This window comes from Sabethes cyaneus, chromosome 2 (assembly GCF_943734655.1).
Source record: "Sabethes cyaneus chromosome 2, idSabCyanKW18_F2, whole genome shotgun sequence".
NCBI lineage: Eukaryota > Metazoa > Arthropoda > Insecta > Diptera > Culicidae > Sabethes > Sabethes cyaneus.
In genome coordinates this window covers 35,036,490-35,282,024 of record NC_071354.1, presented here as the reverse complement: position 1 = coordinate 35,282,024, position 245,535 = coordinate 35,036,490, and the positions used below count along the sequence as shown (strand labels likewise).

Below are 245,535 nucleotides of genomic sequence, written 5' to 3'. Positions count from 1 at the left end.
ATGACCCGCTTTCCCTCCCATTCTGTCAAGTTTTTTCCACTGTTTTTCTTTTTTTCATGCCATATTTTAATTTTTCTCTCGTGTTTTTTCACTTTTGCAATCCTTTTCCTATCTATTTTTGTTGGCTTGAAACTGAACTTGAAATTAAATTTACAAATGAACTTGAAATAGGATTTGAAACTGTTACTATTTTCACACAATTAATTTCTTTATGGCAAAAATAGTGGCCCATTAAATTCTTTGTTACAGAAAATATTTTGCTTTACAATCAATTTTACAGCAGAAGGTGGGGCACGTGGGCACGCTAGCGATAATAAATAAATTCCACTCGTATACTCAATTTTCGAGTTTTCTAGGCTGCAGAATCCACAGGCAATTGATTTTATAAAAAAATATATATCCTACAAATTATTTTTTGCCCCAAAGTAGGGGGGGGGGGGTGACAAAAACTTTAAAAATAATTTGCAATGGCCTTATCACATAACGTGAAAGTTATGACATTTGCGTTTGAAATAAGTCAAATTTTAAAATAAAAACAAATTCAAATATAAATCCAATCCCCCACCAAATTAAAAACCCAAAAAAGTCAGAATGAAATTCTAAGTTCAATTCTACCGAATTCATTTATTCAGCTCGGTTTACAACCGGATAAACAAATTATGTTCATTCAGCCCTATTTGACAGAACCTACTGTTATAACTTCAGTATAAATGTTTTAATAGTTTTTGGCAATCCAATAGCGATGAAAGAAAGTGAAGTACATTTTCTGTTACTGTACACTTTAATTCAAAAATCGAAGCACATCGCGGATGAACTTCTACCGATCGCTCTTCCCCCGTTGTACCCGACAGACCAACACGAAGTCTATTTTTGCCTGCTTTTGACAGCTGTGTATTGCTGTGTTCATTCAAAGACGTAATCAATACATATGGTAAACACACAGTCGATTCGATTCGGTCGATTGTTCGGCTCTATCATAGTGCCCCTGAGCTGAGCTGGAGTGGTTGGAATAGCGACGCGTTTCAGCTGAAAGGCTATCGCTTTCTTATCGGTCGGTAAATTAAATTAGACTATCTATGCCTTCGCACATGGCACCGTGAACGTGTTTCGGCTGATACGAGTATAAATCGTTCACGTCCAAATCCCTAGATGGTGACTATTGCAGTGACATTTTTTTCTGTTAGTTCCGTGGATTAGCAAAAAACCAGTTTAATTTTTTTTTCGAGTTTTAATTACATCGAATAGTGTATATGAAGTATAGTGAAGCATCGCCACAGGTCCAAAGCAAGGTCACATTTGTTGTTGGTTGCTTGGATTCGCGATTTATGTGATAGTGCGTGTTTCTTTTTTTCTTTCTTCAATCGTTCTGAAAGACTCAACAGAGAAGAGTTTTTGCCGGTCCGGTCGGTCGGTACACGGTCGTTCAGTTTGCAATTCACAGTGCTGTTGACAAGATGTTGTCACGAAGTGTGCTCTGCTTAGGCAGGTAAATGGAAAGGAGTGTAAATCAAAAAAATAGAAACGCAAGATTATTCTGTTATTCAAGTGTGTACTCTGGCTTATCTGGTGTTAATTCGGTTTCAGGCATTAAGTGTAACGGGGATAATCTAATAAGAAGATGTGCATTTGCTAAATTATTCACATTACGGAAAGGGAGAGGGGATCGCGCAACACTTTCTTTTGACGCAAAACAGCATCCTGCTTTGGAGGGAGTGCACAAAAATAGAAAGCGAACAATAAAAATTGTCCTGATATACAACAGAATTTAACTGTCATTGCCTCGTGGAGCAGATAAGATGTAAATCAGTTTTGTCATAACGGTTGTCACCATTTTTAAAAATAATATTCCAAAAAAAGTTCCAGATATGCAGATAACTTCTTAAGCTATAGACCCCTCCCTCTTGCTTTTTTTGAACCTAAAGATAATTAATGTCTTGAAAGAAAAAAGTGTGTAAAGTCTAATTTACAGAAATGGATCATTCGAGTATTTTAAATGTACTTCGAAATTTCAAATGACATGACAGAACAATTGAACTATGTCCGGCATATAGAAAATGGGGATTTTAATGCCGAGAAGCTATGAACCTGGACTGATTTATCTTTTGTTTTATTATTAAATAATTATTAACGATCTATTATCCAATAAATTAGGCTAAGGAATTAAGCATTTATCATTTTTCCTAGATTTCAGCCGCAACAGGTTACTGGCAAACGTAATTTACTTAAGATCGTCAGCAGATCTTCAAGTTATGGAGCCAGTAGATTGGCTCCGGATAGTGATCAGGCAGGAGGTGACAAAAAATCGCTGGTAACCGCCGCCTCCATAATCGGAGGTTCACTTCTCACCTATTGGATTGTGAAATACATAAGTAAGTAAGCTTATGAGGATGAGTTATTTCATGAACTGAGCTGACCAGTTTCATCTCACTTATCCCACAGAAAATGCACCCACAAGCGTTCATGCCAGGCAAACCCCGCCCCACACAGGCACGGCCGTGGACATTCGGAAGGCCCACAGTGAACTGCGATCGGATCTACCGGTTTACTCGATGGAAGAGATAGGCAAACACAATTCGCCAGAGGCCGGAATTTGGGTTACATACGGTATCGGTGTGTACGATATCACCAAATTTGTGCCCAAACATCCCGGCAGTGATAAAGTTATGCTTGCCGCAGGTACGTTACCTAAAAAAACTTAATTTTAACAGTTCTGCAGGAATTTGTAGCAAAGTAGAAGCCCTTTTTTAAGTCTTAGAGATTGACCGAAACAAAACTTATGGACCAGTTTCTATTAGTAAACGAGCATAAGTCGCAGTGAAAGTTGCGAAGGAATATATTTCAAAACAACACTCGGTTGTAAAACGCAATTATTCCTAGCTAATTTTTGGCAAATTTGAATGCATCCAAATTATTTATCACGTCTAACCAACCGAACGATAACGGATGCAAATATCTAACACTGTCTAGGTAATTTAATTTCCGAATTTGATTACCATCGCTGCCAGGTTGTATTTGCATTAAAAATTTGCGGTTAAAGCGAAGCTAAAGTAGCTGACAACAGAGATCGAAAAATCATTTCAGGTTCGACACCGTTACGTTTATGGTTGTGTTAATATTTACCGATCTGCACGAGTCACAATTATCACACTACGTACCTACTTTGATCTGAAAAAAACTGAAGTAGAATTTTTACGTAATTTACCTTGACAGCAGTCTACAGTTTACAAGTTTGTGTGAATGTTTGATAAAGAATTGAAGAAAAATGGCATGCAGGCAAAAGCGTGCCCGAACCTTGGTAGAAGATGGGGTACCAAATTTCTACAATACGTCTATGGGAAGCACCGTTTAAGAATTCAATGAAACATTGTGTGCGTAAAGAGTTTGTTGCGACACTGCACTGGTCCAACAAACCAGTCTAAGAGTCTATAGGATCGTAACACTAACCTCACAATTGTTCTGTACTATAACAGCTGGCTGCGAAGTCTTTCGCCTAAAAACAGAAGGTTAAATTTCGAAAGAGGATTGTTAAACCAAGGGTTTGCTTTACTGCGTTATTCAAGTTTGATCGTAGATCGTTGATCGTTTTCGTTTCATTTTTCAATTCTATGTAAGTTCTTTTACTATTTTTGTGTTTTTTTTGTTTTAATCATTTTTCATTTTTAAGTATTTTTAGTATCATTTTTAAGTCATTTATGTTTTTTCATATTTTTTCGATGCCATTTTTTTCTTTTTTCTATTTAATCTTTCATTTCTATATTTGTTTTATCTTGGTCTCTTCGCCTTTTCGTATTTTATTTTTTTTATTTTATTGCGTTATTTTTGTGTTATTTATTGCCTCATTTTGTGCCATTTTTACATAATTTTTAAACAGTTTTACTCTTGCTTTTTTATATTTTTGAGGCCATTTTTGTATCATCTGTATCTGTTTAGTGAATTTTGGCGTTGTTGGTGGAACTTTCGGGAGGAAACAGTAAGACACCTGTCTTTTAGCAGCACGTACTGATGCAGCTTTGAAGCTGCAATTTATTTTAATTGTAAATAGTTAGGTTTTAGTTTACATGTCATTTTAGACTTACATTTTTTTGTGTACTCGTCTTTATAGGTTAGCTTTTTCTCCTCTGTTCCAACTGTCCAACGACTGTGCTGTCTTATATTTCCGTAATTTTAAATTGATTATTCGAAATATTTACATAATTTTATTAGTTTTCCTTCCTTTCACTATCAACTTCAATTTCAACTCAAAATGACTTTTCACTTTTTTCTCTGTCAAATTTTCTTTCCTTCTTCGTTTATTTCTGAGACAAGCAGCGCTGTCAGACTTGACAATCGCGATCAACTTGGCATAAAAGGGCGAAACCGACACTCAGCTGCATCGACTGGACAGCGGATTCGTCAACAGGCGTCCTTTTAGTGCATTTTATTTTGCCACTAGCTGATTGCCCGATCTTACTCGGATTCTCGGATTTCTTTCTTTAAGCCCCAACCTACACAATTGTGTAGGTGGAACCTTTTGCTATAAATTCTACTAGAATCGTTCATGCAAAAAAATGTGTAAAACTTGAGCAAACCAGAGCCGTGGGATTAAACGTCCTAAGACTTCTAAGACTTGACCCTTCTTTATCGACAGGCTTCGCAGCCGGCTATTAGAGTACAGGATAGTTACGGGGCTACTGTAAAAATCCTACTAGTTAATCCTAAAGTTAAGTGAAAGTTGGGCAATGTTAGCTGAATAGTTACACTCCGTATTAGACACATTCCAAGCGCATCTATCCCATGAGAGCAAATTTTGAAAGTAGTAATATTAAAAATATTTGTATGTAGTATGTTCAAACATACTATAAAGCTTACAAAAATCCTGAATTGTCATATTGTTTATTGGCAATTCATGCTAAAATGCACCTTACAAGTGGGAGGTTAACAATATAGATTTTTTCATCATTTAGGCAAGGCTGCAATTAATTCTCTGTCAATAGTTTTAAGCCAAAATAATTTAAAACTGTATATCGTCAAAACATGTTTCATTACTAGGGTAACATTTTGTTCATACAGAGTTTTTTGGAAAATGAAAGCATTTTCCAGATAAGCAGCCTTTAAAAACAGGTACTTTTATAATGGTGTCCCGTAACGAAAATTTTGCATTTATTTCCATATACCAGAGAGTTTAAATCCAAATTTTTTGAAACTATGGATTTTCTTTAATCATATATGTAGAACCAAAATCGCGCTGTGCTTGACTTTTGATAAGCATTTCTATGTAAAATAAAAAAGGGGCTTCAAAATGGTGTCCCGTAACGTTTTTTTAAGGCAAAAAGTAATTGAATGAAAAAGCACTTATCACATCATGTTTCAACTAATCTTTATCGACGATAACAAATCTATTATTTTGATGACCGAATGCAAGTAAATATGTATTTACTATAAGTATGTATAAATATGATTACAATATAATAATATATTGTAATATTAAGGACTGTGCGGTAAAGACGGGCACCTCAAGATTAAAATTCAATATCTACACAAGTATCTCTGTTTGATACAGCCATACTACTACTAAATTTTGTTCAAAACTTATACTTTAACATCAAAAACATTACCTAGTAATCATATTTTTTAGACATTGTACTGAAAAACGGACACATTATATGAAAGGTGGACACCGCAAAAAAAGGTGTGATGCCTGATGAGTAATACCTAACGAGGTATGATACCAGTCGTCGTATGTTCGAATCTCGACTGGATCGTGTTGCCAAAGTCAGTAGGATCGTTGTACAAGCCCCGTAGAGTGATTTATCTATTTTGGGCAGACGTTGCGCGTACGTTATTTTGGACATTTACGGCAAAATCAAATAGAAGTGACCAAAATAAAGTACGCGTAAAGTTGGATAGGCTTGAATAGATAGGGTTGAATAGACAAATCAACCTAATTGTTTTGTACTCTAATAACTAGCTGCAGAGTCTCTCGACTAAGGGTGGCTCCAGGCAAAGGGTGAACATGTGCATTCCATAACCTCTGTTTACTAACTTCTACCCATACGTCCACGTGTTGCCGGCTGGGGTACGCAATTTCGGTTGCTGTAGGCTAACAGTGAAGGGGACAGAGTGGCTTCCTCGCACCTTAAGATGGCAGCCACGTCAGTGAGATAGGGACCTGAGGCTAACAACCCACTGTACCCGAAAACAAAAAAAAAGTTAATGAAAAAGAAAGAAAGTCTCTCGATAAAGAAGAAGGGTTAAATCTTAAAGACATTTATACCTAACGCCGATTGCGACTTACTTGAATACTTTATTATTAAAATACTTGAATAGTCTAAAAATTGCTTGTTGCTTAAAAACTTTTAAATTTATGCGTTATGATACGTTAACTGATACGTCTGAAGTAAAACAAAATACCTAATTTTCGAATATTTGCTATTTAATACCATTTTGGCGTGCAGCGCAAATAAAGCATACCTTTCGCATCAAGACGAACCTTATTTACCGTTTTAAATTTTTTCAAATAAAATTTTTGAATTTTGTTATTTTGGCCAAAATCATGCAAAATCTTACATAGGGGGAGGGGGCGATTAGTCAACAATGGGGAAAACTCGTTACATAATTAATCCATAGCCCCTACATTTTAATTACTAATGTGTCCAAACCCTAAGATTAGGCAAGCATTTCATTATAATACTTCAGTATAGTTCTCACATGAGTATTTCTCTTTACCTGGGAGTAAATTTTACCTTACATATACTTCGTTACGTATGTCTTATTACCAGATTATAACACACCAAACCAGTACACTATTGTTACAAAATATAGTGAATTTAGACCAGATATAGAAAATATGACGGCCTGAACAGAAATCTAGAGAAAATAAACCATATAATGCAGTTTATTTTTTCCGTTACGGGACACCATTTGCAGAATACCGTTTGCCCAACAGCGCATGGTGTCCCGTAACGAAATGATTTTTATTATATCTTAAAAACTAAACGCAAAACCTAAATATACTTTTACATTTTGAGTTTCAGGCTGCCTTCAGCTAAAAATATTCGGAACATGTCGACTTTGAAAAACTTGAAACAGAGCAGAGTTTTGCAAATGTTTGAATCATGTTCAGAATACGCATTTTCTGCGATGGTGTCCAGTAACGAAAAGTATTCCGCCACTATTCAATGATGCTTATTCTAATAAATATTTCGCCCTCGTATTGAGAAAGTACTACTAAATAGCATCTCAAAACACCTATTTTGAAAGATATTCGTCAGACTGTTGGTAAGATATGAACAAATTTGCTTCGAAAAAACGGTTGCTCATGGTGTCTCGTAACGCTGGAATGTGTCATTATAATAGTTAAATACGTATTAGGAGTTGTAGCTCTTTCGAAGTAACAAATTTCCGCAAAATTTCAAAAAAACGTGCCGTCCGGAAAGGGATAATGCAAGAAACAAAACCCTTTTTCTTCATATAAATGTGTCTACAATTTGTCAGCTCCCCCTTTTGTTGTCCCCAAGTCACTTGTAAATCTGTTTTCTTTTCGGTAATCCCTATAAAACGTGACAAAGCCTGTTTTACATTTCATTTTTGAACCTCCACCTTGTCCATGGCTATTCTATTTCCCATTGCAGAAATCCCGTCTTATCGTTCAGTCACTTGTTTAATTCTTTATTTGTTCATTGTACAACTGCTATCGTTCCAAATCCAAGAAAAAAAACCCGATTTAATCCACCTAGTGGTGAAAGGAACCTTTGTTATACCATCTTATATGTCATTTGACATAGGCATTTTCAGTTAAAATATTATGTTTGATTTGTATTTGAATTTGTAATTTTCATAAAACTGACAGAGTCAAATTATATACGCATCACTTTGAACTAAATTCTTATATAAACTGTTTCTTAGGCCCAGCCGTTCTCAAGTTATTCAATTGTGAAATCTCAAAATTATCTATTGGAGTCAACACATACAAAGTATCCGATAACCGTGTAATCGACTTTCACGGATTTGAACCAAATTTTGTCAGATTGTTCATTTTAGGTCAGAAAGCAAAAATCTTAGATTTGGTGCCGATTGATACCTCCATAAGTGGTACGATTAGTGGTAGTACCTCCTTTTTAAAAAAAGACCCGTTTTGTCAAACCTTTTTATGTTTTACTTACAGATAAACCTGGAAATCTCGACCAACATGTCAAAAGGTCCAATGTGCAAATGAGAGATTCTCTTTGCGTTTCTTCTCTTATGCTTATTACGGCGGCATAAATAGATTTCAACCCAATTATTCTACAGGATAAGCTTTCCAATAACACCAGTAACCGTTTCATGCAAAATAGACGCATTCAAGTGCATTTATGCCGCCGTAATAACCGTAAGGGACGAGTCGCAAAGAGACCTTTTGGAATGCTGCTCGTCAAATATTAGGTTTAGAAAGAAACTATTTTCACACTCAAATTCCAATTCCAATCGAAAATAGTCGAGTAAAAACTGGCTTTTTGCGCTTAGCGTTTTGAGCTGGAAATGATCATTAAGAAATCGACACGTGTTCGGAATTTAATTCAACTGTTTGTTAACGCTGTGCTAGTTATCGTCCATATGCATCCTAGCGATAAACAATTTTCAGAGTGTATTTTAAGCTATAAATTACTTTATAGAATATAGGAAAGCAATGAAAACATCGTATACCGAATTTTTGAGCAGATCTGATTTTAAAGTGGCTGTTAGCTTCGGGGTACAATGCTAGCCTAACAAGCCAGTCATTGTATGTTCGAATCTCGACTGATCGGTGTCGCTACTGAGTTAATAGGATCTTTGCCCTAGCCCCGTAATTTTCCTGTACTCTAATAACCGGCTGCGAAGTCTGTCGATAAAGAAGGGTCAAGTTCTGAAGGACGTTTACACCCATGGCTTTGCTTTGCTTGATTTTAAAGTAGTTTCTTCAAACAAATCATTAAATTTCGCAACAAGTAAGAGACAGATAGTTACTATATGCAGCAAAGTTGCTTATTTTAGTGTTCTAGAATTTTTGTGAAGACGCTATATTTTTGGACGCATGTAAAAAATAAAAATTTGTGTCACCCTATTAGGTGGATTCACGGTCACCCTAAAAGTGTAAGAAAATGTGCTATATTTTATTAATTAACTGCTGCAAAGAAACATCCGTTGAAAAATTACACATTTTTACTATATTATTCTGTTTTAAGTGTTTAGTCCAATTAAAGGTTTGGTCATTAAGGTTTTCTTGAATAAATTTCATCAATCATTTTTAAATATCTTTTGACCAGTAGAACCAATCCTTATGAAATTTGGTAAATACATTTGCAGCGTTAAGACCTCTCGTTTAATACTAAAACAATTGAAACTAGATAAACTATCTTGGTTAAAAGCGCTATAAAGTATTGTAAATTTTAACGTGTAATTTCAATTACTCTTAACTTTCAAGCTAAAAGTCCAATCAAAAAACCATTCAATAGTGATCTATCCGGCTATATTACCTTTCAAATGAGACTAATAGCGCATAAATCGGCTTGGCCATCTCTGAGAAACAGGCGATAATTATTACCTTGTCAAAACACGTTTTTAAGCATAACTTTTAAACTACTTATTTGTTTTCAATAAAACTTCCTGAAAATTTTTATAATTTAGCAAGAACTTTCATTTGGTACTAAGATCATTGAAATCGGTTGTGTGGTTCCGGAGAAAACCGTGTCACGTAGTTTTCACATTTTTGCTTATAACTTTTAAACGAAACATCGGACCACGAAGCAATTCAATAGTGATATACTAGACAATAATACCTTTCAAATGAGACTAATAACGCATAAATCGGTTCAGCCATATCCGAGAAACAGGCGATAGAAAATGAGCTGCACACACACACATACACACACAGACATTGCTCAGTTCGTCGAGCTCTATCGATTGGTATATGTGATTCGACCCTCCGGGCCTCGGATCAGTTTCGTGTTTTTCGACCAATTTCTAAACCTTTGCTATATACTATAACAAAGGTAACAATCTCTTTTACTTATTTGCCCACCTTCCCCATCCTTTCGCTGATTCTTTCATGTCAAGGAACATGTGTATCAAGTTTGATGAACAATCGTCCAGGCGTTTCGGAGTTATGGCAGAACATACATTCATACTCACGTTCTTCGTCATTTTCTTTAATGTCAGGTTTCGTATTCTACTAAGACGCTTCAAAAACTTCATTCAGTTATGCGTCTGTTTTCCCTTTGAAAATCCCGGAAGAGAAACAATGCCTTTTTCCATATATACCTCCTTGTGCAACTGCAATCGATAAATGCAAGAGAAACGCAACCCCTTTTACTTATTAGGACTTCCACCCCTTTTTGTTAACCCCCCAGTGCTGATTCCCTTATGTCAAGGAACATGTGTGCCAAGTTTGGTGGAAAGCGTACAATGCATTCTGAAGTTATGAGGAACATACGAACATACAAACTCCAGCTCTTTTTTATGTATATAGATTATATTATTTTTGTGTTGTTTCTTGTACTATTTTTGTATCATTTTTCTGTACTTTTTATATTTTCAAATGCCTTTTATTTCATTTTTCATTTCCGTAATTTTTAGAATTTTTGGTTCCCTTGTTGTTTAGTTATTATTAGCTGAGTGCCCGATCTTACTCGGGGCGCCTATGTCTCACAGCAACTTGTACATCAGTTGTTGTAACCGAAATGCTTATAATGCAAAAATATAACGCTTGTTCCTCTTTTGGACGTTCCTCCCCATTTGTCAGCTCCCCCTCTTTGGTCTACCCGGCAACTTACACATCTGTTTTCTTTACGGAAATCCCTATAAAACCCTATAAAAAAGAGAAACAAAGACATTTTTTTCCTATTTGCACCTTCCGCTAACAATGGCCACCCCACTTATAGGAATTGAATAATTTTGTTATTGTTTATTGTACTTTTTAAAACATAGCTTTTTACTTATTTATTAGTATCATATGATATCATAATAAAAAAAGTGGAAGATGCAACAGTGTTTCTACCATGGATACAAAAAACCTGTCATCCTTTCATCTCACTTCAAGACAAAACTTATTTGTAAACAATGCTTTTTGTCTCACCACCAGGAGTAAATATGCACAAATTATTGACCGAGCCTACTCTGGAAGTTGACCATGGCAAAAACATGGTGTTCTCAGATCAACTCCACACTGTTTGAATGATTGCCCCTATGACTCAAATAGAGTTGGCCAACAACACTTAGTATTAATGATCGAACACTTTTTATACCGGTCACTTTGATTCGGCGCAAAATTACACTTAACAAATTTACAGCTGCGAGCATTACCGTTTAGTGTTTCGTATTTCTGTTGTACACTCAAGTACTTTTTGACACGGATTGTTTTTTCGATTATTAAGAACGGGACAACTTAGGGGCCATTCACTTATTACACAATGTATTTGGGAAGGCCCGAAATTCGTCACGTAGTTTGTAAATGCTTCCTAAGTCGAACCGTTTTTGAGTAATCGAAATAAAAAACAAACCATGTATAAAAAGCCTTGAGTGTACGGATAAATTGTTACAATCATTTGAGCGTTACTCCCCCTTCCTGTCAGCAACTTCTGGTCATCAGTTCCTCCTTTTGTCCCACCGTCGCTTATGAGAGAACCGTCCAAACATTTCGTAGCCTTCCCCTGTTACCCCCCCCCCCTCCCCTCTTTTGTCAACCCCTTCAGTTCTGATTCCCTTATATCAAGGAACATGTTGATAAAGAACGGTCAATGCGTTTCGGAGTTATGGTCTCCCCCTTATTAGTCCACCCTCCTCAACCCTTGGTGCTGATTTCCTGATATCTAGGAACATGTGTGCCAAGTTTGATAAAGAACGGTCAAGGCGCTTCGGAGTTATGTCGCCCCTTATTAGGGACCCTCCCCCCTTCTTTTTGTTAACCCCCCTGCGCTGATTCTCTTATGTCGGGGAACATGTGTGCCAAGTTTGATGAATAATAGTCCAGGCATTTCAGAGTATTGGCCTCCTCCCCTGTTACGAACCCCCCTGTGCTGATTCTCTTATGTCGAGGAACATGTGTGCCAAGTTTGGTGTAGATCGGTCGAGTCGTTCCGGAGTTATGGTGAAACATACTCACACTCACTTTTATATATATAAAAGATATTACTTTTGTATCATTTTATACAATTTTTGAGTCATTTTCATTTTCATATTATTTTGTATCACTTCTAGGCCATTTCTGTATTATTTTTTATTTCAGCGTCAGCTTTTTATTATTTTAGCGCCTACTATTGCATAATTTTTGCATTATTTATTGAAGAATTTTTTTAACATTTTTCAGTTATATTTGCATTATTTTTGTTTTTATTGCGGTTCAGTATCGTTTGTTATTTTTGTGCCCCTTTGGGGTTCTTTTGCTTTTGTATTTTTTTTAAATTTTATTATTGCGTCATGATGTCACTATGTGTCATTTTGACGTAGGACTACGTCGTTCAGGAAGGTAGCTGGTATAAGGGGTCATTCCAAAAAATCGAAAAATGCGAGTGTCACAAAAAATGAAAGATTTTGAGCGCTAATAGCTTAGCGGTTTCTCGAACGATTTCAAATATTTTTGCACCAATCAATCGGAAAATCTTCTACGCATCTACACGAATAAAGAAAACTATTGATTTTTAAGGAAACACTCTTGAAAAATTGGAAATAATGAAGCCTTGTCCATCTAGAAATCTTAGCTTCGTTATTGGTTGTTGGAAATTACGTCATCAAAGTGGTAATGCGTTTTCACGTTTCGGCTTATAATTCGGTCAATTCATAATAAATTTCCAAACTATTTACACCAATAGATCGGAAAATATAGAAAACTATTGATGTTCAATGCGCGCCATTGAAAAATTGAAAATTGAAGTTAGACAGCAGTTTGTTCAACTCTTCGTCGAGGTATAAATTCTCGCTTCGTGATTGGTTAGAATAATTTACAATTATTTTCGAATAAGTTTTGATACAATTCAGGAACCAACGAGAAAGTTGTTGGAAAATTCCATTTCATTCTACTATAACAAAGTTACAGGAGAATTAAATGTAATCCTACGCTTTCTCATTGATTGCTAATTGGCTTGTTAATTCCTTATTGTGATGTACCACCAACGGCAACACGAGCGGTGCCGCAGCAATTTTAATTTCAATAATCGTCACATTCAAAACTTGTCTGCCGTGAACAAGTGATAGCAATTAAAACCAAGTTAACACCAAATCAAACAATATTGACCACAACAAATGCGCAGGAAAACACATTAAAACTAAACCCAATGTTTTGTTGTAATAATTATTGCTGGCCCAATAAACTTTATTGTGATCAGCGGAGAAGAACAAGCTTTTATATCTTCATATAAGCAGCATTAGTATTAGCAGTTTTAGTGACATCTTTTGCATCTTCATATAAGAATTTGTTCATTTCAATAAGAATTTCATAAGAATTTGTTCAAAAGAACGGTTTTCGGTAATTGATGGAACTTAGGAAACTTGAAACTTAGGGGTTTTCACTAGGTTTTCTTTAGCAACACAAATCTATCCATCACCAATGCTACAGTAATACGTAGCGTAATTTTTCTTTGGCAGCAAAAGGTGAACGGCTCACTGGTAAATTTGCTCTTTTGTTCAGACTGAAATTGAAATGCTCCATTTGCTTCAACGTAGATGATGGAATGACGGAACACGAAAAATAGGCGGATCCGATTCTTGTCGCTTGCTCTGGTACACACCACGAGGTAAGTCAGCGAACAGCATTATTCAAACACTAGCTGAGCTACTGCCAACATCTTACTGGCATGTCTGGACGCGACAAAGGAGAAAGCATCAAGGGCAAGCGAAAGTCGTGCACGTCTGCAGTTCCCGGTCAGTCGTATTCATCGGCTGATGAGGAAAGGAAACTATTGAAGCTGGAGCTGGCTGCCGTGATGGAATAATTAACTGCGGAAGTGCTGCTCACGACAACAAAAAGACCAGAATTCCACGTCACTTGCAGTTTGCCACGTGGACTGGTATTTCATCGTGACTCATGAAATCGGTATTCCAATTTACCGAAACGAAAATTACGTTAAGTGCAAGTTTATTGCAAGCTGGAATTATGATAATCAAACAATCAGTTCTTTTAAGGACGCAACAATTGAAGAGTTTATTATATTTTCTTGTCCAGTTAATACGATAATAACACAGGCAACGAGGGAAAAGTTGAATTTTTCGCCGTTTCGGACGACCAACAAATGGCGGGAATAAGTTTTCTGGTCACGGGCGACATTTTCTGCCACTCCCAAAACGTCTGCAGCTTGTAAATGCTTTATTATCAGTGTACTTCTTTTGTAAACTGCAGAAAAGTTTTGCGTAACATTTTAAGCTTTTTGAAAACTAGCGCGTACCGTGTACCGATTACCAGTGGAAAAGCACTATTAAACGTAGAAATAGATCATGAAAATTGATTTACTGTCTGGTTTAGTGTGACTGATTCGTTTTAATAAAATAAATTCAATCAATTCATAGAAATAACTCCTAAATTTTTTAAGGATTGAACGTATACAATGTTACTACTTTGATAAACGTTACGTACAACGCATGTAGCATGTATACATGAAGAATCGTATTATTACATACATGGATACATCCTACCATCGCTACAAAGAGACTTACATAGTTCTACGTCACCTATGCTGTCGTTTCTTGAGCACACCCCCTCTGATTTTTTATTTTTGTGTGTTTTTTGAGGTAATTCAAAGTTTTTTACATATAATTTTTGTGGAATTTTGCGTAATGTTCCTTCCAGTGATGGTAAAAACTCATCTCTCTCATGATACGTAGATGTCAGTGAGTGTGGGAGAAGGAATCACTAAATAAATCGCAAAGTTAAACTTAAACACATATTCTAATTGCATGTTCAAATAATTCTTTTCCGCGAAGGAAAAATGTAAATTTCGCCATTATGTTTGCCATCCTAATTCATGAATGCGTGCGGAATTTTTCGCTGTTGATTTTTTCTCTCATGGTAGACACTCTACCGCTCTTTGATTCGTGACGTTGCCTGCCTGTGGAAAAATGAAGCAAAATGCTCACACCTGAATTTCGTTCACATTGCATATTAACAGATACATAATTTATAATAGCGATAGAAATTCACATGTGAGTTTGGCGCTTGTGATCATGGTTGAAATTTCCTGAGGCTGAAATCTTTTTGGTTACACCCAAACGATGTTAATTGAATTTGGAAAGGCAAATTTGATATAATTAAGCAAATCTGCAACTGGAATTGAAACAATAAAGTGTTGCGGTTATTATAGCGTAACTATCTCTTATGAGTAGCTCTACCGAATTGGGCATGGTAGAACAAACAGATCATAATCGTATTTTCGAGCTATTAAACAATGGTTAATTAAAATTACGTCTCGCAAAAATTGGATACAACGACATATTCAACTACATTTCATTACAATAATGCCTTACAGCGTATTTGCTCACGATCTGTGTTTTATATAGATTACTAGCTGACCCGACAAACTTCGTATTGTCACAAATTAAACTGTGTTGTACATAAATCGTGAATCTCGGATGACAGATACATCTATCTTCTATCTATTTATATAAGAGGCTTATGTCTGTACCGAAAACCAGGTCTCTGACAGGACGTCATAAGAGGCTTATCGGTAACTAAAAACAGGTCCCTGACAGGACGTCATGCTTTCGTAGCAATGGGTTGTATTCTCAGTCATCTCACTGGTCGACTGCTGGACTGCTCGATTGCTCAACTGGTTGACTATACTGGTCGATTAGACTGCTCGATTTGATTGCTCGACTGAACTGCTTAACTGAACTGCTCAACTGAACTGCTTGACTGAACTGTTCGATTCGTGTGCTCGACTCAACTGCTTGATGGACAGATCAACTTGACTGCTTGACTGAACAGCTCGATTTAACTGATCGACTACTCGACTTAACTACTCGATTCGACTGCTTGACACATTTGCTTGACTTACTACTCGACCCGATGCTCGACTTAACTGCACGATTGAACTGCTCGATTGGACAGCATGATACATCTGCTCGAATAGACTACTCGACTCAACTGTTCGACTCGACTGCTCGAATGAACTGCTTGACTCAACTTCTCGATTGGACTATTCGAATCGGCTGCTCAACCCGATTGCTCGATTCAACTGCTCGACTAGACTAGACTACTCGATTTGATTGCTCGACTCAACCGACAGCTTGATTCAACAACTCGACTAGACTGCTCGACTTAGCCACTCAACCCGACTGCTCGACTCAACTGCTTGACTTAACTGTTTGATTCGACAGCTCGACTCAACTGCTCAACTAGACTACTCGATTCAACTGCTCGATTGAACTACTCGACTTAACTGCTCGACTTAACTGCTCGATTAAACTGCTCGATTGCACTGCTCGATTAAACTGCTTGACTCGACTCCTCGGTTCAACTGCTTAAGTCGACTGCTCAACTCAACTGCTTAACTCGACTGCTGCACTCAACTACTCGGCTGGACTGCTTGACTGAACAGCTTGATTCAACTGCTCGACTGGATTGCTAGATTTAACTGCTCGACTCGACCACTCGATTCATCTGCTCGACCGGACTGCTTGACTGAACAGTTTGACTTAACTGCTCGACTAGACTGCTCGATTTGACTGCTCGACTTGACTGTTCAACTCGACTGCTCGACCCAACTGCATGATTCTATTGCTTGATTCGACTGCTCAACTCGATTGCTTGTTGTGATATCATATAGTCGGTGTTAAATCAGACCGGACCAAGTCGCAAAATTTAAAAAAAATGAGTTAATGGTAGCAAACGATCTAGAATTTTCTAAGCAACATTTTACTCTAATCAGACTACATAAATGTTGCAAACAGCCAGAAGTTTTTATTCAGTTAAATAAAATTCAATACGACCATAAAAACTATTTGTTTCACCATAAAACCATAAAAACTATTTGTTTGTGACTCTTTTATGTGCAACATCTTAGAGCTTATTATGCAATATAAGAACTCAAAGAACTAATACTACGATTAAACATCTTAGCAAACACTGGCCAATAGAATGTACCCGCAGTTTTCTGAATCCTGAACCGACATTTATATTTTCCGGATCGTAAGATTCAGGCTCAACTAGTATTTTATAATAGCGATAGAAATTCACATGTGAGTTTGACGCTTGTGATCATGGTTGAAATTTCGTGAGGCTGAAATCTCAATGAGTTTTTGCTGCTATGAATTTCTCAACCTCGTTCCTTCCATGAGCACCTGTGGTCATCAAATATTTAGACCCTACAGTGAATGGATCATAGCCTCTAACCAGACAACTCCTATCACTACCTCTTCGTAGTGCCACTCGGGATACGAGAAATCTTGGAGGAGAACCAAGATCGTATGCTGACAGGGAAGGACTATTTCGCGCTATGTTAGTCCTCCTACGGTTCAATGTGGTTGGTCGAAAGCCTTGGAAGCCCAACGAACCGAGAAACGAACGACCTAAATAGTGACTTGGATCAGAACAATCGGCAAAAATTGAGGAGGATCACACTTTTCTTGTTAAATCCACTATTTATTTATTATTTTGAAAAACACGTATTTCGGCTCCAACTTGCTTCATAACGTTCGAAACAGTCACTACGCTTTATGAGAATTTCAGTAATTTTTTTCTGTGCTCTAGAAAAAAATATCTGGAAATGTCTGGATTGCTGCGAAGACTTTTTTGTATTTTCAAACTGGTTCAAAAAAGATTTGTTTAAGAATTATAAAATTTGAGGATAAATAACGTCTGAGTAAAATAGTAGCAGAAACAGAATTTATTAACGACAAGATCGTCAGAGTCCATTTATGGCAGTCAGTATGGCACCGAATATTACCCTTCCCTTCCCTTCTTCAATGTACCAACGTGCTCTACTAACCTAACTAACCTGCTAGCCGTAATAAGATCTTGCAACTCGAAGCACTAAAAAGTGCATTCTATAGGTTCTATTACTTTTTGAGGCATAAATTACACTAAATACTGAGATTTCTGCTCAATTAAAATTCATCACTATATTTTCACTTCTTCGCCGTTGATTTTTCATTAATTTTTTTCGACCGTTCCAGTCGTCACATCGCTCGCGAAACTTAACTTGAGACACAGAAAACTTTAATTTACCACCCGAACAGTTATTTGGAAAAGATATTACAGCACTCGTGCGCTAATTGCACGTCCTCTAACTGCACCGTCTTTTAATTGCACGTTCGCTAGTTGCACGATCGTGCAACTAAAAAACAGTTATCTGTCAAACTACACGTGGGTTTCCAGGTGGTTGCTATAAACAAAAATGCAGCGTTGCCGAATGCAAACTCTCTATCTCTGCATTACGTAGATACATTACAAATAAATTCACGCAAATTTGGCTAAACTTTGACTAATTGAACACATATTCATTAAGCTTTTAGTTCGTTTGTAAAAATTTAGATGTTCTTCCCAAAATTTAGCGTACGTGTGAATGCATGTGAAGAGTTCTTTACAGTGATAACGCATCACGTTTTACAATACATATTGGCAACTATCGTGCAATTAAAAAACGAAATTCGCTAATCGCATCACCTCATTCGTGCAATTAGCGAACGAGTGCTGTACAATGATTTTGTCCACTGTTCACTTGAATTGATATGAAAAACTTTACTTCGTTTCGATTGCAATTCCGAATCCGCGACCGTCGTTGTTGTACGTTACCAAGGAAACGGGTGTATGTGTGGAGTGATGCCATATTTACGTTGAGCATGAAATTGATCAATAATTTTCGCAATTAAATTAACGGTCGCAGAGTATCGAAATATACTTATAAAATTTACCGATAATAAAATTCACCGTAAACAGCATTTTATGTGATAGAATTACCACAGATAAACAGACAAGACACTCGCGTTTATTCCATCGTCCATTCAAAAACCACTTATTTTTCAAAAAAGCATGTTTCGCAACATGGCCACACCGTAGCGCTCGAGTGTTGCTTCGCAGTATAAAACCATACAAATGTAAAAAACCTACAGTATAAAACCCTGCAAAAGTGAAAAACGTACAGTATAGAACCTTGCCAATGCAAACTACTCCGCAACATGCATAACAGAGGTCGCTAGTGTATAAGTAAAATGTGTAGGACGATGGTTTTTGAAGAATGTTCTTCTATGTGTCATGTCATTTCGTCAGTGGAATTACTGTTGGATCTCGTTCAACAGCAAAAATAGATACGCGATTCTACGTTCCATAATTGTTCATAACAGATTATTACCTACTACTAGCAACTCACGGAAATCAGTAAAAAATGCAACTGGACTCTGACGACCTTCACCTTAAATTTAACTGATCTCAATAGGTTAAGATTATTCTTAACATTTGAATTAATGACAACATTTTTACTATGATTTTTTTTTAAATTTAATTATAGTAACCTTAACAGCTTAGGTCATTCGTGACTTCTGTGGGGTTATAATTTGAGCCTGAGTCCTCGGCATGAAAGACGTGAATACTAAACACTACACTAGGAATGGCCACGAGATTGATTGATATAGATTTTTTACGACCCTCTAAGGTGACATAAGTCGTCATCGATTCTGCCAATTTTAAAACCAGCTTTTTTTTGTTTGAAGCAAAAATTCTGTTCATGAAAATATATTCGCTGTGTTCAGATTAGCAAGAAGAATGCTCGGAATTTTAATTTTTATAGAAAAGAGTTATAGAAAAGAGCGTTTAATTGTATATCTAGAGCTGTAAAATACTGCTCGAATAATAATAAATATTCCTGAACAAAAGTTCTTATCAGATAGAACACCATATTCTAAGAAGAATAACAAGATACTATTTTCGCAGGCAACGCAATCGACCCCTTCTGGCACGTTTACCAGCAGCACAACACCGAACAGGTACTGCAGCTGTTGGAATCCTTCCGGATCGGTAATCTAAAAGAGGAAGACATCATCAGTACGACGGATCAGGCCGATCCGTGGGCTGCCGAACCGAAACGTCACCCGATTCTTAAGGCGGCCACTCAGCGGCCTTGCAATGCGGAACCACCGTCTTCGGTGTTGGTGGAAAGTTTCCTCACACCGGCGGAATTCTTCTACGTTCGCAATCACCTTCCGGTGCCGGTGGTTGATATCGAGGAGTACGAGCTGGACATTGAAGTCGAGTTGAGTGGAAAGCAGCGAACTTTGAAGTTCGACGAGTTGAAAAAGTATCCGAAACACACCGTTACGGCCACGATCATGTGTGGAGGAAATCGACGTGGTGAAATGATTGAGGTAAATCCTATCAAGGGATTACCCTGGGGCTCTTCGGCTGTGGGTAATGCCACATGGACTGGAGTTCGACTAGTAGACCTACTGACTGAAATGGGCGTTGAGATGGATGAAACCAGCCACGTCCACTTGGAAGGACTCGACACCGATCCGACGAGCACACCGTATGCAACATCCATACCGCTGTCCAAAGCACTGGATCCGCGTGGTGACGTAATCTTAGCGTACGAGATGAACGGTCAACCTCTAAGTCGAGATCACGGATATCCGGTTCGAGCGATTGTACCCGGTGTCGTTGGGGCTCGTAACGTTAAATGGCTAGGAAGGATAGTGATTTCCAAAGAAGAATCCGACTCTCACTGGCAACAAAAGGACTACAAATCATTCAGTCCCAGTACAGATTGGGACACGGTTGATTTTGGGACTGCACCGGCCATACAAAACATGCCGGTAACGTCAGCCATCTGCACTCCAGCCAATGGCGAGCAGGTGCAGTCGAAAGACGGCTACATCACTGTTAAAGGGTACGCTTGGTCCGGTGGGGGACAGCAAATCATTCGCGTTGATCTGACAAGCGATGGTGGAAATAGTTGGGTAGTGGCCGAACTGGATCAGGTCGAACAGAACACAAGCCGCGGTCGGCACTGGTCGTGGTCGCTGTGGACAGCGAAAATTCCCGCCAAGCCTGGGCAAAAGCTAGAGATATGGGCTAAGGCGGTTGATGATAACTATAACGTACAACCGGAGACGTTTAAGAACATTTGGAACTTAAGAGGAGTGGTCAGTAATGCCTATAGTCGTGTTAAGATTGATGTGAAGTAAATCAAGCGTTGATGAATGTATACCTAGTAAAATATTTGAACTTCGAAAACGAATTCGGCAAGAAATGATTCATTCTTAGAAAATTCTATACAAAATGTTTATACATTTTCTATTCGTTGATTGCAAAACTACAACGAAGTTCTGTTTTTGTGGCAAGATGGCGTTAAAAAATTAAGAAGCAACAAATTTCATGATATTTCAAAAAGAAAAATGTCGACAATTTTTTCAATGCAGTATCCAAAACATATTGCTCATCGAGATATGCTTTGCTAGATTTATAAATGTTAAAAAAAATTTGAGGTAATAAAAAAAGGAAATGTCCTATGTTGAGCAGCCTAACAGTAAATATTCAAAGGTATGAAAAACGAAATCGTTTTCTTTATATTAAAAAATTTTATAAATAATTTCAGAAAATCTAACAAATATTCTAGGAAACCAGGTTTTTTTACAAAATTTACTGACTGCGAATTTAAATTACCCTGGTTCAGGTCCATTAGCACTGAGTTTCAATCGAATTGCTGTCAAAGCACGATTCTGACAAATCGCGTCCAATTGATCAAACGAACGAAGAAGTAAGAGTTGGAGGATAGCGTCAACCTCGGCAGCGACTCGCTGAATGGAGGGTCATTCAGTCTCGTCGATGATCCTGAGTTCTTCGAATGGGAAAGCGGAGAGCTGTACGGACAATTTTCCCAGCCCGGTGACGCAGTCAGACGAGGATGACTCTCAAGCGGTTTCCAATGCACGTGAGGCATAAAGGGACTTTTCTTTAGTTATCAACGTCATCATCATCAACGTGCACTGCCCGCACGAATGTAGAGCCGAGGATGGGAAGGAAGCGTTCTGCGAGAGGCTGCAGGCAATGTACGACAGCTGCACGCTACGGGACATCAAAATCGTTCTCGCCATCGGTGATATGAACGTCCAGGTCGATAGGCAAGAAATGAAATGAGGCAAGATCGGTAAAAGGACTGGGGCCTGCACAACAACTCGAACGATAACGGCCAACGATGTATAAACCTCGCAGCTTCCAGAGGCCAGGTGATCCGAAGCACCTTTTCCCCGTGCAAAGATATCCACAAAGCCACCTGGAGATCACCTGACCAATGTACAATGAACTAAACTGACCACGGTCTCATAGGTGGCCGGTTCTTCTGTAACATCATGAACATACGTTCCCTACTGGATGCGGGTATTGATTCTGACCATCCATCACATAGAAGCAGCATACGTGCGCGCTCAAAACTGTCAACTGTATACCAGATACGTTAAAGCCGTCCTCCTCGGCTCAACATTTGGCAGCTAGCTAACCCGCAATTTGCCGAAAACTGGGCGCGAATATTGGAGAGGCACTGCCTTCTTTAGAGGAGTTAAGTGCTTCAAACCTCGAAGATGGTTTGGGCAGAATACGCTCGCCCATCAGAGAGGTTAAGAGCCCCGGAGTAATGATTGGTTTGATGGAAAAAATGCTTGGAAAAATTATCTGAGTATTGCCACTTGAGAGAACCGACGAGCAAGGAACCAGTTGACCACGATCGTGGGGAGTAAAAAACGCCAAAGTGGGGGGGGGGCAGACCATGAAGAATTAGAATAACTATTCCGAGCTAATGGCACGCGCAGGTTTTATGGGAAGGTAAACCAAATTCGTAAAGGCAACACACTGAAAAATGACACGTGTACTGTCTACTGCGTAGGGACGAGGAACGGAATGTAATCACAAACGGGCGCAATGTGGTAGAAGCAGTTCTTCAATGAACACTTTAATGGCGAAGTTGCTGCAGGGGGCGGAACGGAAGTGAACCTAGGAGCACAGACTAACAGACGTAACTCTTCGAACAAATTTTCTAGCAAAACGTCGTTCATATGATTATCCTAAATCTAGCAAAAAACACTAGCAGCACTTGGTGCAGTCTTTGCGCTATGCAAAGCCGCTCGCTATCCAGCTTTCCACGAGCGATAACGGCGGCTGATGGGTATACGGAAGCGCAGTTTTGTGGCTATTCTTTGCTGAAATATTGTCATATTGACCCAAAGCAAAGATTATTTCACAAAATGATAGCTAAGGAAGCATAAAAATTCGCTTCCCTTCAAATAAATTCCTCTTCGGCTGATTGCGAAAACTAAACAATGTTTACAATTTTCCACTCAACCAACAAACAACCGTAGTGGCTACCATAGTAACCGCTCCTGCATTGAATGTCAAAATCGAACTGTACCCTTCAGAAAGCTGTACCCATCAGCCGCCATTAGCGCTCGTGGAAAACTGGATAAATTTAGCCATGCTATGAATTTACTCGTGTTTAATCTGATAGCAGCACCAGCGCAATCGAACGATGTTCTCGCGCAGCGTCTGTTGTTTGAGCACGAAGGAAATTCGAAATGATCGTTTTTGTCGGCGATGGAACCAGGCTGCAGTGCTACGTCTGTTAGTCTGTGCTTGGAGTGTCCACAGAAGATAGTACTGTCCAAGAAACGCTGGTAGCGGCTCTACACTGGGTTATTTCCAATATTTGAGAGGAGGAGAAGCCACCAGAGGAATGCACAAATCAATCCTTGTGCCATCTACAAAAAGGTGGGACTGCTGCAACTATCACTGGTAGACGCCACCTACAAGGTACTCTTTATTGCCAAGTCGTCGCGTCGGTGTCAAGAGAATGTTCAAGTGCAAAACCCTCAAACGCAAAACTTATATAAGCACTATTGTCATCGTTGTCGTTATCAGCATAGAGCCGGGGTGGCCCGTGCTGTTTCAAGCGGTTGTCTCCATTCAACTCGATCTTAGGCCACTCGTTGCCAATTTCCCAGTTGCCTCAGAAGTCGTCAAGCTATCCTGCACGTTGAGCCTCCCTCTTCCAGGTGCCGGTGGGGTTGTTGAAGAGAGCTATTTTCTTCGCATTGTCGTCCGGCATCCTTACGCTGTGTCGATGTATGATAGGAACCTCTCCAAGCAGTGCCCGCGTAGCTCGTGATTCATACGCCTCCGCAACTCTGCGCTTTCAGTTTGTATTCCACCAAATATCTGCAAATCCTAGGAGTTGGCTACTCTCGATAAAAATCGTCCCTCTCATTTTGATACCGACTCATCGGAACACTTCCTCAAGATCGAAGTTGAACAGCATGCAGGATAAGGCGTCACCTTGTCTCAACCCTCGCCACGTCTTGAAGGAACTCGAGAGTCACTCGATCCAAAGTAGCTCTGATGAGTCGCATCAGTTTATCCGCAAAACCCTGTTCATACACTATCTGCCATAGCTAGTGGCGTCAACCGACTGTAGCGTATGTTGCTTTGAAATCAATAAAAATGTGATGCGTGGGTACGTTGTATTCCCGACATTTCTGCTAGATCAGTCGGATGGTCAGCCCCAGCCGGCGTAATAGGATCTGGGAGAGTACCTTGAGGCGGTGTTTACCAGCGTTATGCCGCAATAGTTGCAGCAGTCGAGCTGATCATCCTTTTTGTAGATGGGAAAAACCTCTCCTTCCATCAGCATCCTCCGGTAGCTTCTCCTCCCAAATCTTGGAAATAACATCACTTTACGGTTGCCAGCGTTTCTCGACCATGTTTAAAAAGCTCTGCCGGTAGACAGTCCTTACCAACGGCTTTGGTGGTCTTCAGCAACGCGATTTCTTTTTTTATTTCTTGGAGATCAGGTGCTGGGACATTTTTATTTTCTTTCATGGACACTCCTAGGTTGCCTTCCATTTCGTTTCCTTCTGGAACTTCGCCATTGATGTGTTCACCGTAAAACCAGTCGACCGCCTCGCGTTTGTTTAAGATTAGATTCCCTCCCTCGTCCCTACGCATGTCAGGTTTAACGAATATGGTATTTGCGCGAGAAAAACAATATATTATAGGGAAATATTTTTGGAAACATATAAACTGAATTTTTTTCCGATTTTCAAATTCCAAATTCCAATGGTGAAAATTTTTGAAGGAGGCCTGGTCCTCCGGGTACCCCCCCTCTAGCTACGCCAGTGAGGTTAAGGCTAAAAATAAATGCGTCGATACAAGCGGGAAATCGAGCCTGCTTGGCCATTCGCAACGATAAATCCGCAAAACAACCGAAAAACAACTGAAGGCGGGAGAGTTCTGATTGCCGTTCGTCTGGGATTAAGAGCAACTGCAATAGACAATGGGACTGTTTGAAGCAGATCTGGCGCTTTGTCAATGCGTACTGCGAATCTGTCTTCACTGTGATCCAGAGAGCTTCTCCAGTCGACCGGATCATGATACTGGAGACCTACAATTTTTCCGACATAACGCGGAAGCAATTTCAATGTGGTTTTATGTACCCCGATTCAGCTCCATACCGGCGCTACCAGCATTCTCGACAGTTACAGAGCCGCCACCCTATCACATATGGATCACATCGTTAATTAGCATAATCGCTACTGGGTCCTCTGTTTCATCGTTACACAAGATGCTGTACCATTCATTTTCTCTGCCATTAGTTAAAGACGTACCTCATCATCCTCCGTTAATCATCTCTGAAGAAGTCTACTATCACTAGCGATCTTAACACCATCACCACTGCTGTTTTAGAGCAGATCATTGTAGCATCGCAGCCTTCCTATCATCAATGGCTTGGGATAACAACATTACCGATCACGACACCGATACAGACGCGTAAACCATCTTATATGTTTAGTTGTACGTCTGTCATTGACAGACATATCCGGAAAACAATAAATCCTTCCGGATCACGAACTTTGGCTGGCAAAGGGTGAACATGTGCATTCCATAACCTCTGTTCATTAACTCCTATTCCTACCTCCACGAAGTGCCGGCTAGGGTACGCAACCTCGGTTGTCGTACGCTAACAAGACAGGGGGCACAGCGGCTCCCGCCCACATTAAGATGGCAGCCCTATCAGCGGGATAAGGACCTTAGGTTAACAGCCTACTGTACCGGAACACAAAAAGTTAATGAAAATAAAAGAAGAAAGCTCTCTGGATTATTGGCAACGAACTTTTTAGCATGAAAACACGGACACGAATCGAAACATGGAATATACTGACCCTTGCCAGGTAGGGCAAGCTGGTTCAACTTACAAGAGAAGTTAGCCGCCTGAAGCTTGAAATTCTGGGGCTTAGCGAGGTCCGCTGGCCGGGTACTGGCGAACACAGGACAACATCCAGGCAAGTCTTGCTCTACTCTGGCATACGAGGTGAAAATACTACTCGAGAAAGAGGAGTTGGTTTCCTACTGAGCCCAGGGGCACATGCGACCCTGATGAAGTGGGAACCGATAAATGAGCGAATATTCGTTGCCAGATTCAGAACACGGGTTAGAAACCTTACAGCAATCCAATGCTATGCGCCAACAGATGCCGTCGACCTGCAGGAGAAAGAGAGTTTTTACAGCCAGCTGAACAGCGTGGTTGAGAAAATCCCGAAGGGGGACATCCAAATTCATATGGGCGACTTCAACGCGAAGATTGACTCAAACAACGCGGACCCTGAACGTGTCATGGGACGCCATGGCCTAAGAGAGATGAGCAAAAACGGGGAGCTGTTTACAGAATTCTGTGGTAATAACAACATGGTCATTGGTGGATCGCCCTTCCCCCATAGACCAGTACATAAAGTCATGTGGGTTTCCCGCGACGCGCAATATTGCAACCGATCATCATCTTGTTATCGCAGAGATACGTCTGCGCGTCGCACGTGTCCAACGACGAGAGGAGAAAGTTGGGTGCCGCTACGACGTTCGCCGATTGGAGAATCCTGAGGTGAAAAGGACCTTGAAGGGCAACTTGAATCTCGAGCCTCGGAGCTGCCACCTGGTGGAACCGTCGAAGAGCAATGGACCGGCATCAAGAACGCCTAAGTCACGACCAGTGATGAAACCCTCGGCAAAGCGCGCAGCGGGCGGAGAAAGGCGAAAGCCTGCATTGAGCGAGCGCGGACCAGATCGGCTAAGACAGCTGCCCGTCAACGATACGCCGAACTGAAGAGGGTTATTAAACGTGTTTGTAGGCGGGACAAGAGAGCCTGGACTAACTCCCTAGCCGAACAAGGAAAAACCGCCGCCGCCAATGGTATTATCCGCTTCTTGTACGATATTTCTCGCCGCCTTAGTGGTGCCAGGATGAATACAAAGATGCCGCTAAAGGACAGAGCTGGTCAGCGACTGACTGACCGTACAGAACATCTCAAGCGACGGACTGAGCATTTTGAACAACTCTTCTGCGTTTCAAATATCAAAGACCAACAAAACCAGCAGCGTATGACGCCTACAGTTTGTTGAATTAATCGCGTCAACTCGGAGGCGCCATCGCTGGATGAAATTGTAGCAGCCATCAAAAGTATGAAATCCAATAAAGCGCCAGGGAGAGATCGTATTTCAGCCGAAATGCTCAAAGCTGACCCATCTTTGTCAGCCCAGATGATGCATCAGCTTTTCAGCAACATATGGGAAAGCGCAACTTTTCCGGTGGACTGGATGCAGGGCATATTGGTCAAAGTCCCTAAGAAAGGAGACCTAACTGAATGCGGTAACTGGCGTGGCATTACGTTGCTCTGTATTACTCTCAAAGTACTCTGTAAGGTAATCCTCAACCGGATCCAGGAGAAGATCGACGCTACTCTCCGGCGGCAGCAAGCTGGATTCCGTGCTGGCCGATCATGTGTAGACCATATCACAACGCTCCGCATTATATTGGAGCAGATCAACGAATTCCAGGACTCTCTTTTGCTGGTGTTTGTTGAGAAGGCGTTCGAGCGACTCAACCACGAAAACATCTGGGGAGCACTTAGGCGTAGAGGAGTTCCAGATAAGCTAGTCTATCTCATCGAGGCTCAGTACGAGGCGTTCTCGTGCAAGGTTTTGCACGACGGCGTCTTGTCCGACCCCATAAGGTTTACAGCTGGTGTGAGACAGGGCTGCATTCTATCGCCGATTCTATTTCTCATCGTTATGGATGAGATATTAGTTGGAGCAATTGACAGTAGACCAAATCGAGGATTGCCTTGGAATCCTCTAACGATGGAGCAGCTAAATGACCTCGACCTAGCCGATGACATTGTCTTACTCGCGCAACGCCGAAACGATTTGCAAAGCAAGTTAGAAGACCTCTCCGAGAGCTCCCAGGTAGCCCAGGTAGACCCCAGGGGGTCTCACAGTCAATATAGCGAAAATTAAGTCTATGGTAGTGAACACTGACAATTCCCCCAACTTCACAGTACATAGCTGGACGACAAGTTGAGCAGGTAGACGTATTTCAATATCTTGATAGCTAGACAACGCCCAATGGTGGTACCAAGACTAATATAGCCACACGGATCAGGAAGGCCATGGGTGCCTTTGCAGGTCTGCGAAACATTTGGCGCTCAAACTAGATCACTCTTCGTACGAATGCCCGAATCTTTAATTCAAACGTTAAATCCGTACTGCTGTATGCCTGCGAAACGTGATGCGTCTCAGCGGAGACAGCGCAAAAACTGCAAGTATTCATTAACCGGTACCTGCGACTTATCATTCGTGCCTGGTGGCCTGACAACTGGATATCCGATGAGCAACTCCATCGTCGATATCATCAACGCCCAATGGCCACAGAAATTCGTAAACGTAGGTGAAGGTGGGTTGGACACACCTTGAGGCAAGGAGCGAACGAGGTCTGCTGGGAAGCACTCGACTGGAATCCACAAGGACAGCGTAGAAGAGGCAGACTCCGAGGCTCATGGCAACGCGTCTTAGCCAACGAGATCTGGGCTGTAGACGAGAACGTGTCCTGGCGACTGGTAAAAGCCATGGCAAGTGACCGTGAGCAGTGGAGATCTCTGATTTCATCCCTTTGTTCTGGCGAACCGGCGGACATAGACACATAAGAAGAAAGGATCACGAGCAAATCATTCATCATTAAAATCATCAAGTTCAAGCGGGTCACTCGTGTTCGTTTGCATCAATATCAACGTAGGATTCAGAGGAAACTCAGATCATACCCCAAAGCCTTCTGGAAGTTTGTAAACGAGCAACGCCAAAGTTTTAGAGCAAATTGAAAACTAAATTTGATACCTTGATGTAACGGATTTTGATTACTCAGTATGATTTCATTTTGGTCGACTTAGTAGTTAAAATATCAATTGGTTCCACGTGGTGAAATTGAATTGAATACTACTTTTGCTATCAAAAATATCAAACGGAATACTAATCTTGCTGTGTTCGCAATATTAATGCGAATGCTGAATTAGTTGTCATTTTGCTATCTAGCATATTGCCATCATCATATAATTTGAACTGACCATTTTACTAGAAAAAAATTTACGTGAAAATAGATTAATTTAAATATTGTAGGTTTGTTCACATCATAAATAGAATATGTCAACACATTTTATTTCAATAAAAATAAAAACAAAATGAAAGCAATCTGATACATCATAAGTGTTATTTGGACTCGGTAGCAAAACATGTATGGTTGATATCTACAGCAAAATATGTAATAATTTTGATATCTTGCTCGGGAAGGAATTCGGGCTGCCCTCCTCTATGATATATCGCGGTGCAGCTGCCTCAAATTCTACACACATAAGCAGCCTATTCGCTGAAAAGTTTGCCAGCGTTTTTCGTTATAGAAGTTTAACCAACGACGAAGCCGACCGCGCCGCAAGTAGCGTCCTATCGTACGGTCAAGCTATGAGTGATCTGGGCATAAACACCGAAAATCGACTTCATATATACGGACCTGTGGCCCGCCTTGGATAAGCACAGCCACACGATAGGCCGTATGAAAATAAAACAGTTTGCATTGCTTTCCTCGTGTAAATCTTATGGAAGAGTTTGCTATAACTCTTTTATTCATACGACCTAATGCCAATAGCAAAACCTGAAAGACTGCTGATAAGCGGAACTGCGTTGGTTTCGTGCTTATCTAACTGATCGTCAACTGATTCTGTGCTACCTCAGGTATCCCGCAGGGCAGTCACTTCGGACCGCTCATGTTCCTCCTCTATTTCAACGACAGAGGGATTCCACGCCAAGTGACGAAAAAATAAGATATTTTTTAATTAATCATTTTTGATTTAGCTGAAACTTTGCATAGCTGTTTTCCCAAAAAAATGATGTCATTTTATCATATCAGGTATTTTTTTAAGATGTCGACTGCTTTTTCAAAAGGGCCTAACCAAAAATGGTGCTAATCCATTAAATATTTTCACCCCTATTCTGTATTTCGAACGGGTTTATGTCCGCAGGCCCTTTTGAAAAAGCAGTCTAGATCTTAAAAAATAACTGATATGATAAAATGACATATTTTCTTAAACATAACAGCTATGCAAAATTTCAGCTAAAACAAAAATGCCAAATTAAAATCGATTTGCGAAACTCCGTGGAATCACTCGACAACGAACCTCGTGCTTGAAGAACTCCGTTTATTACATGCCGATAATTTAAAAAATTTCTCCCGTGTGCCCTCAACTGAAGACTGCCTCGCTAATTGGTGTACCTTAAACTGAATGGCTGTAAATCCCTCGAAGTGCTCAGTAAAATCCTTCTCACGTAAAAAAGATGCTGTAATTTTTAACTACACGCTGCTATCGAGCATTATCAAACGAACCAATAATATCAAAGACCTAGGTCTTCGATACAAAGCTAACAATCAGACAACAAACATCGTATATCGTCTACAAATCCTCCAGGACCCTAGGATTCATTTTTGGGATCGTCAAAATTTTAACAGATTTCTACTGCTTAAAGCATTATACTGCTTCCTGATCGGAAACCCTAATTACCCAATAGTTCTGAACGGATCGAATCCGTCCAGCGCCGCATCCTACGTCGTCGTCGGTCGCCCTGGCGAAATCCTTACCACTTACCGAGCTACGAAAACCGATATCTGCTAATTCACCTGGATACTCTTTCCAAACGCAGGGCTACATCTAAAACCCTGCTAGTCGCTGACACTCTGCAAGGATAAATAAACTGCCTTCAAATTCTCGAGCGAATTGACCTTAGTGTGGAAGGTACTTACGGATGCAAGTCAGAAAAAACGCACATTTTCAAACCGAAATTTGGTCACAAAATTATCTACAATCTTCAAACCAACAAGCAACAAGAATACCATAATTTTATTTCAGACAAAAATGGCGTATAGATGAAAGCCCTGCCTACTTCGATTTTCTGTATTGCTGATGCTCCCAAAATATGCAACCAAATCTGCCATATGCCATTTGTCTCAAACATTCCCGTTACTTATTCAACAGTAATGGACCAACCGCGTCAAATCAGTTGATTAATTTTCAGAAAAGCAAGTGTGAAAGAAGCAGAATTTAGAACAACGTGATATGGTTTATACAATCCAAAACTACTTGATCATTTCAATTTAACCTTACTTTATTGCAATAGAGTCATTCTCACCTGGCTGGGGGGTGACACTTCTCCTTTTTGTGTTGTTCGAGCACAATTTTTATGTGCCACAATCGGGTTTATATATCTGTACAACAGTTATCAATAATTTCCTTACCGAACAATTTGGTTTTCAGAGTCGAAACGTAATGACAAAACTATTCGATAATTTCTCCTACTCAGTACCTAACGTCAGCGGTCAGACAGTATTATTTCCCATACCTACTGCGACTCAGATGCTGCTGCGCGAAATGACAGCCGACTATGTCGTCGGTTTAAACCACTTTAAAAAACTAAATACTACTCGGATTATTTTGGGAATTCCGTAGTATTTTAACATGAAATGTTACCAGTTTGTAGTTTCATGCTTTAAAATCTCAGTAAAGTGATATAGTGAAGTGGGAAACTAAACTAATTGTGTTTGTATAAGTGCGTTTTCGTACTGTTTTCGCTATGCTCGACCAAATTTCATTAACACTACAACAGGGTATAATGGCTAGAACTATTTTTACAGGATGCGGGGGTTTTGCAGATTGGTTTAAAACACAGTTGTTTTAATTTTTGTTCTCTTTCTTCTCGGCTTCCTCACTACTGCTGCTGCTGCTGCTGTCGCTAGTGCCCGAGCTGGAGCCACTGCTTTCACGCTCGGAAGCCATCTGAAACGACGTAAAAATGTTAAACAGTTTCGTAAACCCCACTCAAGCTAGAACTAACCTTTTTGTAAGCCATCTCAAACAGTTTCAACGAAGACTGTTGCAGAGTACTGACGGTCTTTCGGATTTCTTCCGGATCGGCCTCATCCTTATTAGCTAAAATTTCACGCACCTTAGTGATTTCTTCACGCAATTTATCACACTAGAAAAAAGTGAGGATGTTAAATGAATCCGAAAAAATACAGTTCAAAGCCCAACACTACCTCTTCCTTGGGTAATTGATCCTTAAACTCTTCCATCTTCGACTCGGTGTCGTGAACAATACCCTCAGCTTGATTGATGGCTTCGATTCGTTCCTTCTTCTGCTTATCGGTAGCGGCATACTGTTCGGCATTCTTAATCATGTTCTCAATTTCGTCCTTGCTTAAACCGCCGGAGGATTGAATCACAACTGAAACGGGTACATCAAAATAGTGAAAGGATGAAGTACTGTGAGGTGTTTTGCATTTTGCGTCAACTCACTTTGCTGCTCCTTTCCGGTGCCCTTGTCCCTGGCAGAAACATGGACGATACCGTTCGCGTCAATGTCAAAAATGACTTCGATTTGTGGAACACCGCGAGGTGCTGGAGGAATACCAACCAACGTGAAGGAACCAAGCATCTTGTTATCGGAAGCCATTTCACGCTCACCCTGATGGACCTTGATTTCAACCTGGGTTTGACCGTCAGCAGCTGTGAATTGACTTAAGATTAATTCAACAATTCTATACGATTAAGGTTCGAGCTTACCCGTAGAAAAGACCTGTGATTTCTTGGTAGGAATGGTCGTATTACGGGTGATTAGTCGGGTGAAAACACCACCTAAAGTTTCGATACCCAGCGATAGTGGGGTTACGTCCAGAAGCAGCACATCCGTAACGTCACCGGCGAGTACTCCGCCCTGAACGGCAGCACCAACAGCGACAGCTTCGTCGGGATTCACCGCGCGCGATGGTGTACGACCGAAGATCTCCTGTACAGTCTGTTGAACCTTCGGCATACGGGACATTCCACCGACCAGCAGAACCTCACCGATATCCGACTTCGAAACTTCGGCATCGGACAGCGCCTTTTGGCAAGGAGCAATCGTACGTTTAATCAGATCTCCGACCAACTGTTCCAGCTTGGCGCGAGTGAATTTCAGATTCAAATGTTTAGGTCCAGAAGCGTCCATCGTAATGTAAGGGAGATTGATGTCGGTCTGCACCGATGATGAGAGTTCACATTTCGCCTTCTCGGCAGCTTCCTTCAGGCGCTGCATCGCCATTGGGTCCTTGGTGATATCGATTCCCTGTTCTCGTTTGAATTCCGTTACCAGATAATTGACGATGTGGTTATCAAAATCTTCTCCGCCCAGCAGAGTATCGCCGTTGGTGGATTTTACCTCAAATACACCCTTCTGGATTTCCAGAATAGAAATATCAAAAGTACCACCACCCAAATCGTAAACAGCGATGATCTTGTCCTCGCTCTTGTCCATACCGTACGCCAGCGCAGCAGCAGTCGGTTCGTTTATCACTCGCAACACATTCAGACCGGCAATCTGCCCGGCATCTTTGGTAGCCTGACGCTGAGAATCGTTGAAATATGCAGGTACCGTAACAACGGCATTTTTAACGCTAGTATTCAAATAAGCCTCAGCCGTTTCCTTCATCTTCATCAACACAAACGCTCCGATCTGGCTCGGCGAATAGACCTTTCCGTCGGTACCCTGAACCCAAGCGTCTCCATTGGAAGCCTTCATCACCTTATAGGACAGATTCTTCAAATCCTTTTTGATCTCGGCATCGTCAAACCGCCGGCCAATCAAACGCTTCGTTGCGTAGAATGTGTTTGCGGAATTGGTAACAGCTTGGCGCTTTGCTGGCATTCCGACGAGCCGTTCACCGTCCTTTGTGAAGGCAACATGGGATGGGGTCGTGCGGGCACCTTCGGCATTCTCGATTACCTTCGCTTGCTTACCCTCCATCACGGCCACACAGGAGTTTGTCGTGCCAAGATCGATACCAATTACGGCACCTTTGACGGTGTCGGATCTTTAAGAAAATGCAGGTTTAAGACATTTTAATTTCAAGAAATTACCAAAACAAATGTAAAATATCATAACAACATTATAGTCTTTTTAGGATCTCGAAAATCTTTTCAATCAAAGCAAGCGATTTAGGAGACCCTCAACCCACAAGCAAAGTTTGCATCAGATAAAGCTGGCATATGAATCAACTAGTTTTATACGCCGTATTTTTACCAATATATGAAAATTGATTCTCTACGCAGTTATCGTTATCGCTCTTATTTCTGAATACTCCAAAATTTAAAAAAATTGTATCGAATATTAACGTTATCGTCGGAGGGCTAATACAATACCAGCTAAGCTCTTGGAAAATTAGGCCCTAAGTGCTATCATACTTAGAGAATGACTAAGCTTCTTTAGATAGGCTGATGCAATAGATTTATCACCCGACAAACATTAACATTGCCATTGGAATTAAAAACATTTTCACCATGAAATTTCGAACATTACCAACCGAGAATAAAGGGCTCATATGGCTACAGAGGAGGAAAACCCCTTATCTGTCAAAAAGCACGAGATAGCAAATCATAGTACTCACTTGAATCGAGCCTGCATACTGTTGCCGAGGATTCCGCCCTGCATCAAGGGAGAAAAAAAAGAACAAGAGTTATTTCAGTCATTTTTCCGTCCCATCATATCTCTGTGGGCAAGCAGTAGAGGTCAGATTCTATCCATTACGACCATCGCGCTACTAGCATCAGCATGGATGGATGATTTCCCTATTTTGTTTCACATTGATCCACAGTCAGTCAGTCAGTCAGTCAGACGATTAAACTGATTACACAAGAGCACCCGAAGCACCGTATGTTGCACCTTAACCTCACTTTTTCCACCATCGTATTCCTTCATCCAAGCTGCTGCTAGTGCTAGTTAGTCGCAGAAAAAACTAGAAATTTTTAATTCAACTTACATTTTGTAGCACGGTGCGGTTTTCCGTTAAAGTACGAGTTAGAAACTTAGCTGCCTTCAACATTTTTCTGCAATTTCACTTGCTCCGGCGTAATTATCTGAGTACGACAGCAAAAATCACGTTTCTGGAAAACTTATGATGCAATCTTCTGCTTTGGAGAATCTGCTGCTTCTCTTCGGTCTCTGTGGTTGGTTCGTTTTGACTTTTGACAGATTTTTCTTTTCACACCACTGCACGCACACACTCTTTCTCGCCTAACGTTAGGCACGAACGGAAAAACACGTCTGATAACGTACGTTGTTCAACTTCAAATGAACGAAAATTTTCGACTTTTCTTTTCTCGTACGTTCTTCACTTTGCGTGAACTTCCATGTGCTGTTTCTAGAATTTTTATGAATGGCGTCATCAAAATGCAATGAACAAGGTTGCCAAATGTTTTGATATCACTAACTGCCAGTGCCAGCACGTAAACTTAATGGAAAAAAGCTGGTGATAAATTAGTAATCACATCAGTAATCACGAATGGTGGTTTCTTGTGTTTCTCGGACATTAATGATCTTTTCCTCTGTAGAAAGATGGAATAGATCTGTTAGACAAATTTTACGAGTTTGCATGTTCGTCTGGTGAATAATAAATATATTTTGTCAAAATACGGGTTTATCCATCATAATGGCACCCGCGCATACGAAAATAAGAGCAGCCCTCGTGGCAAAATTCGTGAATAAATAGGGGAGAGCACTTTCAGCGGGGGACAAAGGATTACCCTCTAAGGGGTATCAGCTTGGGTATCAGCGAATAGCCAATAGAGCTTTCCAGTTATGTGTGTATTGGTGCTTGAAAATGAGGCAAACAACAACAGTAAACAAAAGAGATGCATTCCTTTGTCACCAAGGTACAGAATGAATTTCGTCTTCCGCTGGCTTAAATACCAGCAAATTTTCAAAATATGAGCTTGAATTTGGAACAGAATGAAAAATTTGTGCGAAATATGTGCTCTGCAGTGTGACAAACGAAGAAACACAACTAGTAATCGCTATTTTTCGGTTTGTTCCTCCAGCACCAGCTGTTCCGCAAAATGAGGTAAACATCATGTACCGTGGACCCCCGTTCGTTTGACCGTTTTTAATCTGAACACTTTTTAATTTGAACCCCGTTGGTTTGCACGATGTGCAAATTAAAAATGGTTCAAATGTCATTCTCAACATGGAATCATTTGCTTATGCAGACAATGCACATAAACACGATTTGTTTGTACTGATCTAGCATGTTTAATCAGTTTCACGTTCCGTTTCCCAACAATTACGATAGAAATTTGTTCGGAGAATGAAATATTCGCTGCTTGCCACTGCCAACTGAATCAAACCACCAAAACAATAACAAAGATCAGGGCGGCCAGTTCATACGAGTTTCAGCATATTTAGGGTGGCCAGTTGTTCAAATTAAAAAGTAACCCCGTTAGTTTGCATGAGGAATCGTTCAAACGAACGGGGGTCCACTGTATATACACGCGTATTTCATGTTCTGTTTTTCTGTTTGATTTTCTGTGAGTAGTGTATATGATAACCAATGTATTTTGGGCTCCATCACTAGCTGTACATAACACTTACAGCAACACGTAAACGCAAAAGTTCTACCAGAAGCTAAACAGATCCCGCAAAATGCAGCTCCTGTCTTATCTGACCTACTGCGAAAATACGTATTATTGTAACAAAAAGGTAATCTACCGTAGTTTTATTCGTTTATAACGCATATTGAGCTTGCTGACGTTTGCCGCACGCACACATCGACGCGCGAGTTGTTGTTGTTGCTGTTGTTAGATTTTACATTGATTTTACACGTTTGTTTTTGTTTTCCCCCAGGTTATACCCCAATAAAAAAATCAGAGGGGTTGTGTACAAGACACGACCGCATATATAGGTGACGCAGGACTACGTAAGTCTCTTTGTAGTGATAGTAGCATGTATGCATGCTTGTAATCATTCGATTCTTCATGTAAACATGCTATATGCAACATATATACATGCTACATGCGTTAAATGTAACATTTATCAAAGTAGTAACATTGCATACGTTCAATTCTCAAAAGATTGTGCATTTGAAAACAATTTAACAAAATCAAGAACACAAACTATTACTTTCCTGCTACCTTACTGAAATTAAAGATTGTTTTTATTATCCATGGTTTCCCACGTTGAAGGGATTTTACCAATTCAATCCTATTTTATCAACAGCACATCTTTTCACTACACTTCTAATGAAACGGCAAGCATGCGTATTCATACAGAGCCGTATTATAACCGAACACTACAGCTGTAGCACATTTTGCCAACACAGATATCAAATTCGCCGAGGTTTAATCGTCACGCAGTAAAGAATTAGCGATCTGTTGGGACAACGAACTTGTGTCATTTTTTCTGGCACACTTCCCTAACACAGACATCAGATTGGACTAGGTTTAATCGCGTTCGTAAGAAATCTGTTGGCACGAGGGGGCTTTATCACTCTCTCTGGCGTACTTCCCAAGCAAGGACATCAAAATGGTCTAGGTTTAACCGCGGTGTTAAGAAATCTTGTTGAAATGAGGGAACTTTGTCACTTGTTTTGGCTTACTTCCCAAGCACAGATATCAAATTGGTATAGGTTTAGATCATCGTTAAGAATCTTCCAACCAATCACGAAGCGAGAATTCTGGTAAAACATAGGTTCATTATTTTCAATTTTTCAATAGTTCAACATCAGGAATCCATACTTTTCTTCATTTGGGTCAATTCTTAGAAGATTTTCCGATAGATTGATGTAAGAATATTGAAAATCGATAGGAAAACCGCTGAGCTATTAGCGCTCAAAACCTTTCATTTTTCGTGACGCTCGCATTTTTCGATTTTTTGGAATGACACCCTATCTCAAAACTTGCCGTAAGACGTAGTCCTACGTCAAAACATACGTTTGAGTGCAAAACGACAAGCTTTTGTAACCCTTAAAGCCCAGACACAATGCATACGGATTTTACTACGTTGCGGCAATTTGACAGTTTTTCCATGGGTTTTCTGTCAAATATCCGCAACGTTGTAAAATCCGTATGCATTGTGTTTGGGCCTTTAGCAAGCTCTATATGCAGCTAATATCGATAACAAACGATTTTTTGTAAGTTGTGCATTTGTTATTGCATTTAACTCGTAAAAAGTTGCACAAATAACAATTCAGTTTCACAATACAATTATTGCGTACTATTGGCACTTGAAATATAACGTTTAAATACATTATTTTTAGTGATCAAAATTAACCGGCGCCGTTTACGGCAGTAGTGTAAATGATCGAAGGCGATAAAATTGGGGTAATTCACTAATTTATATACCTTGGTTCACTGGTAACGACGGACAATAATACCAGCCATGAAATTCGGAGGCGTATTATCAGCGGAAATCATGCTTACTATGGGCTTCACAAGCAATTGCGGTGGAGCAGACTAAACCGCCGTACAAAGTGTACCCTGTACAAAAGATCATTTGTGGTGGACGCTCATGATTGAAATGGTTCAGCGCGACGCGGATCGGTTATGCTGTATAAGCGTAAACGGACTGTACCGCGTCGAACGGTGACAATTATACGCTGACACAGCGCATAGCGTAAAACGTACGACACATAGCATAGGAAGAAATATTTCAGTACAATATAGTCGAGAACGACACGTTACGAGGACCACATCTAGTATTCTTACTCCAAACCGAACCGCCATATCCCAAGAATATTGCATGGCGATCCTCGCCAGTATGCAGTGAAAGCGAGTTTCGATACGGTTAAATTTTCTGATTCACGCGTTGGAGATGCCCAAGTTAAAAAAAAAAAAGTGGTCGAGTTTTGTTCCGGAAGTTATAGTTTCAGAAATTGTGCAATGAAAAACGTCCTTGTTGGTTGCAAAGCGAAAAAGCACGCTTCGAACAGTGTTCTGGAAGAGACCACGTAATACGTGAATCGTAGAGTGAAAAAAAAAAAAAATTACAATGGGATGGTTTAGTGCGGATGAAATCATCGCACCGGCCGCATCAAATAGCGTCATTGAACAGAACCATACCGCACAAACAATTGCACTGTGCGTGATAGCAGCGTTGGCTGTAGGATACACTGTAGTGCGGATAGTAGCAAAACTGCACCGCCAACAGACAGAAAGTGTCGCCCAAAGAGCTATTAGTATGGCAAATTTGCCAAACGTGTAAGAAACTACCAAATGTTGTGATTCAAAATAAAAACAATTAAAACAATAAACAATTGCTTTAAAAAACAAACGTATAAAAAAAAAAAAAAAAAGTGTAGTGCTGTCCCAAGTAGCTTCCACGTTGCATTCGTACATCGACATACATTCTACGGATAAAAGTGCTGATTCAGTTGTACAACTGGAAATGATTTCAATCAACCAGACGATGACTGCGAGAGAAAATTTCGTTCGATGATTCCAGCTTCGGATGGATGGAAAATTTCACACTAGCGAGATATGGGAAATTTCGGCTGCTGCGGGGAAAAAAATGTCAAATGTGATGACCATAGAACATCTTAAATATAACCAGAGAAATAATTGGGAAGTATCCATTAGTAAAAAAAGAAGAATATAAATTACTTTACAAAAAAAAAAAAAATTTTGTTTTAGGCACTATCACTGGAATGGAAGAATTTTTCAAAGCAGGAGATGCGTTAGGGAAATTACATGCTAATTTAAAAAAACATGCCAATTATAAACCAGGCACTAAGGTAAGGAAAATAAAGGAAATCCAAACCATATTAGAAGAGCTAAAAAGGGCCGTAAACAAATGTAAAGCAATAGAGACTAAAGCCCAATTTAAAAGAAGATATCTACAACTAAAGTCTGTTGCTAGGCAGTGCTATAAGCTGCTTGGCTCAGTACCTGCTAACCTAGACGACACCTTAGCCCCTGAAGGCACTAAAGGGGGTGAGGGTGAAAATTCGAAAATACAAGATAACGAAGAAGACTCAGAGGAATCAAACGACGACGAGGAAGTTCTTCAAGAAGAATTTTCAGACTTCGAAGAAGAAGAACGCTACGAAATGGCGACCAAACTAGACCTTAGCTTGGCCATGAAGGTAGTCGACAGATATAATGGCGAACCATCGAAACTGTCCATATTTATTGAAACCGTCGAATTGCTGGAGGAATACTCCAACGGAGTTCCACCAGCAGACGTCCTGAAATTTTTAAAAACAAGACTAGTAGGCGCAGCCCACGGGGCAATCGATAATGCCCGAACAACCGCCGAGGCGTTTGATGCACTGAAAAGAAAATTTTCGGTGAAGATTACACCGAGAGCGGTGGAAAAGGAGATGGCATTGAAAAAACAACATTCTAAACAAATCGCAGAGTTCGGCGCGGACATAGAAAACCTGTCCGCTAAATTGGCAGCCGCACACGTTTCAATGGGAACTTTCCCAAGTGAGGCGGCAGCCCTAAATATTGTCGAACCTGTAGCGGTTCAGGCATTTGTCGAGGGATTGAAAGATCCCTCAACACAATTTTTCGTAAAAGCACGGAATCCGACATCGCTAAATAAAGCGATATCGGATGCGTTGGAGTGCCAAAGTACTCCAAAAACTGAAAATAGTTTAGAAAATATGATGGCACTATGGTGCACATCAGGAAGAACGCCCTATAGGGGCAACGATCGAAATAATTGGAGAAGCCGAGGAAGCTCTAGAGGTCGTGGTGGTTACCGAGGAAACACTAGGTACCGTGGTAGGGGTACACAACACAATAACAACTATGGTTATAACAATAACCACCAAACCAACCAAACCTACCGAGGAAATAACAGTCGCGGGAGGAACAACGGACATGTGGCACATATGGCCGAACCTCAGCAACGACAACAACAGCAACAACAAACACAACAACAGCAACAACAACAACCTGTAGAAGAGGCACATTTAATCGATCTTTTTCGTTAATTTTAGTGCGAAGAAGGCTCTCAGAGCAAAATTTAAATTATTTGGCAGAGTAATAGAACTCATAATTGACAGTGGAGCATCTTGTTGTATTCTGGACAAAAGATGTCTTCCCGAATTTATCAATATCAATAATTCACACACATTAGAAATCAGTGGTGTAAACGGAGTAACCCGTACTCTGGGATCCGTTGACACTTTTGTGGGGTACAAGTCTGTGGAATATCCCATTAAATTTAATATTATAGAGAGCTTGCCGGATGCAGTTAACGGCTTGATTGGCACAGATTTTTTGAGAGAATTTGGAGCCATTGTTGATTTTGTGGGTATGGAGATGAGATTGCAACAACCAAAAACTGAAACATGCTACATTATACCGGCTCGTACTGAGGTGGTAAGGTACGTTGATACCGGTGTGACGGGTACTTGTGTGGTACTACAACAAGAAATAATGCCACATGTTTTCATAGCAAATTCAATATCAGTTCCAAAAGAAGGGAAATTACCCGTAAGAATTATTAATATAGCAAATAAGGAAATTTGCATTGAAACAAAAAATATTGAAACAAAGGATCTAAAGGATTACAATGTGGTAGGAAAAATTAAACTGCCAAAATACGATACTAATAGAGCAAGTAAACTTTTAAATGAGTTGAACTTGAAACATTTGACAAAACAAGATCAGGCAGAGATGCAGAGGCTATGCTTAAAATACGCTGATGTGTTTTGCTTGAAAGACGATAAATTAACAGTAACGGATAAGTACACATCCAGTATTAAAATAAAGGATGGCACAACTCCAATATTTTCTAAACAATATCAGTGTAAACAGTGTTTAGTATATTTGGATGATCTCATCATATTTGGTAGAAATCTAGAAGAGCATAACAAAAATCTCTCGAACGTTTTCCGAAGATTGCGAGAGGTAAATTTAAAACTAAACCCCGAAAAATGCAATTTTTTGCAAGAAAATTTAGTATACCTGGGACATTACATATCTGCTGAAGGCATCAGGCCTGATCCTGCTAAAATCGAAGCAGTGAAAAAATGGCCGATCCCTTCCACTGCGGATGAAGTCAAGCGATTCGTTGCTTTCGCAAATTACTATCGGAAGCACATAAAAGACTTTGCTAGGCTTTGCACACCGTTAAACAAGTTGACCAGAAAGGGTGTAAAGTTTGAATGGAGTAGCGAATGCCACAACTCATTCGAGAATTTAAAACAATGTTTTATAAATCCACCAGTACTGGATTACCCGGATCTAACGGAGACCAACAAATTCAACTTACATACGGATGCGTCTGGATATGCGATTGGTGCTGTGCTATCTAATAGCAACGGCAAACCGGTTGCATATGCCAGCAAGACTCTGAATAAAGCCGAATCAAATTACAGTACGATAGAAAAGGAGTTATTGGCTATGGTGTGGGCTATCAAGCATTTTCGACCATACCTGTATGGAAGAAGATTTGAAGTCTACAGTGACCATAGACCATTAGTTTACCTTTTTACTTTAGCTGACCCCTCCAGCAGATTAACAAAATTCAGGTTAGCTTTAGAAGAATATGATTTTGAAGTAACTTTCAGGAAAGGAAGCGAGAATGTGATAGCGGACGCGTTGTCACGCATTTCGATTCAAGACCTGAAAACACTTCATGGAAAAACAGTTCTAGTCGTTACCAGAGCTTCGAAACTTAAAGGCGAAAAAGCGAATGACGATAGGACTGATCAACCTTCGTCTAAACAAGACAAATACGTTAAAATGGTAATGAAAGATAACATAAAAAGCATACAAATCTCCACAGATGTAATTGAAATTCCCCTCAAAAGGACACAAATTGACCTACGGGCAATGTTGTCGAAGGTGGCGGAATATTCAAAAATTAATAATATAAAATATATAATCATCAAAAATAATAAGGAGACATATGACGTCATTAAAAAATATGAAGAACTACAGATATATGGTCGACCATCATCAGTAAAAACATTACCAATTTTAATAAAAATCGGAGAGCAAATAGAAGAAGTAACAGACGAAAGGTCAAAGCTTTTAATACTAAACGACTACCATATATTACCGACAGCGGGACATGCGGGTATTAGACGCACACTTGCAACTATAAGCAAAAGATATTTTTGGAAAAACATGAAATGCGATGTAGAGAATTTCATTAAAAAATGCAAGCAATGCCAGATATCAAAAGTTGGAAGATGCGGAAAAACTCCAATGATCATTACGACAACAGCAAGCACAGCATTTGAAAAAATCTACGTAGATTTGGTTGGTCCTTTGATACCTACCAATGGATACGAATATATACTAACAACGCAATGCGAGTTAACAAAATTTATAACCGCAACACCGATACCTAACAAGTCAACAGAGACAGTAGCTAAAGCATTCGTGGAGCATGTTATTTTAAAATATGGTGTTCCACAACGAATTGCGTCGGATAGAGGAACAGAGTTTATGTCGAGTTTGTTTACATCCATTGCCAAATTATTGAATATTCAAAAACTAAATTCTACAGCTTACCATCATGAAACTATAGGTTCTTTGGAGAACACACACAAATGTTTAGGAAACTTTTTACGCATCTATTGTAACGAAAAATTATTTTCTTGGGTACATTGGATACCATTTTACACATTCGCATATAACAATACCGTTCACACTAACACTGGATACACACCTTTTTATTTAGTATTCGGAAAAAATAGTAACATGCCTTCAAATTTAACAAATGATAATCCAGTGCCCATTTATGACATAGACAACTATAGCAAGCAATTGACGTTAAAGTTACAAGTATGCCATCAAGAAATAAGAGAAAACCTTCTTTCTAGCAAGATGAAAAGAACAATGAAAAATAACTTAAACATTGTACCAAAATGTTATAACAAAGATGACTTAGTCCTAATTAAAAATGAAATAGGTAAAAAATTGGACAATAAATTTATAGGTCCATACAGAGTAGTAGAGGACATAGACTCAAATATAAGGGTAGAGATCAATGGTAAAGAGGATATAATACATAAAAATAGAATAAAAAGTTATAAGGAATGAAAATAATAATACATATAATTTGAAACAATAGGACGTGTGGTGGACGATTGTTTCATAATGAGTTCTTTCAAATTACATGGGAATAATACGCATTATATAAATCCTAGTTCATATTTCCTTGTTTAGTTTAAAAATTCTTAACTATAGATAACAATTTTTAAAAAATGTAAATAGGGCGTGTGGTGGACGCTCATGATTGAAATGGTTCAGCGCGACGCGGATCGGTTATGCTGTATAAGCGTAAACGGACTGTACCGCGTCGAACGGTGACAATTATACGCTGACACAGCGCATAGCGTAAAACGTACGACACATAGCATAGGAAGAAATATTTCAGTACAATATAGTCGAGAACGACACGTTACGAGGACCACATCTAGTATTCTTACTCCAAACCGAACCGCCATATCCCAAGAATATTGCACATTAGACCGTTTGTTCTCTACGGGCATGAAACATGGACAATACTCGAGGAAGATCTGCGAGTGCTCGGCGTTTTTGAAAGACGATTGATAAGAACGATCTTTGGCGTACAGGAGAATGGAATGTGGAGGTGGATGATGAACCATGAACGCGCATAGCTCTCTGGCGTACCTAGTATCTATAAGGTGGCTAAACCTGAACAGATACATCATTTGCTTACGCAGACAATGCACATAAACACGATTTGTTTGTACTGATCTAGCGTGTTCAATCTGTTTCACAATGCGCTTTCCCAACGATTATGGTAGAAATCTGATCGGAGAATGAAATATTCGCTGCTTGCAACTGCCACTGAATCAAACCACCAAAACAATAATAAAGAGCAGGGCAGCCAGTTTACACAAGCTCCAGCATATTTAGGGTTACCAGTTGTTTAAATTAAAAGCTAACCCCGTTAGTTTGCATGAGGAATCGTTCAAACGAACGGGGGTCCACTGTACTTGATGTCCAAGTACAGCGGTAGCCCACAACCGAGTTAACAAGAACAGAACAAGAAACCTTGTTCAACAGGCTTTGTCTTTAGGACGGCAAGCCCTACGGCAAGCCACTTAAGTAAGCAATCAAGAAAATAATATTTGCAGATTGCATCAAAAACCCGAAATACAAGGAACTTGCAGAAAGAATGCAAGTAAAAACCCAGCAACGAGCTGTCATTGATTCATGTCAAATTTTTACGAACCGTCAAATTGTTGATTACCAAACAGTAGAGGCAGAAGAAAATTGAGACCACGATTGAGATCATAGATACGTTTCGGGATAGTTATTTCGAATTCGAATTATACAACTGCAAATAATTCAACATATAGTGCAAAGTGACCTAAATTTAACAGTAGATAAACTCACGTTATGAAAATTTGGTGCTACTATGTAAGTTTACCAGAAGCTGTCAGTGCTGCTACGTTCGTATCCAGCGATGCTAAAGTTTCGAAAATGTTTGGAATGAAAAATTGCATTAATGTTAACAAACAGGCTTCCAACATAACGTAATGTATTTGGATTTTATCACACTATTTTTGGTAAAAATATTTTGAAAATAGAAAATAGCATAGAAACAATTTGATTGATATTGTTTGATGAAGAAATACGACTGATAATATTCCCTATTACGAAGTACTGCAACGGTTCCATTTAGATCGCAACACTGATTGCAAGATCTTTCACTGTTTCCCTGCAGGTTCTGTGCATTTAGGAAACTGCGTAGCGTAGCCATAGGCGGGTAACAGTTCAAGGGCGAACTGATTTTTTCTCCTTAATTTATTACGACGAATATCATAAAAAACAACATTCTTCGAATAGTTGAACAGAAATCAATCCTGGGTTTTAAACCTGATGTGTCCTGATTGTTGAATGCGGAAATTGCATTTAGTGCATTTTTCACTGCAATCTGCAATCTGCAATCTTTTTTAATAAAAAAAATTAGAAAGGTTGCGCCGTATTGACCAATGTGTGGCGTAAAATAGCGTCAAATAAATAATAGAATCTTCCTAAACAATTGTTACGTGTTTTCAGTATTAGAGCTTGCTAACCCCAGTAATAAAAAGGCTACAAAAACTTATCGTTTTTCACTCAAACGTATGTTTTTTAACGGAGTATAACTGGGGGGAAACAAAAACAAATGTGTAAAATCAACAAATGTGTAAAATTTACAAAGCTTGGTCTGTAAGGTGGCAACAAGAGGGATCAGATACATTAAGAATAAATAACATTAAAAAAAGTCAACAACAGCAACAACAAATCGCACGTCGATGTGTGTGTGTGCGGCAAACGTCAGCAAGCTCAATGTATTTTGTAATTTGTATATTTTGTGATGCCATTGATGAATATTCTTACAAGTACCAAAATTGGAGTATTTTCACGCACTCAGCTAATAAATTCTAGGAAAAAATTGAATCTTAGCAATAATATGTGATTGGAATTGATAAGAGCCATTACTTTTGGCTTCATCAAAATACAAATAATACTATATTTAGCATTCGTTTGTCCGCACTAACAATTATCAATAAGCAAGCTTGTGCAAATGCCATTTAATTCTATTTAATTGATTCTTATATTCTTTCCTAGATTTAATAAATAGATGTATTGCTGATTGCAAGGAAAATTGTACCATCCAAACTGCGAAATCGCTCATAAAAGTGCGATTCTGCATTAAATCGTTTCGGTATCTTCAGCGCACTTTTTCGTTACATTCCAAGCAATAAGTAGGGTAACCAACCTATTTTGGACCCCATCAGCAGCTGTACATAATTTGGACACTTCCATTTGATTTTGCTGTAAGTGTCCAAATTATGTACAGCTGCTAAAGGGGTCCAAAATACGTTGGTTACCCTACGCCGAAGAAATCAAAATGATTTAAGTCAAAATAGCACTTTTATGAGTGATTGCGCACTTATTGATTGGACAGTCTCCTTGCAATTTGCAATTAAATTGTCAATATTTTTTTTTCGATTTCTGTGACCGAAAAAATTTAAAGAATAAAAACCATATTCTTATAAAACGTCAAAAATTGTTTTAGAAATTCTATAACAAGAAAATTAAAACCTCTCTTTAAAAATTTGTTTTATGTATTTTCAAGACTTTTTTGTCCAAATTTCATCTGCCGGTATCTGTGTTCAAGATACGAACTATTAACGATCCCACGTGGCGCGGCCCACGTTGAACAAACGAAAAGCAAACCGAAACTGTCATCAGTTTTGGCAGCTCAAAATGAATTATAGCTGAAAATGCAACAAACAGCAGTGAAGGAATGAACCGCAGATAAATCATTGTTATTTTTAATCGCAGCGCAGGCCTTCTCCAAAAAACTTCTGCACTGCTCTCATACAAAAAAGTGGAACCGAATAAAGGAATGTAATTTTCTACAATCAACCAGCGAAGTTAACAAGAAGTGTAGCATATTAATTGGTGACTAGAGTTTTGGTTTTATTTACCAGTGTTCAACCTAAGTTTCATAACGCAATATGCAGCAGGACAACATTCTAGCTACGTTTAAAATCCTAATAATAGGAGAGAGCGGTGTCGGAAAATCTAGGTAAACAATTGGGATGTAATCATGTTTTATTTCCGTATTCAACAATCAGGTTTAAAACCCAGGATTGATTGCTGTTCAACTATTGAAAGAATATTGTTTTTTATGATATTCGTCGTAATAAACTAAGGAGAAAAAATCAGTTCGCCCTTGAACTTGTTACCCGCCTATGACTACGCAGTTTCCTAGCATAGATAATCCGTAAGAACAATTTGATAATGATGAAACTATTGATTTCAGTCTTATGCTACGATTCACCGAAGATGATTTTGACCAGGACCAGGCATTAACGATCGGTGTAGACTTTAAAACCAAAATAGTCGAAGTAGATAATCTAAAGGTAAAACTAGCCATCTGGGACACTGCCGGACAGGAAAGGTTTCGGACGCTAACCCCTAGTTATTACCGGTAGGTTCCATCTTTTCGTGCCTTTAATACCTCTTGCTGATAAAAAATCTGTTTCAGAGATGCCCAGGGAGCTATATTGGTTTACGATGTTACGAAAAAAGACACATTCCAAAAGTTGGAATCGTGGCTGAACGAGCTAGAAATCTACGGGACGAGGAATAACATGGCAAAAATGATAGTCGGAAACAAAATAGATTCTGCTGAACGAGCTGTTAGCAGGGACGACGGGTTTCGCTTTGCGAAACGGCACCGAACGATGTTTATCGAAACCTCGGCTAAGACCAACGAAGGCGTACGGGATGCATTCCAGGAAGTGGTTAGAAAGGTAATTCAGAAACTTTTCCGAGTTTGAAGTCGGTAAATGTTGTTTGTTTTTATGCAGATTATCGAAACGGACGGTCTTTGGGAACGCAACGAGTACGGGGATGGTTTGGATCTTCAGTCTAACCAAGGACGTTCGCCAGGATCATGCTCGTGTTAGTAGTGGAAGCGATGCATCGGGTGACTGTTAGATGCTAAGGCCATATATTTATTAGTTGTATTTTAACACTCTTTCTGTTTTCTGCGGATCCAACTAACCGATTTTGAGTATATTTAAATTTGTTCGGCTGTAGGTCATGGTGTGGACAAGCAGAACACAAACTATAGGTACAATTTACTCGTAATTCAGTTTAAAAAATCCTCTAGAAGTGAAACTATCGGCTCGAGTATGTATTTCAGAACTAATCAAAATGTGGATGATATGGATAAAAAACAACTTCACAACATATATCATAAAGATATTATTTTAGTATAAATAAAATATTACCGCATGGGTTTATGAACAGGTAATGTATTATTAGAACAATATGTATGTAAATTTTTGTGTAAAGTTTATTTCATGTCGCTGATATTCGGATGAGGTTGGAAAGCTGATGCAATTAGCTTTTTGCTGAATTCCCACGGATCGGTTTTCGATCGAAAGACTATAGTATTTCTTTTTTGTCTTGATTTTGAGATACATGTACGAGGAAAGTGCGTTTGAAGTATTGTACAGCGATGCACTTCCTTTGAGGTAACCCTACAGTTTATGCTCTGCATTGCGTCGAGATCGAATACCGCAAAATCCTTTAGATACATCATTTCTGCAGGCATAATAAACCTTGAGAAAATGCAAAGAAAATCGTGTTTTTCAACTTTCCAATGTAGGGCTTCCTCTTAAATATCAATTCTGTGCAAGAACTTTGCACACAATTATTTGATTGCTTTGCATATTGATGATAACTAACACAGTGTTATCAAAAAGTTAAGTTATGTTCCAAAGACGTGTCGATTTCTATCTCAAATGATAAATAAGATGGTATAACAAAGGTTCTTTTCACCAACAGGTGGATTAAATCGGGTTTCAAAGTTTGTGTTTATTCTTCGCGGCTTATTTGTCACGGCCTTATAAAGGGTTACAGTGATACAAATCCGTATTCGTACGGCACCTTGCAGATTTCGTTTTTCAACATTCGAATGTTTAACAGAAGTTTTAGGGACATGTTATTCAAGTAAAATCATAGTGTCAGATGTTAATTTTAAGGTATGTATATCTGGTTTTGGAAAAATGGTTTTTATTTATCTGAAAAAAATACTATAAATTAGCGTAAGAAAAAATCCACTCAAATCCATATTCGTACGGGCTTCGAATTAATAGTTTTGGTTTCGCAGATGTGGCTTAATTTCAAAGATTAGCATTTAATATGGTATCCTTAGCCCTTTGGTCATTGCAACTGCCATTAGTCGTTTTGGAATGCTGTCTACCAGTTTTTTCGTGTTTTTGGTGGGAATTTGGTCCCATTCGTCTATTAAGTGCTTTCTAAGACCGTTTTTGTTAGAAATTTGATGGTTTCTAACTTTTTTGGAGAAATATTCCAAAAGGTTTTCAATGGCATTGATGTCTGGAGATATTGTGGTATTGTGGTAAGTTTTGATCAGTTGTAAAGTAACCGTGTGGTTAAAAACCCTTTGTGCTATGAAGCTCAGTCTCAGTAAAACTTGAACCTCTGACTAAAGTCCATTTTGTTGGCACTTGGCTTCAAATTTTGCTTTAAAATGTCTAAATCGATATTTTGATCTATTATGCCATCGATTGAAGACTAAATTGCCAACACCTTTAGCCGTAATCCACCCGCTTACCACCATTCCACCCCAGCCGTGTTTAACCATCGCTTTGTACATTTAGTTCATTGTTTGGCTTTTCCCAACAATACAAAACGACGACGGCCTGCCTTAGGCCCCGTACAGAGTAAGCGCGACAGCGACGCGACACGACTTCGCTCTCATGTTGCTAAATGCACAGTCCTGCTTCGGGCGAAAAAGGGCTGCGCGTATAACTACAGCAAGAAATATCGCGTCGCATGTCGCTTGCACTCTGGCGGTACCCTTAAGTGATAAGAGTTGTTCTTTGTTCATCGTTCAATTTTCTACAGAACAGTAGTTTCATCAGTTGAAAGTCGGAAAAAGTTAAACTATAGCCATAATTTTTACGGTCTGTGGAAGAACTGATCGACTGCAGTAATGGATTATCGCGGAATCCATTTCAATGATCTACCCAACCTAGTGTTGCACCGTATATTTGTTAATTTACCAAGTTTGGCCGACCGGGCAGTGCTTTCTTTGGTATGCCAACAGTGGAATGAAGTGGCTTTTGACTACAGCTTTTTGGATCACATTAGAATAACATTGAAACTTTGCACACCAACAACAATTACACGTTACTACCAGAGCATTCGCATATACCGTCAACCTGATTTAACTGTGGAAGAAAAGAATGTCACAAAAATACTGACATCGTTTGAGAAAGTAAGCTCATCCTTGAAAGAACTTATATATGACGCTCCACTAGACTTTCTTACGCTTAAAATACTTTCAACATGTCCACGGCTTGTGAAGCTCGTATTCCGCGTCGACATGGTCGTGCCAGATGGCTTCAACGACCAACTACCGGTCCTAGAGAATTTGAAGGAATTACACACCGCAAATCTGTCAGATTTTGACGTCATTCGTGTAGCTCCGAATCTGCGTACGCTTCGAATTAGCCGTAGCATTTATAATTTTTCAAACTGGACAAAAGAAACCAAGCTTACAGCTGTTGAACTTAGTTTCGACAGCGAGAACTTAGCAGCAGAATTAATACAGTTTTGTCCACTGCTGACCAAGTTGCGTTTCCGGCAAATTACTTTACCGCTTCGACCTTTGGCTAGCCTAACGCATCTTAAGGTAAATCATTTAAAAGTTTCGATATCGAAGTTTTCATCACTAAATTATATTTTGCTACAGATTCTTTCTTTATGTATTAATGAAAATCCTTTCGAAATGTTAATAAACGAGAATAGTGTTTTTCCCAACGTTGAAATACTCGAAATTGTCACAGATGCGGAGGTGATTTTCGATACTCTGCAACATTTGTTTCCCAGAGTTCACTATTTAAAAATCAATTGGCACGAGCAGTACCATATGCCAGAAACGAGAAATCGTCGCCTTTGTTTCCCGCAGCTGAGAACCTTGGAGGTTATGAGTTACAAAACGGAAGCTCTACTTGATCTGTTGGCTGGGCTCTGCAATCTGCGTACGCTTATTCTGCATAGCAAGCTACTGTTGTCAAGCCACCTGCCGCCCATGAACGGCCTCCAACAGTTAACGTTGCACAAGGCTGGGTTGACTGTGACCAAGGAAATGGACGCAAATTTTCCGAGCTTACAGGTTTTGAATTTATACACCGGCTCGAACTACTATAATAAGCGAGAGCTGCCATCGAGAATTACGGTTAGGCGTTACCGCAAGAATTTTTGCAAAGATATATTCGATGTTATACCGTGAATGATGTGCTGGACTAGGTTAAGAAAACTGAATGTAAATAAATTAAATTTTAAACGAAAAATCAAATTATTTTTCTTTTTAAAACTCAATTGGTATAATAATACAGAAAGAACCCTCCCATGGGTAAATGATTTGTCGAGTCTTCAACAGCCGCTTATTAGATTTATGTGTAGAATGTAATCTAACCTAGTAGCCCAATGTTCTGTCCACCAGAATGCTCCACTTCAGGTTCAAAATGTCCTCCATCACCCACATGATGAGTATAATCGTTGGATTGCGACGAAGACGCATCACTATTCCTTGCGTCTGTTGAATCGGATGAGTCTTCTATACGTCATATATATATACTAGGTTGACCCGTCGTGGCTAGCCACGATACCAAAACCTTTGAAAATGCAATACAGTGGGACTTCGAATTTGGCATGGTTAGATTTTGGCAACAAAAGTATCCGTTTTTGGCAGCACAAAATAATTTACTTCCAAAAATATGCTTAAATGTCAGTCAGTTTCTGCATACATACTTTAAATTACGAAAAAATATTGCCCAAAGTGTGTTCATGAAAAAAAGTTTGCGGTTATAGAATGTTTCGAACAATAATATTTTTATTGCATTGGACTACATCTTACCGCAGGTCGCCAAAAACTTACTTGCACCGCACGGATAGCTCTTGGCGGATTTTGTAAACATAAGAAGGTTGCAATCGTTGATTAATAACGTTTAATTTCTAACGCACTTACATTCAATTTTTTCATATCCAAAAAGGGTCTCGATTTTGGCACGGTTTCGATTTTGGCAACATAGGCGACACACATTTGTTGCCAAATTCGAAATCCTACTGTATACAACGTAATAGCACGAATTACAATTTATTAGTGAAATATCTCAAAAAGGTATACCGTTCTAATAACTCAAACATATGTAATCTACAAACGGAACAAACGGGGTTTAGACATAAAGTGTTAAAATCTACGAATGGTGGAGAACGTCCTGCTCGAGGCAGAACATTTTGAAGAAGTACTCAATTTTAGAACCTAGATAAAATTGAAAATCGGTGTCGCCAATACTATCATTGCAGTAGATGCTGTTTGCATTATTCCGAGCAGTCGTTTGCTATCTAATCCGCTACCACTCGTTGAACCACAATTACAAATACCCTTCCTGTTTACTAAACGGACATGCTTTTGGATTAGTTATTTGCTTGAAATCGAGTCAACGCAACACAAAGTCTGATGTAGATTTCGACGGCCTTTTTTGCGGCCCAGTCTTTAAAAAAATTGAACACTTCTAAAACACTTTAAATAAAATAATTTACAGTAAACGTCTAAAGCTACTTTTACAAAATTCTTAAAATTAGAACCTAAATTTGCAATTATTTATGTTATTTTATAATGAGATATTTCAGATCGCGTTCGTAAATCAACTTAGCAACAAAATCATGTAACAACATTTCACATTAGCCACATTTCGATTTCTTTGCTCCTGGCTTTTTTTACTATCAAACTTTGAATGTGTCCTTGATAAAACATGAGACTATTTAAGAAAATACGCTACATCATCTCGTTGTGATTCAAATATCATCCAACACCTGATTCGGAAAGGGTTTTAGCTACCATTCTCGTAAGGAACACCGGAAGAAGTAAATGTAGGTATAAAGATACTCAACAGGATATGCGTTTTCGCGCTTTATATTGAGTATGCGCTATTTTGGCAGCTTCTGATAATTAATTATAGCTTGATTAAATCGTAGGCTATCCTTATTATCACGTGCCAAATGACACGTTTAAAATGCTCCATCAATCTCAAATGGTTGACGTTTGTTTTAAAATCAATTTTTTTCAACCGTGGGAATTGTTGGAATCAGTATCGCATTATTTGGCAACCTATCAAATTGCCGATTTTGAACACCCACCCACCCACTGCTGAAATCATTGTTACCTTCACTACGCGTGTTGAAGTCTAGAAAAAAATTTATTTAACGGCTTGCTAGGATCTAGCGTTACAGTCAGACACAAGGAAACTATATATAGTAATACAGCCTGAATTCGTTAATTGGGCCACGACTGCACTCTAGCTGATTCGCTGACAGTTGTTAGAAATTTCTAAACTCGAAAATTCCATACAATTTTGACATTCAAGTTGTCACATAGCCCAATTAGCGAACACCCAATTAACGAACCGCCCAATTAACGAACCACCAATTAACAAAACTTTGCTGTATATCCATTTGAAAGCTCATATTTTCGCTCTCATGTTGCTAAATGCACAGTCCTGCTTCGGGCGAAAAAGGGCTGCGCGTATAACTACAGCAAGAAATGTCGCGTCCGCGTCGCATGTCGCTTGCACTCTGGCGGTACCCTTAAGTGATAAGAGTTGTTCTTTGTTCATCGTTCAGTTTTCTACAGAACAGTAGTTTCATCAGTTGAAAGTCGGAATAAGTTAAACTATAGCCATAATTTTGACGGTCTGTGGAAGAACTGATCGACTGCAGTAATGGATTCTCGCGGAATCCATTTCAATGATCTACCCATCCTAGTGTTGCAGCGTATATTTGTTAATTTACCAAGCTTGGCCGACCGGGTAGCGCTTTCTTTGGTATGCCAACAGTGGAATGAAGTGGCTTTTGACTACAGCTTTTTGGATCACATTAGAATGACATTGAAACTTTGCACACCAGCAACAATTACACGTTACTACCAGAGCATTCGCATATACCGTCAACCTGATTTAACTGTGGAAGAAAAGAATGTCACAAAAATACTGACATCGTTTGAGAAAGTAAGCTCATCCTTGAAAGAACTTATATATGACGCTCCACTAGACTTTCTTACGCTTAAAATACTTTCAACATGTCCACGGCTTGTGAAGCTCGTATTCCGCGCCGACATGGTCGTGCCAGATGGCTTCAACGACCAACTACCGGTCCTAGAGAATTTGAAGGAATTACACACCGCAAATCTGTCAGATTTTGACGTCATTCGTGTAGCTCCGAATCTGCGTACGCTTCGAATTAGCCGTAACATTTATAATTTTTCAAACTGGACAAAAGAAACCAAGCTTACAGCTGTTGAACTTAGTTTCAACAGCGAGAACTTAGCAGCAGAATTAATACAGTTTTGTCCACTGCTGACCAAGTTACGTTTCTGGCGAATTACTTTACCGCTTCGACCTTTGGCTAGCCTAACGCATCTTAAGGTAAATAATTTAAAAGTTTCGATATCGAAGTTTTCATCACTAAATTATATTTTGCTACAGATTCTTTCTTTATGTATTGATACAGGTCCTTTCAGAATGTTAATAAACGAGAATAGTGTTTTTCCCAACGTTGAAATACTCGAAATTGACACAGATGCGGAGGTGATTTTCGATACTCTGCAACATTTGTTTCCCAGAGTTCACTATTTAAAAATCGATTGGCACGGGCAGTACCATATGCCAGAAACGAGAAATGGTCGCCTTTGTTTCCCGCAGCTGAGAACCTTGGAGGTTATGAGTTACAAAACGGAAGCTCTACTTGATCTGTTGGCTGGGCTCTGCAATCTGCGTACGCTTATTCTGCATAGCAAGCTACTGTTGTCAAGCGACCTGCCGCCCATGAACGGCCTCCAACAGTTAACGTTGCACAAGGCTACGTTGGCTGTGACCAATCAAATGGACGCAAATTTTCCGAGCTTAGAAGTTTTGAATTTATACAACTCGAACTACTGTGTGCGAGAGCTGCCATCGAGAATTACGGTTAGGCATTACCGCAAGAACTTTCGCAAAGATATATTCGATGTTATACCGTGAATGATGTGCTGAACTAAGTTAAGAAAACTGAATGTAAATAAATTAAATTTTAAACGAAAAATCAAATTATTTTTCTTTTTAAAACTCAATTGGTATAATAATACAGAAAGAACCCTCCCATGGGTAAATGATTTGTCGAGTCTTCAACAGCCGCTTATTAGTTTTATGTGTAAAATGTAATCTAACCTAGTAGCCCAATGTTCTGTTCACCAGAATGCTCCACTTCAGGTTCAAAATGTCCTTCTCCATTCTCGTATATATATATATATATATATATATATATATATATATATATATATATATATATATATATATATATATATATATATATATATATATATATATACTAGCTGACCCGACAAACTTCGTATTGCCACAAATTAACCTGTATTGTACATAAATCATGAATCTCGGATGATCTTTGTCACAATCTCGAGTTTTGTAAGCCCCCCAGTGGGCGGCGCTTCCGACGGCGGGTCACCGGCAACACTCGCGACCGTCTCATCCTGAATGATCTAGTGTTACTATAGATAGTTTTTGTGGTCTTGTATTGACTAATGTTTTATGGAAGAGTCTCGAATTTCTCGAGTTCGATTAGTTTTTGAGTTTCGCAAAAATTTCTGTTTTATTTGTATGAGAGTCCATATCCCCCTACCACAGGGGTGAGAGGTCTCTAACTATCGTAAAATAAATTCAAGACTCCAAAGTCTCCCACATGCCAAAATTGGTTCCATTTGCTTGATTAGTTCTCAAGTTATAAGGAAATTTGAATTTCGTTTGTATGAGAGCCCCCCCTCTTAAAAAGGTAAGGAGTCCTAATTCATCATAGAAAAAATGGTTGCCTCCAAAAACACCCACATGCCAAATATGGTTCCATTTGCTTGATTAGTTCTCGGATTATGAGGAAATTTGTATTTCATTTATGTAGAAGCACCCCCTCTTAAAGTTGGGAGGGGTCCCAATTCACCATAGAAAATATTCTTGCCTCCAGAAACCTCCACATGCCAAATTTGGTTCTATTTGCTTGATTAGCTCTCGAGTTATGAGGAAATTTGAATTTCATTTGTATAGGAGCCCCCCCCCCCCCTCCTAAAGTGGGTAGAGGTCCCAATTCATCATAAAAAAATTTTTTTTGAAAACACCCACGTGCCAAATTTGGTTCCATTTGCTTGATTAGTTCTCGAGTTATGAGGAAATTTGTATGGAAGCCCCCCCTTTTAAAGAGGAGAGGAGTTATAATTCCCCTTATAAAGAGGGGAGGGGTCTCAATTTACCATAGAATAAATTCTTGTCACCGAAAACACCCACATGCCAAATTTTGTTCTATTTGCTTGATTAGTTGTCGAGTTATGCAGAAATTTGTGTTTCATTTGTATGGGAGCCCCCCCTCTTAGTGGGGGGAGGGGTTTTTAACCATCACTAAAACCTTTTCTGGCCACATAAAACCTCTACATGCATATTTTCATGCCGATTGGTTCAGTAGTTTTTGATTCTATAAGGAACATACGGACAGACAGACAGACAGACAGAAATCTTTCTTTATAGGTATAGATATATGTGTGTGTGTGTGCGTGTGTGTGTGTGTGTGTGCGTGTGCGTGTGTGTGTGTATGTGTACGTATACGCGGCGAAGTGTGCGTAAATGTCAGCAAGCACCACGCACCATACGCACCACATACTCCTACACTCAGCGAAATTCACATAGGATTTTCATAACATGGATCGTATGAATCAGGTAAATGGTATATAATTTCGCGTTCATACGAAACGTATGATTGTCATACGCAAAATAAAGAACTTCATAAGCTGCAGGAAGAAAAACATAATAGTTCACTTTGAATTTCATACGTGTGACGTATGAAATACAGGTTGATTACCCATTTTTGGGTTGTTTATAACTTTTTCGTTTCGTCTTGTTTTATCGTGTAACGATCGTCGGCTGTCAAAAGTTTTCGTGTTTTGTTTGTTTCTGAATGTGCGCGTTATTTAAATGTGTGAATTTTTAATATTACGTTGCGAATTTAATCTTTTTCGCATTTTGTTTGCGGTCGGCGTGTTGCGGGACATAATATCGAACGAGTGGATAATGTGTAGCTAGCTAATTGTTTTTCGGCACAATTAATGCAAAGGAAAAGTTGGTCTGCCGGTAAGTTGTTTCCTGCCTTTGGATTATATTTTTCCGGCACGTCGTGTTTCATTACCATTTTCCGTTATAGTTGCTATTGGTGCAGTTTGTATGATACTACGAGCTGCTTTTCCTAAACCTGTTTCGGAACTATCTGAACGGAACGATCGGGAAGATCCGGCAAATATACGACGTTTGGGAACTTGTTATCGTGATGTGTTTGCTGCTAGAGAAGCCGGTATTCCCGCAACCCGCTAACTGATCGAACCTTCGGAATAACAAAAACAAACGGTACGGAGGAGCTTGCTGCTGCTTTGTATTACGTAGGTTTAGGAACTCATTTATCTACCTACCGCATTGTTTAAAATGGTTTAAATTACTTTGCAGGAAAACGATTAAAGTAACAGAATTCCTGATTTTATTCGGATTACGCAACATGGCACGATGAAAATGGAACTGGTTGCTGCTCGGTGCTACATAGGTAAAGAATTATGTTTAATAAGTTATCTATTTTCTTAAGGCTCAATTGTAGAAATGGTAACGAGCCATATTTTTTTTATTTTGTTTATATATATATATTTAGAGAGACACTCTGAGGGAGTGACCTGATTTGCTTTAATTAGCTGGGCTTTATTGACATAGTTTTCAAGGTTTTTAGATGACGATTTATAGTTTGTTTTAAGAAATGAGGCACTTTTTTATCTGTTGTATTATGTTGTGGGATTGAAGTGAGTTATTTTAACTCTAGTGTAGCATTCGCCACTAGGGAAAACTGGGAACGTGTTAGAAATTTAATTAGTCTTCTCATTGCCACTATGGAACAATGACAAGGGACGCACTTGATAACTTGAACTTGATATTTTTTATCTGTTAAAGCGATCAAAAGCTCACGTATTTTTTCACAGGAAATACAGGGAGGGCTTTATCATCTTCATCGATCGTAGTCTCGATAATAATGTAACTATCTGCGAAGATAAAGTAGTAGCTTGTAGGCATAATTGCGACCATCCGGTGGTAGTATTGAATTACAACAGTTCTGCGATATCCATGGATGCAGGAGCATCGAGCTTTTAAGGCTCAAGCACGCGTCATTAATTTCTAGGATTCAAAAGCAGTTTTCATGCTCAAAACACAAGATATGTTCATGAAAATTTACCATTGCGTTCTGACAGACGCAAAACTGCTTTTGAAATCCCAGAAATCAATCACGCGTGTTTGAACCTTTAAGACGCTCTCCTTTAGGAGGCGGGTTCCCATACAAATGAAATACAAATTTCTGTATATCTCAAAAACTAATCTAGCAAACGGAACCAAATTTGGTATGTGGGGATTTTTGCAGGGATGAATTTTGACGTAGGACTACGTCTTTGTTTACTATACTGGGACTGGATAGCACTTTCTGAAAACGAAAATAGAAGTGTAACGTTTGAATAAAAGATTTCAAAATTTAATAACTTCTGAACTACTGTATGAAACTGAACAATTTATGTGTCGTTGGATAGATAAAATGACCAGAAATTTTATGGAGAAGCAATTTTAAGAGAGCAATTTTAAGGAGGGCGTAAGAGGGGGGGCTCTTATACAAATGAAACACAAATTTCCTCAAAACACGAGAACTAATCAAGCAAATGGAACCAAATTTGGCATGTGGAAGTTTCAGAAGGCAGGATTTTTTTCTATGGTGTACTGAGACCGTTTCCCCTTCTAAGGGGAAGGGGGAAGGCTCCCATACAAATGAAGTACAAATTTCCCCAAAACTCGAGAACTTTAAGCAAATGGAACCAAATTTAGCATGTGGAGGTTTCAGAAAGCAAGAATTTTTCTATGGTGCATTATGACCCCTTCCCTCTATAGGAGGGGGCTCCCATACAAATAATATACAAATTTCCTCATAACTCGAGAACTAATCAAGCAAAAGGAACCAAATGTGGCATGTGAGGGATTTTGGAGATAAGAATTTTTTTCATGGTGTACTGAGACCACAGAACAGAAGCGGAAGTAGAAATCCAAACACGTACATGTTACTTTCTACAGATACTGGCGAACCTGGCGGTAGTGAGTCACTTTTTTCCACGAAAACACACGAACGCATACGAATGCACACGAAAGCATGTGATAGCTCCTATGCGATTGGCAGCCAGCGTTCTGCTTATATTGCTGTTATTCGCTTCTATGCGAAAACCTTCCCAAAGAAAAATAAAAACAAAAAATACTCTGTTACCAGTTTTGATCGCCGAATCATTTGGACTTTCACTTCTGTTCTGTGCTGAGACCCCTTCCCCTTCTAAAAGGGGGGGGGGGGGGCTCCCATACAAATGAAACACGCATTTCTGCATAACTCGAGAACTAATCAAGCAAAGGGAACCAAATTTGATATGTGGGGGTTTTACGAGGCCCTTTAAGAGGGGGGGGGGGTTCCCATACACATGAAAACAAATTTCTGCATAAATCGAGAACTAATCAAGCAAGCGGAACCAAATTCGGCATGTGAGGTTTTCTGGAGAAAGCAATTTTTTCCATGGTGGATTGAGGTGGTGGGGGACTATCATACAAATAAAACTGAAATTTTTGCGTAACTCAAACTAATCGAACTCGAGAGATTTTAGACTCTTCCATAAAACAGTCAATAACAAGACCACCAAAAACTATTTGTAGTAACACTAGATGATTCAGCGTCTAGGTTTATTTGTTTTCCTAGATCTACTGACCTCTATTACTTTCCTTCAGTTGGGTCCAAACGAGCGGCGGCGAGTAAGATGGAAATCACCACTGCGATATGGTACTTTCCGCGAAAAGGTCATTCGAGAATTGGTTTTCCGCAAACTGGTATTCGGCGAAATGTTATACAATCACGGCGAATATTTAAATGATATCCGTTTTAGTTTTTCTGTCTAAACAATGGGGGGAGTTGTTTTCAACTTTAATGTCCGGTAAAATTGGAAATTTGTGCATTGAACTACCCATGCTTTCATAGTTACGTAACTGCCAAAAATGATTTATTCTAAGGTTGAACTCCTCAAAAATGTCATCTGAGATTCCGGATTTATGTACAGCAGTTTAGTTTGTAGCGATACGAAGTTTGTCGGATCAGCTAGTCTTCTTCAGCAGCATAGAGCCGGGGTGGCTCGTGCTGTTTCAAGCACTCGTCTCCATTCAACTCGGTCTTGGGCCACTCGTCGCCAATTTCCTAGTCGTCTCAGAAGTCGCAAATCGCTTTCGACCTGGTCGAGCCATCGTGCACGTTGGGCCCCCCTGTTCCTGGTGCCGGTGGGGTTGTTGAAGAGGACCGTTTTCGTCGCACTGTCGTCCGGCATCCTTACGACGTGTCCGGCCCACCGTAGCCTGCTAACTTTCGCTAGATGTACGATGGGAGTCTCCCCAAGCAGTGCCTGTAGCTCGTGATTCATACGCCTCCGCCACTCTCCACTTTCAGTTTGTACTCCGCCAAATATCGTCCGCAGCACTTTCCGCTCAAACACGGCAAGGGCGCGTATGTCCTCCGTAAGCAGCGTCACGGCTTCAAGTCCATAAAGAACTACCGGTCTAATAATGGTTTTGTACATTGTTAGCTTCGTGCGGCGGCGTATGCTTCCTGATCGTAGCGTTTTACGAAGGGCAAAGTAGGCTCGATTTCCCGCTTGGATGCGCCGCTGGATCTCCTTACTAGTGTTGTTGTCCGCGGTCACCAGCGATCCCAAATACACGAACTCTTCTACCACTTCTAGTTCGTCGCCGTCAACGGTAACCGTCCGTGGGAGGCGCGCATTTGTTTCCTTTGAGCCTCTTCCTTTCATGTATTTGGTCTTCGACGCATTTATTTTTAGCCCAATTCTCCTAGACTCCGCTTTCAGTCTGGCGTAGATTGCCTCCGCCGTCGCAAAGTTCCTGGCTATGATATCGAAGTCATCTGCAAAGCCTAGAAGTTGGCTACTCTTGGTAAAAATCGTGCCTCTCGTTTCAATGCCCGCTCGTCGGATCACCCCCTCAAGAGCGATGTTGAACAGCATGCAGGATAGACCGTCACCTTGTCTCAACCCTCGTCGCGTCTCGAAGGGACTCGAGAGTGTCCCAGAGATGCGTACGAAACACATCACTCGATCCAATGTAGCTCTGATCAGTCGCGTCAGTTTGTCCGGGAAACCGTATTCGTGCATTATCTGCCATAGCTTGTCTCGATCGACTGTATCGTATGCTGCTTTGAAATCGATAAAGATGTGATGCGTGGGCACGTTGTACTCCCGACATTTCTGTAAGATCTGTCGGATAGTAAACATTTGGTCCGTAGTTGCGCGAGCCCCCATGAAACCCGCCTGATAATTCCCTACGAAACCTTGTGCTATCGGTGACAGCCGGCGTAACAGGATCTGGGAGAGTACCTTGTAGGCGGCGTTTACCAGCGTAATACCACGATAGTTGCAGCAGTCTAGCCGATCACCCTTTTTGTAGATGGGACAAACCACTCCTTCCATCCATTCCTCCGGTAGCTTTTCCTCCTCCCAAATCCTCGAAATAACCCAGTGTAGAGCCTTTGCTAGCGTTTCCCCGCCATGTTTATAAAGCTCTGCCGGTAGGCGGTCCTTCCCAGCGGCTTTATTGGTCTTCAGCAACCTGATTTCTCGTTTGACTTCTTGGAGATCAGGTGCTAGGACATCACTATCTTCCATGGGCGCTCCTAGGTTAATTTCCGTTCCGCCTCCTTCTGCGACTTCGCCATTGAGGTGTTCATCGAAGAACTGCTTCCATCTGTCGACCACCTCGCGCTCGTTTGTAATTAGATTCCCTCCCTCGTCCCTACACATGTCAGGTTTCGGTGTGTAGCCCTTCCGAGTTTGGTTCACCTTCTCATAAAACTTGCGCGTGTCATTAGCTCGGAATAGTTGTTCTAATTCTTCACGATCTCTGTCCTCATTTTGGCGCTTTTTTCTCCTCAGGATCGTGGTCAACTGGTTCCTAGCTCGTCGATACTTGGCCAGGTTCTCTCTAGTGGCAATACTTAGATAATTTTTCCAAGCGTTTTTTTTCTCCTCCACCGCTTGTTGGCATTCCCCATCAAACCAATCATTTTGTGTACTCCGAGGCTCAATACCTAGTGCCGCGGTAGCGGCCTCTCCGATGGCCGAGCGTATTCTGCCCCAACCGTCTTCGAGGTTTGAAGCACCTAACTCCTCGGAAGAAGGCAGTGCCTCATTCAGTACTCGCGCGGAGTTCTCGGCAGCGTGTGGGTTATCTAGCTGCCTGATGTTCAGCCGAGGAGGGCGGCTTTGACGTGTCCGGTATACGGTGGACAGCTTTGAGCGCACATGTACTGCTACTAGGTAATGGTCAGAATCAATATCCGCACCCCGACGGGAGCGTACGTTCGTGATGTTAGAGAAGAACCGGCCCTCTATGAGAACGTGGTCAATTTGGTTCATTGTACGTTGGTCAGGTGATCTCCAGGTGGCTTTGTGGATATCCTTGCGCGGGAAAAAGGTACTTCGGATCACCAGGCCTCGGGAAGCTGCGAAGTTTATACATCGTTGGCCGTTATCGTTTGTGTCGGTGTGCAGGCTATGGGGTCCTACCACCGGTCTATACATTTCTTCCCTACCGACCTGGGCGTTCATATCCCCGATGACGATCTTGATGTCCCGTGACGAGCAGCTGTCGTACGTAGCCTCCAGCCTCGCGTAGAACGCTTCTTTCTCATCGTCGGGTCTACCTTCGTGCGGGCAGTGCACGTTAATGATGCTATAATTGAAGAAATGGCCCTTTATCCTCAATACACACATTCTCTCGTTGATCGCCTTCCAATCTATCACGCGATCCTGCATTCCGCCCAGCACTACAAAGCCCGTTCCCAGTTCGTTGGTAGCGCCACCGCTCTGGTAAAACTGGGCCTTTCCGCCACGGATCTTCCATACCTTCTCTCCTTTGCGACAGATTTCATGCAGAGCTACGATGCCGAGTTTGCGGGGTTCCAGCTGTTCAATCAGCACCCGCTCGCAACCTGCGAAATTTAGCGATCTGCAGTTCCAAGTCCCGAGTCTCCATTCGTCGTCCTTATTTCGTCGCCTAGGTCGATGCCGAATATTCCGCTCCGAATATGCTTGAATGTTGTTAGTTAAGTTTAGTTTAGGTGTGTAGCCGTACTGGGGCAACACTACCGAGTCTCGCGATGGGGCTGCCATCTCATAGTGCCGAGACGCACTATACCTCCTTCCCGGTTAGTATACGACCTTAGTTTCCACCGGGGTTGGTTACCCGATCTCCGCTAAGGTTGCTCGTATTCCGGCTGGTACCACGAGGAGGTCGGGATCGGAGTTGCTGGATAAGAGGCTAACGACCACTATGAGGCTAACGACCACTATATTCCGCATTATCTAGCCGTTTACCAACCTTTTCCGGATCAGCTAGTCTTATATATAAAAATGTATTTCTGTCTGTCTGTCCATATGTTCCTTACAGAATCGAAAACTACTGATCGTGATACTGATTAATAACATACTGGAAAAGCGCAAACTCAGATTGAATTTTAAATGCAAAAGAAGGAACTAAAATACGAACATTATTAAAACGTAGTCGCAGACTACGAAAATACAAAAGTAAACTAGTGAACCGACTATTTTAAACTTACTGAAAGGAGCTAAGTATTATTTCATAAAGATCTTACTACATATATCTTTTCATTAGAACTTCTAAATACATACAAATGTGTATCCTATATCCTGGAATGCATTTTTCGCCTTTGTATTTATCATTTTCAATGATTTTTAGGACTACCTACTCAGAAAAGTTAATATTTCGGAAAAGTTAATCGACCCATTCCCCAATCGATTAACTTTTCCGAGAGTCCACTGTACAAATTTCCATTTAACTCGTGAACTAATCAAGCAAATGGAGCTTAATTTGGCATATGGGGGTTTTTGAAGGCAGGATTTTTTTTCTGTGGTGTACTGAGACCCCTCTTTCTTTTAAGAAATGAAAAACATATTTCCTCATTTGGGGATCCTCACCCCTGTGATAAGTAGGAAGGATTCTCATACAAATGAAACAAGTGATGCCAGCGACGCGCCGTCGGAAGCACCGGCTACTCAGGGGGTAGCTCCCGCAGAAATCACCTCTGTCTAGGTATATTTGTTTTCCTAAGTCTACTGACCTCTATTACTTTTCTTCAGTTAGGTCCGAACGAACGAAAGCGGAGAGGATCACTCTTACGAAATGGTACTTTCAGAAGGGATAGGGGTCTTAAGTCACCATGAAAAATATTCATGCCCCCAAAATCCTCCACATACCAAATTTGATTTCATTTACTTGATTAGTTCTCGAGTTATGCAGAAATTTGTGTGTGATTTGTATGGGAGCCACCTATTCCAAAGGGAGGGGGTCTCGAATCTTCATAAAAAGCTTCCCTGGCCCCAAAAATCCCTACATGCAAATTTTCACTCCGAACGGTTCAATAGTTTTCGATTCTGTAAGGAACATAGAGCAGACAGAAATCCATTTTTATAGGCATAGATTAGTATGGGAGCCCCCCCCCCCCTTTTAGTGGGAGGAGGGGTCTTTTGCCATCGAGAGAACCTTCGGCAACCCCAAAAAACCCTACATGCAAATTTTCACGCCGATCGGTTCAGTAGTTTTCGATTCTAAAAGGAACATATGGACAGACAGACAGACAGAAATCCATTTTTATAGGTATAGATATAAAAAAATCAACAATTTTTTCTCAAACTACATTATGCGATGTAGGTTCACAAACTTCATTTTCCATGAAAATGTCATGGATCTTGAATGTTTTATGACGTAACTAATCCCGTTGACTCACTGTTGACTACTCTCCCCTACTATATTCAGCAAAGTTGCTTATTTTAGTATGTTCTCCAACATTCTGGAAGAATTTTTTAATTATTTAAAAAAAGTTCGTATTCACTGAATTCAAGGTAACCCTATTGTTATTATTTTATTAATAAACTTCTTCAAGGACCCCACCCTTGAAAAGTATTTTAAAAAAAATACGGGTTTAAATTAAAATTTTCCGATAAAAATAAAGTACATAAACTTTGGACAAAATCAGAGTACTTTTAAATTTTGATGGTACCTTATTTTATCGAATTGCTAATACATATATAAAATTTAAATATTTTTCATTAACTCTTTCAGACTTGCGGCTACAAGTTCTTGGTTTGAACACTGTGCTAACTCCAACTAAAGCACCAAACGGATTGAAACCAGCAATAGAAATTTAATTAGATCCTAAATTGAGATATTATAACTTTAAATGGAAAAATAAATACAAAAATTAAAACAAAATAAATATATAAATTATAAACAGACTTACAGTTTATGTATTTAAATCGTTTTAACGTAAGAACAAGAAAAAATGCTTCACAGGTGCATATAATACACGCTATGAATTAGGTATTTATTAATCCCACACTAAGCTCGCTGAACGCGGTGATAGGGGACACGACAACTATCGTTCTGATGACATTAAAAATTATCTTGTTCCCAGCCGATTTTGGGTACAATGTTTCCTTGCCTAGATTGGCAACATTACATCCAAAATGGGTCGGTAAATAGATAATTTTTGATGTAAGAACGATAACTGTTGTGTTCCCTATCACCACGTTCGGCGAGCGTAGTGCGGGATTCATAAATACACAATTCATGGTGTGTACTATAAAAAACCATATAAACAGTATTAAAATCCATAAGAAAATTCTTCCATTAATCATATAGTTTTCGTATGAAAATTATTGGTCTTTTTTATGAAAATTATACGGGGCCGCTATAATTCCCATACGACATATATTAACATTTCATATCGTAATCGTATGATTTGCATTTGAGAAAATGTTAATTTTCATAAGAAATCTGTATGTTTTTCGATGCACGATGTATGAAAATCATAAGTTTGGTTCGATTGATTTTCATCAAAAAATCGTATGATATGCATTTGAAAAAATATTAAATTTCATAAGAAATCGCTATGTTCTTCGATACAGGATGTATGAAAATCATAAGCGTGGTTCGATTGATTATCATTAGAAAATCGTATGATTAACATAGTATTTTGCTTTGGCAAAAAAACATAAGTATTTCCTATGAAAATCTTATGTAAATTTCGCTGAGTGATATGCGACGATATTATTTTCGTATGACTGATGGAAGCAAGCAGTGCGTTGCCGACTTCGCTCCGACAAGCCTTTTCGTTCATATCGGGTCGTTGTTGAGCAACCATTTTCACTGGACTTGTCATGTCTGGCTGAAAGTAAATTTCTCCATCCGGAATATGGCTAGAGACGGTACAATGCCAACTGTCGAACCACGCGGAATCTGCTCGCTCGAGAAGGCTATACGCGAGAAACTGTCATTCGACTTCCACTTTTTCTCTATGCCGGTAACATGCTATCGGCGACTATCATTAACGCACATTACAAATTCCAGGCAAATCCTCTAATAAGCTGCCACTAAACCCCCCCCCCCCCGCATTTTTTGAAAGGCAGGACCGACCGGCCGGTTTTTGTAATTTTCAGACTTGGCAACCCTAATTGCTTCAAAACCATCTTCACAGAGGGTTATCAACTTCACTAACATATCACGCTCCATATCACCAAATATATTATATTTTTCTAAAAATACACTCTCCAGGAAAAAACGGCCGATCATTTTTAACTATCATCTAGGCGGCGAACTGATTAAAAGAGAGTCCTGCATCAAGGATCTGGGAGTCCTTCTCGACTCACAGTTGTCCTACAAGCAGCACATCAGCTACATCGTTGCTAAAGCATCCCGCAGTCTTGGCCTAATAATGAGAACTGCGAAAAGCTTCACCGATATATATTGCTTGAAGAATTTGTACTGCGCGCTTGTTCGTTCGACGCTAGAATATTGTTCGGCGGTCTGGAATCCCCATTATCTCAACGGCGTTGATCGGTTAGAGAAAATACAACGTAAATTCATTCGGTTCGCCCTCCGTCGCCTGCCTTGGAACAACCCGCTCCAGCTACCAAGATACGAAGCACGCCTGTTGCTAATTGGACTGGACACCCTAGCAACTAGGAGAAATCTGTGCCGAGCAATCCTTGTAGCTGATCTCCTAATGGCAAGGGTCGATTGTTCATGGCTTCTCAACCATATCAGTCTACGGGCTCAACCACGACCTCTTCGTAGCAGAATGTTCCTCCAAGTACCGTTTCGAAGGACAAATTATGCAGCAAACGGGGCCATCGTCGGGCTACAACGAGTTTTCAGCCAAGTGTCAGCTGGGTTCGACTTTTACCTAAATCGTAGGACTATTCGTAGGAACTTTTTATATATTTTACGTACTAGTTAGACCGAATTATCATTAGGACAACTATATGTCTGTTGATACAAACAATAAACAATAAACAATAAACAATAATTTCCTACAACTTTTCTGTTGACGCCATTTTGATCAAATAAGTAAATAGTTTTCAAAATATGATGTTTTGAAAAAAAAAAGTAATCTCATGTCTAAATACGCCCTCTTGAAAAGTTACTCTTGACGAAAAAAAAATCAAGTTTAGTGGAAAATGAGTTCTTACGTGGTACCCAACACATCAGGAAAATTTCATTCCAATCAAAAATGGGCGAGTCAAATAGTTTTGCTAGTTGAGCTGGAATTGCTCTAAGATAGGAAGGAAGTGTCTGATGCGTGCGAAGAATGATTAATTGGATGAACTGGAAAATTTCGATACAGACCAAAAATATGTTGGGTTGTGCAATGGCAGGTGGAGCTCACACCCACGCTCTTTCGGTTGGCACCCGAATGTTTTACTCACTAAACTACTGCCGCCCGTTATATTAGGTAGTCTAATACCTAGCTTTGTTTTATTTTCTCAATTCTGTCATTTCCGTATAAGGGTTGCTAGTATGTAACTGCATTGGTGGTTTGTGAGCATCGCGAAACGATTTCGCTATGGAAAAAAATTTGGTGATGAATACAAATCGCGTATACGTATACGCGGCGGAGTGTGCCTAGGGTTAATGTCAGCAATCTCGATACGCACCACATACTCCTATGCGACGATATTGTTTTCGTATGACTGCTCTGTTTTTATCGCCGATAAGATAGATTGTTACCTGTTCGGTCAGTGTGATGGAAGCAAGCGGTGCGTTGCCGACAAGTCTCGTGAATAACCGCCACCGGGTGTGTTTTTTTGACGTATAGGACTACGTCTTTCTTTACTATACTGAGACTGGGTAGCACTTTGTGAAAACGAAAATAGAATGTAAGGGTATGTAAGAATGTAAGGGTACCGCCAGAGTGCAAGCGACATGCGACGCGACGCGACATTTCTTGCTGTAGTTATACGCGCAGCCCTTTTTCGCCCGAAGAAGGACTGTGCATTTAGCAACATGAGAGCGAAGTCGTGTCGCGTTTACTCTGTACGGGGCCTAACGTTTGAATGAAAGATTTCAAATACTAATAACTACAAAACTACTGAACGAAACTGAACAATTTGTGTCGTTGGATAGATAAAATGACCAGCAATTTTATTGAAGGGGGGCTCCCTGAAACACTAATTTTCTCAAAACTCGAGAACTAATCAAGCAAATGGAACCAAGTTTGGCATGTGAAGGTTTTAGAAGGTAGAATATTTTTCTATGGTGTACTTAGACCCCTTCCGCTTCTAAGAGGGGGGGATCCCATACAAATGAAATACAAATTTCCTCGTAATTTTATAACTAATCAAGAAAATGGAACCAAATTTGGCATGTGGGGGTTATAGAAGGCAAGAATTGGTATATAAGACTCGGCCCTGGGACGCTCGCCGGCTCAATCTTTGTGGTAATAGGGTCTGTAATTAGCCTTTTCGTTCATGTCGGGTCGTTGTTGAGCAGCCATTTTCACTGGACTTGCGATGTCTGGCTGAAAGTAAATTTCTCCATCCGGAATATGGCTAGAATGTACAAGGCCAACTATCAAACCCCGCGGAATATCCTCGCTCGAGAAAGCTATAGGTCTAACAGTGCCAGTAAACATTCGAATCGGTACTTGAACGGATGTATTTTAATGGACGACGAAACCTACGTGAATAAATTGGTGTTAAATTCGCAAAAAAAGGCTGGCTGTGCCACTAAAGCTGTGGACTAAAGACTGAGCCTTTCATCACTTCCTCAATAATGGCATCAAGTTTATAATGGAAGACCCAGTAGCGCTGGCGGCCGACTAAAAGGCCTGATTTAGGTAGCTGTCACTACTCTAAAGTAGTGCTACAGTGGTATGCAGCTAACGATGTCGATTTTGTGCCAAAAGAGATGGACCCTCCAAATTATCCGGAGTTTTGACCCATTGAAAATTTTTGGACAATTGTCAAACAACGACTTCGGTGAGACTAGAGACTGTAAGCTGAAGTGAGGGTGACTGTAAGAATAGAGCCCATGAGCCAAGTGAGTTGAGTGAGGTGACTGTGAGAATAGGACCCCTAAATTCATAATAGAACCTGGTTACCAAAAACCATGCAACGAAACTGTAGGACCAGGACCCGCTCGACTCCACCAGCTGCCATTACCGCCAGGATGTATTTAATGTTATTTTATTGAAAAAGAATCAGTAGGGTATGTTGCTACATCGTCGTAATTGCCTATTCCCGTCCTATCCAACACAAATTATTAAAAATATCACCATTTTTATGACACACAATGCAAAACTAGTTATTCCCTAATATTTTAGTTAGTTGTCTATCACACGCGATCAATCAAAGTGAGCTGAGATCTATTTAAATGCTTTTTATCATTAATTTGGCTGGTAGGACTAAATTTCCTACGTTTTTTCGTGCGACGAAGAAGACAATGTCGACTAATCGTTTTAATTTCCGTCATTCATAAATGAAAATAACTCACGCAAGGCATTGTGGTTATTCTACAGCCAGGAAAACTTGCCCGACCTGCAGAAATTAAGCAGAATAACATTTGTCATGCCGTCCTACACAAATACATGCGCGTTAGCTTCGTAAACATTGTTGTGATTTTTAGTTCGGACGATGAAAAATTTTGTTGGACGGATTTTAAAACGGTACGACGAATTTTAGTAATGAAGTTAGTTGCGTAATTTCAATAATATGCTTTGATAGTCGCTTTTCAGTGATTTCAAAGTTCACGGATCGGAAGGTAAGTGTGTTTTAGTCAAATCAGTACAAGAACTTTTGGAGTATTCACTAAATTCATCCAGCAAATGATGAAAGATAGAATGGCTTTCCTTATTACGACGGGAATTAGAAAAAGACCCTATATAAAGTTAAGTGGGTTTTCCGCGACCAAATCTGGTTGTGGCAGCATATTACTAGAGGATTTGCCTGGAATGTTTAATGAGCGTTAATTATTATTTAGGTATCGAAACCACAACGAACATTGCATGGATTATTGAAGATACTAGAAGACAACTAGTTGCTTCTGGTGCTGGTGGACAATTTAATATATATTATCGCCAGAAGCAAAGTATTGTCACTGCAAAACTGGCTATCTTCAATGATCCACTGCTCAGGATTGCTAAAAAATTTATCAGAAAATTTAACAAATCAGGAAAAAAAGTACCAATCCGGCTTCCTATGTCGGCAAACCGGCCTTTTTGCAGGATTGACCGGTCATCGGCTTTGCAGATGAAAAACCGGTCGGGCCAGCCAAAAACCGGTCACTTGGCAACCCTAACATAAAGGTTTTTGGTATAAAAAACAATAAGTTTCGAATTTTTCTGAAATAATGTGTTCAAGAACTAGCTATAAGAAAATTTCTCAACCTTTTAATTAATTTCATATCTATACTCGTGATTTCAGAACTAATACCAGGATTGGCATAAGATCTTCGAGCTGTATTTCCGTCATTACTATTGCTGTATCCTCCAGATTTCCTTCAACCTCTAAAATCTAATCAATATGCAATATGGACCATACATTCGAAGCAGCTTATCCAACTATGTAAAGGAGATATCCCATAATTAAGATATCCTACGTTTACTTTGAGTATTTGCATTTTGTCTATATTGTTGAATTCTGATATAGTATAGTCTTACAAGCGTAATATCTATGCTCTGCGCTACTCTGCGCTAAATGAGACTATATCCATTTGAAAGCTCATATTTTCGCTCTCATGTTGCTAAATGCACAGTCCTGCTTCGGGAGAAAAAGGGCTGCGCGTATAACTACAGCACAACTACAATCGCGTCGCATGTCGCTTGCACTCTGGCGGTACCCTTAAGTGATAAGAGTTGTTCTTTGTTCATCGTTCAATTTTCTACAGAACAGTAGTTTCATCAGTTGAAAGTCGGAAAAAGTTAAACTATAGCCATAATTTTTACGGTCTGTGGAAGAACTGATCGATTGCAGTAATGGATTCTCGCGGAATCCATTTCAATGATATACCCAACCAAATGTTGCAGCGTATATTTGTTAATTTACCAAGCTTGGCCGACCGGGTAGCGCTTTCTTTGGTATGCGGACAGTGGAATGAAGTGGCTTTTGACTACAGCTTTTTGGATCACATTAGAATGAGATTGAAACTTTGCACACCAGCAACAATTACACGTTACTACCGGAGCATTCACATATACCGTCAACCTGATTTAACTGTGGAAGAAAAGAATGTCACAAAAATACTGACATCGCTTGAGAAAATAAGCTCATCCTTGAAAGAACTCATATATGACGCTCCACTAGACTTTCTTACGCTTAAAATACTTTCAACATGTCCACGGCTTGAGAAGCTCGTATTCCGCGCCGACTTGGTCGTGCCAGATGGCTTCAACTACCAACTACCGGTCCTAGAGAATTTGGAGGAATTACACACCGCAAATCTGTCAGATTTTGACGTCATTCGTGTAGCTCCGAATCTGCGTACGCTTCGAATTAGCCGTAGCATTTATAATTTTTCAAACTGGACAGAAGAAACCAAGCTTACAGCTGTTGAACTTCGTTTCAACAGCGTGAACTTAGCAGCACAATTAATACAGTTCTGTCCACTGCTGACCAAGTTACGTTTCTGGCAAATTACTTTACCGCTTCGACCTTTGGCTAGCCTAACGCATCTTAAGGTAAATAATTTAAAAGTTTTGATATCGAAGTTTTCATCACTAAATTATATTTTGCTACAGATTCTTTCTTTATGTATTGATACAGATCCTTTCAGAATGTTAATAAACGAGAATAGTGTTTTTCCCAACGTTGAAATACTCGAAATTGTCACAGATGCGGAGGTGATTTTCGATAAACTGCAACATTTGTTTCCCAGTGTTCACTATTTAAAAATCAATTGGCACGGGCAGTACCATATGCCGGAAACGAGAAATGGTCGCCTTTGTTTCCCGCAGCTGAGAACCTTGGAGGTTATGAGTTACAAAACGGAAGCTCTACTTGATCTGTTGGCTGGGCTCTGCAATCTGCGTACGCTTATTCTGCATAACAGGGCACTGGCGTCAAGCCACTTACCGCCCATGAAAGGCCTCCAACAGTTAACGTTGCAAAAGACTCTGTTGGCTGTGACCAAGCAAATGGACGCAAATTTTCCGAGCTTGCAGGTTTTGAATTTATACACCGGCTCGAACTTCTGTAATAAGCGAGAGCTGCCATCGAGAATTACGGTTAAGCGTTACCGCAAGAACTTTCGCAAGAACAAAGATATATTCGATGTTATACCGTGAATGATGTGCTGAACTAGGTTAAGAAAACTGAATGTAAATAAATTAAATCTACACGAAAGATCAAATTATTTTTCTCTTTAAAACTCAATTGGTATAATAATACAGGAAGAACCCTCCCATGGGTAGGTGATTTGTCGAGTCTTCAACAGCCGCTTATTAGTTTTATGGTCCACTTCAGGTTCAAAATGTCCTTCTCCATCACCCCCATGATGAGTATAATCGTTGGATTGCGACGAAGACGCATCACTATTCCAGCCCGTATAAGCATATCACATATACACTAGCGCCACATAGTGAGTCAGTTCTGCACTATTTTTCATGCCATCTTGAAGGTGTCAGTCATTTGAACAACCTTCCCGAAGAACGCAACTTTCTAGATAGTCAGCAGCGCAAGATATAGCCTGTAGAAGAGTATTACATATACGTTAGCGCCACGTAGTGTGACAATTCCGCAATAATATAATCCAATGAAAACCCGTTGATGTACTGAACAACTCTGTCGAAGACACCAACTTTCTATACGGTCAGGATCGCGAGTTATTCCATGTTGGAACCAATTAAGTCAATTCCCATATGCTACGTAGACTCCGATAAGGACGTTCGACCGCGTTAATGGAATCACTCGAGACCGTCCTTATTGGAAACGTTCTTATTCGAAACCGCGTTATTCGGGGGACTGCTGTATTTTATTGAAAAAGAATCAGCATATAAAGTTAAGTGGGTTTTCTGCGACCAAATCTGCCTCAGCCGAAGGCGGAGAATCTAGAGATCTAGCTTCCTAGATTTACGCGTAAAACGTAGCTCCGATGTTGCGTCCGGAGAATCCTGATTTGAAAAGGGTCTTTGTCGAACGTTCTTAGACATGGAAGATGTCATCTGGCGGGCACGTTGTACTTCCGATATTTCTCGAGGATTTGTAGGTGTGTGAAAAATAAACCAACCTACGAAATCTCTTGCTATTGATGATAGACGACGTAAACAAGATCTGTGAGAGCACTCTGTAGTACTCTTAAAGTACTCTGCAAGGAAAGTCTTAACTAGATCCAAGGAAAAATCGACATTATTCTCCAGTGATAGCACACTGGATTTCTTGCTGGTCATCATGAGTGAACGTATCAAACTCTCCGAGAGCTCCCAGTCTCATAAAGCTGCACGAACCCTTTCGAACGTAACGCTAAGTCCGCATTGCTGTACGCTTGCCAAATGTATTTGGCCTCACAACTGAATACATTGAAGGGAACCTACTGTCGATGTGGCCGATAGATACAGAAATTCGAGAAGAGGAGCGAACGAGGTCTACTTCGGAGATGGAGTGAATGAAGTGAAGTACTTCATTCGTTCCTTCACTCTGCCTATCCGGCATCCGACATAGACCAAGATTTGAGATGCGGAACAGCAACCGGAGCAGTGGGAAAACTGGATTATTTGCCCCATCTACAAGAAAGGCGAAAAGCTGGACCGAGACCGAGAACTAACGAGCGATCACTAGCCTGAATGCCACCTACGTATTTTCCCAAGTCATCTTCCATAGCCTCTCGCCAATCCCCGCCAAATCCCCGCCAAATCCCCACGCATCACCTGTTCATTGATTTCAAAGCCGCATATGATAGTGTAAACCGACAAGAGCTATGGAAAATTCTACACGAAGATGGCTTTCCGGATAAGTTTACTAGACTTGTCATGGCTACGATGGATGGGATCCAGTGATGCTGTGTGAGAATCTCAAATGGATTGTCGGAGTCAATTTATCTGCATTGCCGATGACGTGGATGCTCTGGACAGAACATTTGAGCCAGTGGAAGATTGGTACAAATCAGTACGTGGTACTCGCCGGGATGAGTTTGAGGTAGTCCGAGAGTTTGTATAGCTTGGCTCACTGGCAATAGTGGACAACAATACCAGCCGTGTGATTAAAATGCGTATTTCCGCGGAACTGGTGCCTACTACGGACGAACAATCTGAGTCAACGCCTAAAGTACCCATTGTACAAAATGCTAATTAGACCGGTTGTCCTCTCAGGGCATGAAACGTGGACACTGCTAGAAGAGGACCTGCGAGCACTCGGAGTTTTCGATCGACGGGTGCAAATAGAATAGTGTATGGAGGCGAAGCATAAACCACGAACTCGCACGTCTTTGCGGCTAACCCCATTCTTCAGAAAACTGATTGCTTTTATTTACCAATTTAAAGCTCTGGTATCGTTCTACAATTCCATCTTTGACGTAAAACGCCTATCTCTTTTATTTCGTTGCAATTACGTATAGTTTTGGGTGTTGAATTAGCATCTTAAAACTGCACGAACTTATGCATCACACATGACATAGCACACTAGATCACAGCGTGCGACGGACATGGTCTAACGCATATGGAAAACAATAACGAGACAGACTTCTCGGGTCTCTCTGGGACGTTTCTGAAAACGATTGCAGTATTGAAATGTATTCTTCGGAAGAACTCGTGGACATTCACCTTTGTTAAGGTTTCGCTAATTATGTAACAACGACAACCCAGCAGGAGTACGGTTGTAGAATTTCTGAACGACGGTTATCTATTGCAAGTAAGTGAACACAAATCCAGAAGTTTCGTTTTGTTATACAATGTTTTTTATTCAGGGATTTCTGCGACAACGCACCGTTGCTTCCGAGAAGGAACGTTGTTTTCAACGAGGCTTTAGGGGAGCATCATCAAGAAGGGCGTCAGCGATTGACCATAAACTTTTGTGGATCGTGGGAAATGATCTCAAGGTAAGCTCAAGGTAAATTGCGGCCCATGTCACCTTGGAGGTGTGGAGCGTGCTGAACCGGGTAAAATACCTCCTTTAACTTCGCCTGCAAATGACGGATCTTGGTAGTAACATGTTCAATGAACCTGGAAATACTAAGAACCTGAGCAGAGGGTCCAAAGCCCCTAAGAAGGAAGGTTTTAATAGCTGTTATCCATGGCTATCACGTAAAAATCTAAATGGATAAACCCCTAATCCAAGGTGTCATGCGACCCGTGCCGAGGGATGAATGGTGGAGGGGGTTCTAGAAATACTCAGCCGCTAATGGAGCCTGTGGAGTACCAGGGCACCCTCCACAGTATTCTTGCCCTTACTGCATTAAGCCGGTCACTGATGCAGCGGACCATCTTTTACCGAGCTACTCGTGGGATTCATATGAAGAGTCTAAATATAAATAAAACACAGGGCTCCGGCAGCCTCTCTCTGCCGGAAACGAAGGAGGAGATGAGCATAGGGGAGGATCAGGAATTGAACGATGCGTTAGCAGAGGTTCCGTCTTGTTCCTCGTCTATTCTCAACACGCCGACTCGTTGTGAGTCGACGGATGACGAAAGCGACGGAATAACCGTCACAATCAGATCTGGACCTAAAGTGGAAGGTCCAGCTGAGAATGACATTCCGTGGAAACGGAACCTAACAAAAGCTTAGAAAAAGAAGTTAAAGAATTTGCTTGCCTCTGGGCTTCCTGCAAAGGAGGCACGGGAGCAAGTGTTAGCACAATCTGCTTCTGTGTCAGGTAAAAGGCAACGAGGATCGGAGCTGCCTAGCAGCGGAGAAAAGCCGATCCCCAAAACACAGAAGCGAATTCTAAACCCTAGAGAGCGAGTGGGACAGGTCATGCGAAAGCAAACCACCCATCCCGCTCGAAGGGGAGTAACAAGAGTGAGGTCTACGAGAGAAGCCCCCAAGCTTCCCTCGGACTCCACTACTGGTGTCTCCTACAGGGAGGCCGCAAGTCAGATCAGAGTTGGGATCCTCTCTGAGGACTATCCCAGCACTGAACTGAGTACGGCACAACTGGATTCGATACAAGATGCTCTACTAACAGCCATAGAGAAACAACGTAACGAGCAGGTTAAACCTCAGTTCTTTAACTGCTCGTACAAGTCCGGGTACCTGGTTCTTTCTTGTAAAGACCAGGAAACTTCGGAGTGGTTGAAGGAAGTGGTTCCTGGCTTATCTCTATGGGAAGGATCAAGACGCGTTGCTCTGGATGCAAAGAACATTCCGCGTCCAGAAATCTATCATGCTTTCTTCCCACAAAGCGCGTCATTCGATAACGAGAGAATCAGAAGACTCATAGAGAGTCAGAATGAGAATCTAGTTACTGACAAATGGCGAATTCTGCAGCGAACTAATCCCAATGGGAAACATGCGGATTGGTCGTTAACAATTGATGAAGCTTCTATGCGTCAACTCGTGAATAGGGACTTCATCATAAATTTTCGGTTCGGCGAAACCCAGCTGAGGAAAACAACTCCGAGGCAACGTCAAATCACAAGTCAGCCTATGGAGGCAAAAATCTCTGAGGCCAGTACTAGCGAAGTCAAAGTGAATCAAGGGTCCGCTGGCGCTGAGTCTCAAAACTCCAAGAATCCTAACAACCAGGGGATCCATGAAGCTTCTGGAACCAAACAGGAGGTTCCACAGAATGCTCAAATGGCTCCCAACAGTGATTCTGGTAAAGAGAAGACTCATCGAGGTGAGTCTCCCAATGCCCATGGATCTTGACAGTATGGCGGTGCCAGGGCCGAGTGGAACCAAAACAGTGGTCTCCACAAGTGGCCCAGGAAACTCCTGTAAGATCCGTGGAAAAAGCAAAACCACTCGAAGCCAGCCCCCCCTCGATTCAAACCGAGTTCGGGTACTGGCAGTAAGAAAACTGCCACCATGAGGTCTAAACCTCCAGGGAATCCGTCTCTCCCAAATGCTAGTGAGCGGAAAATTCACAAAAATGCAGAACACTAAGGTTCTGCAGATAAACCTCCATCATGCGAAAGCTGCATCGGTCGTACTTTCCAGGAGGTTTATCAAAGATGCTGTGGACCTGGCCTTGATTCAAGAGCCCTGGGTCTACAAAGGAAGAATACAAGGTATTCAAACAAGAACATGTAAGTTATACTTTGATGACAAGCATGACTCTCCGAGAGCTGCTGTCCTGGTTAATGCAAATATTAATTGTTTTCCCATTCTTCTTCTTCTTCAGCAGCATAGAGCCAGGGTGGCTCGAACTGTTTCAAGCACTCGTCTCCATTCAACTCGGTCTTGGGTCACTCGTCGCCAATTTCCTAGCCGTCTCAGAAGTCGCAAATCGCTTTCGACCTGGTCGAGCCATCGTGCACGTTGGGCCCCCCTGTTCCTGGTGCCGGTGGGGTTGTTGAAGAGGACTATTTTCGTCGCACTGTCGTCCGGCATCCTTACGACGTGTCCGGCCCACCGTAGCCCATTTCCCGTTTTCACATTACAGAGTTCATTAAACGAGACATCGTCGCGATCAGAGTTGAGGTACCAACCGCCAGGGGAAAATCCGATATTATCATAGCATCGGCCTATTTACCTGGTGATTGTCCTGAGGCTCCCACTCAAGAGGTTGCGGCGTTTGTAAAATACTGCAGAGAAGTCAACAAAGACTTTATCATCGGCTGTGATGCCAACGCTCATCACACTCTGTGGGGAAGTACTGACATCAACAATCGAGGTGAGTGCCTTTTAGAATTTCTCTCGTCAAACAATATCGATATTGCTAATAGAGGCAATGAACCAACATTCATAAATGCTACCAGGGAGGAAGTCTTGGACCTGACCCTGTGCAGTCCAGTAATTTCGGAGAAAATACAGAACTGGCACGTGTCGGACGAAGCATCGCTGTCTGAATCATAGGCACATTATTTTCGAATGGGTAGGTGGCCTAGTGTCACAGGTCGCATATCGAGATCCTAGGAAAACCAACTGGGATCAGTATGCGCTTGAGCTCGAAACGAAAAACCTCACTACAAGAATTAGGTCGGTTCAACAACTTGAGTCGGCCTCAAAGGTCTTAAACCAAACGATAGTCTCTGCTTATAACAGTAATTGTCCACTTAAAAGGGTTACTTCAACTAGGAATGTTCCCTGGTGGAACAGAAGGCTCGAACGGCTTCGCAAAATGGCGCGAAAACTGTGCAATAGAGCAAAGATTACTTCGGACTGGACTCAATATAGGAGAGCTCTAACCGAATATAGCAAAGAACTAAGACGATCAAAACGGAAATCTTGGGTACACAATTGTGAAAGCATTGAAAGTACTCCAATTGTGGCAAGACTTCACAAGACTCTTGCAAAGGATCATTCGAACGGACTCGGTACTCTCAAGAAAGATGACGGTTCGTTCACAAAATCTCCGACTGAAGTACTAGACTTGATGATGGGGACTCACTTTCCGGGATCTTCCTCAGTTCATGCTGCTGCCAGCTCGGACTCTGATAGTGACATAGGATGTTCTCAAAGAAACTCTTTGGGATCTGAGAGAACAAAAGAGATTGCAACCAGAGTCGCAGGGATGGCTTTCACTAGAGCTAGGATGGAAAACGCAGTGAGATCCTTTCAACCTTTTAAATCGGCAGGTGCAGATGGGATTTTCCCAGCGCAGATTCAAAATGGAGAATCAGAGCTAATTCCATCTCTAATCGAGATTTTTAAGGCAAGTCTGATACTAAATCATATTCCGTCTACATGGAGATTGGTAAAAGTTGTATTTATACCAAAACCAGGAAAACGTGACAAATCACATCCAAAAGCCTTCAGACCAATTAGTTTATCATCAGTATTGTTGAAAATTATGGAAAAGGTATTATATGAATACATTAAATCTGAATACATGATCAGATATCCATTATCGAAACACCAGTTTGCTTACCAAGCTGGGAAATCTACAATCACAGCACTACACACGCTCGTGACAAAAATTGAAAAGTCTCTTTCAACGAAAGAAACAGCATTAGGCGCGTTTCTCGACATCGAAGGGGCGTTTGATAATGCTTCTTATTTATCAATGGTAAATGCGATGAAGAAAAGACAGTTTGATAACTGTATAGTCGAATGGATCCACAGTATGCTCACACATAGGCAAATCACCTCGGAGCTAGGAGGGCTCTCAACAACGGTGACTGCAACCAAAGGTTGCCCACAAGGAGGGGGTCTTTCACCCCTTCTTTGGTCATTAGTAGTTGATGATCTTCTGAGAAGCTTAGAGGCAAAAGGTTTCGAAGTTGTGGGTTTTGCTGATGATTTAGTCATCATGATTCGTGGAAAATTCGACGACGTGATATCGGATAGAATGCAAAGGGCCTTAAACCTTACACTATCTTGGTGTAGTAAAGAAGGCCTGGGCATTAATCCTTCAAAAACAACAATTGTTCCTTTCACTAGGAAGAGAAAACTGAAGTTACAGTCTCTGCACCTTGGGGAAGAAGAAATTAAATGTAGCGTCTCTCTCAGTTAAATATCTGGGAGTAATCCTAGACGCTAAATTATCTTGGAACGCACACTTAGATTCAATAATCAGCAAGGCAAACACTGCCCTATGGGTATGTTCAAAAATGGTGGGAAAAACATGGGGCCTCAAACCAAAAATGGTGTTGTGGGTCTACACCGCCATTGTGAGACCTAGGATAGCTTATGCTTCGTTGGTATGGTGGCCAAAAACTTCAGAAGCCACGGCTATTAAAAAGTTGAACAAACTTCAACGATTAGCATGCATGGCTCTAACCGGAGCAATGAAAAGCACACCTTCGAAGGCTCTAGGCTCTGTTGGCCCAGTTGCTGAAATGAACAGTGATTGGATGGAAGCTAGAACCAACTACGACATTCCATACACGGTGAACGAACCATCACGTTCGGTCTGGGACGAGGGGGGACCTAGCGTCCGCAGTGGTTCAATCAAGTTCTATACCGACGGATCAAAGGTGGGAGTCAAAACGGGTGCTGGAGTGTACGGCTCCAGAACTAGAATATCTATAGCAATGGGAGATTGGCCAACAGTTTTCCAGGCTGAGATAGCTGCTATAATAGAATGTGCAAACGTCTGTCTCAAAAGGAAATACAGACATGCCAATATCTGCATTTTCTCTGACAGTCAAGCGGCACTAAAAGCGCTTAAAGCTTTTAAGTGTTTCTCAAAACTTGTCTGGGATTGCATTTGTCTCTTACGGCAACTGAGCGAGGTAAACTCGGTAAACCTGTACTGGGTCCCTGGTCATTGCGGAATAGATGGAAATGAAGTCGCAGACGAACTAGCCAGATGTGGTTCTAACTCTCCATTCACAGGTCCGGATCCATTCTGTGGTATCTCAGACTGTGTGATGAAGAGTGGGTTGAAACAATGGGAGAGCCGAATGATTATGGCCAATTGGAAGCTGTACAGTCGCTCAAACAATCAAAGAAATTTATAATGCCTAGTATTAAGGTTACTCAGAAGTTGCTGAGTCTCAATAAGAGAGATCTCAGCAAGTTTACCGGTCTGGTGACAGGACATTGCCCGAGTAAATATCATCTTCGGAATCTCGGTTTCGTGCAAGATGATATTTGTCGCCTGTGCAATACCGAGAGCGAAACCTCGGAACACTTACTCTGCAATTGTGGAGCACTAATAGAACGCAGACTGCAGTATCTCAAAAAGGCCCTACTAGAGCCTAGCGAGATCTGGTTTGCGTCGCCGATCAGGACTATAAGGTTTATAAACCAAGTCATCCCTGATTGGCACCTGTCTCGCTCCAGCTACCAGCCTACCACTTCTTCAATAAGTGATAGGTAAGCCTGAAGCGTACAGCAAAAGAAACAATGGGGCATACCACAATAGTTCAAAATAATGGACGCAGTGGTGAGAGTACCCAACAGAAGAAGAAGATGGAAAATACCTCCTTTCCGCACTACAGGTACTGTTGTGCTGCATGCTGCCTGCGAATAAACTTAAGCGGCTTCAGTTTTGCAGGATTATGCAAGAAAAAGTGGAGGCCAACATTTGAATTAACATCCAATTTTTTTACGACCAATTTGTTTTACGTCCCCCCAATAGTGGACCTAAAACAAGTTTTGAGTGTACTGCATAAGCTATTTGAAGTCTGCCTTAAAATATGTTTCGTCGTCTATCACTAGGCAACCAAAATTCGTCAACATCGTCGTGTACAGCTTCCAGGATCGTGTTTTGACCATATTGCTAGATGTATTGTCACGATTTGGAGTCATTTCCCTTTTATGTAAGTCGACCCCATCCGTTTATTCCACCCATCGCTTTATTCGAGGGATTCCTGTACCTCTAAAACTGGTCAAAGAATAACTAAAACAAGAATTTTAGTTGCTATGAATTTGTAGACGAATACTTTCATCTAATCTAGTTAATTTCAAATACTTGAGAAGTGGTTGTTAAATTGTTAGCGAGCTCGATCGTCATTAGAAAACCTACACGTAATGAACTGTACCATCCGCTCGCTGGACATTTCCCTCACATCTTGGCACCCCTCGTTAGAAAACACATGCTCGCGTACACTGAGCGATGAGTTTTCCCGAAAAATCGAGAGACTCTTGTAAAGCATCACCCATGCACTGAAGGAGCGAATTTTCATTCCGCCTTCGGTATTACCATATTACCTACAATGTGGGGCTTTAAAGCCGCATCGGCGTTGACTGACTGGCGAGAAAAAAATCCACCGCAAGATGCGGCAACAATATAAAGGGCAGCTGTTGCTATACTCACAGTCACCGACCGACGGAAGGATTTCATTGATTTCGGAAAAACAGGATTGGTGAGCGGGAGAGATGTTTACCCGTGGTACGCGTATCGCAAATGGGTGGCGAGTGTTCGTTCGGTTCGGTCGGACAAACCATAATGGGAGAGACATTTATCTGGCAATATACGAACGAACCCGTGTTCGAGGATGGAAAATTCGAGTTAGTCAAGAGAAAAGCCTAAACCGCACTATGCGGAACATCCTAGGTGGCAACATACTACCATATATCGGCAGTCGAACAGAAAAAAAATTGTCTGATGGAAAATTTTGCTTTCGTGGTCCAGCACCGTTTTGTTATAAGTGAGATAATTGATTGTCCTTTCAATCGATTGCAGTGAATGATTAAAGTGACATTTTCTAGGTTTTTCTTTCCAATGAGGAAGTGACCGTAGAATATTTTTAGTTGATGAGAGTTTTCCAGTGTCGGTACTGGATGGGCCTATAAAGACCGATAAATTGTAAGGATAATCTGAGTTTCGTGTCGGGATTACGTAGGTGTATTGGATTGCAGTTACATATTCGTCTTCGATCGGTTTGACTGTTGCCATTTTTCGTTCCGTTTTACGCAGAATAAAGTATCGTAGTGCCAATCGACAGGAAAAAATTAATGAACCCGAATGTTTCTGACTAGTGAACGAATGTAGGAATATTACAAATACGGATATACACAAGTGGAATTACGACATAGCAGGTAATAGAAGGACACGGTGCGTCAAATGAGATATAGGAGAGAAATACCGTGGTGCATCGAATTCCGAACACTTTCAGGCCTAGTGACTTCTAAGATGATGCTCATTTTAATGCAAATGCAAACCTTCACATTATTAGTTTTCAAAGGCGGTTGTCTAATGTTTCTTTTTTTTCTCAACGTACAGATTTTCAAGTTAACTTGCAGCTGAATAATCCGAGTAAGAGTGCGTTTTGAAACCGTAAAATCCAATATACAATTCACTGATATACCTACAACAAATGTGTTATGATCTTTAGCTTTTACGAAGCCACTAAAATTTAAACCACAATTTCCAAAAGCAAATCATGATTGCAGACAGAGCCGGCAAACGCAGAAACAAAAAAAAGCTTCACTAAAACATTGAAAATATTTTCCAAATAATGTTTTTCGTGGATATGCTGGAAAAAATTGCTTATCTTTTCCAACAAAAATTTAGGTTCTACTTGGTGTGAAGCACGAGTTATGAATGTTTAAGATAAATTGAAAATTTCTTGCAGTTCAGGGTCAGTTGAAAAGGAATCAGACTTTAGTTTTCTGGAGCTTTTGATTTAAAATCACCTTAATAGCTTAGTGTATTTCGTCATAACTGTATCAAGTATGGTAGTAGCCTACCATTGGAACACGGAAGATTGATGAAAGATGTATCGACGAAAGTTCTTGCTTCAAAACATATTTTGGAATTAGGAAAAGCATGGCATGCATTCTAAAACAACGAAAAGGCTCAATAAAATTACCATAATTGGTGCTCTTATTATTTTCTTCCTTATTTCGCAACGTATTCAGCTTTGTTCGCGTGTTTGCATTTTTTTACGGGTGTCCAACCAATGCATTACATGGCCTCGTCCCAAAACACGACACTTTCCTCCCTTCCCCGAATTAAGTCATCAGTTCTACGAATAAATTTAAAAATAATTTATAATTAGCAAACCTTTCTCATAAGCACAAGCAAACAATGATTGGCAAATTTTGGACAAATTGGTCTTGAACTGTTTCCATCCAATGCATTGAAACTATATGTAGACAAGGCGTCTCCATCGATTCCTAAAAATGGAAAATCTTTCCTGGCTACAAACCTTTTCCCTAGGGGGTATTATTACCCCTAGTGATACGTATTCATTTAAGCGTAAAGTCTTATACATTTTACAGTATTATCAAACACTATTCAATACGAAAAAAAAATAATAACTGCTCCTACTTTTGCCGCTAGAACGATCACACTCAAATGACGTCACCAAAGAACTTCGCAACATTGTCCACCAGCAGCAACAGCAACAGTAACAACGCCACCGGCAGTTCCCTGACCAGCGGTGCCACCAGCAGCAGCACCACCATCAATCAGATCCCGTCCGCGCTGACCGTGTCGAACCGAATCCTACGGTCACCGTCACACGAAAGCTTCTCCACGGACCTGTCGCTGATTTCGATATCGGTCTCGTCAATGACGTCGGAGGCCACGAGCGTGCTTAATCGATCCAGCTGCAGTCTGCTGACGAAAACGATGGAGGATAAACTTGGCAATCTGCTGCTGAAGGATGCCAAGAAAAATCGGTAGGTGGTCCTGAATCTGACAAAATACATACAACAATTGAAGCATGCAGTTGGAGATGAGCTTGCATGTGCTATTTTGGTAGATGGTGCTCATCCACAAGTAAAACTTTAGCTTTTAATTTAACTCATTTGCTTTCTTCTGTGGAAGTTTACTGTAAATGTTTAAACTCATTTGATTTTTGGGGTTAATTTACTCAGAAAATTGGATAATTCGTGAACCAGTAAGGCGTATTTTAGAATAAAAAACTTGAAATAATTTGCAATATTACAGATTAAAAGAATCGCATGCGCTGTTGAACGAAATTTCGTGGTTCTATAAAGTCTATAGCAAAAACTTAAATTCTTGTTTGATATCATATTTTTTTATACTTTCCAGATTTTAATAATCGCATAATCTGAAAAAACTTTTTAAGCAGGCCAAGCACTTGCAAATTTTCTTTTCAGAATTCTTTCGCGCTTTCGCAAATGCTACTTTTATCTTATAACTACTTAAGTACCTACTTAGTTGACCTTACGTCTTATGACAAGGCTTGCGTAACGTAATTCCTCCATCTAATTCGGGTCATGACAGCTGATCTCCAGTTCCGCGGGCACCCAGTGCTCGCCAGATCTCGCTCCACCTGATCTTGCTACTTCGTTCGCTGTGCCCCGCTGCGTCTTGTTCCATCTGGATTTGATGCGGAAACCACTTTTCCAGGACAATTGTCCGGCATTCTGGCAACGTGTCCTGCCCAACGTATCCGTCCAGCTTTAGTCACTTTCTGTACACTAGGCTCGTCGTAGAGACGCGCGGGTTCGTGGTTCATCCTTATCTCCGGTTTTCTTGCACGCCACTGAAGATGGTTCTTAGCACCCGCTGTTCGAGAGCTCCAAATGCTCGCAGATCCTCTTCTAGTAGTGTCCAATTTTTATGCCTGTAGAGGATAACCGGTCTAATTAGCGCATTGCACAATATGTACTTTATACAGAGGCTCGTTATAGACGTATCTTCAACCGAATCTTCTCTTCTTAGCGTTTTAGTCTGGTGTAATGATCTTCAACCGCTTTAAATGTTCTGCCGATAGCATCCACGTCGTCGGCAAAGCAGATTATTTGATTGCATTTATCGAAAATCGTGCTCTGGGTCCAACAGTCCACCAAGTTCTCACACAGCACTGAATCCCATCCATCGTAGCCATGATAAGTTTAGTAAGCTTACCCGGAAAGCCGTTTTCGTCCAGAACTTTCCATAGCTTTTGTCGGTTTACACTATCATATGCGGCATTGAATTCAATGTGACACTTCTGGAGGAACTGCCGCAGGGTGACGATTTGGTCCGTTGTTGACCGGCCCTTATAACTACTGGCCTTATAACTACCCACGAATCTATTGACTATTGGCGAGAGTCGATAAAAAACGACATGGGAAAGCACTTTGTAGGCGGCATTCAGGATAGCTATCACTCAGTAGTTCTCACAATCCGCTTTTCTTGTAGATAGGGCCCCGTCTTTCCACTCTTCCGGTAGTCGTTTCGTCTCCCAAATCTTGACAATCAATTGATGCAAACAGCTGGCCAACTTGTCCGGACCATTTTGATAAGTTCCGCTCCATTCGTGTTGCTTCCACCTTTCGATCAGCGAACGGTCGTCAGTCAAAATACCTCCAACTTTATCTCTGAACATATCGGCCCGATGCACAAAATCGTTGAGTCTTTGATAGAACTTCCGTGTGCCGTGAAAGCGGTACAGCTACTCGAGTTCTTAGCACTCCTTCTTCTGGTGGCACTTTTTCTTCTGGAAAAGTCAGGTTCGCCGTCTCCACTTATGCTTGTATCGCTCCACATTCTGAAGGTTGGCTTTACGCAACATTTGTGCCTGTGCTGCGACCTTCTCATCTAATATCTGCTGGCACTCCTCGCCACGCCATTTGTTACGTCGATTCGGTACCACACGGCCTAGGACACCTAATGGCTGCTTTTACGGCATCTCAACAGTCCTCAAGATGGGCTTCAGCCAGCTTTTAACCTATCAATGTTGTTATATTACTTCTTGTTGACATAGATCCTTCGCACAATGATTTCCCAGATATTCTGCCCTGGATTTCAATTCGGACTGCCAGCTGGCCATCATGCTACTTTAGATTTCTGCGATTTGAACCATACTCCGTTCTCCTTTACGCTGCCGAAGATCCTTCTTAGCACTTGTCTCTCGAAAACTCCAAGCACTTGCAAGTTCTCCTGGAGCATTTTCCACGTTTTAAGGCTTGTTCGCGACAAAATTTGGACACCTCAATTTTGCAATAAAACAAATTTGCTAGAAGTTTAAACCATGAAACAATTTTATATCATTTATGTGTGTATCGTTAATAATAATCAAACAAATCAACATTACTTATTTGTTCTGGATGAAAAATTGGCGAACTTTGGAGTTCACCCATGCCATGAGGGTCAGTGCAGACTTGTTGGCAACCAATTTTGCTGCGTTTGACCAAGATTTTCGAAATTTATCTATAGTTGTTGCTTGTTGTTTGTGCTGGGACAGCTCTCTCTTCACCAAAGCCCAATACCACTCGATGGGGCGTAACTCTGGACAGTTCTGTGAATTCGCCTCCTTCGGTACAATATGGACTTCATTGGCATCATACCATTCCAAAACATCGATGGCGTAGTGACAGGATGCCAAATCAGGTCAAAACAGCGAGGGTACATCATGGCTGTGTAGGAACGGTAACAATCGTTTCTGCAGGCATTCTTCACGGTATATTTCCTTGTTAACCGTTCCCGTAGTGATGAAACTTTTGCTTGCTCAACCACTGCTGCATATGGTCTGCTATACTAAATATTTTTTTTTGGGGAACTTGGCTTTCTTCTGTGTCCTAAAATGCTCTGCAACGCCATTCCGTTTCATGGCAGTGTAAAATGATATACAGTGGACCCCCGTTCGTTTGAACGATTCCTCATGCAAACTAACGGGGTTAGTTTTTAATTTGAACAACTGGCAACTCTACATATGCTGGAACTTGTGTGATCTGGTCGCCCTACTCTTTGTTATTGTTTTGGTGGTTTGATTCAGTTGGAAGCAGCGAGTATTCCATTCTCCGATCGGATTTCTATCATTAACGTTGGGAAAACGCAATGTGAAACAGATTAAACACGCTGGATCAGGACAAACAAATCGCGTTTATGCGCATTGTCTGCATAAGCAAATGATGTCATATTGAGAATGACATTTGAACCATTTTTAATTTGCACGTTGTGCAAACCAACGGGGTGCAAATTAAAAAGTGTTCAGATTAAAAGCGGTCAAACGAACGGGGGTCCACGGTACCAGGAAGCTGTTTAAAGTCTTTTAGGACATACGTTTCATCGTCCATTATAAAGTATGGAAACTTCGTTAAATATTCGCGATAAAGCTTACGAGCGCGTGTTTCGGTCGTCGTATTTTGCTTATCATTACGGTTTGGCACAGTCCTCACCTTCAAAGACTTCATGCCTTGTCGTTGCTTAGAAGTGTGCACGAATGTTGGCGAAATTTTTATTTTACGAGCAATGGTACGTACAGAAAGATCTGGTCTCCTCCGTAATATTTGTTTTACCTTCGCATCCTTGTGGTGGTTCCTCAGATCCGTTTTTGTTCCACTTCCCTTCTTCCTAGCTGCTGTCAAACGAGTATCGAACAAAACACTGGCTTTGAAGGAAATCCAAGCTTTTTAGCAAGTTTTCTTAACGAGAGATCCGGATTTTCAATGCGACCGCACACAATTGCTTTTCGCACCTGCTCTTCTTTCGACGCCATTTTACGCTGAGCGCTTGTAATATAAACAAGTGTTATATTTTCAGAAAGAACAGACATACGTTTACCACTCTGCAAAATATTTCACTCATTATTAATGTATTTCCGAAGCTGTGTGTTTAGGAGTGTCCAAATTTTGTCGCGAACAAGCCTTATGCCTATAGAGAACCGGTCTAATGAGCGTCTGGTACAGGGCTTTGTACGGAGCTTCGTCTGTTCGACCGCAGTTGCTTGTAAAGCTCATAGTAAGCACGACCTTCGCTGGTAATACCTAATACGCCTTCGAATCTTACAACTGATGTCAAAGTTCGCTAACATTAGTGAGCCAAGGTATATGCTCGGTTCATAATACAGCGGTCATAAGATAGATACTTCGTCAGGTTGAAGTCCTTTACTCGACAATCCCCGAAATCCGAACACCACACTGTTCTGTCGGAGTGTAAGTTTTGCATCCATCGTTGACCAGCCTCTAACGAAGCCACCTTGATAAATTCTCCCAAATGACCCAGATGTAGCTGTAAATCAGTATCCCTAATTCTGACAACGAGCCACGGCAAACAAACAAAAAGCCATCTTTTCCAGACACATTTTAATGAGCTCCGTTTCGAACCCACCTTTCCTGATAGATTTATTCTTCTTTATCTGATTGATGGTCTCGTTAACTTCGCCTTCGACTGGTACCACTTCCACGTTTGTCGGACCGCTGGGCGCCATTCAGTTGTTCATCGAAGTGATGCTTCTATATTGCCATTCTTATCTCGACAAATTTCGGCTCGCGCCACAAAGCCTTTGCAGAATGCGTTTACTGAGAACGATGCAGCTGCTCCGAATCTGCATGCTTCTGCCTATATTTTTCCACCTTCTAACTAGTGGGACTGTGCATTTTGCTGTCCGCGCAGCGTTCTCCTCATCCTTCACCATCGTATATTTATCGTTATACCAGTCGTTCCGCTGATTCCGTGACACGTGTTCGATTGGGCTCTCTGCTACACTACTAATGGCTGTTTTGATGATATTCAAACAGTCCTCACGAGGGGCTTCGTCCAGCTGGTCCTCTTCCGGCGGCGCAACTTCAGGTAATGCACGTAATTTATGGTGACGTCAGCCGCAGGAGATTCAACAGAGGCTGGCGTCGGTATCGCATTTGGTCCGAGTTAACGTTAGCACTTCGATAGGACCTGAGAGGATTGGGCAAAATTCCCGAAAGTATCGATAATTGAATATCAATATCAAATCCGCCGCTTTATCGATACCGTCGATATATCGCTCGTGAAGCATCGATATTAGATTTATCGATACTATTTAAGGTGGCATTCTGGGATTAGGAAATGCTACTCAAAAAAGGGATTCATAAAAATTAATCAATAAAAAACATGTTGAGCAAAGAGAGGGCCCCCAAAACACGCACGCAACACATCACTCGCTCCAGTACAACTCTATTTCGGACACGTCGCTTTGTACGGAAAACCGCACCACAGCTGTTCACGCCCGACTGAATCGTATGCTGCCCCGGAATCCACAAAAATATGATGGGTTGTACTTCCGACACATTTAGATGACATGCCGAAGAGTAAAAATTTGATCCGTATTAGCACGGGCCTTCAAAAGCCAACCTGGTACTACCCTACGAACTCTCCAGCCACCGGGGATAGACAACGTAACAAAATCTGTTGGTGACTTTGACTAGCGCTATGCTGCGGTAATTGCAGCAATCTATCCGATCCCCCTTTCTGTAGATGGGACAAACCACACCCTCAATCCACTCATCCGGCAGCTCTCTCCCAAACCCCTGAAACCATCCAGTGATGTGTCGTTGCTGGCGGTTCTTGGCCATTCCTGCAGAGTTCCGCCGGGAGTTGCTCCTTTCCGGTTCTAGCTCTGCTCGATCTCTGTCCCACCTCTGCCACTTTCACCGCTATTATGGCGCGTAAAAAACTGGAAAATCTTTATGCCTTCAACGCCCAATACTACTCTATGTGCTCTCTGGTCAGTTTTGAATTGCTGAAAATCGCATATCGTACGCACTTACTGTTCAATAAGCGTTAAACACGTAAGTGACATTGTTCAAGGTTTTGCATAAGAGTCAATTCCAAGGGGTCGGACACTCAGCACATTGCACAGCACGGTTGCCAGATCGATAAGATTATAACGAATTTAACAAATCTTGCAGTTCGGCACTTGTACCGAAATCGACACAGTTCGGCTCGTTTCAAGTCGTCTAACATAAAAACGGCTGTATCGAGGTCATTTCTAATAAAGTAAATTTGAGAATTAAGCTTAGAAGCTACCCGAAAAGAAAACAGTGCGAGAAAAAATCCTAAAAATTTTGTTTTTTTGAGCATTTCCTGACCTAGTTTTAGTCTATATTTTTTCAGCTGCATATCTCGCTTTATCAGAACAGTATCGGGATGAAATTATCGATTTAGCATAATATCGACGTCGTAAGTATCGATGAAATATATCGAAATATCGGCCTTCGAGTATCGATATCGCGGGTATCGATACGGTATCGCCCAATCCTAGACCTGACGTCAGGGATATCTGAGAAACGCCAGCAGTCGATTAACCCGTGGTCGATCTCTCTTCCATGTGTACTTCTATGGGAGTTTAAGTTGGAAGAAGAAGCGCTACGACATTGAACTTGCGGCTCTTCAAGTACGCATTGGTTTTTTATGATGACGGCTTGCAAGACCTGCGGCATCAGCCCCCCGTTTTACCCAGAGGACCAACCTGTCCTGTCAGCATACGACCTTTATTTCCCTCGACTTTGGTTACCCGATCTCAAGTAAGGTTGCTCATAATCAAGCGATATACCACGAGGAAGTATGAATAGGAGGTGCTGGATAAAGAGCTATGAACCACTGCGGGGTCTATTTCATGCCTGCAGTTGGGCAAGGCACCGATGATATGCATTAGCCAGCCGTTTGTCAGAAAAGTTTTTTTCACTACTTTGCTGAGAACTATAATTTACTCTTCTTCAAACATCTGTAACTGCACTGACATGTTCAAACTGAAACATTTATTCCTTGCAGATGTACTGCAAAAAAAGATATGGCATGACATTTGACAATTTTTGAATAGCACGTACCTAAAATTCAAGAGTATTCTTTGTTGGAGTCGATGCGTAGAAGAGTTTCCGAATACGAATACAGATCAAATACGATGAAGTCAATTTGTGGAACCTAATTGATATTACTGCAGAGGCTTTCAGGCTGCGGCTGCTTCACCGCTCACCTAATTGATTTTAATTTTTTTTTCTCTAATCGTAGATCTTCGACACTAACGGAAAAATGGAGCGAAAGCAACGACCTAATCCGCAACTGTGCCACACTGTCAGCGGCCCTGGGCATTCACAAAAGCTTTAGCACAACCGACATCTATCAGCTGCCATCCGATCAGCACAATCTTGGCGGAAGGCTCTCCACTTCCGAGCTTGCGCTGACCCCGTTCCAGAAGGCCGGCTACCTGTTTGAGCATCCCCGTCTGGATCACACGTCGCGCTCGTACTCCACCTGGGTTGCGGTTGGCGAGCTAGCATCCACCTCGCAACTGCCTTCGCCACACGGTGGGCAATCTTCCAACCAGGTTCCGACGATCTGTAACTCCACTCCGACGCCCAGCTTTACCGTTTCCGATTTGATCAGCTCGGTTAACAAGAAAATTCGCCAGAACTACATCCGACGGCGGCTTTACACCACCTACCGTGCCATAGAAAGACTGTCCCAGAGCGAGTTTAACTTAGATCGCCTGGAAGCGGCTGCTTTTGCCGCAAACAATTTTAGTAATCCCGGTCCTACAGAGCTAGTCGTTCCGACAACGCACGCTTCTGCCTCGCCCATCGGAGGGAAATCGGCCAACATCGACACAAGCCCCATAACGACTAGCTCCGCTAGCCCATCGCCGGATCCGTCGGCGGCTCTTCACTCGAAGAAATCTTCTAGCAAATCCCATCACCCAAAGAAGAATCTAACATTCCTGGATATCGAAAGCGAACGAGGTAAGCCGCTGTCCAAGTACGAACGACACATGCTGATCTTCAACTGGCTGCATACCATTGACGATTCGCCCATCGAGATTGACAATTGATTGGGCTTGGAAAGTGCAGATGCTGTCGCCACCGAGGGCGGCAACGATACGAAAGTACATCGAAATCTTAAAGGATCAGATACAGCAACCGGAACCGCTAGGATCGTGTACTACGAAGCTGACGAGTCGATCAATTAGAGGCGCAAGACGGAGCGAGAGGCGACAAGACGACGTGAGCGTGGCAAACTATGGTTATCAAAATGAAATCTCTATGTTTAACTCATTGCTGTTATGCCGTCTTTATAGTACGTAAGTGAAGCATCCAATGAAACTTGAAAGTATTTCGCAAACGCATACAATAGGATATAGATATTGCGTATATGTAGACGTTATTAGAAAGGCTTAATTGAACAAAAAATTGAACTAACCAAAGCAACAAGCTGTCGACCTATTGTGGCTTCAATTATTTAGCCGAATTTGTAGGTAACTACTTAGATATTGTTTTTGGTAGGATAGGTACCTAAATTAGTATAAAACGTGAGCCAGTCCATTTCAAAAATATTTTAATGGCTTTCTGGTATTTCATTTCCAAAAAAAAATTGTTTCCGAAAAGCATTTGCGAGTAAAAAATTGATATTTGTGAGAAATTATTTCGATTTTTCCTCTGATCCTGTAAATCACTTATAAGGACAAGTTGCCGTTATATGCGAATCACTGTAAACATAATATTGAATGTTCAAGTCTTGTTGAACCTTTCCTGATGAATATATTTACTTACTTCTATGAGACAAACTGGAATTCATCTGAAAATGCTCTTATCTTTACCGTTCACTAAAAGACTGACAAACTGTCTAACTAAAACCATTGAAACCAATAGGTACGGTCAAATTATGAAAACTATTCGACTATTAAATTTTCCGGACACACAAATATTTTCTTCTAGCACACCCCTTAGTCACAGATTAAATATTAATGAAAAAGGCACTAAAAGAATGAAATGGATAATTCACACACACACACCCCTAATTTCACGTCACGTATCATTTGTCAAAAATCTCACACGCCTACTAAGTGTTTAATAAATAAAGATGATATTTTCCGTGTAGAGCTCACAACAAGCTTATTCTGTGCGTGCACCCAAAAGCCAAAATCAGCATTAACCGGCGGTTAATCATCTTTTCACTTCAGACTTTCCAGATGAAAAAAAAATGGCAATTTTACGCTGAGCTCAAGCACTTTCAGCCTGCATATTTTTCCTTAAAAACCAAAAAAAAAAAGAGCATCCAAAGATCCAAACGTCCTAAAACCACAGACTAACTGTGCTTAAACTGTAGCTAGTCATAGAACAATATAGATATTTAAATGAACGAAAATATTCCAATAAATACTTAATGGATTGGAGGCTGTATTTGCTATTTTTATGAACCAAATCAATTGGAAGAAGGAAAAAAAGAAGAAGAAAACACACTAGTTTTACGTACATATTAAATACAAGAAAAAAGTTAATGCGTTATAATCAACCCAACAGATATGCGCTATAGGGCAAAAACTTTGCAACAAATAAGGAAAATACAGCCAAAAGAAAGATTGGACCAGAAATTATTGGCATTCGGAAGAATTAGGTACCTTTGCGTATATTATATATGGTAAAGATCAAAAACATGTGAAATATTTTCTGATGACATAAAATAAGTCGGTCAGTAAATTATTTCCGATTTCGGTGCATTGAAATCTATTGAATCATTGAATCTAAAATTGAAAAAATAATGTCGTTTATTTATTCAACGAATGTCATGAAAATGGAGTCGCAAGGTTATCTACGGATGATTATGTTATATTATCAAATATTTAAATTCAATTTATGAAACGGCGTATGTATGAACGTAAACAAACCGAATGAGGATTCATTTTGCTTTGCTTTTTCAACAACACATAACTATCACTCGATTTATTTACGTTTGCACATATCCTGTTTTGTTGATGTAACCTCGAAATGACCGCCTTATAAACACAATTTGGCGTATTTGATGTAGTTTAACTTATTAAGATGTTTTTATTTTGTTGTTTGAAAGGTAATTAAAAAATAATTGCCAAAAACTGAGGTTCAATTTAGAATGCATTAGATCAGAACACAATTTCAAAACAAACTCCCCTACTTTGAAAACTTACCCAGTACGGTCCACCTCTCTACCAAACATTTGCAAGTTCGATGTACGATGATTGCGAAGTAATTAAAGTGACACTCTAGCAAGCAAATAGGCACAATGCTACACCGGTGATACCTACATAATAAAAATGAATGATGGAGAGTAAGTAAAAAGTAAAACGAAATGCATGTCGCACGCCACGCCGCCGCTGCGAAAGTTTATGCTCGATCGAACGCATGATGGCTGAGCATCAGCATCACAATTTGGAAAATTAAAAAAAATGGTACCTATACGTATATGTATGTGTCCCTGTCGTCTGTGAAGGTGCAAAGTGTAAAATCCGCTATTTTTTGCAGCAGAAAATAGGATATGAAAAATATGTCAAAATAAATTGTTTAATATCTCATACTATCTATTATGATGGCAACTAACAAAAGAAAAAGGTCTAATAAAAAAAAACTATGAGAAACTTGCTTGTTGGTTGTATTTTAGTAGGTTGGAATTATATCACAGAAAAGTAAAGAAGGTCAAGTCATAAATAACCTAGGTGTCCGAAAACTAATAACCGCCGTTACAGAGTTTCTCGTAATACCCATAATTGCTTGAGCTACAGATACAGAAACTGATTGACAACCTGATTGATTAATTCATTCCGCTATGTTAACTACCAGCAATTTAAAAAGGTGCTTGCAGGATTAGGTGTACCACTGCCCAGTTAGCTCCAGGGTACGATGCTTACCTAACAAGCCAGTCGTCGTGTGTTCGAATCTTGACTGGGAGGTGCCGCCACAAAGTTAACGACAAGGTCGTCAGAGTCCATTTATGGCAGTCAGTATGGCACCGAATATCACCCTTCCCTTCCCTTCTTCAGTGTACCAATATGCTCCCAAAGACTCGGGAAACCATCACAAAAATAAATAAAATCAGTTCAACTAACCTGCTAGCCGTAATAAGATCTTGCAACTCAAAGCACTAAACATAGCATTCTATGGGTTCTATTACTTTTTGGGGCACAAATTACACTAAATATTGTGATTTCTGCCCAATTAAAATTCATCACTATATTTTCACTTTTTCGCCGTCGATTTTTCATTAATTTTTTTCGGCCGTTCCATTCGTCACATCACTCGCGAAACTTAACTTCAGGCGCAGAAAACTTTAATTTACCACCCGAACAGTTATTTTTTTTTTGTATGTACTCATCACTGCGACCAGTATAGTTAGATCTATTGTGATATCGCCCGGGTGTTTTGCTGTATGACCTGCACTGCTTTTATTTGCTATAATCGCTATTGAGTGAGCGATATGCTTATTGAATTTCATGCGTGCTTGTGTGTAATTGGGTTTTACCCTTCTTTCAATGCTTTCTCTACTTTACCCACCTTGTTCCACATGATAGCGCTGTCCCCAATTATAGCCATCCCTGGCACTGCACACCAGTGCATTTAACTATAAGGGTCTCATTTTGCACTGTCAATAGGCCTTATCGGGATAACATAGAATGCAACATTAAGGAAGGGTAAATGAGGGGCCTGAGAATAAACCCATGCTAAAAGTCACTTTGAACATCGAATGGCTTGATTCTACTAAGATTCGAACCCACGACCATTCGCTTGCCAAAGCAGACTCGGTAACCTTGCGGCTACAGCGCCCCTCAACAGTTATTTAGTAAGATATTATAATGATTTTGCCCAAACTGCTCACTTGAATTGATAGGAAAAATTTCACTTCGTATCGATTACAATTCCAAATCCACGACCGTCGTTGTTGTACGTTGCCAAGGGAACGGACGTTTATATGGAGTGATGCCAACGTAAATAGTTGAGCATGAAATTGACCAATTATTTTCGCTATTAAATTAAAGGTCGTAGAGTGTCGATAATATGCTTATAAAATTCACTGATAATAAAATTCACCGTAAACAACATTTTATGTGGTAGAATAACCACATTGGGATTTGAAAAATCCCAATTCCAATTCTAATGAAACAGAGACTAGGGTCTTTTTCTAATTCCCGTCGTAATAAGGAAAGCCATTCTAATTTTCATCATTTGCTGGATGGATTTAGTGAATACTCCAAAAGTTCTTGTACTGATTTGACTAAAACACACATATTTTTAATAATTTGTGTTGGATAGGACGGGAATAGGCAATTACGCCGATGTAGCAAAATACCCTACTTGATTACATTATTAGTTTCAACGAAGCGTTCAAACGTCTTCTTCTTCTTCAGCAGCATAGAGCCGGGGTGGCTCGTGCTGTTTCAAGCACTCGTCTCCATTCAACTCGGTCTTGGGCCACTCGTCGCCAATTTCCTAGTCGTCTCAGAAGTCGCAAATCGCTCTCGACCTGGTCGAGCCATCGTGCACGTTGGGCCCCCCTGTTCTTGGTGCCGGTGGGGTTGTTGAAGAGGACTATTTTCGTCGCACAGTCGTCCGGCATCCTTACGACGTGTCCAGCCCACCGTAGCCTGCTAACTTTCGCTAGATGTACGATGGCAGTCTCCCCAAGCAGTGCCTGTAGCTCGTGATTCATACGCCTCCGCCACTCTCCGCTTTCAGTCTGTACTCCACCAAATATCGTCCGCAGCATTTTCCGCTCAAACACGGCAAGGGCGCGTATGTCCTCCGTAAGCAGCGTCACGGCTTCAAGTCCATAAAGAACTACCGGTCTAATAATGGTTTTGTACATTGTTAGCTTCGTGCGGCGGCGTATGCTTCCTGATCGTAGCGTTTTACGAAGGGCTAAGTAGACCCGATTTCTCGCTTGGATGCGCCGCTGGATCTCCTTACTAGTGTTGTTGTCCGCGGTCACCAGCGATCCCAAATACACGAACTCTTCTACCACTTCTAGTTCGTCGCCGTCAACGGTTACCGTCCGTGGGAGGCGCACATTTGTTTCCTTTGAGCCTCTTCCTTTCATGTATTTGGTCTTCGACGCATTTATTTTTAGCCCAATTCTCATAGACTCCGCTTTCAGACTGGCGTAGATTGCCTCCGCCGTCGCAAAGTTCCTGGCAATGATATCGAAGTCATCTGCAAAGCCTAGAAGTTGGCTACTCTTGGTAAAAATCGTGCCTCTCGTTTCGATGCCCGCTCGTCGGATCACCCCCTCAAGAGCGATGTTGAACAGCATGCAGGATAGACCGTCACCTTGTCTCAACCCTCGTCGCGTCTCGAAGGGACTCGAGAGTGTCCCAGAGATGCGTACAAAACACATCACTCGATCCAATGTAGCTCTGATCAGTCGCGTCAGTTTGTCCGGAAAACCGTATTCGTGCATTATCTGCCATAGCTTGTCTCGATCGACTGTATCGTATGCTGCTTTGAAATCAATAAAGATGTGATGCGTGGGCACGTTGTACTTTCGACATTTCTGCAAGATCTGTCGGATAGTAAAAATTTGGTCCGTAGTTGCGCGAGCCCCCATGAAACCCGCCTGATAATTCCCTACGAAACCTTGTGCTATCGGTGACAGCCGGCGTAACAGGATCTGGGAGAGTACCTTGTAGGCGGCATTTATCAGCGTAATACCGCGATAGTTGCAGCAGTCTAGCCGATCACCCTTTTTGTAGATGGGACAAACCACTCCTTCCATCCATTCCTCCGGTAGCTTTTCCTCCTCCCAAATCCTCGAAATAACCCAGTGTAGAGCCTTTGCTAGCGTTTCTCCGCCATGTTTATAAAGCTCTGCCGGTAGGCGGTCCTTCCCAGCGGCTTTATTGGTCTTCAGCAACCTGATTTCTCGTTTGACTTCTTGGAGATCAGGTGCTAGGACATCACTATCTTCCATGGGCGCTCCTAGGTTAATTTCCGTTCCGCCTCCTTCTGCGACTTCGCCATTCAGCGTTCAAACGTATAGTACGTGAATTTTGCCGGTTATGTCGGAAAATTAATGATGAAAGTCGCATAATGCTCGTAAAACACCAACAAGGGTAATAAGAAAAATCGGTGTAAGAAGACGCAATGCACATATATAAGGTTCTGAAGTAGATCCACTCTTACACAGGTAATTTTTTGAACGATTTCCTTCCGAAACTTCTAGTCTGACTCACTACAACAAGTGCTCTATAATTATCCCTCCCAAGAGTCAAACCTCTGGAAACCTACTGCTTCCAGGAGACTTGGACAAGCTCGTCATCTCTAATCATGTGCTTGGTAGCCGTTTCCTGTATACTTGGTAACTCTAAGGTGATGTTTCAAAATAAGTTTAATAAATCATCCACCAAACGGCCTCTTTAAGAGCCACACAATAATCGTTGAAGATGTCTTAGAAATAATTTTCTTTTCACTAAAATTAACTTATTAAGTTACAAAGGTATCACGGAAACTAATTAAAATTGTTAATTTACGGTTATGCCTAATTTAGAAACCAGTTTTCAGTTATTCAATTCGAGTATCGTTTGGTACATATTTTTTGAAACTTTTTTCAATACAATTGTTATGTTTTGTAAAACAAATTCAGCAAAACATTTTCATTATAAAAAAACATACCATCAAGCGAGAATTAGTTAAATCGACTGTTTTATTCTAAATTAATTTTGAATGTGCTGAGCCCCTTACTCAAAATATCTATTAGTTTCTGTATTTTATTTCAATGCAAAGACAATTTTTTGAACGATTGATAAGTATTTCTAGAAGTCTTTTAGAAACTTAGTGAGTTATGAGCGTATAAAGCATATCCACTTTTCGTTCAATAATCATTTATTTTTCGTATCATAAAGTCCACCCCAAGAACGTAGTAAAATTATATTCATAAATAACAGCTTTGCGTAGTCTTACGTCACCAGGCAGTAGGGTCTCTGATGCAACCTTCCACTTTTTTTTATAGGATTATCATGAAATAATGAATATCTTCAAGGAGCCGCTTTTGGAATGGAATTTAGCTCTAGTGTCTTTGACAACTATGTCAAAAGTATACCTATCGAGCTAAAAATTGTCTTGTATCGAGTTGTCTTATATGGAGTACGATTCAACGTTGCTTGAATTAGTGTTGTCAGCTTTCCTGAGAAACCTGTTTTCGTCCATTGTTTTTCACGGTCGATATTATCATATGCGGTCTTAAAATTGATGAAAACGTGGTGCGTCGTGACTTGGTATATTAGCCACATCTACTGCGACACGATTATTTGGTTTACTATCGTACTATCGCCAGCGCGCAAAATCAGTTTGATAATTTCCCACAAATATAATTGCAACGCAAACGACAGTGACAAACGACGAAAGATTATCTGAGAAAGTACTTTGTACTTTGACCTCCTTTCCAACTTGTCGTGTTGTTCATACATTCAGCGTTCATACATCTAGTAAACCTATCTAGTATCTAAATTGTTACCTAGCGGGTTTGGAAAATTTCATTAAAAATGGGGGTAATTTTTTCAAAAAAAAAGTTGTTTTTTCATCAAAAATCGCCAATTGAGCGCTCGTAAAAAATTGAGAAATTGCAATATCAAAAAAACGGCTACATAATAATGTAGGCAATTCATTTTTACATGCTGGAAAAAAAATTCAGCAAAATCGGACTACTAGATTTTACGAAACATAATGATTTCGAGAAAAACGCGTTTAAAGTTTCGCACTTCCCTTGAGGTGACCCCACAGTTTTCGCTGTAACTTATTAACGAAATCAAATATAGGTATATCAGAAAATTCGTTTGGCAAAAAGTCAAATTCGATTTTTTCGACCTTCCAGAGTAGGGTTCCCCCTTAAATTACACGTGAAATTGGACTTAAAATCGGACATTAAATTGGACTTAAAATTTAACTGAAATTGAATTTGTAATAGAAGCTGAAATTGGAATTAAACTAGACACAGAATTAGACATAAAATGGATCATTAGACATGAAATCGTACTTAAATTTGGCTTTGAAATTAAACTTGAAATTTGATTTGAAATTCGACTTGCAATTGGTTATGAAATTGAACCGCAATGGGAGCCGGCTATTCATACATGCGGAAAACCACATTTTCATTGCTTACGGGACCATGACCCAAAAAATTTCCTTGAACGAATGTCTGACAAAACGTCTGCTGCCTTTCCTAAAGCAACACAATCGTTGTGTCCAATTTTAACCGAATTTGGCATCACGATCTGGCCGTCAACGAGAACCTGTCAACATATCAGACCTGAGCCATCCTAAGCGGAAACCACCCTGGTTAAATTCATGGCTTCGTCATTTAAAACGTAAGAGATCTGCAGCCCCGTCGAAGTAGAGTTTGTTAGAGCCAGTCGTCGATACAGAACCCATAACCGTCATCTTTACTCGAGATATGTGGTTGAAATCCTTTCTTGAAAAGCATTGTGTTTCTGTGATACTGAAAATCACTGAGTCTTGCGACTTCCGGAGAACCTCAGGCGTTCCTCAGGGCAGCAACGTCGGACACTTGCTATTTTCCATATCAGCGTTGGCAAGTGCTCCGTAAACAGTTACAGCTGAAAAAAGGCTCATATCTAATACGGTTATTCCATAAACAGCCAGAATATTGAACGCGTAACGGCCGTCAAGGATCTTGGTGATCTATTGGATATCGAATTTACATTTCAGGACCACTACAGCAGTATCATTTCCAACAAGAGCAATAAACAAGAACCTGGGATTCATAATGAGAGTTACGAAACGGTTTCATGATCCATACTGCCTGAGAGCTTTGTATTATTTGTTGTTAAACCAGCATCGTACCGATATCGCCCTCGAAACCAACCGGACGATCAATATATGGATTGCTTGGAGTGTCACATATGACCTGCATATAAGTAACGCCATCACTTCAACTATAATACTTTCCGAGGCATAACTTTCCCCGATCCTCTCCCGCGTCCTGTTCCACAAGATACAGCCATTGTTGGGCTCTTTTATCGGTGTATTTTCTGGAGCAAATACTCGAGAAATTTCAAGAATTCAACTTGCGAATGCATCATCTGTCTACAGGCTTCGAGACGGAGTATAATTCAGTCAAGTGAAATCAACTGTGGCAGATTACACTTAACCATCTCTATCTCAAGGGTGTTTGGGTGGTTTACAGTTTTTGATTATCTGAAAGGCTATTAATAAGTCATTTATCAGGCGCAGCTGTTTGTACAGCTTGTAACATCACGAAGGTTCATAGAATAGTCCAACGCTTTACGGAGCGATTGTCATCGTTCAAATCCAACTGCTAGCTTCAGCACGTAACTCATTCCACTGATTTAACTAGGCACTATCTTTATTTAAAATCTTTCGAGATTTACACAATGATAACATATAGCGTACAATAGCCTTAAGTAGTATCTATATATTTACTCAGCTTAAGTATAATGTTCACTTTTGTTTTTACACCGCTAAAATACGTTATGATATATATATGAATAAAATATGCTTCTTCTCGTTACAATAGCTGCATGATTAACCGTTAAAATATCCTACCATCAGTAAAATAAATTCATTCGCTGCCATGTTTATTATCCTGTAGGTATGTATAGTTTAAGACCTCACAATTTGACTAATCTACTGTTTCAGTTGCTCATCGATTTCCAATGTCAGTCAGTCCTTATCGTTGCTTGTTTGAGTGGAGAGAGTACTTTTACGGAATGAAAGGAGTAGTTTCCATTTTTTTTGGAGGTACATTTTTAGATTGTTTCAGGGAACAAAATAAATACTAAAGGCAAGACGGATTTTTTTCTTTTCGAGTTGTCAGTTATTCCAGAATGGCAGGCATGCGACTTAAATAGTAACATATAACCATAAATTAAACGTAAAGTTTGATTAGTTAAACTAAACAATACTTATACTCTTTACGGTTTTAAAACAAAATAACGTTTCAAATGATTATATGTCTTATACATTAAAACAAATAAATGGCAAATGTATATTTTGCCCGCTGTATATCTGATATTCTCGCGATAAATGCGCTTCCTACCTACCTACTTGCCGTGGGAGGAAGTTTGCTTAAGTGTCATCAAAGTAGTAGAAATACTGTCGGAATGTTTCGTTAACAGCCGCACGATGTGGGAGAAGTACATCAACTGACTGCCGTTTCGTTGTGAGATTTCTGAAGTTATTGGTAAGGAGTACTATCAAACACTTTAAGAAGGTCTACCGGGCATTTGGCATTGTTGGTATCATCGTGGAGCCACGATGACTTATATTTCAAGTAGACTGCATTGATCTATTTCTTGCCACATGATGTAGACTCTTCTCATTGTGCTATTATTATTGCTATAAATTTTATAGGAAAATGAGGGCGTTGTAATTTTTCTAACTTTTCGTTACACCATTAACATTAATAATATTTTCTTACAGAAAATTATTGTATATGTGTATAGTAAGGCAAAAGTACTTTTATCTAATAAGTAATCACTTTAACGATTCATAGTATAAACAGTTGAAAAAATTAAAACAGACGTCAGATTGACAATGAATACTTTTGTAAAAATAATAAAAAAAATTGTAAAAAAATTTCAACCAGACGTGCAAAACTGAACAGAAATATAAAAAAGATTTCTATAGTTCAAATCATCATCTTTCCTATGTACAATCATAAGGTCACTTTTCAACTGTATAGCATTTTTACCTGAAACCAATCGCTTCTAGCAATTACCATGTCTAGCTCCGCGCATCAACGGTACCAGCAGCGACGGAGGTCCCGCCTGCCGAAGGAAGGGATGAGCCAGCAGCTCGGCAGCCGTAGCACGCTGCACCGGATCCCTAACCAACATACGGTCGAGGAAGTTCTGCAACCGACTGGACACCTTGTGAGAGTTCTTCAACTTGGGTGGTGGCATATCACGGATCCTCCGCATGGCCTGTAGCGGCGGTTCGTTGAAAAACGGTGGTTCGCCGTCGATCATTTCTATTACCATTATGCCGAGCGACCAGATGTCCACTTCGGGACCGTATGGCAGCCGAGAAATCACTTCCGGGGACATCCAGTAGGGTGTTCCCACCAGCGATTTCCGTTTTGGCAATTCTTGTGATACTTGAGCACAGAACCCAAAATCGGACAGCTTCACGCGACCGTCCGAAGCCAGAAGAATCGAGTCGGATTTAATATCTCGATGGATTACACCCTTTTTTGAATGAAATAAACAAACACACCGGTAAATTAATACGCAAATTCCTTACAGAGCGACCGCAATTTCGTGACGTACCTGTGAATGTAGATATGACAGCGCCTTCAGACACTGCTTGCAAACGGTCGCAATTTGCTCTTCATCCATACGCGAGTGGGTGACGATGTCGGTCAAAGCACCACCCTCCAAATATTCCATCACAACCCACAATTCATCGTTCACCAAAAAGCTGCTGTAAGTTTCCACAATGTTCGGATGATGGTAGTCTCTCATAATGACGACCTCGTTGAACAGCAGCTCCCGTCTTTGCTGCTTCCTCAGATCCATCTTTTTAACCGCCACTTGACGTCCTACGCGAAAAAAAATTAAACGTTAGTCGAACATTCCAGCCATTACCGCCCCCCATCGACGAATTTACATACCCGTTGATTTGTCCGTTGCAATGCAAACCGTCCCGGTAGAACCTTCGCCGATTTTTGTAAAATTCTGTAAATTCTCCCGCGGATCACCAGCGGAAACAACCATCTGCAAGGCCGCTCGAAACTAAAAAAGAAACAATAATTTATCAGTCCTAAACCACAGACTAATATTGCTTCTAAAATATAATAACCTGTTCGTGAGTCAATCTCTGTTCCGATTTGTTACCCGATCCGGAGCTGCCGCCCTGCTGGCTGGCGTTTCCAGTTTGCACGGACGAGGTCGTACTGTGTGCAACCGAAACGTTGCCCCCGCTGGAGCTGGAGGCACGCGAGTTGGCCTTTGTACTGGGATTGTTATTGTTGAGATTATTTACACTTTGATCAATGGACGATCCTGTTATGGACGCTGGCGATGGCATCTTGTGGTGCATGCTAGATGGGTGGTGCTGGTTTGGATAGTGACCCGGTCCATTCAGCATACCACCACCTGGTGCAGTTTGCTGCTGCTGCTGCTGTTGTTGCTGTTGCTGTTGCTGCGGATGATGGTGTGTTAGAAGCTGTTGCTGCTGGGTACCACCAGCCCCGGCGAATTGGTTCGGATGATGGTGATGATAATGAGTGGCAGCAGTTTGTCCGGGGCCTAATTCCAGCGGTTGGGTAGCCATACCCGGCGGCATTTGTCCGTGCATATTCTGGTGGTGATGGTTGGGGTGAGTCGAAACACCACCGGCAGCAGCCGTGGCAGCAGCAGAATTGCTAAAGTTTGGTTTGCTGAGCAATGGTGGCGGACCCGCACCATGCTGCGGCTGCTGGTGCCCCTGGATCGATCCAGGACATTGACCGGGGTAGGGTTGCTGCGAAAACCGAAGCACACTTTCCGACCCAGTAGGCGATGATTTTTGCGACCTACAAAGATACAAGCGGTAAAGCTTTAATACATCTGAAAACGACATCTCGTCGCTTGAAACCATGGATACCAAAAAATATTAGATCAAATGACTCGAGTATGAAAACTTTTATCATAATTTCAAGAACTTCTGACGAAGTAGATTTAAATAATAAGTATTACTGTTAAATGTGGAAATCATTTGTTCGCAAACTAGAAATATTAATCAGTTTTATAAAAAACAACCCAAGACAAACCATTATCAAAAAAGCCTCCAATTTTATCTATAAAGGCTGCTATTAAAAATTTAAGCGCGGCGTGCAATCAGAAGCTGTTTTATCGCTGTCAGAAGATATTTTTTCTAATATTTTAAAACGTTTTAAATTGCTGACTGTTTCAACTGCCTGAACGTTAATTAATAAAAAACAAAGTTTTTAAACTGAATTGTAAAAACATATAATGAAACCTGGACCAACAATTAAAAGAGTTTTTTCTTGGATCTTTGGAGATGGGCAATTTTACGAAAAAAAAGTGTTTTCTAAGCATCATCAAGATTGGAGATATATCAGAAGGAGACGGAAAGGAAATTAACCTAGGAAAGAATACAAACGAAAACAGTGTGTCGGTTCCCGATCTGGAAGATATCCGGCGAAAAATCGGTCAGCTGAAGAATAATAGAGCTGCCGGAAAGGACAGACTCCCGGCAGAATACTACAAAAATAATCAAGACCCGCTATAGTAACGGCACTGCATTGGATAATTTCAAGAATTTGTGAGGAGTTCCAACTAATTTGCAAAATAATAATGTTGTAGTCAGATATAAAAATTTGTTGGAATCGTATGGTTATGTGTGTACAAATACATTCCCGACGCGGCCAGTAAGTAATAATATTCTGGATCATTTTATTTGTCCTATCGATCTCACCGCAAAACCACAAACTATACAGACAACACGCGAACGATTTTTCCAGGTACCAGAAGGGACGTGAGAAAGTCACTCATGGTCCCTTCACTGGTACTCATTTGTCTCACTTTTCAATACAGGTATTAGTTCATTAACAGGTTACATAGTAACGTTAAACAAACTATTGGTTACCACGCAAAATAAAAACACGGGGCCACTGGCAAAAAAATGGAAACGCATGAAGAATGTTTTCCTGTATATCAACGGATTTTAGTCGGAACTGGGACATAAGCCGAGACGATTATTACCGTCCAGGTAGGATTTGATGTCTATGTAGCCAAAGGAATATCAGTTGGAACGGTAACCAACGCCGGTAAGCCGATCAACACATCGCAAATTTGGTTTCTTCGACAGCAACTTAAAGTTCTTCATCCCAGTACTACCGGCTAGACAGGAGCTACCGCGGTCCTTTAACAAGTTGCTGGCCAACCTACGTTGGTTAGCTCTCTGATTATATAGGAACATCATCCAAACTGCAACCGTTGGTCAAACGTTTCAGGTGCAGCAGGTTGCTCATAAAGTCTTACCACGGTTAGCGCAACAAACGGAAATGTGACACAATCCGGAACGATTGCTGCCGTCCAGATAGGACCGGCATGGCAAAGCCCCCAATATCAAGCATGTTGGCCAATTTATCAAGCATGAAAGGAATGATTACAACTAGGCAGGTGATCGAGAACATGAACGAAGGAGACTGACGCAACAATTTTTTGCATTCATTATTTCCGACGAATGGAGGAAGGACCTCTAACTATGCAAAATTTATCCGAAATACTATAAAAGACTACGTAAACTCAGATACAGCTAGCTTAGCTTGGTAGTGACGATCAGTAAAGCAGAGTCGTCACTTTAAAACCAGCTATCTTCATTGGTCCATCAGAACTAGATCCGGATGCACCTTTTGCTAACAGAACTTGATCCGAATCTTTGGTCATGAATGAACAATGTTTTCTGTTACGATCTGTATGCTCGGAAATAACCCAGCTTTTTAGCTCGTCTCCAAGCCGAGCTAGCACGGGCCGAACACCTTCCAGATATCCAGATTGCCACGTAAAATGTAAGACATTAGCTATTGATGGTCGAGTGTCAGCACCACCAGTGCTACCTGAGACTTTAGACTCACCCTAATAAAAGGAAGTTTCAATGGAGCTACGGCAATACACTCAAGCCGCTTTTTACGTGAAGGTTACGTCCCGCGTAAATCAAGACCGCGTAAAACAACCGCGTAAATTCCGAAATTCGCGTAAAAAAACGACTTCAGTGTACATTTAGTTAGCGGTAACGGTAAGCCTAACCAGCTCAGATTACGGATCGCGCCCACACAGTCCATAGCCAGAGGATAAATCATATTATTTCCTTCCCACAACAAAACGACACTTTACTGACAATTTCTGAACAATTTAGAGCAGATGCATTCAAGAAAGAAACTATGCGAGTATGTGGCAGAAAAACGCTATCCTGCTCCTGCCGACCGGTGTTCAAGTTAAACAAATAATAATGTTACATCCAATCTCCATCATTGCATGAGTTCCTTTCGTATAAACGGCAATTGCAAATAACTGCGAGCTAGTTTCTCCAGTCGATCAAGTCGATGTGGGTTCAGCACGATCCGTCGTGGTATCTTCTGAAAGTAATTCGGTACACGCAATGTCGTAGCCGTTTTGATGACTTGCGAGTCATCTTTTCGCAACAAACGATAATCCTGCCAGGTTTCGATGCTGTTGTCAAAGTTATTCTTGCTATTGCCGCCGCTAGTTCCGGGTTCCGGCAGCGCTGCCACCCGATGAGCTGCCAGCTCCAGCCGACAGTACTGGGAATCTTTACTATCGACTTTCAGAACGCGACCTATGGAGTTCGATCGAACGTCTCCCATGAAAATTACATCCTTTAGCAACCACTATTCTTCATCCTTCTTGGGGAATCCTCCTTTGGGACTAACCGAGTGGCGGTTATGTAACTCAGATCCACGTTTTAAAGTCTCACTAAAGTGTATCCTGACACATTGTGGCCAAATTTCTTCGGATTATGATCCACGTCGCTGTGACTGAAAGTTGACGATGGCAGAAATTATTTAGCTGTGACTTATCATTTCGTAAACAATTGCTTATTTGGGGTAAAGAAAAAAACATGTAAGTAACCGGGTTGCTGAGTTGGATGCACGAGTGAATTTCCTATTTTGCAGTACGAGTAAAAAGGATAGATAGTAATTGAGAGCCGTGAGATACGTGAGATATGCGAGGGACGAGATTCACTCACTTCAAATGAAACTGGTCCCTGAGATTTTATGCTTTTTGTTCTACGCGTGGTGTCTGTATAGTTTGTGGCAAAACTGCAGAATCATACGATATTCAGTGATATTAGCGATCATCTTCCTGTTATTTCGTCTATTTTACTGAGTAATGAGAAAAGGCAACAAGAACTAAAAATCAATATAGTCGACCGTGTCAAATTACACCATGAATTTTCAATGTTTTTAAATGATTTTTGTATTAGTGATGATATTGATGCTACACTAAATAGTCTAATCACAACTTACAACAATCTTTTATCCGCATGCACTAAAACCACAAACTATACAGACACCACGCGTAGAACAAAAAGCATAAAATCTCAGGGACCAGTTTCATTTGAAGTGAGTGAATCTCGTCCCTCGCATATCTCACGTATCTCACGGCTCTCAATTACTATCTATCCCTTTTACTCGTACTGCAAAATAGGAAATTCACTCGTGCATCCAACTCAGCAACCCGGTTACTTACATGTTTTTTTCTTTACCCCAAATAAGCAATTGTTTACGAAATGATAAGTCACAGCTAAATAATTTCTGCCATCGTCAACTTTCAGTCACAGCGACGTGGATCATAATCCGAAGAAATTTGGCCACAATGTGTCAGGATACACTTTAGTGAGACTTTAAAACGTGGATCTGAGTTACATAACCGCCACTCGGTTAGTCCCAAAGGAGGATTCCCCAAGAAGGATGAAGAATAGTGGTTGCTAAAGGATGTAATTTTCATGGGAGACGTTCGATCGAACTCCATAGGTCGCGTTCTGAAAGTCGATAGTAAAGATTCCCAGTACTGTCGGCTGGAGCTGGCAGCTCATCGGGTGGCAGCGCTGCCGGAACCCGGAACTAGCGGCGGCAATAGCAAGAATAACTTTGACAACAGCATCGAAACCTGGCAGGATTATCGTTTGTTGCGAAAAGATGACTCGCAAGTCATCAAAACGGCTACGACATTGCGTGTACCGAATTACTTTCAGAAGATACCACGACGGATCGTGCTGAACCCACATCGACTTGATCGACTGGAGAAACTAGCTCGCAGTTATTTGCAATTGCCGTTTATACGAAAGGAACTCATCCAATGATGGAGATTGGATGTAACATTATTATTTGTTTAACTTGAACACCGGTCGGCAGGAGCAGGATAGCGTTTTTCTGCCACATACTCGCATAGTTTCTTTCTTGAATGCATCTGCTCTAAATTGTTCAGAAATTGTCAGTAAAGTGTCGTTTTGTTGTGGGAAGGAAATAATATGATTTATCCTCTGGCTATGGACTGTGTGGGCGCGATCCGTAATCTGAGCTGGTTAGGCTTACCGTTACCGCTAACTAAATGTACACTGAAGTCGTTTTTTTACGCGAATTTCGGAATTTACGCGGTTGTTTTACGCGGTCTTGATTTACGCGGGACGTAACCTTCACGTAAAAAGCGGCTTGAGTGTATTGCCGTAGCTCCATTGAAACTTCCTTTTATTAGGGTGAGTCTAAAGTCTCAGGTAGCACTGGTGGTGCTGACACTCGACCATCAATAGCTAATGTCTTACATTTTACGTGGCAATCTGGATATCTGGAAGGTGTTCGGCCCGTGCTAGCTCGGCTTGGAGACGAGCTAAAAAGCTGGGTTATTTCCGAGCATACAGATCGTAACAGAAAACATTGTTCATTCATGACCAAAGATTCGGATCAAGTTCTGTTAGCAAAAGGTGCATCCGGATCTAGTTCTGATGGACCAATGAAGATAGCTGGTTTTAAAGTGACGACTCTGCTTTACTGATCGTCACTACCAAGCTAAGCTAGCTGTATCTGAGTTTACGTAGTCTTTTATAGTATTTCGGATAAATTTTGCATAGTTAGAGGTCCTTCCTCCATTCGTCGGAAATAATGAATGCAAAAAATTGTTGCGTCAGTCTCCTTCGTTCATGTTCTCGATCACCTGCCTAGTTGTAATCATTCCTTTCATGCTTGATAAATTGGCCAACATGCTTGATATTGGGGGCTTTGCCATGCCGGTCCTATCTGGACGGCAGCAATCGTTCCGGATTGTGTCACATTTCCGTTTGTTGCGCTAACCGTGGTAAGACTTTATGAGCAACCTGCTGCACCTGAAACGTTTGACCAACGGTTGCAGTTTGGATGATGTTCCTATATAATCAGAGAGCTAACCAACGTAGGTTGGCCAGCAACTTGTTAAAGGACCGCGGTAGCTCCTGTCTAGCCGGTAGTACTGGGATGAAGAACTTTAAGTTGCTGTCGAAGAAACCAAATTTGCGATGTGTTGATCGGCTTACCGGCGTTGGTTACCGTTCCAACTGATATTCCTTTGGCTACATAGACATCAAATCCTACCTGGACGGTAATAATCGTCTCGGCTTATGTCCCAGTTCCGACTAAAATCCGTTGATATACAGGAAAACATTCTTCATGCGTTTCCATTTTTTTGCCAGTGGCCCCGTGTTTTTATTTTGCGTGGTAACCAATAGTTTGTTTAACGTTACTATGTAACCTGTTAATGAACTAATACCTGTATTGAAAAGTGAGACAAATGAGTACCAGTGAAGGGACCATGAGTGACTTTCTCACGTCCCTTCTGGTACCTGGAAAAATCGTTCGCGTGTTGTCTGTATAGTTTGTGCTAAAACTTTCACCAAAACTGTTAGATTAAAAGGGGAGCACTGTCCTTGGATGACGTACAGCCTTTGGAAATTGATTCAAATAAAAAATAATTGCTTTGAACAAGTCACAAGTAATCCCAATGACACGCGCCTTAAGGAAATGCTTACTCATGTTACGAAAAAGCTTAAAGCTGCTAAGAAACGGTGTAAAAGAGAATATCACGAAAACATACTTGAAAGTTCTAATCATTCTAATGTTTGGAAAAAGTTGAACGAAATTTTTGGACGTTCAAAAACTAGTGACCAAATAAAATTGCGAATTGACGGAAAAGTCTTAGACTCTGATCGCGAAGTTGCTGAAGTGTTTAATAACTATTTTGGTACTATTGGAAATAACCTGGCCGGTAAACTCCCAAAGTCTAGCTTCGATTGTTTGAAACCTTTAAAGTGTGTTAGTAACTCTATCTTTCTGAGACCCGCTAGCGTGACCGAAGTCACAATTCTGATAAATCAACTTGATGTGATAAAAAGTAGAGGGCATGATAGTCTACCAGCAAAGCACATCTACCAGCAGATAAAGCACAGAAATGCAGTGCAGAATACTGCATACACCCGGGCAACATTACAATAGATCAATAATGTTGTGGTCAAAGTGATAAGCCCATACAAAAAAAAATCTACCAGCAGACTTGATAAAAGCCAACGTACGTCCATTTTCCGAGATAATCGCGAAGCTCTTCAACAGAATAATAGAAACCGGGGCTTATCCCGACGTCTTTAAAATTGCAAAAGTCTCGCCTGTATTTAAATTTGGCGATACTTCTAATCCCTCTAACTATCGCACTATTTCAACATTATCAGTTTTGAACAAAATCATGGAAAAACTGTTAACAAACCGGCTTGTAAACATTTTCTGTGCTAATAATGTTCTGTACAAGTTTCAATATGGTTTCTGGGAAGGATGTGGAACATCAACCGCCATTATAGAACTTGTTGATAAGTTGATAGAAGAAATTGACGACAAAAAAATCGTAGGTGGTTTATTTATCTTAAAAAAGCATTTGACACCATAAATCATGAAATTCTATTAAAAAACTTGAGCGATATGGAGTTAGAGGAGTCGCTAATGACTTGATGAAAAACTATCTAACAAACCGGAAACAATTTGTTGCTATTAACGGTGTTCATAGCACTTTACGATCGATTGACATTGGAGTTCCGCAAGGTAGTAACATAGGTCCTCTATTGTTTTTGGTCTTCATTAATGATATTGGAAACTTACAACTTCAAGGCATACCTAAACTGTTTGCGGACGATACGGCATTGTTTTACCCTCGCGCTAATGTTCAGTCCATAGTAAAAGACATAGAATCGGATTTATCAACTCTTATTGAATTTTTTAATGGTAATCAACTCTCGTTAAACCTATCGAAAACAAAATACATGCTTTTTCACTCGTCGTGAAAAAAAATCTGTCAACATCCTGATCCGCTCGTCGGCAATTTGAGTATTGAAAAAGTTGTGTCTTTTAAGTATTTAGGACTGCATTCAGACTCTTGTCTTTCCTGAGGCACTCATATTAAACATGTTTCCAGCAAAGTTTCGTCGCTATGTGGGCTTATGAAAAGAGTACGCTGCTTCGTGCCGCATAAATCACTACTAAAATTTTATTATGCGTGTATCCACTCTATATTTCAGTATTTAGTCATTGTCTGGGGTCACGCTGCTAAATCAAAACTTAAAAAGATTCAAACCTTGCAAAACAGATCTATAAAAATAATTTTCAATTTACTGCATTTATTCTCGACGTATTCGCTGTATACATGCTTAGTTCATAAAATTATACCCATCTTAGGATTGCGCGAGTCTCAAACTATCATGTTTGTACATATTGCCTCACATGACCGAACTTTCCGTAGTAATATTATATTTACGACCAGGCGAAACTATCGCTATACTAGACATTCGAATGAGAATGACATTAAGAAGCAGACCATCTACCAACCAACAATATAATAAGGAATGTAAATGAGTATATTATTTAACGTGTCAACCATTTATACATGTAGGTTTTTTTCTGGCTTCTGCTAGTTTTTTTCCCTGCATCTCGATTATATAGTAGTTTAAGTAACTTATCTGTGCCACAAACGACTTCACTATAAAGCTATTTGCTTTTTTTTTGTTTTTTTTTTTGTTTTACAGTTTTACGTGAATCCCTTCGAAGGAACTAAGTTCCATTGGGATTTCACTTTGTTTTTTTGTTTAGCTAAATACTCCGCGTTGTTATTTTCTTATATTTTATTTTTTGTATGTGTCCACTACCAGGGGGGGTCTCATTCGGAGCTCTGTGGTGTGGGGGTCAGAGGAGGGTATTAAAAAAAAGGGAGAGTGGACGGAAGGTTCAGCTCGTCCCATCGACAAAATAGGACGATTGGCTAGATTGCTGTAAATACGTCGTCTATCCTCAAGAGCAAGAGAATTCGTACGGCAGTACCAATTAGGTTTTATGGGGGCTCGTGCTACTACAGATCAAATTTTTACTCTCCGAAATATACAAATTACAAATCCTCCAAAAATGTCGGGAGTTCAACGTGTTCACACATCATATTTTCGTGGATTTCAGGACAGCGTACGATATAGTCGAGCTCGAACAGCTTCGGCAGATAATGCACGAGTACGGTTTTCGCAACGGGCAATCTTGAGTTCTTTCGAATCGTGTAGTGGGCTGCGGCAAAGGGATGGAAGAATATGTATGTGATCCGGCGAGTGGGTGGTATTGAAACGAGAGGAACGATCTTCAGCAAGTGTAGCCACCTGGTAGCCTTCGCAGACGTCTTCGACATCATTTCTATACTACAAACCTTGAGACGTTAGAGGCCATCTACGCCAGACTAAAAACGTAGACTAGGAGAGTTTGGTTAGAAATCAATGCGTCTAAAATCAAATATATTTGGGGTATATTTGAGATCTGTGCTTACCGCTGACAAGAACGAGAAAGAATGATTCAATGGCGCATTCATGCTGGAAGTGGAGCCTACTTTCCCCTCTGCAGGACACCTCGATCAAGGAGCACATGCCGCCGCACAAAGCTGACGATGCACTAAACGCTAATCAAATCGGAAGCCTCCTACGACTTAAGACAGTTATTTTGTTTACGGAAGACATACGTGCACTTGCCGTATCTAAACGAAAGGTTTTGCGGCTATGACTGCCTCGCAAGGATGCCGGACGACTGTGCGGTTAAGTCCGTTCTCTTCTAGAACCCCACGGGCACCAGGACCAGATGAGCCCAATATGCTAAATGGCTCGACCAAGTTGAAACCGACTTGCGTGTGTTGAGATGCTCAACTCTTTCCAATTCCGTGATATTTTTGGGAGAATCGCTGAAGCCGAGACCTCTATAAGGTAAATACTACATCACCACTTACTTTCGATGTTTGCAAGCAACGGTAAAGTAAAGATAGTCATGACCAGCAATAATAACTTTCAGGCTAGATTCCAACTTTCACTGGACTAGTGTTATTCCCAAGCACTAGTGCTCAAGCGGTTGGAGAAGGAACTAGGGAATTATGGAAGGAACTACCATCGCCCGAAATAAGTAAATTCCCAATGTACCTACTGCTAATTGACTAATTGATTGATGTTAATAAAGAAAGATATACAATTGTAATGATAACTGTTAAAAACAAAAAACACACCATACATTCATGTTGCAAACAAAGCGTCTGAATTCAACGTGAAAACACGTAACCAACAGCCTAGCCTCAAAAACTAGTCTGTGCCAGCATTATTGTTTCTAGACATAGACATGAAATTATGCCATGAACAGGTGTTATCATGCCACGAAAAAAACAAAAACTTTTATTCATCTTCATTGTTTGTTCTCGCTATACAAACCATTCAACCGCTAGACTGCTCTATGCAGCAGGAGCTAGCGCATCACAAATCCAATTAGTATCCATTCAAGCAACTCATCAGAAAGCTTTCGCATTCCGAGTCGAATTCAAGTCACGTGCATTTAAAGCTGAACAGTCTGAATACCTACTGGCGGGCGACATATAAATACGTTGTTCACATTTGCAGCAGAAAAGACCTTTACGTTCCAACCACACCCATAAGAAATAAAATATGCAGAAAAATCTTTGTTGTATGTTACCTTTGTTAGAAAACCAATCCCGATTTTTACCATAGTATCCAAAGATTCGAATATTAAGTATAGCAACAGTCCACGAAACGAAACCAAAGCAAAAAACACAACTTTATCAGCTGCAAAACGTTCGGCGGAACCTGCTTCATCTTCATCGGGCTATTGTCGATCTGAAAAAATAGTCACCATCGATTGTTCCATAAGATATAGCAAAATGCTTCCAAATTCAATTGTATGTTCCTGTACGAGCTCAACCTACTGCAATTTGTTGAACCAGTCTTTTCCGCGTTGTATTAATTCCGGAATCATTCATCCAAAACGTGTCGCGTTACTTTCTTACAGAATACTCAATGCAGGGGTACTTTTCTCAGCCCAAAGCGTAATTAGGTAGAAACACTTAATAGCTACAATAGGTTTTAGCCGGCAAAATGAAGAAACAATGCCTTGTTTAGGCGTGTCCGTGTCTCGAGCTGATTGTCACCAAAGAAAACTATAACTGTTTAGTATTGTGCCACCCCCGGTTACAGTCAGACATAATGCGATAGTAGGTACTGGAATTATGGTAAATGTTACTACCGTAAGCATACTCCGTGACTATCATTTTTATGTGACATCATCAGAATCGTTGAAATAAACAAGCAGCGTTCTTCAACGTATTAAATTCACCAATTCAATTTTCAACTCTGCAAAAGTAGAAAGCACTGAAATGGGAAGTAAAAATCTCATACAAAAGAAATCATCACTGCACGGAGAGCGTGTTAAATAGTAGGTACAAGACTACAAGCGTCAAGGCTTTGATTTCCTACCTGGTAATGGTTTTAAATATCGTCTAAGGTTTTCTCATTTTCCATCGATAAAACTTTTAGAACAACGAAACGAAATGTACCGCGATGGTCGATGCCGACAGTTATGGGTACCGTAAAACGGGGATATTTGAAACACCAAGCAGTCACTTTTTCTTACAAATCGCAGTCGGATAGTGCTTTTCAAAATATTTTTGCAAAACGTTGATCAATATTTGACCTTAGTGAAAGTACACTGAAAGAAACACTGAATTTGGCGACTGGACTGGTAAGCTGATCGAAGAAATACTTGGAAACATGCATCATACCTAAATCGTTGTATGTTTTATTGCTATTCAAAGTGATTTTTTTTACTACAACGTACTGTTTCCGATGCATAAACCACTAAATTCGCTGTTAAACATCGATATAGTTGTCAATTCTGACTCCAGCAGTTGTGAATAAATGTTTTATGTTGCAGTAAATGCTTTGTTATTAATACCGGAAATAGGCCTATTGACTATTTTTTTACAGTTGACAGGTCTAGTAAGTACTGACTGCTGACTACAGTCGGAACATGCCTAGGATGTACAAACGAAAGTCAACCAATCGTTCATATGCGAATTTCGTCGTTGAGTCATTGAAATTGGCAGCCGTAAAAACTAAAAAGAAAGGGTTTTTATTGAGAGAAGCAGCTGAAATCTACAATATTTTTACCTTAACCATAAAAGCATTACGAAACTTATACAGAACTATTGGAATTTACTCGTCGAACCGTTTTTGTGTGCTATAAAGATTTCAAGTTACGTAACGTTTTTGTAAGAGCCATAAAAAGCTCTTCGTTGAATAGAAACTCGAAACAAACCAACTGCGTTCACGGGAGAAGTTTTGTAATTGGAAATTGTGGTGCCCACCGTCAAACTTTGAAGACGGACTATTCTGAACGTATCGCTTAAAATATCCCCCAAAGGCTCATATTCATATATCGACAGAGGAGAAAACCATTCTCTAAATATTTTAGTTTGTTGTCTATCACACGCGATCAATCAAAGTGAGCTGAGATCTATTTAAAGCATGGACGTGGCGACGGGGGGGTTCAACCCAACCCCCCCCCCGAACGAAAATTTGTTCTACACGTTGAAGCTTGAAATTTCTGCTACCAATTGCTTAGAGCACAGGAAAATTTACGGAATTAGTTGTACGATTCTCGTTGTCGTCGTCAGTAGCATAAACCTCGTGCTGATTCAACTAGTCGACTGCATGCAAGTCAATCTTGGGTTACTCGTCGCCGATTTTCCAGGCGTTTCAGAAGGCGCAAAACGCAAGACCAAGATGAGTCATTTCGCACGTAGAGCCCCTCTTTTCTGGGTGCGCTTGGGGTTGTTAAATAGAAACTTATTCCTTATGACTGTCCGGTCCACCGTAGTTTACCGTTACCAGATGTCCGATAGTAATCTCCCCAAGTTGTGTCTGCAGCTCGTGATTCATATACACGCAAATTTCGTTTCACGTCCACTATTGTGGGACGTAAGAACAATCGGTCGAAAAAAGGGTGGACGTTAATTCAAATTTAAAAGAAATTCTAGTGTACCTACGCCGCTCTTCGCTTCCAGCTTTTGCTCCGCTAAATATCGTCCGCAAGTGCGGGCTGTCCGCTCTGAGTATCTTCAAATCCACAAAAACTGCCGGTCTAATAAGCGCTATGTACTTTGTCAGCATCGTACGGTGGCTATCGTTTGCTAGCGGATGGAAGCGTTTTGCGAAGGGCAAAGCCGCAGGATCTCCTTATTTGTGTTAACCGCGGCCACCAGCGATTCCAACGATTACCGTCCACGAAAAGAGCATGTTCGTCTTTTTAAGCCTCTACCAATTATGTATTTAGTTTGCGACGCATTTACTTTTAGCTCAATCCTACTAGTCTCCGCTTTCAGTCTAGCGCAGATGGCCTCCGCCGTTGCGAAGTTTCGGCCTACAATATCAAAGTCATCTGCGTAGCGAAGAAGTTTGATACCTTCACTGAAAATTGAGTCTCTCGTTTCGATTTTGCTCGCCGGATCATCTTCTCAAAGACGATGTTGAAAAGCATGCAGGTTAAGCTGTCAACTTGTCTCGACTTTTGCCGCGCTTGGAAGGGACTCGATCCTATTGACACTAATAGTCTCTCCCAGCCAAGATTTGAATATACGGCGTACCACGATGTCAACTGGGAGGTGCAATTTCAACATTTACCTTCTTTCATATTAATTTGTTTTTTTTTAAGTCAAATGAAGAACCCGGAGTATAAACCAAAAAAGCTTATGATGATTTCCTGAATAAACCTCTTAAGGTTAGGCTATGTAACCCCCCCTAAGAAAAATTTCTGGCTGTGCCCCTGATTTAAATGCTTTTTGCCATTAAGAAGTCTTACCAGCCAAATACCCTACGTTTATGTCGACTAATCGTCTTAATTTCCGTCGTTCATAAATGAAAATGACTCACGCAAGGCATTGTCGTTATTCTACAGCCAGGAAAACTTGCCTGACCTGCGGAAATTTTGCAGAATAACATGTGTCATGTGTCACTTTATAGCGATTACAGAAAAGAAGACAGATTTACGGATATGAAATGGGGAAGGCATTTAGGAAAAATCCCAAGATCCCACTTAGCGCCTCCACGTGGTCATACCTGGTAATACTTCAATTTGTATGGTTGAGAAGCCAAGCTAGGAGGCGCGGGTCGTGTGGTTTTCAGTTCCTAACCTTACAACTAACTGTAGTTTTAGGCAACCAATAAACCACATGACTTTATTTTCAAGTGTTATATTATTTAAAATAATATTTTTGGTAGACTAATCCATTTTCACAGAACAAAATAAGGCGCTATATCCATGGCCACTTGCAACCTGGCTTCTGGTCTAAATACCATTGGTTCATCCCCGAGGGTCCGGAGCATCACTTAACCTTTATTAGCAAAGATACTCCCAACGACTGAAAATAAATCAATATCTATATCAACCACTCAGTAATAAATTCGAGTATTTCTGGGTATGGCCGCGTGGTGGCGCTTAGTAGAAGCTTGGGAGGGCTTGGGAGCTACGTTTGACGCTTCTTCCTAGTTGCCTTCCTCATTTCATACCCAAGGAAGGCCAGAGCATTAATTTCCCAAAAACTTCACTACAAAGAAAAAATCATCTAAAACAGCTAAACATCTGGGGCGAATCTTAGATGCTAAAGTAACTTGGCACGCACACTCAGTATTCAACAATTAGAGAGGCACTGTAAGCTGTAAACGAAGGCAATGGCAGAAGAAAGCAAGGGTGTTTAATAGTATCCCTAAAATGAAAAAGGACGTGAAGGGGAAAAAGCATAAGTTAGATAAGGGGCCTAATATTTTTTTTCCTTTTTCTCGGGTTATCCAACTGGTCGCTTAATAGCGTATAAAACTCTGCGCTGGGCCCTTTTGTGATGTCAACAAAGTGTCAGGGACCTCAAACATCAGTTCTACCTGACGAGACAGGCACTGTCGCCCACTAAAACACAGGTAGAGCCCCAAGCATAGCCGTCACGCCTATACCCGCAGGCGGAGGCGTTTCGGCCCTGCGCGGACTCCACGAACTGACTCTAAGATCTCTCTGCCAAAGGCCGGAATGTCATATTTTAAATATAATGATGATGATGATAATGATGATGATGACGATCATGATGATAATGATGATGATGAGAAGAAAAATAATAGATCGAATTTGTAAATGTGCTTTGGACTTTTTGTACCACTCGAGTTGCAATATGTGGTATAGTGAAGAAGTGGAGGATTCGTCAGCCCCGCCTGACACCGGTCTTCAACCGCGCGCCCGCTTTCAGTTTTCCAACACAAACAACCACAAATGAACCAATAGGTAAGACAAATTTCGGAGCATTAGTGGTTATCAACTTATCAGGGCAAATTTAATCTTTCATCCCCTTAGCATTCACAGTGCATTCCCATGATACAAAGTAAATTGAGCGCAGCACAAGCTGGACGTTCGCGGTAGTCGACAGAAGCTTCAAAATATAGAGACTCGCCCCGCCTTCCAACCCTCGAGACCAAAGTGCTGTAAAGCTCTGAGCTTAAACGTCTCTTTAAGACTCGATCCCTTCCCATCGACAGAGCCCGCGGGCGGCTATCAGAGCTCAGGACAGCCACGGGGCCAGTGCAAAAATCCTACTCTATCTAGCAGCACCGCCTAGCCGAAACTCGAACACGCGACACGAATTGACCTAATTTTCCCATCTGCTACCAAAGAAGTGCTATTACCCGTAATCATTACAGAGTGGTCCTTCGGCATCCAATCGGATCTGGTATCCCGCTTAGATCCCCTTACTAACCCTAAGCCCCCGACCAACTCAATCAATCCATTTTTCGGAGATATTTGTGACAGTTGTGATAAATAGGGATGAATCCCAGAAAACTTCATCTATTGTCAGAGATCCTCATACTGGCCTTATTCTTAAACGGAATAAAAGCACTTTCTGAACAACGCAACAATTACATTTGGTAAATTTTTACCCCGAGTCCCACTTGAAATCACAAAAGTATTTTGATATACACCCACATTCAGAAGTAAACGTGACCGCTGTTCATTTACTGATTAGTTAAAAAGCCCTACACCACGACAAGGTTCAGTTTCATCGTAGGGAAGTAGGGCCTAATATGTTACCTTTTACCAAACTAGGAGATCAACGGGTTGAAGCTACCGGACGATTGGATGCAAGGAGTGGTCTGTCCCGTCGTGATCGACTCGACTGCTGTAACTATCGCGGCATAACGCTGGTAAACGCCGCCTTCAAGGTACTCTTCCAGATCCTGTTACGTCAGCTGTCACCGATAGCACAGGGTTTCCCAAGGAATAACCAGGTGAGCTTCATGGGGGCTCGTGCAACTGCGGACCCGATTTTAATCACCCGACAGATCTACAACGTGCCCATGCACCATATCTTTATTGATTTCGAAACAGCATACGATACAATCGCCCAGTTAGCTTCGAGGTACGATGTCATTCTAACAAGCCAAATGTCGTATGTTCGAATCTCGGCAAGGCGGTGTTGCTAGATAGAGTCAGTAGGATTTTAGCCCTAGCCCCGTGACTGTCCTGTACTCTAACAACCGGCCGCGAAGTCTATCGATAAAGAAGGGTCAAATCTTAGAAACACGTTCGCACCCAAGGCTTTGCTTTTTACGATCGATTACAATTTACAGTCGATCGAGACCAGCTATGGCAGACAATGCACGAACACGGTTTTCTGGTTAAACTGGACTGAACTGGAAGGGTCGAGTCTCAACATGAAAGATATCAAGATTTTGGCCGGTTCTAATGACAGGACTCTGTGGGGATAAGGATCCGCAATCCACAATATGTTGTTATCCGGGCCTAGGTTAACCTTAGGAAGTTGACCACTTCACTCTCCCTAAGCACCACACTACTTCAAACAAGTACCCTGTTGGACTCTCCCATTGATTGATGTTATTGTTTTTGTCTATTTTAAAGATTTCATTTTTTAAGTAATCTTCTTCAATTACTTCTGTCGTTGCAATTATTTATATTCTTTGGGTTATAAGTCATAGTTGTATGCTCGCTGGTATTTGGTATTTTCCCCCTACAGTCTTATACCAATATAATCGATTACTAATTCTTATTTAGTGTACTAGATAATTGATAGTAATTACGAAAATTAAGATGAAAATTACAACTTTTTTATAAATCTAATATATTGCTAATGGTACTATCATAAACAACCATAATTTATTAGTTTACATTGAAAAATACTATGCACATGCGAGATTTAATATGCGTTAATATGCACAGATATAGCGCCCTGTACGCTTACACAAGTTTGAAGCGTGATAGATAAAAACGGGGCACCCCTTAATAGCTCAAACTAATGAGTGCAGTGGGTTCAGCCCCACTACAAAAGAAAAAAGCAATGAGATATTGTTATCTAATATATTAGATTAGAGTAAAATTTAATATAGCGCCTGTAAAACTTTGAGGCTGAAAAGGTTAAACATTAGCTGTAATTGTTTGCTTGCTATTAACTGCGAAAGCGAAGCAGTATGAGCTGCTGATAGTCATGTTTCAACAAGCAATCAAACAGTATTTACTGTTAAATAGTAATTAAAATTAAATAGCAATTACCGTTTAATAGTGCAAACAAATTGACACTAAAATATGGCAAAACATGATTAGAAGCAAAAAAGTGTTTGCGCATAGAGAGCGACAGAGCGGAGAAACCAGCCTCCAGAAAAAGGAATAGACGTGAATCTGTTTTTAATTTCTTTGCTTAATAATTTGTTTACCGTCGATTGCCTAACCGGTAAGTTCGAGGTTACGGTTGTATGTACTGTAATAAGGATTATTATTTCGACCATTTTTTGCAATTGTTAATGTGCTTCTGCCAAATTGTAAAAAAATACTTCAAAAACCTACAGCCTGCATAATCTGTTATTATGGCGTTAACTTGATGTGTGTCGCATTTTTTCCAACATAAACTTTTAACTCTAAGTGAATTAGTTGATTTTGCTATCACCCTACCGTACAACTTTGTAAAAATAAGAACTATCTAACCGTGGCTCGATCACCGTTAGCTATAGTATACATTAAATACATACCGATCTAACAATGTACCAATCAAAGCTATTTAAACCTTGAACCTCACAGACCGCGTAGGTATAATTTATCGAACCCAGCTACCACAGTAGAACGTTCCGATAATGTTTTATTGCGTGTAGGTACATTCTCTCTGGACTCCGAAGTCCAATAAAGAGAGGTAAACAAACAGTTCGAGGTGCACATAAGTGAAAGTGCACTGTAGTCGCTAGTGTCTCTCTACAACCACAAAACCTGGTCGACAGACTGACTGGCTAGAGCAATAAACATGCGCTTGATAATATCTGCTCCGCTGCAACCCTATGTTTATTATTCATACCATCAGGTGCATGGCCCATTGCCTGCAGTGTGGGAAAGGGGGTCTGTCTGTCTCTTCTCCAGTAGCATTTTGTTTAACCACCAATATGTAAAATCAATCAAGCGGACATTCGGGCACGTACGTTAATGCGGTGGGGGAGTTATAATAATAAATAAAGCCAAACAAGTGAAAAACAGACCTGAATCGGAAATGAATAAAACCAAAACGTTGCGGCTTCGTATATTTTAAATAGAAAGTAGAAAAGCAAACAATTATACTCCTTTCGGTAAATTAGATATTTGTACCATTCTAAAAATGACCAGTAACATGAATTTTGGTCTTCGCTTTTCTATTTTCATTGAAGGTGTTATTCCCTTCTGGGTTATTCGTCTGAAACAATCTAAAATGATCCTGATTCAGATTTGTCGTACATTGTTAACTAATAGGCTTACATAAGCATGAAACAATTAATCTCAACAAGGTATTTTCTGAGTCCGCCAAACAGTCTCATATATCTACATATAACTGGTCACATATGACCCACATCGCTTCATGAATGAATTCATACAGGTGCATGTCGCTTCGGCCGTGTTTAATCAATACTTTGAGGTGACTTAAACACTACCCTATAGCAGGCAGCAGCAGGCCCCTTGTAAACAGGTTTAGGTTTATCTGAAGCAATACCGTGCTCCCTTAGATAACAGCTTGTCTATCTTGGATGTACATTCATAGCAACTGGACGACGGCATTAGGCGAACTAAGTTACTTGGCGGCGTCATCGTAATGCAGGAAACAGGAAGTTGATATTTAAATTGTGCCTTTCCTTTTTTCTATGTCACTCGTAGATACCTACTACGGTCGCAGTTGCCCAGCCCGTCCTTTAATCTCGGTGGCAGGGTAGACAGCTTTTTTCTAGTTTACAGCTATCTGCTGTTTTTTTATGTTGCTTTTCAGCTTAACTTCCATTCGTGATGCTTTGTTATTTTTGTACCTACTTCCACCGATGTACTTGCACCGTGTCCCTTCCTACAAGGTTGGCTACGGTACACTGTACAGCCCCGTACGGAAAACAGAGAAGCTTCCACCAAACCATAGCCATAGCCACTTGTATTGAGATCACTACAAGGTGCCTAGCATACATGCCGACGCGTGACGTCTCCCAGCCGAAGGGGAAGTAGTAAAAAATCGTTTGCTGATAAAACAATTTAGACATACCATCTCGAGTAATTAAAATGTAGATACCGACACAGTTCTCAAAACAAGAAAACCTGCGCACACGAAAGCGAAAGACTGCGTGAAAGACCTTCAGTGCTTTAGTGAGTGCAATAAACGGGGGATGATGCGTTTAAAAAAAATGCTTTGCAGGGTCAACTGATGGCACACCAAATTTGCTGAGGCAGCGACCAATCTGCCGATGAGCAATTGCAGGCACATGGCGGTAACATTTATTTGCTATTGAGTGAAACATTAATAACACTTGGCGAGTTTTTACCAATGGAAAAACATAGAAATGTTTATTAGAGGCCTATTAACTTGATATTATTTGTAACTGTTGAAACTTCTGGATACATCCTAATCAGGGTCACTGGTATAAACACCGTGGCCATTAGTAAGCAACATTCTGGGGGGAAATTAAGAGATTTCATCTATGTTAGGGTAAAAAACAGATTAATCAGAGGTCGCCTATTTTAATCAGCTGAAAATAAACGAGCTCAAAATGCAATATTTTGTTTATATTGTTAGAATATTTTGATATGAACATTATCTTGAATCATTTAACCATAATTGTAAATCATTCAAAAAATTTGCTGTGTGAATTATTGTTTTATCAGCAGCTCTATTTGGGACAAGTTTGGAATACGTCAGTAAAATTTAGGACTGCTTGAGAAAGCACCTTGGTCGTTGAAATGCGTTCCTTCTATTTAAAATTAGTTCCAGCGCTTCAAATTTCAATGTACAAAATCTGAAGTTTAGCCTAATAATAGTGACTTTTAGTGGTAACAGCTTGAAGAACTAAAGTCAACAAGAAGATAGGTATTTTGATGTTAGACCAAACTCGTGTTTTTAGTGTTTGACCTTGAAATGCGGTCAGGCATTAAAATTAATATTTTTTTGAAACGGTAGTTTTAAAGTTGATGGAGGGACAGTAGGAGAAAAGTAATGAACATTTTTTTTGGAGTGGGGGGGGGGCTTGGTAGATACACTTAACAAGTAGTCGTTATGACTCCTTCCATTTGTCCAATGCTGGTAGGTGCATGGGTCGAACCAAGCTATAATCTAAGATTATAACCGGATTTGAGTATATCTATGAACCGTAGGGGCGCTGGACAAAAGGAGACTGCGCAAACCCCTTGTTAAAGTAGCGACGTATGTGGTTGGGCTATTTTTAGACACAAATTGTGCCTCTTCCCCCGTCTACTATAGAAACCACCGACCGAGAAATTTTAATCTAACTTGTTTTTACTGTCAGGACGACAACACTATGCAGGCCCTTACGACTTGCAAGATACTGCGCGTGACGCTGTTCGTCTGTCAGCGTGTTAGCCGCGATTCTCAGAGCGGGCTTTCGGAGAAAGGCTCCGTTTTTATGAAATATTCTCCGAAAACCCGCGCTGAAAATCGCAGATTGGATTTGATAATAGGAGCGTTCGTGTCCAGATGTATGTTGATGCAGGTAGGTGCTAACAGAAGATGTTCCATCAACGGAAGCGAAGAAAAAAGTATTGAAAGATGCGGTGAGAAATCGGTCAGCTGAAGCATAATAGAGTCGCCGGAGAGGACCGACTTCCGGCAGAACTCTACAGAAATGGCCAAGAACCGCTAGCAACGGCACTTTACTGGATAATATCAAGAATTTGAGAAGAGGAGACTCTACCGGAGGAGTGGATAGAAAGTGTGGTATGTCCCATCTACAAAAAGGGCGATCGGCTAGATTGCAAGTTATTACCGCGGCATTACGTTGGTCAACGCCCCCTACAAGGTGCTCTTCCAGATTTTGTTGCGTCGTCTATCCCCAATAGCCAGAGAATTCGTAGGGCAGTTTCAGGCAGGCTTTATGGGGCCCCGTACTACGACGGATCAAATTTTTACTCTCCGACAAATCGCCCAGAAATGTCAAGAGTATAATGTGCCCACGAATCAGATTTTCGTGGATTTCAGGACAACATACGATACAGTTGAACGTGAACAGCTATATAACAGCGGTTCCTCAAACCGCTTAGTTAGTTACGAGGTACGATGCTGGTCTAACAAGCCAGTCGTCGTATATTCGAATCTCGGCTAGGCGGTGCTGCTAGATAACGTCAGTAGGATTCTTGCACTAGCACCGTAACTGTCCCGTACTCTAAAAGCCGGCTGTGAAGTTTGTCGATAAAGAAGGGTCAAGTCTTAGAAAAGACGTTTATGTTCACGGCTTTGCTTTTTTGTTAGATAAGGTTGAGATTAAATTTTTTAAACGCCAGGACACATGTCTTGTACCTATCGGAATGTCAGGACTCTACTTGAACCGGCACGCGCGGGTATCCTGGCAAGAGAGTTGCAGAAGATGAAGGTCGAGGTTGCAGCCATCCGGAAAGTGCGGTGGCCGAAGACGGGAGAACGTGAATTCCGCGCAGTAGATCCTATTGCGGGCACGACCTTCAAGTATCACATCTACTACAGTGGCGGCGATAAAGCAGAGCATGGAGTCGGATTCATATTACATGGAAAACAAATGAAGCGTGTCATTAGGTGGAGGCCCATCAATGACCGTCTATGCGTGTAGAGAATTAAGGGCAAATTCTTCAACTACAGTGTGATAAATGTGTACGCACCGACGAACGACAAGCCCGATGACGTAAAAGAGGCGTTCTGTGATCTTCTCGACAGGACATATAGAGAATGCCCAAGACATGACATAAAGATAGTCATCGGGGATACAAATGCACAGGTCGGACGTGAAGAGTTCTTTCGTCCCGTTATTGGTAGAGAAAGCCTCCATCCTACCACAAACGACAGTGGCCTGAGGCTAATCAACTTCGCTGTAGCCAGAGGAATGGTTATCTGTAGTACCCGGTTGTCCAACGTATTCAAATCGAAGTCAACGAGGAAGATACGACTGAACATTCGGTGGTTATCAGTGGATGGAGTTGCTGCAGAGTACTCTCGGAAGACTGATGAGCGGATCGGTGAACATCTCGGAGAGAACCTGAACGAACAGTGGAGACACATTCACGACGCGACCAGTACTACAGCGCGGGAAGTGTTGGGTACTACTGCTGCAGCCACTTCCAGTGAGTGGTTTGACGCAGAGTGCCATCGAGTGACTGATGAGAAGAATCGAGCCAGAAGTCACATTTTGGCTGCAACGGTGCACGCCAGAGCAGAGAGAGATACCGAGATGCTAGAGCAGTCGAAAAGAGACTTCACCGTCGTAAGAAACGTCAGCACTGGGATCGCGTTCTTGCGCGATACGAGAAGCTTCTTTAATACGATCAACGGAACCAGGAACCGGACCGTGCCAACTCTTGTTATGTGCAACGACAAGGAGGGGAACCAGATTACTGAAAGATCGGAGATGGCTAGGCGTTGGAAACAATATTTTGATGCATTGTTGAATGATGAACAAGATGGAACGATCAACAGAAACAGGATAACGATTGAGGATGATGGACAAGCTGTGTCCGCCAACTTTGGACGAGGTTAAGAAAGCAGCGAGAGAGCTGAAAAACGGCAAAGCAGCTGGAAAGGACGGCATCCTTGCCGAACTTTTGAAAGTCGGGAGCGAACGGCTGTATTGTGCAATCCATCAGGTTATCTAAAGGTATGGACTGAGGAGAAATTACCTACGGACTGGTTGGAAGGTCACATATGCCCAATTTACAGAAAGGGCCATCGACTCGAATGCAGCAATTATCGAGGCATTACTCTCCTCAATTCTGCATACAAAATCCTCTCCCGCATCCTGTTTCTCAGACTGAGGCCGTTGCAAGAAACCTTTGTTGGCGAATACCAGTCCGGTTTTCGAGAGGGACGCTCCACGACGGACCAAATGTTCACCTTGCGACAGATCCTCGATAAATTCCGGGAATTCAACTTGCAGACTCATCATTTGTCAATAGACTTCGAGGCGGCGTACAATTCAGTTAAACGAAACAAGCTGTGGCAAATTATGCTTGAGCATGGTTTTCCTACAACTCTGATTAGGCTGATACGTGCTACCCTTGATCGTATCGTTCAAAACCAAGCGTCAGGATAACGGGTGAGACATCGGACTCGTTTGTGACGTTAGATGGTTTGAAGCAAGGTGACGGACTATCGAACTTCTGTTCTGTCCAACTGCTGTTCAACATGGCATTAGAAGGTGCTATTCGAAGGGCCGGCGTGCAGAGAAGCGTCACAAAATCTTCGATGCTCCTAGGGTTCGCGGACGACATCGATATCATCGGTGTTAACCGTAAAGCTGTGGAGAAGCATACACGCATCTTAAGGAGGATCTACTTTAACGATAAAACCAACCAGAGGTTGCCCTCAAAGGGGAGTCCTATCTCCTATGCTGTGGTCCCTAGTAGTCGATGATCTTCTAAATAAATTGGCTGAAAAAGGCTAGGAAGTCATAGGATTCGCTGATGATATAACAATTTTAGTAAGGGGAAAGTATGAACATACTATTTCCAATAGAATGCAATCTGCCCTGAACTACACACTTAAATGGTATGACTTGGAAGGACTAAGTATTAACCCTTCTAAAACAGTCATAATACCATTTACAAGAAAAAAGGAAATACATTATTGCAGCTCTGCAGCTGTGGGGAGTCCAATTGCAGCAATGCAAACGTACAAAATAATTGGGTGTTATACTTGACCATAAGCTAAATTGGAACGATCATCTAGAGTATGCAATCTCAAAAGCAAACAATGCTCTTTGGGCTTGCAGCAATACATTTTGCAAAAAGTGGCGACTTAAACCGCGGATGATTCACTGGATTTATTCGGCAATTGTGAGACCCAGGCTAACATATGCTTCGCTATTGTGGTGGCCTAAAACTACACAAATAACAGCTCAAAAAATGCTTGGAAAGCTACAACGTATGGCGTGCTCTTCAATAACTGGAGCAATGACCAGCACACCTTCCAAAGCGCTACTAGATGCTCTTTTATATTTTCTACCGTTGCACCAATTCGTACTACTTGAAGCAGAAAAAGGTGCTCTTAGGCTTAGGCGCGTTAAACATTTTCAAGATGGGGATCTCAATGGACATCTACGAATCCTCCGAGATTTTCAACTGAACACGCTGGTAATAATGAACGAAGACTGGCTGGAAGCTAGGACAAACTTTGATATACCCTTCAAAGTAATCGAAACCGATCGCAGATTATAGGAAGAAGGTGGTACTAAGCCTCGTCCGGGATCACTCCTGTTTTACACCGATGGTTCTAAAATTGGCAAATCTACAGGAGCTGGGGTTATCGACACATCAATTCCAATGGGACAGTGGCCCACAGTCTTGCAAGCAGAAATATATGTCATTTGTACTTGTACAAACATTTGCTTGACTAGGAAATACAGACTTGCCAATATATGTATTTTCTCTGATAGTCAAGCAGCTCTAAATGCCTTAAAGGCATATACATGCCAGTCAAAGCTGGTTTGGGAATGCATCCTTTCCCTAAGACAATTGGCTTTAACTAACAATGTTAATTTATACTGGGTCCCGGTCATGCCGGTATAGAAAAAAAATGAAAAGGCCGATCTCTTAGCGAGAATTGGTTCCTCAACTGAATTCGTTGGACCTGAGCTATTCTGCGGGGTGTCTACAGCCTGCGTAAAAGCTGAGCTCAAAGTCTGGGAATCATCAACGATTGATGAGGACTGGAAAGCTGTTCCAACATTACGACAATCAAAGCGTTTCATTACGCCATGCAAAAGCATCACACGCAGCTTAATCAGTTTGAATAAAGTGGATCTGAGTACGCTGACCGGTCATTTAACCGGACACTGTCCGAACAGATATCACCTTAAAAATATAGGTAAGCTGACAGATGATATATGTCGATTCTGTAATTTTGAGATCGAGACCTCAGAACATATACTGTGTCAATGCAGCGCTCTAATTCAACAAAGACTGCGTAGTCTCGGAGAGGGCGTTCTAACGCCTAGCGAGATATGGTCTGCTGAAACAAAAAAGGTACTGAAATTCATTAAGGAAGTAATACCTTCTTGGGGGGAAATGTAAATTCATAGGGTGACCAACACTCTGACTCATGGTGATGGAACGAACTAATTATTCAAACAGCAACTCGGAGTATTCCACAATAGATCTAACTAATGGTCGCATGGTCAGGTTCCCATGAAAAAAATCTTAAGGAGGAAGCTGCGAGGATAGGGCTTATCATAAATTCTACCAAAACAAAGTATATGGTGGCTGGTAGAGAACGTGGTAGCCCTTCGGGTGTTGGAACTGCGGTGGTGATAGATGGAGATACTTTTGAAGTGGTCGACGAATTGGTTTACCTTGGTACGGTAGTGACATGTGACAACGATGTGAGCCGTGAAGTAAAAAGGCGGATAGCGGCTGCCAACAGGGCTTTCTACGGATTACGTAGCCACCTGAAGTCCCGTAGCCTACAACTCCCTACAAAAACTCGCGCTCTATAAGACGCTAATTCTGCAGGTGGTACTCTTCGGTCACGAAGCGTGGACATTGAAAGAGAGCGACGTCCTGATACGGGAGGACCGAGACAAGTGGTTGAAAGCTGTCAAAGATGAACTGCATTCAATGGATGGCGAACAGGTTTGGAAGCTGGTCTCTTGGCCCACTGACGAACAAGGACGAGTGGACGTTACAAAGCTTGATTTGTCGCGCACGGGTTTTTGCAGCAACAGGTCTTGAATTATGAAGAAATGTATGCTCCAGTGACAAGGTTACAATTATTAGAATAGGTTTAGCAGTAGATGTTCACGAAGGTTTCTTCCTGTGAAAACAGCTTTTCATCATGATTATCTGAACGGATTACGGATTACAGCAATCGCCTCGGTGTTGGAATTAGCAGCTTCCTAACGGAATTGAAGAGATGGGTTTCATCCGGTCAACGCGAGACTACTACCTACACATCAGGTGTACTACCTACACATCAGGTGACGAGCTGTATAGTATGACATCCTATATGTTGATGATCTTTTGATATCAAATCTACGTGGGCAATAAAGGTTGCGTTTGCATGCCTGAGAATCTCAAAAGGAAGAAGACAAACTTATTGATATGAAACAGCTCTTCATCAGGAATCTAAGTCTATCGGTACTCGTAATCAGCTGGCAGATTTTTTTACAAGACCTCTGGACGGTCATCAGGTATCAAACTGCTGACGTCCAATTTAGGATTGTCGGGGGTGTTTAACATTGTAACTCCTGGATACAGCATAACCAGGGTCAACATGGACAATCAAGTAACAAGACAGGATTAACTGGTCCAGGAATAGACAGGAATAGGGATTGACACCTATGGGTAGACGGCCAATTGTGTTCCAAGCTGAAAATCTAGCAATTTTAGAGCATTCTATTATGTGCTAGCACAGAAACTATAGACATTCAAATATATGTATCATATTCGATAGTCAAGCAACTCTGACCAATTTGTAGGACCTGAGCTTCTGTGGCTTATCTGCTTCCGCTTTAAAAATGGAGCTAAAAGCATGGGAATGTACGAAAGTGGAAGCAAATTGGAATGATACTTTCATTGCTATGCAGTGCAAACGGTCTATCTCTCTAAACAGGACTCGCAAAATTCTGGAACTTTCAAAGAAAGATTTAAGCAATTTTACTGGTCTTATACGAGGACATTGTCCGAGCCGCTATCTTTTGAAGCTCATGGGTTTTTCGCTTATCACGACGATTCCAATGTACTTGAATGGATTTATTTTGCATGGAATGATTGCTGACGGTATAAGCTAGTTGTTGATCAGTGGCGACTCGTCCGCATGTTCAACCTGTTCATAGGACAGGCAACAAAATTCAACCCGACATAATTTTTTTTCATCATTAGTTCATGATTTCGTTTGAACCGACGCATATGCAATACGAATAATTCGGTAAATTATTAGTTTAGTTTACGAAGCTGCTGAGCAAACCGTTCAACACGACGTTTGAACGTTGCTTTGATCTCAATGCACAAGCATATACCAACACATTATTCCTGGTGTTGATTCTGGGTACGAAGGAGATAAAAAGAGAATGTGAAACAGCTTTTACTCGAAAGCGCGGGCGCATTATTGTCTCATTACTCGTTCATCTTCAGCATTGAACAACTTACTACCACATATTCCTATAGCCTGCGCTTTGATTCCATCTTATCTAGTCACGAAGCTTATGAGCAAAACGTTCAATACGACGCTTGAACGTTGCTTTAGAGATTAGCACCAGGAACAATGTATTGGTACGAAGGGGATGGTATGCATTATTCGCAAAATTTTCTCATTAACTCGTTCATCTTTAGCATTGAACAACCTACGCATATTGCTTGTGGTGCGTGTGGTAATTATTCTTGAATTTGGTTCAATAGGTAAATTGATCGGAAAGTCTTAGGTTCGTAGTTAAAATTCAGAGACGAGTTTGCTGGTAAAGTAAACCGCCGTATTCCGCTGTTATTTGAATAATAGGGGTATTCACGTAGCGCTTATTATGTTGCGTATTCGGAGTATTGCGTATTTATACTGCCGCTACTCTGCCGCTTCCATAGAAACCGGAACTGCTATGCGAAATGCGGCAGCATATACACGAAATACACCGTTTACGCAAACATAGCAAGCGCTACGTGAATACCTCTGATGTTTGTTTTATGAATAAAATATAGAATTTCGATAATAAAAAAAGCTGCGTATTAATTTGTATTTTTCGCTGGTTGAACAGGTAAGCTAAACCACCACGAGTCGCCACTGTTGTTGATTGGGAAAAATTACATTGGAATGCATTTATGTCGCCGTGAAAAGCGTCAGAGAGGAGACAAAAAAAGAATCTTTCATTTACACATAAGCCCTTTACACATAATACGCGAGAAGTTACCCTCAAGACTTTTTTTTACACGGTTTGTTTTTTTCGATTACTCGAAAACGGTGCAGCCAAGGAACTATTTACAATCTACGTGAGGAATGTCGATCTACTCCCAAATGTATTGAGAAATAAATTAATGGTCTCTAAGTTACCCCGTTCTTAATACTCAAAAAACTAAACCGTGTAAAAAAAGTACTTGAGTGTAGGAAGTTTCACCTCTGTTAGTACAGTCCATATCCTGCTATAACTGAAGCAAGCTCGTTGAAATAAACCAAATCTTTTTTGCATACTCCAGATTTTCACTGCTGTACAACTTATGAATTTCAATTGAAGTGAGATGTAGCATTCATAAGTCTATTCCTAAAAAGTTGAATATTTAGCAAATAGATTTATTAAACTAACCACTACCTAACTCGATGAAGTATCGCTGTTTTCTGTTTTTGCCAATTTTATTCGACCGTTTTTCGACCATATCCAGCCGTCAAACAACGTTTACTTCCATATTAGGAATACTTACAACCGATCATGGGCGTATTTTCGGTCTCGAGAAAGTGTAGTAAGAAACATGGAATAGAGCCAAATCATGTTCAGATTCTCATTTTAGCCAACCATTTTTATACTCATAGTCATAATACGTATGTCAAAAAGTCAATGATAACACTTTTTTTTAAACTTCGTTTCCATAAACCAAGACTCCTCCGATTTGACTGCCTAGCAATAGACGTGGACGTTACGTTATCGAGACCGAAACGAATCAAGTCAACATTTTTTGTTCGCTATGGTAACCTCTGCGTAGTGCTCTGGGAAGAGTAAATATGCACAAAATTCGCATGTGGTTGGTTTCAAAAAAAAGAAAAACCAGTTCTCGGTTTCTATCGGTAAACTTTGTACATTGGTAAAGCTGTGACTTTTAAACACAAACATCTCTGTAGGGTTGTACCGTACGTACGGCTACGTTGGCGAGAGACTCTTTTTGGACATTCGATAATGTTGTGGTTGTTGTTGTTGTTTTGATGAAGTTGTACAAATTTGCGGTTGAGCATCGACGCTGGCGACCTTGAGCCGTCTACACAAACATGGACATGGATTAGCGTCGTAAACGATAAAGGTATAAATATTTAACCTGTCGAACGATTACGACACGAGCGGAGTTTTCCTTAATATGAGAAATTAACAGTAAACACTGCATTAATTTATATCATTGCCATACCACCCGCCGCAGACAAGATGACTTCGGTCGGACAGTAATAAATGCAAGCGGATGTGTGTATCTTGTTGGTATGATGAGACGAATTTTTCGGTAGAATCACTTAACGATACTCATTGCGTTGAGAGCAAGGGTATAATCGGCAAACTGTGAACTATGAGTGATCAGGATTTATTAGGTGTTGATTTCATGACCAACAGATAAAACTGTTGCTTTAAGAAATTACCAATTTATCACACAAAATGAGGTAAATATTTTACGCATGTTACACATGAAGTATTCGAACTAATAATTTACACTTACATGCTGTTCAGCATCAATGCGCCGTCGGTCAACACGTCAACCGGATTGGAAAGGTGATTTCCGTTGGTGCCATTATTGCCCGCGGCGGTCCCAACAGTCGGCTGCTGCCCCACAACATTTCCATTCAGATGATGATGGTGCGCTCCGGACTGCTGCTGCTGTTGCTGCAACTGCTGATGGTGATGGTTGTATGACAATTGCTGATGAGAATGCTGATGTACGTGGGACTGAGCTTGCGGGTCCGTGTTGTTCAGATAGTTCACATTAGTTTGATTATCGTGGAAGGAAGGATTTGCATGCGGTTGCTGATGGGGATGATGAAAATTGCCGGGGAAATGTTGTTTGGCTGGTATCGACGGGAAATTGCTGTTGGTTGAGGGAAATGGAGACTGATTGCCTGCAAGGTGTAGCGGTTCTTCCGGAACCGATGGAGGCACATTGGTGTTGGCACGTAGATCTCCACGTCTTACCCTCGGAGGGCTAGAGCTTCGCAAAGAATTAGATCGGGCGACGCTTGAAGTTTTCGGCAAAACCAATTTTCCGGGCTCACTGCTAGTAGTGGACGCTGCACTGGAATTTGGGTTGTGGTGTGGTCGGACAATAGTTTTAAGGTCTAAAATTTCCGTAGGCGTAATCTCCGATGGATCAATCAATGGAAGAGGTCGGTTAGTCGATTTTAGGATCTGGTTATTCCCCACAATTGAAGCCCACTGCAATGGTAGACCGACATAGCGCCCTTCCCGTTTGTCAAATCCTGTGTGAACACGGTGCTCAAAATTACTCGGAAATGAAATCTGCGGCTTTTTCTTCTTCTTGGAAAACATCGTAATTACACAAAAACGCACTTAAGATCAATAGAATTGCTCCAGAAAATATCCTTCTGCACGATCACTTAGCACCGTCATCGACACTTTTTTTCTGCAAATTATTGCCTCACTCAGAAACTAACAACCTGATGCTTTCAGCCAAATAAAATTTTTAACTTCATCACATTTACTCTTTGTTGATTTCACTGATGGCGTTATTTTTTCATTATTCGCTCCAGAACCACTACTCCATCAACCAGTCCCAGAAGTTGTCAAACACTTTGTCAACACACGTATACACATACGCAGCGAACTGAAAAAGGGAGGAATAATCTTCAGTTCCTCGGGAAACGGCAGAAGCTTACTACCGCCAACTAAAACACATTTTTCTGGCCAAATCACACTCACGACGGAACAAACAGACTTGCGTTAAAAAAGATTAAACACGTTAGAACACCGTAGCACAGATTTTACACAAATTTAGCATTATTTTGATATGAATTTTCGAGAGATCACGCACCGAACGAATCGAAACTCCCGTTCGCGACTGTGGCAGTTCAGTATCAAGTTTTTTTTGCGATCTTCTTCTTGGCTTCGTGTCGCATTTTGTAAGGTTCCCGAAAGTTTACTGAAGAAGCAGTGTTTCCAATGTGTTCCAAAACGCAGAAAACTAAAAAAACATTATTATCGCTTACATTCTTTGCATTTGTGTGTAACAAAAACTTGAGTAAAAAGGCACAGAAGGCAATGAAAATATTCTAGAAATAATGTTTATCGATTTTGGTCATGGCTTTACAAGAAAATAAATTTAACAAAAATCTTCAACAACTGCCTGTAACAAACATCGTGATCTCTGGCATTACTGATCGATACAATTGCCAGCGCCAAACGCCTCGACGGTGGCGAGAATTGGTACTGTGAACGGAATTTGTGGTCCACTGATAAAAAGTTGAAAAATTGTTAGCATCAGAGTTGCCAGCGGAATTAGCAAATGGGACTCTGTCCTCTGGAACACAAATGACATTAAATATATGAATCCGGAATCGGTTCCCATAGGGGGACGTTTCAGTATCGGTAAAATATGTCATGCTGCATATCAAAAAACATCAGCACTCGACAAAACAGCGATTAGTGACCGTATCTCATATGTCTCAGAGGCCATATGGCTGCTTCCGGGCCTCGGAGAGATTTTCTTACCTGATCCAAGTAGGTACAGATTTCGAAGGAACTTGTCCAGCACAGACAATCGGCCATTTGGCCTCTGAGAGACATGAGATGGTCACTAATCCACGATGTTCAAAATACCGTCATTAAAATATAAAATAGGCCTTTCAACCGGTAAATGCTCAGATGGTTTGGTTGTTGGTGTATCTTACACCTAAGCCAATTTTTAAAAAATCGATCGATTAACTTTTAAGTTACGCCTTTTTGATGTTTTGATCTGCCCTTTAAAGCCTAGTATCCAGCTGAAAAGAAAACAGCTCAAGAAAAAATCTTACTATTTACCGAAGAAATTTTGACAACTGCAAGGCAAGCAATTATCTGTCATTTTTTCTTGTGGTAAAAATTGCGCCGGATATTATTCCGTACGGAAAAGTGACGTTTCAATTCACTTGCATGTAAAACTGCGCCATCTGAAAATGAAACAGTATTTCTTGTGAGGTCCATACCGGTATAGAAATCGCAAACGGAAAATCTTTTCTTTAGCATTTCTTGGCCTATCTTTTTGCCCATTTCTTTTCAGGTCGATACCAGGCTTAAGATTGTTCATATAAAATAAATAAAAATCTTCAATGAGACTTCCAAAATGAACGTAAAACATAACCGGTATTGATTTTTTATGCAACATATGCTCATTAGTCACTGGCGATCAATTTAGGAGTCTTGCGCTGTATTGGGATTAACCGGAAATATTCCGGCTTAAGTTATCGCTATGGGAAATGGCCAGTATTGAACAAGAACAAATAGTTATCATGCGACACCTTAAATACCGCCAGAATTTAAAAACTAGATCAATCGAAGTCACATCAACTACACTCAACCCCCGCTAATATGAAAAACAGCTCGTTCAGATTGGGCGAGTTCGTTTTTAATCTAAATAATTGGTAACTCTATTCATTTTCACATATGCGCAAGACGCTCACCCTATGAACTTGTTGTTTTGATTTGACGAAAACAAAAGTTTTGAAAACATTTCAAACATGCGCGAATTCTAAACATTCGGTTTGTAGAAGACGAAATGAGCTCGACAGTTTCGACTAAAATGGTCTATTTTGAGTGCTGGAGAGAGGTAAGTTGCATATGAGCTTGTTCCGTGATCGTCGTAAGGGGGGCCGGTTACCAACGGGACTGTGATATTATTATGCAATATATGAACAACAAGTGTTGCGATTTGCACACCACCGCCAGCGGCGGTGGCTGCGAACGGACTGTGCCGCAACAGAGCTATCCCAGATAACACAAAATCGTAATAGAAAGTTCATAATAAATCGTTTTCATGTCAATTTCACATTGGAATTGTATAATAATTAGAGTATGTCAAATCGAAGTAAACAATAAGTTGTTTTGCAGTCGTGCGTGCCTTCATATACAATTCATGACTGTGAATTATAAAGCAGTATAGACGATTGCAATATTTGATTATATCTTAATCATATATTCAGGAGTATTTAGTTGCGTGTTATAAAAACTACGCAAAAAAGAATTACAAATAATTGTCAAAGCTTTCGCATGTATATCGCCTCCGCTTTGGTACATATATGTTCTTATATGGCGTGAAATATAACTTTTTCGTTCAGATATGATTTCGTATATCTCAGTTGCAATCGAGATATACAAACCAAATGGTTTACTGGGATATTGCCAAAGCTCCTGTGCAAGAGGAAACGCATTAATTTTTTTGCTTTTTTTTAATTTACCGGTCAACTTTAACGTCAATTGTGTGTGACGCTTGATCGGTTTTTAATGTGAACGCATTCATACCACCGGGGTACAGATTAAAAATGTTCAGATTAAAGAAGGTCATACCAACGGGGGTACACGGTACCTAGCTCCATGTTGGGTATATCTGGACAAGTTCCGGGGACTCCCAAAAATACACAGACAAGTGACCAGTTTCGTCCATGAACAAAAACTTAACGTGCGGCACCTTATCACACTAGAATTCAATATCTGGGTATATCTGGACAAGTTCCGAGGACTCCTGAGAACACCCAGACAAGTAACCATTTTCGTCCATGAACAAAAACTTAACGTGCGGCACCTTATCACACTAGAATTTATTCAATAGGTAGATCCTTGATTAGATCAATGGAACCCAAACCAATGTGCCCAAACCTTGGGCTTGGTCATAACTTCTCTGTGTCATAACTGGACATGTTTAGGAACCCCTAAATGACCAGCTTCGAACATGAACAAAAACTCATCATACGCACCTTGAATCACGCTTTTGTTAAAAAAAATTATCAAAAAGAGAATTTCGCTATTTAGTTTGTTTCAGCGGTTTCGGCGGTTTCAGCTTTTCTAGCACTAAAATTAAATAAATCTAGATAGAATTAACAAAAGGGCGAAGGTCGCAAATGTAAACAAAACGGGTGAGAGTTATTTTTTGCTGGACCAGGATAGGAAAACCAACCCTCACTCGGTTTGTTTACGCTTGCGACATTCGCCCTTTTGTTAATTCTATCTTCAAATATACTTTTTTTTATTGAAATCTGGCACCTCTGCTATATGCAGACGTCGGGCCTTGCGTCAGACCAGAGATGCCAGAAGTGAAGACATGTCTTCATTTTGAAGACATTTTGGTTACAAAAAAGTGAAATGTCTTCACACGGAGAATAAAAATGTAGTTTCAACCATATTTATGGTTGTTTTACGCATAAACAAAAATTTCGTTTTGTTTCAAACTGAAATGTATGATTGAAATGAAAATATTTATTGTTACATCAATGTCAACTTCAAATTTGAAAATACTTTACTTTTAATTCAAAACTGTTATTTACTTGATTCAAACAGAATCTCGTTTGGAAACAACAATATTTTCAGGTTGTTATAAAAATATTTTATTGAGGCTTAAAACAACAATTATTTTGTTTGAAACAAACCGGAGCTTTTTCGCTCCGTGCACTTGAAGACATGTGAAGACATGTCTTCACCATGCAATTTAAATGGGCGGAAAGCCGAAAGCAGACAAATGAAGACATTTTTCCTTGATTCGTGAAGACTTTTCAAAAAATCACCTGGCATCTCTGCGTCAGACAGAGAAAAACGGGCGTCTTTAGCGAAAGTAAACAGAAATTTTGTTTCCATCATTTTGCAGCTTGTGCGTAATTTTGTCGGTTTTGTGCAGCGAAAATTCCAATAAAATAATGGCTCATAGTTCGTCGGATAGTGATACAGATTCCGAACAAAAAATTACGAAGAAACATAAAAAAGAGAAGAAAAGTAAAAAGGTAAAAAAGTTGAAGAAACACAAGAAAAATAAAAAGCACAAGAAACGCGACCGGCGGAGTAGCACTAACAGCTCCGATTATTCTTCCGCTGAAAGAGATGAATGGGTAGAGAAGGTTTTACCCTCGACGAGTTCGGCATCTACCCAAAAACCTAGACTAGAACGGGAGGATTGGATGAATTCGATGCTTGTACCTACATACAGTAAAGAACCTAAAAAAGACGAAAAGACGCCAACAGTTGAGCAATACAATCCCAAAACCAACGTGCGTGAGTTAAACCCGCACTGGAGGAATGGAGGTAGTGGTTTGCCTAGTTTTCAACGACCCCAGGATGACGACGAGGATACCAGATGGTCAAGCGGTACCGTTAGACAAGACGCTAGCCGCAGTGGTGGCTGGAGAAAAACCAACAGAGAACCACCACAAGACAGAAGGGAACAACCTGCGGCTGCTAGTTCAAATGTAGTGCATGAAGATGGATTGTTTATGAGCGATCAGCAGTTGAACGATCTTGGAGCAAAAATTATCAAAGCTGAAATAATGGGAAATGCAGCTCTAGCGAAGAGTCTTAAGGAGAAGCTTGAAGCGGCAAAGTTACATCGTACTCAAATCAAGGAAAGCGGTCAAACCGAAACAACAATGAAAACTGTCGAAAAAGAGGAGGATATGCGTTATACGATACGTAGCAAACCAAGCGATGATAGCGCAAGACAAGACCGAAAGCGACGGCATTACCAGCAGAATCTTCCCCCTGGCGATTTAGCGGATAAGTTCCGCTCCGAACGCCAAGAAAATGCTGATATGGACGCCCAATTTTTCAAGGTCTCTGCCAAACTGGACCGCGAAGCAAGCAATTTGGAAAATATTTTTGACCATGGGAAAGCAAGTTCATCCTCTTCAGGTCAATTGAACGAAGAGCAAATTGTTCGTGATATGAATAAGCTTTCGCGGGCCCAAGCAGAATGCGAACGATGCATAAATTCCGATCAGTTCCTGCACGAACATGTAATAACCATGGGAAAAAATGTCTTTTTGGCAGTTCCAAGTTGGAAAGCGCTTCAGCCGAAGCATTGTTTGGTGGTTCCCGTGGTCCATTGTGCTGCTCTTACCCATATGGACGAGGACGTTCATCGTGAGCTGGTGGACACGTGCAAGGCTTTAAAGCGCATGTTTTCCGCTCATAAACAGGAAGTCGTCTTCTTTGAAACTGTACGCTACATCAATCGCAATCCGCACACCTACGTGCAGTGCGTTCCAGCCGATGACTACGAAATGGCACCGTTCTATTTCAAAAAGGCAATACTCGAGTCCGAAACGGAATGGGCCATGAACAAGAAACTGCACAACATCCAAGGGTTGGAGGTAAGGCGTACCGTTCCGAAAGGTTTGCCCTATTTTTGGGTTAGCTTCAATCTGGAGTCCGGGTTTGCGCACGTTATTGAAGACCAGGAGGCGTTTCCGGTAACATTTGCTTCGGTAAGTTAGCCAATTTTTCTCCTAACCATTTCTAATCAAACATTCATAATTTTTATTTCTTTTATCAAATCAGGAAACGATTGCGGGCATTCTTGAGCTTGAAACTAGAGATTGGCGCAATCCGGGCCGAGAGCATAATCCTAAGCAGCGAGCGCGAGAATTTTTACAATGGTGGAAAGAGTTTGATAATTTAACGATTAAAGATTGACTTACGTAAATATGCTTTGTCCAGTTTTAATTGTAAATAAAGTGCATATTTATACATATACTGCTTCTATAGCGATATAGGATTATTTTTACATTCATTGCTTGCTATCGTTCCAATTTTTGATGCCTTGCTTGTAGAACAATTTGTCCTTGTCCTTGATCTCAAAGCAGGCTTCAGCTACTGCTATAAGCTCACCATCGGAGCTAAATTTAGTTAACTTATGAATCTTTTAGACAGTTTTAGAGCCGTTATAAATCAGTAGGACTAAGATTTGGTTAATATGGGAATATGGGCACTTTACTTGTTACTTCTACTAGTCGAGAGCCGGGTGGCTTGCCGCATCCGTGTCAAGAATTCCTCTCTACTGTACTCTACTCTATTGTATTATTTATTCATTTTAATTTCAACCGACTCGTGGTCCAAATGAAATACGCCTACACCGTTCTCCGCTATAACGTTAAAATACGGCAAGTGCACAATTGTCTTCCGTGAGCCTACCATATTTGGTTTACGACGCATTGATTTGTAACCCGATCCTCCTAGCCTCCGTTTTTAGTCTGGCGTAGATTGCCCCCGCCATCACAAGGTTTCTAGTAATGATGTCAAGGTTGTCTGCGAAGGCTAGGAGTTGGCTACTCTTGCTGAAAATCGATCCTCTCGCCGGATCACACTTTCAATAGCGATATTGAATAACTTACAGGACAGTCCATACCCTTGCCGCAACGCTCTGCGCGCAAAGGGACTCAAGAGTGTTCCCGAAACGCGTACGTAGCACATCATTCGTTTCGAAGTAGCTTTGATCAGCCGCGTCAGTTTGTCCGGAAAACCGTACCTTCAAGCAATTTGAATCATAAATTGGTAACTCTTGCTTACTTATTCAGCCGAGAGCCGGGGTGGCTCTTGCCGTATCAAGAATTCCTCTCCATTGTACTCGGTCCTGGGCTACTCGTCGCCAATTCGTTGCGCGTCTCGACACACGCAAGTTGGCTTCAACCTGGTCGAGCCATCTAGCACGGTTTTCACTACACCGTCGTCCGGCATCCTTGGGAAGTGACCGGCCCACCGTAGTCTCCCAACTTTCGCCAGGTATACGATGGGAATCTCTTCTCCAAGCATTGCCTGTAGCTCGTGATTCATCTCAGCTTTCCGTTTGTACTCTGCCAAAAATAGTCCGCAACACCTTTCGTTCAAATACGGTTAGAGCACGTATGTCTTCCGTAAGTAAAGTTACTGTCTCAAGTCCGTAGAGGATTACCGGTCTGATTAGCGTTTTGTACATCATCAGCTTTGTGCGGCGGCGTATGCTCCTTGATCGAAACGGCTTTCCAGCTTGAATGCGTCGTTGGATTTCCTTACTTACTTACTTAGGTGGCTTGCCGTCCTAAGACAAAGCCTGTTGAACAAAATTTCTCCATGTAACTCGGTTGAGGGCTACCGCTCTCCAATTCCTCGGACACCGAGTACTCGATCTCCCTCCACCTGGTCTAACCATCTTGCTCGCTGCGCTCCTGGTCGTCTTGTTCCTACCGGATTTGAGGCGAACACCATCTTTGCAGGGTAGTTGTCCGGCATTCTTGCAACATGCCCTGCCCATCGCATCCGTCCAGCTTTAGCCACCTTCTGGATACTGGGTTCGACATAGAGCTGAGCGAGTTCATGGTTCATCCTCCGCCTCCATACTCCGTTCTCCTGTACGCCGCCGAAGATCGTTCTTAGCACTCGTCGTTCGAAAACTCCGAGCACTCGCAGGTCCTCCTCGAGCATTGTCCATGTTTCATGCCCGTAGAGAACAACCGGTCTTAATAAGCGTCTTGTACAGGGTGCACTTTGTACGGGGACTTAGTCTGCTCGACCGCAATTGCTTGTGGAGCCCATAGTAAGCACGACTTCCGCTGATAATACGCCTCCGAATCTCACGGCTGGTATCATTGTCCGCCGTTACCAGTGAGCCAAGGTAGACAAATTCATCGACTACCTCAAACTCATCGCCGTCGATCAATATACTACTGCCCAAGCGGTGTCGTTCAGCCTCGGTACTTTGTTTTAGACGTATTTACCTTCAACCCAATCTTTTCTGCTTCGCGCTTTAGTCTGGTGTACTGTTCAGCCACCGCCACAGATGTTCTGCCGATAATATCCATGTCATCGGCAAAGCAGACGAATTGACTAGATTTGTTGAATATCGTGCCCCGCGTGTTGATATCCGCTCGGTTCATAACACCTTGTAGCGCTATGTTGAACAGCAGGCATGAAAGACCATCACCTTGACGAAGCCCTCTGTGTGATTCGAATGAACTTGACAATCCACCCGAAATCCGAACACAGCACTGTGTACCATCCATCGTAGATTTAATCAGTTTGATGAGCTTCCTGGGGAAGCTGTTCTCGTCCATGATTTTCCATAGCTCTTTCCGGTCGATGGTATCATATGCGGCTTTGAAGTCAACGAATAAATGATGCGTGGGAACTCTGTATTCACGGCCCTTTTGGAGGATTTGCCGCAGTGTAAATATTTGATCCGTTGTAGACTGACCTTCGACCAAGCCGGCTTGATAAGTTCCCACAAATCTATTCGCAATTGGTGATAGATGGCGGAAAATGATTTGGGACAGCACTTTATAAGCGGCATTGAGAACGGTGATCGCTCGATAGTTCTCACAGTCCAACTTGTCGCCCTTTTTGTAGATCGGGCAGATAACCCCATCTTTCCACTCCTCCGGTAGCTGTTCCGTATCCCAAATTCTAACAATTAGTCGGTGCAGACAAACGGCCAGCTTTTCTGGTCCCATTTTAATAAGCTCCGCTCCGATGCCATCTTTTCCAGCTGACTTGTTGTTCCTTAGCTGCATGATGGCCTCCTTAACTTCGCCTATCGTTGGGGTTGGCACCTCTTCCCCGTTTGTTGCACCGTCGAAATCGCTTTCCCCGCCGCCATGGTTTTCCGCCTGGGCGCCATTCAGGTGTTCGTCGAAGTGCTGCTTCCACCTATCCGTCACCTCACGATCGTCCGTCAGAATACTGCCAGTCTTATCCCGACACATTTCGGCTCGCGGGATCCGTTCAGTTTCTGGTAGAACTTCCGCGTTTCCTGAGAACGATGCAGCCGCTCCAACTCTGCATATTCCTGCTCTTCCAGGTTGCGCTTTTTCTCCCGAAAGATTTGGTTTCGCTGCATCTTCTTCTGTTTGTGTCTTTCCACGTTCTGACGTGTGGCACTGCGCATCTTGGCCGCCCGCGCAGCGTTCTCCTCATCCATCACCCTCCTACATTCATCGTCAAACCAATCGTTCCGCTGATTCCGGGCCACATACCCGATGGAGCTCTCCGCTACACTGTTGATGGCTGTTTTGATAGTGTTCCAACAGTCCTCGAGAGGGGCTTCGTCCAGCTCGTCCTCTTCCGGCAGTGCAGCTTCGAGTGAATGCGCGTAGTTTGCGGCGACGTCTGGCTGCTTCAGCCGCGCGAGATCTAACCGAGGCTGGCGTCGGTACCGAATGTTGTTCACAACGGAGAGTCTTGGGCGCATCTTAACCATTGGCGGAACTAGGGGGGGGCTAGGGGGGGCTAAGCCCCCCCTAGGAGAGATTTAGCCCCCCCCTAGAAAAATTGACTTGGCCGTCCAATAAAACGGTCGAAAAAAAATTCTGGGGCTATAGCCCCCCCTAGAAATGAGCGCTAGTTCCGCCAATGCGCTCGCCGGATCACACCTTCAATAGTGATATTGAATAACATACAGGACAGTCCATACCCTTGCCGCAACCCTCTGTGCGATTCTTAAGGACTTGAGAGTGTCCCCGAAACGCGCACGTAGCACATCACTCGCTTTGTGAGTAGCTTTGATCAGTCGCGTCAGTTTGTCCGAAAAAGCGTACTCGTGCATTATGTGCCATAGCTGTTCGCGTTCAACGGTATCATATGCTGCTCTGAAATCCACGAAAATATGATGCGTGAGCACGTTGTATTCTCGACATTTCTGAAGGTTTATCGGAGAATAAAAATTTGATCCGTAGTAGCACGGGCCCCCAAAAAGCCCGCCTGATACTGCCCTTACGAATTCTCTTGCTATTGAGGATAGACGACGTAACAAAATCTGGGAGAGCTGAGGTGCTCATCGAAAAACTGCTTCCACCCGTCGACCACTTCGCGCTCGTTTGTGATTAGATCCCCTCCCTCGTCCCTATACATGCCAAGTTTTGGTGTGTGGGCCTTGCTAGTTTGGTTCATCTTCTCGTAAAACTTGCGGGTGTCATTAGCCCGGAATAGTTGTTCAAGCTCCTCACGATCTCTGTCCTCCTTATGGCGCTTTTCCTCCTCAGAATCGTGGTCAACTCATTCCTCGCTCGTCGATACTTGGCTAAATTTTCTCTCGTTGATATGCTCAGATAGTTTACCCAAGCTCTTTCTTTCCTCTGTATCGCTTCTTGGCATTCCCCCTCAAACCAATCATTTCGTGCACTCGAGGTTTCCACACTTAGCACCGCGGTTGCAGCCTCGTTGACGGCTGAGCGTATCCTACTCTATCCGTTTTCGAGGGTCGAAGCATCTAGCTTCACAGAGGAAGGCAGAGCTTCATCCAGTACGCGCGCGAAGTTTTCGGCAGTTCGCGGGTTGTCTAGTTGCCGAATGTTTAGCCGAGGAGGGCGACTTTGTCGCGAGGTATAAACCGTCGATAGTTTTGAGCGCACATGTACTGCTACTAGGTAGTGGTCCGAGTCAATATCCGCACTCCGTAGAGAGTGTACGTTGGTGATGTTCGAGAAAAACCGGCCAACGGTCGGTAACTCACTATTGGTAATTTTTACAGCGTGCATTTTCTATTTGATCGGGCCAGTGTACTAGCCGCTGTTGATCGTCTGGTTCTCGCTAGAAGGTTATTGAGTGAAATTAAAAGCATGTCCAAAAATAGAGGCCACGACAACAGGCTAGCTGGTGTCTTCGAACGCTTTGAATGGGGTTTTAACCAATATTCTCTAATCGCCCTAAGTAGGATCTGCTAGCCGTTGTCGTTTAGCATAGAGCTGGGATAGTTTGTACTGTTTTTGTTTTAAGCAGGCGTTTCTATTCAATTAGGTCTTGGGCTACTAGCCATTACTACAGACGGTAGATAATCTACAGACGCGCAAAGAGAAAAATTACCAATTCGGCAACACTTTTTTTGTTTATATTATTTAAACAGTTTTGGCAACTAGTCAGAATTGGATCAATCTTCCTATAATCAGCAGTAAGTTGCGTGAATCACCTGGTATGTTCCATGGAACTTCGCGAATTACGACGCATATTTTGCAAAGTGAACAAGCCAATTGAATTTTTTAAAGCATTATATGATATATCGAAGGTAACTAATCCATATGTTTTTAGTAAATCAATAATTAAAGTTTTAACATCTCAGGTAGATTACAAAACTAAGTCTTCCCTGCCTATACGAAACACAAGTTTGTTTACTTTGTTCGATTGGTGTTTTATGCCACGCTCTTTGCGCGTCTGTAGATTATCTACTGTCTGTAGTCATTACCACCAATTTTACAGGCCTCTAAGAAGTTATAAGACGCTTTCGAACCGGGTTTGTTCCTGTAGAGTTGTTGAAGAGAACGATTTTCACGGCACTATTGTTCGGTTTCAGATTGTACTCCACCAAAGTTTGATCGTCAATGGCGTGAGCTACCATAAAGCCGATTTCGCGAATTCCTACCAATTCTTAAGCTTTTACGTGCTTTTACTTTCAAGACATCATCTTGGTCTAGGTGCATGCTGCATGCAAACGCAATGAACAGCCGCACCTGTTGCGGCGAGGAAACTTTGTCACTTCTGAGATGAAAATAATTAAAATCGTTAAAATCATAACCTAAAAAGCAGATGGTAACTTTGTACCTTTGTTGGAACCGTTAAAACGGTTAAAACGCTATTTTAAGTTATAAATAAAACGTTTAGATAAATTGCCAATCGCAAGTTTCAGTGTAGCTTGAAAAGTGAAAGGGCATTATAGTGTACACCGTTCTGAACGTACTGACGAAGCATGCAAACGTCAAAACTCACCATCATGAAACGTCAACGTCACCGCATCCCTGTTCTGTTCTGTTTTCTCACCTTTATCTCGGTCGTATTTCGTACGCACTGCAAAGGTTGTGTTCGCGTTCGTCGCGACTAATAAAACTCTTTTCTGTGTATCAATATTAAGTTAATCGTCTACCAGCACTTGCGCTAATCGTTTTCTTATATATTCGATATATTCCTGTGTTCAGAATCGATCACTAAATTATCTGCTGCTTCAGTGAAGTTACCTCTGTATACGACAATCCATTGCGCAGTCATATCTGACGTAGGCTAAGGAAAAAAGTTATTAAAGCATTCTAAAGTGAACATTGGGAGGGCAAGGAGTCGTTTAGGAATTGACGCAAGTACAGTGTATCCATTACATAAATTGTCGGCGTTCCAAGCACCAAGATGTCCGGAAAAAGCATAATGAATAAATTTCTGATACGCAACATTGTCCGACTGATGGTCAACTGTTCGTACTTTTGTCTGTTCTACATGGTCATTCTTTGCCTGCTGGATACGGCAGGCGTAGGTGCGAACAAACTACCCGAGGAGGACATTTCAATGGTGACCGAACTTAATGTGAGTACACTATAATCTGGTTATAGCCGAATGGTACTTTCCCTTTACTTGCTTTAAATTGTTGTCTGCATGTTTGCATTGCACTGATTAGCACTTGTCTCAGTTAGTACGTAATACTGATGAGATAGTCGAGATAAAATAATAGTACCGCCGCAGCGGTGTTCTATACGAATGTTTTGTTGAAACAATGATACAATCTGTCAGTTTGATATGCGTTATTACGTTTGTAATTTGAGTTTGATAAACTGTGGGTAAATACAACCTTGAAATTAGAAAAACGTGTTACACAGGAATTAAAATCACTGTTTCACGGTCGAATAAAAATATTGGCAAAATAAATGCTTTATGACACTAACGCAAACGTTTGGTTTTTCTGTTTCAGAAACCGGATGTCGAGAGCAGCGGTAGCCCAACGGAGAAGAAAAACGGCGGCTTCTTCAATTCGGATGTCGGTTTTGTGCATGCGTTCGTTGCGTCCTTCTCGGTGATTATCGTATCCGAGCTCGGGGATAAAACGTTCTTCATTGCGGCTATCATGGCCATGCGTCATCCCCGGCTAACCGTGTTTAGCGGTGCCATTGCAGCGCTTGCCCTGATGACGGTGCTGTCGGCCGTATTCGGCATGGCCGCGACCATCATTCCCAGGGTGTATACGTACTATATCTCTACGGCGTTGTTTGCTCTGTTTGGATTGAAAATGCTGAAGGAGGGTTATTACATGTCTGCCACAGAAGCCGCCGAAGAGTTGGAGGAAGTACAGTCTGATCTCAGAAAACGGGAGGACGAGGTAGGTCAATTGATCCTTATCGGTTAAGATTTTTTTTGTTCTTTCTCTCAATATTTAGTTTTACCTATTTCAAAACGTAGTAATTTATTTTGCTAAACTATTTGTTACTAATCAGTTTTTTACTTTGCTGATAGTTTTTAGAATTAATTCCTTTCTTTGCATATATTTTTTTATGTAAATAATTTTTTCCTTTGCAAACACTTACCAGCTTAAGTTTCTACTATCTTTACTCACCCGCTGTAAATTTTTTATCAATAATCAACTACATACTTCTGATATGCCTATCTTGGAAACGCGTCAACGTGACTCGGGATCGTGATACGCGTAAAACTGTATTAAAAGTTGGCTTTGCTAATCAGCCTACGTGATGCCATTCCCTGAATGAACCCAATTGCTGTACAAAAGCAACCGCATGATCATGACTAATATTCAGCAGGTTTCTATTAATATAGGATACGATGACTGATAACGAAAAACTCCACGAAAACAATCGACTTGGTAACGAACTGTTTTTTACAATGAGGGTTCTTTATCTTTACCTGTGTTTTATGTTATTAATGATAACGTCGTTTTTGTTTGGGAGAATGCTGCCTTTTTACTTCGGTTTTTATTTCCCCAACAAGAAGGGATTCTTATTTATTACAGATTTCCAAAGGAATTCAAATTAAGAATGGATTTCCAAGCTCCGAGCTCAAATAGATTGACCAAAAATGATAATTTTTAGAAAATATTTCGCTTAGCTTCTTGTAAAATCAATATTTGTTAAGCTAAGTTAAACATTTTAGTAAAAAATTATGCTCATTTTGCTACACAATCTTTGCCCTCCAGCACCAAATAAATTTCTAACTCATCGTTATGTTAGGTGTTCTTCATTCAAGTTATAAATTATTTTCGTGTTGAAATATTGTACATAACTTTGCCAATCGGATGTTGATTTGTGCTAACAATGGTCCCGTCCAGAACAATCCTACTTTTCCTTAAAAAACAACAATTCTCTCACAGCACTCTATACTGTTGTACGAAACCGAACTATATGAACTTTTCTTTTTCCTATATTCTTCCTGGACATTTCCTGCCTGTCTGTGTCTGCGTGCCCCAACACCTTAGTTGATGCGCTCGATGAACGGTAATCGGAAGGAAACAGTCGAGCTGGTCCCTCTGAACGAGCACGACACTAGTAGCAACGCACTTTCCTCGCCCGACCGTACCGGCGGAAATACCCTGAACGGATCGATCCACTCGCTCCATCGCGATCTGCCTCAGGCGCATTTTCTACCGGCGATTCGCATGTCCGCATCGGCTACCCAGTTGCAAACATCGAATCATCATCTCAATGATAGCACTAGTAGTATTAATAGAAGTAAGCAGGGCGGCTCGTCCAAGAGTCTGGCCGTAACGATCGGCGAACAGTACGAGCAACGCCAACGGGCACGATCTGGAATCGTGGCTAACGGTGCGGTCGGTGCGGGCACCACCGCCAACGGTACGGTGATCAATGGGTTAACCGAGGAAGGTGACACCACCTCCGGCTCGATCGGTTCTCTCGGCCAAAGCAAACGGGTTAGCAATCTCTACCGAACTATAGATGTAGGCTCACACGTGTTTTTTAACGCATCACGCATTCGTATATATCTGCATTTTTGTTTAGGTTGGTTTTTGTTTCATTTTCGCCAATCACTACAACTACATTCAATCAGTATTGTTCATTAATCACGTCTATTTATTTTAACATGCGTCACTTTCATGTTACCCTATTAGACAAAATCTGTAACTTACTGTGTACTACACCCGCTACTGGCAATATCCCTCCTACAAAAACCAGGTTTTTTGCACGTGCTCCATTTCTTGCTTACATGTATTAAACTCTGTCGATAATATTAGAGCAGATCGTCAGTAGATAATACTTCGTTTGTTCGGTATTTGCTTGCATCCAATTATGACGAATCATATAAATCACAAAACATTTTTACGCACGTCAAAATCTCGCTTACACATACAACTCAACCTTCTCAATATCGGTGCTGTTTATCTTATCTAAATAAATATATATTTAAATGGTATTTTAAAATTTCGGTTATCTCATTTTCCAGCGATTGGTAAACATATGTACAAATGTTAGGTAGTGGTTTGTCGCACGACAATATCTTTTTTTTTCACCAAAGACATTTCAAAGATTTTTTTTTACAATATTTTATGCTCAATACTGTTCATAAACTATTATTAATATTTGGCATGTATCAGCCTAATCATTTTCGTTGGAAAATCACATTCAGTCGTAATCCGCCGTAACACGCTTTACTGAATCGTACACTGCCCTAAAATTAGGGCTGTCGGTATTGAGTGCTTTTGGTGAAAACCGGTATTTCGGTATTGGCGTAGAAAATATCGGTAGTACCGGTAAAAAACCGGTATTGGCAGATTATTCGGAATCAATAGAAATGTCGATATTTTTCAGTAAATGTCTCTATTTTCAATCTTTAGTTTCAGTATTGTTCCTTAGCAAAGTAGAATTTAAGCAGATATAATACGCTTAGTGATTTATTTCCCTTGCTAGATTTTATTGCCAGCGCTTCCAACGAAAATTTCTGCTTTCATCGAAGTCTGACAAACGGCTCTAAGCGCATCAGGAATTTTTCTTTCATTTATTCAAATTTATAGTAGGGAAACCTGCTTTTAACTATTTTTAAATGTCCCGGTAATGAAGCTTCCAGCATATTAAATGCCCCAGACTCCTATTGTCTCTTCACGAATTTTCCTGCATCTCCAGAGCAGAACCCTTGCATAGCGTCATCCTCTTTATCAGCGTTCACAAATATCTTCTCTTCTCTATTATCAATCTCACTATTCGCAGAGCTTGGAAATTTTATCTGCTTTTTTGATCAATGTATCACTCGAAATACTTGAAAAATATTCCAAAGTCTTTCCTGGCAGATCCTTTAATGGCAAGATTGCCCGAAAAGCGGAAACATTCCCGTATTCTGACTAGGGCTCGGCATCCTCGAAACAAATAAATGAAGCTGACTTGATGAAGTGAAATGAAGTGAAGTGAATGAAGCGATTTGTTTCATGTGATGAACAGAACGTTTTAAGTAAGCTTCAGCTGAAGTTAGTGACTATTTCAAGTGACTACGATTGACAGTCAGGCACGATTTGTCAATGTTGAGTAGGTTAATTATAATATTCGCTAAATTGTCGGAAATGTTACTTAAATTCAATTAAATTGCATTCAAAGTTGCTAGCCTTCTACTGAATATTTGATGGACATTTGATTTGACAAACGAAACTTTAAAATCGGTCGACATTATAAAGTGAAAACCGTTTTATTGAGGCTGATTGAAGCCAGTTTTAAAACGGAGAGGCGTTGTTTCAGTCGAAACTAAAGCTTCATCACTTCATTGTTGAGTAGTGATTTGAAAAATCACTTATAAGTGACGTTGCTGGGCCCTGATCTTGTTGCCTAAATTCGTTATTTGAGAACTTCGAAAAATTTGGTGGCTTTTAAATATCAAGTTGTTCAAAAATAAATTGAAACGCGACGTCTGACTACTTTTTTACGGCTAAGATGCTCTACTGTGCCTTAAACGGGTTCAACAGCTATAATTATTTGACCTACAATTTCACCTTCTTCATTGTTGGTAGTCGCAGAATGTCGGCAGCATTAACACCAAGTTGTTTTGCTATGAGTTTTACAATCTTCCATCAAACTTAGTTCTTCTTCGAATAAGGAATTTGAAAAAAATTAAGGTATTAGAAAATACCGGAAATACCGGTTTTTTTCTTTGCCAAAACCGGTATTTCGGTATCCAAAAATTGGTCGGTATTACCGGTTTCGGTACTACCGGTACTACCGGTTAGACAGCCCTAGTCTGCAAATTAAATTCTCTAATTTTATCCAGCAACTGGCGTAAGGTGACCGCGTTCTCTTCCTATGTTCAAAAGATCGGCAGGAGTGCTGTCTTTCCCATTTTGTTTTGGTTTATTGTTTTTTTTATATGTACGGCATGATTTGTGAAAAAAAAACAATAAAGTCCAAGTATGAACCGTTGATTAAGACTTTCAAATCGCGGAAATAGACAACTTTTTACGGTTGTTTTTTCCACTTGAATTAAAGCTTTTTTCAGAAACGTTTAACCGCTTGACTTGTAAATGCCAAAATTGGCTTTTAGAAACGTCGTAGTTTTGGCTTCATCTGAAAAATTTCGGCATGCCATCGATATACTGCACGCCGCTTGTGCATTATTTTAGAAGTTCATACACCACTATTTCATTCTCAATCGAAAACGCACAACCCAATATTCCATATTAAATCTAAATACAGTAAAGAATTCGTGAGAATGCATATGTGTGGATAATGGATCATGCACAAGTACGGTTTTCCGGACAAACTGACGCGGCTGATCAAAGCTACTCTGGAGCGAGTGATATGCTACGTGCGCGTTTCGGGGACACTCTGGTTTTTTTGAATTACGCAGAGGGTTGCGGCAAGGGGATGGGCTGTCCTGTATGTTATTCAATATCGCTATTGAAGGTGTGATCCGGCGAGCCTACTCCTAGCCTTCGCATACGACCTCGACATCATTACTAGAAACCTTGGAAAGGCAGAGGCAACCTACACCAGACTAAAAACGGAAGCTAGGAGAATAGAGTTACAAATCAATGCGTAGAAAACCAAACATATGGTAGGAAGAGGCCCCAGAGAAAGCAACGTTTGTCTCCCATGAACAGTGACTATTGATGGTGATGAACTGGAAGTGGTTGATGAGTTCGCGTATTTGGGATCTCTGGTCACCGCCGACAATAATACGAGTAAGGAGATCCTATGGCGCATTCAAGCTAGAAATAGAGCCTACTTTTCCCTCCGCCAGATGCTTCGATCTGGGAGCTGACAATGTACAAAATGCTAATCAGAACGGTAGTCCTCTACGGACTTGAGACAATAACTTTGCTTGAAAGGTGTTGCGGACTATTTTTGGCGGAGTTCAAACGGAAAGCGGAGAGTGGCGGAGGCGTATGAATCACGAGCTACAGGAGGAGCTGCTTGAAGAGATCCCCATCGTACACCTGGCGAAAGTTGGGAGATTACGGTGGGCCGGGCACGTCGCAAGGATGCCAGGTCGACCAGGTTGAAGGCGACTTGCGTGTGGAGACGTGCAACGAATTGGCGACGTGTAGCGCAGCACTAAGTGCAATGGAGGAGTATCCTTGATACGGCAAGAGCCGCCCCGACTCTCTGCCGCTAAAATAAGTAAGTAAGGATATGTGCTCCACCGTAACTCCGAAATGCCTGGACCATTTTTTACAAAACTTGGCTTGAGCGGATCAGGACTGGTGGATTAATTTTCTGTAGTAGTAGTTTTTTACAATCAACGCAGGGAACGGTAGAAGAAAGCAATGAAACAAAGATTTTGATAGGATCCAAACAGATTAGGAACAGGTATGAAGGGGAAAGATTGGGAGGTGAAAAAAGGTGCATTTCTCTTGCATTCAGTCCGTTAGCAGTGCTATAAGTGGCTGAGTGTCAAGAGGGGAGGGGTCAAAAATAAGGTAAAACAGTTATTTCGATGTAGGGATTTCCCGGGAGAAAACAGATGTATAAGTGACTGTCGACCAAAATGGGTGAGCTGAAAAGGAGGGATGGTCTGAAAATTGAGTCCAAATGAGAAAAAAAGCTTTGGTTCTTGCATCATGGGAATTCTCGAGAAGAAATCAGATGTGTAAGTAGCTGGAAGATTAAAAAAAGGTCCGAAGGTGTATTTGAATGCATCTCCATAATTCCGGAACGCATAGACTGCTCTTCATTAAAAATGCATGTTTCTTAAAATAAGGAAATCAGCACAGGGGATGATTCGTTACTTATTCAACTGTACTACCTCAGTCAAACAAAATCTGAAAAAGTTATGTATGGGGCAGCTATAGGTCTATTTATTATTAATAAAATCGCAAAACTAAGCATCTATCTCCTGTAGTTAGGACGCACTCCCAGTTCACAGTCATTTGTGCATAGAGTGCGCTTTGTGTAGCATTTAGTGTAAACCGAGTGTGCGCCGTATATACAGCAAATAGAGCAATACATGTCCCATACTTTTTCAAATTTTTCTAGCTAAGGTGGTACGACCAAATAAACAAAATACGGATCACAACGAGCAGGACTGGCCTGGTCTTGCATTATTTGAATTTCCGGAACGATATGTTTCTGGGTGACAAGGGGGGATCCGAAAAGGATGGGAGTCGGGTTGCCAACGTCAACGGGGGAAGTTCAAATAAGCAAAAAAAGAGAAAACTGATGTAAAAATGACTGAGGGACAAAAGTGGCGAACCGACAAGGGGGAGAGGAACGTTTAAATGAAGAAAAAGGGTTTTGTTTCTTGTAAACCGAACATAGTTTTTGAATGGCGAATGGTTTCCTTTTCCGGTAGGAAGCTTCCGATTGCTCCATATCGTAGTTTCACTTCGTTGGGTAGCTCCATCCGTCACTTTTCTAGGGCGCGTGTCGATCTTACTTACTTTACTTTGCTTTATTACCGACAGTCCGTTATTGAGACTGCTTCGAACGAATTATGGTCCTCCACCTCCAATACTGTCGGTCCTAGGCTGCCGTTCTCTAACCCCCACGAACACCAGCTAATCGTGCTTCGTCCTCGACAGTGCACATCCATCGGTGCTGGATCTGTCCCAAAGTCTACATCGCCATCGTAGGACAACACAGGAAAAACGATGCGGTAAAGTTAATGACTATTTTATCATAAAAAAACAATCAAAAAAAGCTCATGATTCGTATTTTCAAAGTGTTTTTTCCCACCACACCAATAAAATTTCTTAGAACCCTAAGCATTAGCCCACACAATTGTGGAGGTGAAAGCTTTTGGTAAAAAGACTATCTAAAATCGGTCGCTTGACTTAAAAAGGAGAAAAGTTGAGCCGCGTTAGCTGAATAGTTACACTTCATATTCCAATAGTTAAATACGTTGTTTCATAGTAACAGTTTTCCGAAAAATTGCGGAAAATGCATTATTCGTAAAGGGATGAAGCTGAAAAACTCAGAAGACGCAAATGTGCTAATATATAGTTTCTGTCACAACTCACAAATATCGATGTCCGTCTTTTCTAAATCCGTCCCATTGGGACCGGTAAGTAGCACCGATATTCTCTTGGATCTGGTTTAGCATTGTCTTATAGCACCTTGATGCCACGCTAATTTCCGCATTTTACAAAGCATCTTTTTTTAGGGACTTAGGTCTATTGGACAAGCGCTATGCCTCATCTATTTTGGACACTTTCCATTTGATTTTGCCGTAAAAGTCCAACAATAGAGTACGCGTGACGCCTCTCCAAAATATATAAATCACACGTCTTATGACTAGGCCTGCGTAACATAATTCCTCCGAATTAGAAGGTCCATGGCAGCTGGTCTCCAGTTTGGCGGGTACCCAGTGCTCGCCAGATCTCGCTCCACCTGGTCTTTCCACCTCTCTCGCTGCATCCCTCTTCGTTTTGTTTTTCTCTGAATTCGATGTAAATATCATTTTTGCAGGATAGTTGTCCGGCATTCTAGCAACATGTCCTACCCGACGTATTCGTCCAGCTTTAACCACTTTCTGAATACTGGGTTCGCCGTAAAGACGCGCGAGTTCGTGGTTCATTCTTCGCCTCCTCCATACACAGTTCCCTTGGCCGTCGCCAAAGATGGTTCTTAGCACCCGCCGTTCGAAACTCCGAGTGCTCGTAGGTCCTTCTAGCAGTTTCCAAATTTCGTGTCCGTAGAGGACAACCGGTCTAATTAGCGTTTTGTACAATGTGCACTTTGTACGTGGGCTCTGATTGTTCGACCGCAACTGTTTGTGGAGTCCGTAGTTCGTAAAACGTCCGCTTCTCGTAAACGTCGGTCCATCATTGATTGCTGCTTGATCCGATTGATGGTTTGCTGGTATGTCTGCTTCATTGGATTTAAATTTTTCTTCTGTGGGTCCAGGGTTATTGTTTTAAAGAGGTGGATCTGTATCCTTCTGTGTATCTGCGAGTATTCCTTTAGCTGCTTTAATATCACGAATATTCCTTCTCAATACGGGTCCTTCGGACAATTGAACTTTGTAAGATCTTGGTTGTTAAAGTTCCTTGAGAACCGTTCCTCTTTTCCATAAACGTGAATTGTTCCTGCCCGTTCTGAATGTCGCCGGAGTAGCTAATCCCTTATCGCTGTACATCTTTTGCTTCTCTCGCTCTTGTGATGCAGATTTTGTGAAACCTCATCAACCAGTCGCGGCTTCAGTGATTCGGTGGTAGCTGCAATGTTTGAACGTAAGGTACGGCTCATGAACCTCAAACTTGGTGATAGTAATTTGGAATCTCTTGGCGTATTTCCCATGTGAAGTAGCGTCATTTGAACATCAGAACCATCCTCCGTGCACTTTTTTAGCAAGGCTTTGGCAATTTGAACGAAACGCTCTGCAAGACCATTACTTCTTGGGAAGTGAGGGCTAGACATGACATGATTGAATGACCAGCATTTGCTAAAGTCGGCGAACTCTTTGGACGAATATTGGGATCCGTTATCACTGTACAATACTCTAGGGATCACAAAGTTAGCGAACCATTTTTTTCACTTGTTCTATGTATGTAGTGGTAAATAAGGAGTGCTAATGCACTGTAATTAAGAACACGTCAACTTATGTTACACTCCTCAAATGTTCTGCCGACAGCATCCACGTCGTCGGCAAAGCAGATAAATTGACTGGATTTAATAAAAATCGTGTCCGGTATTTCCATTCGCTCGTCTTATAACATCTTCAAATGTAATGTTGAATAACAGGTAGGAAAAACCATCTCATTGTCGAAGTCCTCTGCGAGATTCGAATGAGTCCGACTTCCGACAATCCTTGTAAGATTCTCACACAGCACTGGATCCCATCCATCGTAGCCACGATAAGTCTAGTAAGCTCATTCGGAAGGCCGTTTTCATCCAGAATTTTCCAAAGGTCGGTTTATGCGGATCGTGTCATATGCCACTTTGAAAACAATGAACAGGCGATGCGTGGTGACTCGGAATTCGCGGCACTACAGCAGGATCTGCCGCATGTTGTAGACCGACCCTTCATTAAGGCGGCCTGATAACTTCCCACGAATCTATTGGCAGTCAATGGCAGATGACTTGGGGAAGCACTTTGTAGGCGGTGTTTAGGCATTAGCGATCGTTCGGTAGTTCTCACAATCCAGCTTATCGCCTTTCTTGTAGATAGGGCGAATAACCCTGTTTTTCCACTCCGGCAGTCGTTACGTATCCCAAATCTTGACAATCAATTGATGCCAATAGCCAGCCAACTTGTCCGGGTTGTTTGACAAGAACGTACATCTAGTTCCTCTCTCTCTAGTTCCTCTAGCTGTCTTAGCCGCTCTGGATCGTACACGCTTAACTTTCGCGCTTCTTCGTTTGCTCATCGATCATCCTCCGTCCAAGTCCTTCACCGGCCGTGCACTTTGCCGATGGTTTCATCAGTAGTCGTAATAAAAGCGTTCTTGATGCCGGTTTATTGCTCTTCAATGCTTCCATCCATGCAACTCCGAAGCTCGGGACTCAACTTGTTGGACAAAGCTTTTTTTCACATCAGGATTCTCCAGCCGATGGACGTCGTAACGACATTCAACTTTCTCCACCCGTCGTTGAACACGTGTGACGCGCAACAAGATCTCAGCGATAACAAAGTGATGGTCGGATGCAATATCGGCGCTGCATTTGTTGCATAGTTACAGCTAGGAGGTTTTTTCTACGTTTTTAGCCAATACACATGCAGTTGTGGTCAATTTAGTTTTCTGCTCACATTTGTCCGAAGCGGGAAACTAGTGTGACCTTATATCTGGTGGTCGATAGGAGTAGAGTGATCCACCAATCACCACGCTGTTATTACCACTGAACTCGGTGATCAGTTTAACGTTTTCGCGCCTTTTTCGCAGACTGTGATGTCCCATGACGCGCTCAAGATTCGTGTTGTTTCAGCTAATTTTCGCATTGAAATCGCCTAAATGGATTTGAATGTTTCCGTTCGGGGTTTTATCAACCACACCGTTTCGATAGCTGTAGAAACTCTGGGTGCATCTAGTCAATTGCAATTTTTCTTTTCTTTTTCTGACATCGTTAGTGTTTCACTTAAATATTGGCGTTTGCCCTTTATTTCAGTCCTTGCCTGTGACAGCTTTCCTTTCCTTGCACGTTCGTTGTTTTTTTCTGCGTCTGTTAATTCTGAAAAGATAGACTTTATAAAGTTTAATATCGAGGCTCAATACCTAGCCGTGAATCGCATATCAGTCCCATATGTATTTTTTGTAATTTTGAGTTTAATGGCTAAACAGTATTAGTTATCATTGTTCTTTAGGTTGTAAGAAAAAAATTGCTAGTTTCATTTCAAAAAATATAAAAAAAATATCAGGTCAGTTTGTCCCATCTTAAAAGTAATCGCATATCAGTCCCACAGCGGTGGCCGCAGGAAGAAGATATAATATATCCCATACTTTAAAGCTCAAATGAATGATAACACAATTTTATCAACTCTTACGTACTTTATTTACTCATATTTACTCTTATTATAGATAAAATGTTAGGAAACATCACAGATCGTTCATCAAATATGCGTTCACTGGTTTTGTTCTGGTAATTCAATCCAAAATTGTTTTTTTAGTTTCGTCTTATAGCATAATGAGCAAGACGCCGTTTTTTCGCCTTATCCAACTTCCTAATTTCTTTTCTAGTACGCTTTCTGGTTGGTTTTGACGATGTCTGGACATGTTTGTTTTTAAAAAAGCTGCCATCTGAATCATAATCCAATCCCAAAGATTCGTCGACATTTTCTTCTGCTACAACACTTGCACCAGTTTTCTCAATTTCACCGGCTGAAACTGATGAATTGTCAAAACATGACCAAAACTTTTCAATTATTGTTTCGCGACATGAAAACCGTTCAAAATCATTCGAGTCAAAACCAACACAATCTTCATCGGAACTATCATCGTAAGCATAACACGTTCTAAGAAAACTTAACGAGGACATTTTTCAGGAGTTATTAAAACTTTTGAATAAACAACACTTTAAGCGAAATAATCAACTTTGACAGTTACACCGTAAACCGGTTTCTAGGTCATAGCGGGACTGATATGCAATTATTTTACAGTCTGTCATGCAAAATAAAGGCATATCAGTCCCATTGTTGTTTTTTTGTACAAAAATATTATATTTTTATTGTATAGTACTACAAAAGTATTAAAAACATTGTAATACATATTCTTGAGTCAAGTTAATAACGATATGTCATGCGATATTTTTCTTATCTTGATAAACATGATCATAGCTTTCATCACTGTTTTCTCCGATTGATGAATTTCCATATGGGACTGATATGCGATTCACGGCATATGTAATACGCAAATATTTCTAAAAATTTCATTGTTCAGACACTTTTCTTCGCTCTTATAATAACAAATGTTCGCTTTTAAAACCAAATTGTTAACGGTTCGGTGGCATTTATTTTCCATTTCTGAAAGCATGGCAGCCTATGGCTTGTCAACTGTCCAAAAAATGGTCGTTATCAAAGTTATCTAAACATTCACGACAAACAATGATTCGCGATTCGCGAGATTGGTTGAAGTTGCAGCTCATGCGGACATTATTTTGCTGTACCTACTTTTGATAATTATCCTTTGTCAAATTGTCAGAAGCCGCATTAAAATTATTTCTAGTACATTTTCAAATTTTTCCTATTCGGTTGAATAAAAAAATAACACCAAGATCGCTTCTCACTTAGAACCCTATATGATTCCTCAATTTTCCTTAGTAAAAAAATCCTTGATTGCAACGTCTTGAGGGAGGGTCTGATAACAGAACACGTAAAATACCAAAATGTGTTATTTGATAAAAGGCTTAACGCTATTGCTTCACGCAACGCAATCATCATCACATGGGTTGCTATGGTAAGACTTTGATTTGCAAAGTTTTACTTTGCAAGCGTGTAATATAAAAAACTTGCAATCACTGCAGCACTTTGAGACAAATTTTACTTAAAAGCACAAAATTTCCCACACGATTATTCAGGTTGCTTCTCATTACTATTTTCTGTTGCAAGTACCTACCTCTAATTGCTTCTCTGTTGCTTTTTGCTTTTCATATTGACCTAAAGACAGCTTACTGTATTCTCCGCTTTACCACGCTTGTTTGTAATTTTAAGATTAAAAGTTTGTTTTTTTACATTTCCTAACAGCTGGAAAAGGAAACCTCGGCCACACTAATCCAGGACGCTGAAACCGGTGTGATACGCAAGAACAAGCAACGTTCTGCTATGAATCTATTGCTAAGAATCCTCATGCAGGCATTCACGATGACCTTTTTGGCGGAGTGGGGCGACCGGTCCCAGCTGACCACGATAATCCTGAGTGCCCGCGAAAATGTGTACGGCGTCATCCTCGGCGGTGTGATAGGGCACGCTATCTGCACCGGGCTGGCCGTAATTGGTGGCCGAATGATTGCGCAGAAAATATCCGTCAGGACAGGTAAGTGGTTATTTGACGATGATGAGACAACGATCCGTTGCATTTTAAACCGTACTTTTTTGAACGTACATTTTAGTTACTCTCATTGGTGGTGTTGTTTTCCTGTTGTTCGCTGTGAGCGCACTGTTCTTCAGCCCGGAAGAGGAACCGGTAAAAGTTTCGCCATAATGTGATAGCTCTAGGGGGCGTGTTGAATGAAAAACACTCATTTAGGCAAGGGCTTGACCAAATCTTAAGTATTTTCACGGCCGTGAATGAAAGCATGTTTTTATAAAAAAGATAGTTAAAATGTACATTAGAATCACCACAAAGCATACGTTTATAATCCATCCAATAAGGAAAAACACAGAAGCTTAAGATTCATGAAAGAATAATTTAAATGTGTTAATTGGTACATGGTTTGGTTCTTTTATGTCAAAGAAGTGAACAAGGGTGATCTAACCTTTTTCTCACTATTAAGTAAATTTGGTGGTAATCTTTAAAATTTTGAAGTAACATCTACCTACCGGCTGCAATTTTGCAATTACTAATGGCAGTGGTATTAGATAACAGTTAGGTCCCGCCGTTATAAATAGGGATGAAATACAACAGTTCTGGATTGTCATATCTGCAGTCAGTACTACGAATCAGTAACACTCTAGTGACTTTTATTTACATCAATTTTACTTAATTGTTCGTTACCGTTGGTATATAATCGATGGACCGGGTTTGATTATTCGCGCACTTCCGAAACACTCGTCCTGACTATAAAAAACAGCGTACTGGCCAGGCGTAATGGCCCTGAGAGGTTCATCTAGTTTTACAAACAGTTTGTCACCTTTCGTATCAGTTTCGACTGCGCTACAAGGTACCAACGGTTTCGTATGCTGAAACCGAAAATGACACCGCCATAGTTTCCTATCCATAAGATCGCTTGGTTTGTTTATCCACACTGGATTCTCCACGTACACCATATCGGTCACAAGCAACGGATGATCCAGACCAGACACTACGTAAATTACATTACTATCGACGTCTTTCTGAAAAATATAGTACGGCTGCAAACAGCCACCGATTTTCGCCTTTTGACCGACAGTCCAATTGTGCACCCCGCGGTGTTTGCCTACCGTTTTACCCGTATCAAAGTCGACGAAATCACCCGGCTTCGATTCAATGTATTCGGCTATAAAATCCTGAAAGGTTCGCTTTCCGACAAAACAGATTCCCATGCTTTCCTTCTTTTTGGCAAACCAACCCAGTCCCACCTCGTGTGCTAGACGTTTCACTTCCGCCTTCGTCATGCCTCCGATAGGAAACATAGTACGACGCAGTGCTTTCGCGTCAATCTGTGACAAGAAAAACGTTTGATCTTTAATTGCATCTACACCGGCCAATAGATGAACTCGTGCACTATCGTTGAAATTCTCCAAATAGGGACCAAAATTACTTCGAACGTAATGACCGGTTGCTATAGCATCCGCTCCCATTTTTTCACAAGCGTATTTGTAGAACAAATTGAATTTAATATGCCGGTTGCAGAGTATATCTGGGTTCGGAGTTATTCCGGTGTTGTAATCTTGAAGGAAACTCCTGAAAGATTTTTTATCTTTATAGCATTACCTAGCAGCAAAAAAGATTGATGCAAATGCAAACATACCCAAAAACTTCCAGCCAGTAATCTTTGACGAAGTTGATTTGTTTCAACGGAATACGCAACTGGCGGCATAGTTTCTGTGCATCTAACCAGTCTTGTTCTCCCGAGCAGTGTCCGGATTCGTCTATTAGATCCCAGTTTTTCATGAATGCCCCACACACATTGTAACCTGTATTTGAATGGATACCAATACAGAATAATTTGTACATATCTCACCCTAATAGATATTGTAACACGAGAGGCAATAGTGCCTAAAATCACATGAAGCTGATCATACCTTTGGACTTAAGTAAATAGGCTGATACGGCGCTGTCCACACCACCCGAAACACCTACCACTATTCTTTTGAACATGGTGTTTTGCTTAGATCTGTAAAATTCCCTTGAATCGTCTACATGATATCATGTATATTGTGTGTTTTAAATGATTATGTTGATCCAAAGGCTAACGACGGACCAGACGGACCTTACTATCAGCGATCCAGCAGAATCAGCCAATCGCAATCAATCATTTACCGGGACAGGACTGTGTGTTTTTATTTTTACTTTCTTCTCGCGTCACTTTTGATTTCGTCCAATGTAACAATTCCACCATATTGAGAAAAACGGGATCGAAGTTCTTCGAATTAAACATTAAATTGTTTCAAAATGAAATAATTTTCAGTCATTTACTCAACGTGGTTGTTGAATAATAACATTCAATATTTAACGGAGATTTTAAAAATCTAATTAAAACTAAGCAGTTTTGGTTTATTATGGAAAAAGTTACATTGGACTGTTTACCATCTCATGCTGTACTTTGGACGGTTTTATTTTTCCAGGCTATTGCACATAAATTAAGCGAGATCACCGTAAAATACGTGCGTTGCCGTGCTACACTATTTTCGAGGCTATTTTTCAATATTAGGCCACTTGTTTCACTTAAAATGCATAAATAATGCGAAAAAAACTTTCACTTGCTAAACGTCCAATGTACAGATTGGGTTTGTTTTGATTTTTTTTGCACTTTGGACATCAGATGAGAGCGACCGAAGTAACAGTCAGTCATCCGTAATTCGAATGTGCACATTGGACATTTTGATAATGCTAATTTTTTAACCTCAAAATAGTTCTATTTGGGCAGGTGTTTTTGTAAAACATAGAGTTTAAAAAGAGCAATAATTTGTTGTGATAAACCGGATTTGTTTACATTTGTTACATTGGACGAAATGAAAAGGGACGCGAGTCTTCTTCTTAATTCTAGCACATGTCAAAGTTATTTTGCTTTTCAGGGTCGTTTCACACGTTTCTCATCAATGAGGTACACAGGGTGAGGAAGTAACGATATTAACATTTCTCGAGTAATTTTTCAAATAGACCTATAAAGCATTGCACGCAGATGTCAGTGCGTTTTTTTCCTCCCAGGTTTGATAGTGTTGTGGGGTTCGTTTTGATTACTTATTCGCAAGACCCAGAAGCAAAAAACTGCAAAAAGGACAAATATATATGTTGTACAAAACTGTTATCATTTTCCTGCTTCGGATAACTCCGGTATTTCCGGTTTCCGCAAACAAGTGTTTCGAATTACAAGTAATAAACCCACTAGCAATAAAATTAGGTTACAAAGGGAATCAAAACAAAACACACAAAAACGTCAAACCAGAGTTGAGGTTAGGCACCGTGCAAAGGTTTATGTGACAATGAGAGATTCTCTTCGCGTCTCCTCTCTTTCGCTTTTCACGGCTACATAAAGGCATGGAAAAGAAAATGTCCAAAACAGTTAGCAAACTAATGACTCCGGCAACCGATTCCTGCAAAGCTGATATATTAAAATGCATTAGTATCGCCGTAAAAAGCGGAAGAGAGGAGACAAGAAGAGAATCTCTCATTGTCACATAGGTCTATTTGAAAAATTACACAAGATTTCACGAAAGTTTTAACTTTTTGGTTAAAATTTGACAGTTTGATGATTTTTCGAAATTAACCCTGCTCGGGAGCATGGTTAGTTTTGACAGTTCGATGGAATTTTTTTTCACCAATGTATGGATGTTTAACATATAATTTGTGGTTTATTAAACCCGAAATGGAATGAGGTAAATTTTATCTATCAAATAGGAGCAAATGAACACCAAAAATTCATCCAATTCCAACCTGGACTGAATAAATAAATTCGCTGTTATAGAAACATATCGTCATCCTCACCTTATATATGCTCTCATTGAGTAAAACAACTATCAATCTGTCAAATATGAAATGGTTCGCATTCTGAACTGACTTTAACCACTCGAGGAGAAATAACCTTCAAACTGTCAAATTTTAACCAAAAAGTTAAAAATTTCGCGAAATGGTTCACAGCCTAAATATTGTCGATTCGGCATTCGTAATATGCGCGCCGGGGAATAATCATAATCGCTTCGGTTTAGGGCAGGTGAAACACAATATCACAATATAAGGGTTGCTAGTATGTGACTGCATTGGTGGTTTGTGTGCAGGCTTGTCCTGTACTCAGTGAACTTATTTTGCTTTTTTAACTGTAACACCTCAGCCAAGCAAAATTCGAAAATATTATATATGGGGTATTTATAGAGTTAATTACAGTGGACCCCCGTTTGTTTGAACGATTCCGCATGCAAACTAACGGGGTTAGTTTTTAATTTGAACAACTGGTAACCCTAAATATGCTGAAACTTGTGTGAACTGGCTGCCCGGCTCTTTATTATTGTTTTGGTGGTTTGATTCAGTTGCAAGCAGCGAATATTTCGTACTCCGATCGGATTTCTACCATAATCGTTGGGAAAAAGCAATGTGAAACAGATTAAGCACGCTGGATCAGCACAAACAAATCGGGTTTATGTGCATTGTCTGCATAAGCAAATGTCATATTGAGAATGACGTTTGATCCATTTTTAATTTGCACGCCGTGCAAACCAACGGGGTTCAAATTAAAGTGTTCAGATTAAAAACGGTAAAACGAACGGGGGTCCACGGTATTATACATAAGATTGCTGGACTCCCAGTTCACACTGGGATCGCACCTTGATCCCTCAGCACGGGTCGCGTCACACCTTGGATTAGGGGTTTATCCATTCAAGTTTTTACATAACAGCCATGGATAACAACTATTACAACCATATCCTTTAAGGGCTTTGGACCGTCTGCTTTGGTTCCTGGGAGTCAAGAGAATCGCCCTGCAAGCGGAGAGTTTACACTTCAGCCTTCGCATGAGTGCTCCCTTCTCTGTCCACATACGACCCTAGTTTCCACCGGTTGTCCAATTTCCACTAAAGAACGTATCCCGGATGGTACCACGAGGAGGTCGAGATAGGAGTTACTGAATAAGAGGCTGTGGAACCTCATGGTGGTTCTGGAGCGCATTATTCAACCATTTACCATCCCCACCTTATTTTCTTTCATGGATTGCAATTCGTCGTTGATAGCTTCTATCCACTTGTTCCGATCTGGACGATGTTGTAAAATAATCAAACAATTTACCGGAAAGCCTGCGCTCCGGTTCGCTGTCCCTTGACACTGTTTCTTCTTGAGTCGCGTGTCTTCTTGATTGCGAAGGGAGCGCGTCGTCTGATGGCTCACTATCTAATTCTGATTCACTGCTTGCGATTTCCTTGTTCATCTCTTCGGCAACAATTTCATCACAGAGTTGTGTATCTTCTTTCTCTTGCTCGACCGAGAAATGAACCAAAAACTGAACTTCAGCTTCATCTTCCACCGAGGCAGCGTATGGAAAAGAAGACCCTTCAAACTTGACGTCACGAGCAATCACTACCTCAGAGGACGGCAATACAAATCAACTGGTATTTTCCGTTTAAATGGCCTATTTTATTTTTTAATAACGATATTTTGAACACCGTGATTCAAGTGTTAAATCTTGGTCTTTGACTTTGAAAGGTTAAAAATAGTTATGAGCTACCAGCTCTCCTTCGGTCAGTGAGCCCCAGCTGTTTTTAGCTTCCGAATTAGTCCTTCCAATTCCAGAGGGTGATTCCTTATCCCAGAGCCGTCTTTCATTCGCAAACGTGCCAGCTGTTTTCTGACTAACGTTTGACTTGCGACAGGATTCTTTTAAAATTGGGCTTCGAGACTTTGTCACATGTTACTCGTGGTTCCCTTCTCACGCACGTTTTCCAATACCTTCCGATCTCTCATCAAATTTTGCCCTTCAAACTCGTTTTCCTCAATAGAGATTGCTGACATTTATATTACGCACACGTCGCCGCGTATACGTATACGCGATTTATTTTCAACAGGATTTTTTCCCATAGCGAAACCTTTTCCTGATGCACACAAACCACCTTCATTGGACTAAATAAAAAGCTACGCGAGAAATCTTGAATTGCCAAGTCGTTACGTAATATGTAAACCGTTTCAATTATAATAGAAGCATCAACGAGCGCTACCTAGATGTCAATAGCGCAACGATCAAACAAACGGTGACGTAATGAATGTTTTGACACGCTGCATAATGCACGAATTTAGGCGCGCGAACACCGTGAACCTCTCTATTCTTACCAAACGTAAATAGGGAGCAAACAGCATCGAAACAAAAGTTTATTTATCCCAATTACCTATTACTTTAATTTCTAATAATAATAATAGTATTCAGTGATTGGCAAAGTTTATGTATCTATTTAGTTCAAGTGTTAAAATCACCCGCAGTCTTTGGGGCGGTTCTGTGTAAATAAATCGTGTTTTGTTGCGTATTCGTTCGTGGATGTGCAATTTTGTGTATTGTTTAACTGGTATATGTGGCACAATAGAGCAGTACCAGGTGCTTCGCGAACCGACTAAATTCGGCTCCGATCAGCTGTCGCAAGAAACATGTTTGTTGAAGACCTGAGAGGTGATTTCTACCAGCGGCTGATTGGAAAGCGTATTCTAGTAATCGTCAACTACGATATCGATGCCATCTGTACGAGTAAGATCCTGCAGGCACTCTTCAAGTATGATAACATGCTGTACTCGATTGTGCCCATCATGGGGCTCAGCGGTGTGGTGCGGGCGTACAATGAGCACAAAGAAGACGTGAAGCTGGTGCTGCTGATTAACTGTGGCGGCTGCCTTGATATTGTGGAGGTCCTTCAGCCGGAGGAGGACATCATATTCTACGTCTGTGATTCGCATCGGCCCTATCACGTTTGCAACATCTACAGTGATTCGCAGGTATGAAACAATTTATTACTTCTAATTGGATCATTGTTAATTGTATGAGGTCCTATTCAGGTTCGTATTCTTGGCGAAATGAAGCCGGAGGAAGGCATTCCGGAGTTTGATGCCATTTTTCCGCAATCTGAAGCGGAGGACGACGACGACAGCGATGAAGAGGACGACGGGGAGAATCGAGCACAAAATCGAATTGAAAGGCATGAGCGACAGGCACTGAAGCGTCGACAAAAACGAGAGTGGGAGGAAAAACGAAATAAAATTATGTTCGACTACACGCAGTTCAACTACTATAGCAGTAGTTCCGCTTTGATGATATTTGAACTAGCTTGGCATCTTTCCAAGGACTCTATTGATCTGTTATGGTGGGCTATAGTTGGTTTAACTGAACAATTGCTGCTGGGTAAGATAGAAAGTTCCACGTACACGTTGGCTACAGATCGAGTTCAGTCACACGTATCTCGATTGACGAATAAAGCCAGTGACCAGACAATTCAAACATCGGTAAGGATAAATTTTGAAAACGATCTCCATTTGGCACTTTATCGCCATTGGAGTGTTCTAGATTCTCTTAAGTACTCAATTTATCCGGCTTGCAAACTGAAACTATGGACATACAAGGGCGAGAAGGTGATGCACGAGCTTTTAGTGGACATGGGCCTGCCATTAGTGCAAGCAAAACAAACTTTCAATGCAATGGATCTAGAGCTGCGGAAAGAGTTCTACGAAAAAATGGAAAAGTTCTCCGAAAAATACAGATTAACACATATAGTGTATGGTTCATTTATCCTGCAATATGGCTATCGAAACAAATACTCTGCCGCCGATTACGTCTATTCTATGTTAGCCACTTTGGAGTCCATCAAAGCGGATCGCACACCGGAAGCGTGCTTTCTACGGTCTATGGATGCCTTATCACGGAATAACAAAGATATATTGGACGAAGGCATTGAGATGGGCAAAGTATTGTTGTCGACAATTTTCAAACAGGTTCAAAGCTCGCTGGAAATGCACGCCGTATATTCCGCGGGACCGTTCCTTTACTTTATTCTTCAGGAGGAAATACCATACTTTACCTGCCCGTACGGTCTGCTGATGCTAGCGCGCTTTTTGCAGCGAGGTCATGTCGCAATCTCACGGAACAAACGGGCTCCTGAGCTGCCCATGATTGCGGTGGCTCCAATCGATTTAGCTCGTGGATTCTCGCTGCTCGTTGGGACGCCTCCCGTGTGCGAGGACACTAAAAACTTTTTCGGAAAAGCCTTCGAACAAGCGGCAATGAAAAGTGGAGCCACCATATCGCAGGACTTTTTCGAAACGTGCGTCATTCAGATTCGTCACTCGGACTGCACCAAGTTTATGGACGCCCTAACTGTGCTGCTGGTCTAAGTAACTGGTTCGCTGGCTAATTGTATATGTAAGCTAAACGTCGAAAAATTTAGGATAGTTTTACTATTTCATTTAACTTTTACATCTGACTTTGAATATTTATAGAAATGTAGAAGCAAAAGTACGACTCACACACATTGTAAAATATAAGTTTACTACAAATTGAAATTAGGTATCAAGCCTGCTCTTTATCCCATCAATAGAGAAAACCTCGGACCCTATTAAGACCGAAGTCACGTGAGTAACTTGCAGAATAGAAAAATTGCGCTCTCACTAAGTTAGGACTGTGAGGATCAATGATAATAAATTGACTGCTTTATTATCATTGCTGTGAGGATGGAGCTTGAAAAACTAAAAACAGAACAATGACAGCACGAAGTAGGCTGTAATAGTTGACGACTTCTTGCTGGTATTCTGCTAAATTATTTTGGTTGTACTTTCATCAAACATTCTGGCCAAATTGCCAGCCCAGTGTAGTCTATCGCGTTATCACTTGTACTGTATCAACATATTTGCATAGATCCTCGACTGGGAGAGACTCCTAGAGTCTGACTGAAGAATTGTCGAACAAAAAATCAGAAGGTCAAATTCCGATTCGGAATTTACGCGCCGGAATTTAACTTTTTAGCTTCGTTAGCTAATCACGGTATTCGTATAAAATGAAGTCCTATTGCTAAACCACGACTCACGTTATTATCGCATGTCACGAGCGTACCAAGGTATTCGAATTAGTCGAATATTTCAAACCGTTTTCCATCTAACTACTCCTCAGCATCAACACCACGCTGCACGGAATAATTTGTATGGTCTGTATTAAGTTAGCATGAATGCGTAAAAATGTTTTTTTCAATTACACCATTCCAATTGCCCCAGTGCACGATGTACAATCCATCTGCGCAGAGAGCGGCTCTTAGTGTGGTAAAGTACGCAGTAAAGTTTATCACACTGCGTAGGTGGCTACCTTTTCTTGGTGCGCGTAAAACACGAAAAAGGGCAAAAGGGCAGCAAAAGAGACGCAGAAGGGAATTATTCGGAGAACACACACCGCATGGCGAGTTTTGTGTTGTGTGAGAATTCGTGTCTATCGGTCTACGCTGCGGTGTATGCCACTCCTGTCTGTAAGTCACGTCGAGTGTCACTTTGCTCGACTTGTCGACTTTTGGTATTATATAAGTCACACGCGACGCAATTTTGTCGAGTAAGTGGACTGAGTCCACCGCTAAAAAGCTAGTGACTAAACGGTTAGTAAGTGACGCCTGAACTTGCTTTGTTTTGGTCGACAGTAACTGAGTCGACTCGAGTTGCTCGACGTGATTTACAGAATAGGGCCCTATATTGCAGGCAAAAAAAGCAAAGCCATGAGTATAAACGTCCTGTTGAGAACTTGACCCTTCTTTATCGACAGACTTCGCAGCTGGTTATTAGAGTACAATTAGGGGGCTCGGTTAGTGCAACGATCCTATAGCAGCACCTTCCAGCCGAGATTCGAACATACGATGACTGGCATAGTATCCCGAAGCTAACTGGACGGGCAGCGATTAATAAATACTTACAGTTTTTGCGTTGTCTCCTGCGTTTCCCGTTTCGCAGGCGAACAACAGTACGGATTAAACGTTTGTGTTACCTTGTAACCACCTAAGTGGTTACCAAGGTGTTGTTTAATTTGCAAAACTTCGTTACACAAGATTGCAGTAGACCGAGTACCCAAATGAAGAATAGATTTTCATCATTCATATTTTAGCCTTTGTTCAAGTTAGTTGATAATAAATAGTTCTACAAGATTGAAAAATAACATATTGGCGACGAGGATTTAAACTCGAATTCATCGCTTTGAAGGAAGAGCCACTCATTCAAAATGGCAAGATCTGGAGGCGATTTTCAAGACCTGTATCAGCAAATTTTGCGACAGAATAAGGAGATGGCGGAGCAAAACGCTCGGATGATGCAGATTATGGAACGTTTCGGCATTCAATAAAACGCTTCAACGCGGTCATCGAGCAGTCCGGAATTCATCATCGAATCTCTGGCATCCAACATCCGGGAATTCGTCTATGATCCAGAAAACGGTCTTGTTTTCGACCGGTGGTACCGGAAGTACGAAGATCTCTTCCTCAAGGACGGGGCGAAGTTGGACGATGCAGCAAAAGTCCGGTTGCTACTGAGAAGCCTTAGTGTGACTGTGCATGATAAGTATGTCAACTTCGTGCTTCCAAAGCACCCCCGAGAATTTTCATTCGAAGAAACGGTGAACAAATTGAAAGAGCTGTTCAGCGTTCGCGTCTCACTGTTTAGCAAACGGTACCTGTGTTTTCAACTGAGCAAAAACGACGCTGACGATTTTGTGACGTACGCAGGTATAACCAACAAATACTGTGAAGATTTCGAGCTGAACAAGATTACGGCCGATCAGTTCAAAAGCCTGATTTTTATTTGCGGGTTACGCTCTCCGAAGGATGTCGACATTCGGACAAGACTTCTATCCAAGTTGGAAAACAATGCAGAAGGGGAGTGTAATCTTGAATCACTCATCGCAGAATGCCAACGTCTTCAAAACCTGAAACATGATGTAGCTATCGTGGAACAGAAGAAACCGATAAGTTCAATTTGTTCAGTCAAGCAAAACAAATCACCATCGATTAAATCACGTTCAAAGGAAAGCATGAAGTCAAAGACTGAAGGTCCTAAAACACCCTGTTGGCAGTGTGGCGGAATGCATTACGTCCGAGACTGCACATACACGAAGCATGTCTGTCGGAACTGTAAGCAAACAGGACACAAAGAGGGTTATTGTGGCTGTTATACGACGAAAGCGGCGTCAAAGGGGAAGAAAGTAAATGGTATTTACTCTATAAACCAAGTTAGCTATCCTTCGAGACGAAAGTTCCTGACAATCGACATCGATGGATCTTCAATCACGCTACAGTTGGACACTGCTTCCGACATTTCAATCATCTCACAGAAGCAGTGGAAGAAAATGGGTTCACCTTTACTGACTCCTACTACTCAAACTGCTAGGACAGCGTCAGGTAAGCCGTTTCGTCTACTTGGTGAACTCCGATGCACAGTTACTCTTGGAGATATCACCAAAACTGCAGTTTTATATGTGACGACCAGTTGCATAAATTTGTTCGGGCTGGATTGGATCGAGTTGTTCGGACTATGGGACACCGCACTATCTGCAATTTGTAACCAAGTTTATGCTGGTGCTGATAAAGCTAATTACATAGAACAGTACAAAGCCAAGTTTCCAGATGTGTTTAAGCCTAGTCTTGGACACTGTAAGAAGATGAAGGTTCACCTATATCTCAAGCCAGATGCCAGACCTGTCTTCAAACCAAAGCGTCCAGTTCCATTTACATCCATAGAGAAGATTGATGCTGAATTGGATCGTTTGCAAGAATTGGGTATCATTACGTCAGTGGATTTTTCGCAATGGGCTGCACCAATCGTAGCAGTTAAAAAGCCAGGAGGAAATGTGCGCATTTGTGCGGATTACTCAACTGGACTTAATGCTGTTTTGGAACCCAATCATTATCCGTTACCAGTACCAGATGATATATTCAGCAAGCTTAACGGATGCCGGTATTTTAGCATAATCGACCTGAGCGATGCTTATCTTCAGGTTGAAGTTGACGACGACTCGAAGCAGCTACTAACGATTAACACGCATCGAGGACTCTTCCGGTTCAATCGACTTGCGCCGGGCGTAAAATCTGCCCCCGGAGCTTTCTAGCAATTGATGAACAGCATGGTTGCTGGACTTAAAGGAGTGGACTCTTTCTTGGACGACATTTTAGTGTATAGCAGAACTGAAAAGGAGCATCACGAATCTCTTCACGCTCTGTTTCAACGTCTCCAGTCATACGGTTTCATTTTGAGGGAAGAAAAGTGCAAACTTCTTCAGCCGCAGATCAAATACCTTGGACATATTGTAGATGCCAAAGGACTCCGTCCTGATCCGGTCAAGATTGAATCTATCATCAAAATGCCGCCTCCGCATGACATTGCAAGTTTACGTTCATTTCTTGGTGCGGTAAATTTTTATGCAAAATTTGTCCAGGAGATGCATCAGTTGCGACGGCCACTTGACGCGCTGCTCAAGAAAGACACCAAATTTAATTGGAATAGTGAGTACCAACAATCATTCCAGCGGTTCAAAGAGGTTCTTCAGTCGGATTTATTGCTTACGCATTATGATCCTGCTCTATCCATCATCGTTGCTGCCGATGCATCGCAGTCTGGAATTGGCGCATGTCTGATGCATCAGTTTCCCGATGGTACTCTGAAAGCTGTTGCACACGCGTCTCGCTCTCTCACTTCCGCAGAGGCAAATTATGGTCAGATCGAAAAGGAAGGTCTTGCATTGGTGTTTTCCGTAACGAAATTCCATCGCATGCTGCTAGGTCGCAAGTTCACGCTCCAGACAGATCACTAGCCACTATTGCGAATTTTTGGACTGAAGAAAGGAATTCCTGTTCACACGGCAAACCGACTTCAACGTTGGGCACTGACACTCATGTGCTATAATTTCGATATTGAATACGTATCCACAACTGAATTCGGATATGTCGACGTACTATCTCGATTGATCGACAGCAACGTCAAACCAGATGAGGATTTTATCATTGCTTCTATACAAACGGAGGACGACGTTGAGGTGCCCCTTCAAGAAGCAATCAGCACACTACCGGTAACATTCAAATCGGTGCGTAGTGCTACTCTCCAGTGCCCAGTACTCCAGCAAGTGGTGCAGCATATCCATCTTGGATGGCCTTCTAAGCTCGACAGCATTGTCAACGCTGCAGTACGACCGTTTTTCGTTCATCGAGATGCATTGTCGGTTGTAAAGGATTGTGTTATGATGTCTAACCGGTTAGTAGTTCCAGAAAATTTACGTAAGCGAATTATGAAGCAACTTCATCGAGGACATCCGGGGATGGAGAGGATGAAAGCTGTTGCACGTAGCCATGTGTACTGGCCAGGAATCGATGATAATATTGCTGACTTCGTAAAAAGGTGTGATAATTGCATTACTCATTCGAAGACGCCAACAAAAGTGCCACTGCAATCATGGCCACTTGCGCAATCTCCATGGGAACGTATCCACATTGACTTCGCTGGCCCAATAAACGGATTACACTTTCTAGTGGTCGTGGACGCCTTTTCAAAATGGCCAGAAATTCGCATCGTACGATCCCCAACAACGGCTGCAGTAATTGAGTTTCTGAGTGAATTATTTGCACGGTTTGGCATTCCAAATGTTATAGTTTCCGACAATGGTACACAGTTCACATCGGAACAGTTTGCGATACTATGCAAGAAGAATGGTATTCAGCATTTTCGAATTTCGCCTTATCACCCGCAGTCAAACGGACAGGCCGAAAAATTCGTAGACACCTTGAAGAGGTCATTGCGTAAAATCAACGAAGGGGAAGCTATCTCTGAAACGCTCCAGACATTCCTCTAAGTATATAGGACTACACCTAGTCGTGTTCTTAACCTTCCTAATGCATTAGAAAAAAGTTACATATTATGCATTGGGGTCGAAAACGACCCAAGTTTTGAAATTGCTCTCATTCATCCATTTTCAATACGAATTTCGTGTTTTTCACCTCGTTTGAAAGCTATAGCCAAAAACTGGCACCCAAAGTATGTTAGGGGATATTTGTTGACTAATGGCCACTTCTGCGTCGGTTCCGGAACACCCACTACCAGGTCCCGGGGGACATATTTATATTTTGAGATAATTCATTTTGCGGCACATCAAATCACATTGGCTTGATAAAATAAGATTAATGGAAGTACAATGGGGACATTTTGAACTCAAACGGCCATTTTCCCATTGGTTCCGGAACATCCGGTACCTGGTTTTTGAGGACAATTTTGAATTTTAGGATGATTTATCTTGCCACACGTCAAATTACGTCAGCTTGATATCATAAGACTATTGAAAGTATAATAAAGATATTTTGAAGGCAAATGGCCACATCAGCTTTCGTCCCGGAACATCCGGTACAGGGTTTTTGGGCCCATTTTTGTATTTTAGGATAACTCATCTTGCGACACATCAAGTCACATCGGCTTGATTAAATAAGACTAATGGAAGTAAAATAAGGTCATTTAGAAGTCAAATGGCCACTTTACCACCGGTTCTGGAACATCCGGTACCTGGCTCTGCGGCACATTTTTGGATTTTGAAATAACTCATCGTGCGGCACATCAAATCACAACGCCTTGATCAAATAAGACAGCTACAAGAGGTTTGAAGACAATTTGAAGACAAATGGCCATTTCATCATCGGTTCCGAAACTTCGGGTGCACGGTTTATGAAAACATTTTTGAATAGGATAATTCATCATGCGGCACATCAAATCACATTGGCTTGATAAAATAACACTAATGGAACTACAATGGAAAAATTTTGGAACCAAAATTGCCATTTTACCATCGGTTCCGGACTGTGCGGTACCCGGTTTTTGGGGACATTTTTGGATTGCAAGGTAATTCATCTGCGCCGAGTTACCCCATTTTACGGTTCATTATAAATTTCGTGTACCGGATTATATGCGACTGACGCCCCATTGTACTTCCATTATTGTTATTTTATCAACGCGATGTGATTTGAGGTGCCGCATGGTGAATTATCTTTAAATCCAAAAATGTCCCCCGAAACTGGCACCGTATGTTCCAGAACCGATGGCAAAGTTGACACTGTTTTTCTTACATCAGTCTATTTTATTAAGCCGATGTGATTTGATATGTCGCTTTATGAATTATCCTAAAATACAAAAATGGCCCCCAAAACGAGGTACCGGATGTTCCAGGACCAACGCTGATGTGGCCATTTGCCTTCAAAATATCTTTATTATACTTTCAATAGTCTTATGTTATCAAGCTGACGTAATTTAACGTATGGCAAGATAAATCATCCAAAAATTCAAAATTGTCCTCAAAAACCGGGTACCGGATGTTCCGGAACCGATGATGAAGTGGCCATTCGGGTCCAAAATGTCCCCATTGTACTTCCACTAGTCTTATTTTATCAAGCCAATGTGATTTGATGTGCCGCAAAATGAACTACCTCAAAGTATAAAAATGTCCCCGGGACCTGGTAGTGGGTGTTCCGGAATCGACGCAGAAGTGGCCATTAGTCATCAAATATTCCCTAATATACCTTGGGTGCCAGGTTTTGGCCAAACTTTTCACATGAGGTAAAGAAAACAAAATTCGGATTGAAAATGGATGAATGAGAGCAATTTCAAAACTTGGGTCGTTTTCGACCCTTAATGCATAATATGTAACTTTTTTTGCTGTGGCTCTTCTAGATGTCGCTGAAAGCTGAAACTCCCCCACAATGCTAGTTTTCCAAAGTTAGGAAAAGTCAGAAAATTTCAAGTCTCTAGCTCGTTCCGTTACTGAGTATCAAGCTTTGTAAGTATGCCGATGGGTCGAAAACGACCCCAATGCACTAGGAAGGTTAATGGCAAGACACCGTCACAGCAGATGCTTGGTCGTAACATGAAGACAATCCTTGATCTTCTACATTACAATCAACCGAAACCGGTAGTTTTGAACTACAGTCAGAACGAGCAATTCAATCTGAAGCACGGCGCACTTCCACGTGATTTCAAAAGTGGAGACAAGGTCTACGCTAAAGTCTACAGCAGCAATAATAAATGGCAATGGGTTTCCGGCGTTATCATTGAAAACATCGGACGTGTCAACCACAATGTGCTGCTCGACGAGTATCACGGACGCAAGAAGCTTATTAGGTCGCATACCAACCAACTTAAGCATCGTTGTAATGAGACAACAGCTGACGCTGAAAGTTCGATGTCCCTAGGTATTCTGGTAGATATGTTCGGCCTAAACAATTCAACCAGCGGTAGCGTACCACATTCCACGAGACGTTCATTCCAGATCGAGGAGGAAATAGTTCCCGTTGCGTCAACTTCCGAATGTCAAGCCGAGGTTCAACAACAGCCTGAGGTAGCGGTAGGACCGAGTGGCCTGTATACAACCTCATGTCCACAGACCATCACAGTATCGGATTTAGACGTCGGTTCCAGTCAAAACAGACAACCTGATTCAGTGCTCGAAAGCGAACAGCTTACAGATGATTCGATTACTGAGTCTCCACCTGTTCGACCCCAGAGAACAATCAGGATGCCGTCTAGACTTGAGCCTTGCCTGTTCTGGAAATAAGAAGGGAGGAAATGTTACCTTGTAACCACCTAAGTGGTTACCAAGGTGTTGTTTAATTTGCAAAACTTCGTTACACAAGATTGCAGTAGACCGAGTACCCAAATGAAGAATAGATTTTCATCATTCATATTTTAGCCTTTGTTCAAGTTAGTTGATAATAAATAGTTCTACAAGATTTAAGTATAACAGTTTGAAAATTCGGGGTTTCGTATGTAGTGATCTGGTTTGAGCGCCAAATGTTTCGCAGATCTACAAAGGCACCCCTGGCCCATCAGAACATCGGACGTTGTCTAGCTACCAATATATTGATAGCATGCGCGTAGCGACGGGGGGTTTGTGGTCTTAAGCCCCCCAGAAGTAAATTTGTTCCACACTTTTAAGCTTGAAATTTCACAACCAGCTGTTTAGAGCTCAGGAAAATGTTCGAGGCTGGTTGTACAATCCACGTCGACGTCGTCAGCAGCTTAGAACCGGGATGGTTCGTGCTGTTTTAAGCTCCATTCAACTCGATCTTGGATCATTCGTCGCCCAGTTCCCAGCATCTCTAAAGTCGCAGTTTTTTTACTAAATAAATGTCGCTTCAGGCCATCTCGTACGTTGAGTCCCTCTGTACCGATACCGGTAGGGTTGTTGTGTAGAACCGTTTTCCATACGACGTGCACTATGAAATAAGAATCCTCTATATTCTAAAAGCAGGATTTCTGGAGTGTTAGCAGGTAGGCTCGATGCGCTGCTTAAATATGCCGCAGGATCTCCTGATTTGTGTTGTTGTCCGCGGCTGTCAACGATCCCACATGCACGAACTCAACTACTACTTCTTGTTTGTCGCCGTCAAAGATTACCGTCCGTGAAAAGGGCACGTTCGTCTCATTAGAACCTATATCATTCATGTATTTGGTCTTCAACACGTTTATTTCAATCCCAATCCTTCTAGCCTTCGCTTTCAATCTAGCGCAGTTGGCCTCCCCGTGGCAAATTTTCTGTCTTTAACAGTGGCGACTCGTGGGGGTTTAGCTTACCTGTTCAATCAGCGAAAAATACAAATCAATACTATATTTCAAGCATCAAACAAACATACGACGGTTTACTTTACCAGCAAACTCGTCTCTGAATTTTAGCTACAAACCCAAAACTTTTCGTTCAATTTACCTATTGAACAAAATTCAAGAGTAACCACCTTACTGTGATGCCTGAGAACGGTGCCAAATACGCATATTTTTTACATTTATGACCCTTTAACTCTAGAATCATTCGGGTCACAGAAATAGGCATATAACTTTGCAGAACACCACAAGCAGTATGCGTAAGTTGTTCAATACTAAAGATGAAGGAGTCAATGAGAAAATTTTGCGAATAATGCATACAAACCGCGCTCTATTTTCAAATCCCCTTCGTACCAACACATTGTTCCTGGTGCTAATCCCTAAAGCAACGTTCAAACGTCGTGTTGAACATTTTGCTCATCAGCTTCGTAACTAAACTAAATTCGTATTACATATGCGTCGGTGCAAACGAAATCATGAACCAATAGCAGCTGCCAGTGATGAAAACAATTTTGTCGGGCTGAATTGTGTTGCCTGTCCTATGAACAGGTTGAACTTGCGGACGAGTCGCCACTGGTCTTTAATATCTAACTGACCTGCGTAGCCAAGGCGGTTGCCACCTTTCCTGAAAATCAGGCCTCTCATTTCGATATCCTGTTCGTCGGATCACCTTAAGAGCGATGTTAAAAATCATGCAGGATAAGCTGTCTGTAGTACCCTCGTCGCGTCTCGAAAAGACTCTGGACTCTAACAGCCTCATCCAGCCGAGATTCGAACATGCAACTAAGGTACGTACGTGCCAACTGGGAGGCTAACATTGTGACATTTGTCTTCTATTGTTTCAATTTAATTTTTTGTCAGTTGAAGAACATTCCATTTCAACCAAAATAACTTTTAACTGCAAATCCCCATTTCCTGAATAAACTTCTTCCTAACTAAACGGTAAGGCTATGTGAGATTTCTTCTTATTAACCTTAAAAACTAACAGCTATTAAATCGGATTTTCAGCTCGTTGCGGCTGACGTCAAAGTCGAAGTAGGACACAAAACGGTTGAAGTTTCGTTGCAAGCCCGTTATTTGTTTATTTATATTTTATATCATCTGACAAATTTGTCTTAATGAACTAACATAACAATCAAAATGCACTAGACCTAGTAATTTTACTTTTAAACAAGTGCGAAGGTTCGCCGAACTCGAACAGATGCTCAATACTAGTGAATAACCTCACACTGAACGCTACGGGTTCGAAAAAGCCAAAGTTTGTACGGTGAAAATCGTTTACTAGCATGGAAGATGGTCTTAATACACGTTGCGATGCACGGAAGTTCATCATGGACAGGAGCTTCGGCGAGTCAATGTCGCCATTCAGCACTTTGGCCACGAGTAATACCTGTTGAAGTTTGCGACGCCGTTCAAGGGTATCCAATCCAAGCAGACGACAGCGATCCGGATAAGGTGGAAGATTATTTGGATCTCGCCAGGGTAAGTCCCTTAATGCCAGGCGTAGAAATCTTCTCTGTACACGTTCGATGCGCAAGTTCCATGAAAGCTGGTGTGGAGTCCAAACCACGCATGCGTTTTCAAGCAGAGGACGTACAAGGGAGCAGTACAAAGCTTTTAAACAATGAGGATCTTTAAAATCCCGGCCTATTTTTGCGATGAACCCAAGTTGCTTGCTCGCTTTAGAAACAATTTCCGTTCGGTGCCTATCAAACGTCAGCTTACTGTCCAGGATAACACCAAGATCGTTGACATAGTCGACTCTATTTAACGCTTGCCCATCAATACTATACTCAAAAATAATAGGCGACTGAATTCGGTGAAATGTAATCACCTGGCACTTAGCAATGCTTACTATTAGCGAATTTAGTTTACACCACGTCACAAATTTATCTAATAAAAACTGGAGACAATAACAATCCTCGATGCAACGAATCGTCAGATAGATCTTTAGGTCATCGGCGTAAACTAGTCGGCAACTGTTTCCTAAGACATTTGCTGCGTCATTGAAGAAAATGATAAAAAGGAGAGGGCCAAGCGTGCTACCCTGCGGTACACCAGATTTGTTTGTAAATGTAGTTGATAAAACCGATCCAAGTTTAACTTGCAGAACTCTATCACACAAGAATGATTTTAGCCACGAAACAAACCGCTGTGAAGCTCCCAAACGTAAAACTTTTTTTAGCAAGATGTGATGATCAATTCGGTCGAATGCAGCTTTCAGGTCTGTATAAATTACATCGACCTGCGCTTTTTGTTCAATATCCCGAATGCAGTTTGATGTGAAATCGAGCAGGTTAGTTGTTACGGAACGACCAGGGACAAATCCATGTTGATCAGAGGAAATGTAATTCCTCGTGCTACTTAGCAAGGCAGTGCTTACAATCGTTTCGAACAACTTAGATGCAGCTGATAAACTGGTAATCCCACGATAGTTTCCTACATTTCGGCGGTCACCACTCTTATAAACCGGGAACATATACGAATATTTCCAAACATCAGGGAATTTTCCTTGAGATAACGACTCGTTGAAAATGCAGCAAAGTGGCGCTGCCAGAATTTCCATGCAACGGCACAAAAGAACAGCCGGAATCCCATCCGGACCAGCAGAATACGAACACTTCAACTTTTTCGCAGCAGCTATTATCATATCGTTAGTAATTTCAAGAATATCGAGATCGATTAAATCGGCAGGAATGCTTTCGGCGGCACGCATAACATCCTCTTCAGGAGCAACTTCAGAAGCAAATACCGTGGAGAAAAATTTAGCAAATAGCTCGCATGAACTAGACGCCGAGCAGGATTCCACTTCATCGTAGTACACATCCGTAATAGTCGAGCGGCTTTTACGTTTTGTATTTATAAAAGTCCAAAACTTTTGCGCTTTGATTCCATATTTTATTTAGTTGGAAGCTAATGAGTAAAACGTTCAGCACGACGTTTGAACGTTGCTTTAGAGATTAGCACCAGGAACTGGTACGAAGGGGATTAGAAAATAGAGCGCGGTTGGCAATTTGGCATGCATTATTCGCAAAATTTTCTCATTAACTCGTTCATCTTTAGCATTGAACAACTTACGCATATTGCTTGTTGCTTGTGGTGCGTGTGATGTGGGCTTGTGCGCGCAATAAGGTGTGGGCAGTAAGGTGGTAATTCTTGAATTTGGTTCAATAGGTAAATTGAACGAAAAGTTTTCGGTTCGTAATTAAAATTCAGAGACGAGTTTGCTGATAAAGTAAACCGTCGTATTCCGTTGTTATTTAAATAAATAGGGATACGTAGCACTTGCTATGTTGCGAATACGGAGTATTACGTATTTATACTGCCGCTACTCGCATAACAGTTTCATCTCCATAGAAACTGGAACTGCAATGCGAATTGCGGCAGTATATACACCAAATACACCGTTTACGCAACATAGCAAGCGCTACGGTGAATATCCCTAATGTTTGTTTTATGATTAAAATATAGAAATGCGATAATAAAAAAAGCTGCGTATGAATTTGTATTTTTTGTAACAGGTAAGCTAAACCCCCACGAGTCGCCACTGGATGAGACGTTGATTAAGCGACTGGAAAAGCATATTTATTTATTTAGGAGGTACGTTGATTGGCACCTGTTCTAATAATGCTGAGCAGTCAATGTTTCCCTGCATTATGTCAAACACGAACATTCTTTGTTGATTGGTACGCCTACCCGACAGTAGATCGAGTTTGATCAGCTGACACCGAGCTTGGTAATGTGGAAGATTGACTTGGTCCTTCCAGGGCAAATTGCGCAGAGCAAAACGTAAGAATTTTTTCTGTACTCGTTCGATTACAAGGGTTTGCGATGTGGGCACCAAACGATAGAAGCGTACTCCAAGATGATACGCACTAACGCGCTATACAGCGTTTTGAATGCGTAAATGTCGCTAAAGCTGGAAGCATGACGACGAATGAATCCTAGTGTGGTGAATACCTTCGCGGTGATAATCCCGATGTGCTCGTTGAATCTGACTTTCGAGTCAATTGTGACGCCTAAGTCGCATATTGAGTAAACGCGATCTACAATATCTAACCCCAATGAGTATTGATGGTGTAGAGCATTATTGCTTCGAGTGAAGGTTACAGTTTTGCATTTTTTGCAGTTGATGCGCGTGCCGTTGGTGTCGCACCAAATTAATAGTTTGTTTAAGTCTTCTTGCAGTGCCATGCAGTCCGAAACCGACAGTATTGCTCAACAAATTTTCAAATCATCGGCGAACCAAAGTACAGGAGAAGGCATAGATGTAACCAGGTCGTTACGAAAATGTTGAATAGCAATGGTTTGAGTACGCTTCCTTGGGGTACGCCGGAGGGAATGAGAAACGTTCGAGAGCGAGCAGAATTCACTACAACGTATGCCGTGCGGTCCGTCAGATATGAGCTGAGCAATTCTGTAAACCAATCCGGAAGACCCATATGCTTCAACTTGGCAATAACCAGAATGTGTGGAACAGTATCAAAAGCTTTAGCAAAGTCTATGTATATCGAGTCCACTTGTCGTCTTGCTTCGATTTCTTTGGATAAAGTAGTAACGTAGCACATCAGATTAGTGGTAGTTGACCGGTTCCTCATGAAACCGTGCTGAGTTTCAGAGATGACTGGTGCAACTGGGTTATATAACTGTATAGCCTTAGCGTGCGCAGAGTATATTTCAGAGGCCGAGTTTAGCTAGATGTATGTAGCCGCAACGTACAGCGATCGAATTTATGCAAACTGCAATTTGTCCAAGGTTTTTGCAGTCCTTCAGAGCCACGCGGTGGCTTCTTAGATGATTCTTGACGCCAATTAGCACTCCGCCACCTCGAGAATGAAAACTGGTTGCCGGATTGCGATCACAGCGAAAAAGCGTATAGTTGGAGGTGATTTCGCTGCTGTCAATGTGTTCGTGAAGCCATGTATCTGTTAGAATGACGACGTTGTAGTCGCAGCTACCCAATAGTAACAGCAGTTGAGATTGCGTGTATCCCTCACATTCTGATAATAAATCGAGAACAAATGATCGGATGCAACCATTGCTTCCATGATGGGCGATTGACGACTGGAAGAATACTGTACTGGAGGAGTATCGGGATTACTATGTTGCGAGTACTTGCCTGCGATAACGGGTTGGAAGACCCCCTCTTCATGCTCGAATACAGGACCGAGACTACTGGAGAACGCTGGCGGGAATAACTGGACTGTACTGAGGGGATCAGGGGCTTCCAAAATGCTTGAAGGCGTACATCCCGGTAGCGGCAGGTTAGAAGTAGATGGTATATTGCATAACTTTTTATCGTTCTAAAAATAGAATTGACAGTATTGTGCAAACTGACCGTTTAAAAGTGCGCAAAATCATCTATTAAGCTTCATTGCAGCTTTAAAAGCAGCTATTAACGAGCTCGAAGCTTGATAAAATCACCAGATTTAGATGTTTAAGAGCTGAAAAAAGGTTTGTACTTCTAAACCTAAACCATAATTCAGCCACAGCGTTTGATCAGCCTGAAATTGTTACTTGGGTAGTTCGCCCTTGCGGTATATATGCAGGAAGGAATTGGTCCGTGTTAACCCTTTATAAGGCCGTGGCAACTATGCGTGGAATTAACACAAACTTCAGCGAAACATAATGTTAACATTCGGTAGAACCCATTTATATTCTTTTTGATGAGAAAATTGCTGAAAAACTTGAAAAAATTGGTGGCAATATAGTTGCCACTACCCGTCTACCGCAAAATGTTGGTGGCAATATGTTTGCCACTGCCCGTCTGGTGCAAAACGTTGGTGGCAATATAGTTGCCACTGCCTGTTTAGAGCAAAACATTGGTGGCAACATAGTTGCCGCTGCCTGTCTGGCATAAAACGTTGGTGGCCATATTTTTGCCAACCTCTCGCAGGATCACTTTTAGGAAACTGATCAAGTTCTACCATTTAAATCTACAACTATACGAAATATTCGTTAACATTTAGCTTTTTTTGCTGGAAAAATTGCTGGAAAACTTGAGAAAATTGGTGGCAATATAGTTGCCACTGCCCGTCTAGCGCAAAACGTTGGTGGCAATATGTTTGCCGCTGCCCGTTAAGCCCAAAAAACATGTTCTCGAATATTGGTTCTAAGTTTTTGGATAAATCCACATAATCTATCACAAAACGCCGTAACCTGAATATTACCATCCAAAAAGTTTCCAATTTAATGGTTTTTCTACGAATTTAAACCAAATTTACTGTTGACACTCAAAAACCAAGATTTGTTTTCATAAAAGTGGCTCGTAAATTACCATTTTTACAAATTCAGCGATTTAAAAACATCGAGAATGTTGCCAAAGGCTATCAGAACATATTGAGTACATAATATGCTAAAACGATATTGTTAGAAAACCAAAAACAATATTTTTCGTTGGTGGCAATATAGTTGCCACTGCCTTATAAAGGGTTAAACGAGGTCGAGTTAAGATTTCGAGTCTTTCTCGAATCCACGGGCAGTCAATCCGGGATGTCAGAACATCTGATACGAAGACGGCGCTAGTAACGTCCCGACGTGTTTGCCGGGTGCCCAAGTTGATTAATTTTCAGCGCTGTTCGAAGCTTGGTAACCGGAGCGGATCATTCCATGGTAACATACGGCGGGCAAAGTCGATGTTTCTTTTGTTTCCCCCTTCTTATGTACTGGAAACTTGTAAGCGGATTTCCAAGCAGAAGGAAATATACCTGAGCTAATCGAGGAGTTAAATAGACGTCGGATTGGAGCAGCCAAGTCATCGATGTAGTTCTTTAGAAATATTGAAGGTACGCCATCCGGTCCACTGGAAGTTGAGCTTTTCAACTTCAAAGCGGCCTCCCTGATCATATAATCGTCAATAGTCAGGCTAGTAGTTATGCAAATAAACAAATAGTGAGAGAATCGCCGATTTGAAACTCGGAAGAGTTGTACAAAATTTCCGTCCATCGCTTAAGCTGTTCTTCACGGTCAGTCAGTAGTTCCTATGCCATGGCGTCTCATGAGCCATGGGTGTGTGTGAGTCAAAGTGATCGAACCATCCCTGCTCATGAACCGTTCACGTACCGCGTTGTTTGAGCCAATCTTCTCAGCCACGCTGTTCAGCTTGCTGTAGAAACTCTTTCTCCTGCATCAGCGGCAGCATCTGCTGACGCATAGCACTATAGATTGCTGTAAGGTATCTTACCTGTGTTCTGAATCTGGCAACGATTATACTTTCGTTTGCCGGTTCCCATTTCATCAGAGCCGCACGTGCCCCTGGGTTCAGTAGGAATCTAGCTCCTTTTTGTTGAGTAGTATTTTCACCTCGTATGTCATGCAAGGGTATGTCTTGTGTTCCACAGTATTCGGCCAGCAGACCTCGTTCAGCCTCAGGATTTCATGCTTCATGTGGCTAGTTTCCCTTGCAGGGTGACACCGCTTATCCTGTTGGGCAAGTGTCAGTATGTTCCATGTTCCAGTTCGTATCTGTGTTTTCATGCTTAAGGTTGTTGGCAATCCAAATCGATTTCTTTGTCCATTTTCAGTAACTTTTATTTTGTTTTCGGGTACCTATCAGTAGGTGGTTAGCTTAACGTCCCTATCCCGTTGCTGTTGGGATCGCCATCTTAGATGTAGGCGGGAGCCCTCGGTCTTGTCAGCGAACGACAACCAAGGTAGTGTCCCCCAACCGGCACCACGTGGAGGTAAGGACAGGAGTAGTGCGCATCACAGTGGGTAAAAAATCAGTGAATTTGAACTCACCTGGGGACAAGGGATCTTGGAGGCACCGACCACTGTACTAGCACGCAGGACTGGAACGGCTTTCCAAGCATGCACACAAAGTGAATAGCGACTTGGTATGCACTTGGTATATCTAACCGACGCCTACTCTTGTTTTTTTATCGCCACTGCAGTAGATGTGTAGAATACATACTTTTCTAAATAATTCACTTGATATGACGTAAAATTTTAACTTCACAACACGTTACTAGGACTGCGATAACTATATAGATTTTTGACAACACCGCCCTCTTGGCTATAGTTGTTGACATTTTAAAATCAGGATTTGTGTCATCACACATCAATTGGCTATACCTAATTTCAATAAAAAGCAATCGATTAATTTCATGATTATTATATTGGTATCAAATTTCATTTCTTCGAAATACTGTATTTAGATCACTGCTCTTTCGTGTTTTTTCAGAAGGTTCCTATGGAACCAGCATTCAAGTCTAACATATTAGGTTTCAAGTTTGACCTTTGCAGTGTAGTCACGCGATCGCGGAACAGAAAATTTCTCAACCAAAAAAAGAAAATATAAATGAAAATCTATACCGTATTTTTATTCAATAATACAACTAGAGATTAAAAAGTAATGGAAAGGGGATTTAAACTTAATCGTGCGCTCTTTTTTTTTATAAGTTCACTCCCACCGTAAAGATACAGATTCTAGTATATTTATTTCTACCGAAACATGGCGCAATATCCTGTTCGTTTAGTCGCAGTTTTTTTTCTTATTGCTGGACATATATCATATCGCATTCTCAGTTATGTAACACAATAAATATCTTCGTTAGATTAAGAGCTATTGTACTTTGGTCGGTTACAAATGCAAATGCAACCGAATTCGTACAAATTTCTCAAAACAGTCAGTGTGTTGTGTTGAATAAACTTTAAACTTATCCTCCGCGAACGCGCGGTGTTAGTGAGGGAGTCTTGGAGCGAAAATTAAAAGTAAATATTCGGCGGAAAACTTGTAGTTTTTCCACATGCCGACGCACGCCGCATCAATGCTTCCCTAAATGTATAAGATAGTCCTAGAAAAATATTAAGTAAATAGCTCCTGCTTAGCCAAAAAAAAACTAATTGGGCGGGGAAGTGGGAATGGGTGTCTTCTTCGGGACGCAAGACGCAAACTTACAATGCCTTATCATTACATGCTGCTGCTGCCGCTGTTTCTTTTTGTTTTTTTTTTTTTGAATAATCCTTCGTCACCTTGGACACTACTGAGTACTGCCCGAACCGTCACTTTTGAGATTGATAGTATTCACCGTGATTTCACGTTTCAGCAAGGAAATATCAACTTTTGCTTTTTTGTACTTGCAATGGTACACGTGCTTCGATATAGCCATCTTGTTTTTGAAAGGTTTTCCACAGTGATGGCAAATCAGGACCACTCCGTCCATTTCGTGTACCTTCAAGTGCTTTGCATAGTTGCTTGCGTCGGAGAAACTCTTGTAGCAGTGTGTGCACTTGTGCGGCTTGTAGCCTATGTGCCGATATGTGTGAGCGCGATACTGATCTTTGCGGGCAAAGTTTTTACCGCACAATTCGCAATTGAACCCGACATGGTTGGGATCGTCTTTGGCGTGCATCGAGCTGTGCCGTTTGAGATCGTATCCTCGCTCAAAGTCTTTGCCACACTCTACGCAAACGTGCGGTTTAGGAATCGGATTAATGTGCTGGTTGTGACGGCGGACGTGCTTGTGTAGATCCCCGGATGAAATAAACGCATATTTGCAATCGTCGAAGGGACACTTAAACGGTCGGATGCCGGTATGAATTCGAACGTGACGTGTCAGGTCCCCTGTTTGGGTAAATGTGCGACCGCAGTGCGGACAACTGCGTCGCTTAACATCTTTATGTGTGAAGTTGACGTGTTCCTGAGTTGCGGCAAGTTCATCGAACTCCATGCTACAGATACCGCATGTAAAAACCGGTTTTGCTTCCGTTCCTGCTTCGATAATTTTGGCCCGTTCGAAAGGTGTCATATCCACCGCTAATGGGTCCAGCAGTTTAGAGGTTTTAGCGACTTCCTTGTTCGCAACGACCGGTAGGCCAGTTGCATTTTCTTCGGTTAAACCTAGGAAAGCCCGTTCGAGATAGGTAACGACAAATATATCATTCGGTAGAGTTTGTGACGATTGTGACGAGCCGTTGGTCGACTCTTCCGTCGCTGTTGTCATTGCCGCGTGATATTCATGTTTGATCTTCATACCAGCATCAGTATTCCGAGGGATAAGCTTATCTTTGCGGCGACGAACTTGCTTGCCTTTCCCGTTGCTAGTGGACAGCTTTACTTCCGGGTACATTTGCAAAGTCGCCGGACTAGGCGTTGTGGAAAAATCCACTCGCGCCTTTTTAGCCGGTGGCCCCCCTTCCTGCTCCTCTGCCACTTTATTTTGATTTGAATCTGCATTATTGGCATCAGTCTTCTTGTTTACGTTCTGTGCTTCGAGAGTTGATTCGGTCAACTGAAACTCGTCCACACCCTGTTCCTCCGTTCCGTCCGGGATGTCTTCATCGAGCGTTTGTAGATTGGAAAGGAAATGAGCAATGTTACTCAAGTCTATTCCGTGGTAATTCATCAGATGCTTTTTATACCACAAATCTCGCTTAAATGTCAAAGAACATTTTGCACATTTTATAACTTGAATAGTTTTTTTCTTTAGCTGCTCAGTTTCGCTTGGAACCGATGTCAAATGAGTATTTTCGTTCGTTACGGTTGTTGTTATCGCTTCCGCGCTGTCGACTGCTTGTTCGGCCGACTCCTCTGGAATGTTTTCTGTGTTGGGTTCGTCAGCTGCTGCTGCCGCAGCTGCCGGTGCTGGAACTGGCACCAGTACTGCTTTGCTTAGTTCAGTTCCCTCGTTCTCAATGCCGCTGTCACTACCGGCAGGAGAAGAATCCTTATTGTACGGTACGCTATTATATTCAAGAAGCTGTGGTTCGCCTTCTTCGGCCGGTGCTACTACATCTGGAATGATCAATTCTCCTTCACGGACTTCCTCTTCTTCTTCTATCTGTTCAGTATCTTGATATAAATTAATTTCTTTCTCTTCTAGTTTCCCAAGTTTAGTCTTCAGTGTCGTATTTTCTTCTATGTACACGCCCGAGTCTAGCAGCTTATCTTCCGGTCGTAAATCCTTTTGAGTTGCCTGTGGTAAAACCGGCGAAAGTTGTTTGATTTCTTCTTTAATAACAGTTGGAGCTTTTAAACGTTTGCTGGGAGACCTTGGCAATAGTTGATCGGCCGCCGACACTTTGCGCTTAGTGTTTGGCGATATGATTGCGGTCGGCTTGGCAGGATAAACCTTAACCGGAGAGGTGGACGATCTGGTCACCCGAGTCGTAACACTGGTCACGGCGCTCGACGGCGGATGCCCTTTATCGGGACTTACTTTAGCCTTACAGCGGGTTGTCTTTTTTAGATCTGGAAGAAAGAGAATTTAATGCAATTGTTTAACTGACTCAGTTTCAAGAACTACGTACATATCTGGTTGTATCTGCTATTAACGCTGCATATTTAATAAAAATATATATTCGAAACTGACTGTACTGTATTCATAATTCTCAGATTATAATGTATTGTACACAACACGAATCTAGTAACCGTTGCTTTAGGATAATTGTTCTTCCAATCATTCCGAGAAAAAATTTCATTTGAAGGTTATTTTCAAAATGTAATTTTTTTTCTATTACCTATATCATTCTGACTAAATAAAGTGGAAAAATTCTAAAAATTTTCTCTTTAATCAACAACTCTACAGTATCGTGATGAAGATCTCATACTTCTGCTGAGCGTTGGCAAAAGAAATAGCCCTGCAGCCGTGAGCGCCTCCATCCTTTTGGTAGCCGGGAGCGAACGGCTGTATTGTGTAATCCATCTGGTTATACTAAGGGCATGGACTGAGGAGGAACTACCTACGAACTGGTAGCAAGATCTCATATGCCCCATTTACGAAAAGGACCAGGTAAAGAGCGTGGTAGCCTTTCGGGTGCTGGCACTGCTGTGGTGGTGGCAGATCCCGTGGAACGAAGCATGGAGAAAACTTCTAAATTCGGCCCAGATTCGTTGGGCGGATTGTTGCCAAAAAAGTAAGTAAATGAGTAAACTTATTAAGCTAGAATGTAGTCTACAATGTTTGACGAAATAATACGTGCAATTTTTGCGTTGTCCCCACTGAAACGCACCACGTTTCATAGCCGTACAGTAATACGAATTTAATGTTTGAGTTAGAAATTCGGGTTTTGGTACACTGAGAAAACTTTTCGTATAGTTTCTATGTGTCCCACACATAGATTTTTGCAATGTGCCTAGTCAATGAATTTTATATGCCACGACGTCTACGTCTACGTCTACTTTAGACGTAGTCCTACGCCAAAAGTAGAATTTCATATGACAACTAGGCGACCCGGTAAACTTCGTACTGCCACAAAATACCATTCCACATCATGTTGTTTATTACATCACCTTTTTATAAAATTAAATTTTTCGTTACTTCTTCAGGATTAGTCACACAATCAATTGAATTGAATGTATGAAATTGTCCGGGAATCTCATTTTGCATTACAAAATTCAAATCATCCACATCCTTATTTTTCGCTGCCAAAATCGCGAGAAACAAATCAATCGATCAATGGAAGTGTCAATTGGTACTTCTCTAGTGCCGATCGCATGCAATTGATTCGAGAAAATCTCTGAAGACGAATCGTTTTGCAATGCAACGCGCATGTTCGTCGTCAACTGCAGTTTCCTCACATGGCGCCACAAACACGACAGCTTTAGGCAAGAATCGATTTAAGCCGCTACCGTTGATCACGGAATAGCTGGAAGTGTTTGTCGGAAAGTCCCCTGACAGAAGCATCATTGCACCTGCAAAATTTCGTGAGTTGTTTCGCAGATCTTTCATCGTCCAGCCGAGTGCCTTTAATGCTCGTTTATGTGCCATTGCCCAGGTAACAATTTTGGTTTTATGACACTCTTATGATGGCATTTAAGACCAAAATTAGTCTTGAAGATCACCATAAGAGTACAATAAAACTCACATTGCTGCTTGGGTGTTCATTCATCCCAGACGATTACTTTACAACTCTGCAACTCTTTCGCCATTACGGAATTCTATGTAATGTGACATGTCAGTTCGTCAGTTAATTCAGTTAGGGCACGGAAGGGTGTTTTCAGTCAATTAAGCGCATCTATTTTTTCGGCCTATGGCCTAGTTCTAGTGGAAGAACAGGTGGTTTTGACGTTCTTTGAATAAAAAATAGGAGAGTACTTACAGTCTTGAGAAAATAGTTATAACATATTAAAATTGTATGTCGGTAAGGTATTTTTCTTGGCGAAAGAAAAGGCAAATAGGCTGAATTTAAGGACTTGCTGAATATACCCTCCCGTACCCTAATTGGAGATTCAACGGCAGTCTGAATGCAGAAAGAGCCGTTCTATTGCCTTCCAGCAATGTAGCTGCAATCCCCAATGAGGCAAAAAGGTAAATGAGCTAGTATTTAAAGCCAGTTCAAAAACAAACCTGAAGAGGCTACCGCCAGTACAATTTTTGATCTTGAATGGACAGTGGCTAACAGTAATGAAATAAGGAACGTCTTACCAGTTCCACCAGGCGCATTAATGAAAAAAATTCCATCGTTTCCATCGTCAATCGCTTTCATCAAAATATTGTAAACGTCATTTTGCTGATGAGTTAACAGCAAAACCTTTGTTCGAACTATCTGGCTCAATACCTCTCGATCGAATTCACTTTACGGTATAACTCTCGGGTAAATGCATCGTGCATTGCACGGCACAAACTCCCGCACATGAGTAGACCAGATCCCTGTCACGACAGTTGTCAGCTGAAGCCGCCTCCGATAGTAGTGGTAATAGAGGTAGACAACAAATTTTGAAACAAAATTTAAACGAGACAACGCTTGTATTTAATGCTGCGCAGTATGACGAAAGCAGCGTGTTGTTTCCCTTTTTTGTTTATCGTAAAAAAATAAGACTATCAAAAGTCAGAATTTTTCCTATCTTATGTTGCCGATAGCACAAAAAAACGAACATCGTTCATTATCTACATCCTGCATGCAACATATTTTCTAAACCATAAAACCCTATGATTGCGTAATTCTTACAGATGCTGTCAAAATCGAGCCAGCAAGCCTGGCTCAAACGGCTTCAAGAAAAATGTATGAGAATGACGTTCGTGCCAGGGATGTGGAGTAGACACATGTCTTCGATCAAAATCAATGCTTCTTTGTGCATCTCAGCGTTCATTTTCAGTTGGTAACTCGAAGTTGTAGTGCGATCTCGATGCAAAATATCGTCCTTGTATTTGTTCCAAATACAATACAATTCCTTGATTATAGCAAATAGCGTGCGAATTTGCTTCGCAGGTGCAGTTCCAATGGCTTCGGCAAGTGTCGTTTTCAATCAGTAGCAACCGCTGACAGGACTTTCGATATGTTGTGCATGACACACCATCCACAGTCCGAAGCGATTTAAACGAAGTTGGACAACATTGATTAAAAGCATATGAGGATAAAAGCACTCATCGTTCTTCGAGCGCACAGAATAAATTCGTCCAAGTCCATCAGTAGAAAAAAACTTCGACGAATCCGGGTACTGCACGCCCTCACTTTCTCCGTTGAAACTTTTTCGAAGCCGCATTCCATGTATAATACCTTGGCTGATTATAGTTAAAGGGTTGTTAATAACTTGTTGTTAATCATAACATTTTCAGAGCACAGGCATTTCAGAGTATAACAGTGTTCTAGCAAACGATCGCTCTGGCAGACGCTGAAGAAACTTGTCAGCGTCGTAACAGGTGCTCGTTCGGCTCACATTTGCTTCCGTGAAATAGACACGCTGTCCATTTTCTAAGTGGACAGCTAAATGCAAGACGGCCGGGTAGTGTTCGTGAATCGGGAATGAGAAAATCCTCCAAATTGCTTTATTGCAACTCAAAGATTAACTTCAATCACGGACTTCAATCGGAAAAATCACTAAACGTAAAAAAACTGAAAATACATAATCTTTGCAGTAATATCATTTGTTTCGCAAATGCACAGCAAAAATTAAAAAAAAAACTCACTGGAATCAATGAAAGTTTTACTTTAATCGAGAAAACTTACAAACGTAAATAAACCTCACTGAAAAACTTACTGTTCTGTTAACACCGTTGCTTGCCTAACAACGACGCTAGAATATAATATCGTAATAGGTCGCATTGCAAGCCATTGCAGGAAAATTTATTTTTCGAATTTTTCAATCTTTCCAGAAGGTTTTCCGATTTTTCTCGCCGTAAAAACATAGCGGTGGCGGAAACGAACACAATAAAAAAAGATGACTAAAATCGGACGCTCCGTTCTCTAGTGATGCGCGGTCGAACTTTTGCACTCCTCTTTTATATATAAGAACTAGCTGACCCGACAAACTTCGTATTGCCACAAATTAAACTGTACATAAATCGTGAATCTCAGATGACCTTTCTCACAATCTTGAATTTTGCAAGTTTCTGGGGAGTTCATGGGTGTTTTAATATACAAATTTTCCTCACAGTAAAATAGAAAACAACTCCCCCAATTGCTTAGCCTGGTAAAATAAAGCGGATAGCATTTAAACATTTGCCATCATTGCAAACCATTTCGCGAAAAACCTTATGCGGGATGTACCATTTCATGGAAAATCTTTTCGTAGAAAGTACCATTTCGCAGGGATGACCCAACTGAAGGAAAGTAATAGAGGTCAGTAGATCTAGGAAAATAAATAAACCTAGATAGAGGTGATCTCCACGGGGGGCTGCCCCCCGCAGTGGCGGGCGCTTCCGACGGCAGGTCACCGGCAACACTCGCGGCCTATGGCCGTCTCGCGCTGAATTATCTAATGTTACTATTGATAGTTTTTGGTGGTCTTGTTATTGATTAATGTTTTATGAAAAAGTCTAAAATTTCTCGAGTTCGATTAGTTTTTGAGTTACGCAAAAATTTCTGTTTTATTTGTATGATAGTCCTTATCCCGCTACCACAGGGGTGAGGGGTCTCAAACCATCATTAAAAAATCCTGCCTCCAAAACTCCCCATATGCCAAATTTGGTTCCATTTGCTTGATTAGTTCTCGAGTTATGAGGAAACTTGTATTTCATTTGTATGGGAGCCCCCCTTCCTACAAAGGTAAGAGGTCCTAATTCATCATAGAAAAAATTCATGCCTCCAAAAACACCCACATGCCAAACATGGTTCCATTTGATTAATTAATTCTCGAGTTATGAGGAAATTTGTATTTCATTTGTCTCCAAAAACACCCACATGTCAAATTTTGTTCCATTTGCTTGATTAGTTCTCGAGTTATAAGGAAATTTGTATTTCATTTGTATGGGAGCCCCCCTTCTAAAAAGGTAAGGGGTCTCAATTCATCATAGAAAAAATTCATGCCTCCAAAAACACCCACATGCCAAATTTGATTCCATTTGATTAATTAATTCTCGATTTATGAGGAAATTTGTATTTCATTTGTATTGGAGCCCCCCCTCCCAAAGTGGGGAAGGGTCTCAATTCACCATAGAAAAAATTATTGTCTCCAAAAACACCCACATGTAAAATTTTGTTCCATTTGCTTGATTAATTCTCGAGTTATGCAGAAATTTGTGTTTAATTTGTATGGGAGCCCCCCCTCTTAGTGGGAGGAGGGGTCTCTAACCATCAAAAGAACCTTCCCTGGCCCCAGAAACCCCTATATGCAAATTTTCATGCTGATCGGTTCAGTAGTTTTCGATTCTATAAGGAACATTCAGGTAGACAGACAGACAGACAGAAATCCTTTTTTATAGGTATAGATAAGATGTTAACATAATATTGGTATTTTTGATTGTTTCGCCGTGATGCTAATGACTTTGTTTTAGATGGGCTATAGCCCTAGAAACGGGAGCCCAATTAAAACGTGGCCCACTTAAAGATAGCCAAACGAACGAAAGTTGACTGTATATAAAACTCTTTCATTACACTCAATCTAGCAGTTGCAACTCAGTAATCACGTCCGTCACGTTGGCGCTCGTGCGCTCCTCTGCTCGGCAAGCATCTCGCGTCGAGTGGAAGCGCGGAAAGCGACACATCACATGCCTCGGAGCGTCCTCGGCTGCAGTACAAACGGGGCAGACGGGCTTGATTGCGCTTACTGCCCAGAGCTGAAGCCCAAGCCGGTCACCATACCTCAGCAACGACATGGCTACGCTGGCCATCCGACGTCTCTTACTGCTGCTAGGTCCATATATTTTCGAGAGTGCACTAGTCGCCTTGATGCATTCCCAGCAGCATAATCGACGTGGCTGCTGATTGTGAAGTTCAACCAGTTGTCTGTCACGATACCCCCCGTAATTTCGGCCTCTAGTTTGTTTGTTTATTTGTACATCAACAGGCCTTGTGGCCCAAATGATAATTTAACCTATAAACTACGCACTATTGATAAAAAACGATTTTTTCAGCACGTTACGGCTGACGTCAAATTCGAAGCTGGAGTAAAAACGGTTTAAGTGGCGTAGGAGACCGGTAATCGTGCTGAAGCTGCTGTAGTTAGTCCGTCGATTCGGCACGTGTAGAAAGTATCTATTGCGCAATATACGACTCGGGACGTGAATATCAAGGTTTTCCAATATGTACGGGCAATCCACTCGTGAGGTCAATAAATCAGAGACAATTGTTGCTCTATTTACATCACAACGAACATGAAGGGGGTCTAGGTCGATGAGCCTACAGCGTTGTTCGCAAACGAATGAATCTCCGCTGCATTGACTCGATTCGGCTGGCTCCATTTTGATAGTATGGATTCCAAACTGGAGCACAGTATTCAAGGTTGGAGCGAACAAATGCACAATAAAGAGCTTTCAAGCAGTAAACATCGTTGAAGTTCTTGCCGATGCGCATAATGAAGCCAAGGTTCCTGCAAGCTTTGTCCACGATGAACGCGATATGCTGTTTGAATGTAAGTTTAGAGTCGAGCAGTATCCCCAGATCCTTGACGCAGTTTTCGCGACGTAATGGCGTATTTGACAGCTTGTAGTCAAAAGCGAACGGGCTCAGCTTTCTGGAAAATGTAATGACTTCACACTTGTTGGGGTTAAGCAGCATGCGGTTGTCGACACACCATTTGGCAAAGGTCGATACTTCCTCCTGAAGGACAGCGGCGTCGGATAGATTTTCGACTTTTGAGTATAACTTGAGGTCGTCAGCAAACAAGAGTCGCGCAGGTAGCAGGTAGTTGACGTCATTGAAGTAGATAAGGAATATTAGAGGACCAAGATGGCTGTTTTGTGGTATTCCAGAATGAGCAGTGAACGATTCAGAGAGACTGCCCTCAATGTTCACCTTTAAGTGGCGATCGGATAAGTATGACCGGAACCAACGCAGCAACGGACCACCTATGCCAAGCTTATCCAGTTTAACAATAGCGACTTGGTAGTTCAATTTATCGAAAGCTGCGAAAAGATCGGTGTAAATGACATCTGCTTGCGACCGAGCATAGAAACTATTTATCACTTAGGATATAAGAGTTAAGAGATTGGTAGTCGTGGAGGTTATCAGGGATATACTGTTTAAAAAATGCAAATACTGGTTCAAGCAGGGCGAGCTCAAACAGTTTCGAAATTGAGTTTAGGGCAGAGATTCCTCGATAGTTATTTACGTTTTCCCTATTTCCCTTTTTATGCACAGGGAACATTAAGCCGATTTCCATGCCGAGGGAAAGATACCTGAGTTAACGGATAAGCTGAAAAGATGGCTCATTGGAGCAGCGATAGCGTGGATGCATTTTTTCAGGAACACAGGTGGTATACCGTCCGGTCCAACGGATCGAGAAAGTTTCAACTTCGCGGCGGCCGATGTAACCATCACTTCATCGATGGTGAGGTTTTTTAATGAATGACCCACGAAAGGAACACGCTTGGTTGCTGTGGATATCTCTGCAATCGTCAAACTTTCATCAGTAAATATACTGGAGAATTTCATCGAGAACAGTTCAGAAATTGGCTCAGAGTTGCTCGCCATTTTATCTTCCAGGAACATAACCGAGGGTAGACCGTCATCTTTCCGTTGCTCGTTAACATATTTCCAAAAAGATTTAGGGTTACGTTTCAATCTTCGCTCGACAGTGCCGCCTTGCGATTGCTGATTATTACAACTTCCGTGCTATGGTGTGCCAATCGTAGATTGACATACCAGCCATCCATCCCTCTGTTATGCTAATGGTATCTGATGCTAGCATTTTCACGTCTTCCACTGTTAGGATGATGTCGTCGGGAAAGACGGTGATTGCGACCCCAGTGGGCGACTGGAGCCTCAGAGAATGAAACCCTGTGAACATCCGCGGTCACTTTGTAATTCGCACGCACTATCGGCCGTGTCGTATACTACTAACCTGGTACCACAGAACAGAAGTGGAAGTCCGAACGATTCGGCGATCAAAACTGGTAACAGCGTCTTTTTTGTTTTTATTTTTCTTTGGGAAGGTTTTCGCAAAGAAGCGAATAGCAGCAACATAAGCAGAACGCTCGCTGCCAATCGCATTCATAGCAGCTTTCACATGCTTTCGTGTGCATTCGTATGCGTTCGTGTGTTTTCGTGGAAAAAAGTGACTCGCTACCGCCAGGTTCGCTAGCATCTGTAGAAAGTAGCATGTACGTGTTTGGATTTCTACTTCCACTTCTGTTCTGTGCTGGTACGGTACGCTCATCTTGTGCAACGCTAGGGCGATCGGTCCCCTTCCTGCACTGTCAAAGGCGTTTTTACCGTCAATCTTGACTATGGAACAATATCTGTTTCACCACCTCTGTTGGCTTCTCGGTCCTCTCTATGACGGGCTTGATGGCATCGACAGTGGACTTCCCTTCGCGGAATGCAAATTGCATCTATCTTCTCCAGCTTGGTATTGTTTTCCATAACGGGCCTCAGCCCGTTTCGGTTTACCCGCTCAAGTAACTTCCTTAACGTATCGAGTAGGCAGATAGGCCTGTATGGTGAGGGATCTCCTAATGGTCTCTCTGAGCTTTACGCCGCTTGGATGTTAATATCCGTTGCGCATTGTGGGCTGCACGTTCCTATCGGCATGGTTGTGTGTCATGCTCTCGTTAGGACGTTGGTCAGTTCATTAGCGGTCAGATTCGAGCGATTGCTTCAGGCGCTGACTGCTTCCAAAAATAGGTTTTTATCGAAGGCTTTCAAGTCTGCCCAAGGCTGACAGGACGTAATGATAATTACAGAGCTAGACTATGCAAACTCTCCTGGAAAGACGTTTGACCTCATCTTGGTTGGTGTTATTAAATTATGCTTTTTACGTGTTTGCTGGCAACATAATTGTCTATGAATAAAACCGAAAACAATGCAAACTATGCATTTCATTTTTTACATCTGCCTGGCAAGTAGAATCGAAGAATCGGTTTCTTTACCGAAAATACTCGAACGTGGTTCATTGAAACCTTATATGAATTTGCTAATATTGTGATAATTCCCAGCAGATACCCATGAAAGCCAATCTTTTTATAAAAACCACACAATTGGCACATCTGTTATGAATCGATTCGTATGAATATCAGAAAAATTTGTATAGATCAGACTGAATTATTAGCGTTCAAAATCAGCATTGAAAAATTACTGCTGCATTTTTTCCAATAGTTTATTTTTACAGTTACATATTTTCATTACATTAAAGGCTCTCAAAACCAAGCATCCAACCTGATCGCAAGTCGCATGCTTAGACATTTCAAACCACGAACCTGAAGGAGACGAGTGGTGGTGCTTAATAAGCTTAACTGCTTGAAGACAACATATTCAACGCTATTTTTGTCTATTCCAAAAGGTGTAGGTACGAGAAATGCGAAGGCGACACAAAGCAAAGTCAAACTCCACAATAGGCTACCTCAGGTTACCTGTTTTAAACACTCTTTTTCTTCTTGTTGGACAAACAGAACAAAGAAAAACGAAATCTGTTTCGACCTATAAGCTGTCTTGAAAGGCACGACGTTATAAAAGCAAAGTGTGAAGTGGAAGGATAGAACGTAAAAAATCACCAAGCGACTCCATCTTGAAATGAATTCTTCTGCACCGTGTAGGGTTCTTTCTTTTTCCTCCTGGTCTTCACGCTAGTTCTCTTTTGAACACTCTGTTGCGGTCTAGCGCGGCACGGATACCAATTATTAAACTGTTTAAACATTTTGTTTCACTTAGGCTGAGGCAGCCCCTTCAATTTCGGGCGATTTTTACACGAAGCAATCGCCCGGTTGCTGTTTATGTAATTCACCACGAACGTTCGGTTTCTGATTTCGACAAAATTAAATAACAAATCGCCTCTCAGTTATGCTGTTTCAACATTTCGTAAAACACGATAGCGAAAAAAGCTGCGACAACCAGAAAAAGATATAATTTAACAACAACAAAAAAAGTCTTACCTGTACTAGAAACCGTCTGCGGTTCTCCTCCATTTTTTGGATCAATAACAACAGCAGCTTCTGTCAAACGATGGGGACGGTTGTCGTTTGCTGAATCAACCATCGTTCTCACCTCTCTGGTGGAATCCACACCCACCACCGCCGTCGCCGTCGCGCCCACCGCCTCCTCAACAACCCGCGATGAGGCTGGTAAAGATGGTTGCCGTTGCTCTTGTTGTTGTACGGCAGCAGCTTCTGTGGCAATTGGAGGAATATCGGCGTTGACGTCCTCTTTAGCGTCATTTACGGAATCGGTAGTGGTGGTCTCGTTAAATGACTCCAGCACGGTTATCCCACCGGTAGGTTCTCCATTTACCGCATCTGTATTTTTTTCGGTTGCAGGCGGAGCCTCTATTAAGGGTGGTTCCGGTTGCAATTGCTCTTGTTCCACTGCAGACTTGGTGATATCCTTCGAGGCAACCGCACAAGCACCGATGTTAGCGTCCGTATTGATGACGTCATTCACAGATTCAGTCACCTCTACCGCCGTTAATACCTTCGAGGGAATCGGAACTTGAGAGTTTGGCCCTTGGCATTCAGTTTCTTTTTGCGTGAGCACCGTAGCCTGTGGAAAACCAGCTTTCCGATTGTTGGTTTTACGATCGACAACACCGCCATTACTTTCATCGTCATCAACAATCTCCACGGGCCCAACATATAACGTTTGAACTTCATCATCAAATTGTACAGTGATTTCACTCAATAGAAGATCCAAATCATCCTGTTCCTGACTGCTTATATTCGCCGTTGGTGCTTTTTTCTGGGGGTTTAAATCTATCCCTTCACCGGACAGGAAATCGGCTGTTGATGCTTTCATCTTCGTCGCCATTACGCTCATCTCCCTGCTGCTTGCTCAGTAGTGCAGAGCCAAAACTTACAATTTTCAGTCTTTTTCGAGTCAAACTGTGCGGGTTTATATCTATTATTGGTGTCGATCAGTTCGGCCCCGGAAAACATCACAATTCGTCACCGAAAACTAAAGTTTTGAACAGTTACACACCGAAATTAAATAAAAACAGCGAACTTAAAAAATGGACCAACCAAAAAATTTCAAGCACAAAAGAAAATACGACACGGCGTCACACACGCAACAGGTTGCCTTTCTCGTTTGCTTACTACTGCGCTACCGCTGGCTAACGCGGTGTTGGTGTTGATGCTGACTTGTCTCCTCCTGATCGTTTGTCCCGTTCAGTTGTCCCCGCATCGTTTTTAGGTAGAAAGAGGTAGACAACGTAACTGCTCAAAGCCTGCTCGCACTCACATGAAATCATTCGTTCAGAACTGTCAACGTGTGCGTGTTGACGATATCTAAAATATATTTTTCTCTTTTTTCCATACACAAAACGGAAACAAAAATATCAGCAGCTTCGTGTTCGCGTTGGCAGTAGGTAGTAAAAAAGATTTCGTAGGCTGCTCGCACTTACAAGAAATCTCATTTCTAACTGTCAACTTTCTTCATCCCCTTTTTTCTCACACAAAAACCAAAACGTCAACTCCAGCAATGAGATATAAAAAGGTGTGGAAGGCATTGAAGGGGCATACATTTTGTCTAGATAGCCTTAGAGAGTCGCCATCTTAAACCGAAAATTCCAATCGAACAGAATCAGTTGTCAAAAGTGTCTTGTGTTCGTCAGAACCACGGTCCTGCTAGGCAGCCATGTTTTTGTAGTCAACATCTATAACCATTTGCGTAAACGAAACAGCATGACACCGTTATAGGTTCTGTTCGTTTCACTCTTCAAAGCCGGTATGCCGGCAGATGGGATTTTCAAATTTTAGCCAGATTGTTGCAAATACAGCCAGAATTCGTTAATTGGGTTACGACTATCCAGTGGGGTGGTGTGGCTGTCAAACTACATACATTGTATTGTCAATTGCAAGAAAAATTGTACCATCCAAAGTGCGATATCGCTCATAAAAGTGCTATTTTGCTATTTTGGTTTTGGTACTTTTGGTTCTAGTGCCTACTTAAAGGTTTATTCATTTTAAGACTGCTGAAACTAATTAGAAAGCAGTTAAACACAGCCTTTTAGCTATAATTTAACTAATTTTAGCTGTTATTTTCGGTAACTGGCTGGTTCCAAGTTGTCGTCGTCCATGGATGTTTAGTCCGCTAAATTTTGACAATTTCACACCCCTGCGACTATCGAGTCGTGTTCGTTAATTGGGCTGACTGACAGTTTCCTGAGGGGTACGCGAATTATTTTTGTCTCTGATTTTGAAAACTTTCGTGACTCCGAATACATATTGAAAACCTGGTTCAGTTTAAAATTGGAGTAAGTAAACATTTCGGTCTGCTGTTTTTGCATTCAAGTATGATATTTAATAATCGGCTGTTGATATGACTACACACTTAAACGATTCGGTAAAATTTACCGAAATCTAAACAGCTGAACGTTCGGTAAAATTTTTTATTGCACCAAACATTACTAATGATCTGTCGATTGGAACCATCGAAATTTTTACCGAACGTTCGGCTGTTTAGAATTCGGTAAAATTTTACCGAATTCGGTGCTTTTTGTTAAGTATGTAGTTTGTTTTTAAACAGACAATGGCTGTATCGCCGAGAAGAACAGTGACAAAACGCAAATATACCACATTACCTCTAGCTAAAAAGTTAGACACAATCCGTGACGTCGAATCCAGCGGATTATCCCATGAGCAACAATAAATATAATCTTGAATTGCATTTGAAGACCCCTCAAATGATTCATTTTGACAGTGAATTTTGACATTTCCGCCCAACTAGCGAACACGCAATTAACGAACTGCCCAATGGATCATTGGAAATGCTAAAAAATTTCACAGATGGCTCTAGCATAGACATGTTCTGTCAAACACACTCGACGAACGTCTATGACCGACTGTCAAACTGCCTTGCAATCTGATTGGTCCACCTAAAAAAACCGGTTCAGATTAACCGTTATCAACCGTCAACAATAACGGAACGTCAAGAAATTATGACTTGTAATCTGTATCAGCCTTAAAGTTTACTCTAAATATGCCACGAGGGGCTTTAGTGTCCATCTAGCGGTAAGCATGAGCAAAAGCTACCTACAACGATCCATTAACGAACCACCAATTAGCGAATCTTTGCTGTAATACCCACGCCGGCAGTAGATGTTGGCTACTGTCAAACACATTGAGTAGGGATAGGGTTACCAGTCCCTTGGTCAGAACCCATCCAATGGAGTTCGCGCGGTCCCAGGATTTCAAGCTTCAAACAGCCAGTTTCTCTTGCAATTTAAGCCAGTTTTCCATGCTGGGTTAAGGGTTAAACCAGTATATTCCTTGTGCCGATTCGTGGCCGTGTTTTCATGCTAAAGGTCGTTGCCGATAATCCAGATCGATTTTTTCTTTCGTTTTCTATAACGTACAATTTTCTGGTACGGTAGGTTGTTAGCCTAAGGACTTGATCCCGCTGACGGGTTGCCATCTTAGAATTGGTGGGAGCCACTGGGTTCCCTTCATACGACAACCGAGGTTGCGTACCCTAGCCGGCACCACTACGTGGCGGTAGGAATAGGAATTAGTGAACATAGGTGATAGATTTGCACACGTACACCTTTTGCCGGGATAACAATTGTGAGCGATGGCAAAGCTGTGGAGCCCCCCAAAACAGGAGGAGGATAAGACGACAATCAGTGACCTAAAAAACGGTAAGGCGGCTGGGAAGGACGGTATCCCGGCTGAACTTCTAAAAACGGGGAGCGAGCAGCTGTACGAAGCCATCAACAAATGGAGGAATGGTTGTATGACCTCATTTGCCCTATATTAAAAAAAAAAGACATCGACCCGAGTGTAAAAACTATCAAGGCATAACATTGCTCAAATCTGCCTATAAGATTTTCACCCGTATTCTGTAGACTGAGACAGTTAGCAGAGTCCTTCGTCGGCGAACAAAGCTGGTTTTTGTAAGTTCGGGAGTACAACTTTGCAGATGCAGACTCATCATCTGTTTGTGGACTTCAAGGCGGCGTACGATGCAGTCAAACAAAATGAGCTGTGGCAGATAATGCTTAGAACATGATTTTCCGATGAAACTAATTACGCCGATTAGCGTCGCACGACTATTTGGGTCAAAATTATACGTCAGATATCAATCGCTTTCGTAACGTTGGATGGACTGAAGCAAGGGGATGCAGTTTTTAACCTGCTATTCAACATTACTTTGGAAGAGCAAACATGGAAAGGAATTGTGCTTCTTACTTACCTTAGTGACTACGATCCGCTACCGATCCTGCGCCGAACGAATTATGGTCCTCCAGAACCGTCGGTCCTGGGCTGCCGTTCTCCAATTCCCACGAACACCAGCTGAACGCGCATCGTCTTCGACAGCACCCACCCACCGGGTGTGGGGTCTGCCTCGGAGTCTACGGCCTCTTCCTGGTTCTCTGCTGAAAATAGTTCTGGCTACTCTTTCATCGGGCATTCTGGTCACGTGTCCAGCCCACCGCAGCCTGCCACATTGCACTACCTTCACTATATCAGCATATTTGTATACTTGGTACAGCTCGTGCTTCATGCGTGTGCGCCGCACTACATTTTCCATTTGGTCACCAAGTATAGATCCCAGAATTTTACGCTCAAAAACCCCAAGCACTCGCCGATCAGCTTCCTTTAGCGTCCATGAATTATTAGTGGATTAGTGTTCTGTAGAGCACCAGTTTTGTGCGAATGGGACTTCAGCTGGCTACGTAACCCGTAGAAAGCTCGACTCGCGGCTGCAACTCGTCGTCTCACTTCGCGGCTTACATCGTTGTCACATGTCACAAGTGTACCAAGGTATATAAATTCCTCCATTACTTCATATTGTTCCCCATCTAACTCCACCTCGGCACCAACACCACTTGAGCTCCTACGTTCCCTACCAGCAACCATGTACTTCGTTTTGGCTTCCCTTTTAAATGACCTGAAGGCCTCTTGCACTGCTCTACGGTTGATTCCGATGATATCGACGTCATCCGCAAAATCAAGAAGCATGTGATGATTTCGTGATGATAGTTCCATTCCTTTCCATGTTTGCCGTTTGTAATGCACCTTCCAAGGCAATGTTGAATAGCTGGTAAGAGAGTGCATCCCCTTGCTTCAGTCCATCCAACGTCACGAAAGCAGCTGAGGTCTCACCCACTATCTTAACGCATGATTTGGATCCGTCCAGCGTCGCACGAATCAGCGTAATTAGTTTCGTCGGAAAACCATGTTCTAGTATTATCTGCCACAGCTCATTTCGTTTAACTGAATCGTACGCCGCTTTAAAGTCCACAAACAGATGGTGTGTCTGCAAGTTGTACTCCCGGAACTTGTCTAGCAACTGACGCAGGGTAAACATCTGACCCGTCGTGGAGCGACCCTCACGAAAACCAGCTTGGTACTCGCCGACGAAGGACTCCGCTAACGGTCTCAGCCTGCAGAACAGGATACGGGAAACGTTGTAGGCAGAATTGCGCAATGTAATTCCTCGATAGATTTTACACTCCAGTCTGTCCCTTTTTGAAAATTGGGCAAATGAGGCCATCCAACCACACCTCCGGCATTTGTTCTTCCTCCCAGATCCTGACAATGTTCCGGTGGGTTGCTTCGTACAGCCGCTCGCTCCCCGCTTTTGGAAGTTCAGCCGGGATACCGTCCTTCCCAGCAGCCTTACCGTTTTTCAGCTCACTGATTGCCTTTTTAACCTCCTCCTGTGTTGGTGACTTTACAGCTTGACCATCGCTTACAATTCCTATCCTGTCCCTGCTGATCTCTGCATTTATCTCTCCATTCAACAGTGTCTGGAAATGTTCCTTCCACCTGGCTGCTACCTCCGTTTTGTTGGTGAGAAGGTTGCCAGCACCATCACTGCACATCACAGACATGGCAAAATTCCAGCATCGCACTGTTTTATAGAAACTCCGTGTGTCGTTGCTGGCGTATCGCTCCTCTGCGCTGGCGTTTCTTTAGATGATGGATTCTTTTTTCCGCAGCTCTAGTCTCTCTGTACCTCTCTCTGTTTTGACACGTTGCCGCAGTGAGCATGCGACTCCTGGCCTGGTTCTTTACATCTGTCACTCTCAGTCATTCATCATCAAACCAGCTGTTACGCTGTCTTCCACGCGTCGTGCCTACCACCTCCCTCGCAGCTCATTTATATCTTCTCCTTCTACCTGCTGTTCTGCGCTTCGTTGGTCAAGTTTCCAGGCATACTCCGCTGCTACGCCGTCTGCCGTTAACCGCTGGATGTTGAAACGCAGCGTCCTCTCAGTGCGAGCTTTCGCCGTGTTCGACAGCCTTGCGCGAATCTTACTCACTACGATATAGTGGTCAGAGTCGATATTTGGTCCCCGAAAAGACCGTACATCGATAACATCCGAAAAGTGTCGACCGTCAATCAAGACATGATCGATCTGATAGCTAGAGTCTAGAGGAATTGTGCTATCATGACGAAATCTCACATTCTTCCTGGTTTTGTGTTATCGTCTCGATTGAGTATCACTGTAGTAGCTATATTATATCTTAGTTATTTGCATTGTTGTTCCAAATTTGTTTCCGATATCTCTTAAGGAAGGGTTGCGCTAGGATTACGTTTGAAAACTCTGGCCATTCCTTTTGCGGTTGTTGGACCATCCTGGTCTTGTTTTCTCCAGATTCTGTCCTGCCTGAATAGCACTTGTCAGATGTCACTTAAAAGTCGGCGCGTCATTAGGCTAATTACTAGCTTCGTACACGGTCGAATTCGGCACAAGAAGGAAAATGCATAAAATTACAGTGATTCAGTTTATATATGGTCATATATAGTTTATCTGTTGTTCTCAATTATTTGTATGTTAAAGTGCAATTATTAACGACTACCGCTAAGCTAGTGTTACGTTATTTATAATTGTAGTGTTCTTATTTTAAACGCTTTCCAATTCGCTACCCACATGTCGAACCAATAACTCAATGATCAGAACGTTAGTGAAACAATGCAGACTTTAACTGATAAATACGTATTGTTGTTATAAAGACACTACCGAAAACGAAAACTATCCTAACGAACGTGTTTTAGTTAAAACTTCGAATGAGTAGAACAAAAAGCTTCGACAATATAAATAGTACAAACACCTCGATTTTCTTCTGCTACTTTACTTACTTGGGCATGCTAAAAATTTAAAATTAATACTCTATGTGCGACAAGTGCAATTGAGTCGTCAAAAAAATTAAAATGATGTTTGTAGCTAAAATTAAATGATATAAAAGAAAGAAAAATGCATTATACTTAGTACGTAAACGAATTGCCGATTAATTTATGTGAGATGGTATGAAACAAAACATATACCAAACAAAAAAACATTGTATAATGATGTAGTGTTCTACAAGCACTAGGTATGGCGCTTAATCTAGATGTGTTTTCAGCCTAAAACATGTTGTCCTATACTTTTTTGTTTGTCACTGCCTAACAACCTAATTTGATGAGTCCCAATCGGCTCAACGTGTGGTATAAACGGCAATTCTATAGGTAGGTATATTGTTCGACCTCTCTTCTATAGGAAGTAAACAGTTCCTTGCTCTCCGGCACTAAGTAGGGCAGAAGTGGTTGTTTTATGCGATAAATATAGGTAGTGTTTAATGAGTAAGATGCTGAATGCTCCCCAACTTGTAACTTGTCTGGCGCTCTCCCCCTCTTTTTGTCTATTTTGCTAACAATTTAGCTAGTAGGTTAGGTTGCTTTATTCGACCAATTCATCCTGCCACGGATGGTCCACGGTTTTACTGAAAGCAAACATGATTGTCCACCTTCTGAGCCGAGCTGAATCTGCAATATATGTAGTACGAAAACTCAGTTACTAAATAGTTTTACCTTTCTATTGCCTTAAAGCATAAAGATGATGCTATGATCAGGTTGACGTAACATTACAGCGCAAACGAACGTTATTAACAATGCCGTTTTGTGATTGCAAACATCGGTAGTCCTACTTACGTTTTCTTGCAGAAATTACACGAAAAGCTGGTTGCACCGGACGTCTTGCTGGTGGAAGCTGTCGAGCCCGTTGCTGAGTCTGCTATGAAAGACAGAAAATCATTATTAATTTTTTATAACCTTAACGAACGTTATCCTGTTAGTTGTTTTAATCACCTCCCAAGCGCTTGTTAATTCTGCACTCTTCCCGATGAGAATCAAATGCTTTCTTGTAAGCAAATGAGGCCGGACAGAAGTCACATTTGAATTGTTTTTCTCCCTTGTGGTAGATGTGAAGATGCGTATTTAACTGGGCTGTAAATGGACAGAATAATAATGAGCATTGAAAACTGGCCAGCCATTGGTAGTAGACGAACGTCGGGGAAAACTTACACTTTTGCTCGAACAGCTCCGAGCAGAAGGTGCAGACGAAGTTTTTCTCCACCGCATCGCCGGCAGCCTCGTCCGCCTGACTTTTGTCGTGATTTTGTCGAATGTGACGCACCAGGTGGCCGCTGTATTCGAACCGGTAGAAGCATATCTTACATTCGAATGGCTTATCCTTAGCGTGATGAAGTTGCATGTGTTGTTTCAAATTGCAGGAGTAGAGAAAATCTTTTTTGCACAATTCGCAAATGATTTTCCCTTTCGCCGGTGTTGTCGATGCACCTGGTTCGGCAACGTCGTAAACTGAGTTTTCACTGGCTGGAAGACTTCTTTTGGCGGGTGGAAGCGGTGCCGTATCTTGGTAACGCATGTTAAACGAAAGATCGTCACTATCGAATCCGTCCTCCAGTACCAACTCTAGGTTGGACTCGTCGAACAATGGATCAGCGCCGTGATTTTCCATGGTATCCGGAAAATCCTGCAGCATCATGTCCAGGCCGGAACCGAACAGTGAATGTTCTGCGTCTGGCAAAGTCGTGGATAGCGACGTTGAGCCGCCCGCACTGCTACCAACGTGAGTAGCCATATGAGCCTTCAGTTCGTACACATCGCGGAAGGTGCGCGAACAGAAGCGACACTGCATAACTTCCCCGCTAGATGTGGAAGGCACTCCTTCGTCCTGCCTAAAACGTCGGGTGGAGTGAGTTTTTAAATGCCACGTCAGCGAACGCTGCTTTACGAAATGCATCGGACAAACCGGACACTGGTACACTTCAGAACCGTCCGGATTCATAGTCGGAGTTGTGATTTTCGACGGCAGTTCGTCCATTTCCGCTTCCTCTGCGGCCACTTCTTCGGCGTGGTTTATCGCTTTGTGGCGAATCATATGACCCTTGAATTCAAACCGATATCTGTAAATAAGCAGATTGGATTAAAGTAATTTAATTCCATCAAATGCTGAACACGCTACTTACTTGCAAATATTACACTCAAACGGTTTCTCTTTGGCGTGATGCATCTGGACGTGCTGCTTCAGCTGGCAGGAGAACTTGAACACCTTCAGGCATAGTTTGCACTTTCGATCGTTATCGTCGGAGAGTATCTTTTTCGCGGTTTGTGTCTCCTGCTTGGTCACCTTAATGCGCTCGATGTGCGTCTTCAGGTGCTCGATAAGTTGATCCTCCCGCTGGAATACGCTAGAGCAGACGACGCATTTGTTTTTCTTTGGTGGTCCAGCCGTCGTTGCGGGCGTCGTTCCTCCCTCACCGGACGACGAAGGACCCTCGTTGCCCTCATCGGCGGACCCTTTCTCTTCCAACACCGGTTCAACCATATCTTCCAGATCGGCATTGAAGCTCTCATCCTCCAGCAGCTGGATCGATGGGTCATCTTCGCTTGCCAATCTTTCCTCCTCCAAGTGCGTCAATTCGTGTCTTTTGAGATTCAACTTGTGCACAAAGCTGTAATGACACTTCTGGCATTCGTACGGCTTCCCCGGTTGGTGATGAAGGGCGGTGTGTTGCTGGAGCTGACTGCGGAACGTAAATTGTTTCTGACACAAATTGCACCGATGATGGTCCCCGGAGCGAATCCAGGAGCGTTTCTTCTTCAGCGGTGGGGTGTCGCCGTCCGCCGGCAGGGAATCGTTTCGCCGAACGCGGTGCCCCTTCAGATGTTGATAATAGGCGTCCTCCGAGTCCAGATTCTGATAAAACAGGCAGTTATAAAGAACAATAAATATATTGACTTAACCTGATGAAACGCTTTGGTGGGTCTCAAAAAATATGATAAGAGTTCTAAGTGAAATACTTTTTTAAAAACATTATAAAAATATAAGACAATATAGATAAATAAACTCCTTTTTTTGGGTTATCCCACTGGTGGTTTAATTATAAAACTCTGCGCTGGGCCCTTTTGTGATGTCAACAAAGTGTCAGGGAGACCTCAACCATCAGTTCTACCTGACGAGACAGGCACTGTCGCCCACTAAAACACAGGTAGAGCCCCAAGCATAGCCGTCACGCCTATACCCGCAGGCGGAGGCGTTTCGGCCCTGCGCGGACTCCCCGAACTGACTCTAAGATCTCTCTGCCAAAGGCCGGAATGTCATATTTTAAATATAATGATGATGATGACGATGATGATGATAATGATGATGATGAGAAGAAAAATAATAGATCGAATTTGTAAATGTGCTTTGGACTTTTTGTAACACTCGAGTTGCAATATGTGGTCTATACCAAGAAGTGTAGGATTCGTCAGCCCCGCCTGACACCGGTCTTCAACCGCGCGCCCGCTTTCAGTTTTCCAACACAAACAACCACAAATGAACCAATAGGTAAAACAAATTTCGGAGCATTAATGGTTATCAACTTATCAGGGCAAATTTAATCTTTCATCCCCTTAGCATTCACAGTGCATTCCCACGATACAAGGTAAATTGAGCGCAGCACAAGCTGGACGTTCGCGGTAATCGACAGAAGCTTCAAAATATAGACTCGCCCGCCTTCCAACCCTCGAGACCAAAGTGCTGTAAAGCTCTGGGCTCAAACGTCTCTTTAAGACTCGACCCCTTCCAATCGACAGAGCCCGCGGGCGGCCATCAGAGCTCAGGACAGCCACGGGGCCAGTGCAAAAATCCTACTCTATCTAGCAGCACCGCCTAGCCGAAACTCGAACACGCGACACGAATTGACCTAATTTTCCCATCTGCTACCTAAGAAGTGCTATTACCCGTAATCATTACAGAGTGGTCCTTCGGCATCCAATCGGATCTGGTATCCCGCTTACATCCCCTTACTAACCCTAAGCCCCCGACCAACTCAATCAATCCGACATTTTTTGGAGATATTTGTGACAGTTGTGATAAATAGGGATGAATCCCAGAAAACTTCATCTATTGTCAGAGATCCCCATACTGGCCTTATTCTTGAACGGAATAAAAGCACTTTCTGAACAACGCAACAATCACATTTGGTAAATTTTTACCCCGAGTCCCACTTGAAATCACAAGAGTATTTTGATATATACCCACATTCAGAAGTAAACGTGACCGCTGTTCATTTACTGATTAGTTAAAAAGCCCTACACCACGACAAGGTTCAGTTTTATCGTAGGGAAGTTTATCACGAAGTGTTATTGAAAACAAACAAGTACCGTCGTGCGGGGCTTCTTTTGACACTTTCTTTCAATTTTCTAACTTTAAGAAAACATAACTTTCGTAATGATGGGTATATTTCCACAATTTCAATGTATATTCATTGTGTATGTATATGCAACACTTAGGCAAAATATTAGCCAAATTACTTGAAAAATAAACATTTATTTCCCATAGTGATTAAAAAATCCCCTTCAGAGATTGCTGGGGGTTACTTTTGACATCTCTAAGCAAATGAATAAATTTCATTATAACAACAAGATTATTTGGTCAAATTATGATTAGTTTTAAAGAATTAATATATATGTATCTAGATTTTAAGATTTATATATATCTAGATACTAGCTGACCCGACAAACTTCGTATTGCCACAAATTAACCTGTGTTGTACATAAATCATGAATCTCGGATGATCTTTGTCACTATCTCGAGTTTTGCAAGCCCCCCAGTGGGCGGCGCTTCCGACGGCGGGTCACCGGCAACACTCGCGACCGGCGTCGTGATCTAGTGTTACTATAGATAGTTTTTGTGGTCTTGTTATTGATTAATGTTTTATGGAAGAGTCTCGAATTTCTCGAGTTGGATTAGTTTTTGAGTTTCGCAAAAATTTCTGTTTTATTTGTATGAGAGTCCATATCCCCCTACCACAGGGGTGAGAGGTCTCTAACCATCATAAAATAAATTCAAGACTCAAAAATCTCCTACATGCTAAATTTGGTTCCATTTGCTTGATTAGTACTCAAATTATAAGGAAATTTGTATTTCATTTGTATGGGAGCCCACCCTCTTAAAAGGGAAAGGGGTCGTAATACACCACAGAAAAAAAATTCTGCCATCTAAAACTCTCACATGCCAAATTTGGTTCCATTTGCTTGATTAGTTCTCGAATTATGAGGAAATTTGTATTTCATTTGTGTAGAAGCCCCCCCTCTTGAAGTGTGGAAGGATCCTAATTCACCGTAGAAAATATTTTTGCCTCCAAAAACCTCCACATGCCGAATTTGATTCTATTTGCTTGATTAGTTCTCGAGTTATGGGGAAATTTGTATTTCATTTGTATTGGAGCCCCCCCTCCTAATGTGGGAAGAGGTCCTAATTCATCACAGAAAAAATTCTTGCCTCCAAAAATACCTACACGCCAAATTTGGTTCCATTTGCTGGATTAGTTCTCGAGTTATGAGGAAATTTGTATTTCGTTTGTATAGGACCCCCCTCCTAAAGTGGGGAGGGGTCCCAATTCATCATTGAAAAAAAAAATTGTCTCCAAAAACACACATATGCCAAATTTGGTTCAATTCGCTTGATTAGTTCTCGAGTTATGAGGAAATTTGTATTTCATTTGTACAGGAGCCCCTCCTCTTAAAGTGGGGAGGGGTCCTAATTCACCATAGAAAATTTTCTTGCTCTCGAAAACCTTCACATGCCAAATTTGGTTGCATTTGCTTGATTAGTTCTCGAGTTATGAGGAAATTTTTATGGAAGCCCCCCCTCTTAAAGGGGAGAGGAGTTATAATTCCTCTTATAAAGAGGGGAGGGGTCTCAATTCACCATAGAATAAATTCTTGTCACCAAAAAAAACACCCACATGCCAAATGTTGTTCTATTTGCTTGATTAGTTCTCGAGTTAGGAGGAAATTTGTATTTCATTTGTACAGGAGCCCCCCCTCTTAGAGTGGGGAGGGGTCCTAATTCACCGTAGAAAATTTTCCTGCCCTAGAAAACCTTCATATGCCAAATTTGGTTCCATTTGCTTGATTAGTTCTCGAGTTATGAGGAAATTTGTATTTCGTTTGTATAGGACCCCCCTCCTAAAGTGGGGAGGGGTCCCAATTCATCATTGAAAAAAAAAATTGTCTCCAAAAACACACATATGCCAAATTTGGTTCAATTCGCTTGATTAGTTCTCGAGTTATGAGGAAATTTGTATTTCATTTGTACAGGAGCCCCTCCTCTTAAAGTGGGGAGGGGTCCTAATTCACCATAGAAAATTTTCTTGCTCTCGAAAACCTTCACATGCCAAATTTGGTTGCATTTGCTTGATTAGTTCTCGAGTTATGAGGAAATTTTTATGGAAGCCCCCCCTCTTAAAGGGGAGAGGAGTTATAATTCCTCTTATAAAGAGGGGAGGGGTCTCAATTCACCATAGAATAAATTCTTGTCATAAAAAAAAACACCCACATGCCAAATGTTGTTCTATTTGCTTGATTAGTTCTCGAGTTAGGAGGAAATTTGTATTTCATTTGTATAGGAGCCCCCCCTCCTAAAGTGGGGAGAGGTTCTTATTCATCATAGAAAAAATTCTTGTCTCCAAAAACACCTACATGCCAAATTTGGTTCCATTTGCTGGATTAGCTCTCGAGTTATAAGGAAATTTGTATTTCGTTTGTATAGGAGCCCCCCCTCCCACTTGAAGTGGGGAGGGGTCCCAATTCATCATAGAAAAAAATTTTGTCTCCAAAAACACACACATGCCAAATTTGGTTCCATTTGCTTGATTAGTTCTCGAGCTATGAGGAAATTGGTATTTCATTTGTACAGGAGCCCCCCCTCTAAAAGTGAGGAGGGGTCCTAATTCAACATAGAAAATTTTCTTGCCCTCGAAAACTTTCACATGCCAAATTTGGTTCCATTTGCTTGATTAGTTCTCGAGTTATGAGGAAATTTGTATGGAAACCCCCCCTCTTAAAGGGGAGAGGAGTTATAATTCCCCTTATAAAGAGGGGAGGGGTCTCAAATTACCCTAGAATAAATTCTTGTCACCGAAAACACCCACATGCCAAATTTGGTTCTATTTGCTTGATTAGTTCTCGAGTTATGCAGAAATTTGTGTTTCATTTGTATGGGAGCCCCCCCTCTTAGTGGGGGGAGGGGTCTCTAACCATCACTAAAACCTTTCCTGGCCCCAAAAACCTCTACATGCAAATTTTCACGCCGATTGGTTCAGTAGTTTTTGATTCTATAAGGAACACAGGACAGACAGACAGAAATCCTTCTTTATAGGTATAGATTTTCCAATAATTGACTTTATTTTATTTAGAAGAAAACCAAATTTAAGTTAGATTATATTCTTCACAACCCGACCGTTTTGGACTTCTTTGTTCGCTTGTTGACAGTTTTAGATGAAGTTTTCGTGTCTCGTTTAGGTATTTGGTTTACACCCAGCTGAACAGTCAGTGACGTCGTCCCGATGACTCTTTAGCAATTCCTTGAATGACCTGCCACCCGGTCTCGTGAAGGTTTGTTATTTTCGAAAACTGGAACAATTCTGTGCTGTTTTGTCAAATAAATTCGAATAATCTGCTGAAGATCAGAAATTCCTACGGGAAAGCACCATTTGGACAATGTACAGAGATGGTCCGCAAAGTGATACCTCTTCCGCTTCAGTGAAAACTTTTTGGTGTCCAGGTTTGTTTTGATGCAATTCCCGCCCGCATATCTATAGCAGCTTCTGTAGGGTTGCCAAGTCTGAACATTACAAAAACCGGTCGGTCGGTCCCGCCTTCAAAAATATGCGGGAGGGGGGGGGTCTAGTCGCCGGTAGCATGTAACCGGCACAGAAAGAAAGTGGAAGTCGTTTGACAGTTTCCCGTGTAAATGTGATGAGCAGTCAGTGGAGACGAACGGCAGGACATCACAGTCACAACCACACCGAGCATTGAATGGACTATTAAAGGTTGTAAAAACCTGCTTCTGGCGCTAGTGGACAATTTAAGGTATGTTACCGCCAGAAGCAAGGTATCGTCCCTGCAAAACTAGTTATCTTCAATGATCCACTGCTCTTCTTCTTCTTCTTCAGCAGCATAGAGCCGGGGTGGCTCGTGCTGTTTCAAGCACTCGTCTCCATTCAACTCGGTCTTGGGCCACTCGTCGCCAATTTCCTAGTCGTCTCAGAAGTCGCAAATCGCTTTCGACCTGGTCGAGCCATCGTGCACGTTGGGCCCCCCTGTTCCTGGTGCCGGTGGGGTTGTTGAAGAGGACCGTTTTCGTCGCACTGTCGTCCGGCATCCTTACGACGTGTCCGGCCCACCGTAGCCTGCTAACTTTCGCTAGATGTACGATGGGAGTCTCCCCAAGCAGTGCCTGTAGCTCGTGATTCATACGCCTCCGCCACTCTCCGCTTTCAGTTTGTACTTCGCCAAATATCGTCCGCAGCACTTTCCGCTCAAACACGGCAAGGGCGCGTATGTCCTCCGTAAGCAGCGTCACGGCTTCAAGTCCATAAAGAACTACCGGTCTAATAATGGTTTTGTACATTGTTAGCTTCGTGCGGCGGCGTATGCTTCCTGATCGTAGCGTTTTACGAAGGGCAAAGTAGGCCCGATTTCCCGCTTGGATGCGCCGCTGGATCTCCTTACTAGTGTTGTTGTCCGCGGTCACCAGCGATCCCAAATACACGAACTCTTCTACCACTTCTAGTTCGTCGCCGTCAACGGTTACCGTCCGTGGGAGGCGCGCATTTGTTTCCTTTGAGCCTCTTCCTTTCATGTATTTGGTCTTCGACGCATTTATTTTTAGCCCAATTCTCCTAGACTCCGCTTTCAGTCTGGCGTAGATTGCCTCCGCCGTCGCAAAGTTCCTGGCAATGATATCGAAGTCATCTGCAAAGCCTAGAAGTTGGCTACTCTTGGTAAAAATCGTGCCTCTCGTTTCAATGCCCGCTCGTCGGATCACCCCCTCAAGAGCGATGTTGAACAGCATGCAGGATAGACCGTCACCTTGTCTCAACCCTCGTCGCGTCTCGAAGGGACTCGAGAGTGTCCCAGAGATGCGTACGAAACACATCACTCGATCCAATGTAGCTCTGATCAGTCGCGTCAGTTTGTCCGGAAAACCGTATTCGTGCATTATCTGCCATAGCTTGTCTCGATCGACTGTATCGTATGCTGCTTTGAAATCGATAAAGATGTGATGCGTGGGCACGTTGTACTCCCGACATTTCTGCAAGATCTGTCGGATAGTAAACATTTGGTCCGTAGTTGCGCGAGCCCCCATGAAGCCCGCCCGATAATTCCCTACGAAACCTTGTGCTATCGGTGACAGCCGGCGTAACAGGATCTGGGAGAGTACCTTGTAGGCGGCGTTTACCAGCGTAATACCACGATAGTTGCAGCAGTCTAGCCGATCACCCTTTTTGTAGATGGGACAAACCACTCCTTCCATCCATTCCTCCGGTAGCTTTTCCTCCTCCCAAATCCTCGAAATAACCCAGTGTAGAGCCTTTGCTAGCGTTTCCCCGCCATGTTTATAAAGCTCTGCCGGTAGGCGGTCCTTCCCAGCGGCTTTATTGGTCTTCAGCAACCTGATTTCTCGTTTGACTTCTTGGAGATCAGGTGCTAGGACATCACTATCTTCCATGGGCGCTCCTAGGTTAATTTCCGTTCCGCCTCCTTCTGCGACTTCGCCATTGAGGTGTTCATCGAAGAACTGCTTCCACCTGTCGACTACCTCGCGCTCGTTTGTAATTAGATTCCCTCCCTCGTCCCTACACATGTCAGGTTTCGGTGAGTAGCCCTTCCGAGTTTGGTTTACCTTCTCATAAAACTTGCGTGTGTCATTAGCTCGGAATAGTTGCTCCAATTCTTCACGATCCCTGTCCTCCTTTTGGCGCTTTTTTCTCCTCAGGATCGTGGTCAACTGGTTCCTAGCTCGTCGGTACTTGGCCAGGTTCTCTCTAGTGGCAATACTTAGATAATTTTTCCAAGCATTCTTTTTCTCCTCCACCGCTTGTTGGCATTCCCCATCAAACCAATCATTTTGTGTACTCCGAGGCTCAATACCTAGTGCCGCGGTAGCGGCCTCTCCGATGGCCGAGCGTATTCTGCCCCAACCGTCTTCGAGGTTTGAAGCACCTAACTCCTCGGAAGAAGGCAGTGCCTCATTCAGTACTCCACTGCTCAGGATTACCAATCAATTTATTTGAAAATTTAAAAAATCAGGTAAAAAGTACAAATCCGGCTTCATATGTCGGCAAACCGGCCTTTTTGCCGGATTGACCGGCCACCGACTTTGCAAGTGAAAAACCGGTCGGGTCGACCAAAAACCGGCCACTTGGCAACCCTAAGCTTCTGCAAGGGACATCTGACCGCTTCTAATTACCTCCGTGCGACTTTCAGAGTTCTTTTTGTTTGAACAAACAGCGGTGGCAGATTTTTAAAACTTATTTTACGCCTAGAGGTAGAGATATGACATCTATCAGGCTTTCTGTTGAAATTAATTAAAAAATTTAAGTGTCCAAAGTAGCCCCGCATTTCAAAAGAAACCCCGCACAAGGTATTATAAAAGTTACGCTTAAAAACGTGTTTTGAATGGGCAATAACTATCGCCGGTTTCTTTTTTTTTTTGTATGCCAGAAGGGCATTGGGTTAAAAGGCCACTGCCGGTTTCTTAGTAATGGCCAAACCGATTTATTTTTCTATGCATTGATTGCGCTGATAGAGTATAGATAAAATATAAAATAAAAATTTAACAAGTCACTATTGAAATAAGCATAAATTCCAGCGAAAATAAAATTTCCTGACTTTTCTAAGTTTTGCCAGCTGAAACACAAAAATCTTGCTACAAAATACCTTGTAACTTTCTACTTTCAAAGTGTTACTCTTCAGTTACTATTTTTTAACAAATTCATATTTCCGTTACAATAAATTCATCTTTTTATTCAAAATTTCAAGACTGGAAAAGTAAAGTTTATTCGTAGATCAGCTTAATCAACACCAGAGTGTGATTTGCAGAGCATAAGCATAAGCATAAGTATAGGATACCGCCCGTCTGCTGCTACTCCGTTATTGACCAGGACCGATGAAAATTACAAAATGGTGGAGTCAATCAACACTAGAGTGTGATTTGTTAAAAAAGGGACCAAAAAACCGCACTGGATCAGTGTTGAACCAAAAGGGACGAAAAGTAACAAAGCAGTCCGCCATATTGGTCATTCATTTTATATTTTGAGTTTTACTTCTCACTCGAGCTCAGAATCAGCTAATCTTTTCGCTACGTTTTTCGAGGGCGTATTTGGTAAAGCATCACCCGTCCAGCGACACAACTGCTTCGAGCATATACCGTTCCGTGATATTAATCTACCACTAGTGCAGTTTTCTATAGACGAGGTTCGGAAAGCTCTTGAAGATCTCGATTCAACGAAAGGACCCGGAACAGACAGTCTACCACCAGTATTTTTAAAAAACTGCGCCGTTTCGCTTGCATCGCCGATTACCGCTGTTTTTAACCGCTCAATCAGTAGTGGATCGTTCCCAATTGCATGGAAAATAACGTCCATCGTGCCGATCCATAAGTCCGGAAGTTACAAATCGGTCACCAATTACCGTGGCATATCCATACTTTGCAGCCTCAGCAAGGTATTCGTAACAGCCAGCATGGATTTATGAAGCATCGTTCGACATCAAATCTTATGTGCTACGTCACGGCGATATCACGTGAGCTAGAAGCTAAGCGGCAAGTGGATACTATCTATTTTGATTTTGCGAAAGTTTTTGATACTGTACCACACAATCTCATTATTGAAAAACTGAACTACATCGGATTTCCCTCATGGTTTACCGAATGGCTTTACTTATACTTATCCGATCGCAAAGCATTCGTTACAGTAAACTCCGTGCGCTCCAGAACATTTGACATATCGTCTGGTGTCCCTCAAGGCAGTGTGCTTGGCCCGCTCATCTTTATAATTTATATTAATGACCTGGTCGAGTTGCTGTCATCATCGAAATTATCGTTTGCCGACGATCTAAAAATCTTTCGGGTGATTGGTGCCCCTGCCGATTGTGTCGCATTACAGGAGGATATTAATCGTCTGCTAGTCTGGTGCAGTGACAACGGCATGCGTGTTAACAGCAATAAGTGTAAAGTAATATCATACAGTCGCCGTAACACCGTTTTTCTTCATCAATACAGCATGGGACCGGATTGTCTGGAACGTGTTAACTCTATTCTCGACCTAGGCGTTACTATTGACTCTAAATTGAGGTTCGACGAGCATATAAGTAGAGTCACTGCTAAAGCATACACCGTACTTGGTTTTATGCGACGCCATGCGTCTGGATTCACTGACGTTTATTGCCTCAAGACGCTATATTGCTCTCTCGTACGCAGCATTTTGGAGTATGCTTCCCCGGTTTGAGCTCCTGCATACGTAACACAGATCCTTGCGATTGAGCGAATTCAGAAAAAATTTGTGCGATTCGCCTTGCGTCAGCTACCGTGGAATGATCCAGTCAATCTTCCCAGTTACATAGACCGTTGTCAACTGATTAGCCTGGATACACTCGCAGTCCGGCGCGTCAAACAGCAGCGTCTATTTATATTCGACCTAATAACAGGCAATGTGGATTGCCCGGCACTCCTGTACCAGATATCGTGGAATGTACCTCCTCGTCGGCTTCGCAATCCACCGTTATTGGCCATCCAATTCCACAGAACAAATTATGGTGTGAATAATTGTTTTAATGTCTGCTTGCGTTCCTTCAACGATGTTTGTAATGTGTTCGATTTTACTCTGTCTAGAAATGTGTTTAGTAGTAGAATCCGAGGCTTAAATTAGTTATTAAGTAAACAATCTGTACGACGTAGTCTAAGATGGTGAAATAAATTAAATTAAATTTCACTGTTGAAATCAACGACCTGAAAAACTCCTTTAGATGAAATTTATACCAAAAACTTCGAAATTTAACAACAAAAGTCCGCCATTTCGGATCGGCCATTTTAAATTTTACAATTTCAATATCATTTTTGAAATTACATTGTTTTTCTACAATCCATGCTTGAATATATGCTTACAATTCGGACCACGAAGCTAGAAGTCCCCTTAACCGCCTTAGTTTTTAACTGGCATTCCATATGTTAGGTGAAAGACAATCATACAACAAGTCGTCAAGTCAACAAGTCGTCGTCAGCAGCCGGGGTGGCTCGAGCTTTTTCAACTCGATCTTGGGCTACTCGTCGCCAATTTCGCTGTTGTCTCAGAAGTCGCAAATCCCTTTCGACCTGGTCGAGCCATCTTGCACGCTGCGCCCCCTGTTCCTGGTGTCGGTGGGGTTGTTCAAGAGAACTGTTTTCGTCGCACTGTCGTCCGGCATCCTTACGTGTCCGACTCACCGTAGCCTACCAACTTTCGCCAGATGTGCGACGAGAATCTCTCCAAACAGTACCTGTAGCTCGTGATTCATGCGCCTTCCAAATATCGTCCGCAGCACCTTCCGCTCGAATACGGCACGGACACGTATGTCTTCCGTGAGCAGCGTCACTGCTTCAAGTCCATAAAGGAGTACCGGTCTAAGAAGAGTTTTGTACATTGTCAACTTCCTGCGGCGGTGTGTGCTTCTTGATCGTAGCGTTTTACGACGGGCAAAATAGGCCCGATTTCCCGCTTGAATGCGCCGCTGTAACTCCTTGCTAGTGTTGTTTGCAGTCAGCAGCGATCCTAAATACACGAATTCATCTACCACTTCTAGTTCGTCGCCGTCAACGGTTACCGTCCGTGGAAGGCCTGCGTTTTTTTTTCTTTTTAGTCTGTTTCTTTCATGTATTTGGTCCGCACTCCGCTCTCAGTCTGACGTAGATTGCCGCCGCCGCCGCAAAGTTCCTGGTTATGATATCAAAGCCATCTGCAAAGCCTAGGAGTTGGCTTACCTTGGTGAAAATCGTGCCACTCGTTTCGATGCCCGCTCGTCAGATAGCCCCTCAAGAGCGATGTTGAACGGCATGCAGGATAAGTCGTCACCCTGTCACAAAGGAACTCGAGAGTGTCTCCGAGATACGAACGAAACACGTCACTCGATCTCATGTGGTTCCGATCAATCGCGTCAATTTATCCGGAAAACCGTGTTCGTGCATTATCTGCCTTCCCATAGCTGATCTTGATCAACTGTATCGTATGCTGCTTTGAAATCAATAAAGATGTGATGCATGAGCCCCCGTCGGTATTTAGCCAAGTTCTCCCTAGTGGCACTGCTCAGCTAATTAAGCCAGATAAGCACCTAATTCCTCGGAAGAACAGGTTTTGATAACAGAAAATAATGATCAATTAATCTGGGTTATTACCTACAACACTGAGTCGCTCGCGTCAATTTCCTTAAAAATATTTGAAAGCACTTATTATGACAGAATCATCAACGTCATTGCCCGCACGAAGGTAGACCCGACGACGAGAAGGAAGCGTTCTACGCAAAACTGGAGACAACGTACGACAGTTGCTCGCCACGGGACACCAATATCGTCATCGGAGATATGAACGCCCTGGTCGGTAGGGAAGAAATTTTCTCACACAAAGATATCCAGAAAGCCTGCCCAACGTACAATGAACCAGATTGGCCACGTTCTTTTCTTACATCACGAACATACGTTCCCTACGGGTGCAAACATTGACCCTGACCATTACCTAGTAACAGTTCATGTGCGCTCAAAACTGTTAACCGTATACCAGACACGTCAAACCCGTCCTCGGCTGAACATCAGGCAGCTAGATAATCCGCAATCTGCCTAGAAGTACGTGCGAATACTGCATACCCACCCAGATTAATTGATTTGAATATCAAAAATTAAATTTGATAAGTATCTAATTTCAAAATTGCGATTACTAATATTGTTGTATAAACTGAAAGTAAACACTTCAAAATATACCACGTGATATTGGCGTATAGGAAAGAGTTTACCCGCAGAAACTTGGAATACAAAATTGAATAAACTTTAATTTACAATTTTTGAGTATCATTGAAATTGATGTTACACACAAGAAAATATTTCCTGGTAAAAGTGACTACCCTCCCTAATTCGAGACTCACCTGCGGACAGTAACCACATTTATACATCTTTGGAGTGCTGGTCACTGTCGCCAGTTTGTCTTCTGTTTGTGGCTGCACTTGTAGATCCTGCTTCGCTGTCGACGTCGGCGACTTGGACCCGGCGACAGCCAGCGACGGACTGCAACTGTTACCCGGGGAGGGTGATGTTGTCCTAGCTGGCTGCGAGGTAGATGCGGCTGTTGCTGCTGCTGCCGCCGCCGCCGCTTGAAGAAGACTTTGCTCCAATTGATGTATGACGGTAGCATTGCCTTCGCTAGCTACAATCGATCGGTGCGTTTTCAGATGCCAGGTCATCGATTTTTGTTTCTGAAAGCGAGCGGAGCACAATTTGCACTTGTAAATAAGCGTGGCTCCCGGCGGAGCGACAATGGTATCTTCACTCACGGCTGGGACCTGTGCGCTGACTGAAGGCATATTGGACTCCGGCTTGGAATGTTTTTGCATATGCCGGAGCAAGGTACCTTCATATTCGAAACGATAAAAGCAGATAGAACATTCGTGTGGCTTCAACTCGGAGTGATGAATAATTTTGTGCTGCTTTAAATTGCATGCATACGGGAATGTTTTGGAGCAAAGTTCACACTTTGCTCCAACCTTTGTGTCCGGTTTAGCAGGGGAAGCAATGGCAGAATCGTCACCGTTTTGGGTGTTGTGTTCGTCATCGCTGAGGTCAGCTTCTGTCTGAGAATGTCCAGCAGCAGAAGGCAGTTGAACGTCACCGTGAGTTTTGATGTGGCTATCGAAAATTTTACGGGTTTCACACTCCAAACCGCAAACGGTGCATACGAAACAAACTTCTGAATGTTTTAGCTGTGCTGCTTCAAGTTCGTGCATTTTCATGTGGTTATTCAGAACCGATTCCCGATTGAAGGTTTCCGGGCATAACGGGCAGGTGTGACCATGTCGACCGTCGGAGATGTTACTCGTTAAAATTGCAGCAGGCGCGGTTTTATTAAGTGACACCAGAGATCTCTCGTGCTCGGTGGCTACGTGTAGATTCAGAAGTTTTCGTCTGAAGAAAACCTCATCGCATTCTAAGCATTTGAATGTGGCTGGTTGAGCCGGATCTTTGCCCTGCTCATGGCGCTGCATGTGTGCATTGTAGCTGAACTTCATTGCAAAGCGATAGTGACAAATATCGCACTCGAAAGGTCGTCCACGGACAGTGTGTACCGTTCGGTGACGGTTGTACAACGGAAACGTAGACAATTGCTTGTGACACACCAGACAAGTATACACCTTTTCTCCTGTGTCCGGATTTATCGATATATTCAGATCCGGACTGTCTTCTTCATTGATTGAATCGTCAAGTAGTTCCTGGTCCGGTTCTGGTTCATCTTCTGGTGATAGATCTTGAAGCTTTGCGGGTTCAACCGCGGCCGCAGGTTGTATTTCAGCTTCAATATGCGTTCGCATGTGAATGAACAGTCGCTGTTCGGTTTTAAATGTATACTTGCATTTCTCGCACTTGTGAGGTTTTTCCGGATCATGTTGGGCTAAAGCGTGCTGTTTAAAGTAACTAAAATACTTAAAATCTCTGCCGCACAACAGGCAAATATGACCTTTTGCCGTTACTTTGACAAATTTCTCGCACTCAAAGACAGGCTTCGATATATGTGTGCCGAAATCTGACGGATAATTGTGCTCCTGAAGCTGTACCAGCACTTCCGGTCCATTGTGAACCGACTGAATTCTTAAATTCGATAAAGCTGCTTCGTAGAACTGTTCGTCAAACAGATAATCCTGATCGGAAGGCTCTTCACTCTTGACCTGAGCGTCGCAGAACATTTCCGCGTTTGTAAGCTCAACATCGTCGTCCTCATCGTCAATAATCTCTTGTTTTATGGGTACTCCTCCGGTTAGAGCATGTGTTTGCAACAGTTTCCGGATTCTATCGTCACTTTTGATGCATGTCTCGTATAATTTATACGCCTGTACAAGCCTGGCCTTGCACCAGCTACAGATTTTGTCAGGCATTCCTTCGTTATTACACTGTGCCAGTGGCGAGCAGACGGTCACAAGCATTGAATACAAAGTTTTTGATTCGATAGTCGTTCGCGACAGAGATTCTAGCAATCTTCCTCCCTGTGACCGGAAGTCGTACATACAAATTCTGCATAATGTACTTATCACCGGCAGGGAGGAATCTCCATCGGGTGTCACAGTTCCCCCGTTGCTATTACCATTTCCTGTGGACTCTGGTATGTTTGTTGCACTATTAGTGCTGCTACTGCTTGCAGCGGCAGCGGGGATGGTGGAGCAGGCGGATATTGTCGGTTCACGATTTTCCATTATCGGAAGCTGTCTTCTACCGTGTGATGCGAAATTCACTTTCAACACCTACTAAAAACACTCACGGAACCATGTATGGGACAAAAAACAAGCCAAATGTGAAAAAACAAGCCAATTTTACAAAATTTTAAACTGGGCGATGACAACTAAACCAGCGGTGGCACTAGCACTCTTGCTTGCAGCTTTTTTTCTATAGTGAAGAACTGGCACCGCTGAGATTGAAAAGAAGAAGAAGCTGAAAATTGTCAAAAAAGAGAAAATGGGAAAAGTGCAGCAAAAAAGTTGAGGTGTTTGATGTTGTAGATGTGTTTGATGGCAGAGTTTTTAAAGCCCGTTCGCACTAACGCAAAGTCCCATAAGGAATGCTGGCAAACAGTAACAAACATGTTTCTGTCCTTTTTTCTGCACACAACTCCAATGAAATTAATAAGGGGGTGAAGAGGATGAGTTCTTCTTCCTCCTTATTTATTGTCTGTCGATCCAGGTAAACATTTTTGGCTTTTTAAACATCTTTAAGTCAATTGTATACAAACTAAGCCTGAATAAAGGTTTTGTTGCGTATAAACTTTCATGCAATGCACTATTCTGAATGCCGCCTACAAAGTGCTTACCCAAATCATCTTCCACTTCGACTATCACTAATAGCCAATAGATTTGTAGGAAGTGTTGACGATTATATTACCCAAGTAACAATTTCAGGCTGATCAAACGCTTTTATAGCTGATTTTATTCAACCTGTGGCTGATCTATGGTTTAGGTTTAGAAATGAAAACCTTTTTTCAGCTCTTAAACATCTAAATCTGGTGATTTTATCAAGCTTCAGGCTAATTAATAGCTGCTTTCGAAGCTGCAATGAAGCTTAATAGAAACTTTTTTGCACTTTTAAATAGCCAATTTGCGCAATGCTGTCAATTCTATTTTTAGAACGAGAAATAGTTTTGCAACCTACTTTTTCCAGTCGCTTAATCAACGCTTCATCAACCTTTATGCAGCCAAAAAAATCTATTTTCAAATTTAAAAAAATGGAACGCTTCATTTTTATTTCGCCGTGAACGCGATATTTTTAGTTTCGAATAACTTTAATTCTTACAAGTAATCTAGCTAATTAAAAATGCATGTCTTTTTTCCGGGAATTGAACCCGCCATCTTTTGATCCATAAGCACTCACCGTATGATCCGCCCCATTTGCATCTGCAGAACAGACAGTGAGAATATCTTTACACCTGAAGCCTAGCCCGTCTAGCAGTAGCAGTCGTGTAGCAGTCGATAATGTCGATAACTGACAAACTTTTGCTGTCAGCCAAATTGCGAAATTCTATGATCTGACAGTATGTGTGCTGTGAGCCGAATGAAAACTTGGTAGAAGTTTGTAAAACCACTTTAACACCCTTAAGCAGACTTAAAGTAGTTTGAAAGCTGTGAGCATAATGAAAGCTTCCACTCTACATTTTAACACCTTTAAGCAGCCGTAAAACGGTTTGATGTTTATGGCTGTTTAGAAGCAGATTGTTTAGCAAAAAAAAATCCGCTATTAAGCTTTTTTATCAGCTTTTGGGAGAGAACTGGTTTGAAAAACTTAAAGTAGCTTACACGCTTATTTAAACACCATTTGAGCGCTTACTTTATGCAGGTTTGATCGCCTTAAACCAACCCGTAAACAGCCGTTGCTCTTGCAATTCAGCTACCGTTGTTACTTGGGTAACGACACGCGTATATTTACAGGAGGAACCTCGGGAGGAACGTAACTTTAATGATTGACTGTGTTGCTAGTTTTACAGGATAATCACAACATATCTCTCCTTCTCTAATTTGAAGTTCAAAAAAACATTTAATGGTTTATAAAGTGTTATTCAAGGGAATAATCATCAAAGCGCTTAGGGCGGGAAATTTCTCTATGCGGCCGCTGCAGCATTTATGCTTCCCTATTTTGATGATTCATCTCGTCGCTGACTAGAAGTTCTTCTGTATCGAACACTTGCTTCTTGGTAGATGGATGTAACAAAGGCTTAACATGTGATGTGTTTCGCTTTAGCACTTGTCCCTTTTCCGTTTCGAGTGTCACACTGTTTCCATACCGTTCGACTACCGTAGCTGGGGTTGACAGGAAACCTGTAGTCAGCTTATTCTGCGGAAGTAGGTTCTTCATTAGCACCTCATCTCCAACTGCTATAGACGAATCCGTTGCTCCAACCTTTTTGTCCCTGACGATCTTAGCCTGGTATTTACAAATCTTGTCACGATCACGCATTTCTTCATTGTCACCAATCACTTCGGGCTGGAAATGCGGAATCACATCACGAAATCTTCTACCGAACATCAGTTGTGCAGGTGGAACTCCTGTTACGGAATGTGGTGTTAAGGAATACATGTGTAAATACTCTTGAAGAGCATCCTTCCAGTCTTTGCTCTGGAGTTTACTAATCTTTATGACTTTGAGGAAAGACCGATTTTGGCGCTCCACCTCTCCGTTCGCGCAGGGCCAATAGGGGGTCGTGTGAGTTAACTTAATTCCGTAGTGCACGCAATAATCCTGGAGCTGTTGACTACTGAAATTCTTTGCATTGTCAAAGGTCAATATGGTTGGCAGTCCCACCCGAGAGAAAATAATTTTCAAAAAATGGATAACGTTGCTTGAAGTAGTAGATTTCATTGGTTCCGCCACGACGAATCGACTATACAGGTCGATCAAAACAAATACATAGTATCCATCCGGAAGGGGCCCAAGAAAATCTCCTGAGACGTGATACCATGCAGTTACAGGTAATTCACGAATGCGTAACGGCTCTGGCTTTTCGCACCGACCAACAAGTTGACATTCAAAGCACTCTTTGCAAGCTTTCTCAGCTTGTACGTCGATGCCAGGCCACCACACAGCAACTCTCAACCTTCTCTTCATCTTCTCCCGTCCGGGATGCCCAACATGTGCCAGTGACAGGACTACCTCACGTAGGTCTTTTGGCACGACGATTCTATTTCTGCGTAGTAAAACAACTCCGGCGAAACACAATTCATTTTTGAAAGGAGTATATCCTTTAATGTTTTCTCCCCAGTTGTCATTTTGTAGGCCAAGTTTCACCTTCTGGACTTCTTCATCTTCACGTGAACTTTGGACAATTTCAGCCATTGCCACTGCTGGTGGTTTGTTTACCTCTACTACAGCACATAATTCTGCCTCAGATTTTTTATCGAACGTTTTACTATCCAAGATTTTCGCAAGCCTTGAAAGTGGGCCGGCAATGTTAATTTTTCCAGGAACGTGGCGAATAGAGTAGCGGTACGCCTGCATCCTCAGCACCCACCACTCTTGTCGCTGGTTTGGTGTCGAAGTCAAATTGAAAATTTTGATCAACGGCTTGTGATCTGTTAATATTGAAAATTTTAATCCAGTTAGGTACATTCTAAAGCATTCGGCAGCCCAAGCTATTGCCAAGGCCTCTTTGTCTAGGGTGGAGTACTTTTTCTCTGTCTTCGACAAGCTTTTACTCGCGTAACTAATTACTCGGGATATTCCATTGGCAGACTGTGATAGAACCGCCCCAAGGCCATTGTCACACGTGATTAACGTTGTCTTATGCTTTGGATTATAGCACCCTAGATGTTATGGGTTAGAAAGAATCCTTTTGATTTTCTCGAAGCACCGTTTTCTTTCACTTGTCCAAATAAATTTGACACCTTTGACCGTCATTTCTCGCAGTGGTGCTGATGTATCCGACAGTTTTGGAATGAATTTCCCGATATAATTTACTAGTCCCAAAAAGCTACACATTTCTGCGTGGGTTTGTGGTCGTCGGAATGCCTAGATAGCATCAAATTTGTCGTTCATAGGCAAGATGTCTTTTTCCGATAGCGTATGACCCATAAAATTGACATTCGTTTTACAAAATTCACTTTTCAGCATATTTACTGTTAAACCAACCTCCTTTAGTGTGTCCAGCACTGCATTAAGCTTCGAGTCGTGGTCTTCCTTAGATTTAGCAAATACGAGAATTCGCTCAATCTCTCGCTGGAATATTTCAGCAGCGCAACTCATGCCGAACATTAGCCGTTTATATCGATAAAAAGCATTGGGAGTCACGAACGTAGTACAGCCTGAATTCGTTAATTGGGCCACGACTGCACTCCAGCTGATTCGCTAATTCGCTAATAAGCGCCGACATGGCTGCTGTACGGGTACAACACTTTTATTAATTTGAATTTCCACTTGAAGGTTTTTCACCTTTCCTACCACTGGCTCTGTTTTCTTTACACTGCACACTTCACTATGGATCTCAGGGATACCCAAGTCAACTGAGTTCTGTCTGCTTGATAAATTGTCACCTTTTTCATTGTTTACTACAAAGATCTCCCGCTGAACGATTTTCTTACGTGTTGCAATGTATGGTTGTTTTCACGACTGGACTTTTAGCTTCCCATTTCCATACACGTTGAATCTGTCTTACATTCTTTTTGTTCGATTTGGCCGAAAGTTTCAACTTGGAGCTTGCTTTTGTTTTACACGTCTTGCGAAAGTGACCGACCAATTTGCATTTGTCACATGATTTATTTTTCGCGGGACAACTTCTATCGTTTGCAAAATGCCCAGAATTGCCGCAGCGGAAGCAAATTTCTTTCTTCTTCGTTTTTCTTACAAAAGCAATAGCGCTCTCTTCAGATGACACACAACCTTTTCTCATCTCAATTCTGTTCCGTTGAACCGTTTCCAGAATTCTTGCTTCGTCGACGATTTCACTAACTGTCATGAGCTTTTTTCTTTTTCTTCGCGAAGATCATCCGAGTGCGATTTATCGAACACCTGTTCTGTGATTCGCATATCTATAGTGCTGCTCGCTGCTCCGTAATCACATAGCCGGCCCTGCTCCCGCAGACGTGCTACAAATTTTTCTACAGGTTCGTCCTCTTTCTGCTTCATATTACGAAACACAACCCGGTCATATGGAATACTGGCCAGCGGTGCAAAATAATTATCTAAAAGCTTAATAGCTTCACGATAAACATCCGATCTTTGTGACGGTCCAGCATCGTGACTATCCAAATCATAGAAGATACCTTGCACTTGGGCTCCCGCAAAATGTAGCAAATGCGACTTTTTGCGTGATGCAAGAGCGATACAATTTACGTCCAAAAATAATTCCAATGACCGTTTCCACCTCCTCCATCGAGTACCGATAGAGGACACATCCGATGTATCGAACGGTAACAGCGTTGCTTTGTTATTTTCCATCGAGATACTTCGCTTTTTTTCGGCTTTTAGGTTATGTCCACTCGCTGACACAATTGATACGCACTACGGTGTAAAATCGTTTAGCCTAACGCGATCAGCTTACAAGCACTGTTACTAAAGTAAACCGTTTACCCCACGCCGAATTTAATCTTTTCCTGCGGTAACCGAATCAAATTTAATCACTCGTTGCCAAAATGTTGAGGATTATCCAGCTTTTTACAAGCCATAATGGCGGACGTGTTCGTAATATTTGAACAGTATGATTGACATTTCCCTAATACATCGCACGTTTTTTCCGCACGTTCACGTTAAAACTAAAGGAATGTACGGAAAGAAAACGTGCGATGTATTACGGAAATGTCAAAAATGCTGTTCAAATATTACGAACACGTCCGCCATTATGGCTCGTAAAAAGCTGGATATTAACGACACGCGTATCCAGCTTTTTACGAGCCATAATGGCGGACGTGTTCGTAATATTTGAACAGCATTTTTGACATTTCCGTAATACATCGCACGGTTTCTTTCCGTACATTCCTTTAGTTTTAACGTGAACGTGCGGAAAAAAACGTGCGATGTATTAGGGAAATGTCAAACATACAGTTCAAATATTACGAACACGTCCGCCATTATGGCTTGCAAAAAGCTAGATATGCTTACGGGCGGGACCGAGCGTGACACCGCTTAGGCAGTAGCGTGGTAATCCACGGGGATAGGTTTGGGCTAATCGATGAGTTCGTATCCAGCTTTTTACGAGCCATAATAGCGGACGTGTTCGTAATATTTGAACAGCATTTTTGACATTTCTCTAATACATCGCACGTTTTCTTTCCGTACATTCCTTTAGTTTTACCGTGAACGCGCAGAAAGAAAACGTGCGATGTATTGGGAAAATGTCAAAAATGCTGTTTAAATATTACGAACACGTCCGCCATTATGGCTCGTAAAAAGCTGGATACCTTGACTGACTAGCAACAGAGGACAACAATACCAGCCGTGAGACTGAATCAGTAAAATTCGTGCTTGCTATGGACTCCACAAAAATTTGCGGTCGAATAATCTGAGCTTCCGTACAAAGTGTACCTTATATAGAATGCTAATTAGATCGATTGTCCTCTGTGGGCATAAGACGTGGACACTAGAAGAGGGCCTACGAGCACTCGTAGTTCTCGAAGGGCGCGTGCAGGTTTCAAAAATTTACTAAAGCTGGACGGATAACGCATCAGGACATGTTGCTAGAATGCCGGATAGCTTTCCTGTAAAAATGATTTTCGAACAAGACGAAGAAGGGTGCGGCGAGGGGGGTAACAAGATCAGGTGGAGTGAGATCTGGCGAACACTGGGTGTCCGCAAAACTGGAAAACAGCGGCAATGGACCGAGTTGGACGTAAAGCCACTGAATGATTGAATGCTGGATAAATTGGTATTAAATAAAGTACATCGAGCACTAAATAAATGAACGGTTATACGCACCTTTATTTTATACGAGCGAACAATTATTGGTGGAGTATTATATAACTAATATCGGCAATCAGCGGATGGACGAGCTAAGGGCATTGCTACGAGAGTTCATACACTAACCTGGCTCAGATCAATTAACACTCTGTTTTAATCGAATTGCTCTCAAATGGTTCATAAATGATTATTTTTTTCACGTTGGGTATCTACAACTCCGGGATCGTTTTTTGGAAAAAAGTTTTTGTTTTTCGATCGAGTAAATAGAGAGACTATTGTCCATTCTTGAGCAAAAAAAATTTTGTTTTACGATCTTTTATATCACGTTTTATTACACTAATACCACAGTGTCATCTGAAGAACCTCGAAATTTTTGTTAGATTGTAGCAAAAATATGCTTCACAAATAACTCATCAGCTATATTTGTCCAGCAGAACTCGATTTTCGTCACCATGTTTAAATGAAACAAAAAACAAGATTTAAAATTGGAAACTCCGCGAATCATTTAATTATTTTAAACCGTACATATGTTAACAGAATGAATTGTTCACCTGTACCTAAACCGTCAAACTAGTTATCGTAATAGGTCAATCGAAAGGAACGTTCGTTATCTTTTCGTAGGGTATCGTGCATCTTGCCAATATCCTCCAGCCGGTTGGTAATGCTCGAAGTGGACGACTCTATCCACTGCAGGGAGTTCATATGCGCATTCAGTATCTTACCGATTTGAACCAAAGGGTCACTTGGGTCCGAGTACTTGTTAGACTCGTTTAGATGCTCAATAACTTCCTTCAAGTCTTCGGACATCTGCTTCAGCTGTGAATCAAGTGTTTCAGCCATGGAATAGGTTTGACCTCGTTCTATGTCCACCTGTACAATCTTGGACAGTTCCTCCTCCAGTGGTATGATGCACTCTTCCAGCTCGGTCAGCTGTGCTGTGATAAATTCCAGCTCTTGTTCCATTGTGTCCTGTTCAGCCTTAACCTTTTCAACAGATTCATTGAGCGAAATTATTTTTTCGCCATTGGATAGCAGCAATTTATCCCACGCGTTGACTTGCGTTGCTTGATTCGTGAAAAGTTTTTCCTGCTCTTCCAGTTCCAGGGTCCATTTGTTGATGAATTCCTCGAGTTGGCAATAATTCAACTGCGAACCAGATACAGCCGAAGATTGGGTGGTTTGAGTAGTAGTTGTTAGATTAGCCGCAGGTAGTGCCGGTTCCGCCGGCTTAGCCTGATTCGTGAAACCACCGAGTGTGAGCTGCTGGCCCGCAGTCGTGGTAGCAGTTGGTGCAACCGTAGCAACTGTTGCCGGCGCCGCAGGAGTGGACAATCCCGTTCCGAATGATAGTGTAGCAGCAGATGTTGCCGGGGTCGCAGAAGCTGTCGTAGCAGCGCCAGCTGAAGCAGTATTTCCCGTGCCGAACGGAGTACCACCAAAGGTGAACCCAGTGCTAGCGGTGGTGACTGGATTGAAGCTCATTTTGTCCGATTTCCGGAAACAAACGATAAACTTTTAATATTTTATAAATAACGAGACGCGCGGAAACTACGAAATGGGAAATGCGAAACCTCAAATTGTTAGTTCAATCTTCAATGATTTCTCTATCACGATGATCGATGATTATTCTGATGATTTCTGTTTAGTGCGGATTCTGTGTGCAGAAAAGGGTAAGCAACATTTTTCAAAAGAAACATGACGGTTTCTACCAACCCATCGACATCTCGATATCGAACTGCAGTAAACGTCAGCGACAACATGTCCGGGGCTCAAAATTTGACAGCGGGCCCAAATCAGACTGCTGGCAGTTGAGTGAAACGCAGTGCTGACATGCTATCTCATTTTCGCACACACGAGATGTTGGCGGCGAAAACATGGTTGTCTGCCGATGGGGTGGTTTCTACCGTTACTACGTGTAAAGGGCTGCGCACAATTAATACTTTATGGTAGCGTTGGAGTTTACGGCTGGTTATCCGTTTGATCCGTTTTGTACTAAATTTAAAAACGGACGCAAAACGGAAAGTGAACACACAATCAATCCGTTCGATGACACCAGAAAAGCAGCATTGCCATATCAGCAGATTTCGCTTAGATTTATCAAAGTTTATTAATGAATTATTCCTACAGGTCAAACATGAAACCCTTTAAATGTATATACTATATTATACTAACCTCGTAATTGCCCTGTACGCTAATAACTTGCTGTGAAGTCTGTCGGTAAACAAGGGTCCAGTCTCAAAGGAAATTTATATCCAAGGCTTTGCTTTGTTTATCGATTGATACCATCTAAATTCTAGATGTGTTCCTCAAAAACGAAGTGAGTTTTTGTTATTTAACTTGATAACTTTATCTCTATACCTCTACCTTTAGTCAAACAGCGTGAATCGAATTATTTATTTCTGACTGCCTGATTGCTCGATCTTACTCGGGGCCCCTTTGTCTCTCAGTTACTTGTACATCTGTAATTGTAACCACTGACGAACTGACAGGACACATAGAAGAAAATTCTTTAAAAACCATCGTCCTACACATTTTGCTTGCACACTAGCACCCTCTGTTATGCATGTTGCGAAGTAGCTTGCATTTGCAGGGTTTTATGCTGTAGGGTTTTTACATTTGTATGGCTTTATACTGAAAACTCGAAGCAACACTCGCGCGCCGCGGTGTGGCCATGTTGCTAAACATGCTTTTTTGAAAAATGAGTGATTTTTGATTGGTCGAAGGAATTAACGCGAGTGTCTCGTCTGCTTGTCTGTGATGCAACGAAAATTGTCATAATGCAAGAAACAAAACGCTTTTCTTGTCTACTTCCTTTGTCAGTTTCCTTCATGTTGTCCCCCAGCCACTTGTAAATCTGTCTTCTTCTCGGAAATCCGTATAAATCGACAAATAGTCTTTTTTATGTTTTTGAACCTTCCCCTTGTTAATGGCCACCGTATTCCATCTTTCAGAAATCCAGCCACTTGCCATAACTGCTTTCTCCCCCTGTTAGGGATCCCCCTTATTGCAAACCCCCAGTGCTGGTTCCCTTCTGCCAAGAAACATATGTGCCAAGTTTGATGAAGAACCGTCCAGGCGTTTCGGAGTTAGGGCTTCCCCCCTTGTTAAGACCCCCTCTCTTGTCAACCCCTTCAGTTTTGATTCACTTATGTCAAGGAACATGTGTGTCAAGTTTGATGAAGAACCGTCCAAGCATTTCGGAGCTAGGGGCTCCCCCTGTTATGAACCCCCCCCCTTTTTGTCAACTCCTTCAATTCTGACTCCCTTTTGTCAAGGAACATGTGTGCCAAGTTTGAGGAAGAGCCGTCCTGGCGCTTCGGAGTTTGGGCCTTCCCCCTGTTATGAACCCCTCTCCCTTTCGTCAATCCCTTCGGTTATGATTTTCTTAGGTCAACGAATATGTGTGCCAAGTTTGATGAAGAACCATCCAGGCGTTTTGGAGTTAGGGCCTCCCCCTGTTAAGAACTCCTCCCCCTCTCTTGTCGACCCCTTCAGTTTTGATTCCCTTATGTCAAGGTATATGTGTGCCAAGTTTGATGAAGTACCGTCCAGGCGTTTTGAAGTTATGGGCTCCCCTTTGTTATGACCCCCCCCCCCTCTTTTGTCAATCCCTTCAGTTCTGCTTCTCTCATGTCAACGAACAATGGTTGCCAAGTATGATGATGAACCATCCAGGTGTTTCGGAGTTAGGGCCTCTCCCTGTTAAGAACCCCCCTCTCTTGTCAACCCCTTCAGTTCTGATTCCCTTATGTCAAGGTATATGTGTGCCGAATTTGGTGGGGAACGGTCAAGGCATTCTGGAGTTATGGTGGAACATACAAACATACAAACAAATATACAGTATTCTCATGCTCAATTTTATATATGTAGATAAAAACAGTTTTATCCAACAACCACCGTGATATATTTAGATAAATCTATCATTTTGTATTATTTTGATAAAAAACATGATTTTCATCATTTCGTTTTTTTCGTTTCGTTAATCACCACGAACAGCAAAAGAAACGGCAGCACTTTTGCCGCAATGTTACACGCAATATTTGAGACGTTTCAAATCTTGCGGGTGACTTTGCGGTAAATGTTGCGTTAGTACAGTTTAGTACTCAACCGCAAAGTCAATCCGGATACATTGTGGGTTGTTCCATATGATTCCATGCATTTAAAGTAGCTGTCAAAATGCCGCTAACGCAAACGTACGTATTCTGCGCCGGCCTTAAGTGCAAATGGGAGAGGACGAACTGCGCTCACCGCTCACTGATGCCTTGACGACAATGCCAGAGATGCCAGATGTGCAGTCTTTCAGAAACATCAGCATCAGGTACCCCGAAAAAAAATTTCATTCCTAGATCTTAAGTATTGTGCTTCCCGAGAAAATATTTCGTTTTCCAGTTTAATATAGTTGTGCGCAAAGGTAAATCATATATTATTGACAGTGTAAGCACGTGTAAGTTTTTTATGTTTATGCTCTTATTCTTTGCTTAGATAATATTTGTTTTGTCCTATTACGTACAGATTTACAAACAACACAGTTACAATGTCTTACGTTAACCGAAAATAATAAAATTTAAGGCTGTGAACCATTTCGCGAAATTTTTAACTTTTTGGTTAAAATTTGACAGTTCGATGGTTTTTCGAAAATAACCCTGCTCGGGAGCATGGTTATTTTTAACCAAGTTTTGAGAGCTAATGAGATATGCCAGAGGTGAGGAAAGAGCTTCGATGTGTTTCACTGATTTTTCCTGGAATTTTTTTTCATCGATGTATGGATGTTATTCAACCCGAAATGAAACGAGATAAATGTTATCCATCAAATAGGAGCAAATGAACACAAAAAATTCATCCAATTCCAACCTGGACTGAATAAATAAATCCGCTGTTATAGAAACATATCTTCATCCTCACCTTATATATGCTCTCATTGAGTAAAATAACTATCAATCTGTCAAATATGAAATGGTTCGCATTCTGAACTGATTTTAACCACTCGAGGAGAAATAACCTTCGAACTGTCAAATTTTAACTAAAAAGTTAAAAATTTCGTGAAATGGTTCACAGCCTAAATGCTGATTGCGTTTGTGAAAAATTTGTCCATGTTTGAACGGGCAAACACGAAGCAAGCTACCCTAGCATTCAGCTGATGAGCGAGAGAGAAATATTGTTGTTTTTCTCATCACTCTTGCGTTGACAGTTTCTTACGAGATTTCGTAAGAGTGTAAAAGAGATACTTTGACTGCGAGCAACCAGAACAGAGCTGCGCGCAACTGTTAGGCGCACAACTAAACCGACGAAAGAAAAATTTTAGATAATAATCGCAATATATACACCGAAAAAAATACACACGTGTGTTCAATGTGGAAATCCAAGCCCATGGCAGACAACCATGTTCTCGCCGCCAACATCTCGTGTGTGCGAAAATGAGATAGCAATTCAGCACTGCGTTTCACTCAACTGCCAGCAGTCTGATTTGGGCCCGCTGTCAAATTTTGAGCCCCGGACATGCTGTCGCTGACGTTTACTGCAGCTCGATATAGAGATGTCGATGGGGTGTGGAAATCACACCCTAAAAAATTGGGTCCAATCAAGGGGTCGGACACTCAGCACATAGTGCCCCGGCACTGCAGACATATCAAACGGCACACCACTAAAGCCTTATAAAAATAACATTTATAGTGCTTTACACACCTCCGGTTCAATTTTACATATGAAATGGGAGCACTGCCAGTTGTCAAAATCATCTCGCACGGTTGCCAGATCTATCAGATTTTAACGAATTTAACAAATCTTGCAGTTCGGTACTTTCGGTACAGCACCGGCACAGTTCGGCTCGTTTCAAGTCGCCTAACATAAAAACAGCTGTGCCGAGTGACCGACCCCTTGAAATAAACTGACTAAAGAAATGACATTGGAGCTCAGTCACTCGCAGCTACCTGTCATCATTAAATCTAATTTGCTCAACGATGATTGCTGTTCGTGTCTCTGTTCAAAGTTGCTAGAAAAAGTTCTAACGATATTTTTTCGAGTTAACATTTGGGCGAATTTATGACCTGTCCGAAATCGAGCAGTTTTTTCAACGTGAACGAGGAACGGTCGTTACAAAAATTTACGCAGGTTGAGCACCCTTGCTTGGATGTTACCCAGTAAACCATTCGGTTTGTATATCTCAATCACAACTGAGATACATACGAAATCATATCTGAACGAAAAAGTTACATTTCACGCCATTTAAGAACATATATGTACCAAAGTGGAGGCGATATACGTGCGAAAATTTTGACAATCATTTGTAATTCTATTTTGCGTAGTTTTTATAACACGCAACTCCTGAATATATGATTAAGATATAATCAAATATTGCAATCGTCTATACTGTTTTATAATTCACAGTCATGATTTGTATATGAAGACAAGCACGACTGCAAAACAACTTATTGTTCTCTTCGATTTGACATACTCTAATCATTATACAATTCCAGTGTGAAATTTGAAAACGATTTAATGTGCACTTTCTATTACGTTTTTTTGTTATCTGGGCAGTTCGTCAGTGCTATGGTTAAGTAGAATCAATATACAGCCTGAATTCGTTAATTGGGCCACGACTGCACTCCAGCTGATTCGCTAATTGGGCCGACTGACAGTTGTTAGAAATTTCTAAACTCGAAAATTCCATACAATTTTGACATTCAAGTTGTCACATAGCCCAATTAGCGAACACCCAATTAACGAACCGCCCAATTAACGAACCACCAATTAACGAAACTTAGCTGTATATAGAATGCCAGTGTCGCTGTTTTTCTACAGGACTCATGGTGGTAAACATGGTGCTAATAATCTGTATCAGGTCTGTGAATCGGGAGCTTCATTGTCAAAGTTGCTTCTGGTTATTTACTTACTTACTTAATTGGCCTAACGTCTTATGACAAGGCCTGCGCAGTATAATTTTGATCTCCAGTTCCGCGGGCACCCAGTGCTCGCCAGATCTCGCTCCACCTGGTCTTGCCACCTCGCTCGCTGTGCCCCTCTTCGTCTTGTTCCTACCGGATTTGATGCGAAAACCATTTTTGCAGGATAGTTGTCCGGCATTCTAGCAACATGTCTTGCCCAACGTATCCGTCCAGCTTTAACCACTTTCTGAATACTTGGTTCGCCGTAGAGACGCGCGAGCTCGTGGTTCATTCTTCGCCTCCATACACCGTTCTCTTGCACTCCGCCAAAGATGGTTCTTAGCACCCGCCGTTCGAAAACTCCGAGTGCTCGTAGGTCCTCTTCTAGCAATGTCCACGTTTCGTGCCCGTAGAGGACAACCGGTCTAATTAGCGTTTTGTACAGTGTGCACTTTGTACGGGGGCTCAGATTGTTCGACCGCAAGTGTTTGTGGAGTCCGTAGTAGGCCCGACTTCCGCTGATAATACGTCTTTTAATCTCACGGCTGGTATTGTTGTCCTCTGTTGCCAGTGAGCCAAGGTATACGAACTCGTCGACTACCTCGAACTCATCCCCGTCGATTACCACGGTGCTGCCCAAGCGAGCCCTGTCGCGCTCGGTCCCGCCCGCCAGCATATACTTCGTTTTAGACGTATTTATCTGCAATCCAATCTTCTCTGCTTCGCGTTTCAGTCTGGTGTACTGATCTTCCACCGCCTCAAATGTTCTGCCGACAGCATCCACGTCGTCAGCAAAGCAGATAAATTGACTGGATTTATTGAAAATCGTGCCCCGCATTTCGATCGCCGCTCGCCTTATAACACCTTCAAGCGCAATGTTGAATAGCAGGCAGGAAAGACCATCTCCTTGTCGAAGTCCCCTGCGAGATTCGAATGGGTCCGACAATCCACCCGAGATTCTCACACAGCACTGGATCCCATCCATCGTAGCCATGGTAAGTCTAGTAAGCTTACCCGGAAAGCCGTTTTCGTCCAAAATTTTCCATAGCTCTTGTCGGTTTACGCTATCATATGCGGCTTTGAAATCGATGAACAGGTGGTGCGTGGGGACTCGGAATTCGCGGCACTTTTGGAGGATCTACCGCAAGGTGAAGATTTGGTCTGTTGTAGACCGACCCTCCATGAAGCCGGCCTGGTAACTTCCCACAAATCTATTGGTTATTGGCGATAGTCGATGAAAGAGGACTTGGGACAGCACTTTGTAGGCGGCATTCAGGATAGTGATGGCTCGGTAGTTCTCACAATCCAGCTTATCACCTTTCTTGTAGATAGGGCAGATAACCCCGTCCTTCCACTCCTCCGGTAGTCGTTCCGTATCCCAAATCTTGACAATCAATTGATGCAGACAGCCGGCCAACTTGTCCGGGCCCATTTTAATAAGTTCCGCTCCAATGCCATCCTTTCCCGCTGCTTTGTTGTTCTTCAGCCGCTGGATGGCTTCTTTAACTTCCCTTATCGATGGGGGTGGCACACCTTCGTCGCTTGCTGCACCAATGTGGTCACTTCCTCCGCTATCATGGTCTTCCGCCTGCACGCCATTCAGGTGTTCATCGTAGTGCTGCTTCCACCTTTCGATCACCGCACGGTCATCAGTCAAGATACCTCCATCTTTATCTCTGCACATTTCGGCCCGCGGCACGAAGCCTTTGCGAGATCCGTTGAGTTTCTGATAGAACTTCCGTGTGTCGTGAAAGCGGTACAGCTGTTCAAGTTCTTCGCACTCCTTCTCCTCTTGGTGGCGCTTCTTTTCCTTGAAGAGTCGGGTTTGCTGCCTCCGCTTCTGTTTGTATCGCTCCACATTCTGACGGGTGGCTCTACGCAGCATTTGTACCCGCGCTGCGTTCTTCTCATCCAATATCTGCTGGCATTCCTCGTCAAACCATTCGTTACGTCGATTCGGTGCCACACTGCCTAGGACGTTCTTGTTATTTATCTGTTCTTTATCTGTGCGCTGGTTGGTGCTGTCATCAGTGCGCTCATCGCTGTGTTTTCATGCCAGTGAAATGTTTTTAAACGTTCTTTTTCTTTCGTCCGGATGAATTGAATCCCACAACTGCGCCCTTTTGCACCGATTTTTTCAGAAATTTGAAGCAAGCCTTGGAAGCAAGCGAAGTTTTCAATCACATTACTTGGCAGCCATAATTGAAATTTTAAACTGGTTGTCAAAGTTTGACAATGAGATTCCCCTTTTGATGAATCTCAGGCACACACACATATGCATATATAATGTATATACATTATCTGAGCATGTGTGATGTTTACCACGCGCACTGCAGCGACACTGGCATTCTATATATATTGATTATACTTATGGTTATCATCGAGAAAAATTTTTTTTTTAATTTTGTATAGTAGAAACAAAGTTTTGTATAGTAGAAATTGTGAACATTGAAACTTAAGGTAAATTTATTGTAAAAGTGCCTCAAGTTCAAATTTTATTCATTTTTTTGTTTCTTATTTTATGCTATAGAATTTGCCATATTTCATCATAAATTTACTGCCTTTGTTCGGATTCTTTCAACCGTTTAATGAAAATCAGCGTATTCCTTCACGACTGATCAAACTGTAAATACAGGTTTTATTTTCATTTAGTTTTGCATTTTAAATTATTTTTTTTAACTTACAAATTTAGTTTCAGATCCGTTTTACTTCCTCTTGCAGATCAAATCCGGTCAGACTGATACGGCTACCACGAATCAACGATATTTTAAGCAATTTGCGTTCGTTACTAGCTCCTACTTATAATTTGTTCGATGGCTTGAGATTTTTAAATTAGCGGTAAGATAGGTTTAGTTAGTTTAAATACATCAATTCACTATCAGATTTTTCCTTTAATTTTAGTTTTCAATATCAAATAGATTTTTCTAATTCACGGTTACTTTACTTCTCTCCTAAGCATGACTTGCAATACGATTTGTTTACATTCGAATTTAGCCTTTATTATACGTGTTGCAAAGTGCAGCAAAACGCTCATCAACAGAAGTTGTGTTGCAAGGAACCGCGAACTGCGCGGTTGTCACTTCCGACAGGGTTGCCTGCTCGGCGATTTCCATCGCAACAGCCTTTTTTAATTATATTTTGTTTTTTCGCCTTAAAAAATTACCATAAAAGGACGATAACGTTTACTGTAAATGAACATTTTTGTTCGTGAAAAACTACATTTTTATTGTTAAGATACTTAACAACCAGTCTTTTTTATGGTAGAATCTCTGAAAACCATAAAAGTTATGGTGGACAACAATAAGTTTGATGGTTTGGTTATGTTTGCTGACGATAAGTTTTATTGTACCTTGCAGCAATTTTACGAGTCCCACGCAAATCCGTTTTTTAATATACACTAAATACACTGAAACTAAGCTTGTCAAGCAAAGTAAAAGGCTGTTCTAAGTTCGGTAAAATTTACCGAACTTAGAACAACCGAACGTTCGGTAATTTTTTTTTATAAAGCCAAACATTACTAACGATCCGTAAACGTCGATTGGCACTATCGAAATTTTTACCGAACATTCGGCTGTTCAGAGTTCGGTAAAATTTTACCGAACGTTTTAAGTGTGTACACAATGTTCATTTACTGGACATACTGCAAAAATCTATCCAGCTTTTTACGCGCTATAATGGCGGACGCTATAAATTGTGTTCGTAATATTCGAACAATCTTTTTGACAACTCTGCATCCATCAAAACTGGGCACTCTTCTCATGTACGGCAGTGTTGCTCTTTCTTTCGTTTACGCAAAAAAAGAGAGCAATAGTTTTGTTTACATTTCGCACATTTTTGCTCTCCTTCTTTGGTGTAAACGAAAGAAAGAGCACGGTAGTGTTGCAAGAGAAGAGTGACAGATTTGATGTATGCAGAGTTGTCAAAAAGATTGTTCGCATATTACGAACACAATTTATAGCGTCCGCCATTATAGCGCGTAAAAAGCTGGATACGTGTGGGACACATATAACGAATTTGTTTATTCAATCTGGATTGGAACCGAATGAATTTTTTGTGTTCATATGCTGTCAGATAGGAGACAGATAAAATTCATCCACTTCCAACCCGGATTCAATAAACAAATTCGCTAAGGAAAAGTGTAGAAACTATATTGTCAATTGCAAGGAAAATTGTACCATCCAAAGTGCGATATCGCTCATAAAAGTGCTATTTTGCATTAAATCGTTTCGGTATCTTCGGCACACTTATTGCTTGGAAGATAACGAAAAAGTGCGCCGAAGATACCGAAACGATTTAATGCAAAATAGCACTTTTATGAGCGATATCGCACTTTGGATGGTACAATTTTCCTTGCAATTGACAATACAGCAAAGTTTCGTTAATTGGGTCCTAAAATTTGTGATAAAATGATGATTTTTTTAGAAGGAACGATAAAGCTTCCCATTATGACTACCAGAGTATAGTTTTTTCTTTTTTAAAAAGATGCAGAGCACTAAAAAATTAAAAAACAAAAATATTGTAATTTATTCTCCCTTGACATTAGAGATCTTCCTTGACATAACGAAAATAACACGTTTCTGGCAACAATGATAACTTTTTCTCACTGGCAACTCTGGTTTGACATTAGAGCAGCTGATCGTTTTGACAGTTACAGCTTCGCAGTTGTCTCTTGTGCTTGTCTGCGTTTTGCTGGTCGTGAGGAAGTGGAACATCAAATTTGTACTAGTTATCGGATAAAAGTTTTGATTCGGGCAATGTATTCCAATCCATCGATTCACGGTGCTAGACTTTGTCCAAATCTAGTTTGCGCTAAGAATGACTAAACGATGTCAAACTGATGGCCAACAGTATAATCTCGGTACAATCGACCCCGCAGAATAGTATGAAAAAAAAAAAACGCCAACCGAAACTGGCACCGTATTATCAATCAGATTGGTATGTTCTGCTACTCCGATGTGAATCAGCAGTAGGGCGAACGGTAGACCAAAAATTTCTGTGCGTTTCTAACCAAACACGGTCGCATCTCGATGGCGGGTGTTGCATGCGAAAACTGAAGCCATCCACGCTGTGACCAAGTGCAGTCACTACGCTTATTGCTGATTTTGGCAAAGGCCTTAATTAAACTGAGATGACCGGAACCGGAAAATGAGTTGTAAACTCAGAAAATGTTTTAGGTCGCGATTGCCAAGCCATTTCCTGACTTTGCAACTTTTGACTTTTTGACACACTATCACATGAGCGTGAAGGTAAACAAAAAGTTTTCCGTGACATTTCAAGACATACTATGGTTTCTTTTTATAATTCGTGTTGTCTAGACACCGCTTGACACAACCATGCACAACTATAGTTTGTCTATATAAGGTTGCCCAAATGTTTATTTTTTGTTCAAAATTTCACAAAATTAAAAAAAGGTTTTTAACGGCAATAGCCTAAAAATATAAAATTGAATATCAAAATATGTATTCCTAACCCTAACCTCATCGATTCAAGCTAAAAACGACATAGGGCTTTAGGACCCAATTGGTGGTTCGTTAATTGGGCGGTTCGTTAATTGGGTGTTCGCTAATTGGGCTATGTGACAACTTGAATGTCAAAATTGTATGGAATTTTCGAGTTTAGAAATTTCTAACAACTGTCAGTCGGCCCAATTAGCGAATCAGCTGGAGTGTAATCGTGGCCCAATTAACGAATTCAGGCTGTATATTTAAAGTTTTTTTTATTAGAGACTTTATAAAAAATTTATTTCAGTGTAGAATCTAATGCATTTTTTTCGGGTGAATCTGGTGAGAACGGAGATGAGTGAGAGATGAGCGAGATGGTGAGAGATGAGCGGGCAAGTGAGCGGGTGAGCGACAGTTGACAGTTGCTCTGGTTTGACCTTCCACCTGTGTATTTCCATTCATTGGGTAAATAAAAAAGTGTTTTGTAGTTCGCTCGTTAAAAGATTGTTTTTGTTCAGTTCGATTAGTATTAAAAAAGTAGTGATGAAGAAAATATGTGCATCAGTCCTACGGATATAAATTTATTAAAAAAGAGTGTTAATTTAAGGTTGGTCGGCTTGACTACCGACAGATTTAAGACAGTGCTTTAACATAGTAAGTACCTTGGTAGATTTTTAACAATTGAAAAATTTTGTACCCGTAATTATATAATTTTTCTAGAAACATATGAAACGTCTTTTTGTAAAACGGACTGCATTAATTTTAAAATATTCGTTTCCAATTTGGTTTGGAAGGTCCTTCAAGCGAATGTCCAGTTTGACAGATCGAACTACACCTGCTTCAATATCAGAGCTGACTGACCAGCTTATCGATCGTTTCGCTAAACAGAAGCTGATGTCTGGATCATGTCGACAGTGGCGAAAGATTGCCACGTCCAACCGACGTCCGGGAGACATTCCGTTCACGCTCATGAGCTACAATATATTGGCTCAGGATCTGCTAGAAATGCATCCGCATCTATACAACAGGCACGATGCAGTGGCTCTAGTGTGGGCGCACAGATACGATAGGCTAATAACCGAGATCAATATAGTTAAGCCAGATATACTTTGCTTACAAGAGCTGCAGGATGACCACAAGGAACAATTTAGTGCCGGCTTGACTAACTTCAATTACGAAGTCATTTACAAAAAACGAACTGGTTTTAAGACGGATGGATGTGCTATTTATTATCGAAAAGATTTGTTCAACTTGATCGAGTCTGAAGGTGTCGAATTTTATCAGCCAGATGTTACGGTATTACTTTTTATCGGAAAAAGTTTTATTAAAGATTAACATACCTTTACGTTTTTAGCGCTTGAACCGTGAAAATGTAGCGATTGTTGCAAAATTTGAGCTGAAGTCAAATCCTAGTCAGCGGCTGGTGGTTGCTACAACGCATCTTCTTTACAATCCTCGCCGCGAAGATGTTCGGTTGGCTCAGATTCAAGTGCTGCTAGCAGAGTTGGATCGCTTCTCCTACGCGGGCAAATATAGTAATGGAATGCCCAAGTACATTCCGACCTTAGTCTGTGGTGATTTCAATCTCCAGCCTTTTACGGCTCCGTATATGTTAATGACTACCGGTTTTCTGCACTACG

General features: G+C 41.5%; 13 protein-coding genes, 1 long non-coding RNA gene and 1 pseudogene across 17 annotated transcripts in view; 9 read left to right on the top strand and 6 right to left on the bottom strand.

Annotated features, from left to right (window-relative positions):
- Positions 1–1,029: 1,029 nt before the first annotated feature.
- Positions 1,030–21,308, top strand: LOC128736914 (sulfite oxidase, mitochondrial). Its single transcript, XM_053831424.1, has 4 exons — positions 1,030–1,486; positions 2,185–2,369; positions 2,440–2,676; positions 19,847–21,308. Exons 1-4 carry the CDS (start codon positions 1,455–1,457, stop codon positions 21,094–21,096), a joined length of 1,704 nt encoding a protein of 567 aa, XP_053687399.1. The 5' UTR covers positions 1,030–1,454; the 3' UTR covers positions 21,097–21,308.
- Positions 21,309–31,413: 10,105 nt separating this feature from the next.
- Positions 31,414–35,456, bottom strand: LOC128738037 (heat shock 70 kDa protein cognate 5). Its single transcript, XM_053832853.1, has 7 exons — positions 35,112–35,456; positions 34,740–34,777; positions 32,881–34,166; positions 32,614–32,823; positions 32,355–32,542; positions 32,153–32,293; positions 31,414–32,094 (listed from the first exon to the last, which is right to left on the bottom strand). Exons 1-7 carry the CDS (start codon positions 35,172–35,174, stop codon positions 31,993–31,995), a joined length of 2,028 nt encoding a protein of 675 aa, XP_053688828.1. The 5' UTR covers positions 35,175–35,456; the 3' UTR covers positions 31,414–31,992.
- Positions 35,457–47,384: 11,928 nt separating this feature from the next.
- Positions 47,385–48,859, top strand: LOC128734118 (ras-related protein Rab-18-B-like). The gene is made up of 4 exons (XM_053828142.1): positions 47,385–47,641; positions 47,879–48,046; positions 48,104–48,371; positions 48,429–48,859. Exons 1-4 carry the CDS (start codon positions 47,571–47,573, stop codon positions 48,525–48,527), a joined length of 606 nt encoding a protein of 201 aa, XP_053684117.1. The 5' UTR covers positions 47,385–47,570; the 3' UTR covers positions 48,528–48,859.
- Positions 48,860–57,825: 8,966 nt separating this feature from the next.
- Positions 57,826–66,042, top strand: LOC128738269 (uncharacterized). The gene is made up of 3 exons (XR_008412084.1): positions 57,826–58,091; positions 58,188–58,281; positions 65,940–66,042. It is a non-coding gene; the product is annotated as an uncharacterized LOC128738269 (long non-coding RNA).
- Positions 66,043–84,935: 18,893 nt separating this feature from the next.
- Positions 84,936–93,117, top strand: LOC128738009 (uncharacterized). The gene is made up of 2 exons (XM_053832807.1): positions 84,936–85,261; positions 92,301–93,117. The coding sequence occupies exons 1-2, from the start codon at positions 84,936–84,938 to the stop codon at positions 93,115–93,117; spliced, it is 1,143 nt and encodes a 380-aa protein (XP_053688782.1).
- Positions 93,118–102,398: 9,281 nt separating this feature from the next.
- On the bottom strand, positions 102,399–136,137 carry LOC128733471 (serine/threonine-protein kinase PAK mbt). Its single transcript, XM_053827078.1, has 5 exons — positions 134,805–136,137; positions 104,864–105,578; positions 104,676–104,796; positions 104,332–104,603; positions 102,399–104,250 (listed from the first exon to the last, which is right to left on the bottom strand). The coding sequence occupies exons 1-5, from the start codon at positions 135,626–135,628 to the stop codon at positions 103,771–103,773; spliced, it is 2,412 nt and encodes an 803-aa protein (XP_053683053.1). The 5' UTR covers positions 135,629–136,137; the 3' UTR covers positions 102,399–103,770.
- A 3,829-nt stretch (positions 136,138–139,966) lies between these two features.
- On the top strand, positions 139,967–141,745 carry LOC128735271 (CWF19-like protein 2). The gene is made up of 2 exons (XM_053829764.1): positions 139,967–141,537; positions 141,611–141,745. Exons 1-2 carry the CDS (start codon positions 139,978–139,980, stop codon positions 141,743–141,745), a joined length of 1,695 nt encoding a protein of 564 aa, XP_053685739.1. The 5' UTR covers positions 139,967–139,977.
- A 6,095-nt stretch (positions 141,746–147,840) lies between these two features.
- On the top strand, positions 147,841–162,063 carry LOC128734715 (uncharacterized). Its single transcript, XM_053829030.1, has 5 exons — positions 147,841–148,360; positions 148,743–149,147; positions 150,255–150,707; positions 161,387–161,675; positions 161,752–162,063. Exons 1-5 carry the CDS (start codon positions 148,187–148,189, stop codon positions 161,841–161,843), a joined length of 1,413 nt encoding a protein of 470 aa, XP_053685005.1. The 5' UTR covers positions 147,841–148,186; the 3' UTR covers positions 161,844–162,063.
- A 289-nt stretch (positions 162,064–162,352) lies between these two features.
- Positions 162,353–163,806, bottom strand: LOC128737571 (mitochondrial tRNA-specific 2-thiouridylase 1). The gene is made up of 3 exons (XM_053832243.1): positions 163,586–163,806; positions 163,312–163,477; positions 162,353–163,244 (listed from the first exon to the last, which is right to left on the bottom strand). Exons 1-3 carry the CDS (start codon positions 163,659–163,661, stop codon positions 162,353–162,355), a joined length of 1,134 nt encoding a protein of 377 aa, XP_053688218.1. The 5' UTR covers positions 163,662–163,806.
- A 4,044-nt stretch (positions 163,807–167,850) lies between these two features.
- Positions 167,851–169,924, top strand: LOC128737218 (cell division control protein 45 homolog). Its single transcript, XM_053831808.1, has 2 exons — positions 167,851–168,464; positions 168,525–169,924. Exons 1-2 carry the CDS (start codon positions 168,123–168,125, stop codon positions 169,851–169,853), a joined length of 1,671 nt encoding a protein of 556 aa, XP_053687783.1. The 5' UTR covers positions 167,851–168,122; the 3' UTR covers positions 169,854–169,924.
- A 1,784-nt stretch (positions 169,925–171,708) lies between these two features.
- On the top strand, positions 171,709–178,059 carry LOC128735270 (uncharacterized protein K02A2.6-like; annotated as a pseudogene).
- Positions 178,060–188,012: 9,953 nt separating this feature from the next.
- Positions 188,013–201,415, bottom strand: LOC128734352 (uncharacterized). The gene is made up of 2 exons (XM_053828512.1): positions 200,291–201,415; positions 188,013–190,293 (listed from the first exon to the last, which is right to left on the bottom strand). Exons 1-2 carry the CDS (start codon positions 201,165–201,167, stop codon positions 188,084–188,086), a joined length of 3,087 nt encoding a protein of 1,028 aa, XP_053684487.1. The 5' UTR covers positions 201,168–201,415; the 3' UTR covers positions 188,013–188,083.
- A 5,670-nt stretch (positions 201,416–207,085) lies between these two features.
- LOC128733779 (zinc finger protein 62 homolog) lies at positions 207,086–225,025 on the bottom strand. Of its 3 annotated transcripts, XM_053827570.1 has the most exons (7): positions 222,990–225,025; positions 222,585–222,911; positions 209,609–210,339; positions 208,641–209,545; positions 208,425–208,562; positions 208,269–208,350; positions 207,086–208,103 (listed from the first exon to the last, which is right to left on the bottom strand). In XM_053827570.1, exons 1-7 carry the CDS (start codon positions 224,895–224,897, stop codon positions 208,058–208,060), a joined length of 4,137 nt encoding a protein of 1,378 aa, XP_053683545.1. In that variant the 5' UTR covers positions 224,898–225,025; the 3' UTR covers positions 207,086–208,057. The 3 variants fall into 3 exon arrangements, with proteins under 3 accessions (XP_053683545.1, XP_053683543.1, XP_053683544.1); XM_053827568.1 differs by having other exon boundaries at positions 222,585–225,025; XM_053827569.1 differs by having other exon boundaries at positions 208,269–208,347; positions 222,585–225,025.
- A 6,584-nt stretch (positions 225,026–231,609) lies between these two features.
- On the bottom strand, positions 231,610–233,150 carry LOC128737311 (nuclear pore glycoprotein p62). The gene has a single exon (XM_053831927.1). It carries the CDS (start codon positions 233,053–233,055, stop codon positions 232,144–232,146), a length of 912 nt encoding a protein of 303 aa, XP_053687902.1. The 5' UTR covers positions 233,056–233,150; the 3' UTR covers positions 231,610–232,143.
- Positions 233,151–244,415: 11,265 nt separating this feature from the next.
- Positions 244,416–245,535, top strand: part of LOC128737099 (protein angel) — a 1,768-nt gene continuing 648 nt past the window's right edge. The window contains exons 1-3 of one of the 2 annotated variants that reach the window (XM_053831663.1): positions 244,416–244,549; positions 244,690–245,191; positions 245,250–245,535. The exon at positions 245,250–245,535 is cut by the window's right edge and continues 149 nt beyond it. In XM_053831663.1, coding sequence (XP_053687638.1) covers positions 244,703–245,191; positions 245,250–245,535 — 775 coding nt within the window. In that variant the 5' untranslated portion in view covers positions 244,416–244,549; positions 244,690–244,702. Of the gene's footprint in view, positions 244,550–244,615; positions 245,192–245,249 lie in introns of both variants that reach the window. The other variant, XM_053831661.1, reaches the window with a different exon arrangement.

What these genes read in the sequence shown, in the direction of transcription:
- LOC128736914 (XM_053831424.1), top strand. Translation starts at nt 1,455, where the DNA reads ATGTTGTCACGAAGTGTGCTCTGCTTAGGCAG. An exon ending in AGTGTGCTCTGCTTAGGCAG is followed by an intron (nt 1,487 to 2,184) that starts GTAAATGGAAAG and finishes CATTTTTCCTAG; the next exon opens with ATTTCAGCCGCAACAGGTTA. An exon ending in TTGGATTGTGAAATACATAA is followed by an intron (nt 2,370 to 2,439) that starts GTAAGTAAGCTT and finishes CTTATCCCACAG; the next exon opens with AAAATGCACCCACAAGCGTT.
- LOC128738037 (XM_053832853.1), bottom strand. Translation starts at nt 35,174, where the DNA reads ATGTTGAAGGCAGCTAAGTTTCTAACTCGTACTTTAACGGAAAACCGC. An exon ending in ATCACAGGTCTTTTCTACGG is followed by an intron (nt 32,824 to 32,880) that starts GTAAGCTCGAAC and finishes GTCAATTCACAG; the next exon opens with CTGCTGACGGTCAAACCCAG. An exon ending in CACCGGAAAGGAGCAGCAAA is followed by an intron (nt 32,543 to 32,613) that starts GTGAGTTGACGC and finishes TACCCGTTTCAG; the next exon opens with TTGTGATTCAATCCTCCGGC.
- LOC128734118 (XM_053828142.1), top strand. Translation starts at nt 47,571, where the DNA reads ATGCAGCAGGACAACATTCTAGCTACGTTTAAAATCCTAATAATAGGA. An exon ending in AGCGGTGTCGGAAAATCTAG is followed by an intron (nt 47,642 to 47,878) that starts GTAAACAATTGG and finishes TATTGATTTCAG; the next exon opens with TCTTATGCTACGATTCACCG. An exon ending in TCCAGGAAGTGGTTAGAAAG is followed by an intron (nt 48,372 to 48,428) that starts GTAATTCAGAAA and finishes GTTTTTATGCAG; the next exon opens with ATTATCGAAACGGACGGTCT.
- LOC128738009 (XM_053832807.1), top strand. Translation starts at nt 84,936, where the DNA reads ATGACGTCACCAAAGAACTTCGCAACATTGTCCACCAGCAGCAACAGC. An exon ending in AAGGATGCCAAGAAAAATCG is followed by an intron (nt 85,262 to 92,300) that starts GTAGGTGGTCCT and finishes CTCTAATCGTAG; the next exon opens with ATCTTCGACACTAACGGAAA.
- LOC128733471 (XM_053827078.1), bottom strand. Translation starts at nt 135,628, where the DNA reads ATGTTTTCCAAGAAGAAGAAAAAGCCGCAGATTTCATTTCCGAGTAAT. An exon ending in AGAGATTGACTCACGAACAG is followed by an intron (nt 104,797 to 104,863) that starts GTTATTATATTT and finishes TTTCTTTTTTAG; the next exon opens with TTTCGAGCGGCCTTGCAGAT. An exon ending in TGTCATATCTACATTCACAG is followed by an intron (nt 104,251 to 104,331) that starts GTACGTCACGAA and finishes CATTCAAAAAAG; the next exon opens with GGTGTAATCCATCGAGATAT.
- LOC128735271 (XM_053829764.1), top strand. Translation starts at nt 139,978, where the DNA reads ATGGCTCATAGTTCGTCGGATAGTGATACAGATTCCGAACAAAAAATT. An exon ending in TTCCGGTAACATTTGCTTCG is followed by an intron (nt 141,538 to 141,610) that starts GTAAGTTAGCCA and finishes TTATCAAATCAG; the next exon opens with GAAACGATTGCGGGCATTCT.
- LOC128734715 (XM_053829030.1), top strand. Translation starts at nt 148,187, where the DNA reads ATGTCCGGAAAAAGCATAATGAATAAATTTCTGATACGCAACATTGTC. An exon ending in TCAGAAAACGGGAGGACGAG is followed by an intron (nt 149,148 to 150,254) that starts GTAGGTCAATTG and finishes CCAACACCTTAG; the next exon opens with TTGATGCGCTCGATGAACGG. An exon ending in CTCTCGGCCAAAGCAAACGG is followed by an intron (nt 150,708 to 161,386) that starts GTTAGCAATCTC and finishes ATTTCCTAACAG; the next exon opens with CTGGAAAAGGAAACCTCGGC.
- LOC128737571 (XM_053832243.1), bottom strand. Translation starts at nt 163,661, where the DNA reads ATGTTCAAAAGAATAGTGGTAGGTGTTTCGGGTGGTGTGGACAGCGCC. An exon ending in CTATTTACTTAAGTCCAAAG is followed by an intron (nt 163,478 to 163,585) that starts GTATGATCAGCT and finishes ATTCAAATACAG; the next exon opens with GTTACAATGTGTGTGGGGCA. An exon ending in TACTGGCTGGAAGTTTTTGG is followed by an intron (nt 163,245 to 163,311) that starts GTATGTTTGCAT and finishes AAAATCTTTCAG; the next exon opens with GAGTTTCCTTCAAGATTACA.
- LOC128737218 (XM_053831808.1), top strand. Translation starts at nt 168,123, where the DNA reads ATGTTTGTTGAAGACCTGAGAGGTGATTTCTACCAGCGGCTGATTGGA. An exon ending in ACATCTACAGTGATTCGCAG is followed by an intron (nt 168,465 to 168,524) that starts GTATGAAACAAT and finishes GGTCCTATTCAG; the next exon opens with GTTCGTATTCTTGGCGAAAT.
- LOC128734352 (XM_053828512.1), bottom strand. Translation starts at nt 201,167, where the DNA reads ATGAGCGTAATGGCGACGAAGATGAAAGCATCAACAGCCGATTTCCTG. An exon ending in GCAGACGGTTTCTAGTACAG is followed by an intron (nt 190,294 to 200,290) that starts GTAAGACTTTTT and finishes TCTTTCTTCCAG; the next exon opens with ATCTAAAAAAGACAACCCGC.
- LOC128733779 (XM_053827568.1), bottom strand. Translation starts at nt 224,897, where the DNA reads ATGGAAAATCGTGAACCGACAATATCCGCCTGCTCCACCATCCCCGCT. An exon ending in AATGTGGTTACTGTCCGCAG is followed by an intron (nt 210,340 to 222,584) that starts GTGAGTCTCGAA and finishes CTGTTTTATCAG; the next exon opens with AATCTGGACTCGGAGGACGC. An exon ending in AATTAACAAGCGCTTGGGAG is followed by an intron (nt 208,351 to 208,424) that starts GTGATTAAAACA and finishes TGTCTTTCATAG; the next exon opens with CAGACTCAGCAACGGGCTCG.
- LOC128737311 (XM_053831927.1), bottom strand. Translation starts at nt 233,055, where the DNA reads ATGAGCTTCAATCCAGTCACCACCGCTAGCACTGGGTTCACCTTTGGT.